This window comes from Maylandia zebra, linkage group LG16, assembly GCF_041146795.1.
Source record: "Maylandia zebra isolate NMK-2024a linkage group LG16, Mzebra_GT3a, whole genome shotgun sequence".
In the NCBI taxonomy this organism is placed as follows: domain Eukaryota; kingdom Metazoa; phylum Chordata; class Actinopteri; order Cichliformes; family Cichlidae; genus Maylandia; species Maylandia zebra.
The window spans coordinates 32523106-32811463 of record NC_135182.1 but is presented as its reverse complement, the minus strand read 5'-3'; the positions used below and the strand labels follow the sequence as shown (position 1 = coordinate 32811463).

The 288358-nt window shown below is 39.9% G+C and overlaps 1 protein-coding gene and 3 long non-coding RNA genes across 4 annotated transcripts in view; 2 read left to right on the top strand and 2 right to left on the bottom strand.

Annotated features, from left to right (window-relative positions):
• LOC143413015 (uncharacterized) overlaps positions 1–7988 on the bottom strand; it is an 8691-nt gene extending 703 nt beyond the window's left edge. Inside the window, exons 1-2 of the long non-coding RNA XR_013093569.1 lie at positions 7710–7988; positions 1–7 (exon numbers count right to left, since the gene is read on the bottom strand). The exon at positions 1–7 is cut by the window's left edge and continues 445 nt beyond it. This is a non-coding gene — a long non-coding RNA (uncharacterized LOC143413015). The remainder of the gene's footprint in view (positions 8–7709) is intronic.
• Positions 7989–116419: 108431 nt separating this feature from the next.
• Positions 116420–120266, top strand: LOC112429766 (uncharacterized). The gene is made up of 4 exons (XR_013093647.1): positions 116420–117182; positions 117559–117706; positions 118068–118155; positions 118736–120266. It is a non-coding gene; the product is annotated as an uncharacterized LOC112429766 (long non-coding RNA).
• A 33551-nt stretch (positions 120267–153817) lies between these two features.
• Positions 153818–287660, top strand: tmeff2a (transmembrane protein with EGF-like and two follistatin-like domains 2a). Its single transcript, XM_004559195.5, has 10 exons — positions 153818–154716; positions 167897–168006; positions 206664–206793; positions 222072–222098; positions 256908–257004; positions 270015–270163; positions 273642–273698; positions 273875–274001; positions 284407–284565; positions 286825–287660. The coding sequence occupies exons 1-10, from the start codon at positions 154527–154529 to the stop codon at positions 286919–286921; spliced, it is 1143 nt and encodes a 380-aa protein (XP_004559252.2). The 5' UTR covers positions 153818–154526; the 3' UTR covers positions 286922–287660.
• LOC143413042 (uncharacterized) lies at positions 224194–226376 on the bottom strand. The gene is made up of 3 exons (XR_013093596.1): positions 226315–226376; positions 224977–225095; positions 224194–224290 (listed from the first exon to the last, which is right to left on the bottom strand). It is a non-coding gene; the product is annotated as an uncharacterized LOC143413042 (long non-coding RNA).
• Positions 287661–288358: the final 698 nt, after the last annotated feature.

Here is a 288358-nt window from a genome sequence, read left to right as displayed (position 1 = left end):
CCACCATCTGAATGTTGTAACAGAAATCAAGACTCATCAGACCAGGCAGTGTTTTTTCAGTCTACTACTGTCCAGCATTAGTGAGCCAGTGTGAATGTCTGCATGCCTAAACACACTGACTTGCTATAATGCGATTGGCTGATTGGATATTTGCATTAACAATCAGCAGAACAGATATACATAATAAATTGCATACATTTCCCTCCACTGGAATCTGATGGTAAAGTTCACAGAATATAAAGAAAACAAGAAAATCAAACCTGAATCAGGAGAACACAACGGAAACACAAGGAATGAACAAGAAAACATGCATGCACTGAGGGAACTGATCTGATAACTAGAGACAAGTGCTGACAAAAAAAGTAAAGAGAAACTGAATAAAATGGCAGAAGCTTATATTATTATATTACAAAAACAAAAGGAAAAGAAGATCAAGAAGTAAAGTGATTTAGTACACACTCTAAACTCCATTTTATTTATTTAGCTTATACAAGGGCAATCCCAAAAGTAAGGTCTCCAAAGTGGTGGGGACGTAGAGAAACTATTCGTAGGGCTGTTGGCCACACTGTTGTGATAGGTGCTTCCTCCACTCCTAAAGACTCATGCGCGGCTTCGCTGCGATGCTCAATCTTGGCTTGGCAGGCCTTGAAAATGGAGCTCCCATTTGAACGTTACCGCCAAGTTCAAAGTTCTCGCAGTAATTCAATTTTTGAACACAAAAGGCGTTAAACTGGATGAAAAACAATTGACCGAAGTACAGTTGTGATGTATGTCAAGAACGTTTGCAGGTCAGCCGGTCAGGAATAGATTTTGCTCTGATGAAGAGATGAAAGATGAGGTTCAACAGTTCTTGAAGGACATGGTGGCGACCTGGTATGACACGACAATTCTAAAACTGCCACAGCATCTATGAAAATGCATCAACTGAAATGGCAATTATGTAGAAAAATAAATAATTCTTAAACATTTAAAATGATGTAAATATTAAAGAAAATAAACACTTGTTTGTATTTCCAAAAGAAATAGGAGACCTTACTTTTGGGATTGCCCTCATATATTTGTCTTAATATCACAGCAGCAATGACAAACAGATTGGTCACTGGGGTTGACTCCCAGACTTTGTCTTAAAGCAGCTTAATGTTCTTTAAAATATACATGAAATATTTAGCTAATGCAAAAAAATAAGACTGCACTTTTGTTTCTAGTCTAACACTTTCTTTAACTTGTCAGACCTTAATAGACTTTTCGAAGCCAAATTCCTACATAATTTAACAAACTCAATTTTGCACAAGTTTTGATCTGGTTTACAACCACAGTGTAGGAAGCTTCCAACTCTGTCTTACTCTTGTCTGTATTCTACAATGCAAGTCTTTCTTTGGATGGTGCGTCCTAAAAGATGTATGCCAAACTACACAACAAGAATGCAAACTAGCTACCCTGCAGTACAACAGCTATTCAGTTTTGTTGTTTTCATGGATAGTCAAGAAGGCTGCTGTCTTTCAGCATGAAAAAATTAATCTTTCAGTCCAGTCTTTCTACCGTGTATGGTATGTAGCCACAAAGTGCAATCAAGTATAAAAGAATCATTGAGAATGAGTCAGCTGTGGTGACATAGAGATAATAACATCTACAGGCAGCAGCTAATGTGTGATTTTTCTTGACATGTCTTGATGGTCTTTCTCGATGGGATAAAAACCTCAGGATATCAGTAGCTTAGAGAATATAACTGGTAAATGCTTCTAGGAGTCCGTTAGCGGTACTGCTATGTGTCAAAATTCGGAAACAACCAACTGTGCACAGCAACCAAACGTTACTGCCCACAATCTGCTCATCCGTTAACACTTAGAGATCAGAAGCAACATTTTAGTCTTTCAAGTCATTTGCAACCAGTCTTCTATGAAATATGGTATATATCTCAAAATGTTAAATGTTATCTGCATCTGGATTAGTGCATTCCAGTTACTCCGTCAACAGCCTCTCTGCTTCTGACAGTTATTTCATCACGTACGCTATCATTTTCTTTTCTTACATAACTTAGATCTGTCTCTCTTCAAGGGGTCTGTGCAAGCACTGCAAATGACATCTAACACCAGTTTTTTGTGTGACAAATCAACATGTTTCCCACTTTTAAAGTACTACTTTTTATTTGGCAAGTCAGCAAAAACTGGTCACAGGCAGGCCAAAGCATTCAGTCACTTTATTGCCTCCCTCTTCCCCTGAGAAGCTCCCGTCTCAGCCAGGCATAGCTGGAGGACGTTTGCCCGACTGCTAAATCACCGGTGGTACCAATAAAGCTTACTGCAATCACATGGGGCCTCTGTGTTACATGTAACATTTTCTGCTTTTGGAAGCCAAATCTAAATCCTGTAGTAATTTATACTCATAATTAAGATATTTCCTATTTTTCTTTTAGATAATTGTTGCTTATAGATGAGTAAAAGTAAATGTTTTTTCTTATCACTAGCTAACCTGTTGATCCACTATAACAAATTTAAATATGAGTGAGACATATTTCCACACATAGTTATATGTAGAACAGTGTTGGATGATGTAGATAAATACACTTAGATTAAGAAAAGCTTTTTTCACATCCTCCCCTCTACCAGGATCAGACAATGCCCAGTTTGAGTCACCTGGAATTGCTATTTGAAACGGTAAATTTTAATCAGCATTCGCGTATTAATAAAAAAAAAAAGGGGGTAGGGAAGGGGAGGGGTGTGTCAATGAAAAAAGAGAGAGGCGCACACGATGCACCTATGAGTCATTGTGGTATAGTGGCTAAAATAGAGCACAAAGAGATAAAAGGAAGCATCTGTAAGGCTTCCTAAGCCATTCTCAGCTCTCCGTGACTCATCCCAAGGCATTGTTCATATTTTGGCTATTTTTTGTGCCAATATTTGTGGCTTTCCTTCACCAATTAACTCTTTGCTTTTTGTAATTTTCACTTCTGTCCTATGGATGTATTTATTCATCTATGTCTCATAAATCACTCTGTCTGCAGGGGAAATGACGTTGCTCACAAACCAGCAAGGAAAGAGCAGAGTGAAGAAATCCAGAAGCCAGATTCTTGACTCCATAGACGACTTGTTTACACTTGTTTAAAGTTTCCACCCACCTGCAGAGGTGGCTATTTTTGTTGATTGCCCCGCTACTCGGGATTGTAAAGCTTGATTGAAACATATGACTCAACTGCATGAAATATACAGGAAATAATATGTGGCTTTTTTTTTGTTTGTTTTTTTGTTTTTTTTTATTTGCTTGATTTTTGAGTATACACAACAGCCTTTTGTCTCAAAAGTGCCAGGCTCAGAGTTTGCGTTTTTAGAAACTTCACCAAACAAATGAAAAATCCTGCCAAATATTAAAACTATTATGGCACATATGTTACATATTGAATTAATTTAATTGTTGTTGCATTGCATTCTGTGACTTTATTTTTTTGGCAAAGTGCTACATTGACTAGTGCAGAAAGTACACAGTTATATGCATTAATATTAAAAATAAATGAAGTCTCCAAGCTGAGATAAACCTGGTTCTTTTCCCATCACTGTGAAGAAACGCATCATTAACATTTGCCATTCAAAACTGCCATGAGTCCAGCAGGAGCTACACTGTGTGATGCTTACCGTGAAGTCTAAACATGAAACCAAATATGAAAAGTGGATCTAGCAACAGTGACATCATCTACTTCTGGACTTTGTTAATTGGAGCCTTAAAGTTAGCTTTCTTGTGGTGATAGGTTAGAGTTCAAAGCTGGTTAGCAAGCTGATAAACTGTACATATGCAGACTCAGACCATAAATACCATGGTAATAAATTACTACATTTCTACCAGCCTCACATCAGGATGTGTTATATAACTCAATTCAAAGTTCAAAAACAATTGGGGAGTTCACCAAACCCCTAATTTTAAGCCTCGTTACCCTTTTTATAATTTATCACAGATGTGTTTAACGTGCTGGTACGTACGTGCGTGACACACTTTTGGAGCTAGAATGAAATGGACATTAGAGGAACTGCAGTTTTTGTCACTTCATCTTTCAGTCCACAGGTTACCCCTGAGCAAGGTACCGTCCCTACACACTGCTCCCCGGGCGCCCAGTGGCTGCCCACTGCTTCACTGAGTGAATGGGTTAAATGCAGAGAGGGATTTTCCCCACGGGGACCAATAAAGTACACTCTCTTCTTCTTCTTTCTTCTCAGAGATGGACCAGTAGGAAGTACTGGTAGTGGAAATAAATCAGGATGGGTGCAAGAAACAGATTTCCTCATCTTTCTGAAGCACTTTGCAAACCACACCAAGGTAAGCCATGATAAAACGTAATGGAATTGCGATGCTGGTGAACAACTATATTTTTTCAGCTTCATTGTTATGTTCAAAATTGGTGCAAGAGTTGTAGGTTATAATGCCCACTGAGCCAATGAGGCCAAACTCAAGGAAGACCAACCAAAATTAATGAAATATTCAGTTGCAGAAAATTCCATAATTTGTCTTTTTTGGGGGGTTGGAATATGTTCAAAAGTTAGATTTCTGCATTCTGTCACACACACACACAGCTACATAAATGGATGTAAGTGCATTCATGTGTTGAATAAACAAAGATTACATGTTAATGTTTTGTTAGTACCCTTATTTCATTGTGTTACATTTCACCCCAGGATATGTTACAACTAACCCAGACTATGGGGTTAATTGTAACATTTCACTCTTTGTGTTTGAGGCCATATCATGCAATGAGTAATTGTGCTGCAGAGAAAATAGCTGCACTATTTAATAGCTGAGACATGTAAATACTTTGCATTACATTTTGAATCCACTACCTTAAAAGAGCTCCAATTTACAGATAGAAATGTCAAAAATGTTACAACTATCCCCGGTCTCCCCTATATATATGTACTGAACGGCAATATTTGATGCTAGCACTCAGATTAATTTCAAAGTTGTGAGACTTTGAATGTCTATGAGTCAAAAAGTGATGTGTTTTTATTGTAATTCCTAGAGTGATTTTCCTAAATCTTATCTCTGGCACATGCCCTCCTAACAACGATACAAAAACAGTAACACTGAAACTAATAACTGAAGCTAAGCATGTCATACAGTCACTATGTGTCTTTGGAGTTTGCTTTCTTTCAGCTCTGTGGGGGGTTAAATTTTCCACTTGGATCAGAATCCTTTTGTGTGTTTCTCCTTCTGTCTGCATGAACCGTCTTCCTGCCTGTCTCCTGTGGTGTTGCCCTTGCCCCTGTTCCTAGCAGTCCGTGCTCTGACAAGTGACCCCACAGAGCATCGGTCTCACATGGCTGGCTGTGTCCGCACAGATGTGTCCCTGCTTGTCCTTTTCTGTCTTTCTTCCTGTGATGTGGCCCTCTAGTGTCTACCCAAAGTCATCTCATGGGTTGTAGCCCTTCTTCAGTTCAGAGTCCTCTGCTGTCATCGTTCTTTTCCTCCATTTTTCCCTCCTCATAATTTCTTGTTCTTTTTCCCCCTTCTTTGCAATAACTTTTGATCTGCTCTGGCTCACATGAAATTCTTGCTGCCATGTCAGCTTCACAGGATTTATTCTGTTCTGCCTCCGTCTCAATCCTTTTAATCTTTTTCAAATCCCACCCACTCCCTTTGATTTTCTGTGTTCCCATTGTTTTCATTTCTATTGAGTGTTCTTTCACCATTCTATCATTAACATTTAAGCTTTTTTGTCTTACCTGGAATCTGGTTTCTCTTCCTCTTAATGTTTGCTCCACATTTCCTAGATGATCATTTTGCAGATTGCGATTTGAACATGGTATTGAATACAAAACTACAGACAGGGGAGAAAAGAACCCTCCCAAATCAGAGTTACAAATTTGAGGTGTTGTTTTTCTCCGAGTAATCCAATCAAATATTTCCCTTTGATCCATCTGGGTTTTTTTTGTTGTTGTTTATTTTGACTCTGCATTTGCCAAAAAAAAAAAAAAAAAGGAGCCCTTTAAAGCCAGATTAGTCATCCCAAAACTTCACCTTGTATCACCGATCATATCTGTCGCCACAGAACAGAGTGCAGAAAAGCTGAATCCAAGTGGAAAAACACCACCTCCATTTGAAAGACTTTCTAACTCCTTCATGCACATGAAGTACATTTGTTGGTTTGATTAACAACAGTAAATACAACCCACGTTCTTGTTCAGTACCATCCAGTGTTGGGTAAGTTACTTTAAAATAGTAACTTAGTTACATTACTAGTTACTTCTCTCAAAAGTAACTCAGTTACTTCAAGTTACTCGTTACTTTCAAAGTAACTAGTTACTAGGGAAAGTAACTTTGGTTTTACTCAGAATTCTCTTGTTAATGTGTTTCTTCCATAACTTTGCCAGTCTTCTAGCTTGCTTACTTGCCACAAGTGCACTGTGCCACCTACCAATAGAAAGGAAAAGATAATGTGCATATCTCCATGAGAGAAATCCCACGCCTGGACCGTCATTGACTGCTGCCATGATTCTAGCCTACGTCACAGTGTCATCTGCGCCTTTTACATCCAACACAAAAACTGCAGTCGTGGTGCTTTTGATTGTACTCAGAACTCGGAAATTCTGCCTTCTGAATAGGAAGATGTAGGTAACACCAGACTGCAGATGAGCTGCATACAGGGCTGGACTGGGACAAAAAAATCGTCCTGGGCATTTTGACTAGAGACTGGCCCACCATTATAGGAAAAATCATAAAGCCTTTGAATGCAAACAAACGCTGTTGTGACAGTGATGTTCACTGTTTTGATGGTATATATGCATCAATCTATCAATCGTTTGTTGTAAGATTCAGATAATTATTTTTTAAAAGCGAGACATTTTAAATGAGAATAAGAAAGAAAAGTATTTCTTTGTGCCCCCCTTTCCCTGTTGATGCCCTACCTGCCCCCCTGGCAACACTTTGCTAGATCCGCACCTGCACAGTTACCAGCTGTCAGCTACCTAAAAAAGGATCCTGGGGTTATTTGTCTCTCAGAAACAGTTCGTAACTTCCCTTCAACTCATTCATGTCACCTAAAAGGTAAACCTATTTCTCCATCACCTGTTCAGCTCTGATGATCCAGTAAGGACATCTCCTGGTTTCATCTTCATGTTTCCCTCTCACCACATATCCAAACCGACATCCTGACCAGCAGGTTTACAGCTGTGGCTCCAGCAAACATCAGCTGATACTAGAAATTAATATTAAATAAATTCTAACAATAGCTGATCAAGCTTAAACGTGCTGCTGTTGTTTAGCGCGACATCCGCTGGTTTCCTCTTTCGGCGCAAAGTGAGCGATAAACAAACAAGAGAGAAAAGACGATCAGCTGATCATTGATCAGTTTTCATGATTGAAGTAGAAACAGGAGAGGGAGGGGGAGAGAATGAGAGAAGAAGAGGCAGCTGTGCAGCGTAAACACAGAATAACTCCAGCTTTGTGTCTTTTTCATTGTTGCTGAATTACGGGACAAACTGTTCCTTTTCACCTCAATAAGAAACGCGTAATATTTTCTCTGAATACCAGACGGGACGGTTGGCAACTCTAATAACTTATGAACAAAATAAAGTTCAACATCATTAGCTTCATAGCACCCACCCAGCTGTATAGAAACTCCGTCATGCTAGCTAGCACGCAGTACGGAAAAAGTCAGAATAACGAAAATAAACTCCACCTAAACTTGGTTCATATCTGACCCAGAGAGACTGCAGGTCATAACTTCTTACCTGAAGTTCAGTTCACACTTGGACCGGCGGCCGCCTCGGGTCTCTTTTCCTTCTGCGTCCCTTTTCCTTCATCCACCTGCTGGCCTCCACCACTTGCTAATGTTACTGAATCTGTGGAAGCTCCGCGATAGCCACCACACGAAGTAACGAGTAACGACCCTATCTAAATCCCAGTAACGAGTAACGCGTTCCTGGTTTTGGCATAATAACTAGTTACCGTGCTCGTTACCACAATAATAACGTAGTTACTGTAACGCGTTACTTAATAACGCGTTAGTCCCAACACTGGTACCATCAGTGTCAACGTTGCATATCTTCCTGTCCAACTGACATCATCCCTCCTGAGTTCGTTTAAGAGGTTTTACCTGTCATCTCCCCGGTTTCTCTTTATTACAAATCAATGCCTTTCATCTGGCTGCATTTCAGACAGCCAACCTCTTCCCTCTGCTTAAAAAAATCCTCCCATGATTCCACGGTTATACATAATTACAGGCCAATTTCCAAACTTCCCTTCATTAAAACAATGCCTTTAGAAAGCTGTTGCTCATCAGCTCTTTCAGCTACTTGAGTGAAACAAAATTTTTAATTGGAAATTGCAATCCAGTTGCTGACAAATCACAGCACTGAAAGAACATTTTTGAAAATTACTAACAATATTCGTATGCCTCACTGATAAAGGTGAACATTCGATTTTATTGTCTTGACACATGCTCAATCATCCAGGTAAGTAGATCCCGAAAGGTTGATTCTGTTCATCTGGATGTACGTCTACATGAACAGAATCGATTTTATTCTTATGAGATTTATCTGGAGCCTTTGTTACTGATCACACTATTTATATTAACATATTACAAAACTGCATTGGCATCACGGGCACTGCTCCTAAACAGTTTGACAGCTATTTCAGAATTCATTTGAGTCTATGTGTCCTCATCTTCGCCCCCCCGTTTTGTCTCCCAGGGCTCCAGTCTTGGACCAGTTCAGTTTTCTTTATATGTGTGTTATCCCTGGGCCATCTACTCAACAGTTTCAAAAGAAGCCCTGATCATTGCAATGTACTGTAGATGACACACAGGTGTACTTTTCTGTGAAGCCAACCAACCTCAACAACTGTATTGTCAGTTCTAGTAAAACCCATTCTTGTGTTTGGCACAAGATTTCCTCTAAGGCAATCAGTCAGTACATCAGCCCCCTCTGATAAGAACAAATCACCTGATAAGAACGTTGGTACCATCTTTGACCAACATCTGCATTTTGAACACATCTGCATCTCTTAGCTGATCCAATCTTCTTTCCTTCATCTAAAAAAATATTGCTAAAATCAAATTGTTGCTGTCATTCGGTCATTTTGAACTTTAATTTTCTCCTGCGTTGATTGCTGTTTTCATGTTTTCATGTGCATCTCTTAGTCCTCCACAGCCCATATCCAGCTGTTGCAGAACACAGCAGGAAGGATGTTAACAAAAATGAGCCGGCACTCACATCTATTCTTTTTTCTCTTCACTGGCTCCCAGTGAATTTCAGAATCTGCTTTAAAATCCTATTATTAACACATAAAGCCCCACTGACAGGCCCCTGCTTATATATGAGAGCTACTGAGACCCTATTAGTGCAGCCAAGGTCTCACATCATCTGATCAAGGTCTTGTAATTGTTCCACCTTCTTACCGTAAAGCCAAATATAATCACCCATTTGAGCCTGTAGCATCCTAAGTTTGGGGAAGCTTTCCTCATCAGGTGAGCTGAATCTGTGATTTGTTTTAAACGACTGCTGAAAACTCATTTTTATTCAGTAGATTTCTCCTAATCTTTCTCCCATTATTTTGAGTCATAGTTTACATCTATTTGTGTAAATGAAAGCGAGTATGTTGGAATGTATGTGAAACAGTATGGTGTTGACTTATCCTTAATGTAGGCTTTTACTAACTGTGAAGCACTTTGTATCTTTGTGTTTTAAAAAGTGCTATACAAATAAAGTTATCATTTTCTTTTTTATCCTTCACTGTGTCTAATACAATAGTTGCCAAAATGACACAGTTTGCAATGATAATAATATTAATAATAATAGCAATAATTCTGAGCTCTTCAGTGCAAGAAGTGAGATGCCTCAGCTATGACCATGAACCTGTCTGCGGAACAAACTAAACAGGGAAGCAAGTTTTTATAAAGTTGTTGAAAAATAAAGGAAAAGTGATCATGATGGATACTTAGCTGCAGACAGTTCGTAACACCAGTTTCCAGACAGTGTGCCAGAGGAGGTTTTTGAAGAACACGCCACTTCAAGCCATGATTGTTCTTTTCCATAAAAGCACAGGGTATATGTGTGTGAAAAATGAGCCCTCAGTGAAAGGAGAAAAAACACACACATACACATGGGGTTAAAGACTACAGGCTCCATTGTTTACCAGAAGGGTGCATTGCTTAACCTAAAGGAATGGTCAGTATGCTCTCTTATATACCTGCAGCAACACAGACACGTACACATATACAAGAAGAAATAGACACGCAAGTGCACATTCCTGTCAGCCTTAGTACGCATAGTGCATTTCTATAATGAATACTTTGATGCCAGTTGCACCAGTTGCCAATGGTCATGGTGGCAAGAAGTCTGAGGAACAAAGGAGACTGGCTTAAGATTTTAACCTCCGCTGCTCCAGTAAATATCCAGCGGCATAAACACAACACCTCTCCCAAATAAATATTGAACCTCACACCACCATCTCTAATTAAATAATAGCACTGGTGCCCAAGGCAGTTCGTTGCTTATATTAAGATTTGCATTTTTGAAAAACCACACTTCCTCTAAAGGTCCCGAGGTAAATATTAATTTTTGCTCCATGTGTGCACTTTTATTGTTTGAAAAGAATCTGGGAGGAAACAAAAAAAGGGCAAGGTGACCTTTTGAAAATAGCTAGGCCAAATTTGGAAAACAGGAACAGAGTGGTGGTTGTGATGGTTAATGTTGCTGGTGGAACAGAGGTGTGGGTGTGGAGGTGTTGCGAGAAGTCAGCTCTTCCACTCATACTTTCACTCTGTGCCTCTTTTGGTGCCAGGAAGACAACCAGCCAGCAGCAGCACAAGGTAACCTTTCTCTAATTGATGTGTGTGTGTGCGCAGCGCACCAGGCAGCCATATTGTGAGGGAGTCAAGAGTAGCCCAGGCCTCAGCATGTGGCAGGGTTTGACAGGAGGGGGTTGATGCAGCTGTGCAGCTTGAGTGAAGCACCACAATCAGAAGCCAGTGTAATGGGCACAGTCTGAAGAGGGAGCTTTAATTTATCAACAGACTGAAAACTCTCAAATTCCAGTGTTTCACTAGAAAGAAGAAAGAAAAGAGCCAGAGCTTAATGAAAAGAACGCATCCAAGCACCACAACAAATAATTAGAATCTGCTGCAGATTATTATGCAAGCAAATAATTAGTAATCAGTAAGATTTCAATAAACTAAACTAAACTTATGGGATTACTGAGGGTTATTAATAATGAATGGTAAACAAATGCCAAGAAAAGTAAAGTTTTGGGGTTTAGCATTCAAATATTACTTAAAGACATTAAAAGAAAGAACAGCGCAGGGCTCATGTGGCAAATGTGCCCTCTGGAAATGAACTTGAGTGGAAAGTATTCAAAAATTGTGTTTTTATTTTCACATAAATTGTGAGATAGCTCACCTCCAGGCATTTTGGCAGTCATTCCGGTGAATTGTGTAATAAAACACAACGGCTGAATATGACTTTTAAGATATTTTTTTGACTAGTTCCACCCCTCCTTGCCTTCGTTAATGCAGTAAATAATTAAATAAATACAACAGACTCTGAAATAGATTGAATTTGCAGCGCTAACTTCCTCTTTACACTGTGGCCAAAATTGGTGCTGTCCTTGGTGCTGATTCTGTCTGCAGAAGATGGTGTTGTCCACGGTCCTGAATCAGCAGCCAACTGGCGACATGGCAGAGGGCTGCCAGACCACTGACAGCAATAATATGTCCACCGCATGTCCACTTCACCTTTTATTAATCCAGGGAAGCTTTGCTGAACACACTAACACCTACACTGATTTTGTTTGCATGCAATGATGCCTTAGATCATCTTGGGCCAACCAATTTTTTAGTGTGTGCCAATTATTCATTCAGCTAGAACATTTTTGCCTTTCCTACACAGCACTGTGGTGATAGGGTTTTAAGGCTAATGTTTGCTCATTAACAAATTTCCCAGTCATTCTGATGATGTGAATCAGCAGTGGCCTGGTAATGGACCTGCCTAGACAACAGGAATTTGTGTCTGTGATCACAGTTTTCTTTTCTTCTTTTTTCCCTCTCTTTATTCCTGATTGCCTTTCTTCAATTAAACAATAACAGCTTGTAGTTTAGGCCATGAGGCTATATTTTAATGCCGCTGTGGAGCCACAAACACCGTATGATAGAATAAAAATGCCAAATGTGACCAGCATATAAAAAGCAGATTCACTCAGCCGCAGTTAATGGAGACCAAATCGGAACATGCAGGATTTTTAAGTATTAAGTAAAATGCTGTCACCAAAAACTGAGTCAATCCCTCAGATTTAAACATCCAACTTCAGCGATGCTAAATGGTTTGGGTCTTTAGTGCTGGTTTCCTGCCTTAAGAAAGTTGCAAAACAGGTGAATTTGTTTGCTATAACTTACCAATTTTAGGGTTGGGGAGTAGCTGTTTTGATTGACAGTCAGTCTTTAAAAAAGGCAGACAATTGCTGTGTGACAGGCTTCGAAGTAACTGAACTTTACCTCTGCTCTGTATTTGTCTTAAGGAGCATTTTTAATACAATTATCTGACATCCTAGCCAAAGAGCTTAAGTTTAATTTAAAAAAAAAGTTATTTTATTAATCTGATACTTCACACTAAATTAATTAATGTAACAGACAATTATTTTGATAGTCGACTAGTCAGCAATTATGTAACTATTATTAGCTTACAGCTTGAAGTGTTTAAGGTATGTGCTAACTAAAAATAAAGACAAGATGACAGTTTATTAAATTTTTAATGAATTTTGCAGATTGTCTCAGTGGAGTTTAATAAACTCAGCTGTCTGCTCTGCTATCTAAAATATAACAATACATGCCGGGAGTCCGCTGTTCTCGCCGGCTCTAGTGCGCCTTGAACCCCGGCTAGCTATTGAGATGGTGGATAACAGACGTCTCCGAAAACGTCGGAGCACTTTTACAAAGATGTGATGTCTTGATAAACTGAGCAGATATTTGAAGTTTACACAGCTACATTCTCACCTGAAAATATGTTAAAAGTTTATTTTGTGACCCAGAAAGAGTAATAAGAGTAATATTAAAACTAAGTAGCTGCCACCATTGTTGGAAACTGGAATTGGCTGAGCCGTGCAATGAATTCTGGGATAGGTTGGGCCACAAAGGATACACCTGACGCATCCTTCAAATCTGGGGAAAAGTAGGACGCATTTGTCGGCAGCATTTGCAGAAGTCTTCGAATTTTGAAAGCCTTTGTTGCGTCGCTGTAACGCAATCAGCCTTCAAATGCGGCCTCCGAAGGATGCGGCCCCTGAATTTGGACACAGCTTCGATACCGGAGTTGCTTTTTCTTCTTCGGCGTTTGACGGCAGCTGGCATCCTTGTACATGCAGTGCTGCCATCTTCTGTTTTAGTCCGTTATTACACTCTTAAATCCTACTACTTATTCCTGCATCTTTCAGGATCTTACAAAGCTTCAAACGACGCGTCGACTATTAAATTTGTTGTCGACGATTTTGATAGTCGACGTAATCGTGACTAGTCAACTAATCATGGCAGCCCTAGTATGTAATCACCTGTATATTTTTGGTGCCATTATCTTAACCCATTTAATCCCAAATTTTTCCCTGCGAAATAAATGCATGCATTTTACTCCTTAGACTTCCCCTACACAAAATATGCTGAATTTTTGTAATGTCATAGGGGGTTAAAACGGCAATAATTGTTGCCGGTGGGATTCCCTTTAAATAGTGAACTAAAAACTGAGTATTATCACTCTAAATATTAGCCAGAATATATGGTACTTATTTTAAACAATACTTGTAATTTCTTATTTGAGTACAAATACATTAAAAACTATGTGAGCTGAAAATTGCAGTGAACGTGACCAGTTGTCCGCCAGCATCACTTAACGTAAAATGGGACAAAATAACTTACTGATTCATAGCATGTTTAAAAAGTCAAAACTAACCACCAGGTTCATTCTGTTGAAAAACAGTTGATTTCATATAAGCATAGCTTAATATCATTTTATTTGTACTGTTAGGACTTGCTCCTGAAAGACCAAGCTTAAATCATAGCTTTGACTAACGTTTATAAAGACAAGCATTTGTCCTTCATCACTGCAATATGTGTTGTTCGTATGGTTAACTGTTTAGGAACTCTAAAATCTAAAGCCGGTTGATGCTCTTGTTATAGGCCTTGGGAAATCCCTTTAAGAGGATTACTTGGGAATATTTCCCCTGGAAGAAATAAAGTAAAGATCTGGTTCATGTAATGTTAAAATAGTTTCTCTCTTTTCGCACCCTTTAAAACTTCAAAGTTGGTTCAAACAGCAACGAGCCAGACTGAAGTCCCAGCAGTTTTTCTTAAACTTTAAATGACATTAAAAAAGTTAAATTCAAACTCTGTGAGCAAGAACTGGTGCCCCATTTGACACTGACTAACAAAAGCATGAAGATGGATGTAGAACAGAGCGATCACTCATTTCATAATGGAAAATGCAGTCATTTGCTTAAAGTAATGAGGAATAGAAAAAAAAGCCCAGCTTAAGTGAAAAAGCAAATTTGTTGTGTTGTTTATTTTTATAACAAATACAGAAAAGAAAAATGTTTGAATTGTTATAAAGACCAATGTAAAGTCTTGTTTACTTTGGTGGAAAAGGCATTATTCATTTCACTGACATGGCTCCACAATGCATATTCTATGGAGATGTCTCTATCACTGAAGTGAGAAGGTATATAACAAGTATAAAATTCCCATTAACACACTTCAGCTACAATATAATCCAAAAGTGCTCTTTGCACATCGCTCCACAGTCCCACACTTGAACTGCATCCTTTTCATTAGTGGGGTCACGGGACAGACGCAGCCTGGAGTTGGCGCCGTAATAACTGTCACACAGGTTTTTCCAATTTAGTGTCTGATTTATTAAATGAATGTATGCAAATCAAGTCAGTCACAATGTGGCAATTATCTGAAAGTCACTTGAGAGCACATGCTTACCAGCTGACAGATGCATGGCAAGGTGTTGTAACAGTGTGTAGCTGGCAGAGCAGTTACAGGATCTGTTTTTTTCCTAGTGTTTCTGTCCTGTCACTGCTGGAGAAGGCAAAATTAGAACAAATTTAATGATGTTGTTGAGCACAAAAGGCACACAGCGAAACAAGGACTGAATTCATATGACACAACCGAGACTGCGACACAAATTACCCATTTTGCCAAAGCGGAGGCCGGGTTTATAACCACTGACAAAGTTTCTAACATGGAGAGGTCGAACTGAAGGAGGAGGTCAAGAGCAGAGCTGCTGTGAGAAAGAGCAGAGGGCAAAAGAGAAATGGCGCATTTCCCAAGGTGCCAGTTAAATCGTGTGGAATGACTCGCTGTTAACAAGAAAACACCAACCATCTACTCAGCTACTTTTGTTCCAAGTGTAATTTCCCGTTTATGGTTCTTGGTTTTTACAGAACCCCTGTGGTTTTATGCTGCTGTGCTGCTTTTCCCAGCAGAAACCCCATATTCAGTCACAAGGTCACTGCTTTGCACTTCTTTCTTTCCTTTTTTTTTAAGCACAGTGGACATAAAGAGCATCACTCAAGTGTGGGTTTGTTTTACATTAGAACACTACTGAGTATCAGTATTAGTGAGACACACACTTCCCTGGTTTTCCTCTGAATTCCAAAGTTACTTTAAAGCTCACAAACCTACAGTGACATTCAGTTACAGCTGTTCACAAACCTTCTTTGCAACGCTGCCAAGCAGAAACAAAAAGAGTTCGTACTCCCGCGCCCCTACATTTTTGATACCAATCATTAAAAAAAAAAAAAAAAAAAAATGCAAGTTGAATTTTAGTGAAACAAAGGTCAGCAAAAGAGTATCAGCAAACTCTTGTTTTGTTTTCTTATGAATTCATTCAATTTTGTTTCACTCCATATTTTTTCTCCTGGTTGTTCATACCCCCACTGCAGTGGCTCTATGCCAGGCCCTTGGTTTGAGAACTACTAAGTTAAAGTGTAAGCAGTAAAAGTGCAGTGTCTGTCAGTAGCTATGAGGAGAATAAATGAACATTTAGCTTGTAATATATTTTTTATTCCTTCCAGTATCTTTGAATCAGGTTAAGATGAGCAATTTGGTGATGATTTTTTAAACTGACAAATGTCGTATGTGTACAGCTCTTATTGCATGATTTGTTATAAGCTCCTGTCACCTGGCGCGTAAAAAAGGTCCTCCGTGATAGATGACCAACAACACAAACAGAACAAAAGATACAGCACATTCTTACTAATGACTATAATCAGTTTATACTACACTGCACCGGCTTTACACGTTTAAATATTCAAAGCGAATTACTTTAAGAGGTCAAAATAAATCTTATTGGAGGCCAATCACAAACAGAATGTTTGAACAGCAGGTGAGTGGGCCATTGCAGTGTTTGGGATATCCACTCCTACTGACATCATGAAGAGCCAAGAACAGGGGAAAAAAGTCTGCGTTCAGAGAAGTCTGTAGTCTAAAATTTTGGCTTATCTACTTGGACCTACACTGACCTCATTGGAATAATGAGGTCAGTGTAGGGGCAATGTTTAAGATTAACATCTACCATAAAAACAGTACAGGATAAAAATAAATTAATTGTGCATGTGCACATACAATGTGTTTACATAAGTCTCATTTCTATTTCAATTTGCAATATAATGACTGTAGAAGTGCTCTTATTGCCTGTTCCACTTGTCAGTGAAAAGGCAGTTTTAACATTTGGTAATATTACATATATAACAATCACTTTTTAAAAAATTCTATGTTGTTTTTTTGTGTGTTTTACAGTTTTGATATCCATCCCATCACAGCAAGTTAACTCTAGATCGCATATTTTGTACTATGCTTTAGGTGTACGAATTTTCACCTTACGTTATTCTTTCGTGGATGCCAGTTTGTGTGTGGGAAATGACATTTGCATATTTACATATGTAAGCATCATTTACATTTGGCTACAGCATTGTATCTGTTACCACCCACATATTTTATGCATTACAAAAAATAGTTGTAGAAAAAGAGTGGGTGGCTGAGAGGGGCCATTATTAGTAAACATACTGTGAAGATGTACAAAAGGCATACTACCCATGAAAGTACAATAAATACAGGTACGCAGTCAGCAATCTTATTTATCTATACATATATACTATACTTATATATATAATCCTGGACAAATACTGTTGTCAGATGTTGCTAAATCTGTAGATATGCATCTTGACGCACATGCACAATTACAAACAAATTGTCACGTGGATGATGATGATCATAGGCCTTGATAGGTACATATCGTTTATTCTCTCCATAGTGTAATGGGCGTGTGAATGGTTACTGTTATTTTTTTTACACACAACTGCAGTTAATCTTAAAATAAACAAAATAAAACAAATCTGGGACTCTCCTCAGCTCTTTCTGGGACAGTGGCGCGGCTGCCCCTCTGTTGGTCTTCCTTGGTCTCTTGTGTTCTGGGGGCCTCTGGAAGTCTGGAGTTTTGATCTCCTCCATACCTGCTTCATGCCCTGGAGGACGGGGCTGTGGCCCCCCCACACCCTCTAGCAGATCATTGCATGAAGGAACCTTTTAAAAAAACAAAAAACAAGCGCGTCCATGCTCACAGGTGTACACACGGGTGATCACACCCACAAACTACACCCTTTTTGGCTCCTACCTCAAAGCACACTGTGTTCTGTTGATCTTATGTGCTGCACAATAATGTTTAATATTTAGTATTTACTGTCATATTCCCATATATCATTGTGATGTTGTTTATTCTATTACTCTTGTTCTCTTCTGCTTGTTTTCTTTTTTCTTTCTCAGCAGGTGATCCAGGTGATTGATATATGCATTTTTTTTCCTGTCCATTCTGTTGGTTTTTGTCTTTTGCCCTTCTCCCCGTCCCTCTTCTCAGCTGTTTCTCTTTCCCTCTTTCTTTCTCCCCTTCTTTCCCCCAGTCAAGTCTGTCCCGTATTCAGCAAGTGAAAATAAAATAAACAATAAAAGGTGAATCAAATGGACCATTATGGCAAGGCTGGGATGGTCAATTTGGTAAAGTAAATCCGTTGGGCATCTTTCTTTGCCTTTAGACAACAATTCTGATGGCAAAAGAGCCAAACGGGACAGGCGCAAGGAAAAAAAAACAAAAAAAACAAAAAAAAAACATTGTATGTGCAGCCAATGTTGATGGCCTTTTGTTTTTGTATATAATTATCTTGCATAACATGTTGTTTACTTTACGATCAGCTGTTCATCTGTCAGTGTCTTTCTTTCAGCTGCAGACACCTGAGACAAACAGCAAACAGCATCCCCAAACACTCACTGCTTGGTCAACTATCTCATAAATGTCACGCACCACAGCCCTTGTTCTTTTTTATGTGACATGAGTAGGACCCTGACTGGCCACATTTAATCTTCTTGTAGCACCCTTAGGCCCCATTAAACACAAAGCCAACATCAGCAGTCTGAGAATAGCTTCCCCCTGCAGCGTAGTCCTGAGTCCTGAGTCCTGTAATGACTTTAAAGGTAAAATCACCTGATATTATAAATAGATTTCAGCAGTTATGGTACTTTAGGCAATTTTGGTGTGGGGTGTGTAAAATAAGAAAGCAACAACCATGTGTAATGGTATGGTTACATTTCAGCATGAGATGCACTTAGCAGCAAAACTACCACAGCAACAGCTTGGTAAAAAAAAAAAAAAGTAACAATACTCATTCGACATGTCTCTTTATTGATCCAAACATGGCCTCATCAAGTTGATGTTAATTTGAAATAGTATCATATATAGTATCATATCAGCTGATGGATGCACTCATTTGCAACATTTTCCCCTGAACTGTTTCCAGTATTTTATTGCATTTTTTTCTCAGTCACACTGATTCAGTTCTAACATGACGAACATCATTCTCCATACTCTTAACGCAATTTTGAAATCCGCAACACATTTCTTGTGTTTTGTGCATTTCTCATCTCAGTCTGACAGCTAATCAAAACAGTTTCTCCTTAAAACAAGATCTACAAGAAAATTCCATAGAGTCCCATGAAGAAGTGTTTACCCACTCCATCATTTCTTTGTTTTTTGGATATTTGTCACATTTAAATGCTCGTCAATGCAATTGAGAAAAATTGTAATAAATGAAATCATTTTAAAAATCTATTTTCTATTAACTTTGGTTATTCTTGTCTAATATAAATACATGTTTGTTTATTTGAAACATTTAAAAATTGCAAATGTGCAAAAAAACAAGAAATGAGAAGGGGGGGAATATTTCCCCGTGGCACTGCAAGGCCAATCACAAAACTACTAAGTTCCTTATAGTAAAATTTTTCATTTTTCCACCAAACTGAAGTCAAATGTTTCATCTTTTAGACAAGCTCTTTCTCAAAGTCAACAGATATTTATTTTTATTTTTTTCTAGAAGCACTGAAGTGCATAGAGTTCCCAACTTCCAAGTCCAAGACAATCACATTATAATTTGGACTGTTTTCTTTTTATAAATGTTATTTTAATTCTCTCCTTAAGACAAGCAAGACAAAAAGCAACCTGTTCATATTCAGGTTTTTTAAGTCATGTCAATGAAAATTGAGGGTTTTAATTTCTCTCCAGCAATCAGCGCCATTGCCATGGCAATTAACTGCAGCTGTGCTTACACAGGTGTTAAAATTGAGAGCTGACAAGCAGAGACCTTTGAATGTCATTGGTTGAAACTTGTCATGTGTTTTCTAATCAAACTCTTTTCTCTCTCCCAGAAACATGGACGAATATGTTTGTAGGGCCTTTAATGAAATAAAATTCGAGATATTTCTGTCTATTTCTGTCTATGTTTTTTTTATCTTTCTTTCTCTCAAAATGAATCTTTATTAAATATTCCTGTGACCACTATATTAAGTACATCTATGGCCATTTTACTGAGGACACATGTAGCAACTTTAGTTACTGGTATCTGTCATCAAAGAAAAGTGCCATGTCCCTTCAGCTTTTTTAGTCAGCTTATTTAACTACAACTTTTTAGCAAAAAGCAACAATCCTACTCTTGCAAAGCCACAATCCAGCATACTGTTAGCACCAGTTACCAATGGCCACCCTTGGTGCTGTTTGCCAATAGGGTTCAGTGGAGACTGTGCTACTGTTGGCCAAAGACAAGAGAGAGAGGCGGGGGAAAGTGAAGAGAGCGAAAAAGAACGCAAGGTTGCAATGTGGATCTGAGAGTATAGACTCTAAATTTAGAGACTATAACTTTACTATGTGAAATTAGAGAGCTGACTGATATGATGAAGAAAAGGAAGTTGGATATATTGTGTGACCAGGAGACCAGGTGGAAGGGAAGCAAGAGTAAGGTGTAGAAACCAAAAGCAATGAAGGAGCGATTATCTTGAAGGAAGAGTACATGAATAGTGTTGTGATGAAGTGTCAGACGGGATCATGAGTTTGAAGCTGAGTATGGAAGGGATCATGTTGACTGGTGTCATTGTGTATGCTCCATAGGCTGGATGTAAGTTAGAAGAGAAAGATTCATTCTGGAGTAAGTTCAGTAGAGAGTGGTACTGAGTGGGAGTGGTAGAGAGTGTCCCGGGGAGCGATTGTAGTGTTTGGAGCAGACTTCAATGGACATATAGGTGAAGAAGAGGTGATGAAGAGGTGTTGGGTAAGTAAGGTGTTAAGGAGAGAAAGAAGGACAGATGGTGGTGGATTTTTGCAAAAAAAAAAAAAAAAAAAAAGGGATGGAAATGGCTGTGGTGAACACAGGGTAACATACAAGAGTGGAGGAATGTGCACACAGGTGGAAATTATCTTATACAGATGGTAAAACCTGAAGGACACACATGACTGCAAGGTGGTGACTGTAAGATGACTCAGTGAAGGCAGAGGCATGGACTAAGTGGTGGAAGTTGGAGGAAGTTGGAGTAATATTGCACACAGTTAAGAAAGGAACTGAGACTAGCTCTGGTTGGGGAGGAATAGTTAAGTACAGCTGAGCTGTAGAGTTGAGGGAAACTGTCAAGAAGGTGTTTGGTGTATCCTCTGAACAGAAGAAAGGGGACAAAGAGACTTGGTGGCAAAGGAGGAAAATCTCCAAAGGAAGAGTTTAGCAAAGAAAAAGTGGGATAGTCAAAGAAGATGAATAAAGTAGACAGGAATACAGATTAAGACTAACAACTGAAGACTGTGTTGAGAAGATAGAAGAAGTACTGTGGGAAGACCATGAATAGAAATGAGAGAGAGAGAGAGAGAGAGAGAGAGAGAGAGAGAGAGAGAGAGAGAGAGAGAGAGGAGGACAGATAGACAACAATGGGTGGATCAGGAAGTACAGGGGCTTAGTAATGAGGGAGTGAGGGCATCTATGACAGTGATGAAGAGTAGATGCAATCAGTTCTGATAACATATCAGTAGAAGTATGGAGACATCTATGGGTAAAGACAGTGGACAGTGATCAGAATGCTTTACACAACTAGAATGAGGAATGGAGAAGAAGTGTGCTAGCATCAATTTTTAAGAACAAGGGTGATGACAGGAGTGGCAGAGAGGTATGTGAGGGAGATGCAGGACCTGTTTGATGACAAGAGAGTGGCCAGGTGTGTGGTAGGTGTAACAGACTGGTTCAGTGTGGGTGTGGATTCAGCTCTGAGCTCCTTCTTGTTTGCAGTGGTGATAGAGGTTGACAGGTGAGGTCAGGCTGGAGTACAATATTCACAACATTGTAATCGGCAGTGAAAGGAAGCAGCTTGAAAACAGCCTGGAGAGGTGGAGGTATGCACTGAAGAACAGAGGCAGGAAAGTAGAAGTAAAATAGAATACATGAGTGGATGAGAAGGAAATGAGAGGAAAAGTGAACATGCAAGAAGTGGAGATAGTAAATGAGTTTAAATACCTGGGGTCGACCATCGAAAGCAAAGAATAGTACACAAGAGAGGCGAAGAAGAGAGTTCGAGCAGGTGGAGTGGGCGGAGCTGAGTGTCAGGGTGATTTGTGTCAGAAGGATGGCAGCAGGAGGAAAATGGAAGGTTTACAAGATTGTAGTGAGACCTGCTGTGTGTGGTTTGGAGATGATGGCACCGAACAAAAGACTGGAGGCCGAGCTGGAGGTGGCAGAGTTGAAGATGTTAAGGTTAAGAACAGACACAATTAGAAATGACTTCGGAAACAAGGTTGAAAGAAGAAGCGTGCTTTGCACAGGGGAGTCTGTGTTATGACAAATGCCTTAAATGCTATGAGAACTGCCGTAATATTGGTGAGAATGACATATCCGATGTGACAATTGTGTCAAGGCAATTGAGAAAAAACTGTAAAACTGAAACAATGCCACATTGGAATGAGATTAAAAAAAGCAAAAAGAAAGAAATTGTGAAACAGACAAAAGAAAAGGTGATCAGTAATTCTGGAACTAGAAACTAGAAAAGCATGGCTGAATAATAAATAAAGAAGAAATGTCAGTGCCTTGCACCAGTCCTACAGTTACAGGTGCGCTTACTTAAAATAATACTATTTCAAGCCTTATTTATTCTTGTATTATTTTAAACAGATAATAAGCAGTTTCTTGTTGTCTATTCATTAAGTCATGACATTGTGCTTTGGAATTACTGCTGTCTAAAACATTGTTGCCTTGCACTCTGCTCAGTTTCTCAAAGCTGCATAAAAAAAGCCTTGATATTATTTAACTGAAAATCTGAAAATTCCTTGGAGCTAGTGTTACATAGGAGATTGGGTAAAGCAGGTGATGTGAAGCGTCACTGCTGAGGCATCTCCTTGGGCAGTGATGAAAAGCAGTATATCTTTCAAACAGTTGCCAGCAGTCTTATTACTTTTATCTTAACTTAGCTTTGATAAGGTGTTAATTTTCCTTGTGCAGTGCCTCAAGGCTTTTTTTACTGATATTTGACACCTTGTACTTTTTGGTTACTTTTATTATTTGCCAGCCTCTGCTGATGTGACTCAATCCGCATACAACAGCTAAGCTACATTAACACCCTTCAAATATGTCAAAGTATGATGCCTGATCACTCTGTGTGTCTGTATTATGAACCTCTAATAGAAATCTTCCCAGTGATGCCTGCAGCCCCACCAGAAATCACTAAGTGTTAGACACATTTGGGTCAAATATAAAATTCAGGCTTTCAAGTCAAGATTATCTTTAATCTTCTGGGCCAAAAGAGGCCGGGTATTTCAGAGCTATCTAGTCCATGGTATTTTTTATGTATGCAGTTATTTTTCCTCATTCCCAGTTTATCAATTAAGAAAAACACATCAAAGTAGAATTGCTACTGAGAGTTTGACAGTAAGTATTCTAAAGTGCCCAAACTCGCCCAATAATTCCCAAAATACCACCAACCAATACTGAGGTTAATATAGGCATAGCACTTTTATGACTTTAATTTGTAAGCAAAGTGTGGTTTCCTTGTTTTTTTCCCCCCATTTTATATGTATACTTTTAAATGGTATCCTGGGTGTTACTGAACATATAAACACAAAACTTAACAAGGCAATATACTAATTCAGATTTGCTTTTTGGTTTATTTTAGTTGCCATTCCACCAGTTTTCATTATTTTACAAGTAATAAGCAAGTAATCTCTGATTTTGTGTGGATGAATCACTAAATACCACGCTGCCCAAGTAGCCTCAGGGGGTCACTGCAATGCAATAGAGCGACACAAATTACAATTATAGGAATTTACCTGTGGAGAAAGTACCGTGTCTAAAATTGAATAATTCCAATTGGACTCATGATTAAAAAGCAAGTTAAATTTAATTGTCAGCTTCCTCTATTTTGTTACATTATTGGATGGCCCAAAACTTTGTTGTGCATTTTTCTTTCAATTTGTAATAAAAAATCGGATATTTTCCCGAGGTATTTCCCAATCTTATTTTTCCCTAACGTCTAAAAGCCTGGCTAAGGAAAAAATTAATCTCCATAAAGACATGTACACCAATAACAATTCCATTTTGCAAGTCTCTATTAGCCAATTAGAATAATAACTTTATAGGCACATATATGGCCTGGTGAATGGTCTTATACAATTAACTTCTGTGTGACAGATTTGAAGACCAGCGATATGAGCTGATATGCCACTTACCCAAAATGTTTGATTTCTCAAATGTACATCAGTTATTTACGAAGAGCGATTTGCAAAAGCTCCCTTATGAAGCTCACTTTTCAAAGAATCACAGTCACCCTTATGCATACAGTTTTGAAGGAAATGAAACCCTCTGGCAATAATCTACATTTACTGCTCCCAATCCCCTTTTCTCGTGTATTTTGACACACTCATTTACCTCCAGCGTTCCACCTCATTGGACTGGCAGACCTGATACTGTCAGCTCTGTGGTGCTGAAAGAACCTCTATTTGCAAATGTACTGCACACTTGCAAAAACTCCCATAGTAGCAAAAACAAAGCATAGTCTATCAAAAGAAAATTGGCTGCTGTTACAAAAAATACTCTTAACAACAAGAGCCCCTCTCCAGATGTTTCCCCTGTGCTAAAACCACTTGAAGTAAAAGTGTAATCATGTAGGAACTATCAGCCTGAGGTTATGTGATGCTGAGCTCTGATGATATCAGAACATTTTACAACTCAGTCTATCATTTTACCTTGCATAGTGTACATAAGGTATAAAACCTGAAGTTACATCTGCATCTCTTTTTTATAATGATGTAGAAAGAGATTCTCACAAAGTGAAAGTATGATTGATGAAAGGTAACGTGTAATCTGTCATTTCTCTTAGTTATGAAGAGAAAGGATTTTCCATCCATGTATTTTCTTTACTACTTTTTCAGTTCAGGGCTACGGGGGGCCAAAGTTCATCCCAGCTCTCTACTGGTCTTGCTATAGTTTAACAAGCTAACCAAACTATTGTCGCACTAACACATAGAGACATCATGACCGATCATTCACGCTCACTTTCACATCTACAACTAATTTAGAATTACCAATGAAAAAACACCCAGAGACACAGACAGAGCTGCACACAAAAACAGGTAAGCGATGACTAAATCCGGCACAACTGAACAATAATATAAACAATACACTAAAATAAGTGATTAACACATTTTGAAAAATAACTCCTGGTCCAGCAAACATTTGAGCACAGACTCACTGTGCAACCAGCCTAGTGAAATTTGCCCTCAAGTGATGTTCGTGACATCAAAAAAAGTAGTAATAATAATCGTTGCTGCCAGTGCTACCCCTCAGCCTCCTAGCAGACACACCTATCATTTCACAATTCTATGTCATCTTGTTCTCAAGTTATCATATTCGCTAGAATGTCAGAAGACTTACTCTTTGAGGTCAAGGTCACTGAGATTTGAAATTGTCCAGGATTTTTAGTAGATACACCTATGGTATAAATGTGAAAATCTTAGGTGATCTACTTCTTTAGTTATTGCAGTCACAAGAGTTTCAGAAAACTTGACCTGTGAGCTCTGAGTCACAAACGTAGGTGCCCACACCATCCACTGGCCAGGTGACAACGACACTCCATCAGCCTTTTATGACTGAGGGGGAAAAGTCTGTCTTTAGTCAGCGCCAATAACACTGCGTGGATTATGACCGATAAATAGTTTCTTGTAAATCTAGTGTAGTTCTTATCATAAGTTTATTCATTACTAACATGCTATACGCAACTGTTTTTCTACTTGCATACTTATTAAACCAAAATAATTCAAAGAAGTAGTTTGATAAATAAATGAGCCCCGTGCGAGCAAAACTAAACCACAAATGGACCAAACAAAGACATCCAAGGGTTAATCAGGATGACTTTAGATTTCACTTCTAAACATAACATATTCTGTTCTGCTGAATTTTACAAAATTTACCAAATTTACATTTTCCAAAACACTATAATTTAGTACACTGACTACATCTCTCTGTGTATCCTGTCTAAAACAGTCAAAAATTGCATTTTGTGCGTCACAGTTTGTTAAACTCATCCTCCATGTTTGCATGTTTTTACAGTTTATACAGTGCCAGTGTCAGATGCATACGTATATTATTCTCTACTTATGTATCTGAAGAACTATTAGATGAACAGCAAAGACATTTGATACATCCATGGTACTGAGAATAGGATTCCCTCTGACTTTGTAAGGCTGTGACCTTCCACTGGTAAAATCAGCAGGCAGCCATTTGTGGTTTTCAATGAAAATATGACCGCTGAATGGATTGGTATGAAATTTAGCACAGACATGTTACTGATAGCATGTGCTATGATAAAAACACCCATGTGGACTAGGCAAAGATCATATCTTATATCAGCACTTTAGCCTTTGTAAAAAGTTTTTCATTATATGATAAATGAATTGAATATTTGCTGCCTTGTATAATCACCATGAATCAGCAAAAAAAGAACCAAAGATTATAATGCCTCATATAAAAGACTTATGATGGTTTTACAGCTGGTAAGTACACATCCTATTATTTATGCCAAGCAAGAAGCAAACTGAGGCCAGAGTGGGTACATTTAATTTCTCAGCTGATCATGGAGATAAATTCTATTTACAGCGTGCACATGAGGAAACTGAGAAAGATGGAGCAGCTGAGGAAAAAAGAGACACAGAAACCAAGAGAGAGGAACCGTTTCAGGATGATCGAAGGTTTTATTTGGTCATTTTGACAAACCTTGTTGTAACCACAATAGTGCAATGCCAGGAAACTAAATGGAACATTCCCTCGCCACAGTTCGTGTTTCCATATAAAAAATGGTTGTCTTACAGATTAGGTGTGGCCTACTTGCTAGCAAACTAACACAGATGCTAAGGCTCTTAGTTTGGTGTGTAGTACTACTAGAATTCTGGTTGGATTGTTGTACAAGGTACAAGTGGAGTACTCGTATTCCAATTGTAACATTGTACAGCTACATGAGTTTTTTTTAATTAAAAATAATTGAATCCTTACATTATTCTACACTTTAGTACACAGAGCATCATTTTTTTTAATTATTGTGCTGTTTGACACCTGAACCTGAAACATACTGGAACTTACAAGCTATTGTGTAACAAAACAAATACACACAGTATTCATACATACTTTCAACATGAGACCAGTGTGCAGACATGGCTGGATATGACAACCTTAAGAAAAAGACTACATATGTAATACAATTGTCCTGGATTTGTCATTCTGTGTCCTGTAGAAAAATGTTCTTGTAATAGCTTAATTAGCTATGTCCACACATTGCTTATATCACTTAGCGATTTGGAGCTGTTAATACCTGGTTAAAGCCTGAAAGTTTTTCAAGCCAAGAGTGAACTGGAAATATTAGAGTACTGATATTTAGTGTATTTTTAGATCCTTTTGTAAATAGTATTTTTTTTCTTGCTCTTTCAGCCCTAAAAAAATAATGCTAACAACTCAACTGTTGTTTTAGAGAATCATTACACCACTACCGCTGAGGAATTAGGTGGACTATTATAAAGACTTATATAGTTAACTCATAAAGGTAATCCAGTGTGCCCAATGTAGACATTTCATATGATTATAATGCGGCTTCAACTACTAAAGAGGACTCTCCCTGTTGTGCTAAAACCACAAGGATTTATCAACTGTAAACGGGTGACTCTATTTTAATTGTGCATGGCATGTTTAATGTGTGCAGCAGGCAGGAATTGACCCAAAATGCAGACTCATGGAGGCAAAAAAAAAAAAAAACCCTCAAAAACTCACATGAAACTAAACAGGCAGGCAGAACATACAGCGGGGTATGAGGGAGAACAGAAGAAGATGCAGACAGTAAATGCAAGGGAGGAACAGGACAAAGAGGAAACACCTGGGAAACACGGCTGGCACTAATCAAACAGACAAGACAAGGGGAGAAGCAAAACATGAACAGGACCAAATACTAAATAAGATCACCACAACCAGAAATACTGAATAAACTCAAGAGCATAAGTAAACTAAACTAGAAAATGCAAGGTACAGAAAACGTAAAAGAAGACTTCAAAACACTGAGTCTATGACCCAGGGACCCTAATGGTGGAGGCATTGGAGAAGATGGACCTGGAAACACCAACGAGCATTCTCTGACTAAGGTACAGGAATTGATCCTCAAATGTTTCACCACAATTTTGTTGAAGTAGGTAAGTTTCATGTTTTATGTACAAGGATAGTTTGACCACCCAAGGAAGAAAAGTGTATTATCTGCTCTCTGTTATACTTTTAGATGAGAATGTCATGTTTAAAATGCTGATCTTCTTCAGTGTGCAAAACACCAGTTGCTATTAATCTATTTTTTTTTATATTCAAGCCAATTTCTGTCTTCTTAGGCTCCATTTTTACTTTTCACTTCATGCATCTACTGACCAGTTCACACATTCAAATGTGTTTTTTTTTATTACTAAGCTATGCTCTTCATTGAACATCTTATAGTCATCCAACCCTAAAAGTGTTTAGTTAGCTCAGTTTAACCTGATGTTTTGAAGGTCCATGTAACAGGAATTACATGAACATATTTTCTTACTGTGGAAGAAGTATATTCATGAAGACTAAAAATGAGTTCAAAGTGTTTCTTTACTGCAGAAGTGAACTAAATGAAACTCTGCCAAATAGTCAAGAATTACAGCTGTTACAGATGATGAGCTCTGAAACAGTTTGAAAAATGTTGTCATAGAAAATAATCTTGACTGCTTCCAAGAGTCTGAAAGGAAAGATTATGAATATGTGGCTGATTAACAAACTCGACGTGTGACTTTTAGGTGTTATCATCCTCCATGTTTCACTTTTATTAGAGAAAATCCATCAGTGTTAAGGACTTTCTTCCCCTTGTATTAACTTTGGAGAATCTGCCGCTATAGAACCAGTCTCAAAGTCCCTTTTCTCAAACACAGATGCTGGTGATGGGCTGGTTTTATAATCAGTCTTATATTCAAGCCAATATGGTAATAAGCTCAGTTAAAAATGAACAAAAAGTCTTCAATTAATCAAATTGTTGCCACTTTAGAAATTTCCAAAATATGAGCCAGTTTCAGTTTCTTCCAGTGATGTTCAACAACCTTGTGTACGTGTGTGTGTGTGTGTGTGTGTGTGTGTGTGTGTGTGTGTGTGTGTGTGTGTGTGTGTGTGTGTGTGTGTGAAGACCAACGATAACATTAATTGATGCCTGTGATCTAGCAGATGTTTTGCTGCATCTTATGGGGTTCTTAGGCTACAGCTGAGACTTGGGAGCAAAAGCTGTGTGTACAGTTTCTAAGAACAATGCACTGCACAAGCTTTAGTGCTTGTTTGTTTATCCTACCCTTGAAGCTATCCTTCTTAGCTGGCGCAAAGACAACAGGACAGCATTTTTTATGGTTGGGTTGCATCCATCAGACCCACCAATAACCTTGTGTTTGTAGAGGAGATGGAACTCAAGAATATCCCTTTACTGCTACATGTCTCTGGCAGTGAACCGAATGACAGCAATAAGTAAACCAAAAAGATCACAACAAGAAACAAAAGCCAAAAGTTGATGTGTAACGTAAAATAAGAGGAAAAAGAGAAAAAAAATCCTGCTATTTCTACTATTCAAGTGTCACATGTGCAGTCTACTGTATTTGTAGAAACAGGACAGTGTCGAAGTACATCGATTTCAGGAAGTTTTATCTTCTGTGATATTGGTTTGAGAATTGTTAATTTTTAAATCGTTTCTTAATTTAGTGTTATTTTTTGTTTAATCAGGTGCTATACAGGTACAATAGCAGCATCACTCTGATTCAAAGAATGACAGGATATTATACAGCTGTCAGGAAAAGATAAATTAGCTATGGAGACTGAAAGTATTTTGTACCATGCTAACAGCAGCTTCATGTTTGGGCTTATTTGGTGTTTGTGTATATGTTTTCATCTTTACAATCTTTGGCACAACACAAGAGGCTGAAAGGAGCTATTCCACACTCAGGAGAATTAAAACCTCTCTTGGGAATACAGTGTAATAACACTGCTTAAATGTGTTGGGCATGGTCTTGATGGGGAACAGGCTTGTCTGAGAGAGACATTAATAATTACACTAACAGTTTATATCTGTTAGTGTATGAAAAATGGCCAACATTTCAAAAATGAGTTGTAGTTATCGGTTGTTATTTTCATGTTTGAGCCATTTCACAAAGTCAATTTCATAACTGCTTTAAAAAAATAAAGAATAGACTCAACATAAAATAGCATTGTGTAATGTATCACTTTCTTTAGTCACATTTTTGCTTTTCGCCACTAATGCAGTGCTTCTGAAGAGTCAGGTCTGCCTCGGTCCATTCTGAGAATCGGCCATTTAGACTAGTTTGATAACTGAACATTACACTGATTTACATACAGCAGGTGTAGACAACGGTGGGGATAATTTACATGGAACTGTAATCATGGCAGACACGACATATATAAACAGAGCAGACTGTAGACTGTAGACTGTTTTGTCAGGTAAAAATCTGTCTCTCACTAAACTGCAAAGGTTCAGTAATGATTATGTAATTTTTTCTTAATGAACAGTGTGTGTGTGTGTGTGTGTGTGTGTGTGTGTGTGTGTGTGTGTGTGTGTGTGTGTGTGTCTGTCTTTGTTTTTTCACATCATGCACAGAATGCTCACTTGAGACTTGATGGGTTTTTTGTTTGTTTTTTGTCATAGAAGCAGAGTTGTAATAACTGGCTGCCAATAAGTCAAAAATGTTGTGCTTTTATTTGTAACTTATCTTTTACAGTATTTTGTGGTACTGTATTGTACTGTGTTTGCTGTAACTATACTACATTGTATGATGCTGTTTTCTCTGCACTGTTGTGTTGTGATGTCCTGTTTGATACGACATATTTCATCATACTGGCTCCGCTTGTACTACAATGAACTGAACTGACTTGAACTCAAATGTATATAAATGTGAGAGGTCAAACAATTTGGCCATGCAAGAGAAGAAGATAATAAAGAATCTTAAAACGAAACCTAAAATCTTCTTTCAGGGATAACAAAGCAGTATGCCAAATTTAAATAAAAACAGACATACAGAGGAAAATAAAAAACACCTTTTTCTTAATTAGCTGCATGCAGAGAGAACAAAAAGCAAGTCAGGTTTTCTTGTCGACAATCAACAAATCATTCAGTGACCTCAGTGGATTTATAACAAAACACCAGCACATTTCAAAAACAGAAAGGTCAAATTACATTTTACAGAACTATGGAAAAAAATGTATGGTCTGATGAAATAAAAACGGAGAAATATAGAGAGAAAAATACAAAGAAAAACTCAGAACCCAAAGTATATCAGTACATCTGTCAAAGAGTGGCGCTTCTGTTCTGTCTTTAGTATGTATGGCTGCCAATTGAACAGACCATGGGTGAAGTCTCACTGCTGGCACAGACACAATGATAAAGGCAGACATGTGCAAGAGCTTTCTCTGTGCTCATGCTTGGTAAAATACTTAAAAACTACTTAAATAACATTTCATCACTCAGCAGGAAAACAATCATGCGGCCGAAGCAACTGAAGAGCTTTTCATGGTGAAGTGCTGGTATGTCCTTAACTGACTTCAGTCACATGATCTCAATCTGTCATTTGAGCTACATTTCAACTAGTGTAGACCAGATGAAAGCCAGAAAGACCCCACAACAAGAGCTGAAGATAGCTGCAGTGAATGCCCAGGAGAGAATCACAAGACAAGATACAGAACTTCTGCTGATGCGTGTTGGTCAAAGAATCCACGCAGTTCTTTTTCCACAAATATTAAATATTTAGAGACCTTGTATGAAAAGGGTTATATCACCAGCACAGCATAAACCTGTTTAAATTAAAGCTAAGACTTGGCATTTTAATGTAGCATCCATTATTTTTATTTCAAATTGAATGTGCTGAAGCACAGTGCAGACAAAGCAAATGTGTAACTCTAAAAATACTTCAGGCTAGGAATATATACATTTCACAAAAAGGTTGCAATGCCTCTTCATGCATTGCTTTTTATTATTGCTGTTACACATACAGAATGCATATCGGTAAAGCTAAATAGAGACATCAATAAATATACAACTAATCTTGAATTTATTTTTTTAAGTGAAAACTTTTTATCCAAGACTATGTGGTGACAGAAGTATATGAAGTGCATTACTTAGCCTGATTCATTTGCTCAGTAACTTTTACAGTCTTTCAGAATTTTGCTCAGAGCTTTGTGTTTTGTTAGTGATTGGTAGCTGAGATTTCATGATTTTTATGCATAAACTCATACTATATGAAATAGCCATCAGTTGCCCTGGTCTGGATGGCTGGAGTTGCCCTTTCCCTGGCGGGTCGCGGAGTATGGGGGTGCCTACTGGGGTCAGCGGGGGAGCTGGCCCCAGGGAAGGGTCACCTGCCCCTCCCTTCCTTCCCTCCCCATCTCCAGCTGCCTCCCTCTTCCCGCTCCACCACAACCACCCACACATGCAGGACCTTGGAGTAGGGGTATGTCACCAGGGTGCAGAGGAGGCTACCCCCCCCCCCCTTCCCCTTCTGGCTGCTTCTGCCTCAATTTTATCCCACAACTTAGACATTCACATTACTCACACTCTCATTACACATACATATAGGATCTTGGGGGTGGGCACGATACACGGAATCCAAAGTACCATCAGGGTGTACACCCCACCCCTGGCGTCGTTGCCCACCCCTCAATTTTAAATACACGTAGACATTGAGGGCTAGCAGGAGGGACTATGCGCTTACCTGCTGCTCTCTGGCAGGTAGCTCCATGCCCTCCTGGGTTTTAAATGCACCTTAGAACACACATGCATCAACACTACAATGAGCGGGTGGAGGGAGGTTTGGAGTCTTCTCTCACCCCCGTTCTCTGCGACCTGCTGGAGCGGGGGGGGCTAGGAGGAGGAGTTGGCCGTCCGACTGCGGTCTGGAGTGTGGGGCCTCCCTGCTGCTGCGGAGTCGGGGCGGTCTGCCTCCCCCCACCGCAGGGAAAAGGGTAACACCACCTGGGTCTGGGTGCAGTTCCCCCTCCAGGGGCAAGGGTACCTAGACCCGGTTTGTAGAGTACGCTTGGGGAGTGTGATCGTGTGTACAGCGTCTCTTTATGTCTGTCTCCACGTTGGTTGAGTGTGGAGTAAGTGCATATGAGAGCATGAGGGTGGGAATGGAGGTTTGTATCTGTGTGTGCCTGTATGTCTGTGTCTATATGTCAGGTTGGGTGTCAGGCGCCACCTCTCTGGGGACATCTCAGGCCCTCCAAGGTTTGGAGGCCTATCTCCCCCTACCACCACTTCCCCTGCCAGTGGCGGACTCCCTCAGACATCGGTGCGTTGGTGGTTCTTTGTGTCCGGGATGGGCGTCCAGGTACACACCGGCTTACTCCTTGGCGGCCGCTTATCGGGGCCTGGAGCCTGGGGCTCGCTCGGGCCAATTCGGAGGTGGGGTGCCCCCGGCCTCTCGGCCTGGGGCTCGGTCACTCAGGCACGGCTGGCTGCCGGCGGAGCTCACGGGCGCGTCACTGCAACTCCCCCTGGCTTCTGCTCCGCGGCTGCTGAGTGAGCCCTCATCTGGGACTCTCCTCAGCTCTTTCTGGGACAGTGGCGCGGCTGCCCCTCTGTTGGTCTTCCTTGGTCTCTTGTGTTCTGGGGGCCTCTGGATGTCTGGAGTTTTGATCTCCTCCATACCTGCTTCATGCCCTGGAGGACGGGGCTGTGGCCCCCCCACACCCTCTAGCAGATCATTACATGAAGGAACCTTTTAAAAAAACAAAAAACAAGCGCGTCCATGCTCACAGGTGTACACACGGGTGATCACACCCACAAACTACACCCTTTTTGGCTCCTACCTCAAAGCACACTGTGTTCTGTTGATCTTATGTGCTGCACAATAATGTTTAATATTTAGTATTTACTGTCATATTCCCATATATCATTGTGATGTTGTTTATTCTATTACTCTTGTTCTCTTCTGCTTGCTTTCTTTTTTCTTTCTCAGCAGGTGATCCAGGTGATCGATATATGCATTTTTTATTTCTTTTTTTTTTTCTGCTCATTCTGTTGGTTTTTGTTTTTTGCCCTTCTCCCCCGTCCCTCTTCTCAGCTGTTTCTCTTTCCCTCTTTCTTTCTCCCCTTCTTTCCCCCAGTCAAGTCTGTCCCGTATTCAGTAAGTGAAAATAAAATAAACAATAAAAGGTGAATCAAATGGACCATTACGGCAAGGCTGGGATGGTCAATTTGGTAAAGTAAATCCGTTGGGCATCTTTCTTTGCCTTTAGACAACAATTCTGATGGCAAAAGAGCCAAACGGGACAGGCGCAAAAAAAAAAAAGAAAAAAGAAATAGCCATCAGTTATCCTCAAAAAGCCCAGTTTTTACTAGAATGTAAATGAAAAACGTTCCCGTTACCATAATCCAAAACAAAAAACACCCCAAAATCCAAAAACACCAACCAGAAAGTTTTAATATTCATCCCAATGATGGATCCAGACACGACAATCTTGTGCTTTAAAGGTTATGAACATGTGCCTAGATCTACAGCACGAGGTTAAAGTGAGATGTGTAAGATGTGCTTTCCATCTTCAGCGTGACAATATTGAATGCCTGGGGAAAAAAAACTGTGGGGGAAAACTAATTGCCTGACCTTTATCGACTCCTCTGGAGGAGACACACGCCAATGTGCATCGTCCCTCCTTACATCCGCATAATTAACGTCAATCGATCGGACTCCCCTTTTTCTCTCCCCTGATTGGGACTGATGTGCAGAGTTGGGGAGTGACAGCTGTCGTGAAAAGTGACACTAGGCAGATTCATTACCCTGTGAATCAATAGCACTGCTTAAAGGCAAAAACTGAGCGAGCCAAGGAAAATCCATCACAACTCACAAACAGAACTGGGATATCAATCAAAAGCACGATTGACTATCTTTATTTGGATATCAATGGCTTTGCCCAACACATTGATTTTGTCATGGTGCCTTTCTTTAGATAAACACTTAATTGTCAGATCAAGTAAGATGAACATCTTGCAACACATGGTGATTTAGAAAACATCCTGTTCTAATTGAAAACCAGAGAGTAACTTTTGTTCTCAGTGCAAGTGGACAATAGCTGAAATAGAATACTCTTTTTAAAATATAGCCAGGATCTAATATCTTATTTCAAATGTGTGAAGTTTACTTGTGCAAAAACTAAACATTTAATCATACAATAAATTGACTCAAGTCTGTAGGCTGCTCCAGTATCACAAATTCTTATCATGTTGAAACGTCCATATAGAACCTAATCCTGAATTTCACCACCTAAGGGGTCTAACAGCTTTATTTCCTCCCAGGAGCCCAACACCTTCTTCACTGTCAACCCTCACATGATTTGCATACAAGGTTAAGAGGTCACAGACTCAGCGGTGTAGTCTGACATTTTAATTCTGTGCAGACAGCCAGAGTGTGCCCTCGTCCTTTCCCTAACCCATCTTCACTGCTTTGTCTGAAAGGTGAAGTAATACTAGGCATGGTTGGTATTCATCTGCAATAAGAAGCATAAAAAGGCAACAAACTTTAATTGAACATGTGTCATTAAAGGAGTGTGAATGCATTGGAGAGCGATATATTACCAAGGACAGATTTAAAGGAACAATATCAGTCCACTTTAAAAGAAATAATTAATTCATTACATATTGTGCTTGTATCATTTTTTACTTCCCTGTCTGTGGTCTTGGGAAACATGAAGAGCCCAGCTCTGTTAGGAATACTCTCTGAGAAGAAATGAACCTTTTTCAGGCCACAGGAACAGAGAATTGAGGCTGGATCGCAGCCATCACTTCTGACATCCTCTAAGCAAAAGTAACACAATTTACGTACCGGTGTCATAAATGTTTTACAACTGGTGAAAAATGCTGTGATCTTCATGTGTGCTGACATTTCTCCACATACCTCTCCTTTTCTAGATGACTTGAAAGATATATAGTTATGAAACAAACATTTTCACAATATTTAATTGTATGCATGACATATTGCTTTGATGGCTCCACATCATCCCTCCTGCACTGCCATTTCCCTGTGAATGAAAGCATTTATTAGCTGGACTGATAGTAACTCTGTAGTGTACAGAAAATGAGCAATGTGTGTTCATTTTACTGAGTGGGACTGGAATCTGTGGATTCGGCCTGGTGAAAGGGGCAAAGGTGTGCAGTAGTGGTGTTGAATTTGTGACTAACAAGCCATGAGCCAATGAATGTGCAGCTTCATCAGATCCACCCCTGGCACATCACACCTGCCTTTAAAGCACCAGGATAGTGACTGGGAAAAAAAAACCCCAACATCACCCACTGGTTTTTGTAAACAATGGTGACAAGAATAATTGAAAAGACGCGGCAGCTCTATCACTAGCTCCACTTCTCACACTCACGAGTTACAGTCCAGTAAGACATGACTCCGCTACGCCTCTTTATGCAGATTTTTTAAGCTGTTGGAACGTGACACCTACACTATGAAACGAGGTGATAACAGCTGATTGAGCCTACTAGTAAGTGTAGGAGGGTGCACTCTAGCTAATCTGTGGGAGTGACAACAACTGATAACGAATATTTAATGGGCTGATAACATCTGAAGCAGGTGACTAATGACTCCAATCCACTATTAATTAATCTAAGAATGATGAACTGGTTTAGTCTCTCTGCGGTAATTTGTCTCCACACCAGAATCTGAATAAACAGATAAATGCAGTTGAGACCGGAGACTGCCAGCTGAGAGCTACACGACGAAGGGAGCACGTTGCTATCTTAGACACAGGTATTGATTATATGGAGGGACATTGTTACCAAATTACATAGATACTTAAAAATAGTTATTTGTATCTATGTGGCGCTTCAGATCATCATCCTTACATCATGTCATGCAATGATACTTCTCATATTGTATTATTTCTTTGAGAATAGTTTATGTTATTATGTCATGTTTTAAGACTTGAAGAAATTGCTCAGTTTGAAGAATACGTGTGAAATGTTGCTTCTGTCATTTAGTACATGAGGTGTAGTGGCTGTCATCAGTGAGGATTTATCACACCACTAAATATATGTGCAACATTTGATCTCAGCGTTTGTTTGCCACATAATGTTCAGCTCCACGTGAAAATATGCCATGTGCCTATAATTACCTATTCTGGTGAAAAACAAAGATTTTCTCACAGATGTTGTCCCCTAGGATACAGGCTCATTTGATCAAGCCTTTATTTTGTAGCCACATTTATTTCATTATTTTGTGGTCTTAGATTTTTTATATTTCCAAGTTACTGCTTTGACAGTTCTGGGCATGCAGGAGTGATACCATGTGTTTGTCAGTGCTCATTAGTTAACATTTACTGTCTGTCAGCATACTGAAAGGACACACTCCACAGAAAACAGTCGGTCAGTAATACAGTGTAAAGTGTCGATACAGATTAGTCAAAATAGATGAAAAAAAAAAGTCTTATTTTATTTTATTATTCTAATTTAAAACAGATATGTTTCTGTAAGACTTTATTTCTGTGTTACAATGTTTTTATTAATTTCATGTGTTTTTTTAAATATATTAAATACATTGTCTAACAAGCGAGATAACCAACTGTGTGTTATTTTAATAAGTATTTTTTATTTATTTATATTTTGCTTTGCTATAATAAGGCACCCATGGTTTTCCACCACTCAACACAGCATCCCATTTCCAAACAGTCAGAATACAACACAGAGTCCTGCCCAGAAGTCTTGAATTACCACCTAATTTTTTCTTTGTTTTTGTTTGGAAAATGGGAAACTGGTGAAGCTATTTGGTGAAACCAGCAAACATAAATAGAAATATAGTGTATGAGGCAAAAACAGAGTAAATGATATTTGATATGATCACTTTTACTCTTCAACACAGTTTGAACTCTCTCAGGCTTAATTGTAATGTATATAACTGAATGAAAACGTCATCATGAAAATCCTGCCAGTGAGACTATTTCTGATGGAGCTTTGGTGAACAGTAAAAAGATCTACTGAAGGTCCAGATGTATCTCATAGGTGCTATTTTTTTTAGCCCTGCCACTTCTTTATTATTTCTTTATTTCTACTTGTCAGTTTAATCATTTTTATAAGGTCACTTTGCACACTACGTCAAGATACACACGTTTTTTGGTAACAGCATCTTTTGACACTTTGTTGATGTAAAACTACTGTCATGCCTGTCAAACTGTGTTAACGTAAAGGCATGGGAGGCTAAAGCGATGTGAAGAAATTATGTGGGGGGTTTTGGCAACAGGCTGATTAAAAGAAAGTACCCAAAGATACAATTTAAATCTTTATTTTTGCTGAATTTTCTGTTATGTTTACGCTGGTTCATCCCTTGGGTTAGATGTCGTTTTTTATGCTTGAATGATTCACAAGTGTTAAGTGACTAAGCAAGTCAAAATCCTTTACCATGAAAATGGTCAGGTATAAGATAAGTAGGCCAAAACTGTTAAAAACTCAATGTAAGTAAAATAAACTCTAAGCTGCTCTGATGTATGTAATAGCTGATATGATACCAGAAAAACTATTTTAAAATAAAGGAATTTTCCATGTTAATTTATACAAATGCTTTTCCAAACAGTGCATTTAATTCTTACCGTTTCTTCCCATAAATTTAAGTATAATAGATAATATGCTGGCAGAAAACCAGGACATTTTCTATTTTTGTCTTTTTTTTCTACAGTGCAGAAGGTACTTGAGTGTAAATTAAAGCAGCAATTTCACAAAATAGATGCATATATGAAAGAAAAAAAAATTCCAAGACCATCTACTTTTCATGTTAAACGTGGCCTTGTGCATTATTTTAAAATTCTTGCCAAAACCAGGGTGGAATGAAATAACTAATGAGAGATTCATTTTAAGAGTGTCTTAGCTCTCTATCTTATCTGAAGCAACCCAGCCATAAAATGATGCCATTCAATGGGCCATTATACTCTAATCAGCTCAGAGGAGCTGAGCGTCTTTTACTTGGATTGTTAAACTCACCTTGAATGGGAATCCACACAACAAAAAGTAAATTACCGCTTGCATTCAGTACATTAGAAATATATGTTTTTTGTCATCAGTGTGAACAAAAGTCAAATATGGAAGAGAATCAAGAATACTTCTTTCATCTCTTTATTTTTGATCTTTGAATAAATCAGATTTTATATCCGGCATTTGATGTTTGCATAGTTGTGAGGTTCTTCTGCTTCTGTATGGAAGTGACATAATGATTTCCATAGTTGTGAAGCAGGAAGTGTGCCTTAAATTAACTGCAATAAAGTTGAAAGGTGGCATAACTAAGGGTTAAAGAAGCCTACACGTATACTGAGAAAGGTGACTGGAATACCTACTGATTCATACAGTTTCAGATTAAACTGAAAGAAGGGAAGGATCATATCACTCTGTGAGACCATTGACCCACTCGTTGAGCTGTGCTACTAATTTGCATGCCTGTTCTAACTACTCACTGAATACTTCTTCTTAATCTATAGCCAAAACTGTAATTTTATGGATTCTGCTTTCTACAGCTGGTTTGAATTAACCAGACAATGAACATAAAACGCAGAATCACCATGTTCTCACATTTAATCAGGCTGAAAATGAATAAAAAATGATCTCATCATTGTAAGATCACCCGAGGGAACACAATTTTGTTAGACCTTATTCATGGTTGGTAGATCTGCACTTTTTGTGAGCAGAAAATGGAGTTGATTGTATGGGGCAAAGGTGACTGGGTTCCGTTGTAAAGCGATGAAACGGAGCTGGGGTCTCAAATGTCCACATCATTTAAATTTAGGAGTTGTCTGATGAGCCCTGACAGACTGTGGTCATTCCTGTGGGGTGAGCTGCTATTGTTGCCAGCACAGATGTGGAGGGAGCTAAATGTGAACATATGGTCCTGGAAACCACACACAGGCATGCATGCATGTGAATGCATTGACATACATGTACCTTGCACACACACAAACTGTGGTTTCAGAGGGACTGAGAAAAGGCCATCCTGCTGTGCTGAGCTCCCTCCCACCTGCTCCTCTGGGCACAGGAAATATGGACCCCTGGAACGGTTAGTTGTTCACTTCTGTCATCGTGTTCCCTGCACATACATCTATCACACGCCTCCTGCGTTCTTTCGGAGTAAAAAGACTGACATGGGTGTGGAAAATCATAAAGAGAGGAAAGTGGGCGATTGAAGCCGAGAAGGAGGGAATTGGACTTCAGTTGATGAGGGAAGGTGAAGAAATTGGCACAATGGTAGGGGTAAGAGTATGAGGAGTATGTAAAATATAGTGCAGAGTGGGTGGAGGGGTGTCAACGGGGATAATAGTAGTCTTGAAGATGAGGGTGTGCTAGCTTATAAAACAAAATCAGCTGTGAAATGTTGGAGCTTTCAAAAGGAACATTTAATACAAAACAAACTGATGCAACTTAATTATTATTTATAATATTTGTGTCACTGGATATTTGCCTGCAAGAGCTTTTCAGCTTAAGCATACCCTTTTTTGAAACACCCTATGGTCTTTACTAACCATGAATAATGTTAAAGTATTCAATTATAATAAACAGCAGAACTTTTCAAGTTGCTGAGAAGCAGCTAGTGTAAAATGTAGCCTTGATTATAAGATGTCACTAGTTATCTGTCTGTCCCTGCAGGCACATGGGAAAAAGACAGGTAGATACCCTAGACAGTCTTACTTTTCATCTCAAAATGGAGAACAAATCCCTCTTTTTCTGAAAATCTATTTTCTATAGAAAGTACAGCTCAACTATTTTTCTGTTAAATGCAAAATATCAGAAAAAAACATCTAAAATGTTTTGATTGTGTAAAATCCTTCTCCTTTCATTGATGTCTGAATAAGTTAGAGTGTTTAGACATGTTTGGTGGGTAGTGAATGATGTTAGCGCTCCACAGCTTCTAAAACCTCACTTGAATCACATGATGCTTGAAGTGCTTTATTGTTAACTGTAAAAATATCCATCTTTTTTCAGCATATACAGATTATTAAATGATATGTTTTTGCTTTTGGAGAAGAAACATATAAAAGTACAAATTTTAAACCCTCTGACTCAACATGAAAGCAAAAATATTTAGGTTCAAGTAATTTAAGCACTGAAATAGTTTTGGATTCTTACAGTTTTCTTCTGTTCAATAAACTTTTATATATATATATATATATATATATATATATATATATAGATATATATATATATATATATATATATAGATATATATATATATATATATATATATATATATAGATATATATAGATATATATATATAGATATATATATATATATATATATATATATATATATATATATATATATATATATAGATATATATCTAGGTGGCTGTGGCTACAATGTAGCTTGCCATCACCAGTGTGTGAATGGGTGGATGACTGGATGTAGTGTAAAGCGCTTTGGGGTCCTTAGTGACTGAGTAAAGCACTATACAAAGGCAGGCCATTTGACGTTATAGGAATTATGTTTTTTATTCACTTTGTCAGTCAAAGAGCAACATCAGATTTTCTATAATTGCTCAAACATGCAGGAGTTGTGCAACACACCGCGGCCTTATGTAGCGGGGAAAACATCCTTCTTCTCCTTCTTTGTTAAAACCTTGCTTGAATTTAGCTTTTTCCTGTAAGTGCCTGTAATGATACAATCACTGTACAGGCACTGCTCTCGCTCTAACCAGACTTTCCCCTGCAGTGACTCTGCAGGCTTTTTCTGCAAGCAACTCAGCTTCCTGTGCCTTTTTTATTACATTTGTTTTGATACAGTTAAACATTTTTGAGTGTAACTATGGGTTAAATGTACACCGTGTAATTTTACAACAATTCAACTCTGCATTTTATTCTGTAGCTGTATGGTTGTGTGTTTCTGTGTGTGAACTGCTTTCTAACTTGGAAAGAAAGAAACAAAATTTCCTTGGAGAGAACAAATTTTATTATTTGTGGATGCTTTTTTCTCAGAAACATTTTGAATACTTCTCTGGGTGAGTTCATGAAACTCATGTGATTGTGACAACAGCTATGTTGTGGCAATTTTTGGGATTGCTTTTTCATTTGTAAGCACGACTTTTGTGATGTTTATCATTAAACTGACATGTAATGTAGGTCCTTTATCTGCCTTAGATAAATCAAGACAATCCTTAGCTGGGCGGTGGCAGCTTTCAAAAAAATCGTGTGAGAAAAAACAAATCCCCTGAGAGAACTAAAATAACACAATTAATACAAAAACAGCTCGGCAACCACACATATATTCAGGAGTAAGATAAAAAAAAACAGAGGCTGATTATCTAGGAAACATCTTCTACCATTGTTTACTGTCATTAACATCTTGTTTTTCAGTATGTGGGGGGACAAAGAGTTCTGCTTGAATTGTTGAGTGTTTAAAACAATGTTTTGTGGTTCATTAACAATCAATTACTGATTCAAATAACAATGTAATTTCCCAGATTTGCAATTATATCTTGTGTTTGTATTATTCTTCAGTTTAAAATTGACAGAAGTTCTTGAATAATTGATTGAATATCAAGTCCACGTCACATGTCCTTTTTCTGCCAGTAACTTACAAAAATAAAATAAAATAAAAACTTGCATGTCTGTCTTTTAGCATATGAATCAACTCTCTGAATACCCGAGTGTAAAATAAAAATGAAGAAACCATGTTTGGTGAGCAGAATATTCAACTTTGACTGCCTTCAAACCCAGACTAATGATCTGACCTGATTTTTGAGAGACCATCTCGCTCTCTTTTCTTCATTTTTTTCTGGTTTTTATTTTAATATTTCCATTTCCATTTAGACACATTTTTGTTGTGTCTTTTTTTTGTTTTGATGATTTTGCTGCAAAAAAAACACAGAACCAAAATGTGCACACGATGTGTAAATAGTACCCTCTCCTTGCTTTTTCTGTGTACTACGTGGGTGAATGAGATGAATGCCCACATTACACACAGAGTGTTGACAAGTTGCAGTAGTTTTGGCAAATGACAATAATGAATCATGCTGCTGTGATAATGATCAGAGTGAGCTGGTGGGGATAGCATTTTGTCAATAATGTGCTTCCTTTATTCTGAAAAGCCTCGTTATGGACATAAATACACACCACTGCTTTTTAATGGGTTAATTAAGACTATATCATTGGCAGCAGATGATACCATGAACACAGCCATCAGTCTAATTTAAATTCTTGAAACCTTGCATTTGCCAGCCTAATCACACCAGTGTTATTGGTTTTTGCAGCATTTCTGCTGAGCACTCCAGTGTTTGTTCTGTTGATGTTTAAATCTTCATCCTCCCATTCTTATTACTGTTTTGGGAATCTATTATTCCAGCCATGGTATACATTTCTGTCAGTTTTATAACCCAATTCAGCATGAGAAGATGAAAATAATTGTGCACCGTAATACAGTCATAAACTGCATCCAAGCTGATATATTGCACTGATTTGGGAGTTGTTTTTCTAAATCCTTTTTCTCCCCTCAAAAAATGCACAGCTTGCTTGACTGCATTTAAGGCAAACAGTAACTCAGTAACTTGGAGAGGGAGAAAAGCAGACAATGTTCGTCATCAGAAAATAAACATTTTGTGATGTAGTGCAGATTATTTTAAAGTACCTGAATATATCAGTGCACCATGGTGTGGCATGTCACAGTCACACTAAAATATTCTCCATGACATTCTAACAAAATTCAAAAGCTTTTAATTGTACTGCACTACAATAAAGCAAGTGTTGATAACATCAGGTTGGTGATTAGTTTTGTCCTGTTAATGACAACAACTTCAATTCAGATGACTTCAGTTAAGAGTAACTGCAAATATGAGCATTGCTGCCCGACCAGTACCCTGTTTCAGTTTAACCCAACATTTGTGGCAGATGGCCGCCCCTCTCTGAGCCTGGTGGAAAGGGAAAAGACAAAAGCTAAATATAAATATTCAAAGGCAGTGTAACATTTTGACATGTGGCAGCATGGCCATAAGCAGCTATAAGTCTCGGCCTAAGTAACAAATGTGATGAATCAATGTGTGACACTCTAAATGGCTTTTACTTTGAAAAGACTACAGGAAATCTAGGTTATGGCCTACGCTGGGGTGGAAGAAACAAAAAACAACAAAAACAGCCGAAATAAAAAATTAAAGCAAAAATCAAAATCAATATTTCAAACAGAAAAAAACAAACAAGACACAACCAATGAGCCAAAACATGTAGTGTCCACACTTCAACATCCAGAGACGTGCATATGTTAAAGAAGAAGCGCACTCAGACAGTGCAACTCCCCTCACAGAGCAAGGACAATATGCTTGTTATGGCATCATCGTGACTTCGTAGGCTGTTATATTTAAAAATAAAAGGTGCGTCGTACATATATATCATTATATTATGATTTCTTGAAAATCTTTTTCAACTTTGACCTGTGACACTAACAATGGAGGTCAAGGTCAAATTCTTAGCCAACCAAAATACTCATGTTTCACAAGACTTAGTATATTCCTGTGAAGTGTGAAGACGATGTATAAAAATTGTGGGTAACATAAAGTTTTTACTGATTTTCACATTTGTTGTTGGTATCTACCATCACACAATATGATATCTTGAAAACTGTGCAGGCTAGACTACTAACGAACACACAGAGAAACAAACAAACACAACAGGTTGCATATTCTCTCCCTTCGGGAAGCAGAAAAAGATAAAACAAAAACTCAGCGTTTCAACGTCAAACACAGGATTTCTGGCAGAAAAGTTATTAAGCCTGGTGGTTGCAACTGGTGATGGAGGTGAAAGGTTAGGGTGGGTTAATGTTTCAGCACATCCACCCAGTATTGCTTTTGCTAATTGTGTGCTGTAAATTGAACAGCAGTATAGGTACAGCTGTTTCCACCTCTGTGCAGATACAGTGGGTTAGACACCGGGGAGTGCATTTTTCACTTCTAGCATTAAAGGAGAGGTTATGGGCTGTCAGTGCGAGAGCACCAAATTATGTCTTGGTCACATACAGAGATGCATGATTTAAACTACAGTAATTATTAGTCAACATAAATGGATCAATATGAGCTCAACAGTTTTGAATTTAAATTTAATTTAAATAATAAACATTCTTCTTATTATAATGTCTTTAGTCATAACATTGGCCTTTATTCATTTTCACCTTCTTCAGTGGGTTGTTTGAGCATGCTCACTCTACAAGGAGTCAAATTATGTATAATTAACTCTAACAGCAAGCTAACAAGATGCATTAGCTTAGTGGTTGTTCATGCTATTTACAGAAAAGTGGCATAAAATGAAACCCTTCTGTGCAGCATCAAGTAATAAAATTCTTACCGCAAACTCAAACTCAGTCGAGTAAATCATCTTAAACTCGCTCTGTGGAAAATTATCTGTCTTCTTCATTTCTTGAAAGAAAAAATGATACTGTCCAAAATAGGACAAATATAATTATCAATAGCTCTCATCTCCCTTCTCTAAGAGTTGCCGAGACTAAAACTCACTTTCAAAGACTTGCAGAAATTTTTATGGATAACTTTTGTGCTCCACCCTTGACTCAACATGCCTTTTTCTCCTTAAGTAAAATTCACCCAACCTCTGGGAAAGGGCAAAATGAAACTTAGAAAGCTCCAAGTCATTTTGACATGAATATCTCTTTCATTTGCAGACGTCTTCGGAGCATTTAAACAGAGTGTGAACAGAATCTCAAGAAACATCTTCAGCGTTTAGTTTTTTAAGTTAGACAGTCCTTGAGCAGAAAAAAAAACCTTTCATCCAGCAAATGTCAAAAGTTGGCAGCTTTTTCCTCAGCGTTTGACAGGAGGTTACCGTTATGAAGCACAAATGCCCCAAATCCTCACAGAAATATTTGTGATCTCTCTTCCAGCTCTCCTGGTGGGTAAAAAAGCTTCTGGCATTCCACATTCTCTGTGCGGTATTTTGAATAATAACAACACGCTCCACCATCCTGTGGCCATCTGCTCACAGAGGCAAAGAAACAGGTTTTTCTCTGTCCAGGCGGTAAATGCCATTCAATATCAGTTATGACCAAAGAGTGGCAGGTTGAATCTGGTCCTCCCAAGTGACCATGTGCTGGTAATTACATGGAAACTCCAGCCTCTGCGCTCTCAGCTGTGACATTTGCCATGAAAATAATGATGATAGTAATACCTTTATTTGTATCACACTTTCTTTATTTAAACAGTTACAAAGTGCTTCACAGTTTAGATAAAACTTACATTAGAGAAGTGTAGATTTACCCCGGTACATATAAACACAGCTAAATCCCAAACATCAAGTCACTGATGTCGGCACTTTACCTGCAGGAATAAGAACAAGGCAATGCTTCCTGTTGTTTTTCGTAGTTCTTTTTATTGACACTATTCTTGTGCCTCTTTAAAGCCATATTTACCCCTTGCCATTGAAAATTTAGTTGTATTTCATCTTAAATATACAGCCATCCATTCATTCATACATAGATTTTCCTACACACATTAGATGTGAACTATAGCCAAGATTAATGAGTGAAATGTTCAGGAAAAGCTGAAGAGTTTTCAGCACCCGTTTAAAATAAAGCACGTATTTAGTCGAGCTCATGTGGAAGACTGTTCCAAAGTTTAGGTGTTACAAGCTCAAAAGTGTTTTCACATCTGGATTAAAATAAAAGCATGGGGCTGTCCAAAGTCCCCGGTCAGACGATTGGAGGGGCCCAATACTTGAATAACGTCTTAACATGTTTGCTATGTATTTTAAAAAAATGTTATCAGTAAAACTGTTCATATAAAGCTGAAGAGTTATGCTCTTTTCAAACTCTTTCCAAACCAGCTGCTGCTCCCTTCCCTCCTTATTTGAAGCTATCTTTCTTCTAATTGGCTACCACTGGAAAACAGAAGGTTGGAACAGCTGGATGGGCTTTTTGTGCTCACAGCTGTGTGCCTGAGGTGACCGTGTTGGGGGACATAGACTCTCACTAATATCATGCAGTACAGAGCCAAAATTAGAAGCAGCTACCCGAAGAAGCACTTTGAAACTTGGGTTTCTGGGTAGTAGAGACTGCTTGTACATACCCCAATTGCCTTTTCTTCTCATTCTTTTGGCAGATACCAGATGCTAACCAAAGCTACCTTAGCATCCTCCTGCATGTCCTCTAACTTCATTATTTTAAAGGTACGAAAAGCATCATACATTTCTATTCATTTTCTGTTCATTGGTGTTATTAATGCATGAATTATATATCAAATTTCACTCTTTTAAAGCCCATTTTCTAACATTTTGGAGTAGTCCTCCCATGCTTAGCTATCACTGCTAATTGTCTCCACCCCCTGTTGAGAATTTAAATCACCAAATGTCTCCTCTGACACACATGGAGTCACAAGCTGTGAGTTTGACCAGCCAGTGGGGAATTTCACCAAGAAAGTAAAAACACACGCAGAGTTATTATCCCCCAACCTGCTCTGCACAGCCATGCCCAGTATGAGCCATGAATGAAGTCCTCACTTGGTTCCCACAGGTGAACGCTGTTAGTTGTGTATGAGAGAGCACCAGTAGGAAGAAATGCCCATTGCTAGTGTTTTGACATGCATGCTAATTAATTGTAATGTCTCTTTTGCAGGAAAAGGCAGTATGCTGTGCAATGCTCAGACTGCAGGGAAAGAAAAATTTGGAGCTATTTACCAAGTCCAAATCCTAAGAAAGCTACATTGCTTGCTTAGGATTCGTTTTAAAGTGTGTAACAGCTTGAGCAGCAAAACTACTTTACCAAGAAGAGAATAACTGAAAACCTTATCACTACAAAGGATGTAACATTTTTAAATGGCAGGTAATTCAAAATGCAACATTTCTTACAGCTCAACAAATATCAGCAAACACACAAACTGTTTCTGTGCAGTCTGGACCACGGTATGTTTGCTAGCTAAAGTTATAGTTGCTTTCATTTCCCAGCAAGATAAAAGAATCAGAGATAACTTCACTTCAAAGATGTAGGAAAAAGAGAAAAATGAGGGAAGATCTTTTTTTAAAGGACTGCTCAGTGATCTTTGATAAACTGGAAATTTATAGTTTGCATGTACTGCCATCGTTTTATTTGAGATATTTTAATGTGATATTCCATGAAAATACCAGACTAAAACTGATTCGTTTGTGTCAGGGTTACTGGGTCGGTGACCCAGTGTTTTCAGTTTTGTTCATGTTCAGTTTATTTTGCCACTTCCATGTGTTCACTTCCTGCTTTTCCTGTGTCAGCTCGTCTTGTGTCATTAGCCAGATTATGTTCAGCTGTGTACTCACCGGTCTCCCATTATCATCCTCATCAGTCTGTGTATTTAAGCCCTCTGTTTCTACTCGTTCACTGTCGTGTCATTGATGTTAATGTCGTCTGTATGTTCAGTTCGTCAACCAGCCAGCCAGTCAGTCCTTTGTTCATTCATTCATTCATTCATTCATTCAGCCAGCCATTTCCTACCTCTGTACTGTTTGTTCACTCCTTCAGCAATAAACATCCACCTTCACCTACCTGCCTGTAAGTCCAGCGTTTGGGTCCTCCTTCTCTCATCCACGACACTACTCCTGACAGTTTGCAGTACTGTGGTGAATTTGCACAGGGGCAGAGCAGATCTGTTCATCAGATCAGTTTGAATTTAAAGCTGATGATGCTTAGATTCATCCACTGAATTCCACCTTTATGCAAACAGTATATTGTACATGAAATATATGCGCATATCTTGATGAACTGCATGAATACACAAAGAGCAGTAAACCTCAGAGTAGCAGGAGCAGCAGATGTCAATTGATCACAGTCTGTCCAGAAAGAAAATCTACTGCAGCTCTCAATAGAAAATATTGTGACTTAATTATTTCACCCATGCTGCAGCACTAGAACAAATCTTAGGATTCCCACACGTGACAAAAGTTATTTTAAACCGTTATAATACTATATGTGGGGTTAAAGTTGTGCATTTATGATAAAGGGAACAGCAAATAGAAATACTTTTTTTTAATCTTCTTTGTTTTTCTCTGTTCATGATTTATATTAAATATATTCAAGTCAAGTAAATACATTTTAATTCGAATTTTTGGTGGGTAAACATAAAGTCTGCATTCCTGTGAGTCCTGTCAGGTTTTACAAACCAATGGTTCTCTTCCTGGTGGATACATCCATCTTTTATTTTAATTCAAGTTTGATTTCCAAGTTGCTGTCCATATAATATATTTGCAACAACTGCCATTTGGCTAAAGTTCAGCAGTGATGCAGTGAGTAAAATGTAGTGGTTGTAACTGTATGCTGAACTAACACTCTGCCTTGGAGACACTGAAACATCTTCATTTTAAGAAATTAAGTGTGCAGAGAAGCTCAGAGGGGGTTTTATCCACTCCCAATCTGTAACCCTTGAAAATGTCATCAACTGGCACAGCCTTAAAGGCTCACGGGATGGGGTGTTTTCCTCCAAATAACTGGATAAATGAGTCAACACAGTGTGTCTGTTAGGAATAACACTGAAATATCAGACATCTGCTAACCATGTGAGGAAGTGAGAGGACATTTAAATATCCTCTCTTTCGCCAGAAACAGAGGAACATGCTCACTCTTTAAGGAGTCAAAATGTTTTTGGTTCACACATTTTTGTCATTTTTTTTCTTGAGCTGGAATAAGAAAACACCTGACAATAGCTGGACACTGCTTTCACAAGCCAGGCACATGCTGTAACCAACTCGTTACAGTATCCAGACCCAGAATCTTTCATTCAGTAACTCTATCCTGAATGATTCCTTCCATTTGTTTTTTGGGGGTTTTATGCATAAGCAATTTTGTTAGAACAAATACTATATAGGTAGAATATGTATTTTATTTAGTTTTGTATGTTTTAGTGCTGTTTACATGCCTTCATCTCCTCATTTCTCACATGTCGCATGTCCTGCTTCAAACAAATAACTGGCTCCAGATTCTGCAGAACTCAGGCTTTCACCAAAAACCAAGAGAAGTCACTGCATCATAACTGTTTCAGTGTCTTTGTACCATCTTCCAGAGTATTTGAGTGGACTTTAAGAGCTTACTTTTAGGTAATCTATGGCTTGTGTTCATACTATTTGAAATCTGAGTCGAATACAAGCTCATATGTGGCCTGACATTGTCGGGCAGAGGTTTTAAGGAGCTATGAAGCTAAGAAAAGTTGCTTGAGGCAAAGAGGTTAACAGAGTCAGTGACCCCTTTCAAATCTTATTTCCTATATACTTTAATGCTGTTATTTCTCAATTTAAATGCTTCTTTAGATGCATTTTATCGATACTGCTTATCTTCTTCAGGGATACCGTTATGATCTGCTTGTTTGTGGCTTTCATAAAGAACTCCTATGACAGCTAATCATTAAACCAACAATAGATGCCACCTCGGTCACAACCTGTGGTTACAATTCACCATTTTCTGTGATAAATTCTCAAAGTAGTTAACCCCAAAAGGCCATACATAGGCTAAGCACTTCCTAATCTCCCAAATTAATCACCGTAATCAGATTCTCTTCTTCTGTGACCCCGGCTTTTATTTTACTCATTGTGCGCTTAACCTTTGTAATTAGTTTCACCATAATTTTTCTTGAAATCCTCTCCGACATGCCCTATTTCACTTGCAAATAATTGTCTGCTTGTCAGACTGTGATGGTGAGTCGAACGCTGTCCTTTCTAAAATCTCTCCCTCCTTCTCTGTGTGCATATTATTATGAGTTCCATTTCATTTTAACTGGCTGATGCTGTCAGCAGACTGCTTTGTGATACACACAAAGTTAAAATTCCCCAAACAGGCTTTGTATTTCAGCATGGAACAAAACAAGTATGACCAACTGGGGTGATAATAACTGTCCAACCGGTTTAGCTTGAGTTGTTTCTGCACTTGGCAAACGGACTCAAACTAATGAGAAGCCAAGTCATTATGTTGGCTAGTTCCAGAATAATGCTAATGAGAGCTTTGAGCAAGGCTGTATTCTAAAAGGTCAGGCACAGGAAAATTAAGAAAAAAAGTACATTTAGTGTTAACATCATAAAAAAGTAGATATTTTCTCCCAGGATGGGTTATGCTATTCAAACAGGAATGCATCACACCAGGGCAGGACACTCTGTCAGTCCGCTTGATGTGTTATGATAATGGCGTCTACTCTGAATAGAGATCACACAACTGCATGGTAACAGAGGTCAAAAAATCTTTTTTTATTTCAAACAAAGGATGGCCAGCTAATGCTCCAATGTTCTCACCTACAGGGACGTTTGTAATGATGTGGACATAAAAATCTGGAAGATGAAAGATTGTGCTTTCGTGAGCCATATGCCGTGTAATTCCAGTTTAAAACGTAACCTTAGTTAATCACGTTCGGAAACCTATTAATGAAGTTGGAAATGAATTCAATTACACTCTGACATCTGGTGCAGCTTGCTTTTAACCACCACATACATTTGTCTGACTGAAATTTGCTCACGGTTACACACGAAAACGAAATGTTACAAAGACCTTATTAGAAATCTGAGCTTCAACGGTTCAGCACCTCAAAGAGTTTTCTGTTTCAGTTTGCACTTTATAAAATAGTGCGATTTTGTTTTCATTTCTATGTGTCACTTGTTGTAAAATCTCTGAACTCTGCTCTAGGCACAAACACTGGTTAAAATTCTCCAAAGACTTCTGTATCTACCAAAAAAAGTCAAGATATTAATCTTTCAGTCAGGTACTGTACCCCTACAAAAAGTGTCTCTCTCTCTCCTTCTATTGAATTAATTTACCAGTATCTCAAGACTGAAGGACCATTTAACAAATCCTCTTTTGATTCTAAGTAGCTCCTTAATGCATTGGTCCTTTCTTGGTGCAGCCATTTCCAATTAATCCTCCTGCATTATGCATGATTACATTAAACAATCCAATAAATTGATATGGACTCTCTGGCTATGGAGGGACTCTGTTAATGGATATTAAATGGAGTCTGGGATAAATTCGTTATTTCACTTATTGTTCCAAAAGGTAACATGCAAGGTCTGGGTGACACTTTATTCTTGCTTGGTCATTTCACCATACACCTCCACCTTTGTGTTTGTGTCCATTAAGACTCAATGGTGGAATTAAATTACATGCATGGTGCACAATGAACTCTATTAACACCATATATATCAATCACGTCAAGCTGTAGTTGTCCTTGTGTAACGATATGTATCAAAGAAAGTTAAACAAGGAAATTACTGATAATGCAATGAAAACTTCAAGACCTACAGTATCAGCAGGTGCATCTCTCGAATGCTGATTCATTATCTCCCCAAAGTCATTTCATACTTACTCAGACAGAGAGGGCTGTATAGAAAAGAAATGAAAGGACATGAAAACAGAAGATGTGACAAGAACTGATGCAAGGACAGCATGGGGCTTTTGATCCCTCTGATGGGGTCTGACTGGACACTCCAAAATTATAATAGATAATGCTCAGTGGGGTGGTGTTCACTCAACCTTGGTCCACAACTTTGAAATGACACATACTTTGACATACTTTTCCTTGTTCATGTTCCCAGAAAACTAAAGGAACAGTTTAGCAACCATCATTATGGTTTAAAGTTGTTATCATATTGTGGAAAAAAAACCATCATTCCTATTCTGAAAAATAATTATGGTATTACGCACTCCAGAAACAGAAAGCCACAATCCAAAAACACGTGCTTCCATTAAATATTGCCATCATGACTTTATCATGTTAATGACTCATTAAAAATAGTTTTCCTCTGTAAAAATTAGTTAAAACAAAATCTATGTCTAAATAACAAGGTGATTCAAATGTGTAGCAAGTATAGCATTCCCATATATATATATATATATATATATATATATATATATATATATATATATATATATATATATATATATATATATATATGCAGTTCAAAACTTCAGTTTACAAGAGCCAGCTAATCAGGAAAAAATCAGTTGTTTTAAAGAGGCACTAAAGGTAGGTTGTATGAATCAGAGGTTGAAGAGAAGGACTGTACCAAAAAACAAACATGGAGCTGCCAATCAACATACTGTTTCTCATTCAAAAGGTCTTGTCACTTGCGGTAGCCTGACACAGTCGTGGCTGTTTATCATACTTTTTTCATGATCATGCCTAACACAGCACTTTGCAATACATTATTCAGTCATCAGCCTGTTTTAGCTATATTTGTATCAAGTATGACGATGTTGCTATTGACCCATGAATTCAACATAAGAAGTAAGTCTGAGAGTGTAGGTGGACTAAAAAAAAGAAACAAACAAACCAAAACAAACTAATGACAATGTCCAAGATAACACTAAAAACAATGGCTTGTCCTATGATTTGAACTCCAAAAGTTAGCAATTTCCAACAGACCTCCATGTTAAAAAGGTATACAAAATATAGATAATGTCCTGTTTTATGGCAGTTGTACTAGAAGGGGAGGGAGAGTTAACCATTGGCATCTATGTCTGTGCCATGAATGGATGTGCCTGCTCATCAAGCTGGCTCATTCAAATATGGCCACCTCTGGTTCCAAAAACCCTAGATGTTAGTAGGAGAAATGTTAAACTCAAGTCTCCAACACATACACACTAACGGGTAATGTTAAGATTGTCATGTCTATCATTTATTTATTAAAGTCTATGACTTTTACATTGGATATTTCTGGTCCTTCTTAATATCTCGTCTGTTATAACTAGATTAAAAATTATTCCTACTTTACCTACTTTACCCCAAAACCTTAATGGTTTTTTTTCTTAAACCTAACCAAGACATTAAAAAACAAACAAAAAAAAACCTTTAAAAAAGTTTTTTTGGTGATGATTGAATCCATTAAATCCAGTCCTGATGTTTTGCACTCATATATGAATATTGGGACCAATGGAAAAATGTTTGTATTGCCGTAAACAACTTTCAGCATGTCACTTATTTATTTCTCACTGTCTTCAGTTGACATGAAAGGAGTCCCATTATACTGTTTTCTTATAAAAACATTGTTGTGATATTAGCCAAAAAAATGCAGAAAGCATAATAAAATACAGACTGCAACAACTGTGTAGAGACTTGACTAGCACAAAGCCTCCCCTCCAGGCCGTCATCATGAGCACTCCTGCTGTCTCTCCTCTCATTATACAGCCCCTTTCTCTGTCTTCACCCTCTCCGCCTCTTCCTCTAGGATTGTCAATGTCCTCCTTTGTTGCACATAGGCTATTAGGGCCTCATAACTGTCAAGAAACCTGTGGTTTGCCTGGAGCCTTATACAGTGCTGTACCCCTTGTGGTGAATCTAACTCGGTTCCAGCTGCTCTGAAGATATACTGTGAGCAAAAATTTTGAGGGAGAGTCAGTGAGATGGTGCATGAATAACTACTTATACTACAAGTTAGACTCACCAGAGATGGAAAATTGCATCCATGTGAATATAATTCCAAACAAAGCAACAGAACATAGCATGGCCATTCTTCATGGTTATTATTTGTGTATCTGAGTGTTGCAGTGTTGTGCCATTACTTTAATACTGTTGTCCTGTTTTATTTTGTTAATTATTTCCTTTGTGCATCTTTGGTTTCTTTTGCCTTCTTGTTTTCCACCATTAGTTTTTCCATCTCCATGACTGTCTGCTCTGTATGTGCCCACCCAGATCTTGTCATCCTCCTCCTCCTGTGTGTACATATTGTCCTGCTTCAACCTTTGCTCTCTGTCTATTTACCTTCCTGCTTGTCTCCTACCTGTGTTGGTTTAACTTTTTGATTTAGTCTTGTTTGTTTTTTTGTTTAAATTTATCCTTGTTAGTGGCTTCTGGTCATTTCCTGAGCTCTTCAGAAGCCTTTTGTAAAGACGTTCTCGGGTTGGGAGTTCTCACCATGCAATCGTAAATCTAACATAAGATGAAATGCATTTTACATATCAGGACATAATAAAATTAATCTAGTCTTCACCAGGTCTTAAAATTAGGGAAATGCTACTTCATATGGACAACAAATGGCACATCACACTGTATCATTATTGGTTTAACAATAAACTGAACCTAAATGAAGAAGCAATGAAAAAAGTTCATCCCTTGATTCAGTGGCTTGTAGCACCACTTTTAGCAGAAAAACTTCAAGTACCTCCAGGTCTCTTCGGGTCCCACCACAGTGAGTTGTGGTCTGGACTTGATTGCATCACTGCAACACCTTGATTCCAGTCTTTTTTTAGCCATTTCAGCTAATGCTTGGGATCATTGTCTTGCTGCATTGTCCTGACCCAATGTCATATCTGACACTAGAAAACTTTGGTGTACAGAGGACTTCATAGATGACACAATGGCTGTAATGAACCCAAGTCCTTTCACTGCAGAACACACCCAATTCATCACTTCTCCAACACCAGGCTTTACAGTTGGTGGTGATATCATGTGTTTGGTCTTCACCACACAGATGGTGTGCATTATAGCCAAACGTGCATTATAGCCAAACATCTCCCCTTTGGTCTTGTCTGTGCAAAGAACATATTGTTTCAGATGGATTATGGATTGTTTAGATGCAACTTTGCAAACCTAAGCCAAGCTGCCTTGCTATAAGGAGACTTTCTCCCAGTAACACTTCTAACAAGCCATCATCTTTTTATAATTGGAACTATAATTGAGAGGGTAAGTAGCAGGCAGGTCCTGCTAACCTTTCTTGCTTGTTGAATATTAAAGGTTCATTTTTTGGCAGTAAATAATAACAATAATTTCATGTTTTGTAGTTCATCTGAGGTTTTAAGACCTCCTAAGGACCAGATCGACTTTATTATGTCCAGATACGTAAAACCTTAGAACGTGACTGTATCTTCATGGCTGATAATGCATATCCAATTCTTCCTGTTCTGTTCACTAGCTGTTGTTTAAGAATGCAAATAAGAATGCAAAAAGTTAAACCATAATCAGACAATATCCAGTGGCTTTTCTGATTGCATTCCAACAGCGAGCTCAAACACAACTGCTCAACACTATCAGAGTACAAAATGTACCGTGGACTACAAATGGACCACATAAAGATTTCTATCCCATAGATCTTGTCCCTTGCATATAGATATTGGATATTCATATAGATATTCACATATTTATTTACAGAAATAGCAGCAACCACTGAAATGGGATGGAGGAACTGCTTCAAGCAGAAAAAACAAAATATCTGACAACTGACCGTCCACTAACCAAGTCATGAATGACTCAGCCAATTAGTCAGGCACTATGTCACCTCTATCTAAACCTCCAACAACAGCCAGTCTTGAATGTTACTCTTATTTATTAAAAAGAATAAGAAGAATAACTTTGCAGCCTGCCTCGGAAAATGTGAAATGTTTGGAACAGCTGATTCCACTGAGAATCAAAAATCCAACCCTGCAGATTGTTCCGCTTTCCGTCTCTTTCATGTCAGTGTTTTGGTGTGTTAGTTGAACTATAAAAGCTCCCATGTACACCAAAAGAAGCAGTTTTGAAACACAACCTCAAAAGCTCTTTGTGACCTACGCTATGTGAGATAACTGTGGGTAAAATGAGATTTAAACATCAACCAAACCAGAGACCCAGACATACTTCTCAAACAACAGTGGCTCAAACTGAGGTAAAAAAAAAAAAAAAAAAAGAATATATAAAGTAATTCCCATTAGCATTTCTGCTGTTAGTTATAATCATTCACATGCACACACACATACATATTCCCACTTGTCTTCGGTTTTGTGTGCTTTCAATAAGCCCTGAACTGAAGAAAGAATGAAAAGAGTTGCACTTGAATGAGCTGAATGTGGCTTTTAGTGATTCTCAGGAACACACAGCTCAGTTTTTCTTCAGTGTTACAGCTCAGCACAAGGTTCATGAGCTGGTCAACCATGACAGCCCTGTCCTTTTGTTTCCATCATTTCACAGCTTCTGGAGCTTTATTAAGAAATCATATCAACTGCATCAGTCTACAGTTTTGAATAATAGACAGTGTGCGAAAAAGAGAAATGCAAGGAACAGCTATCCGTGGCCTGGTTGTGTATTCTGAATGTGTATGAAAGATCATCTGACAGTCTCACTCAAATGTCCACACTGAAGGTTTCATTTTGTTTATCTTGTCTGTCTTTGTATTCACTGATCTATCCATCTATCTATGGTTTTAATGGCCTGTCTGAGTATGTTTAGTTAACCATCCATCTGGCCTGACAGGCTGTGATGCACGCGTTTGCGGGTTGATTCATTACTATGCATTTGAAAGATCATGTCCACCTAGATGTGCGCTGAAGGAGAAGTATCAGCGTCAGAGAAAGATGAAACAAAGATGATCTGAAAATGTATATTTTTATAGTTTGTGACTCTTTCTCTCACATGAAATAAACCTTTCGTTTCACATTTTTTTCACACTTTGTATAAACAATGGTCGGATTCAATTATTCAGCCCATGAAAACAGTTTCAGCTGCCTGGGTTTTTCCCTTTTTATTGACTTAGAGCATGTCTGGGCTAATTTTTCTCATTAATTTTACACAAAGAGGTCACATGCCATAATTAAAGAATGTAGATTTTAGTCCCATCTGGTACAACACTTAAGATACTTACATGACGTGTGTCCTCAAGGGACTAATCCTTTCAACATGACTTTATTACATTGCTAATTATCCAGTCTGTTTGAGCTGATTTCCACTCCATTATTGCAAAAGAGCATACTGTTATTTATCCTACACTTTGCACAGAATTACTTATGAGATCCTAAAAAAAAACTACCTTTTATCAAATAATTTCAGCATGGACAGTCCCAAGCCTGGCTGCAAAAAGGAGTAGGGTGGAGTGACTGTTGCTGTGGGGCTCCCATAGTGAACTCATAGCGGGACTGGCCATCGGGCATACCGGGCATTTGCCCGATGGGCCGATGGTGATTTTTCGTTTTTATGGGCCGATGTTTTTGTTTTGTTTTGTTTTTGTAACGGTATAAACAATGAAAGATGGTGGATTGGCCAGATGCTGGCCGAAGTGTAAAAATAACTCAGTTGTTTGGTGGTTTCTATGGGGAGCTTCCACAGAGGCCAGCAGGTGGATGAGGGAAAGGGGAGGCAGGAGGAGGAGAGAGCCCCGAGAAAGCCGCCGGTCCGAGTGTCAGGTGAACTGAACTTCAGGTAAGAAGCAGTCTGTCTGGGCCAGATGTAAACCAAGTTTAGGTGGAGTTTATTTTTGTTGTCTGACTTTTTACAGTCAGTTACAATAACTCGTACTGCGTACTAGCTAGCATGACGGAGTTTCTATACAGCTGGGCGAGTGCTAGGATGTTACTGATAGTGAACTTTATTTTATTCATAAGTTTAGTTAGTAGAGTTGCCAACCATCCCATAAAAAACGGAATCGTCCGGTATTAAGAGAAAATATTATGCGTTTCGTATTGCGTCGAAAAGGAACACAGTTTGTCCCGTACTTCAGCTAGAATGGAAAAAGACACAAAACACGCAAGTCCCGTCTCTTGTTAGAATTGATTTAATATTACTTTCTAGTATCAGCTGATGTTTGCTGGAGCCACAGCTGTAAAAGCTGCTGGTCATGATATCGGTTTGCATATCTGGTGAGAGGGAAATGAAGATGAAACCAGGAGATGTTCTTACTGAATCATCAGAGCTGAACAGGTGATGGGAAAACATATTTACCTTTTAGGTGACATGAATGAGTTGAAGGGAAGTTTCTTAGAGACAAATAACACCAGGATACTTTTCTAAGTAGCTGACAGCTGCCATGCAGGGGCGGGTCTAGCAAAGTTTTGCCAGGGAGCATGTAGGGCATTAACAGGGATAGGTGGGCACAAAGAAATACTTTTCTTTCTTGTACTCATTTAAAATGTCTCGCTTTTAACAAAGAATTATCTGAATCTTACAACCAAAGTTTTTATCTGATGTAAAATGTATAGAAATCATACATATACCAACAAGACAGTGTACATCACTGTCACAACAGCGTTTGTTTTCATTCAAAGGCTTTATTTCCTACAATACCTGGTGGGCTGGTCTCTAGTCAAAATGCCTGGGCCGATTTTTTTTGTCCCAGTCCAGCCCTGAGTGAACTGAATCATTTTACCAGAAGTCATAAAGCTTTTGGCAGTGACTGAAAGAATGCAGATGTGCATTAGCACATTAAACACCTTAACCTGACTCCTTCGAGTCAGGCTATAGTGCTTGGACTTTTGCAGAGAGCCTGAGAGTAAAATCTCCTCCAGTCAGGACTCAGTTGAGGTTGGTTTTGGTGTATCCAGGATGCTTCCCTCTCAAGATTTCCTGAAAAATTCCAACTGTGAAAGATCCGAAGCATGCTGGCAGATTATTTCTTGTGGCTTGGCAGTATCTTGTGACCTGGAGTACTTTTGTTCATTCAGCTGACAGCACGACAGCCACCATCACCCAGGCCAAGCAGCAGCAGAAAATGAATGCAGAAGCAAACACCTCATGACACATGCACAGTGTATGAACAGACAGCATCGTTGAACAGGCACCAGCCTTGTTTTCCAAATTTCTACCTGCGTTTCCTCCTTGTTGGACAAATTTGGTAGCATGCAAAGGGCAAAGAGAGCTTCATCTAATCTTTACTGTGTACTGTATATGCATAGTGTGTAAGTATAAGCAATTTAAATGAGGCCATGATGGAGAACCTGTACCAAAAGGTCTGTAAGTTGATTCAGTTGCATAATATAGTCAAAAATATAGCTACAGTTTGTATATTAATATTTTTAATATATGTGAATAACTTGAATATGTCACCAAATAATGTTTTTTTTTATTCAATATGTAAAATGTCAGCTATGATATGCTGATATCAAAGTTTCATTTTTTTAGCGAACCTGTGAATCAAGTGAGAAAAGAGCACCTGCCAAAAAGGGGAATTAACATTTCAATTCAGCAACACACAGCAGACTTCTACTTAAGTATATTAATAATAGTAGTAATGTTAATAATGAAAGCGAATTAAATGGGCCCTTAGGATCTGCTTTTGATTACGTGTAATGAATTCTGTGGCATCGGGGCCATTGTTCTGCTTAATGAAAAGAGAATGACTGTGGATGGGCAGGAGCACAGAATAGATTAATAGATCACACAGAATTGAACTCAATTTTGAAAGCCATAATGAGCTGTCAGTTTTCTGTGCAGCACCGTGTGAGAGACTTTTAACTTTTGCATTCAATTCAAGTCGTGTTTGATGGACGAAGGCAGAGGCTAATGGAGAAAAAAGGCAAAAAAGTGACAGGAGAAGACAGAAAATGTCCATCTGGAGGTCAAAATCATTTAATGAGCACTATTGTCAGAAAAATAACAACATTTGCAGGCTAATGATGTAACTAGTCATTGAATGTATTTTTACTTTTCCAATTAAAAGATGCATTTGAACTTGTTTTCATTCTTTTTATGACCAGTCATGAAATGATAAAGCCAAAAGAATAGGCAGTACTTGTCTTTTTTGTTTTAAAAGCTTTATAAATAAACCACCTGCATTGTCCTTTTTTCCCCCTTAGGAAAAGTGAATGTGCAACTAATGAACCAATTTCAGTTTCAGCTATTTTTTTTTAGATTTTATATTAGATTTTCAGAAATGTACAAAGCCATCTTGTTCACTAACATTTGACATATTATTATATTTGATTTACTGTTACATGTACTGGCCATAATAAAGTGACAGTACACTGCTGTCATGGTATCACTTCATAAAGATGCACACATGCAAGGTATTCAATAATTAATAATAACTCTGCAATACTCCGAGTACCTGTCCGGCGAGAAGCCCACCTCACGCATTGTGACAGCTGGAATAGCTATCATAGGGACAAGCTTTTTCCCAAAGCATACAGGAGTTAATAAATATATGACTGCAATACGTGGGAGCCATAAAGCATGACATTAGAAAAATAGTGTTTTGTTTTCTTTGTTTTTCCACAGCTTTATGTCAACCGTCTCCTAGACTGATCAACTCCCAGGATGAATGTATGATACCCTTTTTGCGGTTTGGACTCGTTCCCTCTCCTAAACCACAGTCTTCTTTAGCATAAGCATTGTGTAAAATGAGAATTCACCTCAGACAAGGCCACTGAGCTAAGTACATCATTTATGTAATGCAATTTATCCCTATCACATTCTAGGCATGGCTAATTAAACCACATACCCTCCATTCTGAAAAAGAAGAAGGTCAGGGAGAACTCTAAAGTCATCCAGGAATGACTTTTCAAAAAGCAGCATGCCGAATAACTTTAATACCTCAGTCCAACACATTTTTCACATGTATACACCTGTCTGCAAAATTCTGATTAGCACCTGTTTATTATAAATGACATTTTCAACCTGAAAATCAAGAAAGTAGAAACAGATGTCCACAGCTGTTCTTATGTAAAATGTCAGTCTGTTTTTTTCTGAGGTTATGAGAAAAGTTTATTGATGATGTAAGATATTTTGAGCAGCTACACTTAGGTGGATTGAGGCCATCTGTCTGTAGGCTAAATGTTAAGTTATGAGTCAAGAAACTGCCAGGCCTTCATGATTTGGACTTCATGATTCCTTACACAAATGGAAAGCTTTCTAAGTCCAAAAAGGTCATAGGGGTTAAAAAACCAGTGTTTTTTTTAACCCCTTCCAATAATATGATGCAAGACTGGAATAAAATGTATCCATAGACTGGAAAACTTTATGAAAGAAGGTACAAGTTAACACAGCACAAACACCAACAGCACCTAAAAGCAAAATGGCTTCTTTTATACCCTACCTAATGTGGTAAGCATCCAGACTAGCCCAAGTATGGGGGTTAACCAATCAAAATGAAAACATAACCTTCCACACAAACAAACATACAATAACATTAGAACACATAACAAACATATACGTATTTCCAACACATACTATAACAAATCAATAACGTAAGCTTCAACCATTACTATCTAAATTAAAACCCTTCTTAACCATACTCCCCTAACCTGGCACACTGGTTTGCTCCAGGAGCTCATAAACAAGTGATTAAGCTGCTTTTACCCGTTTGCTCCACATCCTGTAATAAGCAACCAGGGCAGGTGAGTACTGTTACAAATTCTCTTTTTACACATAAAAAAAGTTTAGGACACAGACAAACGATTAAATGTGAAAAGCTTTAACTTCGGCTCTTTTCTGACCCATGGCCAATCCCCTTGTCTCTTCCCCTTTACAAGCTGTCACTTATATCCTAAATCAAATAAACCTAATAAAGAATCCATGAGAACAAATATCTTTTTTCTTTATTATATTGTTTTTAATTCCCAGTCATTCAATCAATTAATAAAAATATAAGTAAAGGTAATGGAACCCCCGGTCTCCATTACAAACAGGCACATCCTAATGCATTAGTTACATAAGAAAAGCAGACCAAAAAAAGTCTGGTAAGAAATATTGACAATCCCATTTTTAAATTATACAAGTTCACGAGATTACGCTTTAGAAATGTTTTTGTACAGAGCCTCATACATACATCTTTATTTTTATTTTATTTTTGCACTAAAAAAAGTGGGAAACTGACTTTAGCATATGGTCCATGAAATGTACTGTAAACAAAGTCATGTTCACTTACTGTTGTACTGTATGCAGTGGATTAACTTTGACCAGATTTGTGATTTCCAGCCCTGTTTGCAAATACATACTAATTAAAATATGCCACTAAAGTTAAAAGACCAGAAGGGGTGTGTGTCCGCTTTGCTTCTCATTCATCTCAGCTCCACCACACAACCAATAAACCTAATTGTATCCCATTATGTTCACAAAAGTCCTGTTTCTTACCCCGCATTGTTATCATTATTATATTTTTTGGTCATAGTAGTCATCAGCACAGAAAATAAATCTCAAGTTAATTAATGGAGGAATGGTACACAGTTCCTTCTCATTTTTCATTTGCAGCACTTTGCTGCAGCAATTAGTAACTCTTATATCCAGAACATTACCGTACCAGCTGCTCTTTGCCATTCTGACAGCCTAATTGGAAGCTCATAGCATATTGTTCAAAGAGACTTTCAAGAAAGACAGTTTCTCCATTTTCTTATAATGATTTCCTCTATATGCGAAGATGTGGGAGCTGCTTTGGGCATATCAAACTTTGAGCAGTTTATCTTATTTAAACCGAGTGCTGTCTCAGCTTTGTTTAATATGTGTTTTTGGGAATAATGGATGTTCGGCAGTTCTAGGCTTTTTCCGTTGATCTTATTGATGACTTTTCTGTGGGTGGTTGTAAACTGTGTTCAGTGAGGAAACATTGCTCTTTTTTTTTCCTTTATTGGATTGAACCCTTAGCAGGTTTTGGGGAGCAGATTAGTATATTTTTTTCCACTGGGGATTATCCTAAATGTTCTTAAATTTGGCAGCTATTTAGATAGAGAAGGGCCTATTCTGGTAAGCCTTTTAGATAATCTGCCAAAAATGAAAGAAACAAAGCCAAGGAACAGATTGAGCTATATGTCGTTTGGTTCTTTTGTGGCTTGTGGAGGTTTTAGTGTTTCCATGTTTCACTTTAAAGAAACGTGGAAACACTTTAAAATCATTCATTCATGCATGCATTGTTTCTCATCGATTGCTCACAAAAAAGATGCTCTCAAATGCAAATTTTCATATTACTATCATAAATAAAATGTATGAACTGCATTTGTACTTGGGGATTAATGATTAATTAAACTTGTATGATGAACTTTTCTGACATTCAGCAGTTATTTTCTTGCCTCCAGGGATTAGCTCAGACATAGCTGTTTTCAGCGTGATCAATAACAGATGCATCTCACTCCCACACACCATGGTTTCTGAGTATGACTCAAAGCAATGCATAAGTAACCCTTGGTGTAAGTGTCAAAGACAAGCTTGAGCTCACTGTCATTGTGGCTGTGGGCAGCTCCCTAGCACACATTCTCTCACTCTCTCTGCTGGTGTCTGTTTAATGTTATCACTCGTATATGTTTATGAGTCATATAGAAATGTTTTATACAAGTCCTACATGTGAGATTTGCTATAGCTTAGATCTGCAGCCTTAGAGAAAGGTGGAATCATTGCTTTTACTTTATCCAACAGACTGGACTTTTTAAAGTCTCATAAAGCGTGGCACTTACAGAGGTCAGACATATTCTCTATACTCAGACAGTGCAAGCCCACTGCAAGTAATACGTTTCAGACTGTATTGATGTTTCACAATCCAGGAGGTGATATTTAGCACGTATGAGTGGCATATTTCCTTATTTGAGATTTATTGTGCGTGTTGTTTGTGTCATATATTCACAGCTACAATGGTGAATGCTCAGGCTTCAGACTACTCCAAGTGCTTAGTTTTTGACAGTTTTTTTTCTTTTCTACTCTTGAGATCTCTTTGATCTCAATGAGGGATATATCCTCAATATTGTCATCTTCAGCACACAGCTTTGGCTGTGAGCTCAGAAGCCCAATCCACCTGATAGTCTCCTGTTTATGAGAGGCAGCCAGTCAGAAGAAAGTTGTCTTGAATAGATGTTGGCGTTAAAGGAGAACGAGTTAAAACTGCTTCTTTGAGCGAGTGGAACAACCAAGAGACTGCCTCAAAGTAGTATAACATAAATGGAAAGCTATTCAGACCAAAAATAAACAAATACATCTGGGAACCAAGTTTTACTCTCAGCGAAACAACACTTAGTAGATAGTAGATGCGCTAGCTGATTGGATTTTGTAAATTTTCCATTTATTATCTGCCAAGTTGGAAACTGTCCACAAAAAACCAGCAATCATTTACGAACACCTGGTATGTGTTGGCTGCTCTTCCACTATAACCTGCAGCTGTTCATAATAATACTCTCAAAATAAATAAAAACACACAAGAAAAATCAAATCACAAAAGAATTTCTATCAGTTCTTGAAGTAATTCTTGCCCGTACACACCTTATGGTTGTAAGGTGCTTATGTGATCTGAATCTGAAAGACCACAGTTCTTTCTTCACTGAACAAAATATATCATAACCATACGTTACATATACTGGTAACAAATGATTGTTAGGGAAAGGTATTTATTCAGCGAGTGGTTGCTGGAGGTTGCTCATGTCGCTGTGAAATCGATTACAAAACCCTTTGTCACACTGGAAGTTGCTAGGTTGAAAGCGGTCACAAAGTGTGATGCACCCAGATCCTGTGGGTAAGTCCTGATTTATTCAGAGGTTTTGGATGCACCAAAAATCTTCTTGCTATTGCTTTGGTTGCTAGCAGGTTGCTGTGCTTGTCACTAGTTCGCAACCCTTCCAACCTCCAGGAAACAACAGATATAAACACATTTTCCCTAGCAAGGTTACCAAGGGGTCACCAGCCAGTCTCTCAGCCTCAGTGATTGGAACCTTAGGGAGGAGGTTGGGGTGTATGATGGGTTGACAAAGAATCAGACTTACCTAACAGGTAACTTAAAGTTTATTAGTCTTCTGTGTATCCATGAAGATTTCACCACTGTCTTGTTTGTCTGAGCTCGCAGCCATGATTTTGGAAATCATCTATTTTAGGTAAACTGAAATTTTTCCATCAATATAGTATATTATTTTTATTTTTTATTTTTTTTCATTTGTTTTACTCAGTTTCCCATTTAAGTATAAACCTGCCTAAACTTCTGCATGCAAATAAAGCTTTACTAAATTAAAAAGGAGACTTTCGTTTTCCAATCTCACTAAAGGCACTTAGTGTGTTTAATAATTTAATTGAAAATACATTTATTTTTTGCATTAGCAGTTTGTTTATTGTTGTGACAGACTTTTTGTTTCAACAGTATACAAAAAAATAAGAAATAATCTGTGAATATAAAATGTTATATACCAAATCTGAACATGACACTAAAAATTCTGTCACAACATTTCACATATGTCTATCATAAACAAACCATGTGTGTCAAATCACTTTTTAACCCTCATCATTCAAACTCGGATCTGAAAAGAGGGCAGAGGTATATTTTTCATCATATTTCATGGGTTTGTGACTGTTTACTCCTCTAGTACGCTCATTTGTGTGCTATAACTGCCTGTAGTGTGTTATTAGCTCTAGTATTTTGTCTACTGCCTGTGCAACTGGGTTCACATAACCTCATTCCTGGTAGGTGATGCCCTTTGTCGCTGATTCTGTTAACTTTTATGGTCAAAATTTCTAGTTCAAGCCAAGGGGTCAGGGTGGAGGGCAGAGGTTGTCACTCGACTCAAGATCTCATCTCTGCTTTTTACAGATGAAGTGCTTCTTTTGGCTTGTAAACCACCTCCAGTTTGCACTGGGGTGGTCTGCTGCAACTGAGTGTGAAGCATCTGGGATGAGAATTAGTACCTCCAAATCTGAGGCCGTGGTTCTCATCCAGAAAAGGGTGGAGTGGTCAGGGGTGACTTGTTGCCCCGAGTGGAGGAGTTTAAGCATCTCGGGTTCTTGTTAATGGGTGAGAGGAGAATGGAGGAAAGGGCTGACAGACAGATTGGTGCACGTGCTATACTGCTCTGTTTTACTAAGAGAGCTCAGCATGAAAGCAAAGCTCTCAATTTAAAACTTGATTTACATTCTTAAACACACCTATAGTCACAGCTATGGTAACAGTTACTGAAAGAATGAGATACAAGCAAGGGAAATTGGTTTCCTCTGAAGGGTGTCTGTGCTCAGCCTTAGAGTTAGAGTGGGGAGCTTAGTAATTCAGGAGGGGCTCAGAGTAGTGTTGCTGCTCCTCTTCATTGAAAGGAGCCAGCTGAGGTGGTTTGGGCATCTAACCAGGATGCCTCCTAGGTGAGGTGTTCTCAGCATGACCTACCAGGAGGAGGCCCTGGGACACATGGAGAGATTAGGCTCCATCTCTGGGCTGCCTGTTGTTTCTTTTTTGTGAGTGTAGGTTCAAAATGACCCTTACTGCTTTCATTATATAAATCTGACAAAAATAATGTTCAGTTTAAATTACTGAAAACCCAGCGATGCACGAATCAAAGGGTGGTTAATAAGCTTTTAAGTAATAATGTGTTTGAACAAGTTATAAGTTGTATTTAAGATAAGTACAAAAATATGTAAATTATTTGTAAATCTGCAATAATAACAACAATGCTCTTTTTAGGCTGTAATTGTCCAACTAATTTTGCTCTGAAAAGAAACAAGTTCTGCTATTATTGTTATTTTGCTATTACATTTGCTCCTAACAGAAATGCATTCTTGTGGTCCCCAGGGACCCCAGCAGGTATTCCATGTACATTAAATATATTGGTAGGGGAGAGCTGAATTGTGGCTCTCATCTCTATGCTGAGATGTTGCCCACCAGCAGCGTGAGCAATAGCCAGCAGTAAACAAGTCCCATCCCCAGCCAGATAATAGTCTTCCCAGCTGTGTCGATCTTACAGCTTTCGGGAACAGACTCTGTTCCTTGCTGTGCCAGTTGGACTATTCTGCTAGTAGTTTCCTGCTCAAACTCTCCACAGAATCCCAACATTATTCCTTTTGCAAACACATCATCCAATACCCCTGCTGCACAAAACCCCAGCCTGTCTTTTATTCTGCTTACCCACGAGATGCACACGACTGTACTTACCACTACCATTCACAGGAAAAATGATCAAAAACAGCTTCCACAAATAACCTCGTTTGCATGTTCCCAGTTTTCATTGACTTTTATCTCCTGCTCCACCATCGCACTCTGTTTTTAAAATGAGATTGAAAACAAAGAGGACTGAGAGCAACAAAGCAATTATGAAAGAGGAAGCAGAATGTCGTTCTATCACTCTCTATGTGAAGGCGCCATACATGCAGTCATATTCACACTCATTCAGACGTCACTTACAAACATTCTAAGAAAACTGTTATCCCAATTGCTTTGCTCTTCATTTAATTGTCTGGCTACAGCTTCCGCCTGCATTCATTTTGCTCCTCGTGTTTATGAGGGCTCCCAATGAACTGATGTCACAACAACCTCAATCAGGCTACATTAGGCCAATGGGCCCTCAACACAACTGTTAGAGTCCTGTGAACGTCTGGAAGAATGTGAGAGTGATTATTAAACTGCACGGGTGGGAGAAGTAACCTCAAAATGATATCAGGATATTGTAAGGAAATTTGCAATAAAGATATTTTGATGTTGTAGAAAAAAAGTGAACACTTTATGAGTGACTGCAGCTTGTAGGCACCAGCATTAAACAACCAAAAAAATCCTTTTCCATCTTTCTTTTTCAGCGAGCCACTGTCACTGATGACAGACTACCTACTTCAAAGTGTGAATCTATTGCCACAATGTGCAAGCAGTAACACCAATTGCAATAGTAGTGACATAGCAATGAATACAATGAAACAACCAAGTCAAACTTGAGCATAAACGGAGCCTCTGTCATACTTTCAGAGGAAATTTCAAGGAAAAATACAACATTAAACTATTTTACCACAATGGAACGTTTTCAATAGTTCTCATCCACTGTTTGTTCTTCATATCATATGGCCCACTGCAGTTAGTGTGCTCTGAAAGCTCAGTTGAGTCATGTTTGAGTCTCTCCACATCACCAACTGTTAGTGTCTCTCCTTTGCAGCTTGGCTGTACTTGCTGGTGTGTTTTTGCCTCAAGTGGAAAACAAATTTGAGATTTCCACCTTTAGCAGGAATATTTTTCATGCATATTTTGCAAAGTATTGTGCTTTGCTTGAAGTTGATGAAGTAGCTGCTTTTTTTTACTGAATGGTTGTCAGATGCTGACACACAGCTCTCACTGTCAGTCATGTCTGAGCTTGTCCAGTTAGTGCATGCAGGAAATGTAAATTCTTAATATTGCTATGTCACTGATATCATGATATGATATGTTTATATAACATAAAAATGTATACAGCTATTATCATGGGCGATATGATATTGCACAGTCCTGTTAAAGAGCAGCCTGAATAAGAAACTGGGAAACACCACATTGCAAAAAGGCAGTGTGTTAGATTGTTCAAGTCTGTTAATCTCTAATTACCAATTACAACAATTAAAGCAGAGATTCATTTTAATTCTTCAAGGCTTTAGATGTACATGATGTGTGTTATCCAAGACCCAGAAGAAGATTTTTTTCCCCTCTAATTTGCTGATAGAAGGTATCAGATGGAGTTAATGCCGTACACCCAAACAATATAACCAAAGAACTATTTAAAAATTGTTTTGAAGAAGGCCTTCTTTACCAAATCCATGTATTTGGTCCATGGACAGTGGTCAAGGAATCACATAGTACTGAAAGTTGTCAAGTACCAGTGCTCGGTTGGGCTCTCGTAATTTTTTAATGTGCTTCCGAATTCGAGAGATTGCTCGGGTCATCACTAACCAAGCCGATGTTTCCCTTTTCACCTTCCTTCTTCATGCCATAAAATGATGGTTTGCTCCTAAAAACAGTGCTATGGGTGTATGTAAGACTGCAGGTAAGAATGCAGGTTCGTTGCAGAGGATCTGGATGAAATATAATGAAGCTATGAAGTTGACCTACTTTTACTACTACTACTGTGACTTTAATATCAGTAAAATGCATATATGATTAACTTGATCAGTGAATACAGGGCTCTACACTAATTTCATGTTATATGATGTGGATGAATAAACAGAAAAAGAGTGTAACCTTTGCTTACTAATTTACATATAATATTATGCAAATTATTTAAGCTTATGCTTTAATATATCTTTATACAGCTGTAAAATACTTTTGCCAGCACTGTTTTAACAACAAAAAGTGTGTGACTTCGAGATGGGAGAACATTGTATTTTTGTCTTTTCATGCCAACAGTCAGCCTGTTTCCTTTTAACCATGACTATGATCTTTCTCCAAGCTTAAAATGTTTGACATTTTTGGGAAACGCACTTGCTGTCTTGCAGAAAATTAGATTTGAAGATCAATACTCTTTTTTTATGTCTGTTGAATAAGAAGCTACAGCCAGCAGCTGGATGGCTTACCTTGGCAAACACACTGAAAACATAAAAAAAGGCTAAAGTGTCGAAAAGTAAACAAAAATAGCCCACTATGACTTGTGACGCTCACCTTAATGAGAAATTATATCTCGTTTCATTTTATATTTTTTCAATTTTTCTACAGACCTAAAACTTAATTTAATTTTAAGTTTGGAAATTGTAGGGCTACTTATTTCCTCCTTTATTGGTAAGAATACAAATAGGAATACTTTCCCTCTTTATATTCCTTATAAGATTACAGAACAAGTCTGTGGAGATACTAGCGGGTGGGTAGATCTGGAGCTGGAAATATCAGAATTATGGAAGTGGGAATTGACAATTATGGCATGATGATCTTGACAATACCCCGACCAATTCAATTCAATTGCAATTAAACAAAACTTTATTGATTCTGAAGGTTGACCCCGAAGGAAATTGGGTAACCACACTGATTTCACAACCTTACAGTGGCTTTATGGTTATTTACACTTTTATTTTTTGACCCTTGTGGAGTAGCTTTGTGTCACGGACAGTTCAAAATAATGCTTATTTATCTTATGACTGACACTAGTGCTGTCATGCCAGTTTAAGGCCAACTTTCTTCTGATTGGCTAAACAGCAGGTTGGGGGTTGGGGTTTCTGTGCCCCACTCACACCAACCCCATTTTAGTGACATCATAAAGATGCAAGAGCAGAAAAAGTTGTCTGGAATGGACAGTCAGTTTGAAGCCTTATATGTGAATTTCTTGCATTGAACGAATTATTTAAAACTGCTGTATACACAGTTTTACTGTGGTTACAACTTGTATATATGATTTATAACAGAAAATACAGAAAATTATAATAAGCATAAAAACACAATCATAACGAAGAAAAACATCCCTAAGGTAAACCAAATCTACACCACTGTGTTATCACAACACAAAACGTATTGTTTATGTGATTCGTAATTGGTTTGGCACTGCCAAATGAAGCTATTCCGCTAATATGGGGTGTCGCGGCATATATTTAGCTTTAATAGACCTTTTTTTTTTTTTTTGAGATCTTGTAGTCCTGAAACATTAGATGTGCAACTGACGACCAGAGGCAAAACAAAGACACATAAAAAACACACACACAAAAAAGGCACAATGAGGACTGATTTTTAAAAGCTGGTGTAGGAGGTGCTGTCAAATGGGTTCACTGGAGCCATCTTAAATAGATTTAATGGAGTGCTTTGTGTTAGAAATGAGACTAAGCTGCATCTTTGTCGCAGCCTGATGTGGTAAACAGAAGGAAAACAGAATGCTTTATACCCCTTACACAACATTTGCATATGAAAGCACGCCATGTTTTTATATCATTATAGTGTTTGAAGTATGCAAGTGTGGTGGGATTATTTCATAAGCAAATCATCGGGACTTTAATTGGAAAAATCTGATGTCAGGTATTTCACATTTTCTGTGGTCCTAAACACATGTTGCGATGTACATTTGCATCACAATAGCTCCGTTCACAAATGTCAAACAAAGTGGCTCATCGGAATTCAGGTTGCAAGAGCCAGTTTAGTGGGTGATCGTGTGGGGAGATGCTCTTTCAACTCATAAAAAAATAAAAAATAAATCACTGCAAGAATTCACATGGCATTACTAAACCAGCTGAATCAGTGCTGGAATTTGACAGAATCCTTACTGAGGATCAAAAGCGCTACAGTAAGAGCAGTGAATATTTCACTTGCGTGACAGGCATGGTATACCAGCTGCCAAGGGTATTGGTAGATTATCACATATACATGGCTTATCTACACAGCCATGTTTGTGGTTGACACAATAAAGGAAAGAAAGAGAGAGATTTTGGTTAAACCAGCTTTCAGTTACATTCTTATTTAACATAATGTATATGTTTGCCTCAAGTGTCTTTTTCTTAACTTTTTTTAAAACTGTATTCCTCAGACTTGTATAATTCTGAACTTAAGTAAACAAGCCTTTGAGAGTTCACTCAACTCATTATATTAGCATTTAATACTCCCTAGACACTCATGGGACATAACTGATGTGAAGACGTAGAAGTGTTGAGATACTATACATTCGGTGAATTTCTGGAAGACATATGATGAGTAAACTAATTTTGGTTTTACTGTTGCTGAGAGGTTAGAGTTCAGACTGGCTCATGAAGTCATTGGGGAGAACGTGAGTGAGCACATCTGTCACCAGAAGGTCGCCGGTTCGATCCCCGGGCTCTCTGTCCTGGTCGTTGTGTCCTTGGGCAAGACACTTTACCCTACTGCCTACTGGTGTTGGCCAGAGGGGCTGATGGCGCAATATGTCAGTCTGCCCCAGGGCAGCTGTGGCTACAACCGTAGCTTGCCTCCAACAGTGTGTGAATGCGAGAGTGAATGAATAGTGGCATTGCTTTGGGTGCCTTGAAAAGCGCTATATAAATCCAATCCATTAATGTAAACAGTGTGAGAAACGGGCGCATAGGTTAGGGATGGCATGGTATGCTTCATGTAAATGCCATAACAGAACTGAGGGAAATAAAATTGTCAAAAGGAGAATGGAGTTATGTCTCTCTGAGGGTACAACAGAAGTTTGCTGTGTCATGTCGTAAATTAAAGCCTGAGTGGAACAGGAATGCAGTATAGAAAATTGTTATCGCTATGGACTTCGGAACATTTTTTTTTACCTTAAAGGAGCTTTGAAAGAAGCATAGTTTCTAAGTTGTAAGACCTTTTGTGAGTTTTCAACAAATAAAATGTTAACTTGTCATTGAAAACCTTGGAGGATGCAACCTAAATTTTAATGAATTCATTCAGAACTTTCTGAGCTATCATGTTTGAAGACAGACTGGATGACACACATGCAGAAGCTACCAAAAACATAACCTCTGTATAAGAGATAATACTTTTTTTAATCTTTTCTTTACTTTTTAACTTTTCATTGTTGTTGTTGCTTCAGTCTTAAGCCCTTTTCCATTAGTACCTACGCAGTTTGACTCACCATGACTCGACTCAGATTGACTGATTTTCAATTAATAATCGAGTACCACTTAATGTACGTGGTCATCGAAATAGCAACGTGTCCCTCGACCCTCGGCCGATATAGGTGACGATATACCTGCTGCTTGGTCCGTGGCTTTTCATCAGACTCACGGACCACCATGCTGTTTTTTTGTAGTCATTTTCCTCATTACTGGGTTTCAAAAATTGTGGTTTTGATTTTCGTGAACTATACACTCTCGTGACTCCTCGAGTGATGCCACTGACCAGCCAATCAGCAGGATGCAGTCTGACGACGTCACATTTTAGCACCTGGTCAGATCGTTCTGAACCCCGTGCGAGCAGGTACTATTTTAATACCTGGTATCGGGTACAATGACCTAATGGAAAACCCTGAAACTCTTGGCGAACCGTGGTGAGCTTTCACACATACAGAAAGGAAAAACAGAGAAATCTTACATCTGTTTTGGACTGGTTCTTGTACAGGAGATGTGGAAGCAGTTCAGTTAACTTCTATAATTATTTTAATTTCATAACTTAGAGATGACTTTGACCTAACAGTAACAGGTTTGACATTTTGGTCTAATTAATTAGTCAGGTAATTAATGAATACACACCTAACAGAACTGTTAACCGCTGATTTTCTGTTGGCTGGAATGATCAGTGGCTCTCACATCACTTTCAGCTTGTGTACTTTGTGTTTTTCTACAGATGACATTTGAGTTTAGCAGCTTGCAGAAAAAGAATCACAAACTAACAGATAAGTTGACAGACTGCAGGTAAATCACTCAATAATAAGTCAGTGTTATGCCTCTTACAGTAATAACTCATAATCCAGTTGCTAATAACTAGAGTGGGTGGGTTGTTTGCTTCAATTACAGAGCATTATGTTAACACTTAACATTTAAAATTTTCAAAATAATAACACATGTCTGATGTGAAAACATTATGGTTAAGGTTTGAATGGAGATGCTCAAACAGGACACGGTAAACTTAGTGGTCTTGATCAGACTCACAAGAAATCAAGAAGCAATGAAAGTGACATTTTGTTTAACAATCCAACCTCTCCAGCAGCTGTAATAATGTCACACTCTTTCCCAGTTTCATGGTCCTGGGTCGAGCGACCCAGTGTTTGAGTTTATGTATCTTTTGTATTTATTTGTGCCTTAGCTTAGTTCACCTAGTTAATTTCTAGATTGCTGTTTAGTCTTGTTGTCTCCCCCTGTACTAAGTCTCCCTGGTTCATGCGTCATGTCTGCGTGGTTGTGTTTAGTTCATGTCATGTCTAATCTCCATGTTTCCTGTTTTACTTTGAAAGTCTGTATTCAATGTCAGTGTATTCAGTTTCACTTCTCCCGTCCTGTCGTTAGGTTCATGTGTGTCAGCTGTGCTCCCATGTGTGGCCACTTCCCCTGATCATCCCTCATGTGTATTTAGTCTCTGTGTTTCATACGGTCTGTGTCATGTCGTCTGTGTTCCTACCCTCCATGTCCTCACGGTCAGTCTGTACAATCATCGTCATGGTTTTCTGAGTCTCCTTGGTTTATCAGTATCTGTTTCCCAGTTTAGTTTAGGTTCAGTTTAGTCACGGTGTTTCTGCTTTGTGTTGAGACCTGTCATCAGCCACAATAAAGGCTCGCTTTCAGTTTAAGTTTACTCCGGTCTACTCTCTTGTGTTCGCACCTGGGTCCACCTCACCCACCCCCGCACGGTCTGTCCCCTCAGATCGTGACATCCAGTGCGTTTTGTGCTGTTAACCTTAACATATTATCATGTTTGGGGAACTGATAGCTCAACAGAGGCTGTCATTTTACTTGTGATGATTTTGGAAACATTTATACCAGCCAGCAAACGTCTTGTTCAGGTTTATCTTGCAAAAGAAGTACTGCCTCTGTAGGGCTTACCTGAATGAATAAAAATGGAGTGAAGAAAAAAACATAAGCACTAAAATTTGTCCTGTTACACTGCAGAAATTACTTCTTTATATACTGCAGGCACTATTTGCCCTTGGGTCACTGCAGCTAGAACAATACTGCAATTATCAATCTTTTATCTCTTTCTCAATACAAGTTTATTTCTCGAGGCTCGCAGCGATTTTAAATCATGAACTCGGCTGAGATATTTGGCTAAAGCTCCTCTTGGATGTAGGCCAAATGCAGCGGAAATTGAACAGTTATTGAAAAATGTTATGTTCAGCGTGGGAGTTAGCGTGGATTTTTCACTCTCCAGCTTCAGCATGGGTTCACATTCCTTTGATTTGCACCTTGTGAACCAGAATAACAAAGAAGGCCTTGAGTAGAGGCTTTAACAGAGCCCTATTAATTTCACATTGTCTATAAACATTAATTAGGGCTGTGAGCAATTGTGTACAATTACTCAGAGTATCATTTTTCATCCTTGGTTGCATGGTTTGCACATTGAGACACCACTATTAAAGATCAGAGGCCGAATAAGTAAAAACAAGAAAGTGTACCCAGGAAGGTGACACAGCGTAGAAAAAGTCTAAAATAAATATTTTGGGGGTCTGGAAATGATTTACAGTGATCAACAGAGAGACATGGACAATCTACACCAGCAGAGCCACATAATATGCATTTATACATATATTTGCTCTAAAGCTATGTAATTAAAGTAACTAAAAAAATGAAATGCACCAGGAACACCATATGAAAAATATAGTATGTGTGACTACACATAAAAAGAATTTATTACCCCCCGTATGCAAAGCCTTTCCATTTCCATTTGCTTCTTGATAGGAGTTTAGGCCAAATGGAGCTCTGATGGGCAGAGGGCACAGACAGCAAACAAGACAGGAGAATGTATATGAGGAATGTCTAATGGGAGTATCTGTAAATAAACCTGGAGGCATGCTTTTTTTTTCTGCGGCTCCAGTGAGTAATTTAACCCAGACAGAAATCCATGAACCTGACAGATGAAAAAGCCAAATTAATTTTTGTATTGATGAAGAATGATGCCTCCACCTGTATTAAAGCCCACGAACTACGTACGCGAGGCCTCTCCATATGTCATCATGTTATGAGAAAAAACACACAAAAGAAAAATGTCCATCAGAGAGAGAGCAGCAGTGTTAGCTAGTTGCAACATTTTGAAATATACACTGCTGGAACTTTTACTTGATGGCCTGACCCATAAACCCAAAACTACAATTTGTAATTTTTTTTTTCTTTTTTGGGTGAAATGTATATTCACAGCTGGCCTTGTTTTAACAAAAGCGAAAGGACCAGGGCCCTGTGCCACTTACCCAGGTTATCGTTCTCTTCTCTGCTTTTTCTTAATTTAACACTGAATCAGAATAAGCGGCCACATGAAGCTGGTCTACTTAACAAGTCAACCCAGGGTTTCCCTTGAAAGAGGTGGTGTTTGCAACATTTGACGGCCACAGTTATGAATAAATGTAATGGCAGCAGAGCAGCTGATTTTCTAAAATAATATTAGTGTGCATGACAGGAAAGGTTGTACAGCAGGTCAACATTAGAAGAGTTTTATGTATGGTTAAGTGTTTTGCCCAATAGGCTAGGAAAGAGCTACTATACTGATAAAAAATATTTGAAGTATTATTATTTAAATATTTGAAGCCAGAAAAAATGAAAAAATCCTGTGTTAAGTAAGCAGACTTATCAAATAACACAACTCTGTTTTTAAGACATGGGAAAATGTGATGGATTCTAATCCATTAAATTAATGTTTGTAGGACAGTTTTAGTTGTTATTCTTTTAACTGTGGCCTCAGTGATGTTTAACAGCCTGAGAGGAAAGAATAATTATTTGGCTTGGTCGATAAGGTCAGGAAGTACAAGTAGGTGTCTTATATCAATTGTTATGGAAAAATACAAATGTAACATTATTTGCAGCCAACAGTTGAAAAAATGAAGAATAGAGGGTTTTTTTTCTGTATTTTAACACTAAAACTTTACGTGGTACTGAAAAACTTCAGACTCTATACTATCTGTGCACAGAGGTCCAAGGGGATGCTATTTTTGAGAGAACTAATTTGTCATAAGGTGGTTCATACCTGTTTGTCTCTAATCTGGAACCTAGCCTACTCTGGAGAAGTTTATTTACAAAGACTATAGTTTAACTGAAGACTCGGAGCTCACCCTAAAGTTACCTGGATAAGACATAACTCGTAGCACAGTCCTCAGATTACAGTCAAAGTTACAGACAGAAACGTTCTTCTGCATGGTGCTGTTACATTCAGGAGATACAACTACCAATAACATTTAGATTTTCTGTTACGTTATCTGCAAAGTTGCAACATGTTCACGCTGAGAAAAGGTCATAGTGAAGCCTCCTATTGTTTGTGATGATTATTTGTGCTATGAATGAATGTTAATTAAGCAAAACTCATTCAGTTATGATTGCCTGCCTGTGAAATCATCAAATTTGGATTCTAAAAACATAAGTGACTATTATGCTTGAATAATTAACCAAAACCTTGATTTTTTCCCAAATGCTGTCCAAATTGATTATACCTAGCCACATCCAAGTATCAGCGGAGCCCCTCAGTTCATCCTCTTTCTGAAATGAGCTTGTTTAGCTTTGTTCCCCCTCCTCTTAACTAAGCTTCTTTATTATTGGCAGCAGAAAGTCAAAAACAGAAAGTCTGAACGTGGCAACCTACAGATCCAAAGGTAGAAAAAACTCTGACTGAGCATTTTTACCATTGACTTTCTGCATGTTTGTATGTAGGAATGTCTGTACATATGTCTGTCTGTACATCCATCTCCATGTGTGTGTGTGTGCTGACTTTAACAGTCTGTGGTGTATGTGCGCAGTGTGGTTATATTCCAGGGGCTTCATTTATCAGGAGAATAAATGTAGAATGAGTAGCAGCACTGAGTAAAACCTGGCAGTACACAAGAAAACTTGTAATCTGAACTATAATTTATAGCTGTGCGCCATCAGCAGTGATAAATCTAAAGTATTGTAAATGGTTGTGCTCATGTGTAGGCAATCAGTTTTATTTTCCAAGCAAGCAAGCAATATCTACAATATGTACTGAGCACTTCTCACAGACAGGAGTCACAAAGTGCTTTTTAGTAGTCTATGAATTACAACAATTAAAATAATAATAATAAAAAAAGACAGGACATATTAAAGACCAAATGCAATTTAAACAATTGTCAAAGATAACCACAAGACAGGGCACTGAGACTCTTTCTGATAATTTAGGCCCCAATTTTGGTGACTCAGTAAGAACTTGTGTCTTTTGCAGGTCAGATGTGAGAGGTCCCGCTGGAGGCACCACAGGAGATTAAGAATTAAGTACAAGTCTCTAACAGAGACGGAGATGTTTCTGAGTCATTCTAATGCTGTACCTAAAATGCATGCCAATTATTTAGATAAACGCAGTTCATATAAAGAATATACTCATGGTCAGAAAATCTGGAGCATAAAGAAGAAAAACAATATTTCACTGATAGCAAAGTGGAGATTAACAACGTACACCGAGGAAGAATTAAGTGATAAAACAGAAGTTCTTTGAACACAAAAAAGAAACTGCACTTACCCGTCACTCAGCCCGCTTTACCAAGCCGAGATTAGCATGCACATTGGCCACGGTACAAGACCAGCTTTGATTGTCACAGTATCATTTGCTGACATTAATTGACAACATCTTATATGTTTGTGAGCAAAAGTCAAAATTAAAACAAAAGCATTGATAGTCATGGACTAAGGGACTCACACACTTATTTGTAACCTCATTAATGCCACATCTGTTTAGTTTTTTTTTTTTTTGTTTCTTACATAAAGTCACTCTGGGTTTAAACAGCGTCACAGTACCGAGACCACGCTATTAAGAGTTTTTAATGACCTCCTTTTAACTGCTGATTCAGGGCACTCAGTGGTCCTAGTTTTATTAGACTTAACGTTGGCATTCGATACGGTTGATCATAATATTTTCCTGGCAAGGCTAGAACATGTGGACTTAAAGGTAATGTCCTTTCATGGTTTAAATCATAATTATCCAACAGGTCTTTGTCCATCACAATGGGGAAATACTCCTCCTCTTCTGCCCCTTTCCTTTGTGGTGTGCCCCAGGGCTCGGTGCTAAGTCCTACGTTATTTTCTTTATACATGCTGCCCTTGGGAGTCATTTTCAGAAAGCATAACATCTGGTTTCACTGCTATGCCGACGACATCCAAGTCTACTTCCTCATGAATCAGGATGTCCAGTCCTCATTAGTGCCTTTGTTCAACTATCAACTATCTGCGGGAAGTTAAAGATTGGCTATTACAAAACTCTCTAACCCTAAATGAAAATAAAACGGAAATGACATTTTTTGACAGTCCCATTCCCCTGGACCAGCTTACTAATACACTGGGGTCCTATGTCAGCCATCTCTCTTATACCGTTAGAAATCTTGGAGTGGTCCTGGACAGCTCACTCAAGTTAGACAAACAAGTTGCCTCAGTTGTGAAAACGAGTTTTTACCAGCTACGTCAAATCTCCAAGGCACATCCACATATTCCACATAAATACCTTTAAAAGCTTATTCATGCCTTCATTACTTTGAGACTAGACTATTGTAATTCTCTGTACATGGACCTCCAATTCTCTCTCCTCCAGCGTTTGCAATTAGTTCAAAATGCCGCAGCATGTCTCTTAACTGGCATCAGAAGGCATGAGCACATCACCCCAGTTCTAGCCAATCTACACTGGCTCCCTGTTGTCATTTTTAAAATACTTTTGTATGCTTTAAAATTTTTAAATAACCTGGCACCCAGTTACCTAACAGACCTTCTCAACGTGTATAGCCCCAAGAGAGCACTCAGGTCCTCTAACCAACTGCTCTTAGTGCATCAAAGGCCCCGACGAAAGACTGGAGGGGACTGAGCTTAATTGCTTTGTTGTAATCTGCTTTGCTACCTTGTGTGAAGCACTTTGATGGACACTGTCCCTTTTAAATGTGCTATAGAAATAAAATATTGATTGATTGTTTGAAAATCCAATTTAATATTGTATTTACAATAAACAGCATTTACCAAAATACATATATTTCAATATGAGTATTTAAGTATTTTCTGAAAAGCAAATAAAAATAAGTGTAAGTCAGTGGTTAAACAAGTGGAACGATCCAACTGTGGAATAACACCAGAAATAGATTTTATTTTTTTACTTTTTTCATCCTGTGTAACATAATTCATTTTTAGCATATTCTAGATGCTAAACAAGGTTTTACTCAATTATACTGTTCAGCTCAAGGAACTCTTGACCCAAACTGACTGCTGTGCTCTGACTAACAGAAGAGAACAGCAGGGCTGGGAACCTGGGATTTAGCAAAGGTCTGAACCCTGAGGCACCTCGGCAGCAGCTGGGTCCAGTACCTCCGAGGGTCTCCCTTCAATTAACACCCAGCTGTTTTCCAGAGCAGTGTGGGGTTCAAGGCCTCCCTGGTATCTCCACTTATACTACATTACACACTGACACAGCTTAGTTAGACTTTGCAGAGGCATCTATGAAATGGTTCTATGGCTGAATTTGAGTATTCATTAGTGATAGGTAGCATTTCCCCCAAGGAGCCAAACTGGAAACTCTGACCTTCAAAGCGGCTCCGGCAGGTGAGGCAGATTAGATCGTTGCTTTGTAAGACTTGTAGGTACAAAGCTGCAGGCATGCTGTAAGTGCTGAGAAGTGCCTGACGTAAGTGACAGATTTAATACCAATGTATATGCCCCGTTGCCAAGACTAGAAGCTTTCATATCTTCAAGGAGGGTAACAGGCAGAAACGGATGTGAAAAAAAGTGAAGACCACAATGACTGCACTGATATCAGAGAGAGTGGTATTTCATCAGTTTTCAAGGCCAAACAAGAATCGCCGCAAAGTTAAAGCTGTTTTATATGATTGCATATCTGTAAAATGTTGAAAAAGAAACCTGTGTTTGTTACAGCTTTTTTATGGGAGCATATTATTCAGAATGCTTGATAAAGTTAACTATAATCTCATGTCATGTTAAAAATTAGCAAAATACATTCATATATGCGTGGTATACTGTCACAGTAAAAAGAAGGATTTGGAAGAGGCAAAACTAGGAGAGGCTAATGCGAATGCTCACCAGTCTGAACAGCTAGATGAATAAACATGTCAATGTTTCTCATATGACTTTAAATGATCATAATTTTAAATGATCATGATTATGTGTTATATCAGTTATATCAAGAACCTAATTATGCTGCCCCCAGTGCCACAGAAATAAAAAAAAATCCTCTAATTGCCACCCACATGAGGCTCTGAGGCTTTCTTTAGGGCCAAGTCAGTCCCTATTGACTCCAATGTAAAAATGCCCGACTGAAAGAAGTAAAAACAAAGTTTACAGCCTGGTACAAAATAAAAAAAATTGTTTTGTTTTTTTTAGCTTCCTTTTTTATAACCACTGTGGAGTTATATTAGTAAGGCATTAGTAAGTTTCAGATTATTACTGCTTTGATTGGGAGGTGTCCCAACAAAAACCATTAGATGACATCAGGGCAGCTATGTTGGTCTTTTATTTTGAGATTATGTTTTATACCGGTAATAAAAGCTGTTGACAGCATTAAGACACATTTGATAGACAGTGTTTAATATTTGAACCCAGTCCCAGCCAGTGCATGCTCTTCTTTGGCAGTCATTACAGGTTGGATTTACTGAGATCGTGGGGAGCACACAATAAGACAGGCATGTAACTACAAGCCGGATAAGAAAAGAAAGGAAAGAATTTAATAAAGAACACTGGAATAGAGAGCAAACCAATACAATTTTAAAGTAAATAAATAAATAAAAACTAACTAATTAATAAATGATCCCATTAAGGTCTGGGGTGGTCCAAGGTGTAACGCTCAGCAGTACTCTTGACAGGTTTTTCTGCACTTCATCAAATCCAGGTTGTTTTTATACTTTTGGGGTGGACTCAGCTCTCTTACCCCCTGCTGCCGTCCCCTTGGGCCTGTGTCCTGTAAGGAATCTGCCTCATTATTTGCAGACCTGCGAGTCTCTGCATGCCTTCCTCCTCATTATTTTTAACTCTTCATATTGTATTGAAATCACAGTTTTATGCATGTTTGCATGCATCTAAATGTATCATTATTGTCACCGATACCTACAATTCAATCTTATCTTTTGTTACACTGAATCTGTTATTGAAATTGCTCAAACATGTATGCGGGTTTAACATCCATCCATCCATTCGCTTCCACTGGGGCACTGGAGCCTATCCCAGCTGTCATAGGGCGAAAGGCGGGGTACACCCTGGACAGGTCGCCAGTCGGGTTTAACATGTGTTAATCAACTATTTACACTCATTTGAGCACTATTATGGTGTGGCTGTGGCTATATCTGGCTTATTATTAGCTAAATATTCCCTTATTCCAAAACTGGATGATTTTGGTGTGATAGTTTGTAAATATTCATGTGATCCAAATGTGTCTGAAATTGATTTAGTATTTAATATTCCAATTATTATTTTGTATTTGTGGCTAGTGAACATGCTGTACTTTAAAGGAAGCTGCCTATTCTGACTGTGGGAAGTGACACAACTACCTCTAGTGGCACTTTTTCGGGTAAAGGAAAGGCTTTTAGAAGCAGCCTATCTGAAATCAGATTTAAAAGACCACATTCCTTTTTCTTTCTCTTCGTTTCATCCTTGCCTCTTTGTCTCATCTTAACAAGGATCAATAGGCGCTGCAACCGTACCCCAAATACGCTGGCAAATGTCTCGTTGGTAATTTTTAGCACAACCTGAAGATAAATGGGTGATCGTTTTATCACTGATGTCATCGTCAAACAGAAAATCAGCCTTCACTGAGTTGCGCTGAGAGTTTTGACTGACAGGTGGTAAGCCCAGCAGGGGTTTTGTCCTGAGGGCAGGATCTTTAATGTTCTCTCTAAATCTAGATTGTTCTTTGTTCAGATGCTGAGAGGAGGGAATCGCAGATAAAGAAAAAAAAAGCACGGGGAAAAGAAATGTGTTCTGCATGACTAAATCCCAGTTTGACATTTTTTCTTGACATAATTCTTTAAAATAGATAGCCTCATGTTTGGCTCATGATTGTTCTTAGTCATCTAAGTTGAAGTGTTTATTTGAAAATCATCGCCCAGCAGCTGTCAGAGCTGTGGTTTAGTATGTCATGCCTTTATTCAGTGTGGTTATCCAATTACTTAAGTGGATCCTGCAAATTCACCAGTTAATCACATGCTTCATCCTTAAACTGTAATACATGTTAGTACTTAAAATGAAATATCAACCAAGAAGACACTCTGTCATTACTTTTCACTTTTCAAATCAAACACACCATTAAGCTCTGTCTACAGGCAATAGATAACTTTCAGCAGCTTTTGTCCTTCCAGTGTCCACAAGGAGACAGTCAATGTTGTAGCTAGTGATGCAGGGTCACAAAAGACAAGACAAGTGCACTTTTCCTATTTTCTGCTTTTGCCTTTCTATGCTCCATTGGACAGTGTGGCTCTCACTGTGGAGCCCTGACACAGCTCTCATCCATCATTCTCACTTCATCTTTGACTTGGATCAGATATGCTTCCTTTAGTCTACTGTCCCAGACAGGAGACACCACTTCCATAGTCCCCTTTCCTGCTTTCACCTTGTTATTTGAAATGTCTTACTTTCAGGTGAACTTGAGGATTTGAGTTTTGTGTTAACAATCAAATGCCTGATATAAACGAGAAAGAAATATTCACACTCTGTTGGAATGTTTTGATTTCATATCGCTATAATTACAAGTTAAAATGTTAGGCCATTGGTTCACTACTTTTGAATGTTATCAGCCCAGTGCATACTGCCAGTAGGTGGTCTCCTCCACCTCCTACAAAGTCATTATCACCTCATTCAATTGTGGATATTCCGCCTACCTCAGTGGGGTGGGGGGAGCAGTGGGTGGTATTTTCAGGTTAAAAAAATGCAAAAACATAAAACATTTTGCATGTGGAGTGCAGAGGAGTCCCAGAGGGACAGTGATCCTAGACATGCATTTAGATTTTACTTTTGTTTCATTTTGATGTTTACTTTTGGTTGCTTCACACATTTTTCTTGGGTTCTAGGATTACCAATAGAAAAAGTTTTAGATTAAAACATGTGTTTTATGGCACAATCTGATGTCTATATATAAACAATACAAATCATACTCTAACAGAAATTCAGAAATGAAATAACCACATTTGATTTGATCACAGTGTTGTCTTTATGTAATTTTTTTAATTATTCTAGGAACAGAATTACATTAGTTATTTAAATGTCGTAAGACTAAATACTGAATAAGTAAAAATGTGCAAAAAGACAAATTATTATTGTTATTATTAGTTTCACATTCATATCGCTACATAATGTGGGAATTTTGTGAGCAGACGTTGCTGAATCTGCACCCCAAGCAGGCAGAAAGTGTACTTTGAGGTCCCTTGTGTATTTGATGAATTTTGGATTTGGACAGCCTTCAGCACTCATGGGGATTTGCAGGGAATTTGGCCCGACCTATAAGTTGGTGAATCTGCCATCCTCTGTAATAAGGTGAGATTTGGAAACAGCTATGAGGGCTTCGAAGTGGATCAGAGGGCTCATAGGGAGTTAACAAAGAACAGAGCCTTCTATTTTGATATTTATTTATGCATTTTCATGAGCCACTGACTGCAAGGTGTTTCCTTTTATATTGTGCCCAAGCAATTGCTTAAATAATTGATGTCGTATATAATTGAGTGATATACAATTACATGCTGTTCAATCAAGTATTTGAACAAGGTAGTATAGTATACATGTTTAATAGGATGTTGGCAGTTGGTGTAACTTTAAGATTAATTAAGTAACTAAATATAAACAGAAAACCAGACATTAAGGCAGCACACCTCTGTTTACTAAGCTTTGAATGGTGGCTTGCGAAGCAGGTAATTGTGTAATAATGTAGCCAATAGCGATAAATATTCAAAATAGCAACTTCAGTCAGTGTTTCTACTTTTGCTTTGTGTCTGGCTTTTTGCCCAGATGCAACAGTTCACAGTATAAAGGTACAAGGATATTATTTATTTAAAAAACACAAAAGTTGTGCTGTCAAATCAATCCGCACCTCTTTTTTTTCCATTTGGACTTCTGCAAGCAAAACCGATCCATGCTATCACATTTATGCTAATAAGCCAGGCTGATTAATTCTTCACCAAAGATGAATGGAAACACATGGATATAGTCTGCATGCTGCATGTGTGACTTATTTTCTCCTGGATATGTCATGCAAACAGTTGTTCCCATTTTTCAGTTAACTGACATCTTAACAGAAAATAACATAAAGCCAGCTGTTGTTGCAAGCAAGCCTTGCATATTTACTTGACAACCACCAATAATCATGCAACTGGAACCAAATTTAATTATTCATTCAGTTTTATTTAGAACAAGCTGGAACATGCTGAACCAGTTTTCATGTATTAATTGCTCTGTCTGAAACTTAAACTTATCTTTTGCTTTTTCCTTTAGCAATCATTCCTTTTGGAACCATTCTGTATTTAGACATGTTAATACATAGTATGACTTAATGAAAGAGTCCCTTTGTCCTAAATTTTGGCTAACCCAGTGAAGGTTGATATAGGATGCATGAGAAATCAGTTTTGGTTATATATCATTAACATGTTATCAGAAACAATAAAAATCTAACCTTTTAAAGCAAGCAATAATGTGTGCAGTTGCACTTTTAATAAAGGCACAGCTGATCTTTACATGAGGTAACAATATGTTAGCATCAAGGTTAAGAGGAAGGACACACAATGTCACAGAAGAAATTCAGCCCAAAAAAGAAAACTGTGTCAAGCAGCATTGAAAACAAGCTGGATGTTGTGTTAGATGAGTCATAGTCCCCTTCCGATTTGGCAGGGACGGAGTTTTAGTGGTTATCTCAAGAATGGCCTGAAACTCTTCAAAGACGACCCCGTGGCCAGGCAGACAGTAATATATTGGCTCCTCGAAAAGAAGCTGACTTCAGACAGAGGGTAAAGAACCTGTCAGCCAAGGGAATGAAGGTCTGATTACACCTACATACCCACACCTGAGCCTTACAGCCTGGTACATACTGTGTAATATGGATAGATGCACACAATCAGACCCATGCTGGCAGAGCCTATGTGCATGGTGCACATGAGCACATATATAGGATTCTGAAATCCCACCAAAGCATGTAAGCTTTCATGACATCTTTTGTAAAGTAGTTGATTGCTTTACAACCTTTATATATCTGCGCACACACAAATACACACACGTTTCCTCTGGCTTTCTGGAAGACGTAATTTAAGATCCTCCACACTTGCTGCACACACAACAGTGCAACATTGTAATGTTGTTGTTTTTTTCTCAGACGATGAAGATAATATCTGAAAAGTTTTTATTGTGTGCCCAACACAAGCAGCAGTAACTCCATTCGCTTGTCAAGATCTATATTGAATAGCCTTTTCCTGTACCAGGCTGGTGTTGGCATAGTGAATTTACCAATACCCGATTTCTAACACCTCAAGAAAACAAGATAAGTTTGCAGGTTTCCAAGAGCATTGTCTATTGGTACTTCCTGGATTGCACTTTTCTCATACCTGGTTTAAATCAAACACTATTAGAGACATGTACTGTGCAGCACTATCAAACTAGAATCCAGGATTTCTTTACAGAGGTGGGTAAATGATACACTAGTAGCTTAAGCAACTAAGAGAGAGAAATGTACTCAACCAGCAGATGGGAAGACGGCAACAGAAAAAAAAAATGTTTCAGTAATTAACAAATAATATTTCAGTAGGTGACAGTAAAATCACCATACTTCAATTTTTAATTCAACTCAATTTTATTTATAGAGAACAATATCACAACAACTGTCACCTTAAGTGCTTTATATTGTAGAGTAAAGATACTACAAGAGAAATTCCAACAATCAGATCACCTTCTGTCAATCACTTGGTGACAGTGGAAAGGAAGAAACCTCCAGCTGAACCAGGTTTAGGGAGGGACAACCACCTACTGTGACCAGCTGAGCATGAGAGGAAAGATATAACTGGTGTCATCATCTCATATTTCATGACTTTTCCTAAAATGGGCTCATTCACATAGCCTTATACATCAAATACTGAATTTTGATGTGAGTGGGATCAAAAGTAAAAATATGACCAATTTTACCCGGTAACGCTGAGGATGTCATTTTGACCCCCAGAGAAATTAATGGAAAACCACTGCTGTACCACTCCAGGTTGCTTAGCAGCAGGATTGTTTACACAGACTCTGATGTGAAGGGTACTATAAAAGAAGACTCAAAGCTAACTATATGTGATTAATGAATAAATATATAGAAGAGTATAGTTAAATAAAAGATGAAGGATAGGATTTTGAACCGGAGTAGAGCTGGACAGAGCAAGCAAGTTGATGGCTGCGCCGAGCAGCAGGGGAACTGTAGCTGAAGTGAATAAAGAGTCTGGTTTGTGGGGAACTAATCCAAGCAAATAAAGAGTGAAATCTAGACGTACAGCAGAAAAAAGGTTTCAGGCCTGAGCAGGAGAGCTGAGAGGTGAAGCTTCAGACTGAGTTGTTTGGAAGCTGGATGAAAGACTGCATGTTTGCAGAATGTGGACAAGATGATAAACTTTGTTCAGTTCTACTTTTACAATATTTATTTAAAATGTGTTTCTTACATTTTCGTAGCTAGCTGTTTGGTCAATTTTGAAGTGCAGGAAATCACCTATTCAATCTGTTTCACAGTAACCATTCTATGTTTATGCTGTCTTTTTTTTTTTTTTTTTAGCACAATTATTACCACACTTTATCCGAAATAATTGTTTACTATATTCATACTGTTAGTCTTGTGCAAAAATTACTTTTTTTGGTTCTGGTGACATTCCTGCAGTTTAACTAATTCATCTGTGACATCTGACATCATGGATAGATAAATCTGGGTGTCATCTGCATAGCAATGACAATGATGCTTTGTCTTCTAATAATACTGCCTAAGAGAAGCATATATAATGGGCAGTGGGCTAGTTCTTATATAGCAGTTTTGTACTCTACATGAACACCCAAAGAGATTTATGCAACATGCTTCATTCGCCCATTAATACCTAACCATAAAAGCACTTTTTTCTATGCTTAAGTACTTTCTAGCTAACATTCACGCACATTCACACTCCGATAGATGAATCAGAGAGCAATGTAGAGTATAATAGATATGCAGATATAATATGCAAAAACAGTATAGCTCCATTGTATTATATTTAAAAATAATACAATAGGGGAGAATGGAGTGTTTGGGAATGATCTTAGCATAACTAACCAATGCAGTCAAGCAGTAGCTTCTGTTGGGGTGTGGTAACAAACCTCCCAATTAGATTATTTGTGTATCAGTATATTGGTGGGGACATTTTGAGCACATTTGAATAATTATTGTGGGGTTTAGGCAAAGTTTGATTTGCCAAGGGGTATCCACACATCCATGCCTCTGCTAAATTATTTTTTCTTCCCTGTGGGGATAAAAATGTTACTCCCATTTAAAATCTGCACTTGAAAACAGTCTGCAACAATAAAATCAGAAAGTGACTTTCACTTTCAGTGCTCATAACTGTAGAGATGAAACTGTGTAAAGGGAAGTGATAAGGATTGTGTTCTATTCTAACTCTTCAGTATGCCACCCTGCGCGCTGTTAGTGCAAAACACCGATAGGATTGTTTAGTATAAACTACAACTAAATAATTACAAAATATGAAGGATTTTGAGCATCAGATGTTATATGGATTCACAAAAACTCAGAAATATTCCTAATGGGTATCAAATAATTTTTTTTTATCATTTACAGCTTATTATTTCAACTTGTTAAATCGCAGTAATACACCAGGCCTTAACACTGGGGTAGTTAAAGGCTTTCCTGAAGAAATGTTATTCATATAAAATGTGTTGGCTTTAGAGTCAATGTAGCAGCCACATTTCTGTTTGAAAATATTAGTCCTAACCTGACCTTCATTAACTGCATCCATCACAAGTAACCGCCTACACTGAAGAAAAATGCAGTGATGGGTGAAACACCACAGAAAGGAGCTCAGTTTGAACAAGAATACTTGGCAAGAAAAACCATGTTAGAAACTTTGGTGGAGGAGACAAAGAAAACTGAACTCGAACTTGTTCCTGCTGATTATTGCTATGGTTGACCTGAAGATGTAACCTGTAATTTTTAAAATGACAGAAAATTGAAAATCTTCAACTTCTGTTTAATTTCTGTGGTCACTTACTGGTGAAACCCCAACAATCAGACAATTGTGATTGCTGGGGGATTATCAGGAATACTATAGGCTCTTTACCTTACATTACAATGCACTTTGAGGCAACTGTTATTGTGATCAATGCGACACAGCTAAAGAAACATTAGCTGGTGCCCTCCAAGAAGCTCCAATCTGGTTTTGTAATCATAAGGTGTTAAAGATATTATGATGAGATGAATATAAAGGCCATGACACAGTTTCAGCTGCAGCAGAAAGGAATGAAATGAAGGTAGAGTTTGAGGTAAATTGACAAAATATCAGTAGAGAATCCAGGGCCAGGCCCTCTGCTGATGGAAAAAAAACAAGTGGAAGGTTGGCGCAGCTCTCACACACATATGATCATTATGTTTTTTTTTTGTTGTTGTCTTTGCCTCACAGTTACCATTCACAGAGTAAAAAACCCATCAAGCATCAACATCTGTCCTCTGAGGTACTTTGAGACACAGGAGCTGTGTCAGAGACCAGAGATGTACTGCAGGACATTTTGTGTGAGAAATGAAGAACCATCACTGTGAGCGACTCAGGTAGAAGTTTTGATTTAAAAACACCAACCCAAGACTCACCCTTGATTCTTCAAATATTCATTTTATTCAAACCAAGTACACACATTTCTGTTATTATCTAAAGTGAACAGAAATGCAAGAATTCTGAATCAACAACAGTCTTACTTCAAGCATCCAGACAGATTCATTAGATGGTATCAGGTTCTGAGTTTAGAGAGTCTGACAAGATGCTGTTACCGGAATGTAGAGTGTAGTGGGGAAAGAATATATGTAGCAGCCACACATAAGCATATCAGTAGAATAGGAAAAGGGTATGATTGTGTTTTTATTATTTGAGATAACACATTTTGGCTTGTCGGCTAAGCAGTTACAAATTATTGCATATCAGTATCAAAACTCAGGTCCTCCAGAATAGGAGTGTGTATGGAATATAGTGCAGGTACTCTTTTCATCAGCATCCCTGAAAGCATGATTCTCCTCAACAGAGTTTAGTTCACCTAACTCATCTGCTCTATGCTAACATTCAGCTTTCTGGTTACTTTTGGGGAGTTATTGCTAACTTCTGTTTACTTAAATAAACTAGATCCATCCAGCCGAGAGATAATCTCTCCAGCGTGTCCTTGATCTGCCTCTGGGCCTCCTCTGGGTGGGACATGCCCAGAATATCTTATCCTTGTCAGATGCCCAAACCACCTCAAATGAGTCCTTTCAATTTGGAGTCTCCTTGATGACCAGACTCCTCACCCTAGCCACCTTTTGGAGAAAGCTCATTTCCACCTCTTGTATCCGCAATTCGGTGATTACGCAAAGCTCCTGACCGTAGGTGAGGTTAGGAACATAAATTGACTGGTAAACCAAGAGCTTCTCTTTTACGTTCAACTCTCTCTTCACCACAACAGACTGGCACAGCGTCCGTATCACTGCAGTCGCAGCACTAATCCATCTGTCGATCTCCCGATCCCCTCTTCTCACTTGATCCCAAGATACTTAAACACCTTCACTTGGGGCAGTAACTCGTCCCTAACCATAACCCTAACCATAAGTGGGCACTCTACACTTTCCTGCTGAGGACCCTGGCCTCAGACATGGAGGTTTTGATTCTGATTCCCACCACTTCAGTGCGAGCTGAATGCCACCATCCAATGAAGCCAACAGAACTACATCATCAATTCAAAACTTCCGGTTGAGTGAACGCTGGCGCGACTTGCTGCCGCTACTCACCGCTATCGCTGTCGCTACCGGATTCCTGTCCTGTTCCTGTCTCTAAGGCCCACCGGTGTCTTTGTCCAGTTGTTCCTGTCCATGATGTGGCTTTTCAGGATCTATACACTGTCTGTGTGGGTCTGGATCTTTATGTCATCGATCTACTGACTCGGCACTGGACTCCATCAGTATACAGCTGATGAGCTCCTCCGGCTCCGCTTCTCCCTGGCTGCTCCGCCGCTGGCTGCTCTTCATCTCCACACGGACATTGCCTTCCTCCCTCGTCGAAAATACGTACATCGGGGCTCCCGTCGGTATTTCCATCAGGATAATTCCAAGCCAATTCAGTCCTTCTGGTCCACCTCTGGTCGCTCTCAACGGAACCCCGGCAGGTCTGTTGACCACAATGTTTTGGCTAACCTGCCTAGGTCGGCCAACACTCTCATCCAGTCCGACAGTACTTCCGTCAACTTCGGCCTGCTTAATATCCGTTCACTTACGAACAAAGGACATCTCATCCAGGATCTCCTAACCAGAGATGGGCAGTAACGCGTTACTGTAGTAATCTGATTACTTTTTTCAAGTAACGAGTAAAGTAAGGGATTACTATTGCAAAAACGGTAATTAGATTACCGTTACTTTCCCGTAGGAACGCTGCGTTACTGCGTTACTAAAACCGTGATTTTTTTTTGCGAGAATGTCTCACGACAGTGACGTAAGCGAGTGCGCCGTTAGTGACAACAGCTGTGTGCAGATCAACAATGGGTCACATATCGATTGTGGGAGACAGTATGAGCGTGCAGCGTTTAAAGCCTGACCTTACTTTGAGTTTGATTCCATAAAAAGTGACAAAAACATTAGCGTCCATCGTGCGTGGGAAGAAAACTTCTTTTTACAGCGAAAAAAACCCCTAAACTTCCAAGCAAGCACCGAGTGCGCAACGACATAATGGGAAATTCACAGAGAAACTCGCGGATTCTTCAACTGACCGTGGCACACCTGCACCAGGGTAAACCTCCGCCTACCGTAGTCCTGCTTTACAGGTGAAAATAGAGCAACAGGACCGCTGAGTCTTTGACTTTATTTATTTTCTGCTGTGTTTTACTTGCATCTATTTGAAAGACTGAGTGTAAACACAAAAAATATTTTATGTGCTGGAATGTGTAGAAAATAGGTTTAAATGTTAAACGAATTTATTCAAGTCAGAGAATGTTGCATATAATAAAATTTTTGCTTGATGCATAAAGTTAAAAGATTAAAACTGATAAAACAAGTTAAAAAAAAAGAGACTTTTCCATTTGATTACATTTTGTATGATGGATTATGTAGAAAAAGTAGAATTGGGCTGAAAGATCTATCGCTTTATCACCTCTTCAGGTTGTAAATCGTGTTTTTAAAAAGTAACTAAGTAACTAAGTAATTAATTACTTTTGAAAATAAGTAATCAGTAAAGTAACGGGATTACTTTTGGGGGGAAGTAATCAGTAATTAGTTACTGATTGCTTTTTTCAAGTAACTTGACCAACACTGCTCCTAACAGACCGTAAGTTTGACTTTTTGCAACTCAACGACTCCACCCGGGGGGGTGGAGTCGTTGAGGTGTAAACCAGGTGTAAACAGGGTTTGTTTGCTCCACAAAAAACCAGAACTGTACTCTTTTCTCGCTCTGCGCCCTGGTACACACCTGAACTCGGACTATTGAAAGCTAAAGGTCGACGGCTTGAACGTCTTTATAAGAAAACTGGCCTTACTATTCACAAGGATATGTTTAATAACCATGTTCTGTTTTATCAGGAATGTATACGTCAAACCAAATCTGCCTATTATTCTACCATTGTCTGTTCAAGTGAGAACTCCACCAAGACCCTATTCTCATTATTCAACTCCTTTAACAGGCCACCTGATTCTCTGCCCGCTCATCTCTATTCATCTAACTTCTGCGACGCTCTAATGCTATTCTTCACTGAAAAAATTCATAAAATACACCTAAACTTGGACCCTAATGCTCCATGTAGCTCCTCTGTCTTAACTCCACCCCCTTCTCACTTCCTCTCTGTTTTTCAACTTCCGTCTTTAACTGATATTGCTGATCTCATCCACAAATCAAAGCCTTCTACCTGCCAGCTTGAGCCTATCCCCACTGTCCTTGTCAAAGCCTGTTTACCCCCTCTCCTTCCCCTCATATCTGCTATTATTCACTCTTCCCTCACCACTGGAACTGTTCCTGCTTCCTTCAAAGTTGCCGCTATTACCCTAATCCTGAAAAAAACAGGTCTAGATCCCAACAACTTTAATAATTTCCGTCCTATCTCCAATCTACCATTCCCCTCAAAAATTCTTGAAAAAATAGTTGCTTCACAAGTCCATCTACACCTAACTGATAATAACCTTTACGAACAGTTCCAGTCTGATTTCCATCCTCTGCGTAGCACCGACACTGCTCTTATAAAAATAACAAATGATCTTCTTATGGCAGCTGATTCTGGTCTCCTCTCCATCCTTATTCTCCTTAATCTGAGTGCAGCCTTTGACACCATCTCTCATCCCATTCTTCTTAGCAGATTAGCTTCTGTTGGTCTCTCTCATACTCCATTAGCCTGGTTTAAATCATACCTGTCTGACCGCACTCAGTTCATTCAATTAAAATCCTTCACTTCTCAGCCTTCTCCTCTATCTACTGGGGTGCCCCAGGGATCTGTCCTTGGGCCCCTTCTTTTAATCATTTACCTTCTTCCACTCTGACATATTTTTCGTAAATATAATATTCAGTTCGACTGCTATGCCGATGACACCCAGCTTTACCTCTCTACCAAACCCGATTCTACTCTTCCTCCACCCTCCCTTACCCCCTGCTTAGCTGAACTCAATTCCTGGTTCTCCTCCAACTTTCTTAACCCTTTAGAGCCGGTCGGAGCGGGCACGCTCTGTTTTGCGTAACTATTTTTAAATCCCGGTAGCTCTGCAACCACGTAAGCTAGCGTAATAATTTTTTTTGCATATGAAACCGGAGGAGTTGTACTTATATCTTATGCCATCAGCTTCTCCTAGGTCACCTTTTCCTTCCACATATAGCTTTGCAAAAACTGCATAAAAAGCACTTGCAGCAACAAAAGCATAATATTCCAGAAACACGCTTTGCCGATCCGATCAGCTGTTCATAACACTTCCTACGTTGGAATAGACGTCAGCACGAACTTTTGCATGTCTGCCATTACCTGCCCGAAACCGGAAGTGACGTCATTTTCGCGGAAATGTATTTTTTTTTTTTTTTTTTTTTACCATCAGGGCCTCAGGGCCTATACTGGTATTTTTAAAAGTTATCTTTGACTTTATGACTTTCTGTGTCTTTTCTGGGATGCTTAGGACTCACATTGCACTGCTGGAAATAGTTTATTTTGATGCATATGCTGCTTTTTTGCAAATTTGCACTATAATATTTATTTTCGTTTTTCCTGCAGTATATAAAAATTGGTGTATTTCAAAAATAAAACTATGAAGACACTCAAAATAAATTTCCTGTGGTAGGAAACTATTTTGTGCAACTTTTTTGTATTTACAGTTTTATGGGATAAGCCTCTTAAATTTCTCTAACTAGAAATATATGTTAAAAAAGCAAAAATGATTTTCAATTTTTTTGTAGTTTATTGCACTTTTTTGCAATTTATGTAATTACTATGCACTTAATGAATACATATTATTAAAATCTGGGCTATAATTGTTGTATTGATGTATAGCAACTTGAAATGTTCCCAAAAATGGCACCACACCATGTAAAAATATAATATAAGCTCTGGAAGACTTGGTTCTATGGTAGGTCTTAAAGGGTTAAACTCAACAGCAATAAATCAGAACTTCTCCTGGTCGGCACTAAACGATTGCTATCCAGAATTAACAATTTCTCTCTCACCATCAATAATTCGCTGGTCCCTATCTCTCCCTCTGTGAAAAGCTTGGGTGTCATTCTTGATAGCACATTATCCTTTAATTCACATATCAATAATGTCACACGTGCAGCATATTTTCAACTCCGTAATATCAATCGCCTCCGCCCTTTCCTCACTCCTCATGCCACTGCCATTCTCGTCCATAATCTTCTTATCTCTCGAATTGATTACTGTAACTCACTATTATTTGGCCTTACACAAAAATCTATTAACAAGCTCCAACGTGTCCAGAACTCTGCTGCCCGTATTATTACTAACTATAGGACAGAGGTGCAACAACTAGAGTCATGGTGCCACGACAATAACTTGGTCTTAAACACCAAAAAGACCAAGGAGATCATTGTAGATTTCCGGAAGAGGGGTCATAACAACCATCTGCCTCTCTTCATTGGCAGTGAGGCGGTGGAGAGGGTGAGCAGTTTTAAATTCTTGGGGGTAACTGTGACCGAGGACCTGTCCTGGGGCAACCATATCACCTCAGTTGCACGGAAGGCCCAACAGCGCCTCTACTACCTGAGGAGACTGCGGAGCGCACACATTCCCAGATCTCTGATGTTGAACTTCTACAACTGTGCCATCAGCAGCGTTCTGACGTATGGATTTCTAGTGTGGTTCCCCAGCTGCACCAAGGCCGATCAGCAAGCACTCCAGCGGGTGGTGAAAGAAGCTGGCAGAATTATTGGAACAAGTCTGCCAGAGATCAGTAATATCTTCCCCACTCGCTGTCTGAGGAGGGTGCACAGTATCCTGCGGGACCAACATCACCCTGCGCGCCACCTTTTCCATCTGCTGCCCTCAGGGAGAAGGTACAGGTCTATACAGGCCAGAACATCCAGACTGGCCAACAGCCTGTATCCACAGGCTGTGAGGCTCCTGAACTCTCTGCCCCCCTCTCACGGACAATAACCATATCCAACTTCTTAATAGCAATGAACTGGTCTGCATTGGTGCATCATATCTTTATTCTCTTCCCCCTCCTGCCCCCCCCCCCCCCCCCCCTCTTTCTTAAATAGATAACTATCATATCTGATATCATATCTCACAGTACAATAATATTGAATGGGTTGCATTGTTGTATTTTGTCATGTTTCTCAGGTCTTTGTCTGAATTTCTACGAACATTATTGCTAAGGATTGTCTTATTGCATTGGAGTCACACTGGGTTAAATATGTACACTTGGGTTTTAAGGGGTATTTATTATTTTCTTCTTTTTTTGGGGTTGTATGGAAGCCCCAAACGCAATTTCATTGTTCTTGACAATGACAATAAATAAATAAATACTAATACTAAATACTAAATACTAGGACTTCCTCTACCCACCACATCTCCCCAATCCTGAAGCAGCTTCACTGGCTCCCGGTTAAATTTCGCATCCATTTTAAAATAGTCCTTTATACAAGGCTATTCATTCTCTCTCTCTCCACCATACCTCTCCGATTTAGTACAGATGAACTTCCCATCCCGGTGCCTCAGATCTTCATCTTCTCTTTCTTTCTCTGTTCCTTCCGCTCGTCTGATTACAATGGGGGGCAGGGCTTTTAGTTGCTCTGCCCCTCGACTTTGGAATTCCTTACCCCATGACCTCAGAAATATTAGTTCATTCCCTCTTTTTAAGTCCACCCTCAAAACTCATCTGTTTAAAATTGCTTATGTTTAAACCTCTGTATGCTCTTAACTTTTTTCTGTTATTCTTGTTATTGTGTATATTTCCAGTTTTTGTGTTTTTATCTGTTGTACAGTGTCCTTGGGTGCTTTGAAAGGCGCTATTTTTAAATAAAATGTATTATTATTATTATTATCTGTGAAAAGCAGAGATTAGATTCTGAGACCTTTTGAAATTCTGTCCATAAAATTATGAATAGAATTGGTGACAAAGGGCAGCCCTGGCGGAGTCTGACACCCACTAGAAATGAGTACTACTTATTGTTGGCTATGCTGACCAATAGGGATTGAAGACACCCCATACTCCAATAGCACTTTCCACAGAAAACACTTAGGGACATGGTCGAATGCCTTCTCCAAGTGTACAAAACACATATAGAGTGGATGAGCAGTCCCATGCCCCCTCAAGTATCTTGAAGAGAGTAAAGAGCTGGTCAAGTGTTCTGCGACTGGATGAAAAATGCATTGTTCCTCCTGCATCCGAGGTATGACTAATGGACGGACTCTCTTTTCTAGCATAGACATTCTCAAGGAGGCTAAGGAATGTGATCCCCTCATAGTTAGAGCACACCTTCCTTTCCCCCTTCTTGAAGATTGGAACCCCTACCCTGATGTGCCAATCTAGAGGTACCCACTCTTCATCTCTGAGCAACATTGTAGAGGTGTGTCAACGAAGACAGTCCTACAACATCGAGAGCCTTCAGGAACTCAGGATGAACCTCATACACCACAAGGGCCCTGCCACCAAGGAGTTGTTTAAATGCTTCAGTGACCTCACCCCCAGTGATGGATTAATCATCCCCCTCATCCTCAGATTCTGCTTCCTTGTGTCAGTGGGATTAAGGAGGGGCTCGAAGTGTTTCTTCCGATGCTCAACAATATCCTCAGTTGAAGTCAGCAGAGCTCCATCCTGACTAGACAGTGCAGGGAGAGCACCGCTTGCCCCTCCTGAATCAGCTAAGGGTTTCCCGGAATCTCTTCGAAGTCTGAAAGTCTTTTTCCATGGCCTGTCCAAACTCTCGAAGTAAAACTTTTGTGAGAGTGACACAAAAGGGAAGGCACTTTAGAGGTAACATTTCATTTCACAGAAAATATGAAATATAAAGTATTTTCTTTAAGTTTTAACATATAAACATTTAATAAAAGCTAACTCTGAGCTTGACCTCTTTTTTTCCTAAGCAAATTTAACCAGGGTCATCAATGCACTTTCTAGATTAAATACATTTTAAAATGCTAAATAAATGTCAGTAAAGCAGCCATAAAGTAACATCAATACTGTTCATTTTTCAAAAACGGAGCTTTCAGTGTTGTGCTCTAAGTGAGCAGGGTACCTCAAGCCTTTCCGGGTGTTTGTAATTGAGGAGGACAAGAGGAACCGAGTATGGCAGACATCAAGTATCTCTGCAACTCTCAGAAATGAGCAAATGAAATGCACACCCTCCTTTGTCAACACAGTTGGAGACAAGTCTTCTATTTTGAGTCAGGATGTAGTAAAAATGGTGGAAAGGTTATTATGACTGAGATTTGAAACTTAGGGGTCATCTGCAGTGCAGTTTGCTTTCATTGCACTTAACTGTTTCTGGAAAGAGAGAAGGGACAAATGTGAGAGAACATTTAGAAAAAAGTAAACTGACAATTGCTACAAAGTACTGGCTTTACTGTGGTGCAAGTTGGTCAACAATAGAAACATCAGAGTCTCACAGATGTGTTATCAGTTTTGTGAATCACTTTTGCTGTAAGGTTTAAGGTTTAAGACATAAACCTGGCAAATTGATCCAATTTTGTAGTGGTAGTTGAACATGTTTATACTGTAGATTACACAACCGGGAATGAACAAACAGTGCACACTTCTTATTACCAACTTTTTTGTCTCTGTTTATAGTCTGTAAGCACAGTTGGCAAGTAAATACTACACTATATATCTTACAGTACAAATACTTTGTTCCCGTTTTTCAGTAGAATTTTTAGGTACCTGCACTTTGATTCTGTATTTATTTTTCTAACTTTTTATTTTTTGTCCTTACAGGTTAACACAAATATCTGCCCATATGGAAAAGAAATAGTAAAAACTTATATGTGATTACTCATGAAAGTGGCCACTTTCTCATTACTTTCATACATTGTTTTAGTAAGTATCCAAAACATACAAGTTTCATTATATCATTTTTCAAGGGATCTTATATCTGTTTTCACTCTTATATGCTTTTCATACAAGTTTCACACAAGACAGATACAAACTTTTTAAGATTTATATATATCTTTTCCATATGGGTGTATTCTATCTACGTATCTATCTATGTATCTCTACTCTTTACACTTTTCACATATTGTTAAACGTCTTGTAAAACCAACTGAAGTTGAACATTATTCAAAGGTGGCAGTTTAGTGCAGGATAAACAGATTAGTTTGCTGTACTCTGATGAACTTAAAGTAAAATGCTGCACTTGTGCACGGTGGCTGTGTTGTTCATGGTCAATGTTAAAGTACATCAACTACGACAGAAATTAATCTGAATTTAGACTGATTATGCTTAGATTCATTCATTGAATTGAACTTTATACCAACTGTTGCATCATAGTGTTTATGTAGGGAATGAAAATTAGTCAAGATAGTTTGTGAAACATCTGCTTACATCTTCCAGAATTCAGATGTGTAAATCCACAAAGAGCTGTAAACTTCAGAGCACCAGCAGCACAGGTCAGCTGATCAAAGCTTGAACTGGAGCTCACAACCGACATGACTGAGTAAAGAACTTTGATCAGTATTTCAGATTTTATATTGTTTTAAACAGGATTATTCAGAATATTTTTAACACAACTATATATACTTCTGCTTATAGTAAAGAATGTATGTTTGCCATCTCTGTAGCTATGAGATCTTCAGATCCTCTTTAGGCAGCACAGAATATTTTTAAAGCCTTTTTCTGTTTCCTGCAGTTTCTAATTTACATAAAGATTCCCACTCTGACTCTACACACAGATTCAAGCACACATACAAACAACTAATATCATTAAAAGGTAATTGTAAATACACTATAAATAATATTCATACCGTTTGAATAAACACTAAAGGATACAAGATGCACACACTTAACACATATCTGTCATTCACACATACTGTGAGGCAATTTAGCCCAACCACACACACCCTCGCACACAATCGCCCTACTACTATCTCTGTTGGTGTTCAAAATTCCCGTGGAGTTTATGCTTCCGGAACCCAATTATGCCTCACTAGCAAATTAGCCACCATTAGCGAGGCACCAGCATGCATCTCCAGGGGAGAAAGAGAGGCCTTTATCTCGTCTTATGGCCTGCTTTCCTGCTCACCAAAATACTGATTAGCTCATAATTCACACTAATGCAATGGCAATTGCACTTCAACTCTCCACACTCTCATAATAGTCAAGCATGTGCTGGAGATATTAAGATATTAGATAGCTCACACCATTCTGTGTTTTTTTGGAGTGGGGCCAGTTCTTGAGTTAGCTTTCTTGTACATATATGATCAAGTGTCACATTATTTCAGGTTTTTCGAAATGCATGAGTGGAGTAAGATAGAGAGAGCGAGAGAAATAGATTTGTGAATAACTCCAGTGAAATACCTGTATTAGCTGAAGTTAATGTACCATGAATGTACTGAGAATCCACGGGACATTATCAGTATATGGCTATATGTTTGCAAAAAATATCAGATTACAGAAGTAATATTTACCACAAGCGCAATTCCTCTTCAACTGTGCATGACGGGCCTTTTATAGACAAATAAAAGCATAAATAATTATAGTTTTTTGGAAAAAGCTTTTACACTAATTCTAGATAATATGACACACGGACACAGGGATGCTAATGTCATTTTAATAAAAAGACTAAAAGCTTAGAAATATTTTCTTTGTTGGATTCTTGGGCACTGATAATAGTCTGCAAGACATCAACAAGAGTGTGTTATGCTTCACTTCAAATGTGGAACCAAAGGCAAAAAGTTGACTTTATTTTAAAGCTAATAATAAAAGTGAAACGCAACAAAGGTGACTGGATCAAAAGGTACGAAACTAAAAGCCTCACAAGGAACAGGAAATGGGGTTATGGAAAGCTGAGACAAGGAAATACAGTAAAACAAACAGTCCAACAGAGACAAGGAGGAAGACAAAGAGGCAGGAGATACAAGTCAAAGCATCTAAAAGGTGTAACTAAAGCACAACATACTGGAATTACAATAAACCACAAGCAAATGAAAGAAAGTGCTAATTTAAGGGAAACCCACATTCTAAAAAACAAAACCAAAAACTCTATTACATTATTACAAGAAGTCAGACTCATTAATAAAATAATAATAAAAAATATATGCCATGAGTGTTTTCAGAAACTTTTAAAACTCTATGCCCGTTCTCAGTTAAAACTCTTTACTTTGCTTAGTTGTGATCCCTTGGTGTCGCATGATAATACTGCACCATTTAGTGTGATTTATCAAATATTTTGCGAGCAACTTAAAGTGTACAATAATACATTAAGGAAGTCAAGAAATTCATACTTCGCCAAAATAATCAGTATTAACAAAAATAATCCCAAGGTCCTCTTTTCCACCATAGATCATTTATTTAACCCTGATTTTAACAGCTCCCAAAGAACCCCCACAGACTCGCTCTGTGAGCAGTTTGCAGACCACTTCAGGGGAAAGATCAGCGCCATCAGATCTGATATTTTATCTAATCGCGATATGATTGTAAACACATCTGACGGCTCGATTGTACCTGAGGAGACACTGGACAGCTTTGTCCTGGTTAATGCTGAGAACTTTCAGAAGGTTTTCTCCACAGTGAGACCCACCACATGTCTTTTAGATCCAATTCCTTCTTCACTCTTTAAAACACTTTATGGATTTTTTGAGGCTGAGCTTTTATGCATGATGAATTGCTCTCTTCAGTTGGGTGTCTTCCCTGCTGCCTGCGGCGGTGGTGAGGCCCCTTCTGAAGAAGAGCAATTTGGATTGTAATGATTTTAATAACTACAGACCTGTATCCAACTTACCATTTTTAAGTAAAGTCTTAGAAAAACTTGTTTTTACTCAGATTACTGATTTTCTCAATGATAGACAGATCCTGGAGATATTCCAGTCTGGATTTAGGGTGAACCACAGCACAGAGACGGCTCTCCTAAAGGTTTTAAATGATCTTAGATGTAACTGGGACGCCCAAAAGCTCTCAGTCCTGGTGCCGCTGGATCTAAGCGCAGCCTTTGATACAGTAGACCACGCTATTCTTTTAAACAGACTGAAACACATGGTGGGCCTCTCTGGTGCTGTACACAGCTGGTTCACTTCCTATCTCTCTGACAGAACTTTTATGGTGAGTATGGATACATGCTCCTCTAAGATCCATAAAATGACATGTGGTGTGCCTCAAGGGTCGGTTCTAGGCCCTGTACTTTTTAATTTGTATATGCTCCCTCTCGGCGGTGTCATCAGGAGGCATGGAGTGAACTTCCACAGTTACGCTGATGACACGCAGCTGTACATCTCCGTGTCTCCTGATGACACCAGACCAATGGATGCCCTTTTTAACTGTATCTTGGATATAAGATCTTGGATGGCAGAAAACTTTTTACAACTTAACCAGGACAAAACTGAAGTTTTAATTGTCGGTCCTGAGGCTCAGAGAGAGAAACTCTTGCCTAAATTAGAGGCATTTTCACTATGTCCTTCGCTACAAGTGAAAAACCTGGGTGTTATTTTTGACTCTGAGCTTGGTTTTATCCCACATATTAAACATGTAACCAAAATTGGATTTTATCATCTAAAAAATATAGCCAGAGTCCGCCCTATTCTCTCTCGGGCCAACACGGAGATGCTGATGCATGCTTTTATTACCAGTCGCATTGATTACTGTAATGCCCTGCTCTCTGGTCTTCCTAAGAAGAATATTTCAACTTTACAACTCTTGCAAAACTCGGCAGCTCGTGTGCTGACGAAGACCAGAGGGCGGGCCCACATTACACCGGTTTTAGAATCGCTGCACTGGCTCCCCGTGTGTTTCAGGATCGATTTTAAAGTTCTTTTATTGGTTTTTAAATGTCTTAATGGTCTTGGGCCTTCTTATCTCTCAGATCTGCTTTTACCATACGAACCCTCGCGGACCCTGAGGTCCTCTGGTACTGGCCTTTTGATTGTCCCTAAAGTCAGGACACATACTCACGGAGAGGCAGCGTTTCAGTGGTATGGTCCTCGTCTGTGGAACAGCCTGCCGGAGGAGCTCAGGGCCGCAGAGAACGTACATGTTTTTAAGAACAGGCTCAAGACCCACCTTTTTAATTTAGCTTTTACTTAGCGTTTATTTATTTTATGCTTATTTATTCTATCCTGTTATTCTATTATTAATTTAGGATTTACCTAATATTTGTTTGATTTTATTCTTATTCGTTTTTTAATCTTCTTATTCTATTTATATTTATATTGTATCCTGTTCTTATTTATTTTATCATTTTACCCTATATATATTGTATTGCGTCATATCTCCAGTGTTTCCTCGGAGGGCGCTCTCTGCACCGGGGCTGTTATTGACCGTGGCTGCTGGGTCTCTGGGGTCCTCTCAGCCTGGCTGGGGGGCTCCTTTGCCTCCCTCCTGCTGTGTGCCCAGCCTGGAGGCTGCGGTCTGTGACCGGCTCCCGGTGCAGACTGCTCCCTGTTATAGTGTTTCCTCACTTGGCTCATGCGAGCCCAGCCCAATTTTTACTCTTTAAGTGTGCGCGTGTGTGTATGTGTGTGTGGGTGGGGGGATATATGTGTATTGAGAGTGTGGGGAGTGAGTTGGAGGGTGGGGTGGGCTGCTTTTAACTATGTAAAGCACTTTGTGCTACATTTTCTCTGTATGAAAAGTGCTTTATAAATAAAGATTGATTGATTGATTGATTGATTTAATCTGGACATTTACCACCATGAAATGATCATGGTTTATTATAAACAAATGCTTATAAACAACAACAAATAATAATAATAAACAATCGATAGCCTTGCAAAACTAACTAAACCAAATAGTTTTATTGTCCAAACTTATTAAAAAAAATGTGTGTGAAATTATACTTGCATGAAATAATATGAAAACCCTGTAATCTAAAATGTGAAAGAAATTCCCGTCTACTCGATGACTTTGTAGCGACTTACAAGCTCTGGTTAAAATTACTGTGCAAAGCTGTTGTTTCTGCTATTTTGACTGTTCTGTAAAATTCCATAAAGCAAAGGCTCAGTGGCACTATTCCAGGAAGGAGGATTTTGTCAGCAAAAAATGGAATATAAAGCACCAGAGTTTGTGCTGCCAGCAGTGGTAGCTAACACAGCAGCCTAAAGCAGTGTATTGTGTTTTACCATAATTCTTGTCGTACAGGATTTGCTGAGACTGTTCCTTTTTCTGCACTTTGGGGAGTAGGCTATTTTCCAAAACTGGAAATTCTGTAGTAGTTTAGTATGTTGGCAGATCTGTGTCCATCTAACAGACGTGAGTCTATGTTTACTCTGTTTCTTTGGTCTAGTCTCCACCAAATCAGAGGGGAAAATATGGTTCTCAGGTCGCTATTTGCTCTTTTAATTTTGTTCGGTTTGACACTATGGCTTTGCTATTCTGGGTAACAGAATTAACTATTAATGTAAAAAATATTAATTAGAACAGCTTTAAACGAACTTGAAACTGTTAATTAATTTTGCTAAAGTTTTCAAGTTGGATTAATTTAGAAGTGCTGACTCATTTAAGTCATCACCGTTAACTTATTCTGCAAACAACGTGTGGTAATTTCCAAAGTAAGTTCCAAAATGCAACCTTTCTTTGCCTACATAAATATAGAAACAGCTGTACAGATAGAGTTTAATCTCAAATGTATAAGGTGGAACAGAAAATACCCTTTCTTTAAATTCTACCATTTTAAGTACCAAGACATAAAATCAAGTCCTTAAAATTAGGTAAGTACAACTTCAGGTGAGCTACAAAAAATTACATATTACACAATGTCATTATTTACTCGACCAAAAGAAAAAAAAAAGCCGAAATCCAGAAGCAATATAGGAATAAAGAGGGTAAAGTAACAGCTAAAAGCTGCTAATGAGATGCATGTGTTTCACTGATCATCAAGTGTGACCACGAGCAGATAACGAGGTTGGGGGTGAGCGAAGAGGAGACAAAATGGAGACATCAGGCTGGTTCTGGAAGAAGACAGACATAATAATAATTTGTTATTGTTGGGTTATAAAACCTGTACAGGGTCATCCTTGGTGTGAAGACAGATGGCTGTGTTCACATCGAGGTCCAGCGCTGTAACTTGTAATTTCAACTGCCGAAGCAAGTTAAATCCTTTTTAAGTAACAGATATTTCTCCTGTGCTTCCTTCAGAAGAAATATGAACACAACAGCAGCACACTTTGGGTTTGCAAAGTTGCATCTGAACAAACCATAAGACTTTTAAAACAGGGAGCAAAGTGTCAAATGTTTGGCATATGGCAAAAAACAAACACAGCATATCACTCCAAACGTTTTATACCAGCTGTGAAACACGGTGGTGGAGGGCTCTTGATTTAGGCTTGCATTGCAGCCACAGGTCCTGGGCACCTTGCTGTCACTAAGTCAGTCATGGCTTCTGTATACCAAAGTATTCTACAATCAAATGTGAGGCACTTTCTGTGTCAGTAACTTCAATAGCTTGCAGAAAAAGATGGTTCTACAAGCTATTGAATCATGAGGTGTACAGGTTTTTGGCGTTTTCTGTATTTTGGATTCATTTTCTATCCATCCGACCCTAGACAGGTTGGACTAACACCAAAGCCATGTCCACACTAATACATTTTCGTTTGAAAACGCATCTTTTTCTCTCCGTTTTGGCCTTCCGTCCACACTGAGATGGTGTTTTTGGTCAAGGAAAACTGAGCTTTTTGAAAACGCTCTCCAGAGCGGATACATTTGAAAACGCCGCTTTCACGTGGCAGCGTGGACAGCGAAGCCGGAGCCTTTTTGAAAACAATAACGCATTTTAGTCATTTGTTGCAGTCATGTGACCAATTAAACTAAGATTACGGAGGGCATTATACAGCAGTTGTTTTGTTTGCTCTCAATTTTGACAGCCCTGTCAAAGATTAATATCAGTTTGTTATATGCTCCACATAGCTTTTCTTCAGATTCTTTAATTCTCACTCACTTTTGCAACTTTATACTTTTGTGTTAATCGCAGCAACAACTCAACCTAATTGTCAATCCATTTAAAAAACTTGGTGCTTTTCCTCAACATTTCGCAATGTTTCAAAGAGCCAGAAAGTAAATAAACGGCAGACAGAAATGACGCAGCTCAAATCGTCTTACACTTCACCCATGCGCAATACAGGAACGTAACGTTTTCGATCGTTTCAGTCTGGATGAACAACTGTTCGGAAAAGCTTGAAAACGATAGTGTGGACGCGGAGTGTTTTTAGATGAAAAATTTCAAATTTATCTGGATTAGTGTAGACGGAGCCCAAGAGGCAGGGAATTGTTTGCACTCACATTCACACCTATCAGCAATAGCCAACCCCATTATCTACATGTCATTGAACTATGGGAGGAAGTTGAAGTACCTGGAGAGATTCTACTGTAGTTTTTGCTAAGTAAATAATTACACTGTGTTTTTTGGTCTGAGGTTGCATTTACCCCCTATTAAAGCATGCGAATGACTAGATGTGTTTTTAATATATTCTGTAATATAGAACCTTAGAATTAAAAGAGTGTATATTTTCTTTTTACCACCTTCTTCTAGTCTCTGCTTCTATTATCAGAAATAATTGCCTTCTTTTGAATATAAATAAACTAAATAATATTTACCCCAAGTTGCTCAAAGCATAGGGAAACTCAGCAGTGGTGTGCCTCTCCAGAAATCACGACCTGGTAATTCAATAAAATCCAAGCACTTTGCAGTGATCAGTTTCTTGTAGGTTTTCACTGTCCACATCTGCCAAAGAAGACGCTCGCAGCTAACTAACTTTGCAGCTCAGTCAGAGGGGGCCCCACTATTGTTTACATTCCGTTACACCATCACTAACAAGAGCCTCTTGTCACGGGCAGATGCAGAGTGATACAGCTAGTGGGTGTCGTTCAGTAGAAAGAAAATAGTTTCTGCATGAAACTGCTGACAAGGGCTGGCTCTTTTAGGCAGCACTTTTGTCTTTTGTTTTGTTTTTTTCAGTTGCTGCTGAAGGTGTTCATTTGTCTGGATGCACGCACAGCATGAACTCATAACCTGAGGAGTGGTGATGTACACAACTGACCTCCAATGCTCCTGTCACTCACTGAGGATTCTCCGTGGAGAAGAGACACCCTACTCGTCAGCACTACATGACAGAAAAACGTTAGTCAGAAGGATACAGAAATACTACATTACATTAAGCAGCTGTAAAATCAGCTGTTCCAGACATTTTTTATAAGCAAGTGTAGCCCAGATGAAAAATATCATACTTATTCTCTTTATATTAACTGTCCACATCAACAAGCGTCGTATTTCCTATGACCATTGAATGCACCTCTCAGTTCACCCCACGTGAGGGCACCTAGCTCAGCAACCAATCAGAGCCTACCCAGGCCGCATTGACCCTGTCAGCCAGGAAGTGAGGTGGAGGTGCATGGTGTCCCGGGTTTTTCTTATCTCAGCAAGAGGAGTGGAGGCATCTGCTACTCAAACCGAGAAATCCACGGACAAAAGAGAGGAAAACTCAGGATTGAGAGGAAGGAAAGCCAGCCTACTTACCTGCTGGAAGTCCGGAGTCGAGTGGCTGGATGAAAGAGAGAGGCAACGTCGGTAAGACGAGTGTTGTTCTGATGGAAAAAACTTGTAGAGACTTACCGTCGCGATCATGCTAATGCTAGCTCGGTGTCTCACAGGCTAACCACTCACCTTTCATCCGGAGAGCTGCTGCAATTCCAACGCCAGTGTGTGTTGGGCTTTTGTGAAACAGAGCAACGGTGAGCAACATGTTCTTAGCTGCTCTAAAGCTAAATTTTGTCAGTTCACTGTGAGTTTAAAGTAATCTAGAGGGTAATTTTTAGTGCATTTCTCTCTCACGAATAGGCCTATAGTGTGGAGAAATTAAGCACACTGCTTTAATGCCTCTGAACTGAACTCACATGTATATTTTGTTGCTTATTTGCACATAGTTCTGAATTTGTTATGGTGTATTGTATTTTGAGTGTCAATGGTTACTTACCATAAGTATTGTTTAATTAATGTTTACATGAATGGAGAAATATTTGAGCAACTTAGATGTTTAGTTCTCATATTTGATATGCTTGAAAATTGAATGTTGTACAACAGAACTGTGAGATTTGATAAGATTTAAGATGTTGATGCAATGAATATGAGGTGATGCAATATTTTGATTTTGTATTTTAACCTTAAACAATGCATCTGAAACAGACTGATTAGAATGTACATTTTATGACCTGGATTATAGGTCAGGTTTTTTGGAGAGGACGGAAAAGTCCAAGGACCAGGACGATATTCTGGTTGTGATAGATGGCGAGCCAACCACTTTGAGGACGATCTACCCCAAAGAAGATACACACCACACACTCATACATTCCAGTTACATTCACAAGGACCTTTGAAGTTGGCTATCGCCAGCTTAACTCTAAATTCTTAAAGGGCCCCAACGAGTACTTTTATTTTGTTGAGTGTGCACACTATTTATTTTATTTTATACTTTATCTGTACAAATTGGACAAATACCTGTTATACTTTGTAACAATACAAGAGTGGCTACTCAAAAGTTAACATTGTGTCCAGGTCATTATTGCTGCTCAACACTTTGGCTCCATACGAATTTGGTGTCTTCTGATTCTGGCCAGGGTCTTATTACGAGCCCAAGTAATTATTGCGCTGTAATTCACCTTTATACCTTAAAGTTGGTTACAGAAGTGGCGAGCCAGCCAGGAGCCAATTGATTTGAGCATCAATATTGAGGCAATGACCAGCATGGATTTCATACAAAAGTCTGGTGTCAAAATACCTAATGCGGTTGTTGTCGCTGGGATAACACAGGTATCTGAGAAAGATGAACAGGTCATTGACTTTCTGAAACAGTATGGTAAAATCACAAGAGTCCTTTTTGTTGATGATTCACTGTCCAACTTCTACCAAAACCTGATCGTAGAATACTCTAGCAGTTCAGCCTTAGAAGGTTTAGAACCTCGTTTACCATACACATACACAGCACAAGCTGATCCCAGCGTTGTCTATGAAATTAAAACACTCAGTAGCATGTACACTACCACGGTTGGGAGTAATGTTACAAAAACCTACTTGGCGGAACTCAAGGAACTAGCCAAGCTGAGTGGCAAAGACTACGGTGAGGTGCTGAAGGAGATGATGTGTCAGATTGGGGAGGATGTTGAAGCCATGCGACCCACCACTGAAGAACCTTCTCCCACGTATGTCGAGACCACTGTTGTATCTCCGCCCGCTTCTAAAGAGCGACAGTGTCACACCTCACATTCAGATGTTACACCAAGTGATACTGGTGCCACTGATGATGTTCCCCTCACTAATGGAAGGAGAGCAGCGTCCCTCTCAGTAAGTGACTTGAACCCACCTGACATTCAGAAGGTTGTGGTAGAGCATATCGTACGAAGGCAAGATGTTGTCCCACACATCCAGTCCCAGGTGAGACTCCGTTCCTTCTCCGGTAAGGTCCCCAGACCTAACAATGAAACTGATTATGACACATGGCGCACACAAATTGAACTGCTCCAAAATGATCCCAGCATGTCCCCCCTGCAAATATCTAGAAAGATCCATGAGAGCCTGCTCCCACCAGCAGCTGATATAGTTAAGAGTTTGCGGCCTGAGTCACCACCTGTGACTTATTTGCAGCTTCTAGATTCAGCCTTTGGCACTGTAGAAGATGGTGAGGAACTTTTCGCTCAATTCCTGAACACCCTTCAAGATCCAGGTGAGAAGTCATCCACTTACCTTCACCGGCTACAGCTAGCATTGAACAGAGCCACGAAGAGGGGGGGAGTCGCATGTGAAGGAGTGGACAAACATCTACTTAAACAGTTCTGCAGGGGATGTTGGGACAACGACCTACTCAGCGCCCTGCAACTTGAGCAAAAGAAGAGCAGCCCACCCCAATTCTCAGACCTGTTGTTAATGATTCGCTCTGAGGAAGATCGACAGCAAGCAAAAACTAACCGTATGAGAAAACACATTGGCACCACAAAGCAGAGAACTCAGTTACAGTTCCAGGGTGCACATGTTTGTGAACCAGAGGAGAAACATGGGAGTAGCATTGCTGCTATTGAGGATCTGCGAAAGCAGGTGGCGAGTCTGCAAAGTCAACTAACTACATTCATGTCACAGAAAAAACAAAGTTTGCAAACAGCAAGGACCCTGCAGGGAAGCCGCAGAGTAAGATGTCAAAGCCACATGGTGTAGATGGACGTATGCAAAGACAGACTTCAAAGAGGCAAAGGGGCAGACCCAAGCCCTGGTATTGTTTCAACTGCGGTGAAGATGGACATATCGCTCCATGCTGTGTTGACCCCGCTAACCCCAACCTAGTAGCAGAAAAAAAGAAGCAGTTGGAGGAGAAACAACGCCAGTGGGAAGCGCGAGATTGTACAGATTCCCCTTTAAACATCTAACAGTTCCTGTTGTGGGACAAACAGGAGCTGAGGAGAGTCAACAACGTCCCTCAGACGTAAACAATGGTGACAAAATCACAGCTGAGGTTAACAAAGTAAGTACCCCAGCAAAGACTGTCAAAGCACAAACATGTTCTGGCTTAAACCATTCAGAGCAGAACCAATCTTTCCAACTCCCTAAACAGTTGATTGGTACCAGAAGTACAGCTCAAGTGACTGTGAGAGGTGAAGAAGTCAACTGTCTTCTTGACTCAGGCTCCCAAGTTACCACTGTTCCTGAGTCATTTTACCAGCAGCACCTTTCAGAGCAAAAGATCAAGCCACTACATGACCTCTTAGAAGTGGAAGGTGCTAATGGCCAGCTAGTGCCTTACTTTGGCTATATAGAAATGACCATAACTTTTCCAAAGGACTTTATAGGTGTTCCAGTAGATGTAAACACACTTGCTTTAATCGTCCCTGACACTTCACAATCCCTCATGCTCATAGGCACAAACACCCTAGATGTACTGTTCGACATCTACTCAGAGACTGACTTAGCCAATCGTCAACCCCTCCCACATGGCTACAAAGTAGTCTTCAAAATCATTGAGTTGAGGCGGAAGCAGACAAGTGACACCCATCAGGGGGTAGTGAAGCTACTTGGCAAGATGCCTCAAGTCATTCCAGCTGGTTCAACTGTAGTGGTGGAGGGAGTCGCCCTTGGCGAGGGCCTTCAGGATGAAAAATCAGTTGTAATTGAGTACCCATCATCGTCCCCCTTGCCCGGTGGCCTGCTACTTAAAGCCGGTCTGGTGGACTTTCCCCAGCGGCGGCCCCACAAGTTGCCAGTTGTTATAAGCAACGAGTCTGACCACGACATTGTCATCCCTGCCAAGTGTACTATTGCAGAGGTTAGTGCTTATCAGACCATCCTATTAAAGGAACACAACAAGACCAAACAGTCAGAACTATCCCAGAGAACTCCAGAGACTCCATCTTTCCAAGAGCCCACCATAACCTTCAATTTTGGTGACTCCCCAGTTCCATTGGAATGGAAACAGCGCATCACTCAGCAGCTCAGCGGCATGCCTGAGGTGTTTGCACAGCACGACCTGGATTTTGGCCGGACGGACCAGGTGCGACATCATATAAAACTTTCGGATGGCACGCCTTTCAAACTACGTGCCCGGCCAATCCACCCACGGGACATTGAGGCTGTCCGGAAGCACATTCAGGAACTCCTTGATTCAGGAGTTATTAGAGAGTCAGAGTCCCCATTTGCGTCACCCATAGTGGTAGTCCGGAAAAAGAACGGCCAAGTCCGGTTGTGCATCGATTATAGGCGTCTAAACCTTCAGACTATAAAAGATGCGTACAGCCTTCCGAAGCTAGAGGACACATTCTCAGCCCTCAATGGTTCACAGTGGTTCTCTGTTCTTGATCTAAAATCAGGGTACTACCAGATCGAGGTCGAAGAAGCAGACAAACCGAAGACGGCCTTTGTGTGCCCTCTCGGCTTCTGGGAGTTCAACAGAATGCCTCAGGGTGTAACGAACGCCCCCAGCACGTTCCAGCGGTTAATGGAGCGGTGCATGGGGGATATGCATTTGAAGGATGCATTGGTCTTTCTTGATGACGTGATAGTATTCTCCCGAACCCTTGAGGAACACGAAGAAAGACTCATGAAAGTGCTCACTCGTCTAAAAGAGTTTGGGTTAAAGCTGTCACCAGAGAAATGTGTCTTCTTCCAGACTTCAGTCCGTTATCTGGGACATGTGGTCTCCAGAAATGGAGTTCGGACTGACCCTGAGAAGATTTCGGCCCTTAAAACATGGCCTGTCCCACAGACCCTGCGAGAGTTAAAGTCGTTCCTTGGTTTTGCTGGGTATTATAGAAGGTTCGTTAAGGGGTATTCCAGCATTGTGAAACCTCTCCACAACTTAACTTCAGGGTACCCACCTAGCCACAAGAAATCAAAAGTAAACGCAAGACAAAGTGCACATCAGTACCATGACCCAAAAGACCCTTTCGGAGGTCGCTGGACGCCAGCTTGCCAGGAAGCCTTCGAGTCAGTCATCCAAAGTCTCACCACTGCCCCTGTACTTGCCTTCGCTGACCCCCAGAAACCCTATATACTGCACACCGACGCCAGTACCACCGGGCTTGGTGCTGTATTGTATCAGGAGCAAGAGGGACAACTTAGAGTCATAGGCTATGCAAGTAGAGGGCTGTCACGGAGCGAAAATCGCTATCCAGCGCACAAGTTGGAGTTTCTGGCGCTCAAGTGGTCAGTTACAGAAAAGTTCAGCGACTATCTCTACGGCAACCACTTCACTGTTGTAACGGATAGTAATCCGCTGACTTACATTCTGACTTCAGCAAAACTTGACGCAACTAGCTATAGGTGGCTAGCAGCACTGTCCACATTCTCTTTCAAACTCCTCTATCGTCCAGGGAAGCAGAATGGAGATGCGGATGGATTATCACGCAGACCACACGGAGGGCTAGCGGACGACCTGAAATCACAAAAAGAGATTGAACGCATACAACAGTTCACTCAAGATCACCTTTGTGATCCAGACAACATCAATGCTGTAAATCAGTCTGTGGTGAAAGCAATCTGTGAGAGGCAGTTCACCTACAGCGTCAGTCCTGACAATGAAAGAGAGGCAGATGCAGATTGTGTTGCCTTGGTGGAGGTGCTTGCTGTGTCTCCTAGTGCTGTACCTGATAGCTATGGGCAAGAGGAACAGTTTGGAGGTCTGCCAACCATTCCCCATCTAACTGAGGCAGAGCTGGCAGACGAGCAAAGAGCCGATCAGTGTATAAAGCATGTTATTTCTCAGATCGAATATGGGGACACACCACCTCCAACCGTGCGCACACAGTTCCCTGAGCTTCCACTGCTCCTCCGAGAGCTTAACCGTCTTGAGCTCCGCAACAATGTCTTGTACCGGCGACGCCAAGAGAGGTCCCAGAAAACCTACCAGCTTGTACTTCCAGCTGAGCTTCGCAACACAGTTCTCACCAGCCTGCATGACCATATGGGTCACATGGGAGTCGACCGTACACTGGACCTTGTAAGGTCAAGATTTTATTGGCCAAGGATGGCTTTGGACGTGGAAAGGAAAGTGAAGACGTGTGGCAGGTGCGTGCGGAGGAAGGCACGGCCTGAAAGAGCAGCCCCCTTGGTCAACATTAATACGACACGACCTCTTGAACTCTTGTGCATGGACTTCTTGTCCCTGGAAGCTGACAGGAGTGGAACCAAAGATATATTGGTGATCACGGACCACTTCACTAAATTTGCAGTTGCTATCCCAACACCTAATCAAAAGGCCCGCACAGTGGCAAGGTGTCTGTGGGAGAACTTTATGGTACACTATGGCATACCAGAAAAATTGCATAGTGACCAGGGTCCAGATTTCGAGTCCCGCACAATCAAGGAGCTCTGTCAGGTGGCTGGTATCCACAAGGTGAGGACAACCCCATACCATCCTAGGGGCAATCCTGTGGAACGATTTAATCGTACCTTGCTTGATATGCTGGGAACTCTCCGTGATCAAGATAAGTCCTGTTGGCGTGACCATGTAAGACCCCTGGTCCACGCTTATAACTGCACCAGGAATGAAGTGACTGGTTTCTCCCCGTACGAACTGATGTTCGGACGCCAACCTCGGTTGCCAGTTGACCTTGCATTCAACCTGCCAGTGCAAGAGGAACAACACTCATCTCACTCTGAATATGTGCAAAAACTCAAGTCACGTCTCAAAGAAAGCTACAAGTTAGCTATGGACAAGGCTGCAAAGATGGCTCACAAGAACAAAATGAGGTTTGACAGACATGTAACTGCATCAGACTTGGAAGCTGGAGATCGGGTATTGGTCAGGAATGTCCGTATCCGGGGCAAACATAAGATTTCAGACAAGTGGGAACACACTGTGCATGTAGTGGTGAGAAGGGCAGGCAACCTCCCAGTATATACAGTTAAGCCTGAAAACAAAGATGGTCCCCTAAGAACACTACACCGGGATCTGTTGCTACCATGTGGCTACCTACCTGTGGAGGAAAGCAGTGAGCATGTACAGAAGCCAGTGTCACGCAGGCCAAGAACCCGTGCAAATCCAGCGCTAGAGGAAGAGAACTCCTCAGACGAAGAAGATGATTTGCTCATTCCTGTTTGGTTGAGTTCCCCTGTCCACACAGTGAGTGAGAGTCCTGTAAATGTTCCTGATATTGACAACCCACCTGTTTTTGACAGCCAATCTGATTTTGGCAACATACCTGATATGCCTAACAGTACTACAGATGATACTGAGTACTTATCTACCAATGGAGTCACACCGACCGAACAAGTGGATGAAATAACCTTAGCTGAAAATGACTCACCTGTTGATGACCCAGACGTCCAAGAAAGGCAACTTCCATTTCAGGAGGCTGGCACCAGAGGTGCGAATTCTGAGGAGAGAGTGGAGGAGATAGTCCCAGTGGATACAAGGGAAAACATGGATACAAATGATTCTGTAAGGAGATCTGAGAGAAACCGTCGTCCGCCACGACGGCTTGACTATACGGAGCTAGGCAATCCTCTGATCACTGCAGCAAAATCATTCTTGCAAGGACTGTCTTCAGCTTGGGCCGATGTCATCAGTGATGGTGAAGAGCCTGCTTCGCCCTCTTCCTTGACCCGTCAAATAATCATCATTTAACTGTCTACCATGCACAGGGACGTGCATGAGTTCAGGAGGGGAGGGTGTAGCCCAGATGAAAAATATCATACTTATTCTCTTTATATTAACTGTCCACATCAACAAGCGTCGTATTTCCTATGACCATTGAATGCACCTCTCAGTTCACCCCACGTGAGGGCACCTAGCTCAGCAACCAATCAGAGCCTACCCAGGCCGCATTGACCCTGTCAGCCAGGAAGTGAGGTGGAGGTGCATGGTGTCCCGGGTTTTTCTTATCTCAGCAAGAGGAGTGGAGGCATCTGCTACTCAAACCGAGAAATCCACGGACAAAAGAGAGGAAAACTCAGGATTGAGAGGAAGGAAAGCCAGCCTACTTACCTGCTGGAAGTCCGGAGTCGAGTGGCTGGATGAAAGAGAGAGGCAACGTCGGTAAGACGAGTGTTGTTCTGATGGAAAAAACTTGTAGAGACTTACCGTCGCGATCATGCTAATGCTAGCTCGGTGTCTCACAGGCTAACCACTCACCTTTCATCCGGAGAGCTGCTGCAATTCCAACGCCAGTGTGTGTTGGGCTTTTGTGAAACAGAGCAACGGTGAGCAACATGTTCTTAGCTGCTCTAAAGCTAAATTTTGTCAGTTCACTGTGAGTTTAAAGTAATCTAGAGGGTAATTTTTAGTGCATTTCTCTCTCACGAATAGGCCTATAGTGTGGAGAAATTAAGCACACTGCTTTAATGCCTCTGAACTGAACTCACATGTATATTTTGTTGCTTATTTGCACATAGTTCTGAATTTGTTATGGTGTATTGTATTTTGAGTGTCAATGGTTACTTACCATAAGTATTGTTTAATTAATGTTTACATGAATGGAGAAATATTTGAGCAACTTAGATGTTTAGTTCTCATATTTGATATGCTTGAAAATTGAATGTTGTACAACAGAACTGTGAGATTTGATAAGATTTAAGATGTTGATGCAATGAATATGAGGTGATGCAATATTTTGATTTTGTATTTTAACCTTAAACAATGCATCTGAAACAGACTGATTAGAATGTACATTTTATGACCTGGATTATAGGTCAGGTTTTTTGGAGAGGACGGAAAAGTCCAAGGACCAGGACGATATTCTGGTTGTGATAGATGGCGAGCCAACCACTTTGAGGACGATCTACCCCAAAGAAGATACACACCACACACTCATACATTCCAGTTACATTCACAAGGACCTTTGAAGTTGGCTATCGCCAGCTTAACTCTAAATTCTTAAAGGGCCCCAACGAGTACTTTTATTTTGTTGAGTGTGCACACTATTTATTTTATTTTATACTTTATCTGTACAAATTGGACAAATACCTGTTATACTTTGTAACAATACAAGAGTGGCTACTCAAAAGTTAACATTGTGTCCAGGTCATTATTGCTGCTCAACACTTTGGCTCCATACGAATTTGGTGTCTTCTGATTCTGGCCAGGGTCTTATTACGAGCCCAAGTAATTATTGCGCTGTAATTCACCTTTATACCTTAAAGTTGGTTACACAAGGAACCCAGTTTTTACTCATATACTCTGACAGACTACAAATTAATTACTTGTTAATCACATTAGTGTTATTTTTGCATACGATTTTTGATCTTTTATATTGCCATTAATTATGCAAACTTAAACTTTCTCTAGTGCATTTGAATTTCATAGCCTTCACAAGTATTCAGCTTGATGTGCAGTGGATTATATAGCAAGCTGTAAAAACCTTGATTTAGAGTAATTCTTTATTTTTAACTGAAGTTTTTGACTCACAGAAGATAAACTCTCCAAAGCTAAAAATCCACCTCATACTATGCACTGAAAAAAAGGGACTGGCCATCTCTTGGATTTATGTAAGCATCTTGCATGTATTTAACACAATTGCCTCATGTTTTAAAGATAAATGTAACTATATAGTGTAAAAACTACATGATATGCAGAAAGGGTGTATTAAATTGTTTATATCATGTTCAGGTGAAGTAAGTCAATAAGATAGCAACGTTAAATCTCGTGAAACCACGTGTGATTTCATCTCGCGGGCTTTGGATCGTGGTTTAAAAAATGCATCCATCTCAGTCAAGTCGAGCAGCCAACTCTACGTTTTTTGGTATGTCTTGATTTTTTGAATTAATATTTACCATATTTCAGCCAAATGTAGTTAAACGTCTAAAGTGCCGCCATGTAACATGCTAAAAAAGAGCCGTTAGCTTATTTGCTGTTTTATCTGTTATCAAAGAATTGGCGCTTTTTCATTTGAATTTGTCTTTGGCACAAGAGCCGTAATATCACATTAAACCTAATTACGAGGCACTCATAACATAATTTGGTTTTCTGTGTGAATAGATTTGTCAACTGACTCTTCAGTTACATTGTGTATTTACTGCACCGTGGTGTTAGTGAGATTTTGGACATTGAACAGCTTTAGCTAATATCATCAGCGGTATTATGCTAGCTTACATCCCTACCCCTCCTGCCCTCACCTGCTGTCCTTTTGTTTTTGTTTTTGTTTTTGTTGATGCACATTGAGAGACCACATCTATTCTGCATTTCACCAGGAGTCAGCTGATGGATTGTGGGTTCAAGGTGTTATGGTAAGAAAGTATATTCTATTTTCGCTTAAGGTTTCTGTAACTTAATTATAATAGGTTTTTTATAATTATTAGGTGCATGCATACTCAAATAGACCACCCTATTAATACAACTGAGAAATCCAAAATCTGCCATAGGTTTGACTTATACCTGTATGTATTGTCAGAAAGGTGATTACTGGACTCACATTAATGCACACTTGAACTAAAATGAGGTTGTAACTTGTGGGTTCTTGGGTTGCAAATCAGAAATAAACATCTTTGGATTTTTTTAATCCCATAAGATCTGGAAACACAGTTTTTATTCAACAAAACATTACTGATTATTAACCAAGCACAGTGCCTGCTGTTATTTCAAAATAATTTTATGTCATTTCAGATGAAATGCAGCATTCCAGTGCATCCCAACCATGCCTTTACAGGTTTCTGACGGAGCTGAGTTTCTCTCTGACAGTCTGCTGAAAGTGTTTGCAAAGTGATCGGGGGAACAGGGCACAAAGCTAAAGGATGTAGCTGCCATGATGACAGTAAGAACTTTAAAATTCTTTAACTACAAAGTGTATATGTATTGCATTAGGTCAGTAAAAGATTTTTATGCTGCATCCATTGAAACAGTCAACTATTACCTGTGAGTACTGATTCCACCGAAAGGATGCCATAATTTTCGTCATGCATTTACTGGCCCACTGAGAAAAATTGATCTTTTTAAAAAAATAAATGTTCTGGAAACTATATATCCATAAAGTTGATGTCAAACAGGAACTTTTGATATTGCTTTGTAGATGCTGGTGTTGCATGTTGACTGGTTTAAGTTTTGGTCTGGGATCATTTTCTTCTGTGCTACTGAAAAGTTCACAAATATCTGTTTTCTTTGTTATAATACTTTAGGATGACATTAATGCTCAAAGGGAGTCTCATCAAAGTGCTCCGCATCTGTGTGAAAGACAATTGCAACATCTTGGTGCAGGAGTTCATGGTGAGTGTTTTATGAGTAGATTGTGGCTTTGCAACATTTAAAAATGCATTTAGTTATCCACTTGATCCTCATTGGACCAGTTAGGACCAGTAGTCCTCTTTAATAATTTGAAGTTCACATGAGGCCTGGTAGTGAACTCAGCCGCCGGCCCTTGAGGCCCCACCCCTGTATTAGGGGTCACATCAGTGTGAAAAAACTTTAAATTTGTCATTCTAGTGAACAAAGGAAAATCCCACCAATATTTACATTAGCTTTTGTTTGAAAAAAAAAAGACCAACAGCTAACCAAATTGTGGGGCTGAAAGTCTAAATTCTAACATCTTCTGAGTGACAAAACCTGGATTTCTGATGGGCCGGTGTCTTTCTAAGAAAAACTAATGTAAAGCATTTGAAATTATGTTTTTCACCCTCTCTTAGAAACTCTGTTAGACCATGAATGGCAGCATGGCAGGCCACTCTTTGGCTATAGCTATTTACTATGTTGCTTGCATTGGTTTAAATTACTCTAACATTAGAACTGGTAGATTCAAAAGAGATGAGTTTAAAAAGGAATCTTAAAGAAATGTTTTGTGTTTAACCAGGACTTGACTGAGGCCACTGCACAGATTGAGAAAACCACAATGAACATCTGTCTCCAGAGGATGCACCAGGCAATGACTTTTCTGACGTTGGCATCATCATCGAGGGTATAGTAGTTCTTCAAGATCTGGATAACGTGACCTTTGCAGTAGCCATGCTGTTTGGACCTTTTTTATTCCTTCAATATGAGTTACCCATCACAACTCTGCTACACTTTTGAGGTGATTCAAAGGGTGGTAATGGAGTTGGAAGCAACTCAGCTCTCAAGAAAAGCTCACAACTAAGACAAAACTGCTCCTGCAACGAAGCTCACTGTTATGCATGTGAGGTGACCAGCTCTAGGTGAGAAGACATTTAAATCTCACACTTGTTCTGCTGCATTTTTGAAGCTCAATTCCAGGAACAGATCGCAGGGTTCATTTTTATATACACTGCAACTGCCATGAGGACGAGCCGTTTTTTTGTTGTTGTTGTTGTTTGTTTTTCCTTTTGCTCTGTACAAGTTCTCTGTCCGTTTGGCAGCATTTTTAAATTTCTCTTTGTATTTTTTCTTTCTTTTACTAGTGAAGAGATGTAGCATGAACAGTTATGCAGTCTAAATATCCCATATGGGTCGTGTGAAATGGTATTTTCAGTTTCATTCAGTTGAAGTAAGGAACGTTGAATATTTCTAAGCTTGCTGTTTTGAACCAAGATGTCACAGTATGATCAGTGCCGTAATTTTTGACAGTCACTGTATCAATGTTATTTTTGCATCTCTTGAATAAAGGTTTTGACATGCAAGTGCTAATTTCTTTAGTTATTGGGGTAAAATGGGTAATGTTAATAGGAAGGTGTTTGCCAATTCAGTAACCTAATTTAATGTTAATGGAAACTAACATTACCTCAAATTGTTTAGTTATAATTGTTGTTTAACTGAATCTTGACGTCAGAGGCCTTAAATAGAATGTTTTGTATTGTTCTTTCCCAACATTTTTCAAAAGAAAGAGTCTAATTTCTTTGCTGTGATTGATTCCAGAGAACACGGAAGAACTGACATTATTTAACTGTTGGTTTATATAGATTCAGTAGTGGAGTAATGTCAGTTTAATTCTTTACCTACTGTCAATGCAGTGAAATTAGACATTTTGTTTTGAAAGGTTACTGGTGGATGCCAGCAACCATCTTGGAAGAGAACAATATAATCTGTTATAAGGCCTCCGTTTGAAAATTGTGTATTTGATACTAGAATATAATAGCAAAATGTAATTTGAAGATAACATGTAGTATTTAAGTGACCAAGTAGTATTGGGTAAAAGTTATTGAATGGTGTTGGGATAAAGTGAGAAAATTGTGAAGGATTAAAATATTTCAAGAGCTCAAATTACTTCATCAAAACATGTTTAAGTCACATTTTATCAACACAAATTGCACAGGTTTATTGAACATGAATAAATTGTGTTAATTTAACTCAATTGTTTAAGTTGCTGCCAAAGCAAAACATCTGTGTGCAACAAATGTCCACCATTGAATTAAGTAAATCCAACAACATATTTTTTTCAGTGTGCTGAATATTCCTCTGAAACACATCTGTCAGCATATGCGGACAGCAGGAGCTCTCCTTTGATCAAGTGTCACGTTGGATGGCACTTGCTGTAATATGAAAATGGAACGAAAATTCAATTATCCGTGGCTTTGTTGTTGCATATTAATTATGCCTCAAAGTGGAAGTGGCAAAGAATAGTATGATGATGGATTTAAATAGATTCCAGAGCTATTGGGTGAATGTATTAACAGTGCTGAGGGTGTTTGTATGCTTGTTAAGGAAAGTGAGGGTTTACACGCATTTGTTTAAACAAAACTATGTATGCAGCCTAATAGAGATCAGTTACTGCGGAGGTCAACAAGGCTCTCAGGGGCTGGCGTCTCTTTGAAATCCAGAAAACATGAAGGGACTGTCATCATTTTAAATATGCTACTTCTCTTACTTTAGTTACTGACTGTAATATACTACTTTAAGATAGGCCGTCGTCTCACACAAACCCACAAAAAAGCCCTTTGGCTTCAGTGTCTTGACATTCCTACTCATGCCACCTCATCACATATGGATACTTGTGAAGGGACCCTACGGCATCACATTTAATAAACACACTGGATCTTTTCAACATCCAATTTTTAAATCAAACTAAAATCTGTTCTTGGAATAAACCAAGTTCTAGTCCCCATAACCGAACACGTTGGTGAAACGGAAAGTATCTCTGCAGGGGCAAAATCCTCTAACAGACCACATTTGATATCTTGGGATTTAGAAAGGGGATCATTTAAAGCTATTAGTGAGAAAAAACAGCTATCATGTACACATCGTTTATAGTTTTGTTTGTTTTGTTTAATAATGACTTTCTGAATTGCATTTCGTCTGCCTGGTGGAACCTCCCCTCTACTGCAACGAAACAAACATTTGTCCCTTTGATACCTCAAGCACAGATACAGCAGATGAGCAAATACCCGCATTCGTCAGTTTTATAACACTAATTAAATAAGTTACTCAAGGACATGCTCAGGAATAAACATATAAATTAAAACTTTTCATCCAGCTAAAATAAGAGGAAGACTGTTTTCCTGCAAGCTGTTGTCATAAAACTGAAACTAACATTTAGAGCTTCCGACTAATATTATTTGATATTATTGTTTTTCAGTTCCAGGAATTCATCCAATGGAAATTTTCACACTACTCTCACAGGAAATGTGCCATATGACCCATGTGAGTTCTATACAAAAGGGCATCAGCTGCAGTTTCTTTGAATTTCTGCAAACTTTCTCATTTGTCAGGGTGTAAGGGTTATGCTGACATACTCTCATTAATCTGAACAGGGATCATCAACAGAAAGCTTTTACAAAACTATCCAAAGGGCTTCTGGCTTGAACTGGCAAAGGTTGTCTTGAATACTTATCAGATATGACTTTTTACAATATTCCCAGCTCGTATCTTTACAGTTTGGGTTCTTCATGTTACTTCTTTTGTAGTCCCTTTAAACACCAATTATCTTATTCCTAAAATATAAGAAGCAACACACTCCACTATCAGTCTATCAAGTTACGGTTCAAGTTTCCTAACCACTATAAAGTTACACCCCAGTTTGCTGACTCTACATGGCTTTAGAAACCACTCATCAACTGTTATCAAAGGGCCTTAAGCATTTTCTCCTTTTTACCACCCACTTGCAGTGCTGTTTAAATTCATTAGATATGATGGAGTCTTTGAAGAGACTTTTCATCACTTTACATTGATGTGCTATTGCTTCCTTCCATAAGCATTTACTGTTCACCCCAGAGCCTTTCATGAGAAGCACACTAATCAATATCTGCTTCTATTCCCTCCCTCTCTCTGCAGATTTCAAGACAAGTTTAGGCTAAGGTGATATCAGGGATGGAACAAAGTCACTTGAAAGTAATTCAAACTTTGCCAGAGGCAACTAAACTGTCTGACATCTCGACACGCTGCAAAAGAGAAGAAATATACAGTTTTTCTTTAAGGTTAAAAAAGTAGCTCAAGCTAAACCTTGGTAGGTTTTGCAGTGTTGCATTGAGCAGCTGAGGTGTGCATAGTTCTGTGTCTGTCTGCAGCATTTTATCAGCAGTTTACTGAGATCCCTTCTGTGCGTTTCTGAATGCATGCTCGACATCATGGTGCTGTGGGGTGTTCTTGCTGTTCCCATGGACCGTCAGGCTTACAAGTTTTAATTACATCCAACTTAACAAGACAAGACTTATGCCAATTGTAATTAGTACCTAACAGAACAGATCACCAAGGAGACAGCGAGTGTTGTAGATGTTAATGATAGAGCGGTTTATCTGCCTAAACACATAGATTGACTGATTAAACAAACAAACAAAAAAATATATATATATATATATATATATATATATATATATATATATATATATATATATACATACATACATATATATATATATATATATATATATATATATATATATATATATATATATATATATATATATATATATATAACCAATAACCTGCCTCAGTACTACATGGAAGCTCCTGTCAGGCATCATATCGGTTAAGATGAACAGGCACATGGGTCAATACATGAGTGGGGCACAGAAAGGGATTGGCAAGAATACCAGAGGCGCAAAACACCAGCTACTGGTAGACAGAACAGTCAGCCAAGACTGCAAGACCAGACTGACCAACCTGTGCACTGCCTGGATTGGTTACAAGAAGGCCTATGACTCAATGCCCCACAGCTGGATACTGGAATGCCTAGAATTGTACAAGATCAATGGGACCCTAAGAGCCTTCATCAGGAACTCAATGGGGATGTGGCGTACAACACTAGAGGCCAACTCCAAGCCCATAGCACATGTTACCATCAAGTGCGGGATCTACCAAGGAGATGCTCTGTCCCCACTGCTGTTCTGCATAGGCCTGAACCCCCTCAGTGAGATCGTTAACAAGACTGGCTACGGATACCGACTACGGAACGGAGCAGTTGTCAGCCACCTCCTGTACATGGATGACATCAAGCTGTATGCCAAGAGTGAACGAGACATCGATTCACTGATCCACACTACCAGGCTATACAGCAATGACATTGGAATGTCGTTCGGACTGGAGAAGTGTAGTCGGATGGTATCAAAGAGAGGGAAGGTAGTCAGAACTGAGGGGATTGAACTACCAGAAGGCAACATTGCAGACATAGAGGACAGTTACAAGTACCTGGGGATCCCGCAGGCAAATGGGAACCATGAAGAGGCCGCTAGAAAGGCTGCAACCACCAAGTACCTGCAGAGGGTCAGGCAAGTCCTGAGGAGTCAGCTGAATGGTAAGAACAAGATCCGGGCCATCAACACGTACGCCCTGCCCGTGATCAGGTACCCTGCTGGGGTAATAGGCTGGCCAAAGGAGGAGATAGAAGCCACTGACATAAAGACAAGAAAGCTCCTTACCATGCATGGAGGGTTTCACCCCAAGTCCAGCACCCTGAGGCTGTACGCTAAGCGGAAGGAAGGGGGCCGGGGACTGGTGAGTGTCAGCACCACAGTCCAGGATGAGACAACAAACATCCAAGAATACATTGGGAAGATGGCCCCAACTGACCGAGTGCTCAGTGAATACCTCAGGCAGCAGAAACCCAAGAAAGAGGAGGGAGACGAGGAACCATCATGGAAGGACAGGCCCCTGCACGGTATGTACCACCGGCAGATAGAGGAGGTGGCTGATATCCAGAAATCCTACCAGTGGCTGGACAAAGCTGGACTGAAAGACAGCACAGAGGCACTAATCATGGCAGCACAAGAACAAGCTCTGAGTACAAGATCCATAGAGGCTGGGGTCTATCACACCAGGCAAGACCCCAGGTGCAGGCTGTGTAAAGATGCCCCAGAGACAATCCAGCACATAACAGCAGGGTGCAAGATGCTAGCAGGCAAGGCATACATGGAACGCCATAACCAAGTGGCCGGCATAGTGTACAGGAACATCTGTGCCGAGTATAACCTGGAAGTCCCGAGGTCAAAATGGGAGATGCCCCCAAGGGTGGTGGAGAATGACCGAGCTAAGATCCTGTGGGACTTCCAGATATAGACGGACAAAATGGTGGTAGCTAACCAACCGGACATAGTGGTGGTAGACAAACAGAAGAAGACGGCCGTAGTGATCGATGTAGCGGTTCCGAATGACAGCAATATCAGGAAGAAGGAACACGAGAAGCTGGAGAAATACCAAGGGCTCAGAGAAGAGCTCGAGAGGATGTGGAGGGTGAAGGTAACGGTGGTCCCCGTGGTAATCGGAGCACTAGGTGCGGTGACTCCCAAGCTAGGCGAGTGGCTCCAGCAGATCCCGGGAATAACATCGGAGATCTCTGTCCAGAAGAGCGCAGTCCTGGGAACAGCTAAGATACTGCGCAGGACCCTCAAGCTCCCAGGCCTCTGGTAGAGGACCCGAGCTTGAAGGATAAAACCGCCCGCATGGGCGTGCTGGGTGTTTTTATATATATATATACAGTGGGGCAAAAAAGTATTTAGTCAGCCACCGATTGTGCAAGTTCCCCCACTTAAAATGATGACAGAGGTCAGTAATTTGCACCAGAGGTACACTTCAACTGTGAGAGACAGAATGTGAAAAAAAAAAACATTAATCCACATGGTAGGATTTGCTTCTGTTTGTCTACCACCACTATGTCCGGTTGGTTAGCCACCACCATTGGTTAGCCACCACCATCCATAGGTCCCTCAATAGGATGAGGGACCTATGGATATATATATATATATATATATATATATATATATATATATATATATATATATATATATATATATATATATATATATATAAACCCTCCAACACTAGATGTCAAGCCACCTGACAAATGGCTGTGTTGCTGTTCGGTGGATAGGTTACGTACACATGCTGGAATGTAATGCGTAACCCGACCTGCTCCATCGTTCAGATAAACATCGGCAAAGTCGTGTTGCCTTAGGCTCGACTCCTGTGGAGGTCAGGTCCAGGCCTGCAGCTGTCTGGCTCCTGTGCCTCCTGAAAGTCTCAGTCGTGTGCCAAGATGTGAAAAAGCTGTCTTTCATCTTGTACCACTTAATTCTTTTAGGTTCCCTCCTCTCATTCCTTAAACTAATTTCATGGGTCTTATACTGTACATCTCATCTCACTGCAGAGTCTTTGCAGCCACTTGAGACAGACATGTCATGTCGCAGTTTAATTTGAAAAAGCAGACTCTGAATTCCAGGCAAACCATGGAAGAGGCAGTTTTTTCCCCTTTAATTTAATCTATTATTGCAATCATTCCAAAGCACAAACATGTGATGTTCATTTGTCAATGTTTGGCGGCCGTAGAACTAACCTTATAATCTCTGTACAATTAAAAAGAAGGCATGTTTTACTTTTAAGGAAATGAATTTCACTGGAAACAAAAGCCGTTGGTTGGTTGGAAAATATATATCCCAGACTTTTCACATGCTTCTGTGCACCTCAAAGAAGCGTAGTTCTGTCGAATTTTGAGTTCCTCTTCCATTCATGTTAACCAATCCTTGTATAACTTTTTAGTCTGGCCTGCAGTCTGCTTTATTATTATACTTAATCATTGTCAATAATGGGTCCCATTCAAATACTGTATGAGGTAAACCAGCAAGGTTTCTCATCAACATTTTCTGCTTCACTCAGTATACTACAGGATTTTTCCACATATTAAGTTTGCTATTTCCTCAATGGCATCCCATGTGAGGCAATTTTTATATAAACATATTATGGCCCCTGCTTTAAAAAAAGGTTGAATTTAAACCAAGGAAGCTCTGTAATTTAGTGAAAGCATGCTTAATATTATATATGTGAAGCAGGTTGTGTAACACATTTAGACATGCGCAGGCTTCAGTTCCTATTTAGTGGCTTAACAGTCACTGAACACTGTCCAAATACAAAAAAAGGAAGTCCATATCAGAAAAGATTTGAATTTTTAAACTTTTTTTGGTGAAATATTTAATGTGGCTACCTAGCAACCACCACTGTCCAGCCAGTTATGCCTTAGTAGAGCCCCTCAATTATTTATCTGTTGTCTGTTCCACTTCCTTTAAGTCATCTTTCTTTTCTGTCAGGAAGTTTGAATGACAGTTGGTAGGGCTTGTTTACTAGAACTGTGTGCTTGAGACAATCATGTTAAGAAAATTGTTTCTCTGACATCACACAGAGCCAGGAGCAGAGAAATAGCTCTTAAAGAGGATGCTAAGAGCACCCTGAAACCTAAGGTTTTTGTTCATAAGTATTAAATGCATATGTACTGACTTCTTTAAAGTTAATTAATTGCAACAATAAATGTACGACAGAAGAAAAAGGAAAAGCACACAAGATCTACTTTATTAGGCTTTTTTCCCCTACAAGCCCCTGCAGTTCACTGGATACTTTTAGAACGTTTGCTATTAGCTATCTGGAGCCTTTTCGCCTCAGATTCTGGTCCACATTGGTTCATTTCTCAAAGGTGCTCTTTTGGATTGATGTATGAAGTCTGTGGAGGCCAACTCCAAATGCTACTCAAGTAGCATTTGGAGTTTAAACAATACTCAGTTTGGCTCAAAGTGTTGCAAGAAAATATCCCCACACATTATACAACAACTAACAGTCATAACTAGTCACAAAAAGCATGCTTTAATGTCATTTATACCAAATATTGACAAGAGTCAAGAATTTTTCCAATCTTCTGTCATCTAGTTTTGGTGAGCCTGCATGAAGTGTCAGCTTAGTTTCCTGTTCTCAGCTGACAGGAGTGGTCTTCAGCTGCTGTCACCAATCTTCTTTGAGGTTTGATGTGTTGCTCATTCAGAGATGAAGTGGTTATTTGAGTTGCCCATCAGCTTCCTGGACATTCTCCACGATGTATTTTTCCTAAAAGAAGTGTTTTCGTTGGATATTTCCTCTTAAATCACTCACTGTAAAACATAAAGATGGTTGTGTGGGAAAACATCATATCACTAACTAGATTAGCATTTTCTGAAATACTCAGACATGTCTGAGTCTGGCACCAGCAACCATAACAAGCTGTAAATCCCTTAACTCACCTTTCTTCCTCATTGTGATTCTTAGTTTGAACTTCAGCAGGCTTTGTTGACCATGTGTACATGCTTAGATGCTTTGGGCTGCTGCTATGCTACTGACTAATTAGATATTTGCATTAACAAGCAGGTGAACAGCTGTACCAACTTGAGCATTAATTTAGTTCGTAGAAATGTGTCTTTTATTTTGGCAAAAAGAAAATAAGGCACTAAAACACATCCTCACTATATCTCGCACAGATGGCTTTTTATAAAACCATGTGCACATTTGCGGGACAGAGGAAGTCCTCTAAACTTATTAGATTTCCTTCTCAATTAGATGCAGAAATTATTTTATCAAGAATATCATATCACAAGAAACTAAATTGCTGCACTTTCATCAATCTAAGCTAATTCCTTCAGTTCTAGGTCATCAGTAGAAAGTTATTTTTAGATTGTTTTCTGATGGCTGGACTTCAAAATGAAAGTTCAATAGCAGACAAAGTAAAAAAAATGACCAGTACAGACAACATTAGTGTGTTTTTTTTCCTTCAACAAGTCTTTGGAAAAGAAAATGAATGTTGAGTACAAAATGTTTATTCTACTTTCTCATAGTGGTCAGTGTGCTTGCTGCCAAGGTGTCAGAAGAGTGAGAGGGGTTAAACCAGCGTTCAAGACCTCCGACTGCATTCACCCTAGAATCACATGCTGTTTAGCTCAGGAACACTAATTAAATTTGGAATCCAATTACAGGAATGGTAATGAAATTTCCAAATGGGGAAACTCGTAATCTGCTCATTGAGGTGTTTAATTACAAGCGGGTCTGTGCATCGGAGATATGTTACACCTCAGGATTTGGCGGACGGAGACATGGACACGAGTTAGATTGCGTGAGCATGTTGAAGTAATGTAGTAGAAGAAATAAAATGTTTGAGCTTGTTATGCAGCTCATATGACCCTGCTTCTCTCTTATGTTCTTAGGATAAGTGACATACCCAGGTTCATCATCTCAGTCTGAGTCATTTGATTCTTAAGAGGTGTTTTTGAGATATTCTGTGTTTTTTCACTCATAATGATTTTTTCCTAAAAGCACTGTAAGTAATTAAACATATTCAATTCAGATCAGTAAACCTATTTTGAAATTAAAGCTCATCAGCGAGTGAGACTGGAATGTGTAAAAGAGTTGTTTAATTGCATTTTCTCTGGAATGATACTCTTAGTAATACTGAGAACAGATCATCTGTTAAAATTGTTCACATATTTGAGGAAACTTAATTTCAGATCAGCCACATCTTGCTTCGAGTAGATCCCACATGACTTTGATTTATCATAATAAGTGGACATAGCCAAGTTGACATCGCATGTGAAGCTAAGAATTTTTTGGATTACCTGCTTGTTTTTTTTTTTTTGTTTGTTTTGTTTTTAACCCAACATTAAAATCTAGCTTCAAGGTAGTGAAATGTCCTGGTGTACTGTTCTCCTGGACCCTAATGAGGAAAATGAGGAATAAGCCTTGAATACAGGAACTGACATTATCAACTCATCAGAAAAATGTTAACTGAGGACATGGGTGAGGGATGCTAAGAGCTGTTTTGCTATGGACATCTACACTTCTTTAAGCAATCACAGTTTTCAAACCCTGCTGGCAATTAGGAAGAATCCAGGTTTTATGCACATCTGAATTGGCTTCATGTTGACTCTGTGAATGCTTTCTTATATTTTTATGCATCTGCCTTACACACACTCTCGTCTGAACATAGGTATGTTCAAATGATATGCTAGGATTTCCATGCTCCCTGGATTTGGTGAGGGTTTGGGTTTTGGAAAACTTAGTTAATTCTATGGAGTCCGATTTTTCTCTAATAATATTGAAAATGTTTGATTAAAAGCAAACTGTGATCTGTCTTGTATCAATGACACTTTTACAGCTTGTTTCTCTTGACTTTATCGCCTCCTTTTTAAACATGTCACTAAAGTAGTTTGTGCTCTAACCGCACTCAACAGTAGGTAAGAAAGCATTCTTTACAGATGTAGCACAAAAGCTGCCGCTGCTCTGCTAATATAACACTTTCACAGCCTGTGTAATAATTGGGTTACAGCCTACCTTACTGCAAATTGGGTGCACTTTGTCTGATGTTGTCTGATGCTGGTAAGGGATATAAGTTGTAACATGCAGAATCATCTATTATGAGTGTAGTTGTTAAGGCTACTGAGCTGCTTAAACTGTGGGCACTCAAACTTCCACTCTTGACCCAGTTATGACAAAACAGCTGTGTATTATAATTACTCTTGTGTACGTGTTGATAGATAGCAGCATCTCTCTGAGCACAACACTCCAGAATCTGGATTTGCCCAGTATAGTTGAGTGCGCTCTGTAATAATCAGGTGTCTTATGTTTGATAGTACTGAGTTACTAGTTTCTTTGACTCCTGTGTGATTATTTCTATCTCCTTCAAGTGTTACTCGTAAGCGTCTTAAGTGCAGCTCCAGCCATTACACCACCCTCCTTAGCAGTTCTGCTTGTTTGTGTAGCAGCCACTGGTTTTCATGAGTGGTCCCACTTGTGTTAATACTTGCTGGGTCACTATAAAAGGACCCAACTCAGTGGCGTCCAAACTCTGTCATTTTTTGCGCAACACAACTCCTTGCCTTAAAGCCGTACTGACTAAAATATCACTTTTCCAACATAAAACCGGTCCGACTGTGTCTTGAACTTGTCTCTTGACAGTCAAAGAGTGCGGGCACAAGTCCTTCTCTACACAGAACTCAGTGAAAAACACATAGGATGCACACTGAGACTTTATCTGAAGCAACAAGGTGTCTGCAGATGTGTAACCGTACTCATCCATAGACAACACAGAATTCAATATCTTCAAAGTCATTGAATGGGTACAGAATGTTCTTTCAAGTATGTACTTCAGTCAGTCCATGGTGCCCACCCTGTATACAGAGCATGAGCTATTTAGCAATTATCCATTGCACTAGCTGTTACTCTCCACACCAATGGGGTACAGAGAGCTACTTCACAATGACAGCCCATTACATCAATTCTGAGTGTGACATAAAACGCCCTGTTCTACAAACAGCACAAAACTAAAAGAGATAAAAGGAATAATAACAGAGACACCCCTAACTGTGATTCTGAAATGGTAGGAGGCACTATTTTATTAAATTAAACTCAACATGCAAGCTTTACCTTGGCTATTAGGGCTTTCACCATGAAGGTCATTGTTATAATGTCAGTACTCAAGAAAGCACTTTTGTACAAATTTGAGTTGCTTATACTCGAACTGAATTTACTTTTTTGCTTCTGCACATGAAAATCCACCAGTAATCCAATAATGATAACCAAATCATACCATATTCAGTGTCTATACTACTATGTTTGTATCACTGTAATATCAAAGTGTTTTATAAATTGTGAATATTTTCCGTTTTAAGCCATAGTATTTATACTTTAGCTTAAGTAAATGTTCTGAATACTTCTTCTATAATTGAAAAATGCACATATCTACCATCATCTGAAAACAGTTCTGCTCACATGAATGGTGCCTATTGTTAGAGAATGTTAAAAGGTCCCATCTGTTGTGACCTTGACATTATGTATTGTTGACTGTTTTTATGTTATTAAAGTAACCAGTAATCATGAAATGCCTGTTGAACAGGATTTGAAATACAGAGTCTATGTACACTCATGATCATCAGGAATGCCAAGGCAATATCAGCCTTTCAAGGATTTCTCTTTAACTTGATCTTTTTAATGGGCAGATTTAGTGCATAACATACATCTACATGTAAAAAATTAAGCAAATACAAATTGTATTGTTGTGCAAGTCAAAAAAATTAGGGTCAAACACAAACACAAGTATGCATTACACTTAATATTTGATTAAATATATTTAGCACCAAGATTTTGGTATAATCCCGTTTAGGAGTTGGAACAATTTTCTAGGCAGAATTAGCAGCAAAGCAACTACAAAGAAAGATATTATCAATCCTAAGCTTCGTAGCGTGTGCAGTTTTCTTGGCTTTGGATAACTATTCTTTATTCTTCTTAACACACCACTGATTATTTAGAAGAGTCAGTTTGTCACATCTGACCATAAAACTTTGATCCAGAAGGCTTTCGTTCTCCATGTTCTCAGATACAGACTTCAGTCAAGCTTGACTGCCTTGATTCTGAAGTACGAAGCATTAGGTTCCAGCTACGTACAGGCATGTGCCAAAATAAATAAAAAATCCCCAAATTCTTGAACTCAAAGAAAGTTTGTTTGTTGTGCAATCATTGAGATTCAGAAAAAAGAATGGCTCACAGAAATAACTGAAAGCCCAGTGTACATAAACTTTTAACTTAAAGTATAGTTATATAATACCGAAGCCAGAGTAATTCTATATTTCTGAGGCTCCTACCAATATCAATATTTGAGAGTTAAAAGCACTTGATATATAAGAATTCTTTTTTTCTTCTTCTTTGGACAAAACTTTTCACTCGTTCAAAATAGTCACAAACATTTTTTGAGTGTGTGTCAGCTTTCCTTGGATGCAGTTTCTCATTTCTTATCAGTAGGGTAGGGTACCGCATAGGCCAAGATAATTTAATGAGTTTAACTTGGCCAGTAATATTTTGCTTTATCCAAAGGTCCCCCAACTAAGTAGTTACAGCTGTCCAACTGACCTACATCAGTGTTTCCTGAAACAACATAGTGGAGGGTTTCATATTAAAAGGACCAAAAGAAGTCAACATTAGAGGGAAATGGGAAGGCAGAGGCATAAAAATACTTCAAAATGGAAGCGCTCACTGTTTTGCAGGATTTAGATGCCAAAACTAAAATTTGCATGTTAAAAAGTTACCAGGATGACATTTTTCATCCAAACAAAAGATTACATTTTATAGTCAGATAGAAGCTATATTTCAAATTAGCTTTAAAATGTAACTGTAGTTTATAATAGGAACATAAAGCATAAAGGACCCATGCTGTTGTATTCTGGGGGAGAACAGTCTTATTCCAAGTGGACAAAAATCTGGTGAGTTTCAACTGCATATTTTGGGGAAACAAAATATATTTATTTGTCAAACACATGAGGGAAAGGCTGGTGGAGAGGGTGTGTGGGGGGAAAAATGTTGTGAAGAAAATGAAACTGGGAGATGGCTGTGTGAAGTCAGTAGGCGGAGAGGCCATGATGAGCAAGAGGTAAACATCAAACTGGGGTCGGAACAAAATCATTTGTTCCTTTGTTTCTGTTTTTGTTTCCTGGCCCTGTTAGAGCTCAGTCCTTTGATCACTGCCTCAAAGCTTGTAATAGTGCAAAGCACTGCATATGTCAGATTATTGTGGAAGGGCTGCAGGGGCACACTCAGCTCCACTATCCCACAGAGCCAGCCTCAAAGTGTTCAGTTTCCTCTGAGAGATGATCTGTGTCAAATTTCTGTCCACTGATTTGCATCTTTATTTTTAGGAGCAAGTGACAGTACGCAGTCTGGTTAAAAGATGCAGTAGTGGCTCAGATCCTAAAAGTGCAAAGGAAAAATTAGTGTCCACGTTACCTCTATAGATTAAGGTGAGTGAGGACTGCAGACCATGTTTGGAAGACTGGAAGGTGAGTCAGAGTACAAGAGTCTCACTCTCTGACAGTCACAGCAGTGAAGAATACAACCCGTTTTATGTGGTCATAGATTGTCAGCTTGATGAAGATACAAACAGAAGGGATATTATTATTATTATTATTATTTCCACCAAGTTTACACTAATTTACTGCACTCTGTTGATGAAAAAGACTAATTTTCAGTAATTGGACAGTGGATTGCTAGTTTTGTTTGCCCTTGTTAAAAAGGAAGCTCTGAAATTTTGAAATGCATTTAAATTTATTTTACATCCTTTACAATTTGAGAAGACAAGGGTCTGATGATAACTGATAAATGCATCACATTACTCCTTCAGCCTCTCCATTTGTCACTTTGGCTGCTTAAATATTATGAACTGCGTCGCTTTGAATACACAAATCTCCAATGTAGATATGTATCTAAGCTGAAACTCAACCTGACAGCTACACAGTTAATCATCTTCTGTGAGTCCATCCATCCATCCATCTTCATCCGCTTTGTCCGGGGCCGGGTCGCGGGGGCAGCAGCCTAAGCAAAGAGGCCCAGACCTCCCTCTCCCCAGCCACCTCCTCCAGCTTATCCGGGGGAATACCAAGGCGTTCCCAGGCCAGCCGAGAGATATAATCTCTCCAGCGTGTCCTGGGTCTGCCCCGGGGCCTCCTCCCGGTGGGACATGCCTGGAACACCTCACCCAGGAGGCGCCCAGGGGGCATCCTTGTCAGATGCCCGAACCACCTCAGCTGGCTCCTTTCGATGTGGAGCAGCAGCTGCTCTACTCTGAGCCCCTCCCGGATGGCCGAACTTCTCACCCTATCTCTAAGGGAGAGGCCAGCCACCCTTCGGAGGAAGCTCATTTCTGCCGCTTGTATACGCGATCTCGTTCTTTCGGTCACTACCCACAGCTCGTGGCCATAGGTGAGGGTAGGGACGTAGATCGACCGGTAAATTGAGAGCTTCGCTTTTACACTCAGCTCCCTCTTCACCACGACGGACCGGTGCAGCGTCCGCATTACTGCAGCTGCAGCCCCAATCCGTCTGTCGATCTCCGGCTCCCTTCTCCCATCACTCGCGAACAAGACCCCGAGATACTTGAACTCCTCCACTTGTGGCAGGAACTCATCCCCGACCCGGAGTGGGCACTCCACCCTTTTCCGGCTGAGAACCATGGCCTCAGATTTGGAGGTGCTGATCCTCATTCCCGCTGCTTCACACTCGGCTGCGAACCGTTCCAGTGCGAGCTGGAGGCCCTCACCCGATGAAGCCAACAGAACCACATCATCTGCAAAAATCAGAGATGAGATTCTGAGGCCACCAAAGCGAAAGCCCTCCGCCACTTGGCTGCGCCTAGAAATCCTGTCCATAAAAATTATGAACAGAACCGGAGACAAAGGGCAGCCCTGGCGAAGCCCATCACCCACCGGGAACGAGTCCGACTTATTGCCGGCAATGCGAACCAAGCTCTTGCAACGGTTGTATAGGGATCGAATGGCCCGTAGCAATGGGCCAGACACCCCATATTCCCGCAACACCTCCCACAGGACACCCCGAGGGACACGGTCGAATGCCTTCTCCAAGTCCACAAAACACATGTAGACTGGTTGGGCAAACTCCCATGCACCCTCAAGTATCCTGGAGAGGATAAAGAGCTGGTCCAGTGTTCCGCGACCAGGACGAAAACCGCATTGTTCCTCCTGTATCCGAGGTTCGACTAACGGACGAACTCTCCTTTCCAGCACCCTGGCATAGACTTTCCCAGGGAGGCTGAGGAGTGTGATCCCCCTGTAGTTGGAACACACCCTCCGGTCCCCTTTCTTAAAGATGGGGACCACCACCCCAGTCTGCCAGTCCACAGGTACTGCCCCTGATCTCCACGCAACATTGCAGAGGCGTGTCAACCAGGACAGCCCTACAACGTCCAGAGCCTTCAGGAACTCGGGGCGGACCTCATCAACACCAGGGGCTCTGCCACCAAGGAGTTGTTTAACTGCCTCAGTGACCTCGCCCCCGGAAATTGGCGGGTCATTCCCCTCATCCCCAGACTCTGCTTCCTCCTCAGAAGACGTGTCAGTGGGATTAAGGAGGTCCTCGAAGTATTCCTTCCACCGCCTGACAATTTTCTCAGTAGACGTCAGCAGCGCTCCGCCAGCACTATACACAGTGCAGGTAGAGCACCGCTTTCCCCTCCCGAGACGTCTGACGGTTTGCCAGAATCTCTTCGAGGCAGTCCGAAAGTCTTTTTCCATGGCCTCTCCGAACTCCTCCCACACCCGAGTTTTTGCTTCAGCCACTGCCCGAGCCGCATTCCGCTTGGCCTGTCGATACCTGTCGGCTGCCTCCGGAGTCCCACAGGCTAACCAAGCCCGATAGGACTCCTTCTTCAGCCTGGTGGCTCCCTTCACCTCTGGTGTCCACCATTTGGTTCGGGGATTACCACCACGGCAGGCACCCACCACCTTGCGGCCGCAGCTCAATGCAGCAGCTTCGGCAATGGAGACTCTGAACATGGTCCATTCGGACTCAATGTCCCCAGTCTCCCTCGGAATGCTGTTGAAGCTCTGCCGGAGGTGTGCGTTCAAGATCTCGCGGACTGGAGCCTCTGCTAGACGTTCCCAGCACACCCTCACTACGCGTTTAGGTGCACCAGGTCTGTCCAGCGTCCTCCCCCGCCACCTGATCCAACTCACCACCAGGTGGTGATCAGTTGACAGCTCAGCCCCTCTCTTTACCCGAGTGTCCAGAACATATGGTCGCAGGTCTGCTGATACGATTACAAAATCGATCATCGACCTACGGCCTAGAGCGTCCTGGTGCCACGTGCACTTATGGACACTCTTATGTTCGAACAGGGTGTTCGTTATGGCCAAACTGTGGTTAGCACAGAAGTCCAATAACAGAGCACCGCTCGGGTTCAGATCAGGGAGGCCGTTCCTCCCAATCACGCCCCTCCAGGTCTCGCTGTCGTTACCCACGTGAGCATTGAAGTCTCCCAGCAGGACAACAGAGTCTCCAGGTGGAGCACCCTCCAGCACCCCCCCCCCCCCCCCCCCCCCCCAGGGACTCTAAGAAGGCTGGGTACTCTGAACTGCCACTCGGCGCATAAGCGCAGATGACAGTCAGGACCCGTTCCCCAACCCTAAGGCGCAGGGAACAAACCCTCTCGTCCACCGGGAAAAACCCCAACGTACCGGCAGCAAGCCGAGGGGATATTAGGATACCCACCCCAGCCCGCCGCCTCTCACCAGGGGCAACTCCAGACTGAGACAGAGTCCAGCCCCTCTCCAGGAGACTGGTTCCAGAGCCCAAGCCATGTGTAGAGGTGAGCCCGACTATATCTAGCCGGTACCTCTCAACCTCACGCACTAACTCAGGCTCCTTCCCCACCAGAGAGGTGACATTCCATGTCCCTATTGCCAGTCTTGGCAGCCGGGGGTCAGTCCGCCAGGGCCTCCGCTCCTGGCCGCCACCCGGCACACAAGTCATCTCACTCAACTTACTTGAGATAATTTACACCAAAGATAATCTTTACCTATCTATTAAAGAGAAGGATTCATAGTATTTTCCCCTTCTGCAAATACTGTATGCCGATCATTCTTTGTGATCGATATCCTTATGTCTGTACACTCACCAGGCTACAGCCAGGGGAGGGTTAGCTTCACATAGATGATTTGATATATCATCAAAAATCCAAAGTGTGGGTTTTGCTTTGCACACTGGTCCTGATAAACTGCACTAATATGTCATCTCCTGGCATAGCATCTTACAAGAAACAAGAAAAGTAATCACATCACTCTGATTTTAATGACCCTATGCGGGACGCCCATTTGTTTAAGAATTGATTTTGAGATTTTAATTATTACTTTTATTGCCATTCAGGGCCTGAGCCAGAATATATATCCAAACTGCTGTCCACCAGCTAACTGGTGTTCAGCCAGAAGCCTGCTGACTATTCCCATGCTTAAACATGAAAAGGATGAGGTGTTTATCTTACGGTTCCTCAAATGTGGAATGGACTGCCTGAGGAATTCCAGCTCACTACATCTTTTATTTTGAAAGATGTATTTGCTTCTGAAGATTTTTTTTCCTTCTTTTTTCTTGGCTTGATCACTTAATTCAAGGAATCTCCAGTGGTTGCTTGGGAAGTTTCAGGAAGCGACTCTACCTCAAAATAACTATTTCCACCTCTTAACCCTCCGTAAAGTACCAGCTTTTCAAACTTGGGATTTCATTGCAAATGAAACAAATGAGGCGGTGTGTTTGTTGTTTAGTGAGGTTCAGATGTGCTTCTAGCTGAAGCTTTTTATAGTATTTACCACACAGAAGTGAGCAGGGCATGACTGTGACTATAGTGCCAGTTTCAGCAAAATATTTGTTTCCTAAAATCTTTCAAACACAATCAGTCAGAACAAGTACTAAATGAACCTCTCCTCATTCATGCCCCAAATCAACTGCACCACCATATACAGCACAACCAAAATCTTTATCTTATTGACTCCTTCTGTGACTTATGGCCATTTCACTTTATGACAGCTTCACCACCCATTAAGCCAACCTGCGGTCACATTATGTCCCATTAGTCTCCTTCGAGCCATTTGTGAAAACTGCATTTAATTCAAGTTTCTAATTACTCTCCCCTCCTATCCCCAGTGGCTAGCCAAATCGGAGAGGAAGCCAAATGAACTCTGCCTAACCAATTAGCCGAGTGGGCTGCTCAAGCAAATGACATGACAGTCTGTGGCTGCTTCACTGCTACAGGAGGCCCTAAGGTCTGCAGGATCCCTCCCTCACAGATGAGGAGATTTAAGAAGGATTTCAGTTCCTGAGCCAACTGCAGCGTTAATTACTTTAAGGGGCCTGGGAGTATGATGTACCTTCTCCGCCCTCTGGGGCCACAATTGAATTTCTTCAATTGACCTGTAGCAGAACATTTAAAGCAAACTGATGTTAAAAACGAGCACTACCAGAAGAGTTTGAAATGACCATGAGGACTGGCGAGAGATTGTAAAGCTTTTACTTATTGCTATATAATGATGCAATTCAGACTTATAATAGCTGCAATTTAGACCTCTGCTTAAGCACCAAGTAGATGAGCTTATTTCCTTTTATTATGAGATCTCTCCTCTTGCTGTGTTTTTGTAGCAGCCTCAGGTGGAGGAAAAAGTGGTCTCCAGAAGGTTCCAGAAATCGGTGTGAAGTTTGCTGTAAGTGAAGCAGGTGCCATAAAAGTGAAAACGCCAGACAAATACTTCTGCATGAAAGTGGACTGTAAAGTACTTTTGGTAGATTAAAAATCCAATCAATTTTAGAAATGATCTATGCGCCAAAGATAAAGAGGATTTTTTACATTAAATGCATAAATGTTAAGTGCTAAATGTACAATATCCTGGCAAAGACAAGGCTCTGCACATTAGTAACAGGTACCTGTCAGTTGGTTTATATTTAAAAGCAGCTTCTAGTAGTAGTGTGACTAATAATGAGGCCACATCAATCTTCTAGCAGTTTCATTGTATTATAATTCAGTAGCTAATGACCTAACACCACAATATTAAGTTCGGGTATACTACACCACCACTACATGCTGATATTACAGATATTTCATTATGTGGTTGTGCTGCAAGTTTTGTCATTGTGCTCTCTTTTGCAGTTTAGGCTGGGACATTTCCAGATGGCCCGAGAGTCTTTTTGTCCTGTTGTGAACAGTCAGCTTGAACAGTGATAATATGACAGGCAAAAATGAGGTGACGGACCTCTCAGACCCATACGTGACTCTCACACTCGCCATAATGTGTGAAGGCGCCCAATGACACTCATAGGAGTGACTGTAAAGGGTGTCACTGGGCAAAATGAAGTGCACAGTTGCAAAAAATGTTGAAAAGGCAGCTAAATGCTGCAACAGAACTCACAGCAAGAGACAAGGTCAGTCAAAAACACTTATTCATACACATGCAGTGTGTGTGTGAGGAGGGTTTTTTTATATACTTTTGGCATGCTTGATGCCTTATAAATGTGCTGTCTTGAGAAAGTGTCTGCATTTCTGTGTGAAACTTTTGAGTTGGAATTTAAAAGCTAAATTGTAACCAAACAAAATGTGACTTACATGTAAAGTGTTGTTGTTGCTTGAATAAAAGACATGTGCCCACGTGTTGGGCACAGTATGAAGGCACCATAGATTTTTCCTCCAGGTCCCAAAGGCCACAGCAAACTGGTGAGCAAGGTCTAAGCTTGACTGATGGAGGCTTATTTTCAGAATGACCCAACCTTTAAGCAAACTTGCACACACTGGATGTGTTGTCACTGAAGAATTTGCTCTAGGCCTGAGAGATGACTTCTTTTTTATTAAGTGATCCTTGCTTCCTTTTAAAAAAAAAAATCAATTATAAGTGTTACAATTAAGCTACTGTCGCAGGGGTTTATCTGGAAAGTGTAGTAAGCAGTGTGCTTTTTTTAAGACTAAACATGTGGTCCTTGTGATGTGAACTGGCCGACCTGTTGCCTTGTTGTCGTTCTTTTGTCCTCTCACCTGCACCGAGGGTGGTTATCATTTTGTTCGTCACAAGATACTTCTGCTGCTTCCTTTTCCCAGTTTAAAATCACTTACAAAGTGACAGTAACTTCAGTCATGGTCATGCTGCACACCAGAGAGACCATGCAATCTCAAATAAGGCCATGCAATTTCAAAGAAAGCAGCACCTACTGACTGCATTCACTTTAGGCCTTGGGGCATAAATGCAAGTTTGTGTTGCCAAAAACAAATCAACCAGGTCAGCCCAGAAAATTAAGAGAAAATATTTTCCAACAACAGATCTTTACTACATCTGTCTGAAATGTAGCCTAGATAATATCTCAATATAGTTCTTTCCATTGCCATTGGCTATTGCACTAATTTCTCATAACTGCATGCTGTCACTCACAGTGTCTGTGCCCTACAAACCTTATTAGAGAATATGCTGCAATGAAGGTACAACTACAAATCATTGCTAATAAAAAAATTATTGTTTTATTATCAATTTGATGCATTACAGTGTGGCCCCAACACTTATTCACACTGCAGTACTCATTTATAACCTCGTCTTTTGCCTAAACAAAGCCAGATAAAGTTATTTTCTAAGTGACAAAACCCTTGTAACTGAAAGTGTCCTCTGTGATCACAGCCACTGGTATTGATTTTTGTTCACTCCTGTCCTCACTGACCTTTCGGGATTTTGTTTCAGAGCTGTGTCGAACGCTGACAAGGTTATCTTGGCAGATAACTAAATTAAAAGCACAAAAACTCAAAAGTCATCAGTTATACAACCAGTGTTTTTATCTTAAAAGCCAGCAACACAACCAGTTTGTTTACTGTCAGAAACCAGGAGGAATTCCCCACTCATAAAATAATTGATCCCACCCACCGTAATGCCCAATTTGTATGACCTTATCTCTGCAGCCCTGGCATGGATAGCATTAACTGTCAGCACAAATAATTTGTGTCAGATCACTCTGGCAGAAACATCCAAGGGTCACTTCAGGGGGACAAAGCTTTATATACATACTAATCTCCGGCATTGTAATTCATGATGAATTCTTCATTTATTGAGTTATTTTTATACAAACAGACATAATCACATTAACTGCATTCACCACTAAGTGAAGGCAAACGTTTACTTGTTTGACAAATTGTTTATTTTTCTTGTAGCACTATAATATAACACAAGGGTAAACAAGCCATTGCCTGCCACAGACCATGTTCACAGCAGACATTCTGACTCATCGCAGCAGGGAAATGCACAGGTGGGTGACGGATCAAGTGTCCCAATAAGCCACGACAGTGAACCAGCATGCACAAAAGCAGGACCTCTCTGAGTGCTACCCACCTGTGCTTACCCTGCTGAAAGAAGTCAAAACGTTCCTCATGTTTCATTGAGTAATAAAGATGCAAATGAAGAACGTTTTTTTGCGTTTTGCTTTTCTGTTCTTGTTCTTATTGATGCTGAAAAACCACTGATGAAGCCAACAGTTGCATATTTTTGATGTGCTGTGGGGCACATTGATTTTAAGAACAACCAACTGTGGTTTTTATCCCCTCTGTCTTCACATATACACCAGGATTGTACTTAAAGGCAGGCATTTGTCTCCTGTAGTGCATCGAGATTTACCTTCGGTGTAATTACAGCTGAATGAACTTCACACTTGACTGGATTTTGGACTGATACTGTACAAGCACTTTGCTAATGAATCCTACCATTACGAGTGATTGCGCATCAAATCTCATCGTGTACATTGCGCACACATCGTGTCTTTCCAGTCAGCCTCTCTGTCTCTCACAGGCACGCACAGTGTCAGTATCAGTACGTGCATCATGGCTTTTTGTTTCATTCACTTACCCTCTATGTTGCTTGTGGTTGCATTTGTGCATCTTGTTGACATTTATCTGCGTTTGTCATGATGTCCTTTAAATTCCCTTTTGTTGCTGAAGAGCAAATCTCAAGCAAGCAAATAAGGGCACAGACTGTGAGCTCAGTCTATTCTGCCTCATGGCTCTGATGCTCACACCGGCATTACCAGTGATATTTTCTTATCATACAGAACCACTTTCAGTATTAATGCATGGCATTTTACTTGTTGTCACCCTTGCAGTTCCCTGACACATCGCAATGATGATTTAACAAATAGCTACAGTACTGTGCAAAAGTCTTGAGGCACCCCTTATTTCTTTATATATTGTTAGGAAATAGAAAATAGGTGCAGCGATTTATCGAAACACATAAACACAAAATAATAATTCATTTCAGTTGTGTTTGTTTTATATGGTGTCAATTCACAACAACAGTCACTACAATGCACTTCATACAGGAAGGTAAAGACTTTATAATCACCAACAATTACCCCTTATGCACAAGCAGATGGCGACAGTGGAAAGAAAAAACTCCCTTTTAACTGGAAGGAAGAAACAGGAAGAAACCTCTGATAGAACCAGGCTCAGGGATGGGCAGCCATCTGCCATGACCAGCGTTGGGGTGAGGGAAAAGAGAGAGATGGCAAAGACGGCAAACTATAGGAGAGAGAGACAGAGTTTAATGATAACTGATGATTAAAAACATCAGTGATGTATAAACAGACAGACTGAAAAGCGATGAGTGAAGAAATAGATGCTCAGTGCATCATGGGAAAACCTCCAGCAGTTTAAGGGATGGTTCCGGGTCACCTGATCCAGGCTGAACTACAAGCTTTATTACAAAGGAAGTAGAGTATACGTGGCAATAATAGGGTTTGTAAAATCCACAGAGCTTGGAAGTCAGTATTTATTATGACCACTTTTATTTGTTAAAAAGAATTTGGGGTTAACACACCTCTGCTTTTCCACTTTTTGTCTGCTTGTTTTTGAGAATTTGTCTTCAGAGCTATGTTGTTGCTTAAATAAGAAGATTTGAGATCTGGCGCCAGGCAAGCTTGGAGCCCAGAGGGATTTTTGACAGCTGCAGTGTTTTGGTGAACAAAGGTGAGCAATCAGATGAAGGACTCATAAAAAAGTTCTGTATCTGTCTCTTTTGAGTGACGATACACAGTGATAATGTATTTAGTGTATAAAACTTTTGTGCATCTGCACAGACAGTGATTTATGTACTGAACAAAATTCAAATTCTGTATTAATCACTTTGCCTCAAAAAACAAACACAAAATTGTATTTCGGATAATTGCCAATCAGTTCCATCACCGCTTCATTAGCTGCTCCACTGTGTAGTATTGCCTATCAATAAACATTGATTTTTTAAAAATGAAAATATGAAGCTGCTGATTTTCATGGAGTAATGAGCAATCTGATTCTTGCTGAGGAATTATTTCATGAAGATGAAACTTCCATCTTTAATTTGTGCGGTGGCTTACCGGTTGTTATTCCAAAGGAATCTGTGGATTCAAACAGAAGGTGACACACACTTGTACACAGATGCAGTGAGCATGGTGGAGAGTGCACGTTTATCCTTCACTTAGAGGAGCATGACTGTCTGCAATCAGGAGAGACGAGCTGCTTAATGCCTTTTGTTCCGCTTCCCGGCACCTGCTCATTAAAATCGCTGTTCAGAGAGAGAGACATGGCCAGTTTTGGTTTGAGGCGGGCTGGCAGACTTTGTACTCGAGCTCCTGATGCACTAAGCCACATCCACATATAAGCACATCTGTCCTGATGTAATTACTGTACAGTACATGCACATGCAAACACACACAAAGATCAAAGATGTCTCAGGTGTAAATATATTCCACCCTGATTATATTTTTTAGTTGACCAACATGCACGCAAGCGTTACTTTAAAGTCGCAACTGTCATCTTGTGTATTTGAAGCATTAAAGTCAAACAAACACCAGTTAATGTGAATAAATTAAGGGATGGATATAATTATCATGTTTCTTATGCTGATGCTCGAGGAAACCTGAAAATTGGTGAGGCTCATGCTTTATTTTTATTTTTTTTGACAAGTGAGTTGTACACAGATTCTAAAATATTAAAAAATTTTATTTGGAAAGTTAAGGAAAAGTGCAGCTTGTCCACTCACTGTAGGCAACATCAATTATGTGGTATGCACAACTATGTTGGCTGGAACTTATATTGCCAGAAGTGTCTGCACTACCAGTCGTGCCACCCATACTAAAAATGTATAAGAAGACCTGCACTGCTTTAGGTGTAAGTATCCACTAACTGCTTCAGCCTGACTGTAAGAACTGTGCTGTAGCTGCATTTCTCCTCTACTGCAGGCTAATATCCTCAGGCTAACTCTATTAGTTCCCATGAGTGGGAAAGAGGAGAACTCTACTTCCTTATTCCCTTCAAAGATCTATCTGACTCAAAACACACTGGGATATTTATGATGGATATTTTATGGACCGAACGAATTCACATCAGTTATGGATTCAGTCTGTTCTCTATTTATTCGTGCACAGAGTATAATTACTGGGATGAATTAAAGGATGTTTTATATGTTTAAGTTCTTTCTTGTCTGCTTAAACAACCCAAATTAAATTCTGCTCCAAGTGATTATCTCGCTCTCTTATAGAGAACAATGCTTGCCATTGTAGTTTTGGATTGTGCCCTGAAATCGGAAGTTACAGCACGGATGTCAAACATATATCCCATGGGCCAGAACCTAATCTGTCCCTTTTGACTGGCTTTGGAAAGTGTGAAAATTGCTGTGGATTGGGTTGATTTGGAGACTTTTTATTCGATTTTGCACCAGAGGCATTGTGCTGGCGTTAAGAATGGATCACGCCACGAGCGTGGTGTCCAAATTGTTAATTTTATCTAAGTCAGCAGTCTGCATAATTGTCTGTTTCACATCATTTTAAGTGACAAAGACATTACCCCCTGACCTGTTATACCACACTGAAGGTGGTTAAACCTGGGATCTGTGCTTAATGACAGGAGACTAACAGAAGTGGTCTTTTTTACACGAGACATCTAAACGCATTATCATCTGTTCTTTAAATGCAAACATTTTCAGACTGTTTCATACTTTTGATTAAACCTTAAAGCATATAGTATATGTGGTTATTATAAAATGTTTATTATTTTATTGCTCTGGCCACTTGAGATCACGTATCCCATGAACTAAAATGAATTTGACACCACTGAGTTATGGTCTTCAGCCAGTGCCCTCAAGCTACTCACTCTCCTGCCAACCATGTCTCCCATACAGCTAAACCCCATTCTCAATTATGTTTGGAGGGAAAAGTATTTTCTCAAAATACCTTAGAATCTAAAATGGTGACAAAGTCTGCAGGTGTTGGGCAGTGACAGTCACACAATCCACAATACAAGACAAAGGGTTTACACACAGGTAGTCACAGGTGAGTTATATTAGACCATTTCACAGTTAAGAACATTTGCGCCATTTCCTGGGTTACCACTGTGTGGAGTCCAATCCTGCTGAATATATCTTTGGCTGCCTGAGAGAGAGCAATACAGGGAGTGTAGAATTATTAGGCAAGTCATCATCCTTGTATAATTGGTTTTGTTGTCCTATTCTGTTTTATTGTTTTCACCATTTCCTCCTGTTTTTAATGTTTGTAGTTACTTCCTGTTTCTACAGGGAGTGCAGAATTATTAGGCAAGTTGTATTTTTGAGGAATAATTTTATTATTGAACAACAACCATGTTCTCCATGAACCCAAAAAACTCATTAATATCAAAGCTGAATGTTTTTGGAAGTAGTTTTTAGTTTGTTTTTAGTTTTAGCTATTTTAGGGGGATATCTGTGTGTGCAGGTGACTATTACTGTGCATAATTATTAGGCAACTTAACAAAAAACAAATATATACCCATTTCAATTATTTATTTTTACCAGTGACACCAATATAACATCTCCACATTCACAAATATACATTTCTGACATTCAAAAACAAAACAAAAACAAATCAGCGACCAATATAGCCACCTTTCTTTGGAAGGACACTCAAAAGCCTGCCATCCATGGATTCTGTCAGTGTTTTGATCTGTTCACCATCAACATTGCGTGCAGCAGCAACCACAGCCTCCCAGACACTGTTCAGAGAGGTGTACTGTTTTCCCTCCTTGTAAATCTCACATTTGATGATGGACCACAGGTTCTCAATGGGGTTCAGATCAGGTGAACAAGGAGGCCATGTCATTAGTTTTTCTTCTTTTATACCCTTTCTTGCCAGCCACGCTGTGGAGTACTTGGACGCGTGTGATGGAGCATTGTCCTGCATGAAAATCATGTTTTTCTTGAAGGATGCAGACTTCTTCCTGTACCACTGCTTGAAGAAGGTGTCTTCCAGAAACTGGCAGTAGGACTGGGAGTTGAGCTTGACTCCATCCTCAACCCGAAAAGGCCCCACAAGCTCATCTTTGATGATACCAGCCCAAACCAGTACTCCACCTCCACCTTGCTGGCATCTGAGTCGGACTGGAGCTCTCTGCCCTTTACCAATCCAGCCACGGGCCCATCCATCTGGCCCATCAAGACTCACTCTCATTTCATCAGTCCATAAAACCTTAGAAAAACCAGTCTTGAGATATTTCTTGGCCCAGTCTTGACGTTTCAGCTTGTGTGTCTTGTTCAGTGGTGGTCGTCTTTCAGCCTTTCTTACCTTGGCCATGTCTCTGAGTATTGCACACCTTGTGCTTTTGGGCACTCCAGTGATGTTGCAGCTCTGAAATATGGCCAAACTGGTGGCAAGTGGCATCTTGGCAGCTGCACGCTTGACTTTTCTCAGTTCATGGGCAGTTATTTTGCGCCTTGGTTTTTCCACACGCTTCTTGCGACCCTGTTGACTATTTTGAATGAAACGCTTGATTGGTCGATGATCACGCTTCAGAAGCTTTGCAATTTTGAGACTGCTGCATCCCTCTGCAAGATATCTCACTATTTTTGACTTTTCTGAGCCTGTCAAGTCCTTCTTTTGACCCATTTTGCCAAAGGAAAGGACGTTGCCTAATAATTATGCACACCTGATATAGGGTGTTGATGTCATTAGACCACACCCCTTCTCATTACAGAGATGCACATCGCCTAATATGCTTAATTGGTAGTAGGCTTTCGAGCCTATACAGCTTGGAGTAAGACAACATGCATGAAGAGGATGATGTGGACAAAATACTCATTTGCCTAATAATTCTGCACTCCCTGTACAAGGAAAGCAAATACATGGCAAAAATACTGATTGAGTTTTTGGAGTTCTCTATTGATCCCTTCCATTTCTATGAGGTAAGGTATTCCTCTACCAAATATTTGTCAAAGTAGTGTGCAACAACCAAACCCAAAAGACATCTCAGTGAAAATCTCCCAGCTGTCAAGTCCCAAATGTACAGGAAAATGTGTTTTGCCTCCTGCTGGATGCCAGTTAAACGTATGGACAGAATGTAATACTTGAAGAATGAGTCCAAGTGCATTTGTTCAAGTTGGCCCGTTTCCTGTAGTCACCATAAATCCCAGTTTTACTTACTGTAAGTTCATTACTTACATTCTTTTAGACCAGCGTGGAAACCCACTGGGTGGCATGGTGGTGCAGTGGTAAACAAGAGTCATGAGAAACATACATATTGAAAAGCAGGCACTTTAACTTCAAAACTAACTGTTAAACCTATTTTCCTGTCATATATATTACAGTGGATGATACTTGTATTAAACATAGGCAAAGTTTCAAATGAAGTACGTACCAGTAATCCCAATGAGCATAAACCCTCAGGCTTTAGACTGGTCTAAGAGCTCAGTTAGCAATATTTTTAGAAACTCTTGGTTCTGTATGATTTCAAAGATAGGAGTTTCCTCAATATCTCAGACACACAGCTCTGGTTATTAGCACAGCATCTCCACCCATCTGCTGTTCAAACATTTTGTTTAGGAGCGGCAGACAGTCAGAAGTAAGTCAGCTTAAGGGGAGAGTGACTTTGAAGGGAGAGAAACAAAAACAGCTCATTTAAGAAAAAAGATGAACTGATTTCTTGTATGAGGCCAAGGTCCAGTGAAGTATATATGGAGCATTTTTAAGTGTAAGTCATGCAAAACTACTCCAGGGAAAATACGGAGCTTAAAATCGACATAACGGATCCACTTTACAGAGAGAGTAGACAGAATTCTAAGAATTGCTGTATAACAAATTTGTAGAACACTATATTAGACAAAATATTAAACCAATCTGGATTTCTTTTCCCATCTATGCAGATCAAACTCTCCAAATAAAACCGAAATAATCACAATTTCACAATTAAAGTTTGATAAGCAGAGAAAATCGCACAGAGTTGTGTTTCAATGATTTAAAGAAGAGCTGATTGCTAGTTATAAACACACACATGCACACAAATTCTTGGCAATCATGTCACAGGCTAACACAATTACATACATACTGTGCACTCTAACCTTTCAACTTTTGGTAAGGGTAACATACACCAGCGAATGTTTCCCATGACACTGTCAGGTCCTAGATTTACAAAAGAAATGGATGATTTATTAATACATCAAAGTAATTATGAGGTAAAAATCAATCATCAGATATCCGATACAGGGTTGAGTGTTATTCCAGAATGCTCTCTCAGGAGACGGTGTACATTTCAGCAAGTCAGAAATGTAATTAGCCTTTAGCCCACGGCTAGGCTGTGTTTAGGCCGACCTCCTCCTCACCAAGCCTGCATGGGTGTCACTGATACCACACCAGGTATTCAATCAGACTAATGCGCAGATAAATGAGTCAAAGACAGAGGAGGAAATGTTGTGGAAATTGCTGTTTAGTTGCAGTGCAAATTTTGTTAAAGCTGAGTTAAAACTTGAACTCTGTGTAAATTATGGAGCCAAACCTCAACTCGTGGATGAAACTAAAGAGGACTAAACTTTACCAATGTGTTCTAAGCTGAGCTGGAAAGACACTGCTCTGTTATTCTACTTTTATTGGTGGAGCTGTGCTGGATAACAGTTTTGCCTTGAGCTAAACCAGCTGTTATAGACAGTTCATTTGACACCCTCCAAAACCTTGTGGGTAAAGTTTTGCACAAAGTTGGATTCAACTGGGGCTAATATTTTTTATTGGATTGGACTAAAGTGTGCTGTGGCTGCACACACTTGGCTTCTAAGAGAAACTCAAGGAGTTTATAAACAAGATCCTGATCACATATTAAAGAAAAAGAAAAACATTTGTTCATTCATTTCTTTCTCAAAACTCTGTGCTGGGTGGCCTTTCTGTGATCTGTGCACAGATAGTTTGCAGTGACTACGGGCATAAATAATTTTCCCTCTAATGTCTGTAGAAGGAAAACTGGGCTGGCCAAAAACAAAGTGAAGCTCTAATCCCAGCAAGTAACAAGACCAAACACACCAAATGTTCAGTTGTTTTCCCTGCAAGGACAAGAATGAAGGCCAGGACAGGGTGGGGTCTGGTATAAATTTACTCCTCAAGGATGAACCAGAAACTGTGCATGATTCAGTTGATAAATTTGAATTTCCAAGTTCGATTATGAACCCTAAAGTGCTTGTCCTGGCCTGCTTATGTTAGTCCGAGAGGTTTAAAGTACACGTTGTGTTTTGCTGCCACATCAGAAATAAAGAAGTGTCTGCAAAGGTACCTAAGGAAGATGGATAGGTTAGTTGGACTTCAGCGAGAATGATATAGTGTGTGTGACAAATCGTCTGTTGGTCAACCATAAACTGGCCGAAAAAGCACTCTTAGAACTATTCCAGTCAAGATGCAACCTACTGCTGATGGCACAAAACTCTTCAGACAGGCCAGCAGCTAATGCTATTGCTGCCATCACTGTTGTTATTAACTCATCCATCATTGCCTTAGCTAGGTTTGTGAACATGTCTCTCTGGAGTAAAGCTTGCCCTTTTACAGACTCAAACCTGAAACCTGCTTTGTTGATCAGCAGTCAGTTTCAAGATCAATTGCAAGAGGCAGAAGCAAAGATCTTTCTTGTGGAAAATAGACTAGTACATACAACATTAGCTGTACTATGATATTTACTAGACAAACCAACTTGTTCATACTTTTACATCAGCTCACATTTTACCAAGCTGTGCTGATATGTGCCATGTGTTAGATATCATGTTAGTCATTTAGGGAAGAGCTGTGTGGTGTGCTAATGGATGCACTTTTCGGTAAAGTCTGTGTTTGGTGTAAAATACTGGGTGGAAAATTATAGTTTTTTGACTTTCACAAAATACAAAATAAAAAAGGGGGCTGAATGATCATTGGCAATTTTGGCATTTTTGCAGATTATATTTGAAAACAAAAATTTAAAAAATCCAAATATTGTTCATTATGTTTGGAAGACTAGACTGCTTCCTTTTCATAAAACATGTTTTTCAAAACATTATATTTACGCATATAATAAGAAGAACACATAAATATGTGAATTTCCACTCAAAATATTTCATAAGATTAATTTCACTCTTTAATTAGTTTAAATAAATCAAAGCGGTGTTTTTCACTGCTATAGGTCGTAGACTGGTCTACCAGATGCAGCATATTAATTACCTGCAAGTTTCTTTAATACAGTGAATAATCATATTAAAACATAAGTTGTTTACAAAGACAAAGATTTATTATGAAGAAAACAGCAACTCATAACATGAAAGCAGTAATTTGGGGTTTGACATTCAAGGACATTACTGCTGTATGGAGCTCAATCTCATTCAACAGGTTTTGAGGAAAGTATTGATCATTAGTTGACAGAGTCCTCAAAAATCGCGTGTCTGAAATATGATGTAAACAACCTTATAAGGCAAATATTAATTCTTTGGTTTACATTCTCAGAAGTGTTTCTCATACATTGCTTTAGCATTACTGACCAGCTTTGGTGGCTATCTGTTTAGCATACTGTTATCATAAGTAGCACAAAACAAACTTTAAGGATAGCGTGCTATGGAGAGCATATAAATGATGCGTATGTTTGTTTATGAGATCAATAGATGTGTCTCTGCTGCGTCCACTGACCTTTTGACCTTATCTGGGAAGGATGCCTCTCTGTGATTTCCAGGTCTTCCACTCGTGAATGCCACAGCTGAGTAGTATTTCCTTGTTAGTGAAGCTGCACATTAAACACCAAGCGCTCCTTTTTGTTTAATTCCTTGCCAAATCTAACAGCCTCTGTTGGGCATTAGATTTAGGCTTACTTAGCATATCTTCAGCATGTTTCTTGCAAATGGCTGGAAAGCCTGTAACCTCTTGGCTGCTCACTACATGTTTTCTTTCATTTTATATTTTAATTACTTTTTTTCTGTTTTGTGTCAACCCTCGGGTCAGGTCTAAGGAGTTTAAAAAAGAAATCAACTACACTTCTGCAAGTTTCTTTAAGTTTTCGTGACGACGTTCCGTGAAACTTACACAAGTCCAGTCACTTTCTTTACGAGCTCCTTAGATCACCAGGGCCTGGATGATTCACACAGACACCTTGGGTTCAGGTTTTGTAGGTTTTCTTGCTGCTTAGTTTTTGTTTCGTTCTTTTTGTCGGAAAGGCTGGTTTATTGGTTTTGGCAGCATTGGAAACCCCAAAGCTTATTTGCTTTCTTTTGGTGCAGTTGTAGTTTAGTGAGAAACTTTCTGTTATGATAATTCATGTGCAACCCTGGACTCCAAGTAAAGTAAATCTATTTACTTAAACTGTTAAACAAGCTTTGACATATTGCATAGCAAACAATAGTTCTGTCAAGATCATTTTGTTACATTCATAGTTATATTTAACAAACTATTTACAAACATTTTAACAATTTCAAAGCCCAAATCATTTCCATGAAGCAAAAAATAAAATTGTTCTCTCATGGACATTTTGAATAACTTCAGATCTTTTCTGCACTTATCCCATTATCAGTTCTGAAAAAAAAAACCCAACAAGGTATTTTTTTCATCAGCGACCACATTTATAAAAGGATTATTATTCATTAATTTAAAAGAAAAAGTCTAAAGTCTGCTTTTGTGTGTGGCATCACCTCACGTGCCAGCAGGGCCAGACGCTGTCACAGTGGTCCAAATCCTTTGAGTCATTTTCTTCAAAGATTCCTCTTGCCGTTTTGACTCATCCTTACAGCCTAGCTGAAATTCTAGGCGCTAAAATCCTTTGATGCTTTGTTTATATCCTGCCAACAAAATGAAACTCTAATGAAAGAACCCACTCATATCTAAATCTAACGCCATCCTTACCTTTTCATTATTCACAATTTGATGGTAATAAAAATGTTAAATAGATTCTTAGCTTTTCTGTGTGTGTGTGTGTGTGTGTGTGTGTGTGTGTGTGTGTGTGTGTGTGTGTGTGTGTGTGTGTGTGCGCGTGTCAAACAGAATAATTTATGTCATTAATGTAACCAAGGTCTACAGCTTCCTCTATAGAGTGTCGCTGTTGAAAAAGCACACACTTCATATGAAGGACTTGCTGTTGCTTTCTGAAAATTAGATCAAAGTGGTTTGACAAGCTCCATTACACTAAAACTGTCACATTTTACCCTTTGACACGTGGATTATAGACCAGACCTTACTGGAAAGGAGCAATTGTACAGTGTGCCCGGATGCTCCAGTGAGCATATACAGCTGGCAGCAAAATGAAAAGAAACAAACAAAGATCCAAATTAGCTGAACCTGTCTTCATGAAGTCATATTTCTTCAAACAACGGTCCCTTCCTGATTATGTTTGTAGGGCAACATATATTACCCCAAAATAAATTTAAAAGATGAACAAAATCCATATAAAGAACCTGAGAATTGGTGTTGAAGAATGCAGAAACATGACTCCAAATAAATGCCGGTGTCACACACACACTCTGACTGCAATTTGTGAAACAGTCACGAAATGAATTTATTGATTGGTGTTCATGATTTTCCTTTTGGTTTGTGCAACGATTGCCACACAGTCTGAGAGATGTTTGCGATACACAAAATTATGTCTATTAGTTCATTCTTTTGGAAAAAAAGATCTCTGTGCTTATTTGGTGTTTTGAAAGAACAGAGTCCATAGTAGGAGGCAGAAGGTGTTGGCGGTGGCAAGAGTTACTCATTATTCCCTTATGTTTGAGTCCCACAGAGGACCAGTGGTTTTTATGTTTTTCTTGCTTTGTACAGAGAACCAAACAATAAAGTGGTTTTCATTCATTATTTGGTTATGATTAAGATTCATGTTGGCCTCGAAGCAAATACATCTTGAACAGTTTTACTGAAACACAGGAAAGAGAGAAGACTACAGAGCTGACTGAGTCTGCAGAGAAAAACACTGGCATAGTACTGTTGCACTGGAATAATGAGCAAGCGAAATACCATTAAAGCCTATTACAATTAGTTTCACAGTCCTAATCAATATCCTGTGTTTTACGCAGCATATTACTGCCAAACTGACCTTTTGCAGTCGTTGAGGTCTGCGTTGCTTGCTTAAAGTACAACAATTACTACTTGTTACAAACCTGGCTTTTCTTTTCACTCACCTGTCCCTCTCAGAGGCACAGAACTCTCTTCAAAAGTTAAATGCGTTAACTGCCCTGAAAAAATGATAACAAGAATGTGTGTTGACAAAGAAACAGATCATTTGGTGACTATTTGGTGTTTTTATCTTGAGAGCAGGTATGATTTTGCTGAATTACTCACTGTTTGGTAAAACAGCTGTCAGCCTCAGAGGTCAGAATATGTCAGGTTTGTGTTTGCGGCTTGATTCAGCTGCCCCCTGTGGCCAGTAAAAGTGTTTGCTCATTTTAATATTTCATATCTGTCTTTATTTATCAGCTTCTTGAGTCATTGTCATTCCCACCGCATCCCACGCAGGTGCAGGTGTCTGTGAAATAATCCCCTTTGTTGTTTTTTTTGTTTTTGCTTTTTTCATTGTGATGACCCAGAAGAACCCAAAAGTATCGAAGTTTCTGTATTTTGCATTTTGTTGTTTGTCGCAGATGGTCTTCAAGAAGCCCATCAGCAGAGGAAAAATGTAATGATCTTTAAGTAAGAATAAGGGGTTTATTTGTTTGCAAGCAACTGCAGCGTTCTCCTAATATCATGAAGTCAAACGTCTTCACAACTGTGACAGATCTTAACAGATACCCGCTTTGTTTGCTTTATGGGGCTTTTCCACGCGCGTGGCTTCCAATTTCCTCGGTTCAAAGGGTGATCGTTCTCAGCCTGACGCTGGACTTGACCGCTCCAGCAGATGCTGTGCACTTTCTTTCATGACCAAAAGCACGTCAATTACCAGCTCCATCCCGCCCCGCCCTGCGTGACAGCAGTATCCAAAAATATATGAATACTATTGAGGTCTCTGTGGATCGCCTGGAGGCAGAGACTCAGGAATAGCGTCAGTTTCGTTTCAAAGCGGAGCAATTATCCCAGGCCAGGCTGGACGAATCGATTCCTGCAGACACTAAATGCTCCTGGCCAATTATAAAGGCAGTCTGTCCTCCTTTATGCTGCTTATTCGTGGGGAAGCCATCAGCAAGCACCGGGACAAAGCCCGGACTACTTTGTTTTCTATCTTCATTCATTAAAAAAATCTTTTATTTTCTTCCCTTTGTTATCGCGTGTTTTTATATTTTGCCTTTTCCACCAGTTACCCGTTCTAATTGTTACTGAGGGGCGCCCCCTTCCTCCTCGCATCATGCTCCACGTGATCACAGCCAGCTGCTGCTGAGAAAGCGAGAGAGAAAGAGGGGGAGAGAGAAACACCAACTCGCCGCGACTCTGAACGCACCGCACATACAAACTAAATCGGGAGGACCGCTGCTCGTTTCACCCGTGGATACTATTACACAAGTGCCGTCGTCTCCAAATCCTGCCCGTGGGATACTCTGGCTTCATCCTCTCTGCTGTGCAGTTTTATCACCTCCTTTTATATCACCCTCCTTTTCTCCCCCTTTGCCATCTTTCTCCCCTCTCCTCATCTTTGAGCATCTTCTCCTGCTCGCAAGTCTTCTCGCTTGCGTCGCTAACTTTTTTCCTCCATCCCACACGCCTCCTCCATCGCCCACCAACCCCTCGGCAGTGCCCCCACTAGACCTCTTTTTCTCCTTCTCGCACTCTCGCTTGGATCGGGCGGAACCTATTTGGCCGGTCTACACGGGGCACTGCTACATGGGGCGCACGGTCTCGCTCGGAAAATGTTCTGCTGTAGGTCTCTAGGCGCCCCGCTGAACCTGTTGGGATTGGAGTTGTCGGTGCGCGTCTGCGTCTCTTTCCCACCTCGCTTGTGCGGTCGGGGCCAGTGAGAGATGGGTCTGTCCGTGGCGGCTCAGGCACCTCTCGAGGAGCCCAGACGACTGCGCCGGTGGAGCGGGACAGCGGGGGGCTGGCTCAGGATCACACTCGTCTCGTTTCTCGCCACTTTACCTGTGGAGCAGCTGCGCGCCTTCCCTTCCTCCCTCAGCGACTGCCAGACGCCGACCGGCTGGAACTGCTCCGGTGAGAGTCATTTTATTCAATAGCAGCCTCGCTCCAGGTTGTGTGCAGTAAATATCTAGACGCACATCGAAGTTAAACTCATGTGAGACTAGTGTTAGATCCCCGAGACTGAGCAGCACGACCAGATCAAAGTTTAGGAGTGCGCTTGCAACAGACGCCTCATTCTCCTCGCTGTAGTTTTGTGATTGTGTCCTGTTAGCATGCCCGGGGTCGGTGCTGGAGCCGTGGAGCACTCTGGCTGCAGATACCGACTGCAAAAGCCCGACGATGAGGGGATGCAGAGTTTTGGAGGGGGTTTGCTTGATGTGCATTTAGCCTCGCTGAGTTCGCCTCGGAGCTTGACAGCAAAGCATGCAGCGGCGATCATGTCACCGGGCAGGCGAGCGGGAGGGTCGATGATTTCGATCCGACACGAAGTGGAAGCAGCGACATTAAGGATCATTTTAACGAAATAGAGCGGGCGGGGAGGAGTTGGGGTCTGTGGGAAGCTTGTCCACGGAATAAGGCGGCGTGCGCCACAATAACAACACGGTTAGTTTGAGGTCGCAGAAATTCCGTTTGAGTTCAAACGGGCTTCTTTCGTGTTATCTGCCAGTAACCCGAAGCAAAAACACATTCTAGTCAACTCTAGGGTGTTTTATCGCGCTCAGATTGACCATTAACTTTAACCCAGCAAATCGATCGCAGCAGGAAATTACAGCCTAGTTTTATGGGCTTATTTGGCAGGCAAATTGTTTAATTAATTGACACCTTTAAATTAAAAAAAATGCTGTGGTTTCTTTAACAGACCACTGAGCTATAAACTTGTTTTCTCCCTTTGGTGCCCAAAACGATAAAAGAAGCGGAGCGGGCTGCAGAGCGCAGCGCCTCGCCTCCCTTTGTAAATCAGCCGACTGTGCCGCCATAAATTTCCCCTGTCGCCTGTCTAAGTCTGAACCCTTAAAATAGCTCTAAGCCGGTTCCACACACTCATGGGCAGTAGCAGTATTGATATTATAGCTCATAACAGCCAGACATCAATATGAGAGTTATGACTGCTGTTTGCTGCTTGAAAAAAGGAGTATCAGTGTAGCCTGCTTGGATGACATCTCAATAAAAAGAAAGGGGAAGTCATTTATGACAAAGAGCATAACTGTGACATGTATAGGAATGATATTAAGAAATGCTACATGACAGATCTATATTTGATTCTACAAACTAGACTGCCAACCAGAAAGGGGGGATGTCTAATTTGGATATCAAAGTTTTAAAAATGAATTTGATTATGATAATGGGCGGATTAAGTCAGACTTAATTAAGTACACGCAAAGAAGAAGCGATTGAACTCTATCGTATTACTGTAACCTGTCGAAGGTTGCTGTCTTTATTCTAAGCATCTCTGGTATTCATAGGGTTGAGACCAAAACCGTGATGCAAACAACCGCAACATCAGACCGTGATTCTATCTTCCTGTACCGTGATACCCATGTTGAAGTGCTAATGTTGAAGGATCACTGAGGTAATGAATGAACTGGAAATACATGAGGATAATTTTATGTCATTGATCCACTAATGACAAGCGATCAGGTGTGTGGTACAAGGATTTTTTTTCCCTTGTTTTTGTTTTATTATTCATCCTGTAATGAAAAGCCCAGGTATCAAGTGAAGCCGTGGCCCAAGAATCTACAGTACATGCAGATGAAGTCATGAATGAGTTCATCTGAACAGTACTCTCCTCTGATTCAGGCCGATAATTGATCATATCTTTATTCAGATTACTGCATTGTAACCTACTGGAGGCTGGTTTTGTGCCGCCGCTGTTGATGGTGGTGATCAGCACGTAATCACTGATAATGGTACACATCCTGTCCCAATACACACTCGCCTGCCTCCCCACTTCCTGACACACTCTCATCTGCATTTCAGCGAAAGCTTTTATCCTGCACGCCTTGAGGAGGTTTAAGTGCATATGATAGAACAATGGACAGGCACTCACATGCACCCAGCATCAGTTACAATTAATAGAGCACAACAAGTGACATGTAGTCCACCGTGAAAAGATAAGACCCTTTGAAAGATAATAAAAATAAGATAATGATATTAATAAACTCGCAGTAATGGCACAGGGCTTAATTATCCACTTCTTCCTAACAACACCACCAATGTGTGACAGTTTGCAGCGCAGGGAGAATGGCACTGACTGAAAAACAGTTTGGTGATGAGCCCAATGTCACTTCAGTGCTAAGAAACAGATAATTATGGGCAGTAGTATCAAGAAAACGAGTTGCCAGTTTCAACAGCGTCGCCTTTGAAAAAGCAATGAATTCGATTTTGTTTTATGGAATAAAAGGGAGTTAGAAAAAACTTGGTTTGACAAAGACTGCCATTCTGTTTGGCTTGCATCTGTTAATGGCTTGAGGAACTGCCAGCGAGGAGGCAGAACAGCTCAATCTCAATCCTAGAAGGGCACCAAGTGAATGTTTGAGTGCGAGTACAGACATAAAATTGTTCTTCAAATCCCTCGTGTCATCTTGTACTAGGTAGTATTTGTGTAAAGATTTGAATGTACGAGTTGTGGCTCTGTGAAGCTGCAGCAGAAAGAAATGTTTTCCACACTTCTTAAGGTCCTATATAGTATATATTTCTTTAATTAATTATATTTGAGTTAGGCGCGTGGGAAGCTATAATCATTGCATGCATTATGTGCCAAGATTTTTAAAAGGGATAACTGAGCTGTGAAATGTTTTTTAACACTTGCCACCATATTGATGGAGTAATGTTACAGAAAATGAAGAATTTGACATGTTGACACATCACAATAGGTTAGGAACAGTACAGTTATAAAGTTAACGAGTGCTGAATTCCATTTAGCTGCTTCAGTTTCTGATGCTGTGCATGTATTGTGCAGACTCCTTGTCACACTGTTATGACTTTCTAGGACACCTGAGTGTAACTGCATCATTGTTAACGTAATTAAAAACACATGATTTTTTTCCTGCCATGACAAGTCATAATGACTGCTATAAAAAGGGCCCATTTGATCTGCGAGTTGGTCGATTTTCTATTGATTTGTGTTTATACTTGTTGCTGCATCATTATTTGTCCAGTAAAAGGTTATCATTTTCAGGATGTAGAATTAGCCATAAGAGAAAAGAGGGGATGCTTATTTTTCTTTATTGGTGTTTGTGTCACTTCATGATGACGCATGAAGTAGTTGTGGCATTCAACAGGGTTCAGTGCCAATACTTTTTACCCTCGACATCCTTCATCTAGGCAATATTATCAGAAAACAAGCAGTCATATGTAAAGAACACCAAGGTATTTCTAAATTTAAGTGAAACAAATTAGCTAAAATACCAGCACCTATTAAAGACATAAAGGCCCACATGGCATGTAATTTTCTGTCTGTGAAGTTAGACCTGAATTTGGCCCTACTTGCTATTGTAGACAGACTTAAACATAAGAAAAGAGTAGCAATGACAAACAGACCATGATATGTCGATTAAAATTCAACATCTTATAGTATGATGTATTTGGTAATAACAAGTGAAAAAGAGTTAACAAGGTGAAGAGGGTGGTTTTAGATGTGAACTTGTTGTTTCACTTGGGGGCGTAGGATATGTGGAATATTCACTAGAGACTAAATGTCAGATATGTTAGGACTTGGACGTGGCTTTTGTTACTTTATAGTCATTTTTCCCTTGTAAAGGTCCTTTATCTAACAAATGAAACACACCTGTCTCGTGTTTAGTATCGTCAAAATCAGGAACATCTAGTTCCTAGATAGTAGCTTGCTGGACACGGACCTTAAGTTGCACAATTTATTGCTGCCTGATCCTGTGATGATGTCGATCAGTGCAACAAGTACATTGAGTTTTAAGATCCTAAAAGGCTCCCTATAGCCAAACTGAAGGCTCGCCTCACCTGTCATTTAATATTGCCTTAACACTACAGTAATGTGTTAATGTTACTACTGTCATGTTGGGACTCTTTGAAACACATTTCTGTACAGATTTGTGCTGGGTAAAATTCTTTCCGGTGACAATTCACCTGCATGCACTCAAAAACTGCTGCTTTATCCAAGATGTCATACTCATCCAACGCAGTTAACTATATAATTAGAATTTTGTGTAATTATCTCAATCAAACCTGCGATTTTTGGGCTTGTATTGCTTTAAACAAGCAAGTAACGTCTGTGTTATATACCGACTGCACATCAGCTGGCTGATAGACATCCTTAACAGATGTACTTGCAGACTTTTACACACGATCAGCTCAAAGCTTTTGGCTGTATTTGGTCATATTAAAACAAGTAGTAGAACAATGCATTCATAGGTTGCTGAAAGGAATTCAGTCCAATTCAGTTTTATCTTTATCACACATTTCTACTGTAATAATAAACTGTATGAATGACTGCTCACAATTTAATTATACCTTACATCTCCTGTGGGGACATTTCTGTGATAAAGACAATCTGTTCTTCACTGAGTACTTTGCTATTGTTAACTTTAAAAGTCCATGTGATGCTTTGAGACTTATAGTGACAGGGATAAGTGTAGAATATGCAAAGTCTTCTGCAAATCCCATCAAGTGGAGGGAATTTAAGAGCATTCAGGGGATAACTGGCCATTTGCTTTCGAGATCTGTCAAGACAGAAGTCAGACATACTTGCATGCAGGTTTACACCTCTGACAATAAACTGCAATGAGAGATGAATTTTGAGATAAGCAATGCTGGCTTGGTTTAATCGAACCAATCTGAAGTTGCTAATTGGTTCTATTAAAGTAGTGAAATGAAAGTTGGTCAACTAAGAATGCTTTATGTTTTACTTTATTTAAAAAAAATCTTGAAAATTTGTTTAAAGTTTCAGGATGTTTTCACACCTGCATGGTTTAGACCATTTAAAGCAAAGTCTAGTGTAATTTCCCTCCTTGTTGCAGTTTGTCTGTGCAAACTGAACACAGATCACACTCAAAAACATCTGCATCAACATCCTTTGGAGGAGCTGGTCTCAGTCCAGTTGCAAACAACCTCCAGAGCGGTTTGTTTATGACTAGAACGTGATCTTACCTCGCGCCAAGCAAGCTACCCGAAGTACACTGGAAGTTTGTGCAGAGTACACAAATTGTAACTGCTAGCTGTAAAATGAGCCGAGGTCTCAATAGTCCAGAACACAATACGTTCTTCCTGTATTTACGTTTGTTGCTCCTTCCACAGAAACATCTGGCCAGCAAGCAAACTGAATGCTGCAATGACAAATTTTGGATCACTTCAAGTTTTCTCTGTATAAAAAGAAACCAAACCACAAGAAAGAGCTACAAGTTTACAAACCCATCAGTTGCTTCAGACCAAACAAACTATGACTTGCTTTTGGTGTTCAGCGTTCAATAATCTGATATAAAAAGACTAAACTGTAACTTCCTCCCTCACAAACATGTGGAAAAAAACCTGTTGCAAAGTTATAAAAAAAAAAAAGACCTCCAGTACGAGAAAGGTCAGGAGAAGATGTCTCACCACTGTGGTTGTTCAGCCTTCATTATTCATTTAGTCTGTTTAATTATTGATCAGCACAATGCTTAAAACCTGGGTGGAGAACTCTTCATTCTTCTTAGTGCATAGTTCTTAGTGCAGTGAAATTCCAGGTAGGTAGCAGGAGATGCATTTGGCTAACAAGTTCTCTCTTTTAGACAAGTAAGTGCTTCGCTTGGCATCTTAATCGTTAGCATATAAACATTACCTTCTCAATATTTGATGTTTGGCAGCTTGTTTTCGTTAATTATTCAGCTCACTGTAATCTCCTCCTGGAACGACAGGGCAGGAGCAGGAAGTATACGTTTTCCTGGACTCCGACACAGTGCAGCTTGGGCCGTGCACGGAACTTGTATCAGTCGTGTCCCATTTAAATTTGGTTGGGAATGAAGCACGAGAGCGTGCAGCACACTTAGCGACACATCCAAAGCAAACAATAACAGCTGGAATGATTTTATCATTGCATCTGTTTTCTGTTCTCTCCTTAAAGTTACCTTTGGTAAAGTTGGTGATGCTGGGTTTGGAGCAGGTCTATTTAAAGCTGTGGTTTTCACATTTTTATTGACTGACTGCATGTTTAGGGAGCCAACAAATCATTGAAGGCTATACGCAGCTACAGGAAATTGCTGCGCACAGGAAATTGCACACATCTGCACATTTCTGTTTATAATGTGTTATTTCAGAGTGGCAGTTTTGTTAGTAATTGTAGTTTTTTTTAAACAGTTTGTGAGGTGGTATTTATTTGCAGTAGTTATATGTTTCACTGTTAGGAAGGTTTAGTCTGCTGTGAGAAGCTGCAACATTAGCCCATTAGCAGCAATTTTAGAACCCTGGATTGAAAGTGTAAGGAAGAGAAGTGGTCCTACCTTTTACAACCTGTGCTTTATGCAAAACATTAAATTAAAATTTTGGGGTAGGACCAGAATTACTCTAGCTCGCCTGCTGATTAATGAGCATTTGTTCTTGCTTGCTAACACATCTGATTTCTTTAGCTAAATGTCCTTAAGATTAGCTAACAGATAGCTAATTATCTGTTAATCAGTCGGTTACCAGATGTGACTAATACTAGACACTTTAATTTGGTCTTCATATCAGTTGGATGGTCTGCTACTGTTTATCAGATCTGCGCCAAGTGTTAGCCATAACAGTTCTGCACATCAACCAAGCACAAATAAATTATAACAACTTTAACCGCAAATCCAGGCCCACATTTCTTTTGTTATATTCAGGCCTTATGTGCTATTTACCACATGGGCCAATTAAGGGTGACATCCAGACTACACATGTTGAGTGCATAATTTCTTAGCCATGGTGCACATTTAATTTCAGCACTGTTTGCTATTTAACACTTGAGGGTTATATCTTTTTGTTTTTTAGTTGTTTGCCAGATCCATCTATCCATCCATCCATCCAGGCATATATGTTGCGGGTATGAAAACAAAAAGAAAGGAAAAAAAGAAAAATGCTTGGGGTCATATAAAATTATAAAATGGAATCATCATTTGTCCAGTACACAAGCTGGGCCTTTGTTGCTTGCAATACTCAAATAAATGAAGCATAGTCTGCCTCACAGCTGAGCAGACAGTAATGTGGAGTCAAGTAGCACTTTTGCAGTAAGCTTTTAAAATTTCCAAAAATACATTGCTGGAAAGGTAATTAACAGGTCCCCACTTTTCAGTATAACTCTGACATGTAAAGAATCCACTGGTATTTTTTCTTTTACTCCCTAAATGTGTTCGGTTCAAATACGTAACTTCGTCAATGTCAAAACTAGTTTCAGAATTCATATTTTTTGATCAAACTTGTCCTCTTGAGCTTGGCCAAACCAGGTATGTGAGGTATTGTTCTGAGGATTCAGTTTTATCCATTTGATCTGATCTTATTCAGAACATCTGGATAAGCCATAAAATTACTTTACTTTACCCCTGTTCATGTTTGCCGCAAAGCAGCAGGAAGCCAGCCAACTCAACAGGAATCCTGGTTACGACTGGTTTAATGTGCTTATGGAGGGAGGACATTTACGAAAGATGTGTAGCTTTCATTTGAAAGAAAATTAGGCAATATCTTGTATTCAGTCATTCTTGATACATATACATTTTTTACAAAGTTTTTATGAGGTAAAGTATGTCACAGAAATGTTTCTGAAGTCTGTATGAACTTCATCAAACCAGTCTCACATTAGTAAAATAGAAATTCAACCTAAATGTTCTGTCAGCTACTGACTTTGAATAACATATTAGGCAATTACAATTATAATAATCCCACAGCATGTTACAATATGTTTAGCTAATATCCACTGACTGAACATGTAGGTACTTGTACGGGATACTGACAACATTTTTAGTTGATAACAGTAATGCTTATCACTGTAATCCTGTTTCAGGTCCCTTAAAATGGATACATTTCAAACTTCCAACACCTCTATTTTTTTATGTTTGCCAAACATGTGGGGTTGAATTTTTGAATTCAAAGCCGCTGCCACACAAGAGAATCTGAAATCAGATTGCACCAAAAGGCAAAATGGTTTTATGATTAAAAAACAAAGGTGATGAATACTAACCTGTTGATTCTGTGTCATTTATTATTGTGTAAACAAAGACATTTTTCAAGTTGTACCACCGCAGTAAATACCACTTGTAGGCAATCATTCTCAAATGACTGAGATTGGTGCCGTTTTTCCCTGCAGTCTAAACCCTTTTGGCCCCAGTGTCTCTGAAGATGTAAGAGAAGCAAGTATAAAACATAACATAATTTATGTCACATGATGATTGTTTTTCAGACATTTACAGCTATTGCAAAAGCTGTGCCACTCGCATCCTTGTAAACAGTTCACAGGAACAATCGTCTTTGATTCCAGTAGACAAAGCATCTTCATCTGCAAGTCTTGATTGCACTGTTGTTCATAAGATGATAAGAATGTCTCCAGCAGTAATGAATCCCTGTGAGTTATTGTTTACAAGTGATAGATGTATTCCTCTTGCTTCCTGGCTCCTGGGGATGTCCAAGCTTCGCATCTGTTTCTCGGTAAAGAAGACAGTTTAATGACTTGTGGAGGAGTCACTTTTTTTTTCATTTAAAATCGAGTTTCTGCTTTTTCCCCACCTTTGTTTTCCATAAGCCTGTTGCCCAGAGAACCTTGAAAAAGAGCTAAAATATCAAACTATGAAATTTGTAGCTTGGACTGATTTGACACACACAGATTCACGCTCACACACAAAAACATTTCCAATCTTTCAAAGACTTTACTAGCTGGCTTGAAAATGATCTGATATTTTCCAGTCATTTGTATGCACGTAGCCAGTTGTATGATTGTCATCCTAACAATGCTTCTCTCCAGTGAGTATCATCAACATGCCAGTTGCCTGGGTGCCAATTTTAATTATTATTTTTTTTGTGTGTGGTTTTCCAGACTGTCTTGTATGGCCCTCTTCAGGCTGAGGGCTTTGTTTCATCCGTGCACTCCAAGCTTGGAGACCTCTCATACCACTGTTCTTGGCTCAGTGATTGTATGTTTTCACAGAGAGCTTACACTTATGGTCATTCAGGACCTTGGCAAATAGCAGGTTCGTTTTAGCATGGACTTCTATTCCATGGGGTATTATTGCCTGATAGGTTGTTCTATGCCAAGAAGGGCTTTTCGAAGTGGAGAAGGTCATTGGTTATGACAGGTTACAGGAGATACTGTGTCTAAGTGTCCATTATAATAAGATATCTATGAATAGAAAATAGCTTTGTAAGATATCTTGCCTGTAACATCCACAGACAGCCAGGCATTATGATGTGTATGAATATCACACGTGCCATTTCACATGATAACTTTTTGCTGTTTTGTGAGATGAACGAGGCTGGCTCCTTACCTTTAATGCAATGTCATGATAGCACGTTGGCAGTTTTGTGGTTGATAATGTTTTTTTAGGGTTTTTTTGCATACGTTTAGTTTACGCCTGTAAGTTCAGTGTACAATGTTGCATTTAATGGAATCTAGTCAAATGACATTTACTTGATTTGGATACATTCACTTGATACCGAGCATCTTTTCCCTAATGATTAGATATTTGTCCAGTCCAGAGAATTTAAAAAAAGAGTTTATTTTAGTAATGTGTAGATTTCATCGTTTAAATTGTGTATTTCTTAATGTAGAGTTTGCTTGATTAACTTTTTTGGGGCTGATCGTAAAAGCCAGGCTAAATGAAAGTCAGAACACTCACTGATAGTGTAATGTGCTCCCTGTAGGATGGTGTGGTAATAAAGAATATCTCTGTGAGAAAAGTTAAACACCCAATTAGGAGGGGTTTTTTCATGCTCTAATTGTTTGATTAAATAAGGTTGATTAAAATAACCTAAAATTAAATTTTATTGCTCTTAAGAGACATTTGATCCCAAAGAAATGTGCATTTTCCCTGGGGCTTTCATAATGGTCGCAGATAAAAGAATATGTATGTGTTTTAATCGTTGTTTAAACCTAAATACTCAGCATCTTCATCGTATACTTGCTTCATCTGTGTCTCGTGTTTAAAAGAAAGAAATAGATAAAACGTCACTCGCCTATTTGCTTTTCCCTTAGGGCTGCAAAGTATAAACTGAGACATAAAAGAACAAAACCCACACTGTTCGTCTTTGAACATCAAAGATGAATCCGTTTGATGTTCATATTTAGCTCCAAATTCCAATTTTGCCATGCCTTGTGGACCTTCTAACTATGTTTTTCTTTTTAATGGTTAATTAAATATTTTAAAAATGCTTGCTAAAAGACACTGAACTGCATCTTTTCTCCAGGTTTTAGTCGTGTATATAATGTGCTGTACCTAAATACTGTCATTCCACTAATCTATACTGCGTATGCAGTTCGTGGGAACTTTAGTTGAACTGGTTTCCTTCCTTCTGAAAAGGTTTAGATTTATTTTCTTATTGTTAACTATCATGGGAATTCAAAACCACCAACTTCACGCTTTGGATGAAAATAGTCTGCTGCTTAAAATTACATCCTAAAATTTGACAATATCATATTAATTATTTATATTAGTCTGCTTTTTGTTATTTTGTTTTTCTGCCTTCCGTGTGCACCTATGGACTGATAAATGGCCAAATGACATGATACGACTGCCTCAGTGTTTGTATTTGATATTAAAAAAGTGTTGTGTTCTCATCAGAAAAACAGTTATTTTGGCCGAAGTCATGAAATCTCCAATCACAGTCTTTTTGTCCTGTTTGGGTGGAGTGGAAACCAGCTGTTCATGCAACCTTTTAAATGGAAACAGTGAAATAATGTGAAAAATGTACAGAGGTCTATTGTTCATTCATCTGGTGTGATGTCATGTGATTCATGACTCTAGATTTAGCATGATCTCTATATTAACTCTGCTTTTGGTCTCTAACAACTGCTCTGTTGATGTTCAGTACTCACCAGGAAGGGTACAGCAAATTATTAAAGCTTAACCTGACTGTTGTGGCTGAAAACAGTGTTAGGACCTCACTCTTTGCAGAGGGAGGATTAATATTAATTTAGTAATTAATATTAATAAAATAGCTGGATATTTTGCTAGAAAACACATTATAATTTCTTGAGAAAAAAACATGTATACACGAGTAATATAGTAGATTGGACTTTAAGGGTTAAATGCAAATCCTTAGAGCAGGGGTCGGCAACCTGCGGCTCTTTAGTCCTTATACTGCGGCTCTGCGTGGTTTGGGAAAATAAATTACAAGTATTTAGCTGAAGTGTATTTTTTTTGTATTAGTTCTTTTTAAACTTGTAGTTCTAAATTGAAAGACTGTGATATTGAAATATAAAAATAAAATTATATTTTATTATTTTTCGTCGCTCAAAATAAGCGTCACACTCGCGGAAGCCGGTACACTCGCCGAAACGCCATGCATTTACCGAGACTTTAGACCCCAGGTAGGCCAATTATGGATCTTCGGATCCACATTATGTCAGCAACTATTCTCCACCGTGAACTATGTTAAAAACAAACACCGCTCCCGCCTCACAGATGACAGCTTACAGTCCTGCGTAAAGATGAAAGTGACTTAATTGTGTAATAAATAAATAAATACATAAATATTTATGCAGAATTTTGCAAATATTTATTTTTCATTTTTTTAGTAGCATAGTGCTTTTTTCCAATTTAAAATTCAGGTCAAGGCTCTGCTATGCTCCAAAAACCCAAAGGCGATATAAGGCTGGCGGTTCACAACAGTTTTTCTTTGCTACATGGATCATTTTAGTTCAGCTAGGTGTCTTTCCTTTTTGTTATGTTTCTTTAAGTGTTCAAAATGTGTTCATTACATAAATATAATGTAGTTTTCTCTGTAGCACTTCATGGATTTCATAAGCAACACACTTTAGTTGTTCACACAAAGCATAAAGGTAGAAAAAACAATATATACAGTGTTATCTTCATTTTAGATGCCACAAAGTATTTGCGGCTCCCAGTGTTTTCTTTTGCGTGGAAACTGGGTCCAAATGGCTCTTTGGGTGTTAAAGGTTGCTGACCCCTGGCTTAGAGCAATAGAAAGCAGCCTGTCAGTCATGAATGCAATTTCATTTTGCATATAAGACAATTTACTGACATGTCTGTGATATGCCATGTCTAATATATTCACTGATTCATGATGATGTAAAACAATTTATAGCTGAATAAGGATGATAGGCATGTCAATATAAACGTAAATAAAAAAATCTTCTGTAGTGAGACTACAGTCTGACCTGGGCATCATGGCCATGTTTATATAATTTAAGCCATTTGGTTCATAAATATTCTCAGCAAAAAGTTCTCAGATTGGTTTGTCTGACAAATGTCTTAAGCTATAGAATTTTATTCAGTGATCTTTAAAAAAAAAAGGTCAGTTTTTCAACTTTTAACTTGGAATGCATTAAAATAATCTTTGTGCAAATAGATACTGCACGATTGCCGGGTTTATGTCAGCTGGAATTTGGTGGAATACACTTTAAATGTATTTTGGAAAAAGCCTTCATGCACATGTTACGGTCTTTGTGCACGTGGCCTTTTTTTAAAGCAATCACTTCAGGTAAGCTAACAGCCCTGAGCTCAGTCTACAGTCTCAGGCCCATGTGACTCGCTGATTTGATTCAGAAAGCTATGTTGGAGTCATTTGAGCTCCCTAACGCAGCCTGAATCGGATCACAGCCCAGTTTTGCCTCTGCTGGACAACGCCCCAGGAGTTAGTCTTGTTGTACACAAACAAATATTAAAGAGAAATAAATGGGTGGAGAAACAGAACAAATATGTTGTGTAGGACACAAAATTATACGCCATGACCTCAGTAATGAACCTAAATGTCACCTCTATTAAACATCTGAGTGCTTTCTAAAACGATGTATTAAAGAGCACTATCTACCATTCAATATCTCCAGCATCATCAGAACATCATGTAATATACCATCAACAAAAAATCTTTTGTTCACCTTTCAGCAGCGACTACTGCTTTTTCATTTGAGCATTCTGGCAGCTAAGGAGAAGGATTGCACTAGCATTGTGTTTTTGCACAGTAGACCTATGTTCCAGGAGTGCAGCGTGCTGAGGGAGATATGACTAATGGCAGAGGTTCATTAGAAACGACCCTGAATGGGTTTCAGGTTAGAGTTGCTTGAAGGCTCGACAGAAAAGCACTTAGTCACTGTTGTCTCTTGTTGGCTTTGGTCCTCCAGGTTCCGATGACCGGGACACAGACCTGTTCTTGTGCGACACCAACACATGCAAGTTTGATGGGGAATGTCTAAGAATCGGGAACATGGTGACATGCATTTGCGATTTCAAGGTAAGATGTGACGTTTCTGTTACTGTTTCATTGTGTCTTTTTACTACAACGTTTTTCCTTTTGGTGTTAAATGTCTCTCTGCTAACCCGCCCCTGTCTTTATTAAAAGTTCATTCATGGTATCTATAACAATAAATGTAAGGCGGAGGTTTGATTTAATTGTATTATTTATACATTTGAAGAATTGTAATAGTGTCTGCCTTTCCAGCTTTTCCAAAATGTTGCCAATATTTATGCTAACATACAGAATAGTTAGCACATCTGCTAACTAGCTTACTACATATTTCATGCTATATTTTTTTCAGGGATTGTGCCCATTAATTACCATATGTTGACACATGTTAGTTAACTTTCCACTTTTGTCCTTGTCCAGATGGTAGCCATTAAAACAGGCGCTAGTTTCAAGGTTATAGCATCGATGCTACAGTCACACAAGGGAAAACAGTGTTTATAGACTGTGGCACAAACAAAATAATTACAACTCTGTGCAATGAACTTTTAATCTCTTTGGATTTGAAATAGTTGCTTTTAACACAGGGACCAGGTCTGCAACCACTTGTGGTTAGTTGCTGTGTAAGAGAGCAATAAAACAGCAGTAAGATGAATAAGATGAACCCAGTTATGGCAGTTATACGGAATGTGTTTGTGATGAAACAGCAATTAACTGCATAACTAAAAAATTGCATATCTGCTGCCTTCTGTACATGAGGACACTCACATTAAAAAGGAATTCACAGTAAAAGCTTAGAGCTGGCCAAAACCCTGTGGCAGATTGGCGAATAACAATTTTGTCCCAAGTAGTTTGCTGTTCTATTTTGTTGTTTTGTTTTTCTAGCATGACTGAGACATTACCTGGCTGGTGCAATCTATGTTAAATCTATGTTAATTTTGAGTATTCATTTTGTTACTGTGTGAATTTGTAGCACTTGAAGAAATGCTTCATTGGAACAAAATAAATAGTGTGCATGGTACACTATAATCCCTCAATCCAATTGCTGCATTTTATAAATGCACAAATGATCATTCTAAACATCTGATTAGTGTTATGTAAAATGATGATTACTAAGTGTCTGAAATCTCAGTTCAGTACAGCTGCAACAGTCGTGAAAACCAGGGCCCTTAGTCTAACCTCCTTTATTTTAATATATTCAACAGTCAAAGGCCAGGAGTGTGTGTGTTTTCTTGCTTTCAGCACAATAAATCTAAATGATTTGAGCATCAAATGCTGAAACTAATTAAAATTGCACTTGTATAAGTGTAAAAATGGCACGTATAAAGAAAAATAATAATGAAACACAGCAAAAAAAACACTTGTGTTATTGGAAATATACACCTATAATAACTTGAAAGTTAATCTGTGATGCGTCTGAAGAAAGAATTTAAAGATTTATAGAATCGATTGGATCGAAGTCCATTGTCTCTATTAGACGATATTAGGCCCAAGGGGAGGTGCTCGCATACCATGAGCCCAGTTTATAGCTTGCTCTGAAATTTGACATCGCTATCCTGGTATACTACACTCTCCACATTCATAAACAAGACTGTCACTGATGAGACCAAAGACTGAAAGGCCCTCGTTAACGGCATAAATCTAGGAAATTAGGCTGTTCTTGATAATGACTCATACTTAACTTTATGGCCAGACCTATAATAAAAAAGGAGCAAGCCAGTCAGCAGAGTATTGATTTTTGTATAACGTTTGCAAGCTTTGCCAATGAATATGCTATACAGAGCCCCTGATAATAGAAACCACTGGGATCTGAGGATGTGGCACGTGTTCTCATCTGTCGCTTTTATCAGAACGTCATCAGCGCGAGCAGGCACTAGGCAGGCTGACACTCGATTGGTCACCAGTTTTTATCTCAATTTCGTACTTCCCTGGGAGCAAACGTTAACAGAGGCCTGCAGATAAATGACATTACAGCTCCATTCCTCTTCAAGAGATCTCACACTGATACTGCTGTCGCTGTGCATTCAGGCGCTCTCTGTGCTCTCGGAAAAGAACAGGTCACACCACAATTTCTGCCTTAATACCATGAGTCAGAGGGCAACTTTCTATGCATCTTTGTTTTGTTTGTGTGGAGGAGTTCCTAATGTCAGTCTCTTTATTTCATCAGTCAACATAAACATGACCCCCCTAGCCTAGCAGGCGATGCCATGCCCTGAAATAATCAGTCACTACTAATCACTGTCAAATAAATGGATCCAAGATTTTTCTCCTGTTGGCAGTTTGTTCAAGCTTTCAGAGGGGAACGTTGCATAAATTCTCATCTTGGATGGATTTCCTTTGTTCCAGAGGAATCTATGTGTGCACACATTCGCACACAAAAACCCCAAGCAAGAGACATGCAAGGGACTGTGAAGAGGAAGAGAGTTTGATGTGGTGGAATCAATGGACACTATTCATTGCCAAGATGCATTAGATTTGCCTCACACTGACTCTTTAAAGAACCAAGACTTTCTCTCGCTAACCCAAGTCAAACTGCTACACAGCAGCGTGCGCTCTTGTACCTGAAAATGAGTTACGTCTTGTCTTTGCTAATGCAATGCCCTGACTAATCACATAAAGTTTGCCGGTAATTCATCTCACAGCAGCTGCCGGGCAAAGCTATTGTTGCCGGTTTGGTTTTGTTAATGTCAGGTCACAGTGCTGATTCCCAAAGGGATCGTCCAGTCTAAAAGTATGTGCGCTCACGGCGATGTGAAATACTTCAACTCAAACTGTCCACTAAAGGGTAACTGGAACAATTTATTGTTCTTAGTAATGGTTCTTTTTAACAGAAAAGTTGGGAGTTGCTGGAAAAATATCCAATAACTAGACACAAAATTTGCATATAGCTGTTCTCAGACTCTGAAAGATATAAGACATCATGGAAGCAAATAAAGGAGCTTTAAATATAGGCAGGAATGTCTGGGTTTTTTTTTTTGTTGCTTTGTTATGTTTGATTACTGGGCTTTTTTCCCCCAAAAAAATAATTTAATGAATTTTCATTTTATTTATTTATTTTATTGTAGTAATTCCAACAGGAAACCACACTTTTGAGTCATCTATCCTAAACTGTCATGGCTAAAGATAAAAGATGGATGTGGCAGGTGATGCTGGAGTAGCCTACTGGGACCTTTGGGACTATTTCCCGTTTTAACTGTTAAGCAAATGAAATTAGATAAACATCAAGTTAATCTGCTCTAAAAGTAAGACTCATATTGCACCTTTTACAGCTTTGATATTGGAGCCTCTGTATGGATGCTATGACCTGAGGGAATCCCCCGCCTATATCACTAAAGTTGGTCTAGCACATAAAGAATTAGATCGGTCATTTTATCATTGATATTTTCTCTACAAAAGCTGGCAAGAGATTAGGAGTCTTTTAATTATTACTGAATCTCTCTCGTAAAACAAGAAATGCATCAGATAAACTCAAGTTTTGCATGTTAGGGCTATTTGTACAATTGAGTATAAGAAATGGCCAAAAATGGCATTAAAAATAAAAAATGCAGTCCTTGCAGTTAAAGGTTTTCATATATTTTTGAGCAAGTGATAACGAAATGTTCTGCTATGAATGAGGATCGTCAAGAAGTTAGTTAGCGAGGAGGACAGGACTGCCTGATAGAATACTGGGAAAATGTTTATGAACCACATTAACTGCACTTTCAAGTAGAAAAAAACACACAAACCCACAGAGAACATGATAAATGGATCCTGCATGAAATCCAGATGTTCATACGCTTCCCATGTTTACATTGTAGATTGGAAGAAATCTATCACGTAAATTCAAATAAGATTAAAGGCTATTGAGCCAAGTCATTCATATTTTTTACAGCATTTCACATACATAAAGTCAAAGATACAAGCAGAATTATTAAATGAATAATTGATTAAAGTTGTTAAATCAATAGCCTGAAGGTATCCATGAAATTATACCTTCGTCCTGACATTAATATCAATCAATACTGATGGATTTAATACTGGGGTGGAGGGTTTGTATAACTTAGTGTTGTTTAGGAGACTGATGAGAAACTAAAAGAAAAGTTTAAACTGAATTGTGCTGTCATTTATCCCGTTTTCTCCACCATAAAAATGGTTTGTAGCTTGAAGCTAGTGGCACATGATGCGTCTTAATGTATCAGCTCTTACATGTTCAATAGACTCTTAGAAAAATACAGGAATCAAATAAAGTGTTGTTGTTTTTTTTATATATCTGTAATCAGATAAAGTTAGAACAAAGTGCTACAGTGTTTGGTAGGTTAGAATAAAATAGCTCAAAGAATAATGAGTTTTTCCCCACACGGTGTAATTAGTAGTATAAGTGTGCATAGCATACCTTCATGAGTCTCTTCCAAACACAATAGCAAGGTTTTTGGGTCAAGAATGAATGCAGTAATATTCTTCAGAGAAAGTTCAAAATCTGTCATAGCCTACAGCAGGAACAAATTCAGGAACAGTCATGCTCTTGTTCCTGCTGAAAACAGCATTAACATTATAGCTGCAGCTCTGTAACACAAGCTAACACTACTTAGCTTACACTTTTTGCATTTTGTTTAATTTTCTGCTGGATTCATGCATTTAATCGACAAAAGGTAATGATGGCAAATAATTTTTAATGGCAGCGAAATACTGGTACTTAGGTGCAAATTAGTGCAACAGGTCAATCAATTAATTTAATTTGTGTGAAGGAGAGTGAGTGTTTTAGGTAGCAGAGGAAGCTTTATTTATCTGCAGTGTAATTACACAATGAATTTGTCTCTCACGTTATAATTTAATAAATGTTTTTTATCAAAGTCAGTGAAATTACCACTAAATGTTTTCAGTGGCTTAGTGTATTAAACAAAATAAGATGACACTTTAAAGGCAAATGTCCTTTCAAAAACATTGGCGACACCAACGTTATCAATTACTGCTTATTAAGCCTGTGTTTATTCAGGTAAGTGAATCAGTAGAAGAATTTGGGAACAAGTTAAAAATAAAAAAATGCAAATGCTAGAAAATTTAATCATTTTTACAAAAATTTGGAGTAAACAAAGTGTTGGCAAAATTCATGACCAAAGCATGTGATAGACTGTGTGCAAGCAAATCTTTGACAGAAATTCCTTTTGAAAGGCGTTCAAGTCTCAAAGGGCAGAGAGTTGGAAAGCACCGTGAGTAGATCCAGCAGCTCTGTTTATGAGTAAGATGTTACATTACAGCTGAATGTGAATGGAATATGTGTAAAATCATCCAAGCATCTCCCGCCGAAGGTGTTGCAGATGAATGAGAGGCAGATGTTAACACAGCAGATGTAAGTAATGTGATGGGTCATTTATCTCGGGATTATGTACTACTCGAGGCTGATGACTACCAGCCCAGAGTCCTTGTAGTGTTCCAGGTAGGTCATGTTTAGTTTATGAAAGTTTCTGCAAATTGCCTGGCACCAGTAATACATTTCCTGAAGCAGTACACTGAAGGTTATTGCTGCTCTGGATAGTTTAGCCCTGTTATCTTGAGAAATACTTTTTTTTTTCTTTTTAAGAATCGAATCGCATAAAAGACTCTTGCAGGATTTTATCTGTGTGGCTGTTTATGAGTTTGACAGAGTGACATTCAACTAGAACTACAACATGAGTGACATGTTTCTGTTTGTCATCCTTTCAGTACAGTGTTCCGCTAGGGTTAGCTATAATGCAGTTCACCTTTCACGGCCTCGCTGTTTCACGTATTTATTTTTGTGCAATTTTGCGTGTTTTTTTTTTTTCCAGCGCATTGTGTTCTGCTTTCTGATCGGCTGTAAACCACTGTCAATCAATCTCCTCCATGCCGTGTCTCCTGTACAGTGCAGAATGCGTTCAGTTTGTCAAATTTACATAAATCTTCGATCACTAGCAGTGTGACTCTGAAGTGCTGTATTGTATGTTTGTAAGTTTCACCCCCAACAAAAGCATCCATCCATCTTCTTCCGCTTTATCCGGGGCCAGGTCACGGGGGCAGCAGCCTAAGCAGAGAAGCCCAGACCTCCCTCTCCCCAGTCACCTCCTCTAGCTTATCCGAGGGAACACCAAGTCATTCCCAGGCCAGCCGAGAGATATCATTTCTCCAGCGTGTCCTGGGTCTGCTCCGGGGCTTCCTCCCGGTAGGACATCCCCGTAACACCTCACCCAGGAGGCACCCAGGAGCCATCCTTGTCAGTTGCCTGAACCACCTCTACTCTGAGCCCCTCCCGGATTTCCGCCGCTTGTATCCGTGATCTCGTTCGAACCAAGCTCTTGCAACGGATGTATAGGGATCGAATGGCCCATAGCAATGGGCCAGACACCCCATACTCCCGCAGCACCTCCCACAGGACACCCTGAGGGACACGGTCGAATGCCTTCTCCAAGTCCACCGCCCAACAACGCTGCTGACTTCGACTGAGAAGTCAGCAGTGTGGTGGCACCCTTCACCTCTGGTGTCCACCATTTGGTTCGGGGATTACCACCACGACAGGCACCAACCATCTTGCGGCCGCAGCTCAATGCAGCATCTTCAGCAATAGAGATGCTGAACATGGTCCATTCCGACTCAATGTCCCCAGTCTCCCTTGGAATGCTGTTGTAGCTCTGCCGGAGGTGTGCGTTCAAGATCTCACGGACTGGGGCCTATGCTAGACGGTACCAGCACACCACACTCACTACACGTTTAGGTGCACCGGGTCTGTCCAGTGTCCTCCCCCACCACCTGATCCAACTGACCACCAGGTGGTGATCAGTTGACAGCTCAGCCCCTCTCTTTACCCGAGTGTCCAGAACGTATGGTCGCAGGTCAGGTGATACGATTAGAAAATCAACCTACGGCCTAGAGCGTCCTGGTGCCACGTGCACTTATGGACACTCTTACGTTCGAACAAGGTATTCATTATGGCCAAACTGTGATTTGCACAGAAGTCCAGCAACAAAACACTGCTCGGGTTCAGATCAGGGAGGCCGTTCCTCCCAATCACGCCACTCGAGGTCTCGTTGTCGTTACCCACGTGAGCATTAAAGTCTCCCAGTAGAACAACAGAGTCTCCAGGTTGAGCACCTTCCAACACCCCACCCAGGGACTCTAAGAAGGCCGGGTACTCTGAACTGCCACTCGGCGCTTAAACACAGATGACAGTCAGGACCCATTCCCTGACCCCAAGGCGCAGGGAACAAACCCTCTCATCCACCGAGAAGAACCCTAACGTACAGGCAGCAAGCCTAGGGGATATTAGAATACCCACCCCAGCCAGCCGCCTCTCACCAGGGGCAACTCCAGACTGAGACAGGGTCCAGCCCCTCTCCAGGAGACTGGTTCCATAGACCAAGCCATCTAGCTGATACCTCTCAACCTCATGCACTAACTCAGGCTCCTTCCCCACCAGACAGGTGACATTCCATGTCCCAATTCCCAGTCTTGGTAGCCAAAGATCAGTCCGCCAGGGCTTCTGCTCCTGGCCCCCACCCGGCACACAATGCACCCGACCCCTATGGCGCCTCCTGCGGGTGGTGGGCCTGCGGGAGGGTGGGCCCATGTCCCCTTTTCGGGCTGTGCCCGGCTGGGCCCCATGGACTAATGTCCGGCCACCAGACGCTCGCCCTCGGGCACCCTCCCCGGGCCTGGCTCCAGGGTGGGGCCTAGGGATGGGTATTGATAAGATTTTAACGATTCCGATTCCATTTTCAATTCTGTTTAAAGATTCGAGTCTTTATCGATTCTCTTATCGATTCTTATTTTTAAAAAAGGAGAACACTAAAGTCGATTAGCTTAGAACTTTGTTTTATATCTTCTCTTTGAACAAGATAGAAATTGAGGAGTAACATGGCCTTACAAACCCAACAGTGAAATCTTAAGAGATCCACAGCCTACGGCTCTTCAATGGGGTGTCCCAGGGTCCCCAGGAAAAAAAATGTAAATGTAAAATAATAAAATAACCATTCTTCTGTAGCAATAACAAAGTGTAACATAAATTATTCTGTAGCAATTACACAAGAATATCCAGTAATGTCCCTGCCTAGAATTAAACACATTGACTTACCAAAGTGAAATCAGGGCATCTGCTGTGGCAAATGGGTGCAAGCCTTTGACCACAAACTTACTCACTGCTCGGTGACATTCGTCTATCCTGGCCTGAAAGGAGACGCTACCGGTAGACTGCAGCGAGAACTGCCAGCATCTGAGCCAGCCAGACTCTGTCTGTGTCTCTCATTGTGGTCACCTAAATGCACAGTAATGGAAGGTTTTGTAATAAGGCAGATCGCGCTAACATAATGTGCACCTGTTAGTTGATTATTTATCTGCCGCATTAACGGGAGAGGACGTGCAAACGTTACCGCTGCTGCTGGGTTGAGATTCACGAGTCCGGAGCGGAATTAAAAACACGACATTCATTTAAGGTCATCGCGTGTTTTGTGAGCAAATGCTTTTGCATATTCGTAGTGTTTCCTCCCTTAAATGAAATATCTACTTTGCAAGTATTCCATGTTGCCCTGTTGTCATCCGTTCTCGTAAAGTATAACCAAACTTTTGAGCATTTGAGCCGCTTAGGTACCGTGTTTCCTGCCAGGTAAGCGACGCTCCGCAACGTGGTGACGTCATTTGGGGCGACTGGAATCGATAAGGGAATCGTTTGCAAAAATGGCAAACAATTCCAAGGAATTGAAACAGTGGGAACCGGTTCTCAACAAGAACCGGGTTTCGATACCCATCCCTAGTGGGGCCCCGGTAACCCTATCCCGGGCAGGGTAAACTGTTCCCTCAATGTCTTCTTCATAAGGGTCAACAAAAACAATGTCGACGAAACATTTTGCACCATCAAAGGCACCTGCGGTAGCACCCAAGAGACAGAGGAAGATGGTAACCTGGACATGGGTTTCATCTTTGGTTTCATTCTATAATACTGGACTTATTTTTCTACGAAGGTTTGAACTTTGAGAGTGTTTAAACAAGAGAGAAAAGTGTGAAAATGTTCATGCCTGTATGAAAAAAGTGTATAAAGTGTGTAGTGAGGGGTTTTATAGCCCTAAAACATCTATAACAATTGTAAAAAATAAAGCTGGCTACTTCGCAGATTTCACCTTTCGCGGGTTATTTTTAGAATGTAACTCCCGCAATAAACGAGGGAACACTGTAATCCTTATATTAAAAGTGCCTTTTAGATTCATAATCATAATGCCACAGTGTGAAAGTGTATGTACGGTTAAGGTTTTATGAATAGGTGCTAAAAATCAACATAACTGAGAGCTCATTTTCCCTTTAGGCTGCTTTGAAAATACATTGGCTCTGAGGATCTCATTTAATACTGCTTCACAAAGTCTCAACGTTGTCTGTGTGGGTTTAAATAAAAATGTCATAGTAATAAATAAATATAGGAAAAAAGTAGTTGACTCTTTTGTCTATGTCTTCATGTCTATGTCTTCGTAAAAAGTTTTGTGTTGATTTTATGATCTCAGTCATTAGTTTCCAGTTAGTTCCCATTAGAATTAAAAATGATGATAAAGACGACAGTTTTAGTATTGGCCTATTTTGTGACCGACAAGTTGGTACTTTATGAATACAGAGTGTCCCTTGGCTTTTTTAAAAAAATACAAATTCACCTCTCACCAAGACAGCAATGGCAAAAACATTCACTTTCATAATAAGATTAACCAATGGGTTACTTCATGGGTTGAGCCAAAAGACGATGATCTCGGAAATCCATGAGGGTTGATTATTAAATTCATATTCAGTTCTAAATTGCCCTCCTGTAATTTCATATCAGCATATAACCAACACTTGCAACAGGATCATATCTCTCTGTACATCCCCCCACGTGGCACCTCTGTCCTCTTTATCACCTCTTTGTAACTTTTCCGCTTACTGTCTGTTTGAAGATGAAACACTATGCTTCACATATGGAGGATTCTGTGAGTCATTCTACACATGTAAAAATACATTTGGGAGACAAACTCCCTGTTATCACTTTCTGTTCAATTACCCTGCCACCGACGCTATCAGATGGTTATCAAACAATTGCTGCACATATTGGATGATTTGACTAAGAAGGAGGTTGTCCAGCCCTATTACATCAATCTTTTATATACCCTTGTATATTCCACAAAAACAACAACATTATTCATTCAAATAGGCAAAACGACCTCTGAGCGCTACGTGTATGTGTTTTCCTCATAAATGACCTTTTGTAGTCATGGAGATAACACATTGTCTGAGACAGAAGTAGTTTAACGTCATAGCAGTGCAAACGCTCTTAGAGAGGAGGTTTAGGGTGGACAGTGTGCTTTGACATGCGGGGGCAGCTGTTCCCATCCTGTCTCCTGCTATGACTTGTAACTGCTATTTTATGGTATATTATATGTAATTGAGATCCTTATCTGTGGAAAGCTATTAATATCGCGTTTAAAAATAAGACTAGTTATTAGCTAATAACACAACTGTATACAATCAGGCATATGTAGCACCTTTATTATATAAACTGAAGAAGTTGGGAAGTTGCTGTGGCTTTTGATGGCAGCAAGACATCTCTAATAGAGCTGGGACAGCACCATGTTTACCACTGTGGAGCATCCCCTCTTCAGTCCATAAAAGCTGGTTAGTGAGGAGATCAGTTGCTGGGTTTATGGGAGAGATTGTTGTCCCTTTCTTTTCTGATATATGATTCTAACTGCTCAACATTCCTGGGTCTTCTTTGTTGTATTTTTCACTTCATGATGCACCAAGTGTTTTCAGTTGGTGAAAGGTCTGGCCTGCAGGCAGGGCAGTTCAGCATGTGGACTCTTCTGCTCTGAAGTCATGCTGTTTAAATAGATGCCTTCGCTCCCTGAAAAACATAATGTCTGGATGGGAGCACATGATGCTCTAAAACCTGTATATACCTTGCAGCACTGATGGTGCCTTTCCAGATGTGCAAGCTGCCAATTCCATAGTCACTAATGCATTGCCATATCATCAGAGATGGAGGCTTTTGAAGTGAGTGCTGATATCAAGCCAGATGGTCCCACTTCTGTTCACTCCAGAGGATTCGGCATCCATGTTTTCCAAATAATTTATATGACCATAGATTACATTTTCATTTTGCCTAAGTCAATTTTTAATGAGAATAGAAGGCCCATAGTAGAGAGCGACATTTCTGGATTGGGTTCACATATGGCTTCTTCTTTAAAAGACAGAGATTTTACCTGCTTCTTGGATGATATGCTAAATTGTGTTCACAGACAGTGTTTTCTAGAATTTCTGAGCCCATGCCTTGATTTCTTTCACAGAAGCATAAATGGTTTTAATGTAGTGCTCTACACCTCTAGCATTAATTTTTGACCTTGTCCCTTACGTACAGTGATTTCTCCAGATTCTATTTTGAGTTTATGAACTGTAGAAGAGGAGTTATTTACAGCCTGTGCGCTTTTACAGGAACATCATTTTGAAATTCGTAGATTGGTGAACTCTGTACACATCTTTACTTCTGAGAAACTCTGTAAGATACTTTTTTGTATCTAATCCTGTCAGCAAGATGTTCCCAATTAACCTACGTAGTTGTAAAATGTTTCTCCAGCTGTTTCTATTTCACACCACTTACTTTTCCAGCCTTTCGCCACCCCCGTCCCAACTTTTCTGAGATCTGTCACTACTATCAAATTCAATGCAAACTATTTTTTTTCTTAAATGGCAGTTTTTGTAAGTTTGAGTATGAGATGTCCAAATAGTTTCATTTTCACAGCTCAACTTTTGTGAAATTTGGGTTGTATAGATTACCTGCCCTCTAGTGGATCGTCGCTACAATGAGGGAAGGGGAGTGACATTTTTACCTATTGCTGTGTCAGTAATTTCGCTTTTTTTTTTTTTTTTTGAAGTACAAGAGAGTTAAAATTTAGCGAGACAAATATTGACTTGAAGTTAGAAAGATATACAGAGCAATACTTCAGGCCAGAGCACACAAATGTTGTGTATGCAGGTAGTGTAGTGTGGTGTAAAATCTGTGCATGCAGGCACTATCCTGTCTGACCTCTCTAAATACATCCAACACTGTACATTCAGACTGCAAAGCAAATTTGTTGACTTTATATAAAAGAATTTAGGATAATGTTGGCAGCACATTTGGTCCTCAATGTGTTCCCTGCTGGTTGTTTGATGTGGCCACTCCTCGTTGTTATGCCTGACCTCAAATTGCTCTCCCACTTTTCACCGCCGGAAGCCGTCTAATGTTTGGGTTGTGATGGCCAGACTGCTGAAGCTCGCAGCACATCAAAGAGGGATGAGAGCTAATGTGGGTTCATATGATGTTGATGGGAGGGTGTGGAAGGGCATTGCGTCCTTCATATTGCACTAAACAAGAAGCTGTGAAAACGTTTTGACACACACCTTTCAGAAGCACGTACACACAGCAACAAATGCCTGAGTGCACCTTAAACAGCGGAAACACACCTGGCCTTCCCTCTCTCCCCACCTTCCTCCTTCAACAGATTAACACAACACCCCATTCACTTCCACACAAATAAGCTAAAATCATGAAATCCACACATCGTCACACAGGCCCAGGTGGTACTGACAGTAGCTTTTGATGTAGACCCCATTCCATATATTTGCATTCATTTATAATCATTTTATCCAGGGCCATGTGTACCTACTGGGAGTGAGCTTTTGAATAATAGTGAGTTTATTTCCTCGAGCTGACCAGTATCACAGTTTTGTCAGTGATCTAGATTTGGCCGTTCGCTGCAGCGAGTGGACAGCAGTGTGACTTTCTTTCACATCATGGAAATCAGTTGGTGAAATTTGATGGTGGAAAAAGACTGGAGAGCTCTCATGTATATATTATGAAGTCATCACTAAAACAATGATTGGATATGATCTACCTTTTAATATAACAGATTTTAGAAATACCCATATTACAAAATCGCAGTTACATGTGTTTAAGTTACTTTCTTTAACAGTGATGAAGAATAAATTACATTAGTCTTAGCTTGAACTTTTGATTTTGGTTGAACAAGCACATCAGTTAAAGCAGCAGCATTTTTGTGGGAGGCATTCCTAAAGAAAATACAAAATACACTTTTGGTTCAAGTGGTTATACTCCATGAGGAGACATTCTGTTATTTCAGCTCAGGTTTTGAACTATTCCTGCTGCAAGTGCAACACAAAAGTGTTGAATGGAATGTTGTTGCTCTAAGCATGTTGTTCTGCTTCGAAATGCTTGAGAGTACTTCATAACGAAAAGCAACATTTTTAGATTCGTTTCTGTAAAGATTAGTTTCTGAATTATTATGTTTTAGTTGAGTAGGAGGCTTTGAGAAGCACAAGTGGAATTCCAATCTTTATATCAGAAAGGACCACTAAAAGAAGATGGTTATTTCCATCTGTAGCAATTTATATTTGGTCTTAGGGTGCTCTTCTCGGACCTTGAGCTCTCGTATACATAGAACACATAGGGCAGAGGACACATCCTACCATGTGCATAGAAAGAAAGCAGCTGGCTGTTAAGAAAACAGTAGGCGTCACTGACTTCAAATTGATTAGTCAAACAGGTTGAAAAGAGCTGCTGTTGTGGAGGTGGGTTGCAAAGTGACTTGCAGATGTGCAACAGCTGTAAGCAGGTTAAAGTAGATTTAACAGTTCACCCTATGTAAAAGTTAGCAAAAGCTGATATCAGATGCTTGACTTATTATGGTAGCAGCAGAAGTATTAGCATTGGCTGTGTCAACATGTCAGCACGGTCAACTAAGCAGGACAAAGCACCATCTGTGGAACAAATATGTCTCTTTAGTTGTTTGCGTCAATTAATTCTTCAGGTTGTTTGCTCTCATACCCAGATGTAGTGCATGTGATATATATCAATGACAGCCTAAATATGTTCCTGTTACACCGGGAAGGCAGAGAAGGAAGACACTGGACTCGGGGAGGAATTGCGCTGGGTGTCTCTCCTGAAAAACGGAGGATCTGTGTCAGCTCCTCTGTGGCTCTGGCTGGCCTGTCAGACACTATTACAGAGGAGTCTGTCTCTAGCGACTCGGCTGGGGAGACTCCACAGGGACTGGCAGGCTAGGCCCTAATCAAGAGAAGACTGCGAAGCGGTTAAAGAGCAGAAGCACAAGCCACCTCCCAGTCTTCCTGTATCTCTCTCCATCTTCCTGTTGTCACAGTAACTCCCGTCTCTGTCTCCCTCTCACTTGTCCAAACAACTTGCCCTGCCTTGTTGCCGTCCTGTGCTACTTTGTCTTTGTCTTCTCCTTCATTGTAAAGACTTGACCAGTGTGCGTAAACATTGCAAGGCATCACGGGAAAACAGTTTGTCACTTACCCAGACAGTGCTTGACACTGCTCTATCCAGGAGGTCTGTGGAATACAACACATTGTCAGGCACAGAAAAGATTTGTCACTCTGACAGCACTCCACTGGGATTCATTGTTGGTTTTTTTGCTGTTTTTTTTCCCCATTCACCTTATATGACATCCACTGTTCTAAGTGTTTGCGATCCGGCTTTGTTAAAGTTTATCTTCAGCAAAATAAAACTTTACTACACTTATGGGACACTGCCTTTGTCAGCAACTCGCCTTTTGGTTGCTGCTAACTTCCGTGGTCTCCATTCTCCCTAGGAATTTTGATATAACTGGATCTGAAATGAAGCTGAGCCCAAGCCTGTCAGTGACCATTACAGATGCAGCAGCCCACACCACACTTTGTTCTTCGTGTGTGAGCCATCGTTAGTGTTTTGGTTGTCTCTTTTTCTTGCATGGATGAAGGTCAGCCCCTTGCATGAAGCTGATAATCTGATAAATGTTTTTTAGCACAGTGATGCAGCAGAATAGATGTTGTGAATTTTGACTTTGGGACAAACCCGTGCTAATGATTTGATATTAAAGAGTAAATCATATCAGAGAAGGCCTGATATGATTCTTTCTGCAAAAACATTATAGATGAATAATTAAAATGTATGGAAAATACATTATTTCTCAGATAAAATAAATATTTGTGCTGATGTTTAAATAAAACCCAGACATATTTTATCATACATGAAGTTTCTCCTGCTATCCCCATATTGGACAATACGTAATCAATAGAACAGTGAACATGCTGAATTAACAATGTGGAACACTGATTGAGATTAAAGGGTTTATGGAAAGGTTTTGAGCAATTACTTTGTTTGATTTACAGCCAAATTGTGGATTAACCATTAGAATATGTGCAAAATGTACTTTCCGAAAAAAGCATTTAGAAACACATGTTTTTGAAGTATTTTTTTAAAAGATGACACTAAAATAAACCACAGGTAGATTATTTGAATAGTATAATGATTTCACTTGGAATTGCTTCTGCTACCCTTGAACATTTTTCTGAAAATGAAATATGAAAAATTGCTATAATTCTTAAAAACAATTCTCAGTGCTTGAATGGATGGATAGAAGCTTTACATCAGGACCTAATGAGCCACAAATGTTGCCTCTTCCTTTCCCTATTTTCACTGTACAATCTTGCAATGATTTTTTTAAATGGTCACAACAGCACATGTATTTAATTTTGTTCATGAACACACAATGTCAGGTATTTGGTTCACTCCAGTAGCTTTTAGAGTCACCTTTAGCAGAAATAACCTGAAGTAATCATTGTCTGTAAGACTTTTTCATTCTCTCACACCAGTGTGGAGGAATTTAGGTCAGCTCTGCTTTATCACGTTCTCTCAAGGTCCACCCCAGCATTTTAGTCCGGTTGAAGTCTAGACTTTGATTAAACCATTGAACCACCTCTTTCAGCTACAATGTTGTAGATCTGGGATCATTGTTTTGTTGCATTACTCAATTCTGGCCCAGCTTAAGCTGCCTGATATTTGACTAGAATGTTTTAGTATAGAGAGGAGCTTATGAAGAACTCAATAACTGCAAGGCGCCAAGGTCATGAAGTTTAACGTTTAGCATCCAAACTGAGGTCTGTAGAGTCTGAGATGTAGCTCTAGCTCTTGGTGTTTTTCAAGTTCTCTGAGCACTGCACGGTCTGGCCTTAGGGAGAATCATCAAGAATCAGTCAAGCCCATGGGAAATTAGAAAATTCAATCCATCCATTGAAAGTTCATTGCGAAAGTTGGCTTCAGAAACGTTGCAACTTCAATAATTCATTTATTATATTATAATTATTATCATATAATACACCATGAGGGGGCAATCACATTACAGACAGACAGTGCCACCCTATGCCCTCCTCAGCCACTCCCCTGTTAATGCCACAAGAAAAGGGCAATTCTAGTCCACATTTTGTGACTATTGTCCCGCCTTTAGAGATACACTGGTACAACTGAAGCTGAAACTGAAAAAGAAAAGGATAATTCTGTGTTTGGCACTAATGTGACAGGAAAAGAGACATGAGTCTCAGGAAGCAAAAGAAAAATCGAACATGGTATTTATGCATTATTATATACAGTCATTCCCCCTCTGAGCTCCCTTACTACCTCATTTCACTACAAGGTCAAATCACAAATGCTGCAGACATCAATCAACTGACGTCAAGGCAGGCTGATGGAAAGAGGGCGCGTCGCATGCGTGGCGGAATCTCGGACGAGAGCGTCTGTCTCTTGTCATAAGCCACAGGTGCTCTCTGCCATCACCACCACAGGCGCTGAGCCATCTCAGTGAGACTTGATACAGCTTTGATAAGCATAAGTAAAGATTGCACCTGGGGGTCTCAGCAACTGAAGACAAGTAGTGTGGAAGCAAATGTGGCGTTCAGTAGGGGCCGAGCAGGCAGAGGGTTTCATTAGAAGTAGAACGTGCTGGGCGGTGGCGTTTCCATCCTCTGAGGCTAGCCCTAGTTTCGTGGAGATGTTTATTATTGATAGAGGTGGATGATAGCCTTGGGATGAATTGCATAATCTAGAGCCGCCTCTAATGGATACAGGAAATGGATCAGGCTATCAGTCAGGTCCCTGTGGATGAAGGATGTGTCTGTGTTTGTATGTGTCTCTCTGTGTGCATGCACATGTGTGTATGTGTGTATTCACAGTAAGTCTGTGCAATCGTGTAGAACTGTGAACTGCAGGCGTGTGACAAATTAAAGGGGAACAAAACTGAACCTTTGAGCCCAACAGTTAGAGGATTGTGTGGCGGCGGGCAGGAAGGGGGTGTTCGCCGGCATGCTTTGGTTCCACCTGTCCTACTAGACTGAAGGGTCATTGCAAATGAATATGAAGTTATTCTGTGTGATGATTTTTATCTTTTGTTGAAACATATTTATCCTGAGTGGAGTGGTCTTTTTTAGATTGACCTCTCCTTTAGCACACGAGCAGTCATTGAATGGTTTAATGAGTATAAAAATGATATATTATTTAGTTTTTTCCTTAAATTTAAGATATATAGGTCAGACTAAAGCTGGGTGCTTAAAAATAAGTAAATATTAATAATCCCTGTGTAGAAACAGGGAACTTTTTCACATCAGACATGTTGGCTTTAGGAAAAACAATAAAGGAAAAACAAAGATAATGATCATGAGAAAACTCTGGTCAACTGCCCATAAAGTTTAAAAAATGTCATGCACCAGGCCTGGCAGATGAAAATAAGCATTAATAAAACATTAATAACGATAAAAACCTTTGAATTAGTGGTGCAAATTCGAATATTGCATGTCACATGTCTTTGCTAAGATCGTTTTTGAGATACGCTTTTAGGTACTGTTATTGTAACCATTTCTGTCTATCTAGTTATAGTAGTTATACTAGTTATAAACAGTTTATTACCATTAATCTCTGGTAACCGTAAGTGGTAATTAGTGTGCTTTTTAAACACACCAAGCAATGAAATTTAACCCATTTTCTGTTCAGAGAACCAAAGGTGTCCATGTCAGATAAACAACTTTCCAACTTGACAACTATCTGGTAAACGTCCTGTTCCAGTGAGCCAACACCCACAATATCAGGACTTTCCCCAGTGGAAAATAAAAATCATTATTGTTTTTTAGCTGCTACAAAATATCAAAATGCCACGGTTCATGAAAGGCATCTGTAGTCATCTTCATCACACCTACATCTTCAGACAAAATAAGAATTAGCTGTTTAGAATTACATTTTTAGAAAGAAAAAAAACACATTTTAAGGTTGGAATCTAAATGCACTTAATACGCGACAGATGGAACTTTAATTTAACTTTATTTTGCAAAATAGACCCAACAGTTTTTTTGAGTCAGTTGTTAAGCTGTGCTGTTGTTTGAGTCATGAAGTTTGGGTTTTGTTGTCCACAGTTAAATGACAGAAGAGCTGCTGCTATGGTGAGGCCGTCAGTGCAGGAAGGAAGAAAAGGTTCTTATTTTCTAATTAAAAGAAAAGCTGATCATTATAATGCTTCAAACTAAATTTTATAGACTGGACTGTCATGCATGCTTTCTTTGTCCAAGTGATTGCAATGAGCTTATTTTGGAAATGGAAATGAAAACCTCAGCGTTGCACATGTTAACCAGAGGACCGGGGATAACATAATAAACATTTAAAAAGGTGAAATTCTTCCGGCCTATCAGGTGCAACAACGTGAGCAGGTGAGTCAGAAAGTTGTCAACTGAGTCACCCACACAGTTGTCAGAATAGATTAAATCAGGTACAAGAAGCAAAAAAACACCTGTGTGGGTGGACTGTGGATGTATCAGATCTTTAGAGAAGGCACTCCAAATAACTGCTAATAATGATTAAATAAGGAAGAAAAAGCTCCGTTAGAAACAGAAATAACAGAGAGAGTGACCAACTGAGTGCCCAAGCATGCATATCAAATGGTTCACTGACATCTATAAGAAGTATGTGTTAAATGTCAGAACACTAATTATGTCAGTCAGGGCAGTCTTTGTGTTGTAATTAAATTTGTCCTCCCAGGAAGCATATTATTACGACACATTATTTTTCAGACGGTTTAAATAAAATCTCATGCTTGTTCTGTTGTTGAAATTCTGAAATTCTTGAAGGAAATCAGTTGAGAAACTACAACCTCAGTTCCAAAAAAAAGATAAAGCACTATGAATAAAAACAGAATGCAATGATTTGCAAATCTCATAAACCCATATTTAATTCACAAGAGAACCCATCAAAGATTAAACTGTTTCATTTTAAGAAAGAAATAAAGTCATTTTGAATTTGTTGGTAGCAACGTAGCTCAAAAAAGTTTTTTACTACTGTGTAGCATCCTCTCTACTTTCAACAACAGTCTAGAAACATCTGAGGAGATGAGCTGCTGGACTTTTGGGAGAGGAAAGTTTTTCCATTCTTGTCTTATAGAGGATTCTAGCTGCTGAACAGTCCTGGGTTTTTGTCATATTTTTAGTTTTCAGATGTTTTCAGTTGGTGAAAGGTCTGGACTGCCAAGCCAGTTCAGCACCCAGCATCTTCTCCGGTATTGTCTTATTCCTCTTTAAACCACAGGACATGTTGTCGGTGTTTTCCAAAAATAATTTTGAATTTTGATTTGTCTGAAATGTTATCCTCGTGGCCTTTCCAAAACAAAAAACACATATGGTTTCTTCTTTGCATGATAGAGCGTTAACCTGTGAACTATGTGGAAATGACCATTAGTATCCAGTATTAATTTTTCAAACTTGTCACTTGCACAAATAGACTTCTCTATAGATTATTTAAATCTTTCAATGACACATAGGACTGTAGATGATGAGATATTCTAAGTGCTTGGAAATTCAAGTTGATGGACACAGTGTTTTGTAGATTAGTGAATCTCCGCCTCTTTAAGGTGCTCTTTTTTATACCCAATGATGTTGCCAGTGAACTTTATGCATAGCAAAATGTTCTTCCACCTGTTTCCTTTTAGCATCACTCACTTTTCCACCCATTTGTAGCCCCAACCCAACTTTTTTGAGACGTGTTGTTGCCATTAAATTCAAAATAAACAAATATTTTCTTAAATGGTACATTCCAATTACCGTTTTTTTAAGGAAAATGTGTCAATTTGATGTTGTTTCTATGTTGTAGGGTTAATAGGATTTTTAAATTATCGGACTACAATATTATCATATATGAACACATAGATATTCATGATAAACTAAAATATTAATTCTGACCAGTCAAAACTCAGTGTTTAGCAAAGCTAGAGACACTACTCATGTTTAATGTCAACTTTTATTTCGATTTTATCACCCATGTAGCCTGTCTTAAGATAATCATATCATATCACATATCTGGGAATATTTATCGGAAAACAAACCAAAGCAGCAATTTTGTGGTGAGACATAACTGGCATCAGGGTGGTTTGTGAAAAACTTCTAAAAAAAAGTACCACAGCAGCCAAAAGGAAATGGAAGCATTAAAGCATCTATAAAAAATCAATAGTTACCTGCAGCAGTGCTGTTCACTCAGCATGTGGAGCTATTTTCTGCAGGGCTGTTGCACAGACTGGGACTGTCTGTACATTTTTTTTATCCTACAGAAGTGAAGCCAGCAATTAGCCACACTTTAGAGCAATGTCACATTTACCACTGAAAAGAAAATGCAGGAGAGAACATAATATCCACCCGTTTCCTTCATTACATTTTTAAACACTGCGGGTGCTTCTCATCATCCTAACATATACAGTATATCATCACTTCCTTGCATCCTCTCCTCAGTGTGCATCTGATGCAGGACACATCGGTTTTTCCTCACTTTCACTTCTCTCTGTTAGTAAATGGTAAATGGACTAGTATTTACATAGCACATTTCTTGTCTTACCGACCACTCAGTGCACTTTTACACTACAAGCCGCATTCACACTGCACTTAGAAGCTTTTATCTCTCACATACACTCACATGCCGACGAATGCAATTTGAGGTTCAGTATCTTGCCCAAGGACACTTTGACATCCAACCAGGAGATGACCTGTTCTACCTCCTGAGCCACTGCCACAGATGTTTCTTGTCTTCACAAGGTGCATTTAAGGGATTGGAACATTCTCAGTGATTCTCATTCTCAGTGGATCGGGAATAATTTCCTGGTTATGCAAGGAGAAAGGATCCAAGGAAGCATAATTTAGCAAACTGAGAAGCAAGCTGTTTCTTTAAATGAATAAAGATAACTTCAATGACCAGACCAGGCGATTCTAGTCTAGTCTATCAAAGTCCTTTCACATACTCAGTCTGACTTTGTCATCATCCTTGTATAATTGGTTTTGTTGTCCTATTCTGTTTTATTGTTTTCACCATTTCCTCCTGTTTTTAATGTTTGTAGTTACTTCCTGTTTCTATAAAACAGTAAGGAAGTATAAAACCGTTTGATGTGTATAATAGAGGCTTATGGTGACACAGATCACCACTTGTGTATCCAGTTAACTCATAGATAATATACAATGTTCAAAATGTGTGTTTTTGTTACATCTGAAACAGCATTCGTATTTTTGGTTCTGAGAATTCGTGTGGGAAAATGTAACCAAATTTCTGACAGGCAAATTCTTTTCACACTGAGGAGGTCTTAATTCCATGAACTCCAGCTTTTCTTTCAAAGACTCTTTTTCAACTCTTTCAACTCTGCTCTAATCTCATACTCTCTATCCTCAAGACTCATCCCTTACCAACTACAAGGCGAATACACAAATCTTTGCATTTCTAATGTATACTGCTTGTCTGTCTTTTACAACTTCTCTAATGCAGCTAAGCATCTACTACTACTCTTTTTTTATTTTTGTATATACTGCACATGTGTCTGTATGCTTGTTCTATCTCTACTTTCTCCTAAAAATACAGAGAGAACCATCCTCAAAACATGGATTAGGCTTAATACAAGCCTCTTACTTCCATGCAGTTATCACTCCAGGTGACCTTTGCCACCTTTTAAAAATGATGGAACAAATGGATATGCTTTAGGCATTAATGTAGCATTTTTGTACACAACTCATTTTTCTTTTGATGTCCCTACATCATCTGTTGTAATGTGTTACTGTCCAGATAGCACAGCTGGTACACTTCAGCCTTGAGGGGTAGATATTTACTGTACTATCTTCAAAACCTTCAGTCTGCCTAAAGCGCTTTTGTAGCGTGAGGTTAGCCACTGAATCTATTTTTACTGTTTATAAACTTTTTGTTGCTCATATTTCCACATCATGGGTAATTAGTACTTAGTTTGGTGTCCCAATCTTTACCACGACAAACAAAAGTTGCACCTCACCCACCATATATGGTGTACATTTATGAATCAAAAGAAAATCCAGAGCAAGTTAAAAGAAAAAAAAACTATCTGAAGCTTACTTAAATATGTCCAATATGTACTTATTGATTGACAGCATCATATGAAAACAAAATACTTGACAGTCAGCTTGGCATGTAGGCTCACAGAAATCGTACAAGCAAAACAGAGATCTCATCAAAAATAAATATTTTCCCCATCAAAATGGTCTTTACAATGATTTCATACCATGGATCTATTTTGATGTGATGCAAAATAAACAGTTCTTACAGTACAGTTTGCCTCTGGTTAAAAAAGTTCCATGCAATTACATTTTTATGAGCAATTTTAATGTTAAAAATACAAAAAGATGGGCCGAACCAATCATACAGTCACATAACCTCCTCTGTGAAAATAATCAGTGTTCTGATCTGATCGCATGTTACTTAGGGCTCGGTTAGGATTGGCCAACAAAAAAGTGTTAGGCACATTCATCGTCAGGGTTAAAGTGATAAATACTTTGTTGAACATTTGTGGTCATTTTAGAAGAAAATAACACGACTGGACCAGAGTTGTCATGACCTTCCCCATAACTCAGTTCAGCTTCATCTTCTCCGATTTGTAAAAGTCACAGTTTATGTTATTTATGTTATATGATTGCTGTGTTTTTTGAAACCGAATTCCTCGCTCATGGGCAGATGGGTGGTCCAGGAGGCGAGACTTAGTATGTGAACTGGTTTTAGACCTCTGAATGACTGCCACATCCCAGATTTACACACTTTCATTTTAGGGTAAACACAATAGCCGTTGAGTCTTATCATGCAAGTTTGAGAGGCTGTGAAGGAAACTAGAAAATGTGAGTGGATCTGAAAATCAAACAGCCTTCTTAACACAGGCTTTTACAATCTCCGAGACTCTGGTAGAGTTCACATGTCTTTGTCTACTTCTTTAGGTGTACTTCAGCGATGCACAAACAGTGTCAGATTTGCTCTCAGATCCATATGTCTATGTGTCGCTCGTCAGACAGCTTCAGATACACTCAGACATTTCAAAAGAAGTGTCTGAAGGCCATGTAATAAATTGTTGTGCAGCACCTCGACTCCCAGCTAGGATCAGTGGACTCCATGCCCTTGAAACAGTTTTCTGCTCCCCAGGAAAATGTCAAAGTTGTCATTGAAATTCATTCTATATGCCACAGATGCTGATGAAGGGAGGGAAGTGTAGCAAAGCATTTCATACCCCTGTTTTATGTTGGGGTAATGCCTGAGATGCCTGCACAGAAAGGTTCCCAAGAGTGTCCTTCCAACAAATGAAATCCCTTCTCAGCAGTTCTGAACCACTGACTCTGTATTTAGGAGGATAGTGAGTGGGCCCACATGCACTGTTGTTCTCTTGAGATGTGAGCATGTGAGTAAAAGTTAAGTTTGCCTTGGTATAGTGCTCACAGTATCGTGTAGGCTGTGGCTTTCCTCTCTGTTGCTGTTGTGCATTTGTAATTGTTTTCCACTGTTAAATTGTCCATAAAAACTTCAAATCAACTTAAATTTAAATCACATGGAATTTCTCATCATTTAAAGCAGGTCAAACCTACAGAATTGTGCAAACGTCTCGAGTCATTTCTTAGTATTGTTAATATTTTTCTTCCAAGGAGTCAGACTTTATTGTGGGTTTTTGAAAGTGGTCATGAGCAATAATTTTCCAACCTTTCTCAAGTTCTTTCAAAATGTTTCTTTGGCCATTGGTTGCTTTTTCACTTGTTTTCAGTTCAGTTGAAGGTTCGTGGTTTGATCCTTTAGTCTTTTCGTTTTGGTATCCACAGTCAAGAGATACCAAACCCCAAACTTCCCCCGAAACATCCGTGTGAGTGTTTGAATGTTTGGTTAAAACCAATTGTCTTTGAATGGGCAAAGGAGGCTTGTAGTAAGAAAGTGCTTCAAGTGCTGGAATAGTCTACAAAAGAAGACTAAGTACCAGTTCATTTATTAGCTACAATGGCAGTCAGTGGACTCAGGTGGGCTCCTTTGGGCCTTTCCACGCTGATGGTAACCGTAAACTTGACATATTCCCACTGCTCTACTTTACACTTTCTCAGCCTTTGGTGGTGCCCTGCTGACCTGGGGCCCCAACCTGTTTTACCTTGCCTGCCTCTGCAAATAATCTAGACTAATAAATAGCATATATTGCAAATAGCAAAATGATGTGATCTTGATTTGGGGCTGAACTGGCTCTTTAAATTGCATTTGTGTAGTGGTTTTGGATGAGAACGGCTGAATTAACCTGCTGTGCCCACCAGCTTTGAGTGTGACTTTGTGTTATGTAACAGAGCAGTGAAGAGGTGTTGTTAACAGGTGATTGCTTTTAGTTTTAGTATTAGCTGGCACTTCTCTTTTTTTTATGTGCTTTTAGGAGAGTCATAAAATGCAATTTTTGTTGAGAGCATCTTGGAATGCTTTACGTGGGGATTTTAATTCAGCAAGGACTTTACATGGATTTACAAGCTGTTTCAGCATGTGAGTGAATGGTCATAGTTAGGCATTAGTCATTTATGTGATACAGTGAGAGTGGGCGCATCTGTCTAAATGTAAGCTAGCAGTAAGTCCATTGGAGCTAAGGCTTTCTCAGGGAATACTGTTTGCCAGGTTTAGTGCATACACAGCAATCTCTCGCTGTGCTAGCCTGGCAGCAAATTTGCCCAACACAGCCAGTCATATCATTAGCTTATGAAATGGTCTCTGTTGATAGTAGTACAGCTGCTTTCTAAATCTCTTGCAAAGTCATAAGGGCTATGCAAATATTATCATGACAGGAGCATCTGTTTAGTGACACACTGTCATGCTTGATCAGGCCACAAAATAGAATGGATTATTTTGAATAATTATTATTACATTATTTGAATGTGTCATTATGAGTTATCCATTTCAATATTTTATATTCAAATAGTTGTGTCGTACAAAATATTTTTTAAACTAACGTTTCAGTATGTTCAAATTTGTATTTGTAGTTGTGATATTTTAACTTTTCACTTCCAACATCAAGAAAACCTGATTAGTAAAAATTTTAGACAAACACTTCTTCACATCTTTTAAGGCCTACTGCTTAGGAGCTTACTGGTAGAACGCCTGCTGGTAGCTCATAATAGGCCTTTGATGAAGAGTAAATAAGCAGGCAAATAGCAGCTCATGAGTATATCAATGGTGATTACCAACAGGGAGCCTCTGCTGGTTGACATGGTAGCTTATTCCATTGGGTCAACATATTGACTGCTAGGTATCAATGATGTTTTGTCTTTAATTACTGTCCTTTCTGTCTCTGATGTTTAATTTCCACTGGAGAAACTGCACTCAAGTTTGAAATCTAAGTTTAGATGCTGATGTCATGGAATTCAAGGTGGATGTAAGGTCTTAGTTTGTTTCCATCTGTATGTCGAACTCCACCCAAACCTCTAACACGAGGCTGTGGTTTAGCCATGAGTCTTTATGTACAGTGGCAAAATGCCAGCTCTGTGCAAGTGTTGCCAATTTTGAGGTAGCAAACTTGCAGTTATATATCTGCAAAGAAAATGCATAAACAAAAATGTAATTGAGAAATATATCAAAACAACAGCCGGGATAGAGACAGTTTTGATAAATCCAATATCTTTGGTTTTCCTGGTGATTAGATGACTAAATATAAAGTTCTAGATGCTTAAAGGATATAATGATGTTAATGATGATAATATTAATGATAATAAGAAGAATAATGATAGTGATATTAAGGGAAAAGGATGTTATTTAATTGTTGTAGATGCCCTATTGCACTGTATCTCCTACACTGTTATTGCTCCAGTCAGTGTTTTCATTAAAACTCCTTGAGTTAAAGGACTTTTTTTTTTTCAAGTTTCCTTCAGCTCAAGTGCTTAAGGCCAGCATGATCTAGATGAATGAGAACCTACACAGATATATTTTCATTCACTTAACAAAGACTCAGTGTCACCAGTGGCTGTAAGGTGCTATATTCAGAGACCAGCACATCTGTCTTTCAGCATGCCCTTTAAATTTCCAAGAAAACACACAAAGTAGTTTTTTTTTTCATTGAAATCATCCATTGTATGGTTGTCATGAAATGGAAAGTATTCAAAGAGATCAAAGCCATTTTACAAAAAGCCATTTTACAAAAAAGGAGTCAGCCTCAAGTGGCCAGTCCATGAACTGCAGTTTTTGCACTGAAGTCCTCTGGCAACCTAAGAGGTCTGACTTAATCCACATTAGGTTACCATCAGTCTCTGTGACTGCTTCATAGCTGAAAAAGAAATATTTGTCTTGAATACATGCCCCATAAGGAGTCTCACTGACAACACCCATGTTGCAATCCTTTTTTTCTGCAAATTTGTCAAAATTTAAACAACTGAAGCCTACAAAACATGAATTGGGCATTCTGAGAGCCTATAACTTGATTAATAGCATTACTTTTAAGAAAAGTATTCAGTGTAATATGTGAAATATGTACTTGATTTTTAGTAACAACCCCAACACTGATCACAACAAAGAGGGGAAATACCTCCAACATATGCAAACATTTAATCACACAGGGTGCGATCAATTTGTACGAATCTTTAATACGCGGTTTAGAGATGATGGTGATTCTTAAAGCAGAACGAATGAGAACCAATAAGGAATCTAAGTGATAAGTGATACTGATAATGGAATCCGAATCGCTAAATTCTTACCAATTCCCATCCCTACACAAAAGGAATTAAGTTGTCGATGGTAGGTCCTTAAATCCGACCGGCTTTCATTGGTATCCTGCTACAAGAATCAGAAAGTGAAAACTTGTTAGATAGATGACTTAGTGGTCTCATTCAAATCCATTCAGTTTTATTTCAGCAAATGGAATTCTCAACGGTTGCCTCGAGGCACAAGAGTGTCAGACATACATACCACTGACCCTGGAGCAGAACATTTGTACAAATTAACTCGGAGCGATTTATGTTGGGAAATCAACATGAAAAACTAAAAGAGATGTGAAAACATCAACAAAGACACAGAGTAAATGGGCTGCCCTCCTCCCACATGAGGATACCAGTCATGCTGGTATACTTATGGCTGCTGCAGAAGATGTTTGAATGCATTTAAGGAGCAATTTTGGTTCAGTGTGTTGCCTAAGGACATACTGGCATGTGCAAAAAAGGAGCTGGGGATTGAACCTTCCACTTAGAGTGGAAGGCCCTGCTAGGCCACCTGCACCTCACCATCCAATCAGATAAATGTTACCATAATGGATTGAATGTTTGCATCTATGTAGGAGGGATGGTGGTGTTTGATATTCCTGTCTTTGCTAAGAATGTTTATTTCCAAAACTATCCTTATCTTCAGGCTATTTGGAGACACAGAGGAGCTATAAAATGCTATTATTTAGTATTTAAATATTTAAGTTGTGTATTTGGGATTTGTTACACCAAATAAATGAGTGTTTTTTCATACTGGTGGGAAGCCTTCCTGCTGCTGGGGGTAGTCAAATGAAGATGATTTAGACAAACTGAGTTTGCTGGTGCAATCGTGACGACTAAAATAAGTTACTTTCTTTTGATTAGATAAAATCTGATTCATTTTTTTAATGAAGTAGTCCCACAATATTTTTGCTGATTGTGTTTAGATTAGGTTATGAACTTCTACATGTGTTCTACAGATACTGACACACTTCTTTATTCAGTTCTGGAAAGTTTTATTCCCAATTCTTCAGCCCTTATGCCGTAACAGGTGACATTTTTTAACCTATACTTGTGTTGGTGTGTCTGCATTGCTGATCATATTGGACTTGGAGCTTATGAAAATCGTGAAAAAGCAAATTTTCCTGATATGCAGAGTAAGAAATGATGGAGTCTGCACATGGACTATCAGAGCTATGAAAAAAAAAATAGAAAAAAATGGTCTATGTCCACACCGGCAGAATACTGAGGATTGTGTTAGCAAGCAAGATAGAATTGCAGACTAGATAGCTCAGTAGGTAAAGTGGTCGCCCCATGATCGGAAGGTCGGCGGTTCGAATCCACTTAACGGCTACCCTGAGGTACCCCTGAGCAAGGTACCATCCCTACACACTGCTCCCCGGGCGCCTGCTTAGTGGGCTGCCCACTGCTTCACTGAAGTGAATGGGTCAAATGCAGAGAAAAACAAGTAATTTCCCCATGGGGATCAATAAAGTATCCATTATTATTATTATTATCCTTGTGATAATCAATATACTGTGTTTACATGCTACCAAGCAGATCTATTAAAGCTATTGCAGTGTGTGTCCCTGCAATGTGTAGTTACATCTCTGGAAAGGTGCACATCAAGCTTACCAAATGTGCTTGCTGTGCATAGATTTTGCAGAATAACTCTGGTTTATAAATTTAACACATAAAAAGGGAAAAAACAAGCAAAACACTGTGAAACTTTAAGGGCTTAAATGTCTGTTTTTTTGCTGAAATTTTCTCATATTGCATTTCAGTGTGGGCTTTCTAGTCTCTTGCACTACGATTCCCCGTGACTGCAATATTTTAGTACATTTCTGGTTATGTGTTTCATAATATCATCAGAGAGAAATGTCAGTCTATTAAGTTTGTTTTAATGTTTACACACAGTACTAAGGAGTTTCACTGTGAAACACATTTAAAGCCAATAAAGAAAAGTGAGAGTTTGGCTTGTTAGAGGTTTGTCTGCTTGCTTAAATTTTCATATACATACATATATATATATGTGTGTGTATATGTATATATATATATATATATATATATATATATATATATATATATTAGGGGTGCAACGATACACAAAATTCACGGTTCGGTTCGATACTTTGGTGTCACGGTTCGATATTTTTTCGATACAAAAAAATGTTCATGCATTTTTAATTTGTCATTTATTAAAATTATAAATATATATTTTAACTCAAAAGTACAGTTTTTAAATTTAACCCTAACCCTTGTGCGTGTTTTTTATTTTGACAGCGAATGCGCACCTGCGGACCACTTATGTGCAGCCCTGGTTATTTAGCTCATCATATTGCAGCCACAGAAATTCTTTTGTCCATGAAACCATGAAGCTGCACTTTCTTTTTGCCTTATAGTCTGATTTGTCATAACTTCTCCGTTTTGTGGTAAGCTTTTCTTTGGCTGTCACTTCTTCACCCTGACCTGTCTTATTTGGCTCAGCAGAACTGAAATGCTTTTACACGCGCACTCACATAAGCTCAGCGATTCTCTGCACGATCAACCTCTCACATGTTTAAGCTGCGGGAGATTTCACTTGTCATGTTTGCATAGTAAGCTAACGATTAATAAGACGATGTCAGAGGAATTGGTGCACAAATTATCATCACTCACAGATCAGTGCTGTCGCTCTCTATACACAGTTCGCACGATTGCAAAGTGAAAGCAAAAAAACAAGCGCAAATTCAAACGCGACTTCAATATGTCACATATTGACAGTGGCTCACCGATGCCAATGACATAATTACCCAGCTACATTTCCGAAAGAATGCAAAAGCATTGACATATATTTTTCCTACAATAGCCCGACGGGCAGGGAAGAGATAGAGTTTGGTAGCCCGACTGAAAAAATCGCTAGCTCCGGGACGTCGGGCTAGCGATATTGCAAGCCCTGTATCTAATTGAGGAATCACTCATCTTTGGAAAAGAGAGTTTATTACAGAGAAATGGCTCTTTCCAAAATAAAAGCTATACTATCCGCTTCTTCTGGGCTATATTCTCAGCAGCATAAGGAGAATCATGTGCTAACAGCTGTCTAAATGACTCGGCTAAAGTTAGTAGCATGCTTGCTTTTTTTTGTCTGCTTCCACTTGTCTTTGCACTAGGATGATGTCGGCGTAAATGTGCAGTCATATTCGTTGTGTTCCCACTAGTGCTTTCAGGTTAATCTCGTTGAAATGACCTTAACGCCACAACACGGCAAATCTCCGTTAACGAGCTACCGCCGATCGCTCCGTGCATGGGGCTAGACGGCCAACACGTTAACGAGCTAACTGCGCTAACACACTAGTTCACACCAATGTAATTGAGCATTGCATGGCACATCCAACATACTGTTTTACTTTAGTCCATGACTCGCTTACCTTCAGGGTCATACGTCACATGAAAACCAAAATAATTCCAAACGCCAGATCTGAATGAGGTTCAATTTGCCTGTTGCAAGGAGAGCTTAACTTCTGTCTCGCTAGCTTGCCCTGCGCTCTTCCTTCTGACTATGCTGTCTGTGTTGAGCGCTCAGTGGATCTGCGCTCGACAGTGCAGCCTAGGCGGAGTAGTCGAACACAGATTCACTGAGCGCTCAACACAGACAGCATCGTCAGAAGGAAAATTGATAAAATAAATTACAAATGTTGTATTGTTCGATACATATACGTACCGAACCGAAAGCACTGTATCGAACAATTCAATATCGATACGAATATCGTTGCACCCCTAATATATATATATATATGTAATGAGAACATAATAGCCCTGTGATGGACCGGTGTTCTGCTCGTGGTGTACCTTACCTTTCACCTTATCACAGCTAGGATAAGCTCCAGCCTAGCAAGAGAAAAGTGTATTTCCAACATGTAAATGAGTGCATTAGTGGGAAAAATCTTTCATTTTGCCTCAACTTGGACTTCCACTAATCATCAGAATGTAACTGTGTGACCGACAAATGCGTTAGTTCGTTAGATTTGCAATGTGGGACTAATTTTTGCCCGTAATGAAGATCATTTTTCAGAATGCGGAGATAGCAGGGTTCAGGCGGAGGGGGGGCTCTGCTGGACGGATGGATGTGTCATTTGTTTTCTCACTTATTGATGCTGATATCCTGTCATGTTTGTTCTTGTTGCGTTTTGCAGAGCTCTACCCCTCAAATTGGCACGCTCCTTCCCTCTGCTACATAGTCACGCACTGATGCGTGCACCCGCCTTCACTTTGTATCTCTCCTCTCCTTTGTCTCCCACTCGCATGGTTTGCTCTCGTGTGGTTTCACTTATGCGTATCCCTCGCCACTCCCGCACACTGTCCTCCTCGTTCTTTAATTGCAGTCATTGCTATCGCCCTATCATCCACATCTCTTGCACTATTTGTCCTTTCTTTCTTCCTCCATTCTCTTCTCCACATTCACTTCCTGCTTTTTAACTCCGTATTGTGCCTGCTCCTCTCACCCCCTCCTCCTCCCACCACCACCTGTCTTTTTTCCACCCCTGTCAGCCAGCAGTTATGTCGGATGTATGGTGAAGTGAACACTGGGAGCTGTTATCGAGGCACAGGATGAATGATGATGGTTCTGCTTGTTTTGCTAGGTTGTGTGTTGTGACCTGGTAAGGAGCAGATGCTTTTTTTTTTTTAGTACAAAGTGCTCCGATAGTGGATGCATTGGTTGCTTTGCCTGTGTATGTGTGTCTGTGCAGGATCCCAGGCAGGTAGGGAGACAACAGGTCCTGGCTGCAGTCCCAAAGCTTAGCATTTCAAACTCAAATGAGGAGGGCTAAGGCTAGGCAGAACCACAGCAACCCCTGCAGGAGGTTTGTGGAAATTAGATTTACTGTGACAAAATGCAGAACGGGTGCAAATGATATGAAGTGGAAGATTAGAGACTGGTCTACATGTATGCATACATGCTGGATCACATGCTGCAAATGTAACTCTGAAGAGCTATACGTATCATCAAATGCATTTAAGTTCACCCGTGTGGTTGTCTTCCACCTTTCCTGTCAATAAGCCGTTCCCATCCCATATTCTCTCACACACGTAAACAGAACCATTAGCACCTCTTCTGTCGTGGTATTTTCTGTCAAGACGCCACACAACTGTCCGGGTTTTGTCAAAGTGGAGCCGTGGGGCAGCGTCTGCGACTTCTGCAAAACTTGAGCCAGCGGGCACATAAGGCTGCGCCATATGGCTCTGGCCACTGGCCCCCACTTCTCTGTCTGCAGAGAATTGCAGAGGATCAAATTTTCTCACCTTCTGTCTCGTTCACCCAATCTCATTAACATAATCGCATCGTTTTTCCTCCTCCACAATCTTCCCTTCAATGGTGCTGTTTTTCAAGCGCACATCGCAGACTTTTCTGACACCTTTGTCTTGTTTTTTTGGTTGCTTTTGGTTTTTTTCATTTCCATTCCGCTGACAGTAATCTTGCCTGGCATAGAGTTAAGTGCAACAGCTGACAGCTTATATTTGCAGACTGCTAACGTCACACGCTGCTTGTTATCAACACATTAAAGGATCAAAGCTGCAGGGCTCTGACAAGGGCTACAACAAGGATGCCTTTGTCTCCGATGCGGTCATGCGCTGCTTAAAGAAGTGCCGTGTGGAGAAATACGAGTCAGGAAAAAGTTTGAAACCAGTAACCTTAGCTCACTCCCTGCCTCGCTGTCACTTCAAGAGAAGTCCCAGAAGAATAAAAAGAAGTTGGCAGATGAGCGTCAACATTTCTTTTTTCCAACAAGAATAGCTGAGGAAAAGTTGAAAGATTCAACCAAGATGAAGAAGTCGAACGTTTCACATCTTTTCCCGAATGTCTTACTTTATGTTTGGCAATCTATTTCTGCTCCCTGGCTGTCTTACATATGGTCCGCCTCACCTAAAACACAAGAGATCCGATCCAACATGCTGTAAGGGACCAATAACACGCTCCTCTAAGCCAACACTTGAGTATTTTTTTGGGTGAGACTTTTAATTTGCACACAGCTGCAGCCTCCGTCTTGCATCTCCTCTTAGAGAGAGTGAGGTTTTAAATCCTCGCCCCATCCTCTCATCACTTCTCTCCTTTCCACGGGGGTGAGAGCCAAATACTGAAGAAGATCAAGAGATGGGTTGAGGGAGTTTTCACGGGAAAGAAGGCACTCTTAAAAGACGCCCGCAGGGTTCTGCCGGGCAGCTTTCCCTTCGGTTGCATCACGCCTGGCATGAAGTGAGAGTCCCCAGGTTAAGGACAACCCAAGCCAGATGGGAGAGAGTGTGAGAGTGGTGCTGCTGGTGGTGGGGGGGGTTAGGCAGAGGGGAGTGATAGTGGATGGCAAAAGCAGCGCAGGCCCTGCAGTAAGCTATTCCAAGCGCCTTTGTGGGCTTGCCATTTTTTTCATTCTCTCTCGGTCGCCTTTGAGGGGATTTTTTATCCTTCTCCTTCTCTCAGTCTGTGTCCCCATTTCTTCTCCTCTTTCTTTTTTATTTCATGATGTTCCCTTTTTTCCGTGTATGCCTCGGTTTCTTCAGGCGCTGTGGTTCTTTTTTATCGTGCCAAGTTTGTTGAGCCAGAGCCCTGTCTTTGCCTCTCCCTTTCTGGCCGTCTGCATCTCATTTCTGTATTTTTACTTTTCTTTCATTACCCCTCAGTCTCCTCCTGTCTCAGCCTCATCCATTTCCACTGACTCTTTCTCCCCGTTAGCCCAATTTCACCCATCTTTTTTGCCTATCATCTTTTCTACAGCCTCTTTCCTTCCTGCATTCCAATCCCTTTGATCAGAAGCCAGTGTGCAGCTTCACTTTCCCTACTATACTCCCCCCTTTTACTGTGTTTTGTGTGCTTTCTGCCATCTTCTTTCCCCCAGCTTGTTAAAAAGTGTTCACACTTGATCATTATCATCCTTCTGGTTTCCTGAATGGATGGTTATTTTTTGCTCTTTTCCTTGTGGGTATCAGATGGGTATGTATCAATTGTCCTTCACACTTAGTTAGCTTAATCTGAAATGCAGTTTATGCCCTCGTGCTGTTTTTCTGGTCCTTTCAGGCCTTTCACAATTAAGCCCCCTAAATAACAGACTCGCTGAATCCTTTCTGCTTTGTCCCCAAACAGCTAAACTCATACATGTGGTAAAGCGTGGGGCAGCCAAGTTTCTCTCCTGGGTGCTCTCTCTGCTCATCTTTAGCATGTTTTCAGTACAGAGGCCACTAATGTTGTTAGTCTAAAGTCTAAAAGCTTTTGAACAAGGTCACTTTTTCTGGTTCATACTGTTTTAAGAGTCGATTATGGTATTTCAAAATCAATTCACTTTGGCAGCCATTTTCAACCAACTCACATGCCTGATTAAGTGTGAACATCATCTTAGCCTGTAGCTACTAGAATGCAGGTTTGATTGGTTAATATTTGCCCGGGTGGGTCAGATGAAGCTGAAGGGCGTCAAAAATGCTAAGTTAAGTTAAAGCTCCAAACACTGCAAGGTAGAGAGAATCAGCTAAATCAGATCTCACACTCTACTTTACTCTACTCTTGTGCCAGTTTCTTAGTACAAAGTCTGCATAAAATCCATGGAGGCAATTGTCTGGGGAATTCCCAGTGAGCATAATCACCGCCCCTTACCTAAGCTAATGGGAGTTTCTCTCTAGTTGAGTACACAGGCGACATGAAGAGTGTCCTGTTGTGCGCTAAATATAATAAAGCACAAGTTCTGACAATGTTCAGACCTCGTTCTACTGATGCTGTACTAAGCAATAAAGAGGAAAATTAATCCAGTCGCATTTCCAGAAATGGCCACTTGAGGCTGGCTTCAGAAGTGAGATGCTTGTGTTAACTCACAAGTATCTCAACTTTACAGGAGAACTAAACATCATGTAACCTCATACAAAAATAATTTCATTGATCATGACAACTGATTTAAAAAACACTATAAGGTTCAGAGTTATAGTTTTCTAAAGGAATGCCTGTTTTCGATCAGTCTTTGATGCTTAACCTGCTAGCAGGGCCTTTTTATTTATATTTGTGTTGTTTTGAATCATTTCCAATGTAATGATCTGATGTATAATGACACATAATTTATTGTACTGAAAGACTATCCAAGAAGTATGCACTCAGATGATGCACACATGGTAAATGATGTGGTACTTATATGACACTTTTCTCCTCTAACTGAACATTCAGAGACATTTTAAATGCTAGTCACATTCACCCATTCACAAATATACATTTATACTATTCTCTTATTCTGCCACACTCACACAATAGTTGCATCAGCAGGAATTTGGGGTTTTCTTTCACTTCAGTATGTGGGCTGAAAGAAACCACCAAACTTCCAACTAGTAGAGTACTCTGCTCCTTGAGCCACAGTTGCCCCAATCTAGGGATGCACCTAGCTAACATAGCTAGTCAGCAGTAGCACTAGCTAGCTTTGTATCCAGGCCGAGCAATTCAATATGTAGTTTGCATGTTGTCCCAGAGTGTCTGGCTTCCTCCTGCAGTCCAAAAACATGCAAGTTAGTTAAATTGGCTGTAAATAGTTGTCGGTCTCCATGTGTTAGCCCTGCGATGGCTTGTTGACCTATCCAGGGTGGACCCTGTCTCCTGCCCTGTAACAACTGGGACAGGCACCGCCATAACCCTGATATGGAAAAGTGGAAAAATATGGCTTTTTCTCGCCTGCGGTTTGCTGTTTTCCAGATCTCGAAGACCTACTCCTTCTAAAAATTAGAATATGCAATGGAGCATATAACAAGTGTCAAAAGCTGGCAGCTTAGCACACCACGACATCTTGCTGTTGACCCCTTTTTTGTTAACCACCTGCTAAAGCGAACCACTGTAACTAGCAGCGGAAAAATATTGTGCTAATGGACAGGTGTGAAGAGGAACGAGTGAAAAAGTCAGAGCTTCAAGTGTCTTGCTTCAACCAATATTAGACTAAATGGGTTTTTTTTACTGGAAGGAAGGAAGAGGATAAAAATATTATTTTTCTCCAACACTAAGCTTTTACAAAGTTGGCTTGACATGTGACCATAAACACAGACGTACTTGAATATGTTGTTAATGCCTGTCTGCGTCTACAATATGTCCATTTGTGAAAACCATGCAGCGATCCGTGAGGGCACAGAGATGATTTAGCTATGAGAAAACAGATTTCAGAGCAATCCATTAGAGACTTAGAGTAAAAAAAAAGAAGTGGAGACAAAGAGCCGTGAGCTCCTTAGCTTCATCCCTGTGGGGAATATCCAGTGAGCCTCTTGTCCTTGCGATGTCACACCCAGCAGGAACACATTTTCACACGTTCCCCATTTTTCAGCACTTTTATATTTAATCAGGTTACGGGCTGTGACTACCGAGCAACAATTTCTCTGGACCTTCTGATAGCTGTTCCTTCTTCCCAGGGAATAGTGGGTAATATTTTTCAATTGAATAATCACGTTTGTTATTCCTACAGTGCGGCAGCAGTGAATCGATTTCAAATCAAATGCATATCTCTCCTCTACAGCCAAAAAAATGAAAACTAAGACTCGACCCTCCAGTGCCATCAGTCATCTGAAAAATCTTGACTTACTCCATAGCCAACAAACCATGTGAGGAAAATGAATGAGTAATGTTCTCATGTACCGTAGTAGCTATTTTGCTGAGTGCCCTTGAGCAAGTCACTTAACCTCCTACTGCTCCAGTGGAGCAACAAGAGGTGTGCAGCTTTTCAGAAGTCTGCAGTGTGAATATAATCTATTAACAAAATCCATGGTGCTAGTTGTTTTTAGACTTGTACTGATTTGATGTGCGCATCCGCTCATAATTAAACACAATTCAGAGGAGGACGTGCCAAGCTATTCTTTCTTTTCGCTTCTTGTTTTTTAACACCTACGCTGAACTGAAGTTTGACCGATTTTTGAATTAGTTTGTAGAATGACAATCTGCCAGATGTGCGATGTGTGATAAGATTTTAGCTCACCTACTCCTTTTCTACGCTGGTAAATTACCATTTGCATTTTTTCCTGTTGGACAAAGTGTGAACAAAGCATAATATGCTTTGATTCAAGGGCAGTTTCAGATTTTCAATAGACGATGATCATGGCAGAAAGAATACCTAATAATACAAAAGCTAGTCAACGAGACAAAGTCATTCTTAGCCTTATTTGTTACCATGTTTTGTTAATCTTGAGGTTTAATGCAGGGGTGTGAATGGGGTAGGTGCAAGGTGGTGTTGGTGGCAGCCACAGATGGCTCATTCAAATCAGAGTAAAAAGTATAAAAAGGACATTAAGGACTGTGCAGCATATTAACTTTTATATAAAAAAGCATGAGTGTGAGGATCTCAGCTGACTTTGGGGTTTGTGTTGTCTCAAAGTGAGCGAATGAAGTCACCACGGCAACAGGAAAGTGAATGACGTTACCTTTCTTTAGTCACCCGTGAAGTGAGAGCAGTTTAGTAGTTAATGAAAGGGAAGTGAGTCACAGTAAACTGGAACATGTGACTGTAGCTGTGACTAGACTGGTGCTTGTACTGTAATATCCTATAATCCGCTATAATGTGCCAGCTTTAATTTTTTCAGGTATCACAGTTAGAATCAGCACTGGTATATCTTCATCAGGCAGTCTTAAAGAACTTCAAACACCGTATGATCTCGCTAATGTGAGGCAGATATATTTAAGGTTAATTGGGGTTAATTTCCCTTAAAAAGGGTACTGCATGGTTAGGTTTCTGGTGCTTAATCGTAATTCTAGCAATGGTGAAGGAGTATAGAAATGTTACACTGAAAATGAGTTTTTTTTAGCTTTGTGAATACACTCTATCCTAAGCAGTTTAGCTGGTTAACATGCTGTACATACTATGAATTCACTCCTGCTGAGTTCTTCTGGGCAGGGTTTTTTCTTCCTTCCACCCATCTCACTTGAGTTTATCTTACGTGCATCTGACGCCGCACTTTGCTACTCGGCTTAAGCAGATGTGGACAGAAAACCAGTGTTGAGGAGCAGGGGATGTCAAGATGTTTCTGTTACTTAAACTCTTGAGGGCACTAGTTCTGTGCTGTTTGACGTTTTCTCAATTTTTTCACTTTCTTCAAGTAATAACAATGAATGCTGTTTTTTTCCAATTGAGTCACACTCTTTTAAATACGCCAGCTTCTTTCAACAACCTGGATAACCATTCATTTTTATTCATGTATCCTTACATACGTCAGAGCGTACTCCACTGTCTCTTTAACTTGACATTGGTAACAATGGCTAGTTTCTCAAGCTGGTGTGGCCAATTTGTAATCTGCTTATAATTTCGAACAGGAAGCAGAAGATTCTTATAATATTATCTGACTGTACCACGTTGGGTAAGAACAAAGTGGAGATTTGCACTGTTTTCATGGAAATCTCAATTTCATTTCTTAGCTAACAATGAACCTGCTATGGTTTGTCCTTGTAGAAGAAGCTTTCAGTATATAGGTGCGCCAAAACCCCTTAACCGAAATACTGAAGAACTTAGTGAGTTTAACAAAGGAGAACGCTGGAATTAAAGAAAAGTATTCCAACTTGATCATCAGGCTTTTTGAAGTATTGGATTTAAAAGCAGATCTTTTTTCCTGTTTGTGCTGTTCAGCAGTGGTCTGCTCAGTGCTGTTGGTCGCTCCATAAATGTGCAATGTGAGCGATGTAGGCATCAGCTGTTGCTTTAAAGTTCTGGTATTTTATTGCTCTGCCAAGCGGGTTATGTATTTGGTGGCGTTTCCATACATGTCATTCTTTTCAGTGCTGAGATTGAAGCGTATTCAAATTGGAAATTGAAGGCAGTGGCTTCCCTGCAGAATTCTGAAGGCTCAAGTGTTTACTTGAGGACACAGACTCACTATATCACTTTAGTTTAACCTTGTCTCTTTTACATGCTCCTTTTCTTACCTGTTTTCTTCTCTCCTCTCTGCAGTGCAACAATGACTATGTGCCTGTGTGTGGCTCCAACAATAAGAACTACCAGAACGAGTGCTTCCTGCGCAGGGATGCCTGCAAGCAGCAGTCTGAAGTGCTTATTGTGTCAGAAGGCGACTGTCCTGCTGGTATGTACATTTACCTTATGGTGCCTACACACAAACACACACAACAGAGGAGTTCTGATACCAGCACACTGAACACATGCGCAAGCAGCCGTGTTTGGATTTAAAATATTCAAGAGGTTACACGGCTATCTGTAAGCATGCATATGAGATTCAGCAACAGCAAATATAAAGCTGAAAATGCAATTCCACATGAATTTTAACGTTTTATATGCAGCAGCATAGATTTCATGTTTCCTTATTACTCTCATCAATATTTTAATCTGCATCCAGTAGCTGGGATGCAGTAATTACCAATGGATCTTTTATTTCAAAGGAGTTACAAAAACTGCGTAATGAAAATGTGAGAAGCGCAAAAAAATGATTTCATCACAAGCACGGCACCATCTCTCAAGAAAATGAACACAGCATTTGGCCACAAGGCCTTTTTTAAATTACAGTTTATTAAAAATTAGGTGTGTTTAACAAGAAGCAAAAGAAATCTCGACAGCTTTGACCTTTCGTTACGTAATGTTTAAATAAATGTCAAAAGCCATAGAATGCATTGGCCAAATTGTCATAGGTAGTTACTGTAATGCTGTTGCTACGAGGCATGCTCAACAAAGCAGAAAATGAAATCACTGAATCACACATCATCTTGATGGCCGTTTCCTTTTTTTAACACTTTTTTTTCTGTTAAATGTTATTAGGAGTACTTTCTGTAGCTTTAAGAGAATCATTTAATACTACGTTGAGGGACTGTAACAGTACTAAACCTATTCACATCAACCTCACTGTGCTGTATAGCTACACTGCTTGTTAGCCATACTGTGATAAAAAGTATCTGCCTCAGCAAGTTGTCATTGTGAACACGTTAGCATGCTGACGTTACAGAGAATCCACATTAAACGTGAGATTTGAGTGACGTCTCTATCCTCAGAAGCAGCCGTGTGTCTGAGCTCGGAGGAGCTCAAAGGAGAATGGCCGGACTAACAGTCATGTTGACTGACAGCGAATAGATAGAAATAGCTATTCATTTGAATGATTCTGGTCATCGAGGGCTAGTTTCCGACGCATAAATGCTGCATTAAAAACGCTCCTCTTTCAGCTTTGGCATCATGTTATATACATCATGTCCAGTGTATTCCCTTCCACTGACTGAAAAGTAAAAGTGCTTGGCATAATTATCAGACATAACTGGGATTATCGTTTGGTGTTTAAGCTGCTGAGTGGGTGTCTTCATTTGGAAAAGGTCAGGCACTTCATTAGCCATGATGTGGAGACCAGTATTGGTGCTTAGAGCGTGCACTGCTATTTGTGAGGATACCAGTCCACTGAATGAACGTGAATTATAGACCTGCGCACATGCAAGGTCTAAAAATGCCATATTAACTCTCTCAATGGAAGCAGTGAAAAATCATTCTCCTGCAATAATCAGCTATTTAACGCCCTGGGCCAGTGGTTTCACTTGAAATACACACTTTTTTTTTTATGTATCATATGAATGAAAACACTGCAGTCTGATTTAATGATGAATTAAACTGCATGTTGAGTCTGTAAAATTGTTCTTCACATGCACATTTTATCAGAATATGTAAAATTAGCTTTGGCCAGAGCAACGCGTTTTATCCTATGATGACAAATTTATATAGATGAGCATAAACTTGAAGGAAAAGCAGCAACGCCTACTGAGGATTCTATCAATTAGTGAGTCATGTTCTGAATAATGTGCTTAGTTGTGAATGAGTGAATCCACTGGCAATGTGATGCTGGCTGCTGTTAGGCATGTGTGAATCATTGCTTAAGCCAAGATAGTATTGCTGGCTCAAGTTGAGCAGTTGCTGACTCAGTTAACCTCGCTGACAGAAAGCCGGCACAAGTCCATTAAAGGTCCCCTTGAATGGGCACAGCTCAGCAGAGGAAACTTTGAGACCGAGGTGGAAATGTTTGTGCCGTAAGAGCAGTGGTGTCAGTGTGCCAGTAAGTAGGGCTGTGCACGGTCACATGAAATTCCCCAGGTCCGCTCTCTAAATTGCTTGTTTGTTGCTTGTGTATGAGGTCCTCTTTTCAAGACATGTGATGGTTGTAAGCCAGGGTGTCTGATATGAATTTCCATATCTTTTGAAATAGAAAGAGATAAGGACTCTTTTCTTCCACGCAACATGCAGTACTTTTGAGGACACAATTCACCATTCACACAAGGATTTTGTTGCTGTGCAGACTACTAATAGAGCAGAACAGTGGTTTTATATTCTTCCCTTCGGTATTTTGTGTTTTGTTTTTATGTATGCTTTGTTCTCATGTCGGTCCAGAACAAGGTCCCAGTAAACAAATAGGGGGTGTCTGAGAAAGTAAAGACTGGAGAAGTCAAATTTTATTCTAAACTGTATGTAAAAGATGGAAATAGTGACAATAACTTCATTGGTCAGCTTGAAAAGGCATTCTAAGGAGCTTCGAAAGAAAAGTGTCTGGACTTCTTTAAATGGCTTGAAGACGTTTCACCTCTCATCCGAGAAGCTTCTTCAGTTCTAGGGTCAAATGGTGGTGAGTCCCTGATTTAAGCCCTGTGGAAGTGTCCCCCAATAGGGACAATGGACTCCCTAATGATCCTCTACCTAATCACACGAGCCAAGGTGTGAAAACAGGTATGGGTCACAATCAGCCAGGGTTTCAGGTGAGCTCATTGTGAAACATAGCCACACCCCTATCATGTGATTTCCTGAGGTCAAATCTGGGATTCTCCACCATTTGACCGTAGAACTGAAGTAGCTTCTCGGATGAGCTCCTTGGACTGTGATGACCTGGATGACTGAGAACCTTCACAGACAACTTGTAAAGGCATGTGTAGTTTTTTGGGGGTGGATATGACTAAAAAACAAGGATAGCAGTTTAATCTATCTAGGGACTTAATCAGTTGTGTTTTACTCTAAATCAGAGCATAATTTACACAAAGAATATGATGTTCCACTTAATAACATTTAAAACTAGTGACTAAAGCCAAAATCTAATCAGAAAAAAGCTCAGTAAGGTCAGATATTGAGGCAGATGCGGCTCATTTTTCCATAATTGACAAATTAGCTAGCAGCTAAATCTGGTAAAAAAAGCATATATAATTTTGTAAGTGGTCACTGAAAGAAATCACTGAAACTTATTACAAAATCTCTTCTTTATTTCACCCAAATAAAGTGGTATGACATTTGCTACGCTTTCACTCTCAAACTTACATTTTTTGTCTGGGACTTGAAGCATTTCTGGTGTCATTTGTTGTTCCATGTGGATGAAGAAAACAGATAAATTAAGCAGGAGGCAGTAAAAAGGAAGAATGTAATTTAAAATGATGCAGCGAGCGCTTGAGACAAACAAATAAATTAAAACAAAATTTCACAGAAATTAAAATCTATTCCATTTATACAGCAGCGGCTCAGAGACTAAAATAAAAGACAAATATAATTAGTGAAAGCACACAGGCTGAGTGGAGAGCCTTATCTTTGTTTTTAAAAAAAATAGTGGCGTGGTTGGCCAGCTGTCTTGGGATATTAAGATTTTAAGAACAAATAAAAGGAAAGCGGGTATGATCTACCTGCATTTGAGTTCATATCCTGGTCAGAACTTTTATTCTGCAGAGACTAAATTCAGACTGAGTTGAGAGATGAGGGTTAATCCTGCATACTGAACATTTTGGGCTTCTATTTACTCAAACATCCAGCCATCCAATTTTCCACTGCTCATTTGAGTCCAGGTCATGGTGGCAGCTGTCTAAGCAAAGATTTCAGCTCGCCCAAGGAGGAGAGATGTTTCCGAGCCAGCTGTGAGACATTAACTCTCCGGGGTCTGCCCACGAGTCTCCATCACCTGAACCACCCCGACTGGTTCCTTTCAATGCAAAGGAGCAGCGACTCTGCTCTGAGCCTGTTGCTAATGACTAGGCTCCTCATCCCATCTCTAAGACTGAGCACAGACACCCTTCAGAGGAAGCTCAGTTCTGCCACTTTAGTCTTGTTCTTTCTATTTCCAGTTAAATAAACATTTTTAATTAAGGTAATACAGCCTCTTTCCTTTAAGTTCCTGTAAGTGAACCACTTATGCTTAAATAAATAGTCACACCCCAAAGGCCCATTTTGAGCCAAGGAAAAAAACATTTTTTACCCAGATGTTTTTTTCTGCATGTGCCTCCAGAGCAGTTACAGTGGCCTTTGGCACACTCTAGGAACTGGGACTCAGAAAACCCAGTCTCACTGGACCTCCTGTTATGGGGTAATTCCATCATGGCCGCTAACTTTGTCTCATCTGCTTTCCCCTTGATAGTTTTTGTCCTGAAGTCTTCGCCATCAATATAAGTGTATTTGAGGCTAAATGTCTAAATGTAAGCGAAACGTTAGCTCACTTACTGTACTAAAGATATAATGTTTTAAAAAGCAGTTTTTCAATGTAAGGCTTTGCGGGGGGCCTCCCATGTGAAATGCCTATTAAAATTAATTTAGCTACTTCCCTCACCAAGACACGTCTTCCTATATGATTGCTTTTCATGTGATAAAGCATGGTAGGCAGCTGCTTCTGGATAGTTTCTCTCTGCTCTCTTGCATTTTGTTGATACTTTCAGCTTTAAAATCACTTCAGCAGTGAATATGTTAAAATGCTGTGAATATAATACGAGCGATACTGAGAGTAAAGAATTCAAGAGCGGCAGCTATCTAACCGTACATCCACTGCAGCGAAGCCTTCTTTTTTCTCCTCCCGTTCTGTTCCTCTCGCAGCTTCTCCCTGTCCTCCTTTCCATTTCCATCCTCAGAAATCCCATTAGCGGCAACAGTACACTCTATAATGGATATATGTCAAGTCGCTGGCACCAATACTTGTTTCCCTTGCTGAGGTGAGAGATATCATGCACCAGACTGCTGGAGAAAAATAAAAGATAAAGTAATGTTATTTTTTGGGGGGGAAACAGCTTCACCTCTATAGATGTTTGTTTGTTTTCTGGAACTTTCAGTCATATCACAAGATTTTCTTAGCAGACAGAGTTTCTGTTGGTGTCAATGTTTACAACCATTGCCCATTTAATATCAATGAGACATGAATAAACAATAGAATTGGTCTGATCGTACGTTTCTGGTGGCCTGATAAATCAGTCACACTAGAGTAAAAGTGGGACGTCGATCTCCTTGCCATTGATGGTTGAACTGTGGGCGACCACTTTCGATCACAAGATGATATCAGAGACAAGAGGCAGCCTGTCTCCAAACAATCCCAGTCCCGTTCAGACTGATTGCAATCATTCTCAGACATGATGGTGAAGGAAGACTGGCAAATAACACAGACAGTTCAGTCTGACTCAAGTTCCACCATTAAGCACAACTCACCTGAGATGTGTCTTTTTGTAAAGAGCGATTCGAATCACCTGGTTGCCACCTTGTTCTTGTTGTATTCCTGTATGAAAACATGGTTGCTGATTATGTCGCTTTTTTTTTTTTTTTTTTTTTTTTTGAGGGAATTCAGAATTTCTGTTTCAAATCGATGACATTCCGGTTGTAGTTAATGTGAATTTCTGTTTGATGAGAATTTGAAACACATTTGCAATTTCTCTTGATCTATCACAAACAGATGGCACATAGTTGCCAACTCGACATCATTCAATCATAAACTAATAACAGGCTGACTTTGTCTCACTGGACTTTTCTTCGCATCTTGACACACCAATGTTGCTTTGAAGACAGCAGCTGACAGAGTTGTCACAGACCTGGTCCCTGTCTTCAAAGGCAATGAGACAACAAATTCATTGCACGAGCTCTTAAAAATTTGGTTGGTCTCCAAGCAAAGTTTTCTCTAGTGTGACTTTAGCACAACATTCGTGATTCCTTCAAGTTACGCTTTGGTCTCTAATAAACCCAAAGCCTGTCTCTCTAGACTGTGTGAATCATACAGTCACTGAATGTCTGTTGCTGTTTAGTGCTGTCTTCACAAGGGAAATGGCTTTATTTAAGCTTTATAGCTGAAAACAACCTGCTCTAAGAAATGGCAATGAGGATACTGGTGAGATTGAACAAGAACGTTATAGATGAGCGTTACCACAAGAAACTACGAGCTGAAAGGCGCTAAACATTTTATAAACTTATTAGAATATTACCGTTCTAATTTTTTCATTTTAAAAATGAGATGGCTGATTAAATTCTGGTTTCATAACTGGTTGGAAATAGTACATATAGCAGTTATTGTAGAAAGACGTTTTCACAGCCTGCCTTTTGCAAATTTCTCTTTTTCAGTAGTGTCAGTGTCTATCTATCTTGTGGCATATATTATAACCAGCTGCAGATCTCAGATCATCTTTTCCAAAATATTTAGAGCAGATGCCATCACTTCAGCGTGAAATCAACAAAGTGCACTCTCTAGATTTAGTGTTTGTCTATTCAGGCCCTGTGTGGAAACATGGTGGCACAACATTGCACTCTCTGGGGAGAAGACCCTTCCTTTGTAATCATGAGTGGCTTCCTCTTGCTCACCCATACTAAACCTGAAACCACAGAGCTCTCTACAGATTACACTTTCCAATGTATCCCCTGCGTACTGATGTTAATTACATTGATGAAAGATAAATGTGCTGCACTTGTATCTTACATCTTGCATTACCATTTTTCTTCTGGTGATATACATAAGCGACGTCCGCGCTTCCCTTGCGCCGAACCCCTTTGATCTTGCCGAGGCCAACAGGGCAGACGTTGGAGTCGGTTGTCATTCCAAACAGTAAACAAGAGGCCTGCTGAGGTGCCCGTTTCATGCTGTGAGGACACCGAGGCAGAGACAAACATGATTTGATAGTGTTGCCTTCTGTTTTCTGTAATAAATAAAGATGGCACCATTTACTGGTTGCTATAGAAAAGAAGGCGCTGTGTGGTGACCAAAAAACAGAGCAGGCAAGGAAGAAGTGGAAGACATTTATTTTGCTGTTGGGAAGACAAAGTTTGAACAGAAAGCAAGATTTGAGCCGCGATATTGCACCACAGGTTGTGACGTTTTACAATGTGGTTATTTTAGCGTTTAGTTTATTGACTTTTATAGTGAAACATTCGTGAGAAGAAAAAGCTAATTTACACTCTGTTCTGGACTCTATTACCTTTGTGTCACCAACAAATAAGGAAGTCCTGATCTAAAATTCGATAGAAGGAAGAGCTCTTAGGATTACAAAGCTAGTGAAAGCTGATTAGAACAGGATGGCACCGCTTTCCTATCCCATCAGGTGCTAGCCCAGCACAGTAAGGAGCAGTTAAGCATTAGCTTAGCAAAGCAAAACAAACCCAGCAGTCTATTTTCCCCAAAGGAGAGAGTCGAGCTAAGGCAAGCAGAAACACGGTATTTCCAACTCAGTTTGTGGAGTGTGCCGCATAAGTTCCAGGAAGTCATTAAATGGAAAGGTGAGAGAGCATTTAACTGACACATTGTAAAAATGTCGATGGCATGTTTAATCACCGTTTCGTGTGACTGCGATGCCTGAGCACTGACAGATGACAGGAGCCATATGTTTGGCAAATGATTTAAGGAGCTCTCTCTGTGCTATCAGTAGACATTAGAATCAGTCCAATGGTGTCAGCATAATCTCACACACAGTACAGGAGGAGTCAATGCACTGCTCATTCTTTGTGTACAAAAAACACTGTCATTTCTAGTTATTTCAGAAGTCTATCTCAATTTAAATTACAATTACATTAAGTAGTGATAATCTAATACATCATTGATCACTGCAGATCTTTCAACTTGCTGCCTCACATCAAGCTGAGAGGCCAAGATGAGCCACAAAGCAGCAGAGATATTAACTTGATTAACTTGAAGCAGCTCTATCAGGAAGGGTAGGATTCAAGTACTTTATTGTTTCTTCTTTCTAAAATGAGAAGGAACAAACAATTCCAATGTGAGGATACTTTGAATATCGAGGATTACTAAAGGGAAGAATGTGAAGAAAGGCGATAACCAGAGCTGAACAATTTTAAGTTTAACCTGAGATTCTGGTGTTTCGGGCAAAATAAATTTATATTTAAAAATCGATTCAGGATTTTAATGAATCGATATCATGTTATTCAAGCTAGAATCGATTTTAATCATCAAAACCCACCCCTAATTCATACTACACCAAAGCAAAGGTAATTAAGTAATTAAGCAATAGATACGGATTTAAATAACGGTGACGTTCTCGTTTTTTCACAGTATATGATACAAAACATTGTATTTTATAATTACAGGAAAGTCTGGGCAATGAAATACCAGAACTTTTTCTGTAATTTTACACCATATTTCTTACGGATTTAACCTCCTGCGACCTGGCGTCCACATATGTGGACATCACATTTTGGGTTGTATAGACAAAAATATTCAATTTTACTCTACAAGGGCCTGATGTGCACCTTCAAACATTATACTGCCACCGTTCTCTTGAAATTTAAAATGAATGTCCTCTTATGTTCATCTCATTTATCTCAGAAACAAAACTCGGGTAAAAAGAAAAATCTGGTAATTTTTGTTTTTACAAGTCAGTTAAACTTGTTTACACTGAGAGAAACATATTTTAAGTGGTCCAGCCTAAAAAAATATACTGTATGTGGTCTATAATGTAAGATGAGTCTGACATTCCCGGTGTAAGATCCCAGTCTGCGATGGAACCCTTTCTGCATATTAGTTTTGACATGCTACCTGCCCATCTAGGCTCCAGGCCCTCACTTTTCACCTTGTTGCAACAGAATATAATTCGTTTTTAATGATATCTTCTAATTCTCCACCCGCATCACCAAGGACACAGTGTTTCATTTAGTTTTCGTGTGGGAAATCGCAGCAGTGAAGGTGACGGTGTTGTCAGGTGCACAGTAGACACCACAGCGCTGCTCACACTCTGCCTTCTCTGGACACCTCACCCCGGCAAAACTCCACCACCTGCACATATGGATTGTGTAAATTAGCAAAGTCTGGAAACAAAGCTGCTGACAGCTCTGACAGCAAAATGAACACACTCCATGCCCCGATACTGCAGGCCAAGTTCACAATAGCAAAACTCTAATTAATAAATAAATAAAGTTCACATATCATAGTTCCTCACATCTCAGGGGGCCTGATAGCACCGAGTGTTGCAATCATTCTGGAAAGTTGTAAAGCAGTCAGTTTAGTTGCTATAAACATAAATATTTCTGTGACACTCATGCGTAATGCTGCATGATTGATGCACTGGCACAGATGACTATGTGTGGACTGTGATGTATAAATGGAAGATTGCCTGGAGGTGTGCGTACACACGGTTTTATAAATCGAATTACCTTATTTATGCACATTATTTTCAGCATTTCTGCGTGTACACTTTTAGTATGGATCTTATGCACAGCTTTACAAATAAGGCTGCTGGTTTTTCCCTGTATTTCCATCATCAACCTGGAGTTTTGTGCTAATAGTCTTTTTGGATAGCACCTACTTTTTTGCCTGACACACCTCCCATGCAGGTTTGCTTTCCTACTGAGTTGCCTGCACATTCAGTCATGAAAAACTGGGGATTCTGAAGACTTCATCTTTTCCTAAAACAGTCTGTCTTTTACAGGTGTAAGCTCATAGGTATCCATTTTTTTTTAAATTAACTAAAATAGCATCCAACCCTAGATGTGAGAACAGATCCTCTGACATCAACTTGCATCTGTTGATCCTCCTTTTAGCTTGGGGCTTCGCAGCAGGAATTCACTGACTGGTTGTGACGTTCATATTCTAAAAGTTTCACGTGCTAGCATTTCTGTAAGGATATTGTGTAGCAACTTAGATGCAGCATTAGTTTTTTTTTGCCCACTGTGACACGCTTTTTAAGAAGATACATTTGTAACTCCACCCATTTTAATTTACAGCCTCTGTGTCTGGATATAACTGAGTTTATTTTGTATGGTCTGAACCATACCAACCAGACAGAGCATACTGGATTGCACACAATATTTTAACAGCTCCAATTAAACCTCTGCTCTGTGAGAAAGCACACTTGTTGGCCACAAACACACAGGTGAGCAGATTCATTGTGTGGCAGGAAAAAAAAAAAGTGCTCCAGTCTTGTATACTTTGATGTCCCTCATGACACGATGATACTGGCCCCAAAATATCCAGTTTGCACATACGTACTCCAAATGTGACTTAGCACTCAAATGTTTAGGATATAAATTTCCTTCCTCATGTGCTGCACTGATGTGAATCAGAATCAGAACTTGCTGTTAATCACTGCAAGTAAGAGAATGGTCACTTAGATCAGATGTGTTTTTAGGCTCTTTTAAAAGGAGGACATCATTTGACAACGATGCTTTGCTATTTAAAGGGAAAAACGTTTCACACAGGTCGTCTTTGTATATATGCTGATATCTTAGTGTAGTGATTGGAAGGTTTTCCTACAGGTTCATGTCACAGATTGTGTGTTTCGGGGCAAACATTGATGGCATTACTGTAAAGGCAAGCGATTCTTTCTTATTCAACGCTAACTTGAAATACTTATTTACAGTAAAAAGTGGAAAAGTGTGTTTATGTGCAAGGACTGAGGTCTGTGTGTGTGCGTACAGTTTGTGTGCAGTGCAGTACAGACTCAGCAGCTCTGTAAGGTTAATAACAGTTTCCCCTAGAAGGTTCCTCTTCTTCTTTCTGCTTTGCACCTCTTCCAATCAGTTGCTTTAAAACTAGGAAAAAATTCTATCATCTATTGATGCAGTCCTTCTCTGCTCTCGCCCTCACCCTCCAGTGCCTTTCACAAAATAAAATTGTGTGGTATCTCCTCTTTTTGACCCTTCATTTGGCAGACAAATGGGAAGAAATGTAAGCTTGTGCCTCTCTCCCCTGCTGTTTTGTTCTATTTTCTAATGTCAGTCTTTTTCTCCTCAAGCCTTTACCCTTGTACAGATACTAAAGGTTTTTATTGATCTCCCATGAACCCCTTCTGACTTCAGCCTGATCCTTAAAGCTAAGCCTTTTCATGAAACACTGCACATTTAGTGTCCCACACACTCCAAGGTCACTGGAATTGTGTAGGGAGAAAGGCAGAGGAGTTTTTGTAGAGGCTGTTTTTAAAAAAATATATATATATATTAAAGGTGCCCTGTACAGTTTTCTTGTAAACAAAAAAGAAAGTTTCTACTTACGGTCAGTATTACTGAATGCTTCTGTTCTGGAAGTTTAATAAAGGTATACATCATGGATTCCAAAATCAGTGATTTTAAGCAAAGATACTTTTTTAATTTGATAAATATTTTGGATTTGTTTAATACATTTAAGAAGTATTCAGTCTCCAAATGATGTTCATGGATTACAGCAAAAATGTGGCTTCTGTTTCCCTTTTGCACACAGACACATAAGTTTGCAAAACTCGTTCTGAGGCTTCACGTGCCTCTGTAAATGTTTTAAGGAGCTGAGGTGAAGTGACTGTGCAGGAAGGTCTTTGAAAATCAGCACTCCTTGGTCTTCTTTGGTTCTCAGGCGGTGCAGTAGGAATCTTTCTACGCAAACATGCAGAGGCCTGAAGGATCAAGCACTGCTTGGAGTTCAGTGCAGCTCTCCAGCTCTAGAGCAGCAAATACTGCCAGACTTAAATATTCCCACTACCTCCTGCTTGTCTCCTGTCATATAGTACCACATTCTGTTTACTACCACAAATCTAAAACTGAATTCATCAGCAAAAATAACTTTTTTTCCAGTCATCCACTGCGAAGTGCTGATTTGTGTTCTCTCCTGAGAAGTGGTTTAGACGCATTCCTCATCCTCTGGGACCACAGTGTTGTTTTGACAGGATTTTTACTTGTTAGAGTTTTTGTCTCTTGATTTAGCTAATTACATATCTGCTGTAAAGTTGCTGTAGCATCTTTTAACAAAGCAGATATAGAGATTTACACTTCTGGATACAAGTGATTTCCATAAAGCATGTTAGAGTGCCGTGCACTGACTCCCGGAGGAACCATGTGTCGTGCTGTGATTTGATGCTGAGAAATCTCTTCTTTGCTGAGAACAACAGTTTGACTTCTGACATGTTGAGGGGCCCACTATCTCCATGCTGCTTAGTAAGCAATGTTTGGCTGGAAATGTGAAGACACATATTTATACCAGGTAAACAATGGCTGCTATTTGATTTATATGGAAAAGCCTCTCAGTTTTTATCCAAAAGATACTTCAGTGGACGGGATACAACTCAAGGGAATCTGACTTTTTATTTGGTTTGCTCCACTGATGAGATTACACTTTACTACTGACATAGAATCAGTGTACCAACCTTAATAGTTCCTTTTTTTATGTTTGTTTACATTGTTTCCTTTATTTCCACACCGAAAATCTGTCATATTTTCTATGGGGTTCTAGACAATTTGACTTCACACGTTTTCTTCCTCATGAAATCTCTGTATCCGATTCACTAATATTTATTCATTTAAGTGGTGTTTTTAAAGATTCAGAGCTGGAAGCAAGATACAAGAAGTGTGGCCTTGTAGGTCAGCAACAAAAGCCAGTGGGATTTGTGTGTAGCCTTTTGATTTAACGCAGAAATAAGCAATTTTTTTTAAGTTAATGATATTTACGGGTTTTCTTCAGCAAGAAAATCTCAACACACTGAAACTTTTAGGATTTTTGAACTGCAAAGGCAGTTGGAAAAAGCTATACGAGCTACCACATGTATGGTACGTATGCACCAGTCAGGCACGACATTTAACCACCTGCCTAACATTCCCAGCAGAACATTTCCCAAAGCATCTTCCATTTTTCCATTATCCAGTTCTAATGCTCACCTGCCCATTGTTGGCACTTTAAGTGGTGGACGGGGGTCAGCACGGGCACCCTGACCGGTCTGCAGCCCCATATGCAACGATTTGTGATTCACTGTAAATTCTGACACCTGTCTATCACAACTTTTCTGCAATTTGAGCTCATCTCTTGGACAGGACCATACGGGCCAGCCTTTATTCCCCTCGGTGATCTTTAGCCCCCCCATGATCCTTTTGCTGGTTCATTGTTCCTTCCTTGGACTTTTGATAGATATTGACCACTGCAGGCTGGGAACACCCAACAGAGCTGCAGTCAAATCTAATACATCTGTTTGAACAACCTTGTTCACTTGTTCCCTGATATATCCCACCATCCAACAGTATTCACTTCACCTGTCAGCGGACATAATGTTATGCCTGATTGGTGTATATGTACATGTCATTGTCACTGCCATTGAGCTTGTGTGTTTAGCTTGATCATGTTGAAAGTCCATGACAACTTCTGTAGTCTATTGTTAGAAAATGTCTTCTCTGAGACACAAAAAGCTTAGAAATTCACACTTATGTCATAATGTAAAAGAAAACATGAAGAAATGGGTTTATTTCAGGCATCTAACCAAATAACAGATGGTGGAAAAGTGTGCAAATGCTAAGTCATTGTCGGGTTTAGGATTTATGCATGAAGCACTCTGTTGTGTGTTTGTCTTTGAAGAGTCTTTCTACTCCGCTTTTCTACTCTTCCAGTCATTGTGTTGAGGTTTTACCAAATTTGGTCAGACAATGGCCCTACGTCATAAACAACCCCTGTTGTTTCTGATAGTGTATCAGTTTGAAATATTCATTGGCCATTCTCTCACTCTCTCACAACTGTCCTCAGGGGAACAAATCACTAATGATCCCTTTTTTTCAGCCCAGTTCACTGCACTGTAATACTGCTTTCAGCTCCCGTTGCTACAGTAATCCTAGTAAACAACCATACTCCATTTGTCCCAACATCACCTACACGAAACCTCAGAATCAGGCTGATGGATGTCGATAATTCTAATGAAAATTCGTCCCTACTTGGTTTATTTTGTATCCATTATGTGAGGAGTCAATTTTTAAAAATTAATATTATTATAGCATTATTCCTGATGCTGATGGTGTTCTCACAGTAGATTGTATTTTTAGAGAAGTGTAGCATTTTTGAGGATGATGAATTCTTTCACTCCAGGTTATATCTCTTAGTGAGTTCAACCGGTTGAGGGGTTAAGGCAAGGATGTCAAACTCGTTTTACATCGTGGGGCGCACAAAGGCTACTTTGATCTTAAGTGAAACTACTACTACCCTTGCCCCAACCGTCCCATAGTTATGAAATATAAATTTAAAATTTAAAAAATGCTCATTTTATTTAAATTATTTTGGTGTAGTATGAATAGGAATTGACGGCAGGGGGAAAGCTGTGTGACCTATGAAAATGAAAAGTCTGGGCACTTTTTCATATTTCCAAGACCTGTTCAGTGGCCAGACTAGAGCCTTTGCCTGTTCAATTCTGGCCCCCGGGCCAGGTTAAGGGTTCATAGCATTCGAAGCATTACTTGATACTGCCTATCTAACTGATACTAATTCTATGCATAAGGGCTTCCAAAATCACCAGTGTGAACGCATAACACAGTACTCACGATTATAACGATGTGAATTATTCAGTGATCATTGAACTATAGAAAATATCAGTCAAACAAGAGTGTAAGAGTTACTTTCCCCTGACACATCGGAGCGTCTGCTGCTCTGACCTCAGAGAGTCTTGGCAATACCGACTCCCATCAAAAATGTATTTTATTGATCCAAACCTTGTGTCACGAAAGTATCAGTGTCAGCTTGATGGTTAGACTCCATGTGTTCTGGGACTGCAGTTGCCCCATGACGTGCACCTCTTCTTATAAAACCCTCTCACATGGGTGTTCATATGGAGCTGCGCTTTCATCCCCCCTGCAGTCCTCGGAGGGCCTGCGTGTGCTCTGGCACTGTGCGTTTTAGCAGATCACTTTGTGCAGCAGCTCGAGTTACACGGAGCTTCGGAGTGCTCATGAGTATCTCTTTCACAGCTGTATTGTTGAACAGCTCAGTAAGCTCAGTGTGTTTGAAGGGGCTTTACACAGATTCAGTGGGAAAGCCATGAAGAAGGATTCGCTGACACACAAACACATTTGCAACAGTGCGCCTTCCCACAGTCCTACCACTGAGAGGTCCACAGTTGGAGGTGTTGTGGTACAGAATGCGGGAGCTGCGTGATGCTCAAAGCATCAGTGCATCCTCCACCTCACTATCATCCTCCTCTCTGGTTTTTCAGCTGTTTTTTTTTTTCTTTGTAGATCTGTCTCTCGGCATCACTTTCTGCACCGTCTTCACAGAAATCTCATCTCGCTTAAACGCACCCACACGCACACAGACTCTCTCTTGTGTACATGCACACAATAACAAGCAGATATTCAAATAGGTCCAGACACACACTTACATATGCAGACACACATTATTCAGCTAATGTCTGTGTCTGTGAGAGCCTCTGGTTAATAACTGTTTGTTCTCCTTTGCAGATGCTGGCTCAGGATCAGGAGACGATGGTAAGATTACTCACCTCTTCCTCCTCCACCTCCTCTAACTCCTCACATACTGCTTTTTAATATGCTGCTCTCTACCCGCTGTGTTCCACAGCACTGTATTTATTATTGAGTATGAGGGGCTGACTTCAATGTATTTTAATTTCATAATATGATAAACCAATTAAAAACATGTTCTCTTAACATCATTAGCTTCACTTATTATTTTATTCACGCTAACGTTTAATCTAATTGAATTCATGTACTAAAGCAAAACTTTATTTATAAAGCATATTTCATACCAGACAATTTGCTACACAAATGCACTAGCATCAAGACTGTAGCATGAGTATATACATAGATTAAATTAATAGAGAGATAAAACCAAGTGAATTAATAACATCTAAAGATGCAATAGTCAGCTGGTCTGGGATTATAAGCCAATGCACAACACACGCACAGTGGCATATGCAAATACTTATACACACACACACTCACAGCCACATGCTCACATGTTGTTGGCATGGAAATGCTTTGCTGCGAGTGACGACATCGTTCACCAGACTTCACTAAAATAGACTGGAGGAACACAAATAGACAAGAAAACTAAACACCTGAATAACGCTCACACAGGTGAACTGGACATTTTAAAGAAGCTAACAAAGGCAAAGTGGCTAGCAGGTCACTAGCAGCTCATATCTATCAAAATCCTTATGAAACTTCTGTCAGCGATGAAAACCAAATGAGAAAAAGCAACAGTAATATGTAAACATCATTAAAAGGCACAAAATTAATAAAATAGTAAATAAAAACCAACAATACAGCAATAAAAATGATTAATAAGACCGGGGACTGAACTACTGAGGGGCGACCGTGGCTCAGGGGGTTGGGAAGCGTATCTGTAACCGGAAGGTCGCCGGTTCGATCCCGGGGCTCTCTGTCCTGGTCATTGTGTCCTTGGGCAAGACACTTTACCCTACTTGCCTACTGGTGTTGGCCAGAGGGGCCGATGGCGCGATATGGCAGCCTCGCTTCTGTCAGTCTGCCCCAGGGCAGCTGTGGCTACAACCGTAGCTTGCCTCCACCAGTGTGTGAATGTGAGAGTGAATGAATAGTGGCATTGTAAAGCGCTTTGGGTGCCTTGAAAAGCGTTATATAAATCCAATCCATTATTATTATTATTATTACTGCAAGGTCCTAACAAATGTATTGATTGGTACCTGATGAGTAACCAGGTGGTGCGTTCCTGATGACCTGCAGTAACGGGCTGGTTCAAAGAGCTTGTCAGAGAGATCCTACATGTAAACATGCAGGGACTATAGTGTTTTATTAATTAACTCTTTGTTAATAATTGTTTCTTGGGAAACAATTATGGGATATTATAAATGACCATCAATTATTCAATAACTTTCAGCAAACAGGGTCACTTCTGCTGATAAACTTAAAAAGGATTAAGTGCTAATTTTGAGCTGCCTCTAGCTTTGTGTAGTGTTTTAGGCTCTTTTAGCTCATTGTTTTGGATTGATGGCTTTGATTTGCACTCAACCTGCTCATCCCTGATTATTTATTTATTTAATGCAACAAGTGGACAAAAGAAGTGAGCATGGAGTCATTTTATTTATTTTTATTTTTAACATGCAGAGTAAACTTTTACTGGTAATGCATTGTAATCAAATAGCCATTCATGTATGGGAAACTGTGAGTTTACATAACGTGATGGGTGCTAACAAACACAGATAAAGATGAAGGAAGTGATGTTGCCAGCATGTGTTTTATCTTTTGTCCTTTTGTCAAAACTAGACTTTTGTGAACAGGCTGTTCTCACAGCTGCAGTAAAAGATCATGTGACTGCAGCAGAAAATACATTTAAAACACAGAACAATTGGAATTGTAACAGATTTTCAATCACAACTGATTTTTTTCAAGTCTCAGCCAGATAAAAATTTGCATAATGTCCTAAAAAAAACTGGGAATTATTTGAAAAATTGAAAGTGTTTTTTTTAAGCAAAAGCCCAGAAATTACACAATTCACCTTTCTAATCTCACGCTGATTCATCTGACCACTTTTTTGTGCAAATTCGACATTGAAAGCCAAGATTTGCAGAGACGGCATGCTGGAGAAAGTCCTCATTTAGCTTTGTGTGCCCGTCTTCACGAAGCCGAGTGAAAGGGCGGAATGGTGGCCTGGGCAGCATTGCAGCTGATAAACAGTGGAGCTTGGGGAGAGAGTGACAAGTGTGTGAGAGTTGATTGCAATAAGATTGAGATGAGCTTATAGCCATGAGTGACTTTTTTATGAATAACTTTTGTGTAACTAATCACATAAACCCCCACCGTATTAATAACGTGTCTTTGAGCTAAGTCTCTAATTTGTTGCTTAATTGACTAACAAGATTCAACTCTAACATCAGCACAGACAGTAGTCAGGCTCGTCTGTCAGAACACGTTTGTACCCATGCATATATTTACACTCCCCACTCTGCAGCCTCTCTATCCTCCCGTGTGTTTGCCCATGCAGTTACTTCATTAACTCCGATGCATGGAGCTTTCCCAAGCATATATGAGAGGGAGAGAGAGATTGAAAAAGAGATTAGTGCCCCCCAAAAAGACGGCAGATAGACGGATGAACAAGCGGAAATGAAACTGGTGCTAGGTCAACCAGAGAGAGAAAGCGAGAGAGGGAAAGACAGAGAGGAAAGATGGGGGTGGACAAAGAAATGGCCTGGGGAAAGTCGCAAAATAGATAACAGAGCAGAGGAAACAGACGGCGAGTGGTGTAGAGATTGAGGGAGAGGAGGACAGACAGCCCTAAGAAGCAGGAGGAAGGAGGAGCAAAATGAAACATGAACACAATGTGCTTACACTTGCATGGGATTAAAGGGAAAAATGGCACGGCCAGTACCATCGTGATTTGTTTGTAATGCCATGCATGCTCTGTCTATCTCTGAGCTCCGTTGTATAGACGATCACACTTCCTCGGGCTGTTTTTCGGCATTTCATTGCAAGACACCACCATAAAATCTGCAGTGAAAGAAAGCAGTCAGAGGGTTTCTTTTCCCTTAATGCTCTCGGTGCCTTACAAGAACCAAAATAGCACAGAAGAGAATTCAATAACAAAACCGAGAATTTTTAGTCCTATAACGCTAAGAACTCTGAATCTGAAAAGCTGCACTTCAGTGGAAATTGGAAGGAATAGCTTATGTTAGTTTGCTCTAATTTACAGAACTATTATTCCACCCAAACCCAGCGCTTGTTTACAGTAGTACATATATTATTTCTAGCCATAAAAGTCAGGTTAAAGGTGGCAAATGTTTTAGTTCACACGCCATTTACAGACCAATTTGATCAAGCTGGTTGGAACAGTAAACCACTGCATAATAATCCATAACGAAAAGTGTTTGGGTGCAAATTAGCACTTTCTGAAAACATTCACCTTTAATGAACCGTTTAATTACAAAAAAGACTAACAGCATGAGATGTCTCAAGAAAAAAAAAGTGCAGTTTCAACAGTATGTTTTAGTTTTCCCAGCCAGCCTGCTGTCATTACCAAGACTCTTTGTAAAGAAAGTGGCTCTTTGGCTTCAGCACCTTATTGCTGCGCGGTATGGCAGGAATGGCTAATGTCTTTTTCAGTAAGAGGCTCTAACCTGACAGCAATTCAGAACTCTGGCTCAGGTTAAATTTACAGTTGAGGCAACCACTCAGATCCACTAATGCATTCTTACACAACACAAAGCTTCCTGGTGCAAAACACAGTGCAAAATCCCCAAAAAGTAATGCTCTCCTTCTGTGAGTTTTTAGACTTTTCAATGAGCCAAATTGGACCCCTTGCTGGTCCAGGTTCTAGCCTGCAGGTCATTTGTTTGACACCTCAGTTGACTAACGTTAGCCTGGAGTTGTGCTACAGGGCTTTAATCCGTTTTTCAAAAGCATTTCTCTTGCAATGCCATCAGAGACATACAGTGTTTGACAATTATATTGTCTGCAGTGAAAAATAACAGCCAGATCCTCCGACTTCTGGATTTTACTTATTAATTTACACATCCATTAAGCGCAGAGTCTGCCGACTTCTTTTACCTCATCAGTAAGTGCATGTTTAAAATTAATTTTACTTGTGGTAAAATCAGTCTGCTTGAAAACATTAAAAGGTCAGCGAGTTTTCAACCAACACATCATGCAAATAATTTGTTAGACAGTTATTTATGTTAGTCTAAAGATGGAAAAATAAAAAAAATCTTACCGATGCTGTGTAACATCTGAATAACAAAAAAGGACTGATTTGTTGCAGTTGCAGTCACAGGAGATATGTACAAAGTGTTCTCGATCAGTGACACTTCATATTTAAATGCACTGGTCTGCGTCATCATCATGCAGGTAGCGAGAGGTGAATATTTGAACCCAGATTATGACCTTTTTTAGAACTAACCAGGTTGTTTTTGGTGCCTATAGCAAACCGAGCAGTGAGTGGAAGCTAAACAAACAGCAGTGTTCTGGCTGAGCAAACTCTAACTGTGGCCGGTGTATCAAGGTTTTAATGCCAAATGACACCTACTGACTATCTGCAGCTTTAAGCCAAAGAGCAGTGCTGTGACAGCAACAAACTGATGCAACTGCAGACTGAATAGTTTACTTATTTTACATGTTTTATCTAAAGTTTAAGTATCATAAAACAGAAAAATAATACTCCACATGCTTCATGTGTCCTTCAAAATAGTTACCCAACAGGACATCACTCCATAACATAGCACGACATACAGACTGCTACAGCGGGCTTTAAAAAGCTAATAAAAAATCTCATAAAATTCATGTGTCATCATGAAAAAAATAACAGTATCCCAGCCAAACCAACAGGAATGATTAGTGTAGCATCAGACGATCAAAAGGTGAAAGGTATAGAGTCATCGTTCACATATTTCTTTAAGTGAGACAGATTTTCTCTGAATATCCTCATGAAAGCTCATTATAAATGTTCACCTTCCAAGACCCCTGGGCGGTTTAAAGTAGAAGCCTGAGAATTGTCCTCACTCTCAAAATGTCAGATAAATCTGACGAATCGATCATTCAGGAGGAAAAGAGACAATTAAGAAAAAATAGCTCAAGGGTGGAGAGGGTATTTGCGCAGTAGAGGAGGAAGAAGGGAAAGAAGAGGGCAAGGACAGGAGGAGGAGAAACACAAACACACCCTATAAAGATAGAATCATAGCAGAGGTCACAATAGATGGAGAGATACAGTAGGAGAGATGGAGGGGAGGGAGGAGTGGGATCTGCCAGAGGTGGAAGAAGATGCTGGTGTTTTATGAGCAGGGGAGAAGGTTAAAGCAAGCGGTTGTAAAAGACGGCTTGGACTTGTAAGAAGTCAGCAGTAGAGAGCCATCTCAGTGAAAATCAAATATATTTTAATGGCCGATGATAAATCTACACACATAAAACTTGGGTCAGCCAGGAAGTTGCCAGTTTCAGTAGCAATGTGGTGTGTGTGTGTGTGTGTGTGTGTGTGTAGAATGCAGACCAGTGGCAGTGCAAGCGCGGATGCATTCATGCTCGTCAGTGTGTGTTCTCCTTTGTGTTTGCTGTTTTTTATCTGATAAGTACACAAGTCAACTGTGCAGGGAGATGCCCTCTGGGCACGAGTCGAGTCACATGGCCCCTTTAGTCAGAATCAACCATTTGTCCAAATCAAATTGCACAGTGGAGAAATTGAATTGCGCTCACATGATCATGCAAGAACAAAGACAGAGCAAAGCCTTGAGCCTGAAAGATTTCAAGGCATCTCAACAGTCCAAGTATATTTTTAAAGAAGACAGACTATTTCGCGCTGCTGGCAGATGATCATTTGTTAGAATGCCAAACTGTAAGAGAGATAAAACCTACTCTTGCATGATATCACCTCGAAAAAAGGAGCTGAAGTGTTGTAAAAGGGGAAAAAAATACAGTCCTTATTTTTAGAACTGAAGCAGCACCACCTCTTGGATGTCAGTCCACCGCTTTCGTCCACACAAAAATATCTCCACAAGATTTGGACGGGTTGGCTTGAAATTTCTTGCACGCAGCAGCTGATCACAAAATACACGTTAGAAGTATTGACAGCTTCAGCAGTGGAGGTGGAGCGAGAGGTGGACTCTGAGATCAGGTTTAGCAGAGGGTGTCTATTCCAAAATGGGTTTTTTTTGTGTGCGTGTGGATGATCAAATGTGTCTGGTGGGCAGGTGCAGTAAAACATGCCCTCTGTCAGGAGGTGGCAGCAAGGAATTGACAAAGATGGTACTTTTCTCCTCTTAAAGGTTGAGAGGCAGTAATTCTCAGCAACAACCAGGAATGTAACAAATAGAAAATATCTATCTGCGCTACAATGTTCTGCCATTTTGCATGCAGGTCATAAATCTTATGGAACCAGGATAAGCCCTTCAGTTCTTCTTCTGAAGGGAGAAGTACTAAAACAAACAGTTTTAGTACTTCTCTCTTTAAGCCACCTGTATTCTGATTAGCCACTCCCTGTAAAAGATGGTTTTAGTGTAATATTGGCAGAGCCATGTGCCCGAGATGATCATTTTAGGAATTCCCCTATGAATAACATCCTCCAGAAACAGGAGTACAAAAAATGTCCAGAATGACTCATGAAGAAAATGTATTTCCGATTTATTACCTGTCTCATTATTTGAAACTGTGGCCATTTTATTTTAATTGTCCACCCCAATTTTTTTTACATAAAATAAGAAAAATCACAAGTTCCTTTTGATGCATTTTATTAAAAACTCTTTAATTTAATGTGGGCTAACAAGCAAAGCTTTGACAGACTGAACTGGCATGAAAGCAGCCTCCAGGAACAATGAGTAGCACCCAGCTCATGTTATATGTTGGTGTTGCTTTGACAGATGCCAGCTGTTAGCATACAAACAATAGTAGTAAAATTCCAGTATATGATCATTGTGACTTAAACACTATAAGATGCAGTGGATTCTGTTGCACAGACTTGAGTGTCTCTCTTTGCAGTGCTGAGATAAGTTTGATGCGCTGATGTGACTGGCATGCAGCGTGAATGCAAACTATCTCCATGTTTGAACTTTAATGTTTTTTTATTCCACAAGTTGCAGCAAAGCCGTCATCGGCCAGCATCTGTTGCACTGAAGGAACAGTAGAAAAGCACGTCCTGTCACAGTGTCAGCACTGCTGGCTCTAGCTAAGCTATAAAGACTCAGTGCTCAATACAGTATCTTTGCTAACTGGTCTTTAACACTGCAGCCCAGTCACTGCAAAACACCACAAGATGTGATTGTGCAGTAAAAACACATTGAAATTAGAGTTATTTGCTTGCATAACATTTCTTAACTTTGTCATGAATCAATTTCTGAGAAGCACAAAACATTTCTGTTCTTTTCAGTTTATGTCAAGCAGAAGTCATCTAATGCATCTTCATACAGGGAACTAATTTTGTAAAATTGCTACTTTGCCAACTGGTGACTTTAATTATTCACTGTCTTTTTACAAGACCCAAAAGTACATTAGGTCTATGCTTCACTGTGGCTTCTCCAATCCAATATTAAACAGTGAATTTTTGAAAAGTGTTCTAGTAGAGATAAACTAGTCCTCAGCTGGACCTGCAAGAATACTGGTTAGGAGTCAGCTGGACTCGAGCCGCTAAGTCAAAGATTTAAACGCTGTCATGCTCTGTGAGCCACCGGCATTGTAGTGACCTAATTTCACCACAGTTTCGAGGGTAACTCTTATCTGAATTAAGTGCTTTGTCAAGGTCAAAACAGTGTCCCATAACTTATCAGAGCCTTTTTTTTTTTTCCCAGTTTGAATAGTAAAAAATGACTCCATTATAAGTCCTTAACAGCAGGGAGAGAGCATCAGGGCTGTCAGCACTGTAATTACCAGTATTTATGGGGCATTCTTCGAAGTGTCTCTCCTGCTTTTTTTCACCTACCTGCTTCTTTTGTGTGTCACTCTAATTATTTCCCGAGCTTTGTTTAGGCTCACACTTTAGAAGCACTTGTTCTGGCGGTATCTTAGTAAACTCAGACTAAAATGAACTGAAATAAAATGAAGACAAAAACTGAGATCATAGTGTATACTTTCAGTTCTAATAGAAAATACACTGAATGGAAGGTCCGTGTTTTGTAGTCTTTGTCAATTTAGTCAAATCACTCAGTACAGCAAGGACTTTTGGTGCGCGTACTCAGCAAAAATCAGTGGAAGATGACAGTTTTTGTGAGCTGAAATCGAAACGTTAACCCTAAAAACAGAATTTGAAGTACAATAATGCTGATATACTGAAGTTTGATTTGTATTTCTCTCTCCATAAGTACACGTGCCGAGCCTTGTCTCCACTCTTTGTGTAAAATGTATTTTTCTGAGTGTTGACTAATGAAAAGATAAACACTGCAATTGACTTAATTGAAATACAATAGCCTTATTGGGGTAATTAATCTAATGATCAAACCCAAAACACTATGGATTTGCAAGCACTTCATTAATTTGAATTAAGGGCGAGGCTCCACTATAGTGAAATTATGAATTCAATATCAATTGATCTTCCTTAGCCGCTATGCAGCAGTGCACAGAAATGGCAACGCGAGCTGGGACCTCATGTTTTACCGTTTATCAACCATCCAAATATTTTGCAGCAACATATCTTATCAACATGCGTGCAGGGCTTCTTAAAGTAGCTACAGCACACCCCATTAGGAGAAATGAAGAAGAATGTCTGCTCTGCCAATGTTGTCACTTTTCTCCACGTTGAAGCACACGACCAGAGGATGACCTCATTTAGAAAACACAAGAATAGAACCAAATGAATCGGCGAGAAGCGGAGGTAAAGCCGCTGGCTGACCCACGGTTCCCCCGGTAATTGTTACGTCCATTCCTGCTTCAGCAGCCTCCACAGTGACCAACCGCTGCCCCAGTCACACTGCTATTGCTATGGTAACCAAGTTAGAGGTTTAGGGAAGTGAGTAATCTAATCTTCCCACTTTGTGGTGTAGCGATAAGGCTCGCCACCGTTAGCCCACCCGTGTGTGTGTGTCTGTGTATGTGTGTCCTATTCAGTTATTCTGTGCTGCACTGCTTACATGCACAGACTCACACACAGAACCAATATGTTCCACCCTAATAGGCAGGTGAAAGCCAAGGGGCAGATAGGCATCCAGCCTTGTTGAAAAGTCTGACTCTCACTCAAGCTGACATTAAGTGTCACTCATTTATTATGAACCTTGACTATAAACAGGGGAGATTTTGTTTCACTATTTTTACACCCTGGACATGTCACCAGTCGTTTACATATACATCTATACACAGTTTATAATGTAAAGAGACCCGTTAACTTAACACACCTTTGTTTGGTTTGGTGGTGGAAGCCAAAGGAACCGCAGGAAATCCATGCAGGGACATGGAGGGCATGAAGACTCCACACAAAGAGAGCACAGTCGACCAGAAAGGCATGCTGATATTTTTTTTCTGCTGTGCGGAGACAGTGCTAACCACTGCACTGCAGTGCCACCGTAAAGACAAAAGGAAAATAATGGCACAAGACACCTTTCGTAGGAAAAAAAATCTCTCTTTTGTCTGAAATTGACACAAATGTGTGGTTTAAGAAGCCCAAAGCTCAAACCTGAACCCGGTGCTATCAGAAAATGTTTTTTGGGGGACAAACAATTTTATTCTGATTGGCACAGATCAAAAATCATTTAGATTTATTTTAGAAGCATTTTATTTTTCCCCAAAAGATAGGATTTAGTTTTAAGGTTAGCATTTCTTTTCTCAGTGAGGACTCATTTCTCGTGCTGTCTATTAATCCATCCAGATCACCTCCCTCTTCTCAACCATCTCCTTTGGGTGGAGGTGGTCTGATGAGATGCCATAACCTGAACTCTGAGCCCCTCCCAAATCACTTACACTAACATCTTTAAAAGAAGCTCATTTCTGCTGCTTTTATCTGCACTCTCATTCTTTTCATCACTACCCACAGCTCCTGAGCACAGGGGAGGGTTTTTGCTGCACTTGTGTGGGTTTCATTCAGGTATTCTGGCTCCCTCCCACAGTCCCACATGTCATGCATGTTTGGATAATTGCTGGTCCTAAATTGGTCATGGATGTGAGGTAGTTAGGTGCTCAAAGTGTAATGAACAGAGTGCTGTATAAGTGGTCAGTAAAACTAGAAAAGTGTTATATATAAATGCCAGTCCATTTCTGTTACTGCTGTACCGTCTGTCAGTGTCTCGCTTCACTCTCCGCTCAGTGATGAACGAGACCCTGAGATATTTGAACTCCCACACTTGAGTAACTCGAAGAGAGCAATCCACCCTTTTCGGACTCAAACTTGGATGTGCTAATTCTCATCCCTGCAAACTGCTCCAGAGTGAGGTGGAGGCTAACGTGCTGTGTGTGTGTGTTTGTGTGTGTATGCATACAAGCAAAAGAAAACAGATTATGAAACCATGTTTTAGAGAACAAAGAAATCTCAAGTTAAAGTCACCCTACTAAGAGGCAAATCTAAATGATCTTTTTGTCAGGGAGTATTTTTGCTTCACTCTGCAAGATTGAATCAGCGTCATCACGCCACAGCCGCTTGCAGTGGATAACGAAATCAAATTTTCCTTTGCGGTCTAATTTATAAATGAGGAAATATTCTTTTCCCCTAGATCTGTATCATACTTAGACTTTGAAGAGACGTTTGCCGAGAACTGGGCCTTTCCAGAAGAAAACAACGTGCTCATTGTTACTGCAGCAGATCAGCACTAATGTGTGGTGACTGCTCTGGTGTATTGAGGGTGAATTAGAAATAGCAAAGTGGCTCTTGACCAGTCTAAATATAAGAAAATTACAACTTTGTGTATAAATTCTATTTTTTGTTTTCTGAGAGTACAACCTCACATCATTCATTATTTGAACCACAACGGCCCCAATAAGCTGCTCTAGTTAAATGCCTGAAACATTTTATAGTAATGAAGAGCTGCATATAAACTGCATAAACTGACCATCTCCACACTGACTGTGACTAATCTTTCAGAAATAACATCGAGCACATTTAGTGATCGTGGCGTGGTTTGTTTTAAAGTGCGACTTTCATGTAGTAAATCAGAAAGCACCGCAAGTGAGGTGATAGAACAGAGGCAGGGGAACTCCAGGCCACAAGAGCCAGTGTCCTGCAGGTTTTAGATGTGTTCTTGATTCAACAGCTGATTTAAAGGCTAAATTACCTCCCTAAGTGTCTTGAAGTTCTCCAGAGGCCTGGTAATGAACTAATTATTTGATTCAGGTGTGGTGACCCAGGGTGAGATCTAAAACCTGCAGGACATCGGCCGTTGAGCCTGGAGTTCCAAACCCCTGGTCTTCAACATTCAACAGGAATCGGTTAATGTTAACAAACCTTATATTATTTCATGTTTCAGAGAGATTTTAAGACTTTAAGATTTTTACATTTAAATGTTTAAGATTAGGCTTAAACCTTACCTTTGTTTTTTCTTACAATATAAAGCACCTTGAAACAACTATTGTTGTTTTTTGTTGATATATAAATAAAATTTAACTGAATTAAACTGAGAGCGGAGCAAATATACATAATATGTACCTTTATTCTTAAACAGCAAAAAAAAGATCTTGGTGTCTTTCCCAGCTAGTGCAAGCAGTTACCTTCAAATGTTTGGCTAATATATCTCACGGTTTCATGTAAACTGTGTTTACTGTGTGATGTTGTAAACAAATTTTACGAAGTGCTTAAATTAGTATAAACCATCCTTAACACATGATTAAAAAAAAAGTGAGGCCACTTAAAAAAAAAAAAGTTTTTTCCTTAAAAGCCGAGGTAGACGCGAACATTTCCACAGCTGTGAACAGTGACCACAGAAAACTCCAAACACGAGATCGATAACAAACTGAAACATTGAAATTAATTTCAGATTTAACCCTGTGAGGTATCACTTGACTGTTTTCTTTAGAGTCTGGTGGTGCACTGTGAATAAATACGCTACAACTAATAATAATTTGTGTGTTATACTATGATGCCAAGGCGTGCTACTTCTGTAGAGAAAATAATGTTTTCACTTGTAGGTAAGTCTCTTTGTATGACCGTATCGGCATAATATAGTTTACTGATTCAAGTTAATGATGGTAAAACAAAGTTAAAAGGTTTTGGACGGCATCCCCATTTCCTACAGTCCACAACACATGAAAATGAGTGGCATTTGATTTTTTTTTTTTTTTTTTTTTTTTTTTTTACAGTGTACATGAAGATCGTCCCTGTATTGAAAGAGATCTATTCTCCGGTCTCACGGAGCATACGTTCAGGCAGAGCACACAAGAAAGGCTGGGCTGATAAGCCTTTATTTTGGCACGGGGATAACAGCGTAATCTAGACCGAGAGTGATAGGATCTGCAAATGAGATAGAACCAAAGTTGTTAGATCCCTTCATCCACACACGTTCGCGCTCACTCCCTTTCCCATTTCCATCTCTCACCTCTGCGGGTTTGCTTTTCCTTCGTCTCTCCATGGGAACGTATCCAATCATACCACTCTGAAATTATTATTGAAATTTCCCTCGCCTGTGTGTGCGCGTGCATATGTGTGTGCGCAGCAGGGGTTTTGAATGAGATGAATTGGAGTGGGGCGGTGGTGAGGTTCAGACGGTATCTGGTGTGAGGGTGGAATAATGTAAACGGAGAGTGGCAGCCGCCGTGTGGCAGAGCTATCAGTGAAGGTGGAAGGAAAAGTGGAACGGAGGCTGATGAGAGTAACAGGGTCACCTTAGGGCCAGCCCTCGCTCTCAGTGGCATCGGGGATTTTATTGTCATATATTTTTTTTGTCATCCTGAAAATAATGGAACGAGGCTGAGATGGAGAGCGGTGCAGGGGGGGAAGATTGCCAAATCAAGGTCTGTGGAAAAGGAGGGAAGAGCAGATATCGGGATAGAGAGATGGCAGGACTGGGCTTTTTTCTGTAATGACAGGATTTGACTGGGATTAGGAGAGGGAGCGAGGGAATCAGGTGGACACTTTAGGAAAAAATTTGAGCAGTGTGATGAGTTTGGGATGGAAGCAAGAAAGGAAGAGAGGAGGAGAGAGAAAAAAATAAAAATGAATGACACAAGTGGAAAGGAATAAAGAGAGGACGGAAAAGGAAACCCTGAAAGAACAGAAAGAAGGAAGGAAGAGAGTTATTTAAGGAAAGAAGGGGGAAGAAAGGAAGATAGAAACAAATTAAGAAAGGAAGGAGGGGGAAAAGGAAATAAAGAAAGAGGTCACAATAGCGGTTCCTCATGAGGGTCATTGTTGCGGGGAGAAGAACATTTTCTCATTTGCTTGAAGATAATTGCAGCATTCATTATTCTGCTGATGCTCAGTTAAGCACTAAACCAGAGCAGGTCATTTTATATGAGACTTCTATGCACTGCTAAGATGTAATATCTGTTGGACACCCTGTAGCCATTTGTTGGTTTGTCTTTGTCTCATCTTATTGCTTACAGAAGCCATTATTAAAGTAAGGCATGATAACAGCACCCACAATTATATTAATACAGTCGGTGATTTAACAGTGGGCTGCATTTAGGAGTGCAAAGAATAAAAGTTTTATTCTGGATTAATCTGAGTATTTTCTTTATACATTTGGGCAATGAAATGGTAAAGTCATAGAGAAGCATATGTTCAGATGTCCCTTTTTCATGCAATTGGGAGGGGGAAAAAATGATCCTCCCATTTGCTTCTGTTTATCCAAAGTTGAGCTGCAGAGGCAGCAGGTTAGACAGATGGGGTTTCCTGTTCCTCCTAGGGGACCTTCAGGTGTTCCTAAGCCATATAAAATCAGTCTGCTCTCAGCCTGGCGTGCCCAGAAAGCACTAGGGGAAATGCTGAACTACCTCAGCTGGCTCCTACACCACAATTTCTCCAAATGTCCAAGCTCCTTCTCCTGTCCTTAAGGCTGAACACCACCATACAGAGGAAACTTCTTACATTACAGCCTCTTGCATCTTCCTCCTCTACTTCATGCCTAGAGGGGAGAGGTGAAATACACAAATGACAAAGTAAACCAAAAGCTTTACCTTCACACTCAACGCAACGGCTACATTATGCTCCACCTCTCCATTGGTCATAAATAAGATTCAGATATATTAAAACTGCTTTACACAGTGTGGCATGTCTCCTTAACCCAGAAGGAGCAAGCCACTGTTTTCAGGCAAAGAACCAGACCACCAGCTTGTATCCACAAACTCATTCCTGCAGCACTACACAGAGCTGTTCAGCATAGGTGAGAGCTGGTATTTAATTCCTCTTCTAAATCAAAAGCCTTGCCTTCTGGCTCAGCTCTTTCTTCTCCCAGTACAACACCCAAAGCAACTCTCACCCAACCCATTGGGAGCAATCCACTGTTTTCTGGCAGAGAATCACTGCTTCAGACTTGGAGGTGCTGACTTTCATTCTGGCCACTTCACACTTGGCTGCAAACCACCCCAGTGCTGAAACGCAGGTTCTAATGAAGCCAAGAGAAGCTAGAAAAAGCTGCGATACTGCGGTAACTCTCTTTGCCCTGGCCGTTCCTTATCTTTAAGTGCCATGAAAGTAAAAGCAGGGCAACTTTGTCAAAGTCACCCACTGACAACATGCTTGAATTTGTGTGAATTGCAGAGATACTGATATTACAACAGCTATAAGGAACTGCATGAAGCAAGCGCTATAAAGCTAAATGTAACAGACTTTCTTACATGTCAGACAGAAAACCATCACCAGCAATATCCCAGCATCACTGTTCGAGATGCCGAGACCTGGAGACCTGCTGGAAAAAATGTTCTAAAGAATAAACATGTTTAAAATTCTGTGCACTTCATCGTTATTTCATCAAAACCTAAAATAAATAACTCAAAATATGAAAATTCCTGCATAAACACTCATTTTTTTTCCTTATCTCTGTAATATTCCTCTCTTAATCAGTCATCATGAACCGACACAGCAATTTCTGATTCTTCTCATCAACAGTGCAAATGAGCTTTCCGCTCATTCTCCGGAGGCCTTCGACGGTGTTGTGCTCCATATGTAAACATCTGAAGGCTGTTTATTTGTGGGCTTCAGCACTCATCTCAGGAGAAGCAGGCAATCCCTCGTGGCGCTAAAGTGGGGTGTGTGTGTGTGTGTGGGGGGGGGGGACTGTGCGCGTGCTAAAGGCTTTGTGTTTGAAAGCCAAACTTACACATTGTGCTCTGGGAAACCCCACAGTGGCTCGTGGTTTGTTTACATCAGAGAAACTGATCATTTTGATTGTTGTAATGGCAGACTGGCAGAGGGACAGTTGGCTTGTTTATTCAGGGAAAATCACTACACACACAAAGTCCTCTAAATATCAAAGGGCATTGCGAGAAAAGCAAAAGCTTTGAGATGCTCACTGACGCATCAGTCACATGCCGTAAAGAAACAAACAGCTCGACACACTTTTTCTATTGTCCTCGCTAACATACCCAGTGAAGTTATTTCAGTGTACACAGCTAAAATCAATCTAGCGCTTCTCCTCTAAGTCTGCTTTTTTAAAATTTAATATTTCCCCAAATACCTTTTAAAATCCTCCCGAGTGTGTGTATTCAGCTGTAATTTGCTGGTGGAGATAATGGCGAGCCTCTGAGTCACATCCTCAAAGACATCTATTTAGGTTTCTCTCAGCGAAGCAACTGGTATATCTGCTTCTACTTTGAATTTCCTCCTGAAGGACGTATATAAAATGTAGCCTCGCTGTAATGTGCTACAGTATTTGAAAATGAAGCCCACTTTCATGCTTTATTTTCTCCTGCTTTCAGCATGTTACCTTCTTATCACTTTCCTAAACAGCTACTTTATAAAAGAACTTGTCAATCACACTTCATCCGTTGCATACGTGAGCAGAGGCTGGATTTGGAATCAAAACAGGGGGAAATGTATGTATTTGTGAATGCAGGGACGGTTAGCGGTGTTCAGCGATTAAACAAAAGATTGCACTGATTATTACGTCTGAATCACTTATAAAAAGGAGCATCACTGTCACGGCTAAATGCAGGGGGAAAAAGAACAGGTCAATTAGCAAATGGCAGGTTTATGAACTTGCTTTCAGGTGTTCTGTTTTTTATACCTGTAGCTGCCCGTCATGCAGTACAAGCTTCTCAATACAAGCTGCAAATGGTGCCATGCTAACCTCACCTTTCTCATTACATACTCCATCAGAGTTTCACAAATTAAGAGAATGAAACAGCAAGGAAGTGTCGCAGAGCTGCTGATGACATTTTTACTAGAGGTACTGTAAGGCCACTGAGACAATTAACATGTGTTGTAGATTTTTTGCCTCCTGTAGAACTGCCTCCATCAACCTTTTATACTATAATTAACCAGTGTTTCTGTAACACCAATTTCTACATATGACATATCTATGAGCTTGGAGCCTAGACACCAGACTCTAACAATATTGTGCCACCGCTGTAAATCATTTTGAACGTGAGCCGTCTGACTGAACTCACTTCGATGTCTAAGCTTCTTTCTTTCTGTTGGAATATTGTCCATCCACATTTTTCTTTCAGGCAGTGCTGCTCTTCACTGTTATGGACAACTCAGTCTGGCCATAAGCAGACTGTTATTAGCAAAATGTGCCGGGTTTTTTTTAGGGGTTTTTGGTATCTGGAGAACTCTCATATACTGCAGTTGATGAAGTAAAAAATGTAACACTTTTTAAAATTCAGTTAATAAACCGCTCTACATCTTTATGAAGCTTACTCTGCAGTTCAGGGTTAGATTAAGGACAAATCCGAGCGTGGTCAACTGACTGAGTGAAGTGTAAGAACACAATTAAAATTATTATGTTTATTATGTTTTCATTGTCTTTGGATTTTATTGCAGTGCAGTGGTTAAAATAATAAAAAACATGATGAATTTTAAAATCATAATGTTAAAAGAAAGAAAAATAGCAGCTGCCCTGTGCATCAAAGTGCCTCAAACCATCCATCCACCCCAACCTCCTCCATATGTTACTTTTTAATAAAATCTTATCTTTACAAGGCAAAATGACGTGGAAACCTTGAACTCTGATGGTGCCAAGTAACAGATTATTGCTTTATAATCAGGACACAGTTTGCTAACAGACTTGTTTTTGTTGGTAAAATAAGCCAGACTCATATTCTCCACATCCTGGCATGGCTCTTCCTCCCATGTTTCCAGCTCCTCTCTTCTTACTTGATCTAGTTCCAATTTCCCTCTAGTCCCCATATCTCTCTTTAGCCCCAGCCAATCCTCTCTGGTGGTCCTGTGTCCACAGGATTAGTCATTAACTTTCTCCTCCACTCCTAAGATCATACCCCGCCACTGCTCACCCGCCATCACTGTCCAGGGCTCCAATCCAACTCTCAGCGGCAGGAGATTGGCCTCGCAGGCTGGGGCCGAGATTAGACCTGGCATGGCGGGGCTCGGTGGGCAGCAAGCTGACACTGGTGCAACAGAGAAATAGCAGGCTGGAGCCTGACAGTTCCTGGGATTTTCTGACACTGCTGCATAATAGAGCAAGCAGGTGATGGGGACAGAAGGGGCATTACTATGCCAAAATCACCAATGTCTGTCATTGCCCAAGGACAGAAGTGTCACTAGATGGTGACAGTCTGGCAGGTGTGTTCTCAAAGGTGTTTTTTTGCAGGGTTGCTATTAAAAAAAAAAAAAAAAAAACACTGTCATGTTGATTATGTTGATTATATCAACGCATAATATGAATTATGCCGACTTCTGATGAGTGTAGTCTATTGAATTACTTACAGCCATCTGAACCTGTTTCTTAAAGTTGTGAGGATGTTTTTTCCTCTCTTGGCTTAAATTTTGTACATCACATTATTATATGATATGACAGCCTACAGCACTGTGCAAAAGTCTTGAGCCAAGGTTTGGGATTTATTAAAACACACACGGAAATGCAGTATATAATGAAAGACACTGTTTTATTCTAACAAGCTTGAGAGTCAATATTTGGTACGACCGCCTTTATGCTTGAGCACAGTCTGAACTCTCTTAGGCAGCTTTCTGGTAATTTCTTTGAAGAGTCTTCAGGAATAGTTCTCCAGGCTTCTCGAAGGACATTCAAACCTCTTCTTTGGATGTTGACTGCTTTTTGGTCTGTTCTCTGTCAAGATGATCCACATTGTTTCAGTAATGGTGAAGTCTGGGCTCTGGGGTGGCCAATTCAATTCAGTGGCTAAGGTCTGTCAGTTGTTTGATGCTGGACAGGAGGTGTGGACAGGTAACACCTATGGCTCCCTAATGAGACTCACCAGGAGAGCGGCTGAGTGAATGAGAGCAGAAAAGTTGCAGACCAGGAAAACTATGACCCGAAAAACATTCAAACCAAAATCAGAAGTGATCTGTAGAGTTTGATTTAATTCAGTGTGGATTTGTTTCTGATTTCAGAAGTCAAAATAATTTGGTGCTTGGAAGCAGAACACAGTAGATTTGGAGTTGCATGTCCAAAAGAATGCCCATCTGCACTGTCTCATCTATCCGATGTGTGATACCACAACAGAAGCACATTTGTTTTTCGAAGTTTTATTTAGATGATCAGTCATGTTACATGAGTGTCATATGACTGGCTCAAAATAGCATTATTGGTGATGTGATTAGCTGTTGGCGCAGTGGAGCTCCAGTCACTCATGTCACACAAATATTTTCCAAGTCCTCAAGAGAAAAGCTGTTGCTCTGCCCACTAAAATGACACTACAGATGTCTTTTCCTGCACTCCGAAAGCCCTGCTGAATGCATATTTTGGTTTCTCAGAGTGATGTGCTGAGCAAATTTCTTCAGTTATACAAGTGCCTGAAGTGCTTCTCAATGGGTTAGAGCGGTAAGCAGCAAAATGAAAATGGAGATTGTGAAACATCTGTCTGATACTGATATTTTTCCGTGAGCACAAAACGTTTGTAATCGCAGATTCCCACAGAACTGCCTCCTTTCTGATGAGTTGCTTTTGATCATATGTTTTAGTATATACAGCCACATTAAAACATCTGACTGCTGAATTGAACGATGTTGATTATCTCGTTACAGTAACGCCTGTTGAGGGGTGTGATATATTAGCGAACAAGCCAACAGTCTTTTCTTGAAGCCAATGTGCTTGATGCAGAAAGAAATTGGCGATCTGAGCGACTTTGACGAGGGCTACATTGTGACAGGTAGAGGACTGGGTTAAATCATCTCTAAAACCCTGGTCTTGTGAGGTGTTCCAGCGTGCAGGCGCCTTGGACCTTGCAAAAGTGTCTCAGGGGGAAGCAAGCAACAAGATCATGGGCTCACTGGTGCATGTCGGGAGCAACAGCTGGCCCGTGTGGCCCAATCCCACAAAGGAGCTACTGTAGCACAAATTGATGAAAACTGCGCACCACTTATTGGGCTGTATAGCCCGCAGAAAGTGCCTACAATCGGCATTTGACTCCATAAAAGAGGAGCAATAAAAGACGATGTCCTAGTTTAATGAATCGAGCTTTCTTTTACATCATATGGACAGCTTGTGTGTTTGTTTGTTTACTTGGGAAAATTGGCACGCAATATCTGAGTGTAAAAGTGTTGTAATTTGGGCATCATGCAGATCCTTTGTTGAGATGTACCCTAGCTCACTGGAGACTGAAAAAAGAATATGGTGCCCTACTACTTACAGGTATGATTGAAAAGCAAAACTTCACTTTCGTGAATTTTAATCAAATATCTGCAGGGTATATTGGGAATAAAATTGGGAAAACAAGTAAAAAGAAAAACCCAAAGCAAATCCATCCATGAAGCGTCACCTTGCACCTTACAGGAATTTAAAAAAATCTGGTGCTAAAGTCTTGATATCTGATACGACAGGAGACCTTCCGAGGTCCTGAATTAGTGTGAAGTTCATGCCTTTAAAGGTCAGAGCTGATTTGGGAGCACACATGCGACCTACACTATTTTAAGCAGGTTGTTTTAGCAGATGAGCCTGTCTGCTTGAAATACAAACACTTAGATGCAATTGTTGCCTGGACAGATGCCAGTATACTGTCAAATGTAGCATGTTTAAACTACATTAATAACCAAGCAACCAAGCCCTTTTAGGGATGGAAGATTTTTAATTTAAGAATGAAGAAGACAGTTATTGTAAATATGGGTCTGGAAATAACCACTAATACTGCCAAAATGCCCAAAAGAGTTTCTGTAAATTCAGATCTTCTGCAGGGTTACTGGCAGCCATGGGCTGATTAAAAATTCAAGCTAAATATTGATGTTTATTAAAATGGTTTGTGATTCAAATCCATTTTCTGTCCATGTCTTTAATTCGATTTATTCTTTGTCTTACCTCCATGACCAAGCAACATCATTTACGTATATTGTTATAGAGGCTAAAAAGAATATTTATGTATTTATTCACTGCAGTAAATGTGAGTCAGTAGACCCCTGCTCACAAGCACTGCTTCTAGTAGTCTTGAAGCAGAAACTCCAGTATGTGAAACCTGCTACAAAATGCATGTTTTGATAAGGATATAGATATTCAGTGCCTTACGCTATATTTTATATTTTGCCATATCTTTAGCCACACCTATGCTCTACACATAAAAAGGAAAGTGTTGTGTTTGCACTACTTTAGCTGTCATAGGTGAACCCAATGTTTTTAGGCCCACAGCAGGACTTGGGCTAACCATAAATTAAACTTAACTGTGGTTTACAAAAGCTCTTGCTGTGTCACTGATGCAAACATAAATCTCAGCCTGGCTCATTTTTCTCCCTGTTAGGAGATTTTTGACCTCATAGCCAGTGTTGGGAAGGTTACTTTTAAAATGTATTCCACTACAGAATACAGAATACATGCCCCAAAATGTATTCTGTAACGTATTCCGTTACGTTACTCAATGACAGTAACGTATTCTGAATACTTTGGATTACTTAACATATTATCGTGCTTTTTACAACAACGTGAATGTACTATTGCTGTGTGATTTATTACCATTACTGAAGGTCCGCGGCTCCGAACCTTAGTAAAGGGACCTCTGACTAATACGGCGGGGTCCGTGTTGGGCTTTTAGCCGAAAAATAGCTTTACTTTGTTGTGTGGGTCAACTTTTCTTGCGAGAGACAGAGAGAGGCGTTGAAAGACTGCTCCAACGGAACTTATTGTTTTCGGAGGAGAACACGGTGTACAGTCGAGTCTTAATAGCTTACTTACAACTGGGCTCGTCAGGCTCTCTTCTTGGCTGCAGTGGTTATTATTATATTTACATGCTTCCAGCTCCCGTTTTTTCTCGATGACTGCTCGTACCTTTCCATTATCCTTTTTTCTCCCTCCTCTTGCTCACAGACACATAACGTGTATGGCAGTCCATTCTCCCTGCAACACGGACTATACTGCCCATGAGGCTACATTCTTTTGAGCTATTCTTGTAGCATTCTGCCTGTTAGCTTAGCACAACAACAACAACAACAACAAAAAGGTGCTCTCTCACCCAGGAAACACACAGTCGCCCTGTAACCATGGCAACCGTAACGCTGCCGCCTGGAACAACAGAACGTAGCTGTCAAACAAAACCCAAACAGTCCTGACCCGCGACAAAATGAAACAGGAAAGTACCGCAGTGTAATCCATTTATTTCAACAAAGTAACTGTATTCTGAATACCACCTTTTTAAACGGTAACTGTAACGGAATACAGTTACTCATATTTTGTATTTTAAATACGTAACGGCGGTACATGTATTCCGTTACTCCCCAACACTGCTCATAGCTATAGAGATTCACACAAAGTACATGCTGTCTAACTCAGAATGTGGTATCCTAGCTCTCTTTTGCTGTCATTTTGGCTTCTTCCCACCCTAGTGACAGCCACAGACAGATTTAAAGTGCAACTTCTGCTGTTAATCAGGTAATCCTTTTTAGGGAATTTTAAAAGAACTCCTTGTAGCATAGCTAAAGGTGTCTAACTACCATACAAGAAGCACATACTGATATTGTGCTTGAGCATATTTATATCATGTACTGTCATCATTATCAGCTACTCAGCAACCAAACAAAAGCTGCTTGTGTTGCTGCAGCCTCAGTAATAACAACAACAAATGACACAGTATATAATTACACTGCTGGTCAAACGCAGCATTAGCTTACAGAAACAGTCATTAGTCAGCTGCTGTCTTGTTGGTTTGCCATGTGGGCTCGCCACTTGCAAGGCAAGAAGCCTGGTGTGTTGCCAGCTGAGTGGCAGGACATGGGTAAGCATTAAAATATGAATGGATTTGTCTCGAGTTCCAGATGGAGCTGGATGATACCTTTGGTCTAGCTTTTCACCAGACCAGAGTGTTAGCAGCTCCAGAAAATCGAAGTAGCACTATTAGCTAAGGTGACAGAAACATGCAGTCACAGCTCCGACAGTCAGACAGCTTGTGTTCAGTGGTCTTCTGAGGGGTGCACAACAAAGAAAGTTCAACATAGTCTGGCTTTCTTTCACCTAAAACCACAGTCAAAAATAAAGGGCATTATGTGTCGGGGTTATTGGCTTTCTTTGTCAACTCTGGCTTCCTGCTTCAGGGTATGTGAACACAGACATGAAAGGGAGCATCTGACATGTCATTTGACTCCTCTTCTGCAAAACATGGACCAACTGAGAGCTGTCTGGTTAGCCAGGAGAAACGCGTCATTAAGATCTATAAAGAACAAAAACAAGAGATGTTGGTAGAAACGCCTTAATACATGTTAATTCCTGTGGCAACATGAAGGAAATCTACATGTGTATTTTTGCACTACAGTACCTTTACTGCACTGCTTTGGCTCAATTGGCTGTCCGCAGTCATTTTTGGAGCCTATCATTGGGAATATAATTGGTATAAATTAGCATGAATGGGTCATTTTAAACTAATCTTAAATGAGAGAGGCTATGGCTCAGCATAACTTGTTTACACACTGATTGAACTTGGCTGTTCACTTTCTGTAAATGTAAATATGATGCTGGGTTGTGGTCATTATGCTGCAGTCACATTAGGGACCATGACACAGCCAAAATCATTGTAACCATGTACACTAACTTGCAGTCTCATTGACTTTGAAGTAGTTGCTGCAAAGACAGGGACGAGGTCTCTGACCACTTGGTCAGAGGTCTCTGACACTTTTCAAAGCAACTTTGGTGCATCAAGGTCACGATTATATGTTAATAAGACAGAGTCAGTCTGCTAGCAGTTTGTGATTGAACATGCTCAAGTTGGTAATTAGACGCAATCTGTTTGTTGATACTGAGATCAACTGTGATAAATTGGGGAAAATCACAAATCTGTTGCAGAAATTCCTCCAGAAATAGTGAAATCACCCTTAATGATCCTTCCTTGTGACAAGAACGTAGCTGTCATATATTTCTCCGGTGCGACTGGGCCATTAATGGGTAAAATATCATTCTTTTTTGCTATCATCCGATGCTGCCTAAGGAATTAATTTAAAGGAACAGTGTGACATTTTGAGAAATGTTCTAATTTACTTTCTCTGTGTCTGTCTCTGTATAACATCCCTTCACCTACTGAGGAACATAACTCCCCATTAAGTCACAAATTTTGATTTTTATGCATGGTTTTATAGACATTTTAACATGTGTCTTGTTTGTCTGCAAGCTTAATAGACAGAGACATGCCAACAGCTTCTTTCCCTGCTGCCACTACATAGATGAGGCAAACACATGCAAAGACTTTTCATTAAGCGTCACCAAAAATAAATGAAAAAGGGATGAAGTGTACTTGGCCAAATGATTGCCTCATTTAAGCTGCACATGGAAAATGTGCAGGAGCTGTAGTTTTTGTCAGGTTGAATAAAAACATTACAGGATTTTGTATTGTCGAGATGCTTAGAGGCCTCACCCTACAGGTGTTTCCACTTCATATACCTAATTAGATCACTTCTCAGCACCGTGGATGTGTACACACTGTGCCTGATTGACATGTTTATGCCTGCTTTACTTAGTTTTGTAGCCCCCTGTCAAGCCAGAATAATGCCTGTCTGTGTTGTTATGAGCTAAGATCTAATTAGCAGACATTTAAAATGTTGCCTTAATATATTTAGGTAACTTTACACCATCACAGTAGGATGAAGTGTGCCACAGTACCTATCCACGGAAGCTTCACACTGTAGCATTGGTCCAGGTGGGCTACTTGTGTCCCAAACAAGCCGCATAGGACACGATATTTTTGCAGAAGGACCACTCAACAAACCAGAGTGCATCACAATTTTCCACAAGGGTCGGATAGAAAAAGCCAGAGACACAGAGAGAGTGTTACTCGCTGCCAGCTCATTCCTGTATATTCTTCACCTTGTGCAGGGGCTTGAGTGTAAATATGCCAAGGTTAGAGAGGCCTAGCTGCTAGTGCAAGCTGAGAGGGAAATTAATTGAATTTCCAACGAGCATGCTGATGTGAGATATGGCTTGGAAATTCAGAATCCTTGTGGGCTGTGTATATGAGGACAAACAATGGCATGATGGAGGGAAGTATACACCAAGAAAGAAAATCATTGGCTAAGTAATGGAGACTGCTTGCATATTTGCCCCGATGGTGCTAGCTGTCACATTTGAATCAAATTAAATGGAACTGAAATTAAGCAGACACAAAGGCGTGAATGATTTTGTGAGGTTGATTTTTTTTTTAATCCATTTTTTCACCTTAATAGACAGTAAGTGCTTTGGACCAGAATGTTGCTTTGTCATAACGCATTAGTGATAACAAACTTAAAATAGATGGGTGTCCTCTTAAAGAGGGAGCAGTGTGCAGCGCCTTCTCCCTGTCTTATTTAAAGCCCAATGTGACTTGCTTTAGGCTAGTTTAGCATATTTCCGGATTAAAAGCAGAGTCTTGTCTGGGACACAACAAAGGAAGGGGCTGCTCAGAAAAAGGTCGGTGTAAACCGCTGCAAATATGCAGGGAAACGGCACAAAAGCTGATTCCACACTCTGTTGTTGGGGAATCAGTGCAGTGTGAAATAATGTTCACCCAAGTTCTCAGTGTTACTTTATGAATCCTAATTTTATGGTATGTTTCTCTCGTAAGACTGCAGCACGTGCCATTATTATTTGTTCTGTTTAGATGCCTAAGCAGCAGCCTAAGCAAAGAGGCCCCCGCCCCTGCCCGCTGCTGCCCCCGCGACCCGGCCCCGGACAAAGCGGATGAAGATGGATGGATGGATGGATGTTTAGATGCCTTCAATTAAGTCATAATTATTTTAATTAGTAAAGAGTTTTAATACCTGTGGGTTTTTTGTTGTTGTTGTTTTCCAACAAGTGAATATAGTGAAATCACATATATAAAACATACACTAAAGTCCTATGTTAGTAACCTGAATGCACTTCCCCTGAGCTCTGGTTGACTACAGAGACTGTAGGTGACACATCCTGGGCCATTTGGGTGTGAGGAGAACAGAATGTGTGATCTAATCCTCTTAAAGCAGGGAGAGATGGAGTTTTAGAACCATAATTCATATTTTTAATCCACTCATAAAGGCTCTGACCCAGTTGGGAACATTGTTTATGGATTATGTTACATTAACATCCCCTTTGTTATTGCTGATAGAAGTTTTACCTGGCTGAAGCTGTGCCTAGCATTTGTGGGATTTCGACAGAGGTCACCGTGTGTGTATTGCACTTTCAATTTTGGCAGGTTTATGTGATGCATGCACATTGACGGACAAAATTCATGGAGTTAAGTCTTACATAACCACAGCACTGTGAGAATGATCTGGCTGACTTGTTTGTCTCTCCCACGACCAGTTAGGCTGACCTCGGTCCAGGAGCAGCTCGAGTCTCATTCGTGGCCGAACTTTGCTCTTGGTTAGGCGAGGAATGGTACTTTGACATGGCGCTGTGGATCTGGGTATTCAGGAATAATCCTTTGTAGATCTTTGCAAACATTCACAGAAAGATTTAAGCAGGCTTTTCTTGTACAGCCTTGCAAAATCTTTGTCAAAACTGGTGTGCAATAAATAAGGATTATTTTGCACTGTGAAACATGCAAAGCTACTCTAGTAGAGTCCAAGAATAAAAACATATGGATTTGGAAATGAGCATTTCCCTTTAATGATTTCCAGAGTGGCTGCTATAAGGGATTACTGCTACCTCATTTGTTAGCATTAGGGGTGGAACAATTCTGAAACTGAGGCTGAATACAAATCCAAAAATAATACAAACATCAGCAGTTTGGTCTCTTGGTTTCTTAATGCTAATACTATGAGACCCATGTGGAATTTCTTATGCCTACTTAAAACTGCTTCTTTTTTATTATTTTTTCCTTTCCGAAAAAAAAAATATCAAACTGTGGTTTTGGAGAAACATCAGGTCAGCGTGCTCACAAAAGTTAAGCTCAAATATTGCAGCTTGTCATATCACAGTCAAGTATCACTCCTTAGTAAATTCAGAACTCCAGCAACACAACTTTATTACTATACAATAAAATATATCTTCTGTTTCTGTGCTTCTTACAGGGTCAAGTGAGAATTCAAATCATATTTTATCCCATTGTTACAGGGTAGGGCCGGGTTTGTGCATGTTTATCATCTCTTTAATTGCAAATTATTTGCAATTGGATTATAATAATGATAAAACCAGTAGTGAATCTAACCTGGTGTGGACACTGTCTGACTTATTGTGTGATCAGGTCAGACTCCGGCGAGCAAAATTTGTCGTGGCAAACCCAATGCAGTCCAACAGCACTGCTTCTTCGTTGGTGCATGGATTACTTGCAGTGATAAACAATCATGTTAACAATCGATCTTTTCTGAAGGAGAAGCCCATTTCTCAAACCAGCTGGAGAACGAGGATCCTTGAACTCCGGCTGGATCAGTTCGAGACTGGAAGTAAATCTTTTCTTTTCTGCTTCCACATGTAAATTATTTGCAAGCAATTTTTTTGCCGGCTCGCACTGTTAATAAAAGAAGCTCCCAGAGCTTAAGAAGAGTTTCACCTTTTAATTATTTGACTGCAAATAAAATACGCTCATTCACAGCCTTAGAAAATATAGCTTAATCGGTTTTATGTTATGTCACTGTAGTTCACATGATGTGTTTCTGTGCCAATGTCCACCAAACACTTTGATGGTTTCATTATTTATATCACTGTCATTATTGTCCCATGCCTGATTCATTTTGCCATTTGCGTCAGTGGAACAACCGCCCTTGGCTCACATGTTGGAGAAGCTTGGCTTCTCCTCACTGGCCTTATGGCTGACAAATGACTTTGTGAAACGCGATATGGTCTCCCACAGCAAAAAAAAGAATAGAAATTGAATCCTGGCCTCTGTCGGCAGTCTCATCTGTCATCTTTTCAATATTGATGTCCATTATGTTTATGGATTATTTGGCTGTCTTCTGTACTCTGGCCCAGCTCGCCCTGTCAGATCAGCCACTTGGGGCAGTGTCCCCGTAGATAATGTCATTTTGATTGATGGCTTTCATAGTTTAATTGTCAGCACGGTCTAATTTTAATGGAGCTCTCCACACAACAGAGAGATTACATCTTAAATGAGGCAGGGTTCAAACTGTGTGCAAGGTTGCACTGCGATGTTGATACAGTGATACTGTACAATAGATTCTGTATCATCATCCCAGGCCATTATCAGCTACTTAGCTCATGTTCATTGCTTCCTGGATCACTTTTCATGGATCGCATGTCGTTTTACGGGAAGAAAACAGCCCTTGGTTAGATTTATCACACCTGCCAGTAGGCATAATTTTGTTTTGCCGGCATGGTACATATATTTAGTAGCCTGTACACAGGACATTTGGCGCACGCAGTCCAACTAAGCATTTGGATAAGGTGTAATTCATTAGGTACACATAACTAAAAACATTAATGCACAGCTCTTGATTAAGTTTATGATGTGTACTTTGAAAAATCCTACTTGACAGACTAATGTCTCAGCTGAAGCCTAGACCTGTCCAGTCTGACAGGTCCAGTCTTGGTACCACAGGACTCACACTTACACCTATAATCAATTTATAATCACCAATTAACCTAACCTTAACCGCATTCGTTTCAACATCTAAATATAATTAGTAATCAGTCAGCTGTGTCATTTGTCATATGCTTAAAAGTCCAAATGTCAAAACATGGACACTTTAAATAATCAAATGAAACAAGCCCATGTTATTTACAACAACATGTTGATGGCTGAACATAAATAACTTTAACTGACTGTAACTAACAGTTGACATATTACCATTAGTTTGAACCACTAATCAAAGGTTTCCCAACATTCAAACCTTTTATATATTTCTTTGTAAGCCAACTTCCCTTATCACTGATTAGGCATCGTCACATTTTCCACAATCATTTTTACTTTTGCAATTTTTCTGCTCTCAATCCTTATTAATTATGTAATATTATATTTTGTTATTACAATATATGGCCAAAACATCCTTCCATCTTAGCCAAATAAACAGGGGGTTTAAATAAATTGCATGTTAGCACATGTTAGATCTAAATTCTAGACGCAATTCAATTCAGCTTTATTTACATAGTGCCAAATTACAACAGCAGTCACCTCAAGATGCTTTATATTGTAAGGTAGAGACCCCACTATAATATAGATCAAACCCCGACAATCAAACAACCCCCTTTGAGCAATTACTTGTCAAAAGTGGGAAAGAAAAAAAACATTTAACAGGAAGAAACCTCCAGCAGAACCAGGCTCAGGGAGAGGCAGCCATGTGCTGTGACTGGTTGGGGGGTGATCGGAGGGAGAAAGGACAAAAAGACATGCTGTGGAAGAGAGCCAGAGATTAATAATAAATAATGATGTAAAGTGATGTATAAAGATGGGAGTGAAGAAGAAACACCAGCAGCACAGACCTATTGCAGTGTAACTAAGGGAGTTGTCACTTGATCCAACACTAACTATCAAAAAGAAAAGTTTTAAGCCTCATTTTGTAAACAGAACCATTTGAAGAGGCGTTCTGCAGTAACAGCAAAATGTGGGGTCGTCCCAGTATGTTTCAGCAGCCACACACAGCCACATGTAGGATATATCAGCCTCCATCTCTCTCTCATCCCTCTCCACCACACTCCATCTCTCCCCAGTGTGTTTGCAACCAAGGTCGTATTGGTCCTGCTCTGTTTTCCAGGGCTGTGTGGGCTTCATTCATCATCCCAATGATGGGCGCGTTGGGTGTGTGTCTTTGCGCGTGCGTGCTTGCGTGTTTGTCTTATTGTTTGTGCAAGCCTGTGCCTGTCTCTTGTTCCCTCTGTACGCTCGCTCAAATCAACGACCCCCACCTCTGTTCTCTCTTAATCTCCTTCTTATTTCACTAATGCATCGACATGAAGAAAGATGCAACTGCACCACACTGTCGCACATGTGGTGGAGAATATGCTCATTCAGGAATAATGGCCTGTATTTATATAGCGCTTTTCTAGTCCCTAAGGACCCCAAAGCGCTTTACACAACCTGTCATCCACCCATTCACACACACATTCACACACTGGTGATGGCAAGCTACATTGTAGCCACAGCCATCCTGGGGCGCACTGACAGAGGTGAGGCTGCCGGACACTGGCGCCACCGGGCCCTCTGACCAATGCATGGTTATAAGCTGAGATTCAACCAAGGGGGAGAGGAAGAGCATGAGAGGGAGGAAGAAAGAAAATAAGAGCAACAAAGAACACAAAAGTAACACTCCCACCACTCAAGTCAATAGTTAGTAGAGGCGCTTTTGGCAGCCGTTACAGCCCTGGGCCAATATCAATAGGTCTCTATCTGCTTGGCACATCTGGACGATGCAATTTGTCCTCTATTTTCGCTTGCCAAAGGACTTGAGCTCTATCAGGGGAGCGTGAAATCTGGATCAGTCTGAGACAGAGATGGTTGTTTTTAAGTCATCACACTCAGATCCAGTGTTACCGTCATAATCTGGGCTGCAGAGGGTTTTTTTTTTAACCATATAACCCTCTTTCACCGAGTCTCTGCTAAGTCTTCTGGCAAATACTAGCCTCGTTTTTGATAGGCATAAAGCAATGGCAGGCAAAATCACTCCAGCATTAGCAGGTCCTATCTCAGCTATGAAAGCCTGTAGCTCATTCAGAGCCGATCATTCGTGGACATTTTTGGAGGACGGGCTACTTATCCTCTACTTATATTTTTGCTTTACTATTCAGTGCCTTTGTGTGTTGTTCGGTGGCTCCACATCAGCCTTTCCTTTGAATGTGTTTAAATTTAGTTCACATGCTAGTTCTCTGATAGGTACTTTAAACACGATTGTGTCACAAGGTGTGTTTAGACTGAATGCAAAGTGAATTTTAGATGTGTCGTCATTGCAAATGAAGCCAACAGAAAGACACACAGCACAAATAGACAAATGCAAATTTTCAGCGGAGGATGTGAATTGAAAATGTTTTAACTGAAATGAAGAACATGTTGTCCTGATCTTTGTGACTCCAGTTCATGAACATTTGTAGGTAATAAAAAACAAAACGAAATGAGCGCGTACTGGTGGGAAATTATTATTATAGATTCGAAAGCGTGTGTGCAGTCGCAGAAACGCACAGTTGCTACATATGTTGGTAGTTAACAGCTACATCTGTGCAGCTGATCTATTTGCTGTTGGCGGTGAATAAACTGTGTTCACATTTGCACAAAAATGTCACCACTAGATTGGACTGCAATGTTCCTTTTGTCATAATATGCTCGTAAAGTCACAATCTGCGTGAGAAATGATTGTGGTTAACTGCTAGACCTCAGTTGCAATTCACCCAGAATCACAAATATGCTTCGGGGACTGCACACTGGATGTCCCTGCTTTTATTTCACAAGTTACAGGAGCCGAACAAATCGACCAGCGCCTGCTTTCAGCACACTGACTCAGGCGGCTGCTGCAGTTAAATGAGCTCCTGGCTTGTCGCTGGTGTCCTCCCTTGCAGCAAACCGTTTTTTCTACGGCAGCCTGGAGAATGCATAGCTAGCGCCACCAGTGGAGTGATGAATTCTGCTGTTTTTTTTTTTATGTGAATTTCCGTGGATGCATGCATGGCTAATCTCCATACACAGTACTAAGGGGATTAAGAATGCTCTCTAACCCCCGGATGAAGGTCCACAGCACCTTTGTGACTGATCCACCATTTTTTTTACTCCTCTGTCATTTTATCTCTTATCCTGCTTATCTCCCCTTTAACGCACATTTTTCACTCTGATCTCTTCTTCTCTGCCTAGTAACTTAATCCTAAACGTCCCTTCTCTCTTCTTTCTGTGCCTTCTTCTCTCCTTTTGCTGTAATCTTGCACAAAATCTACATTTCATGTGTTTATTTAGCCTGAAAGCATTAAAACAAAGGGAACAAAGGGAAGGCAGGTTTTGTTAGAGATGAAGGTGAGGCTATAGGATCTTACTCATAGAGGAGGCCGGTCGACCGCTCTGGTCCAGGCATGGATCGATATTAGGTGATGTAGGAGCCGGTGGGGGGTGATTGTGGGGGCAGCAGAGGGGCTAATCATTTCAGTTATTACGCAGCCGTGTCTCCTGATTCCTGGGATTAGCAGGCACAGAAACACGGGAGATGTTGTGTTAGTGCTACATGAGACTCTATCGGGGATTTGGAATGTGGAAAATACTGCCTGTCCCAAGTTGCTTTTGGTAATTGTGTCTGCAATACTGAGAATGGGGATCTGGGGAAAAGTGCGTGAAGTGTTGGCTGCAGTTCTATGGAGAAAAGGACAGAAAGAAGCAGGCATGGAGATAATCCTGGCATCTGTGCCATGTATGCGCGAATACACATGTAAGAAATACAAGCGGGCGATACAGAAACATGCATGGGCTCGCTCTCTCTGTCTCCCTCTCCTTCTCCCGTGTGCAATTGTGGGAGAGTAGAGTCGTGGGAGAGCTTACATGCTCGCCTGCCCACAAGCCTTTATTCGAAGCTGATCATTTGACAGAGTACAGAAAGGCTGGAGAGGCTGGCTAGTTCTGGTGCCTCCAAGAACTGAAAATTGCTGCAACCTGTGTGTGTGTGTGTGTGTGTGTGTGTGTGTGTGTGTGTGTGTGTGTGTAACAGAGAGGGAGAGAGAATTTCACACACCGAAACATACATGACAGGTGGAAATAAGGGAAATTACATTCACATCAGTGGTCAAAGAGTCACAACTGGCTAATTCAATCAGCTGGAGTGTCTGCGCTGACAATACGCTAAACTCTGATGTGAGACAAAACCCGAGTCCATATAATTGAACTGCTATGCGCTGTTGAACACTTGAGAACAACACTGACAGAAGTCCTTGGAAGTATATGAATTCACAGACATGGATTTCTTTTTCCTGTTAATGGGCTTTAAAGGGCACGTTAGCAGATTTTATTTATTTTTTTGTATTCGGCCTCTGATGTTGCGCATTGCATACATCTCATCTATTCTTTACGTAGATTTATAAGAACACCTCTGACTTGCAAACTGAAGAATTTGAACAAGATGGCAATTACCAGAGCAAAGAGGATATAAAGAAAATATACTAATGAGTTACATTGTGCAAAGTGAAACTCCTGGAGTTTTGGAGCTTGACTTACCAGAGGGAAGAAGAAATGTGTTAGAAGATAAAAACTTTAATCAATATATTATTTAGCAGCTAAAAACAAGATAAATGTTTACCTTTGAGGGTGTAAATTGTAAGTGGTGCATTGACTGGAATTTATATGACACATTTTACTCTTACAGGGCTCTCAACACACTTTTAATTGAATGCAATTTGTAGGCAGGCATCATGTTTTGTCCATTCTGGTTACACTGTATATCTAAGGACAAGATAAATACACCGGAATAAATCAGTATAACAGCTGAACATTATCACTTTAAAGAGGCAATTTATTTATAGTTCCATATTTTTATTCATGGTTTCTACTAGAGTGCCTTTGGTACATGCATTTATAGTTCAAATAATCCTTATTTATCCTGTGTTGAGCCTTGGTGTAGCCCTTAGTTTGTTCAGCCTGAAACAAGCTGTTGTAGCACTCTTTGAGCCAACTTCTGTGCTCACCACCAGAGCTGTGTGTCTGATATTGTGACTGTACTAAGGATATCCACTCTCACATACATTAAGCTATCATACAGATGCAAGAATACTTTATAAAACATTTGTAAAACTGTGCTTTTAAAGGAGGTTCAGCCAACTTCTGTTCAAATGTTCTGTTTGCAGTGCAGAGCCAATCAGAAGACAAACCAGAGAGGCTAGGAAGCTAAAACATCTTGTTTCAGACTGAAGACAACCTGTGAGTGTTACACAAAGACCCAGAATACGATAAAGGATGAATATTTTCAAATATGAGCAGATATAGATGAAAAAAAGTGCTTGAGTAAATGAGAAATGCTATATAAAGAACTTTTGAGTTCTCAGGTGTAGAAAAGCACTATAAAAGAGCCAGTCCAAGATTTATTTATTAGTTCAAAGTCATCTACTGATTTTTTTTTACTGCAGAATTAGGTGAACAAAACTTTTACAAAGAAAATTTCTATGTTTTAAAGCATTTATAAAGTAAGCGTGCTATTTGTTGATTAGGCATTTCAAAGTTAACCTAAAGTGGAACTTGAAAGAGGTTTAAAAAGACAAACTAAGCAAAAGATTTCTCTCTGCATTCACGTTAAACTCGATGGCTAAACATCAACACCGTTTCACATTTTGTATTCTTGCCAGCCCTGTGACCTGAAGGTAAAGCAGTGAATTCAAAATGTACATCTTTTCACATGACTGCAGATGTTCAGCATTCAGAGGACATGCTGCCTCATTGCCATGGCTGCCGTCTAACACCTGCAGCAGCATCAGACGCAGCTTCAAAAGAAAACACCGAAAGCAAAGGCAGAGCATTTGAAAGGAGCTTAACATCCTCAGCAAAAGAAGTTTTCACTCTTGTAGGCTGCATTGTGGGATTGGACACAAGCAAAAGGCACGGACAAAGCTGTTGGGATAATCTGACCAATAGCAACAAAATTCAAGCTGAGAGTTATGGATAAGGAACTTCACATGTTAACAGTCAAACAAAGCAGACCTAACTGACTTTGACCTTAAAAGAAGAGTCAAACTCAACTTAAGCCTTTTAGTGGAAAATCAGGTTAAAACCTTTCTACCGGAGTTCTTTCCAATTCAATCCAGCGTGTCGCGAGGGATCACAAGAAATAACAAAAGTTTCTGAAGGGAAAATGAAAGACGTGACACAAGGGAGCAATGCGTGGTGGCAGCAGCGTGGGTGTCTGTGCAAGCGTGTGTGTGTGTTGGGGAGATTAAAGATATGACATGGGGAAATGATGCCAAGTTCCACCTCTTCGTCTTCTTTTCCAAAGTTGTCCCCACGGGCCCTGGTAAGTTTAAAAATAGAGCTTGTCTAATGGAGAAGAGGGCCGAAGGGAAGGGAGAAAAAGCACGAAAGAGCGTGCAGAATCCTCTGTGGTAGGAGAATGCAATTTGAGATTGGCCAGATTACTTTTCTCTCCCCCCCTTTCTTCTCCCCTTCGGCCACTCATGAGGCGTGATATGCACCGGTGGGGTCCCTAAGCCACCATAAGCCTGACGCCAGTACCTACACCGCCGCCAAAGAGTCGTCGCACTCTCAGAGCGAGAAAATCAGCGAGATGAAATAAAAGAGGGACTCCGAAGAGATCAGCGGGGATTTGAGAGAGATAGATGAGAGTCAGGCGAGGGACTCGAAAGGGGTGGAGGAAGGGGGTAAGAGTGAATGGATGAAGGAGATAGCTTCGCTGGGATTATGACGGGATATGGCAGAATGTAAATGCACTTGTCTGCTTTCTCATGGTCACATTGTGAGAAGTTGGAAAGAGCCTGCTGGCTTTTAGACAACAAGTAAGAGAAGAAATGGCAGCAACGAATCAGTCATCGCATGTTTTCCTCTGTTTCTCTCTGTTTCTTGCAGGAGGAGAGGGCTCAGCGGAGACTGGGCTGAAGGAGACGTCCACCTGTGACATTTGCCAGTTTGGGGCAGAGTGCGATGTGGACGCAGAAGATGTATGGTTAGTGTTCCCAACCGAAACGCTTGCATCTACCATTTTTAAAGCCAGTGAGCTCATGTCGGTCCACAGTCCACAAGAATCAGTACTCCTTCTAGAGAAGTGGCCACAACTTAATCAAACTTGCACTCAGTGATCACCTAATGGCTCTTCACCTAAGCCATGGTCAAGGTCACAGTTTGTGCAGTACAGCCAACCACAAGAAAACCTCACTCATTATAGGTTCACTGGTGATGGTGAGTCAGATGAGGTACATCACTGATGTTGTCAAAGCCTTGTCACACAAATCATGTTATTTTCATCATAAATATACCCCTTATGTTTGTTATTTGAGACATTTTGGCAAGTCTGAACACAAAGAACTCAAATAAGAGCCCTCTTTTATCCTGCAGACGCTCAGTTCTGAACACCCACTGAGGTTTAGTGCATGGCTGACCATTTCATTTAACCTCAATTACTAGAGCAGGGCAGGGAGAGAAAGGAGATTTTCGCTTATTCTGGAAATCCAATTACTATCCTTACAGGACTTGGCAATGTCAGGCCAAAAATGACTTTGACTTACACAAGAAAAACTAGTTCAGTGATGAAATAACGTTTGTCATAGATTTAACCATTTACTGCAGATGAGATGGATGCAGGTAATGTGTTTTTTGGCTCGCCCACATGCATTAGCAAGTAGGCAGCACTAAAAACATCCTCAGGGGTACATAAAAACACGCGTGTTCAGAAGCCAATTAGAAGAAGGCTCAACTGTTCCAGCGAAAGCATCAGTGCTTTGTGCAGCATGAATGAGGCTTAAATGAACCGACGGTACAGATTTGGTGTGGAACACCGTCAGCTGGTATCAGCAAAAAGGAAGGTAGCGCTTCTAAGAAATCCCAGATGTACCGCTAGAAATTAGAAGTGCCCTGAGAGTATGACTCTATCAAACTGCTTGATGTAATGGAAAGATAATGTACCCGGGTGTGCAATAACCGTAATGCCAAGGAACGGCTTCATGATGCATTCTGAGCCCTGTTGCAAATACTGAACAGCTGGAGTCCACTCCTCCTGATGCCTCCCACTTCCACAAATGCACCTTAATATTCTGCTAAAGCACATAAATTGATTTATTGGCAATTTCTTAATATCCAAAGGGAGAATCCATAAGGTCACAACAGCAAAGTGCTGTCAATGGTTTTGTGCACAGAAAACCAAAAACATTAAAGCAAGAGGAGCCTTGAGCATATTTAGCACAAGCTGAAATAAAGACAATTATACTCTACATAATGCAGGGAGGGAGGAGACAACGGGCGAGAGAGGCAGCGAAAGTCAATAATGCATCTCGTTAAAAAAGCAGTTGACATAAACAGACGTATGAATATTTCAGTGTCCTTTCTTGTAAAAACAGGAACAGCAAGTACCCTTTAATCTTTCAAAAGCCCCAAAGGTGTTTTGATAAGAATGTTTCTGGCGAATAATCAGAAAGGTAATTGCAAACCAACAGCAGGTAATTTTCATCAAACAGCACCCAACAACTGGCATAATATAAGATCATTTTGATTAAAATGACAGGTTATTCCAATCAGGAGGCAGCTGAGTTTAATCAAACAAACCGTCAGCTGATGAAACAATGAGTGGAGAGAGAAGAAAGTAATCAAATACCAGGTGAGGATAAAGTGATGTGACGTGAAACATTTTTCCTATTTTCGCACAAGAAATGCAGATATGAATAATTAAGGAATAATTTTCCTCTGCAAATTGTTTGCTGCCATGTAAAGCACTGCAACGCTCAGATATATGGGACCTGACGTGGGCTGATAATCAGAATGAAGTGGCGTCTCGTTGTCACTTAATTATTCAGTTTCGTGTTTATTTCTTGTTAATTAGCGTTAATTAGCGAGGTTAAGTGGTGTTGGTTGGTAAGAAGATTTTGCCATATTTGGACAGGCCTATGTTAACTGTTTCCTCCTGCTTTCAGTTTTAATCAAATGACAAACTCCTGGCCTAAAAAACAAAGCCCAGGAGAAGTTTCTAAAACTGCACCTCCTTTGATATCCACCTGAAGCTGGCTTCAGAAGCTCAACAATCCACATACACTCCCATGTTAAAAGAATTTATGGAAGAGATGAACACATTTATGAACTATGGTGCATCACACTCACTGTGTGAAGGCTTAGAGTTATGTATTATTGACGTTGATTGATTGATGTTTGAACGCCTCTAACTGTCTACTACATTTAACCATCGCTAAGGCATTTGCTGATGCTTTTCAGTGCAGTTATCTCACAAGTCATTCGGCCCTCTATGAGAGAGAGACCAGCCAATAAATACTCCACTGTGCTGGGATTCGTTTCAGTTAGTAAAATTCTAATATTACTTTATTTATGCATTAGCACTAGTTTGTGGCTCCACAGTGTAGTGGTTAACACATTTTGCCTTAAATGTGAGTGATCCTCAGTTCAAGACCAGGATGTGACACAAACCCTGTCCCAGTCCTGGAAAACTATTCAAATCCATCCATTGTAGCAACCCTTTGGGAAAAGAGAACAGTTGAAAGTACCTTTATACATCAGCACTGATCATTCACTACTTGTTTTGTAGAAAAATTAAGCTCATTGGCAAAATGAAAACAAGACTTTCAGCCACTTTCTCTGCTTTTTTTTTTCATTTCTTTCATGCAAGTTGAATATAACAAAGACATTTTTGTGTTATATGCATATTCCATATCGTTATAGCATATCGGCATATTTTCCCAAACTAATGAAAACAAATGCCTAGTGCCGCTTCATATTGAGATGTTTCTCTCCTTTTCCTTGATGCATTACAGTCTATGCTTGAACATCAGTACTTTTCGGAAAGCACTGAGGAAGTGCACTACACGAGTACAATCTCATAGCGCACTAACAGATGGTGATTGCTACAACCATTTTCTATGCAATATAACAGTGTTTTCTGTTACAAATGATCACTAGTCCACAAACAAAGAATATTATGGTGGCTATGTCCATTTTATGTATTCTTAGGTCTGAAGTTTTCTTACATATTTAAGCTAACTAGCTGCTGTTATTGCTTCATGATTATCAGCCAGAAGAGCAGTATCAATATTGTCACCTTACTGTAATTTGAATTTTAATCAGTGGATATTACTGTATTGCAGTTTTATATATTATTATATTGCTCCTTTAGCTGTCATGTGGTCAGATAAAGTAATTACAAAGTTGCATTTTTGCTATAAGTTAGCTCGCCAACATCGCTGCAAGACTTCCAGTCAATCACATCCCAACATTGGTGATTAGTTTGGTGCCAGAAACCAAATTTGTCATTTGTTGTTATGCAACGAAGCACTCTGTGTACCGTCATTGGTTTACAAAATGGTAAACCTGATGAGAAAGTGAAAAATTATTTCATTGTGTTATTGTGGATATTGGTCCTGCTACACTATAACACGCTGCAGTTGTTAGAACAAGCAATTGTCCCAATCAACCCGGATGCACAAGGTCTCAACTTGGCAGTATTCCAAACAGCCCATCAGTGCTTGTTTTGTACCAATTTTCCTGTCACAGATTTTTTTGGCTTCAGTACAGGTACACAACTTCCACATTTGTAATTTCTCGTAAAAAGCTGTGATTTGCTCAGTTGCTTTTCTAACTGCGGTTGCAGCCATTACTGAGTCACAAAACTAAATTTATGTAAAACCCTGATGGAAAAGGGTCTGAAATGTGTGCAGCAATTTAGAGGTCCGGATAAAGGCTATGGTTAAAACTATTCTAGAAGCTGTTTTGAAATAAATTGCTGATGGTGATGACGTGATTTTGCACTTTTTATTTTTTGCTTTGTTTAAAATGAATTTATCAGTTTGCTATTTGCATCTTTAATTTTTGTTGTTTTAAAACCTGATTATTATTTTTATACATCCTGACAGTATAATAGAATGCATGCCAGCATGTTATAAGCTGTTCAGCTTTTGCTTGGTCAGGATAACATAAAAACTATTTCAGCATTTTTTTTCCCTCTTCAACAAAGTTCAGATAATTCCAGTTGTCATCATTTATGATTCATCATCAAATACTCGGTTAAAAATACCCTTGACCAAGGCATTTGCTTGAAACTCTATTGTTGCCGCATAGGGGCTGCCCACTGGTCTTAGTTTTTGCGATGGGTTAAAGAGAGAGAACATTTTTTTTCCTGCAGGAATCAATAAAGTCTATCTCGACTCACCATAAATCAGTCTTCATAAATCAATCTTCTTCTCTTTATTGATTCAGATAGGAAAAGGAGAAATGTGCTTAGTCTTTCTGTGTAGTTTGCAAGAACCTCTTTTGGGTAAACTTTACTGCACTTGTTCCTGCTGTATCAAAGAGCCTTAGTAGCCTTACTCCACCTCTCTATATTCTGGAGGCAGACAGCAAGCAAAAAAAGACAAATTTGCCCCTGAGGGATCAATACAGTGTCACAAAAAAATCCATTTAGATCCATTTGTGGTGTAAAACTGTAATTACCCAGAAAAATCCATGCTTTCAAACCCATCAGTAGCACCCATCGGTGTTGATAGAATTAAGGAAGAGGAGGAGCAGCGAGTGAACCGGTCATGGCAAGGGACACTTGCTGCACGAACACTGGGGTTAGACCTCCTGAGAGGGTTTTTTAAAAGCCAGCACTCATCTCCTCACTGAAACCATTCTGTGGAGAGCAAACTACCCCTCCTGCATGGAAACCAGAGCTTTGCTTTTTTTATCATTCATTTGCAATTTCTATATGTTCATTTTTCTTTGTTTTAGTCGTACTTATCACTCTAGTTGTTTTACATTTCCTTTTAGTACTTTTTAGACCTCTGTAGTGTTTTGTCATGTGACATTCTTATAGTTTTAATAGTGTGTTTCTGGATATTTTGAGGCCTTTTGTAGATATTTTGCATCTCTTTGTAGAAATTTTGAGTGTTTTGTTATTTTATATAAAGTTATACTAATTTAGTAACTTCACAATAGACTCTTTGGTCTCTGCTTTGCATCCCTTTGTTTAGTTTTTAGACTATTTTTGATAACATTTGTATGTAATGCATAATGTACATTTTTGAACTTTTCATAGGCTTTGTCACTTCTCATCTCTTCGTTCTGTTTCTAAATCCATTTGTTGTGGTTTCACTTGCAGCAATGGTGACCTTGAAAGTTGTTGTAGTATGTCTTTGATGCTGGTTGGCACCTCTTTAAAGAAGTTTTGAGTCCTTTTCTGGTTTTTCATTTGTTTTACACCCAGTTATTGTAATATAGTAACTTTTAATAGACTCTGTTCATTCGTTTGTCATTTTATTTTGTTTCCAATTTGTAAAATCACGTGCCAGCAATTCATTTTCCCAAAGGCTCACATGGGAAACTGCTGCTTGTAAGAGTAGCTGTTACAATCAGGCAGTGAAAATGTGAAATAGGCACAGTTAAAATTAGAGATGGCACGATACCACTTTTTTATGTCCGATACCGATATCATAAATTTGGATATCTGCCGATACCGATATGAATCCGATATAGTGTTTTTTAATCAACAAAACTGTTTTTTAAATATCTTGCTGCATTTTGTATAAGTTCATACTCAAGTTTAAAACAACAACTACACTAAAGCTATTCTGTTATACCTGTATGCAAAAAAAAATATTTCATAGTTCAGCAATACTGATCAATCTAATAAACTTAAACCTACACCATCCTCCCTATTCTGGTATTTTAAAGAGTACTTAGCAGAAATATTAAGCAACCTAACTAATAGGGTTCCAACTCCCAGCAACAACAAAAATAAATAAATAAAATATAGGGAACCACCCCTCACGCTCCACCTCATGATGCTTAATCGACGTAATCAACCTTAATTTGATGCAGTGTGAAAAAAAATGCACAGAAATCAATTATTTTTCAAGAAATATTAAATAGATTCAACATCTTTCTTCAACAAAATTGCAGACTGCACAGATAGTACCTTCCCAAAGGAAAAAGTACTATAGCTTACTAGGGTATATTAGACTTACTAGTTACTATATACAGTAATTGACTTCTATTCATTTTACATCAAATTAAAACTTTGGGTGTCAGATAATTATTTATTTAAAGCTAGACATTTTAAATGAGAATAAGAAAGAAAAGTATGTCTTTGTGCCCCCTTTTCCCTGTTAATGCCCTATCGGCCCCTCTGGCTAAACTTTGCTAGATCCGCCCCTGCACAGTTACCAGCGTCAGCTATGTAGAAAAGATCCTCGAGTAGAAAGTAATATTAAATACATTCTAACAACAGCTGATCAAGCTTAAACGTGCTGCTGTTGTTCAGCCGCTGGTTTCCTCTTTCTGGTGCAAAGTGGGCCAAAAGCAAACTAGAGACACGGACTGGACAGAAAAGCCGATCAGCTGATCGTTAAGCAGTTTCATGATTGAAGTAGCAGCAGGAGAGGCAGTTGCTCGTTAAGCTTAACGTGGGAATGCTTTACAAACATTCAGAGATGGACTTACACACTTGCTTTACTTCTCTCGGGGATAACTTTGTCGGAGATGAAATGCCGGGTTGCTAGCGAAGCTCCACATGCTATCCAGACCACCGACAGGTCCCGCATGCCACAGCCGCTCTATCACGTGATGCATACTGCTCCGACGTGCTAACGTTCTGAGGTGAGTTACGGCGTGTTGCAAGTTTTGTGAGGTGCTTTCGTGATATTTAATGGATCGGATTACATTTTTTTATTTTTCTCCGATATCCGATCCAGTAATTTAGGTCAGTATCGGACCGATACCGATACGTAATATCAGATCGGTCCATCTCTAGTTAAAATGCCAATGTGTTATTGCAGTTTAATCAACATTGACAAAAACTGTTGTGCACAAAATGTGCATGGTTTTGCAAAAAAAGGACTTTTAACTTTATACAAAGTGCTACTGCTATTTTACTTGTAGTTGAATTATATAATCTGCAGTTTTTCAGTCTGTTTTGTTTTTTTTTCTTCAGTGAGCGAAATCAATGTCCGAGGTGAAAACATGAAGGACGGTCACATCAACAGCAAATGTAGCATCTGCCTTCTATTCTGCATCTGAGAGCTCTGGAATGTCCTTGTCCTTCTTCTCACAAAACTCGTATTTCAGCTCTCAGGTCCCACACTCTGTTAGCTTTTTGGCCAGGCTGAGCCACCTGACAGCTTCCTCATGCATCTACTTTAAAAATGCAACAGTTTTTCACAGCCCCAGCTTATCGAAGCATTCGTTTTCCCCCATGAACGAATCACTCCTGACGCGGTCCCTGTCACTGAGTGCATTGCTGCCATCCCCTTTGTAATCTCAAACTTTAACTGGACTGTGTTGCAAACATTGCATCTGTCATCAAGGACCAAGAAGAACATTTTAAATTGTCCGCTGTATGTCAACTGAAGTTCCAGATTTCCCGCAACGTCTTGTTACGGCATAAGAGAGTCCACCAAACAATCGGCTATCAGGGAGTTTATCAGTACAATGCCTAGATGTGGTTTATAGGGGTTTTTCTAACTTTTCATAGACTTTATTTGTCCCTTTGTCATTGTTCTGCATCTTTTTGTGGAGGTGTGAAGTTTTACCTCCACGTGTAGTCATATTTTAACTTTCTGTGTTTTGATGTAGATTTTTTACATCTCTTTGGAGACCTTTTTGAGGTTATTTGACATCCCTTTGTGAGCACTGGATAACTACTTTACTTTTAGTTAGTTTGTAACTCTTTGTGGTCTCTTTGCGTGTACGAATAGACTTTAGATTTTATGTCTTATATTAAATGTTTACATTGACTTTTGGCCCAGAGATGACTGTACAGACCGAGCAGTGTTATTATTTATCAGTCTGTAGTTTTGCTTTGTTTTTCCCATTCCGCCATGTTCTCCTTCTCATGGGAATATCAGCTGTGTTATCCAGCTCTGCTCTGTCAGGTGACGTCTGCGAGTACATCTCATGAAGATAACACATCACATCAACCTAGATGATGAATGTGTTTATGTCTGTAAATAGCTTTTTCTGCTTTGTGATGACCTTCTGTCTTCAATTTGTTTTTTGATCTAGCACCTGTACAAGTTGTTTGTCTGCGCCCAGTATACCTGTTCAGCAATCCATCAATGACTACTGGACTCATAACATTTTGTGTCACAGAGCATTGCAATTTATTTTTGCTGTTTGTGCCTGTTGGGTTTTATTGTATATTTTCTCTTCCTTACTTTGCATTGCACCGTTACTGTTTTGCTCTCTCTGTCTCCACATCTCTCTCTCTGGCTCTGTTTGTCTATTTGCTTCTCTCGCACAGTTTTTCAAAGGATTACAGTGAAATTTGAGGCTGAGGATTATGAAAATCAATGCTGTGTTCAGTTGCAGTGAGGTTAGCTGCTAAGGATTTGTACACAACATGAGGCAGTCAGTGGATATGTTGTCCTCAGCTGCTGTAAGTGTTGAAATGTGTGTAAAGTGGCCTTTTCAGTTGGGAGCCCGCAGACAGTCTGGAGGTGGGGAGGCTTTGATGGGAGGGAAATCGCCAGAAACTAATCAATACTACACATCCTGCTAGGAAAGTACTCTCTCACACACGTTGTGCACACACTTGGATATAGTTCGCACATTTGCAATCACACTGCTACCTTTCATTTAACACTTCTTTACCCCTCTGTACCTCTCAGCAGCATGTGTGAAGGAATGGCTTGGTGTGTGTGAAAAGGAGAATGGGGGAAAACAAAGACTACGGCAAAACGATAGCTGTCTTCTTTATGCATATGAGTTTTTGTGCATGGCTGTCTGCGGGTAGCACTAGGATGTGTTGACGCACTGCAGTCTGGTGGTATAGTGCCTATTGTGGAGAAAGTGAGAGGCCTCATTAAAAATGTATGGAGCACAGATATCAGCCACCGACCAACTGCGGCCTCTCGGGATGGACAACAGTCTGAAAGTGTTCTACGATGGGAGATGAGTGGTGTGCATGTGCACATGTATACGACCGTGTTGTTAAGCCTATATTATGTTTTTTGGTGATGGATGTCTGGACACTTGCTCTCAGTTCAGAAGCTGGGAAGACTGTGCTTTGATTCTTTGAGTCTTGCTGCTTCCTTTCATGCTGAAACTGTTCCCATTTAGATACTTTTTATGATAACGCGGGCACTATAATTGTAAGCCTAATCTTGTCTTCAGGGCAGCTTTTGCAAAAATTAAAGCCTGTGCTGTATAATCTTTAAAGGTTAACACAAATGACAAAAAAAAATAAAAATCACTTGCCTCCAGTGGTATCTAGCTATGCAGATAATTTGAGCTTGATTGCTGAGAGTCCTATTTGTAAAATCTGCATCCACCTTAATGCAATGGGATGTGTAATAATCATTGTCTTGATTAGATTGTATATAGAAGACGAACACAACCACTGTGACTACACCCATTTGGCTTGGAAAATCAACACCTTATTTTGTATTGCATTACAAATGTTCCAAAAGGAATCAAACACCAGAAACATGATTAACATGTCCAATCTAATTCAATTCATTTTATTTATGTAATGCCATACTGCAAATTTTGCAAGTAAATGCACAGCTAGTATTTTCACATATTCGGTATAGGCTTTAAATAAAGGTATGTTTTTTTTGTTGTTTTTTTCTAAACAAAAACAAAAAAAATTAACTTATAGGAAAGAAACAAAGTTTCAATCCTATCACAGTTGGTATCAATACAATCAATAAAGTAGAGGTCTCAAAAACTTGGCATTGACATGAGGGTCTAAGGCAGGGGTGTCCATCTCCAGGCTCAAGGGCCAGTGTCCTGCAGGTTTTAGATGTGTCCTTGATCCAACACAGTTGATTTAAATGGCTAAATTACCTCCTCAACATGTCTTGAGGTTCTCCAGAGGCCTGGTGATGAACTAATCATTTGATTTAGGATGATATCTAAAACCTGCAGGACACCCGCCCTTGAGCCTGGAATTGGACACCCCTGGTCTAAGGGAATTTACTATAACTTTATATATTGCCTCTGGGCCTGAAAAGTGAAACCTATATGGAAACACCTTAAACCTGCATTCTTTCTTATGTTTTCTTTATCACATGGCAACTGTTTGCAAAAAGAAGTGCAGTTGTGTAGAACTCTATAGAAAAAACAGGCCCTCAGTTACACTGATTCATTCCCTCAGTAAGCACGTTTCCGAGGAGTCTGTGCTTGTACTAAATACAGCATAATGCTCATTTTGTAAATCATGGTCTCCATTAGTGTAGAATATGATTTAGGGCAGGCCAGCTAAGTTTGAATGTGCAGTGTCTCTCTCATTATTAAGATCCAGAACAAACTCATGACACCTGCTTGAAAAATCTAAGATCACAGTGGCCAGAATGTTAAGTTGCCAATCGAGGAAATGCAGTTTTTGCTGTTTCTGTGTCTGCTTTATTTTTCACTCCCAGGGGTTGCTTCTTGATCTTGTCCAGATCCATAGTCCATTATGTGAAAAGTGAAAACTAAACTAAAACTAGGTCAGTATTTCATCAGTTATTAATCAAACACATATGCTGCTAACGGCATCCTAGCTTGTTTAGCTTGCCATACGATGTAGTTCTTTTGTATTTGACGTCAGTCAGGAAGAGTTTTAAAATAGCATTAGCTGCATTCGGTTCCCACACATTTCTTAAATGACATGTAGAGTTCTGGTACATTTTTAAAGCTACTCTTCATGTTGCAGGAGGAGAAGTCAGTGTCAGGATTTCAGGCAGTTTAGTATATGGTACAATGTGACATTTCTTTGTAGTTTTTCTATCTGAAAATGGAGCTAACTAGCAAGAGAAGGTTGTTTGGTGCACACACGCCAACAGCAAAAACAGAGTGAACAGAGAGGGCTTTTTTTTTCATTTTGTTTTTTTAAAGCTATATCAAATTGTGTGTCATGTCTGTGGTTGTGCATAGATTCAGACTGTTATTTTTGTACCCCTAATTAGAGACGAAAACTGGCCTTTTTTTCTTGTCATTGGTGAGAAATGGTATTTGGAATCACAGCGTTACAGTTTCATTGAGCAGCCCTCAGGAGTGTTGGGTCATTCATAGTTGTGGCAGCTCACCTTCAGTGTCATGTGGGATTTTGGATGTCGGCAGCCTCAACACAAGCGCGTCCTCTCTGATGCATAACGAAGCCTTTCTTCACATCATTCTTACTTTGCTGATCCATCATTACAACAGTAGCTGAGCGCTGCCACACTCTGCTGCATGGCGTTTCAATCAACATCAATGTCAGCAGTACGAATCATCACGGCTGATTGTCAAGGTGTGTGTGTGAGTGCGTGTGTGGGCATCTGTTTATGTGTTGGCGGGCGCCCATGTGGGCGTGTATGTAAATGCTGCTGTAAGACAGCTGAATGCCTGTGCTTTACTGAGAGCTTGGCACCAGGGGAAAATGAAAAGGCCGGGAGAATAATGACAGATTTATAATTACAGAATCTTGCGTTCAGCGCTACTCAGCAACTGTCTGGGGAAGGCAATCTGGCTGTAATTTTTGCTGATCAGGCCTGTCACAGACTTAAGGGTCACACTACACTAATGCCGAAATACACACACACAAACACACAAATATGCACATGCACGCAGGTGTGCGCGGTGCTTCGCTCTCGCTGTCATTTATGCAGATGTCAGGCCGGGAGAAGAACGCAAACAGACACACAAACACTGGCACTGAAATTTAATCGAAAATTGTGGCACGCCAGCAAATTGCCTGGTTAATTTGCAAGAGCTAAAAGCATCAAGTAAGCTCCAGATTCCTGGAGAAATTGATGTTTTTTTCAGTCTGCCACAAAAACACAGCAGAAACGCCAGCTCGGTGGAAGAAAGCAACAAATTCATTATGTAGAGAAATGTCTGTGAAGGTTCTCAGTCATCCAGGTCATCGTAGTCAAAGGAGCTTGCAAAGAAAAGTGTCTGGACTTCTTTAAGTTACTTGAAGACGTTTCACCTCTCATCCGAGAAGCTTCTTCAATCTCAGGAATTCACATGATAAGGTGGGGCCAGGTTTCACAATGAACTCACCCGAAACTCTGGCTGATTGGGACCCACACCCAGTTTCACACCTTGGCTCAGGCGATTAGAGGATCATCAGGGGGTCCTTTTGTCCTTCTGTGGGGGGTCACTCCCACTAGGTTTATATCTGGGACTCTCCACCATTTGACCTTAGAACTGAAGAAGCTTCTCGGATGAGAGGTGAAACGTCTTCAAGTAACTTAAAGAAGTCCAGACGCTTTTCTTTGCAAGCTCCTTTGACTATGTAGAGAAAACAAACTCGGCTAATTTTAGAGGTGAAAGATCAGGCCTTTAAACTACTTTGCTTCGTTTTAAAAAAAAAATGTAGGTCACACCTTGTGACGCCTGCCTCGCATCTCGAGCCCATCATTATGATTTTGTGAATTTCTAAGCAGGTTTAAGTTTAGTTGAAGGACGTTATATTAGCTTGTTATAAAGCCAGATACAAGAAACAAGCTTTTCTGCATAGTACAATGGATTTTCAACAATGGCATTGGCATATTAACATATAAGTTGTTATTATTTTACATTTAAGCTATTCTATCTTATCTCCAATGAATTCCACACCCGACAGCTTGAATTGTATGTGAGTGTGTGCTGTTTTCTCCACAACATTAAAATGCACTGCTTTGTTATCTACAGTTCTTTCATTATTAATTGCTTCCTGCCTTTGTAAGAGAACATCATTTGTCAGTCAAGCCCTCGGTGCAGCCTCTCTCTTTTTTTTTCTTTTGCAGAAGTTAAATACATTTGCTATTGTGTCAAATTGAATGAGCCGAAACCCCAGTTTGAACAGGATTACTATGCATGGTCCAGCATTCTGTCTGAGTGCAAATGTAGGGTTTTTTTGCTGTCTTACCTTTAATCCCTGAATGAATTTGTCTCCGGCAGCCAAACACACAAAGCAGCGTTTCCAGAATAAGGATTCTCTCATTTTTATTAATATTTCTGTTTTCATTATTTTAGATTTTTGACTTTGATAATCAGAAGGTTTGCTGTAACATGGATATTTGTTTTGTTCGTTAGGTGTGTCTGCAACATCGACTGTTCCCACATCAGCTTCAACCCAGTGTGCGCCTCAGATGGTCGTTCCTATGACAACCCCTGCCAGGTGAAGGAGGCATCCTGTCAGAAGCAGGAGCGCATCGAGGTCAAGTACCTGGGCCACTGCCACGGTCAGACTCTCAAATGCACACTAGCACACTGACTCTGAAAGGCACAACAACACTTTCACAAACGCAGCGGAAGCCGTCAGTGTACCTCCATGAACAGGTGTTTGCGTCACGTTGGAGTGAAAACACGGAGGCAAATGAGGCATCGTGCAGAGCTAAATGCAGGCGGCGTGATTTTGCATCTCCCTCCAGCTGCAGTTCCAGCCACATTTTATAATTACAGAAAGTTTCACTCAATCAAATTTTGGAATGGTGTGGAAAGATAATCCTCAGAGCCGCTGCTGCTACATATACAGATAATTTTACACAATGTTAATCCCTCCTTTTTTTAATGTAGTATCTTTGATATTGGCGCACTATTTCTGGGGATAAAGTTGTTTTTTTTATTAATCTCAGTGCTTTAATCCTTAAACTGAGTTATAGTTCGAATACATGTAGAAGACAGAGACAGACAAATGTGTTTTTATTTCATTTAATGTCATTTACGGTTTGTGTGGTTTAAAACCTAAAATCGGTATTATACTACTGAGTATTCTTGACTATAATGGAACTAAATGGTATTCATGTGGAGCTCCAACTACCAAAATATAGCTTTAGTTATAGATATGAAAGATTTGAAGCACCAGATTTCCATGGACCATTTTTGTCCAAGCTGAATCTGCTCAGCAAGTCATGCCCTTAAAAACACAGTTCCTTTCAGTTTAAAGTTTGTTAGAAAAATCTTTTCAGACTATCACAAAGGTTTGAATTCAACCAGATTTTAACAATTAGCAATTTTGTTGCTATTCTGCTAATTCTGTTGAATAGTTGAAGGTTACATTTTGTTCAAAACATCAGGTTTAGTAGACTTTAGACAACTGTTGTGATTTGAGGCTATATAAATAAAATTGAATATTAACTTTTAAATCACACCTGAGTTGTTTCAAAATTGCAAATGCACATCTTAATACAAAATTTGATTTAACTTTTATTTGGTTGCTTCAAGCAACCCCAGTTACTCAAACCAGTCATTACAACCAATACAGAAGATCTCACCATATTGGACAACAGAAGATAAGGAAAACGTTACCTGGTCCATTGAGTCTCGACTTCTGCTGTGACTTTTGGATGGCAGGATCAGAACTTGGTGTAAACAACATGAAACGATGGATCCATCCAGCCTTGTATCAGTGATTCAGATTGGTGTTGGTGGTGTAATGGTGTGGGGGATATTTTCTTAGCACTTTATGTCCCTTAGCACCAAGTGACCATCGTTTAAATGTCCATCCATTTATGATCATAGTGTTTCATCTATTGCTTCCAGCAGGGTAACACACCATATCCCAAAGCTTCTTCAGTCTGTGAAGTGAAGAATTAGGGCAAATGTGGGTTCTACCCAGTACTAGCAAGGTGTACCTAATAATGTGTCCAGTGAGTGTATATCCATGGCCTGTAGACAGTCAAAGCTTAGTGTCCTCAGAGGCGAAGGCAGCACAGTGGTGCAGTGCTTAGCACTAACCTCTTAGCCAGAAAGTCTTGTTTTCTGGTCTGCTGGTCATCTGAACACTTTGCAAAGGTGTTGAGGAGAATCAGTGTCAGCCTCACTTTCCAGCTTACTGCGGCTCTCTTCTCATTATGTAACAGACTTTACTGCAGCCTGAGCTTGTCTGCACACTTTGTGGCTGGTCACCACCACCAACATTCACTTTACCGTAGTCGCAGCTAATTCCCTTGCACTCTGTGAGAGACTCACTTCCCACAGCGAACCCACTAAGTCAGACTGAGTCACTCACCAGATGCAGTTAGGCTCTGTTAAGATGTTGAGTGAAGCACTGGAGATGGACGGCGCGCTGACGACCTTATTCTTACTTTAATTATGGATTTGTTGTCTGTTGTTTTTATTGCTGCCTTCTGTGGGCTGTATGTACACGTAAGACTGCTTTGCACTGAGAGCATTATGTTTTCCAAAAGCCCATGGAAATGTAAGAACTTTCATTTTGGAATTATTTTAGGCATTATTTCCAGTCTATACAAGAATGCAACTCGGTAACCTTGTAGCTCAGCTCAGCGCAGAAACATCAGTGTTTATTGTCACAAAAGCTTCCTTTTGCAGATTGATACACCTGACACATGTCGTTTGGTAGCGGAAAAAAGTTCATACAAAAGTAAATCCTGTTGTGAGTGCTTTTTTTTTTTTTTTAACCAGGTGATGATTTCTAGAAATAGTTGCTGAGTTTTTAAATAAAGCTTTTTCAGAGAGTCATTTAGTTCCATTATGTGAAAGAAGAGACAGAAATCTCCCAAACTAGGTGATTTACACCTAAACATTCTAAAAGAAACACTACAGGCTTTGATTCTGGAGTCAAATGCACCTTTTAAGATCTGTAGTTATTTTTTTAGTGTAAGAGACCATTTGAGAGGTTCTAAGTACACACAGGACAAATAGGTCTTTTGAGAAGTAATGGGAAGTAAAGCAATCAGGGCTAACGAGCCCTGGAACACAAACAGAAATCTGTATTCCCTCATGTTATGTCCTGTGGGTCAGACCACCCCGTTTGATTCTGTTTCAATCAAGGAAAAAGACAAATAGCATGAAATGGAGGCACTGAGACGACCTCATGTTAGCAAGGACTCACAGTGACACCCCGGCACTTAGATGGCTGATTATGCTCCACTTTCATGCTATTAGGAAACGGCTTCTGCTACAGTAGCTCAACAAAAAGCGCAGATAACCTTGTGAAGATATTGTTGAACCTCAGCTCCACAGACAAATTTAACCAGATACTCGTTGAATCCACTGGAGCTGCAGTCTGTTGAGCTTGTAGCGTCTCGCCGCTGGCTACGTTTTAAAATTCATTTGTTTTCTTCATTTGATTTTTCTTAAGTGGATGTCACGCATACGAGACTTGAGCTTCTGAACTCACTGAAATCTTTCTGAGTCTCTTTTCTTTTACTGTGCCTCAGGTGTTCCTGTGAATAAAGAAATAAATAAAAGAAGAAAAATAAGAAGTAAATTCTAAGTCACAGATCCAGCCACAAGTCTTGCGTCATGAATCTGACGAATGCTTTCACAGCTTCTGTTTGAGGGAACGATCGTACTGACCTCTGAAAAAAAAGAAAAAATCAATCGCAATAAAATGATAATGATTTGAAGGTGATTTTGTCTAGCCATTGTGAAAAGTAGAACTCGATGCAGCGTCAATGGGGTGAGCAAAAATGCATTATTCCGTCTGATCTTTTCCACCCGACTCTGCTCCATTCTGGCCTTTGTTCGGTGTAATACATTAGGGGTGGCGGTTTCTGACTTGAAGAGAATGGCTCCCATTTATACGCATTAAGCACACAGGCGCACACGGCACATGAACCTTTTGTTGAGATGATAATTCACATTCAGTCCTCTTTACCTGCAGTAGCATCACTGTGCATGAGTAACCTGCGATGGAGCTGTAGGAGAGGTTGCGGTGACCTGAGCTCAGCTTTAATGTGTCTTTGGCCTTTCCAGATGACATAATTGGGAACAAAGGCGGAGATGGACACTTCGCACGGACCGACCCCACGGGTGAGTGCTTCCATGATGGTGGCAGATAAGCACATAACATGTGCTGTCATTCAAAGATGAATTAGATTTGCTCCCAGACTTTCCTCTGTTCGTCATCCTTTCATGTTTCCCACTTGTTATAATTCATCTCTTCCTGAGGGACAGTGGCAGATTTTAAGGGTCTCGTGTGTTTGTAGGGGAGAAAGAGGAGACCAGGAACGGACTGGCCCGCGGTTTGTCCATCCCCTGTCCAGATCGCTATAAAAACTACTGCGTCCATGGAGAGTGTCAGTTCCCCAGCGTCCTGGCTCAGCCTTCCTGCAGGTACACATGTACACATGCACACACACACACACACACACACACACACACACACACACACACACACACACACACACACACACACACAGTTGTAGAGAGGTTCATAGGAAGAGGGGAAACAGAAAAACGACAATGATATTGCAAAGTGATAATACATGTTTTCGCACATGAACAGCGGATAACGTCAGGAGAATTAAATCAGGAGCTTTTTCGTGCTCCTTCTTTCTCACATGCAGCACACTGCAGGAGATAGTCTGTTTCACAGATGCGTTCTCCCTTCTGGGAATTTGATTAATGCTGCAGTCACACCAGTGAAAATAGGCATGACCAAAATCATTGGGTCTGTGTGCAGTGAACTCGGAATCTCTTTGCTTTTGAATTAGCTGCTTCGAAGACCATTCGCAGTCAGCTGCCGTCTTCAAAGCGACTTTGGTGCAGCGACATGACGATTAAAAGTGGCGGTAAGATGGAGTCCGTCTGCTGTTAGTTTGCACTGAATAGGGTCAAGTTGGCAATTACAGGCAATCTGTGGGGTGATAAAACGGCAATTAAGTGTGATAAAAAAATAAAAATCGCAAATCTGTTGCCATCTGTTGCAAATCTGTTGCACAGAAATTCACATTAACCGCTTACATTCAGAAGCCAACCACAATCCCAAAGATCTGAAGACGTAATAAATTCAGAAATTCTCCACACATGGTCATGTAGTTGCTGCAGGATGGTCATTTAACTGTAAAATAACTTGGTGGGCCTCTGGGTGATCAGTTAACTGCTGCAACTACTTGCAATCGGTCCCTGAATGCAAACAAAAAAAAAACATAACTTTGTTCAAGTCACAGGTAAGATGTGCAGGATCAGTATACAAGCCAGACACTCGCCTACCTGCTCTGTTGTTGTATGAGCACAACAGGTCACACAGACAATGCACAGAGCAGGTAAAAGGCTGTTTAATTTTTGATGTCAAATTATGATATTTGCACTTGTTTGGTTTCATTTTTGGGCGTTCTTTAGGTTAGTGTCGGTGCCTAACGTAGCTGACCACTGTCTCATTATCTCCGTGAGGGTCTGGCTTCTGGCTTTTGACATTTGCCATGTCAAAAGCCAGGCATCTCGTGTCTTCCCATGACCACGAGATGCCTCCCACATAAACTGGTCACTCTCTATCGCTGGTTACCAATGATAACAGGCTTCTGAGTTCTGAGTTAGCCAGTGGAGGAAGCCTGTTGGTGGTGTGTTGTGAGACTGACAACAAATGTGGTTTGCGTCTTAAGCAAAGATACACATGTGACATATCAAGTTGCAACATTTGAACACAAGTTTGACATTCTGACTTAAAAGCTAGCCAGCCCACCATTGTTTCCTAAATATGATGTACTTGTAGCAGAGTATTCTGGATTGTAGATGGTATTAACTATTATTTATAATGAGAGAAATGGATTTTAAAAAGCTTCCCATCATCAATTTTATATTTATGTTAACTATTACGATCAGAGCGTTGGCCATTTTCTACTTATCAGTCGAGCATACCGTACTCATTAGGTTTCCACTCAAACAAACAAACCCTACACGAAGCGAGATGACTGAGGCCCGTTCTGTCTTTTTTATCACAAATTTGTTGTTCCTCTCTCTCTGTGTGATCTGCAGACACTAACAGGAAGTGTGGAATGTAAGACGGCTAATCAGCTGTAAAATTTAGAAATTGCTTGGCAAGTGCTGGAGCAAATTTATTTTTTAATCAGCCTTGTTTATTTTAAATGAATATAAGCCAGTGCGCTGAGAGCGAGAAGTGTTTAAGATCCCTCCTGCTGTAATGGTAGGACGGGCTGTTGACCAGTCAATTATGCTGCACTGCTTCAAATTAATCCCATGTTGGGTTTGTTGTTGCTTAATGAGGATGCTGGTGTTTCCATCCCCATGCTTTATGATCTAGGGTCTTATTTTGCGGTGTGCGGTGGGCTTCGGGTCTTGGACCCACAGACTTTGTGCCATCTGCAATCACGCCTTTGACTGTGGTTCACATCCATACAGCACACAGTAAGAGGCTGAAGGGGGATATATACATATCAGAGAGGGTTGTGATTATAGTTTTTTTTTTTTAAAGTGTCAGCTTCTGTCTTCTGCTGCAGCTGTGCTATTCACAGACAGGCAGGGATTTTTCTCAGCTTAGAATGAGCCTTTGGGGAGGTGCACTCCTGAGGATGAGCGAGCCACTTATAATAAAGGCAGTGAGTCTGGTTTACCTCACTGGACAGAAATCAGTGCATTTCCTGCTATTTTTAGTCATTTGATAAACAAAAACCTATCAAGATTTCACAGTATTGAAAATAATACCCTAGGGCGCTCTAAATATCCTGGTTATTAAGCTTGAGTAAATGGAGCCCAATTAATAAAACGCTTTAGAAAAATAATTTAATTAGAATGCCAGTGATTTTCCTTTGGCTCACAGCGAAAGTGGTTCGAGAGGATAGCCTGCATTTACAAAAAACCCTGAATACCTTAACAATCCCAAAGACACTCTGGGAATTCATATTGTTGTCTGCACAGCGCAGAGAGGCACAGCCTAAGCCCGCACTGCCACAGAAGTGCAGATGGCGTGTGTTTTATTGGTTTTCCTGAATTTGTATAATGATGGCAGAAACTTACAGTAAAAAAATTAATTGTAAAAAAACAGAGTAATTTGCAGTATACGACTGCATCACTTGTTATAGGATGCGATTTGAGTTTTAATTCGACTCCAGCTCACATCATAAATGGTTACATTGTGTCATGAAATGTAACACAGCCATGACTGCTTTGCAACGTGCTTAACTTTTACTAAAAGAGAGAGTTGGAAAGGAGGTTTTATTTGAAAAATATTTTAATCCAGTATCTGATCATAACCTGAATGAAAAGTCCCAACAGACCAGTTTGCTGTACTGTATGTGGAGCAGTGGTGTAGTCTATTTTACTGTAGTAGGCATACTCCCTCGCAGTAATGTATACGCCAATGATGGAGCAGCACCTCATAAACACCACCAAACTCCCTAACACCCAGAATATACAGGCCAAGTGAGATAGATGTCCCACTTTTTCAATAGCTATAATGGTCTGACAGCTGTTGACATCCAACATATTCTATAACAATTTACGAGTCTGAAAGTCTACAATAACTGGTTGTAAATGAACTATACTCTTATTTGCATATAGTTATTGACTTTCAGTGTGTAATTCCAAATGCTTATATCATATGGGAGAATGCTGCTGTTGTAGAGCACTAAAGAAGCACCAGTTGCAGCATTCTGAAATTATCGGCCGGCGATGGCCTCTTATTCTTGGTTCTTTAATGAGCTAGTCTGCAAACTGCCATCTTATGAGAATTGAGGTGGATTACATCTGACAATGTGCCACTCTAAACAAGTGTAATATATATTTTTTGACTAGAACTAGTCACAAACTGTTCAGTTTTTAATAGTTTAATGTCTGCTTGAAAATTGAAGTAAAATAACTGAGTAAATTAGCATAATAGTTAATTCCATTATCATGTTTCTGTTCATTTGCAAAACAAAACAAAATCACTCAAATAAAAGTTCTGTCAAAAAATCCTTCCATCCACCATTTTTCTCAACTGGTTATCCAGTTCAGGGTCGCAGAGGGGAGGAGCCTATTGTAGCTGTCATAGTGTGAGTGTCACCAGTCATCTTCACATTCACATCCACACCAATTTCAGAATCTCCAATTATAATCTCGCATGCATGTCTTTGGAGTTTGGGAGGAAGCCAGAGCGCCTCGAGACCCCTGCAGGTTCAAACCATTTTCTAGGGTGCAGCCAAGGGTGGGAAGGTCTTGGGTACAACGGTCTCGGATCTCATCTCTGCTTTTTGCAGATGATGTCGTTCTGTTGGCTTCATTGACCCATTACCTCCAGATTGCACTGGGCAGTTTGCAGCCAAGTGTGAAGCATCTGGGGTAAAAAATAGCATCTCCAAGTCTGAGGCCATGATTCTCGGCCGGAAAAGGGTGGAGTGCCGACTACTGGTTGCCCTTGAGTTGCTACCCCAAACAGATGAATATCTTATGTAAGTATCTTGGGGTCTTGTTCATGAATGAAGGAAGAATGGAACAAGAGACTGACAGATGAATTAGCACAGTCATCAGTGATGAAGAAGCTGTTCCAGTCTGTTGTGTTGCAGAGCGAGCTGAGCATGAAAACAAAGCTGTCAGTCTATCAGTTGATATAATCCCACCCTCACCTGTGGTCAGGTTATCTGGGTGGTGATGGACAGAATGAGAATGGAAACAAATGGTGGAAAAGAGATTCCTCTGTAAGGTGTAGAAGCTCAACCTAAGAGATCAGACATTCGGGGGGGCACTCAGAGTAGAGTTACTACTCTTCCACAACGAAAGGACTCCATCACAATGCTGTGGGCATCTGATCTGGATGCATCCTGGGCACCTCCTAGGTGAAGTGTTTCAGACATATCCTACTATGAGAAGTCCCTGGACCGACTCAGAACACACTGGCTTGGGAATGGTTTCGTATGCCCCCAGAAGAGCTAGAGAAGCATAAGAGGATGGATGGATGGATGGATGGATGGATGGATGGATGGATGGATGGATGGATGGATGGATGGATGGAGATGTCACATTGTTATATACAAACATTTTTAGTTTTTAGTTTTCCATCTTTGGGTGTGATCATACAGCTGAAGCACTCAGTTTTGTAGTTGTTATGCACACAGACTACTCTGTTGCCTGAACTTTGATCAGTACAATGCTCGTGTCTACCTGCCCATTTTTTTTGTGACAAAAATATAGCCCAAAAATAAAGGAAAGGGAGGACATATCCTGGGGCATTTTAAGCAGCTACAGAGAAATCCAGGCATCTTCTTGGTGCAGATGTGGTATAAAGCAGTAAATCATGTAGTACTACACCAGTGATTTGTGGGGATGTGTGGTTACTTTGTAGCAGCCTAGTGTCATTTGCATGTAACTGTGTACAAGTGTGCGTAATAGCTCGGCGCTCTGGTGTTGCTGTGCTCTAATCATAAACTGCAGATGTATCAACATATCTGTGCCGCTGCCTTCGGATGGCTGCAGGGGATTCATGAACTGAAGCAGAAACTTGAAGCAGCTGCTGATAACAGACACTTTAAGAAACTCTCACATTCAATCATAGATAAATGCAGATGGATTTACTGGCTTTCCTGCTTCATCCATGTTCATTTATGATGTTGAATAAAAGTGATCAATTTAAATGATTTATTATTTTTATTAACCCTGAAAGCCTTATCCTGTTATTACTGCGTATTTGCTGAAATTATTAAATTTGTTATTGTTGATAAAATCTGCAAAGTGACAGCAAAGCGACAGACGCTGCAAGTCATTCTGTGCCAGCTCAGTCAAATCTTTATAAAAAAACATATTATATGTGGAAGGAGGAAACTATGAATTATTTAAAGATTCGTGCAGTGTTTGAGATTTTTAAGTTGGTATTTACAGACAAAAAAATGTCATCAAATAAATTGTAATATTAGCAAACATAACTAAAGTAAATACAAAATACAGTTTTCAAATGATGATCAACTTTATTAGTAATTTATTAGTAATTTAAATTTAAAGTAAAAGCCCCCTGAATGAAATAAGTCATTGTGTCACCCTTGACAACTGCAACTGCTAATGAGTCTTTCAAATCTCACAGCGATGCCACATTGGAGGTGGTGAAGGTTAAACCAAAGCATCTCCATCCGATTTAAGTCCAAAACCATCAGTTTGTTGAGTCATTCAGACGGAGAGCTGTGTGTTTCAGATATACATAATCCAAGTTCACTTTAGTTTCAGGGCATGAACTGGTGGTCGGACAGAGAGCAGCTGTGGCAAGTCCTCAAGATCCTGAAGCAGCAAAGCAGCTCGCCAGACCACCACACTACCACCACCATGTTTGACTGTTGGTATGATGTTCTTGTTATGAAGTGCCGCGGTAGTTTTATGCCAGATAACGGAACTCAAACCTTCTAAAAAGTAAAACTTTTGTCTAAACAGTCCACAGAGTATTTTCCCAAACATATTGGGGATCATCATCGTCTCTTTCTTGTGCTGAATCATGAACTCTGCAGTTCTTGTGACCTCCTGATTCAACAGTAGGCTGCCTGCTCCTGAAAACGTTCACCACTGTTTCAGATTTCTCCAGTTTTGGATAATGGTTCTCGTCATGGTTCGTTGGAGTCCCAGAACCTTAGAAATGATTTTGATAGATGTGAGTTTGCTTCTCTGCTATTCTTGAGATTGTAGGACTATGAATTGCTTTTTGAGATTGTTTAGCCCGCTTTACTTTGTCAGAAAGGTTCTATTTAAGTGACTTCTCAATTCAACAGGTCTGGCAGTGATGAGGCCTGGGTGTACCTATTGAAATTAAACCCAGCTTTGCAAAATATGTGGATAATCACAGTTAATTCATGATTTAACAATGGCAGCAATTAATTTTTCACACAGAGTCGGGTAGGTTTGAAGAGACTTTTTTCCCTTAATAAATTAAATTATCATTTCAAACATGTATTTTTGTGTTAACTCAGCTTACCTTTGTCTAAAAATGAAATTTATTTGACGATCTAAAACATTTAAGTGCGAAGAAATCAGGAAGAGGGCAAATATCTTTTCATGTATGTGTTCAGGTCGTGGCTTATGATACAATATATAATGTACCAAGTCAAACATCTGGGTCCATTCAAGAGAGAAGCTGAAAGTATATTATGTCCCATAATGTTTTTTTTACTCAAGCCGTAACCTCCAGGACTGAAAAACGAATCCAATACTCTTAGTTAAAAAAGCTCGCTATCTAGCTGGAAATTAAGTATGATCATTTGTGGCCCTAAATAACAAAACAGTCACAGCTAAAATTCTCGAAGCTGTTTGAAAATGGTAGTAGGTGGGTTTAAATACATCCATCTACTATATACAGTCTATGTTTTTACCGTCACAGAAGAAACAGGTCCAATTCTGTACTGAGAGAGTGCAGCATTTAGTTGCTTCAGCATTTAACGTTGGAATTACGGACAATTACAAACTTTAGAGCATTTTCCTTTTTTGAAAATAAATTGATGCTTTCACTGTGTGTATCAAGCTGTCACTCTAAAACCAGAGTTCATGCGAAACCGTGAATTCTGTGCACCCCTGTGCCCCTATTTTGCCGACAGACACACCAGCTGAGAATTGGCCACACAGGTGCAAATTTCATATTCATACAGGCACACAGAACACACTTAACACAGGCAGCAGAGATATGCATTTACAAAAAGGCACACTGAGGAATGATATTAAAACCCACCACCCACACACCAAGCCAGTATACATGTGTGCTGCTCAGGTCTGCCATCTTTTACAGCCTGATAGTGTAGCAGCCAGGGGGTCTCGGTGTCTCTCGCTGGCGCTATCTCTCTCTACTTTCTCTCTAACCTCGATCATCCCAGACGTTCTCTTTGCATGCTGAGCAGCCAGGGAGTGCGGAGGGTCTCTGCTGCCCCCTGATGGCTGTACGAGGCAAAGTCTGTATCTTAATGTGAAGGAAAGCGCAGCAGTCTCTGTGGGAGTGGTGCATGTCTGTGACTGTGTGTGTGTTTGTGCGGTACACGAGTGTGGAAACCAAGCACAACCCCCGAACAGAACAAGGTTGCAATGTTCATCTCGTACGCTGTCAGGTCGAAGGGATAGAGAATGTGAAGCAGGTTGTGTGTTTGTGTGTGTGTGTTTGTGCCAAACAAGGATGTGCAGGTGTTGGTGGGTAACAGCCTCCCCAGAGACAGGAAAAGCAGGTAAAGAGGAGATGGAGGAGAAGGGGAGATTAAAAGGGGGACTGTTTTAGCTCGTCTCTGAGGACAAAGATCATCTCCATTAGTCTTTTGTGTGTGTTTGTGTGTGTTTTCCCACTCAAGGTCTACACCAAGCTGGCAAAACCTGTAGTATTATGCTGCCGATTGCATCCGTAAAAGACTACCTCTAAATACAAAAGGGTTTTTGTCTGTTTTACCCCACATGTCCTTGTATGGAAGCCAGGCTGTATCTGACACACAAAGGCAACAGTGTAGCCAAGCTTGCAACACCTGTCTTCATTTCTTTTGTATCAGGTTTTTTGGTGAGAGTAACAAGTTCAATAAGATGTTTTGGGTCATTGTTGTTTGGACTCTAATTTACACTTTTGATATTTGCTGGACTTTTTTAAATTCTGAAATAATTTTGGACTAAACGTAGCAAAACAAACTTGTGGTATGAACCCAGCATTGTTCATTTTGACTTCACTTTTTTGCAGGGTGGTGAAATTTGGGTATTTTTTGTTTTGTTTTGTCAGATGTCAGAAAATACCCTCGAAATAAGCGCAGAGGTATCAACCATACAGCCAGTGGGCTGGAACCATCCAGCCAAACATCTGGCCCATTAGAGAAGGCTGTCAGTCTCGCCCCAGCCTGAGGTCTAGAGCTCTTCACAGCCACGCTAACATGTTTTCAAGTAGGAGCTGGTGTCATTCAAAGCAATATTTGGGACTCAGGGTTTGACACACGTTCAACACCCATATGGAAAAGATTAGTATAAATTAGATATGTTGTAAAATGCACATTGGTTGTGCATGTTTTCAAGTATGTTCTAGCATGTATACATGCTAGAGGGTATGAATCTTTGTGAAATTATGATTTATGATGTATTTAAAATTGCTGTGGCTTGCTGCTGTCCAACTTTAGATCTGTGATGTGGTATTTCACAGTCACACCTTGCCTCCCAGTAATGCTATCACTGTCTTTTCTTTGAACGTGTCTGGAAAAACACTCTGGACCCAGACTGTTTATACATTTGAAAACTAAGTTAAGAAAAGACAAATGAATAAATCTCTCAAAACTAAGTAAATTATATTTCTTTAAAATGTGACAAGGATGCCACCAAACAGGCTTTCTATCCATTGTTTTCAGAGTTTGGTTGTATAAAGATGTCAAATGCCTAATTATAGATAGCAAAGCTCAAACTGTCATACAGTATAAAAAATGAGACAATATCATTGAATACATAGAAACTGAGCTGTGGAAGTGGGCATACTTACTGCTGTCATGCTGGCAAAGACCCACACAGGCACACCAGTTCCACACAGAAAGGTGTGTCTTGTCTCCTAACCACTCAACCAACTACGTCACCCAACTTTGCACCACCTAGGTTTTCCATGTTGACTCGAATCCAAGTACTAACCAGCTCACCAGCTCACCCGACCATAACCTGCAAGACAAAACTCTGTGTTTGCATCTTTGTTTTTCAATGTGCACATTTGAAAATGCAGATTCTTTAGCCTCCACCAGGGGGCAGCACTCTTAGCAAATTCCTATGCACAAAGAAAGCGCTACAAACAACAAGTAAAGTGATGAATCCAAGGAGCAGGTGTTCTTTATAATGACAGAAAATGAACTGAATGTAGAAAAGCTGGGACCTATTGCTGCTTTTGCATCTCTTATTCTGTTGTTACTGATCTTTGTAAGTGGATAGTTTATTAAATATATGTACCTATGTCCTTATTTACATCAAAAAAGGACACATTTTAGATTTTCTCTTTTTAAGATGGTATGTGGCTTTTCTTGAAATGTGGCTCAAGTGGCTTGACCTACTTGGGATGAGCTAAATGAGTTTGGCACCCCAGATAACAAATAGTTAATATCTATCCACCCCGAAGATCATTTCCTGAGAAGGTTTTCTATAGATTTTCTATTTTCTAAAATAAAATCTGGATTTTATTTTTGTCCTAAGGTGTCAATGACAGCTCGAGCGCCACAGCTCCCCACAGCGAAAGCTTTGATTAATCGTTCAGTGTTTGATTTCACACACTGATACCAGCGCCGCACCACAAGATGGATGTATCATGACCGAATTGCATCATGCTTTAATTATAGTCCCTGCAGTAACTGTTCTTACATTCCATTATTCCCTGAGTGTCTTCCCTATTAATCTCCTGATATCAGAAGCTTGTAAGAGAAAACACAAGGAGCCCAACCTGACCAATCGCACTACTTGACGTTTTCATCTGGTTGCTTTCAGCACTTCACTGTGGCAGCTACATGTGTATGTTCTATACAGACACACAGCTTAACACACTATCTATAATGGCAGCATTAGTATGCCCACAGGCCTAGAACAAAGAGAAGATTATGCATTTTTATGCCGCTAACCGCAAACCCCATCAGTCATGTTCATCTGAACAGCTACAGCTAAGGAAAAAATCAAGTCACCACACTGTCACAGAAATGCGGCGTTCCACCGCAATGTCTTTATCAAACACTCGGTGACGTTTCAATTAGAAATGCTAAAAATAATGAACCTGTCACTCCGTGCACAGGAATGACTCGCTTTCTCTCTCACTTTCCCCCCACTCTTGTGCGTTTGTGCGTCTGTGTGTGCGTGATCTCAGCTGTCACTCGGGTTTTAGGGGCCCCCATTGTGACATCAAGGAGTACAACGTCCTCTATGTGGTGCCAGGCTCCGGCAAACTGCACTATGTCCTCATCGCCTCTATCATCGGAGCACTCCAGGTGGTCATCATCTGTGTGGTGGTGCTCTGCATTACCAGGTGAGTCATGCTCGAACACACACACATATACAAAAACAGCCTACTAATGAGCCTGGGAGCAGTGTTTTCCATGTTGTGTGTATCTGGGAGTTACAGACTCCTGAGCATGTAGGCAACAGCTGAAAGGTCACCGAGGTTTTGGGCACACATAGAAAGTACTGTCACGTTCTCAGGGGGCACACACACACACACACACACACACACACATATCTGAAAACCTGCAGGTGTGTATGCAAGCACAGAAACCCACACATATCTGTATAGTCCAGCATGCACACACACACAGACACTTGTGTTTTAACATAAGCATTTTGTATTCACTATAAAAACCCACCCACACTCAGAGCCACAAACACACACATTCACATATAGCCTGCAGCTTGTCTGCCTCTGGCTGACCTAAGCAATTTATGACATTTAATAAAAGATTTTAAAGGAGTTTTGACCGAGACAAAACTGCTCCTCCGAGCAAAGGAGGGAGGAGGAGGGGCGAAATGAGAAAGTGGAGCAGGGTGAGAGGGTAAGGAGAGGAGATAAAGAAGCAAAGAGAGAATTTATAACACGAAATACAGCGACAGCAACACTAATGTGTCCTGCAGCGTAGCGATATCCATTTAACACAAAAACATACTTGAAAATTCTTCTACGAGTCGAAAGGAATGAACTTCCAAGCGAATCGACGCAGGCGAGCGTTTCAGCGGTTACTGACTCGCTCTGTCTCTGTCAAGCCGATCGAATTTGCGCGTCATTTGTTGCGTTTTATGAATGTTGCTGGAGTTTTATGTGATTTCTGTTTGTTGTAAAGATTTGCCATTCAGTTAAAGGACAAACAGGGGGAAGTGGAAAAGGTCATCCCTATGCTTTGCCTCTTGTGTAAGAGATTTTGTGACATCTTGGAAAAGGTCTGTTCAAAAGGACTTCCCTGCAAAATACCATGTTTCCACCATTTTATTTTTATTATTCGTTACTTCTGTCTTATAAAATGAACAGAACAAACAAGGCTTTTATAACTTGAACTTCTTCTGTGGAGCCCAAGCCCTCTGGTTCCTATGAAATTGTTGGCAAAGACAATATTTTGTTTGATTTTTCAAAGATGAAGATGTTAGTCATTTCCTACAAATTCAGCATCTTATGAAATGCTATTTTCTGTTTCTGTTAAAAAAGAAAATCATCTCTCTACAGATTGTCCTCTCATTTTCCCGCTACAAAAGTCTCAAACAGGTGTTCATCTGATTTGTTTTCAGATGCTTCTTTTGTTTTTGCAGCAATAAGTTTTGCAAGCAACGCTGAGTATTGCTGAATAGCATGGCTATGTACTCAGAATCACACGGAGTGCTTTGGGTTGTTTGGCACCAGATCCTTTGGATGCTGTGGGGTTGCTGGGTGGGGCTTCCATGGATCGGTCTTTTTCTGGCAGTCTAATTGGGATCAGAGGTGCTTGAAAGTCCTTCCAATGCCCTGGGATCTTTGTTATGTTCCCCATTTGGAGGTGAATGCGGCATACATCAGTGTAGCTGCAGTCACACAATCAGACACAGCTGAAACAAATCGCAAAGAGGCTGCTCAGTCTCCAGTTGTCAGGGAATACATTTCTCCCTAGCAACCTGTGGTTGCCAGGGGGCCACTAACTGGTCCCTGGCGTGACTGGAGCTTTAACAAATTTCTCAGTGACTGCCAACAACCACTCGCCAATCGATCGCGGAATGCAAACCTTTCAGTAGGTGTGACTCTCCGGTCTCTCGGCCTGGTGGATGTGGCCTTTGGGGGTTGCACGAGTCAAAGAAGCAGGCACATGAATCCCAAACTCAGACTTATTAACAGTGAACCTGAACATATGTAACATAAAAGAAAGAAGCAGGCTCTAACTGTGATTTACAAATGTGTTTTTCTTCATGCTTGTTTAAGGTTACAAATTAAGCTTTACTTTATTTTTAGTATTCTTTTTTTAATACTCAATTTGTTGGTGCTGTTACATTCTAAACTGTAGTCATTTTTAAAAAAGGTGATTTTTACTCATTTTTCAGTCATATTGCGTGTATCATGAATTCTTTTGGTCATTATAATCGTGTGCTAACATCTGTGTCCCTGACAGGTGATTTACATGAAAAAGGTTTGGGACCTCTGCTTTAAAGTATTAAAGCAGAGGTATTGTATTGTATTAAAGCAGCAGTCTGCCATCCATGTTTCTCCCTTTAAAGTCTGAGTTATTAGATTAATATTAAAACAGTAATTCATCTTCTTCGTGATTTTGTGTTTCAGGAAGTGCCCACGGACCAACAGGATCAACCGGCAGAAGCAGAACAATGTCCACTTCAGTTCAGAGAATACCATGCGCGCCTCCACCCGACTGATCTGAGCCCAGACACACCAGACAGAGTCCCCTCTCCACGTTACGGAGCGCTGTGGCGTTAGATGTTTCTTCCCCGCCCCCAAGTAGGCCAACCCTGAAAATTAGCATCTGCTTCCCATCACTCTTCGCCCTCTCTCCCAGTATGAACTCAAAGAATGTCCATGGAGGATGGTGGCAAAGCAAAGACAGAGCTGGCACACAAGTGAGGTGACAATGATTACACATTGGAGAAATGCTGTCATCAGTCACCGCCGCCGCCAGCCCCCTACCCATGCCCATGTGTCTCCTTGCACCTTTTTCTGAAGGTTTTTCCTGAAAAAAACTAAACAAAACACGAACTATGAGGACTCGGGAGGGGGGGGTGCGGAGGATACTGAATGTGTGTGTGTGTGAATGTGTATTAGATGTGTGCACTTTGGTAGAGGTGGGCTAGCTGTTCTTTGTAGATGAGGGGTACAAAGCAAATCGGGGTAGTGCAAAGCAGGGTATCTGGCTTTTAATGAGGTGTGTGTTCAGCCTGGGAGGGGGGTGGGGGGGTTTGGGGGCTACACGTGATGCCTTGCACCTTGTGTTATAGGAGACCTTTGACAGAGGGCACAATGTTATTATAGAGCTCTCTGTTCGGTTGTGACGATGACGTCAGCTACTGTATCTTGGGTTCTATTTCCAATAGTTATTACTACGTTGTCTTGATGGGGTAATTTTTCTGTAAATGTAAATAAATAATTTATATCACGAAATGTAACATATTCTGTGTCGGTCTTTGTCTGTTTTGAAGCAATGACATGTTGGTAGTGTTTATTAGTGTCATAATCATAATCTGTATCACCATCCATCCATTTTTCTCAGTGTTTTCCTGTTTCTCCAGGGGGATACTGAGGCACGGTGAGTTATTGGTTTACACCAGTGTCCCCCTTCCAGGTGGAAATGCCTGGAAAATCTCCAAGGAGAGAATGCCTGTGGCATCCTGACTGGATTTTGGAATCACCTCACCTGGCTCTTTACGACATGAAGCAACAGTCTAGTTCCACACCTACACACATCACTCTTACCTTATTCAGACTTAGTTAAAATAGGCCAGTTTAAGTCAATTTTAAAGGATGGATTGGTCATACACATACTGCATATGATCTGGATCTCACTTTTTCTCATGTGACAGTTTCATTTGTGTGATTGTTTTGTGTCAATATGGGATGGATATAGGTATACCCCACTTCTGGCCCTGTGGTATAGCTGAAGTAGACTCTGCACACAGAGCTCATGGCCATCGATGGAGGCTGGAACTTACATAATCTCAGAGATTGAAAGCCTTACTTTTTGTTTTAGCTGTTTCTTCATCACAATGATCCGAGTTACTGTTGACATCACACCAATCTGCTCAGTCAGGGAATCAGTATCATCAGGTAATCATCAGTCAGGTAAGGTTGGGAGACATTTAATCGC

Bases quoted from the DNA above. Each gene is read 5' to 3' on its own strand.
- tmeff2a (XM_004559195.5), top strand. From the start codon at position 154,527: ATGGGTCTGTCCGTGGCGGCTCAGGCACCTCTCGAGGAGCCCAGACGA. The intron at 168,007-206,663 runs GTAAGATGTGAC...TCCTCTCTGCAG, and splicing joins CATGCATTTGCGATTTCAAG to TGCAACAATGACTATGTGCC. The intron at 284,566-286,824 runs GTGAGTCATGCT...TTTGTGTTTCAG, and splicing joins GTGGTGCTCTGCATTACCAG to GAAGTGCCCACGGACCAACA.